The sequence below is a fragment of the Stenella coeruleoalba genome (assembly GCF_951394435.1).
Source record: "Stenella coeruleoalba genome assembly, chromosome: 14".
Lineage (NCBI taxonomy): Eukaryota > Metazoa > Chordata > Mammalia > Artiodactyla > Delphinidae > Stenella > Stenella coeruleoalba.
The window spans coordinates 62,962,094-63,221,858 of NC_137160.1; the positions used below are offsets into that span (position 1 = coordinate 62,962,094).

Here is a 259,765-nt window from a genome sequence, read left to right on the forward strand (position 1 = left end):
CACTCGCTGGCTGTGGCCACAAACTGAAAAGCAAACTGCAGGCTCAAGGGCGCTGTAGCTGTGATGCCCCACTCCTCCAACTTCCTTCGGACGACCGGTGCGGGGTCCGTCCACCGGCCCTTGCAGAGGGCCCCTCTGGTGCACACCGTCCACCCAGCTGCAGGCAGGCAGGGTCTCTCTGTACAGGGCATGTTGGGAGCGCCAGCCTGGAGAGGCGGCTGGTGGCGAGGTGTGCAGACTGGGATGCAGAGAAGCACCTCCCAGCCCCCTCAGCAGGTCCCTGCCCCCGAGGGCCCCACTCCTCAGATGTGTGGAAAACTTGCTGTGCTGTAATGCATTTCTTTGGCAACTGTGACCCAAGAGGGAGCCAGGCCTGCACTGAGAGCAGAAGATAACCGGGCTCTGGGAGGGGGACCGGCAGGCAGCTGCCCAAGCAGCCCCTGTGCAAGGCGAGGACCCCCATGCCATGCCATCCCTCGGGTGCCCTGGTACCCTTCACCCAGCTCCTCCCAATGGTTACATCTTGCAGAACTGTGGTGACATCTCAACCCAGATGCTGACGTTGGCTCCATCGGGACAGAAGGCGGTACATCAACATAGGATCCCTGCTGTGGCCTTTTATAGCCACGTCCACTTCCCTCCATTCCCCACACCCTCCCTACCTCCTGGCAACCACTAATCTGTTCTTCATTTTTATAATTTTTTTCATTTCAACAGTATATAAACGGAAATGGAATCGTATGCAGGCACACCTCGCTTTATTGCACTTGACAGATACGGCTTTTTTTTTTTTTTTTTTTTGACAAATTGAAGGTTTGTGGCAACTCCATGTAGAGCAAGCCTATTGGTGCTATTTTCCCAACAGTATTTGCTCACTTCTTGTCTTTGTGTCACATTTCGGTAATTCTCGCAATATTTCAAACTTTTTCATTATTATTATATTTGTGTGGTGATCTGTGGTCAGTGAACTTTGATGTTACTACTATGACTGCTGAAGGCTCGGCTGATGGTTAGCACTTTTTAGCAATAAAGTATTTTTATTTTTATTTTAAAATATTTATTTATTTGGCTGCACTGGGTCTTAGTTGCGGTACACAGGATCTTTTAGTTGAGGCATGTGGGATCTAGTTCCCTGACAAGGGATCGAACCCAGTCTTCCTGCATTGGGAGCGTGGAGTCTTAACCACTGGACCACAAGGAAAGTCCCACAATAAAGTATTTTTAAATTAAGGCATGTACGTTGTCTTTTTGACATAATGTTATTGCACACTTAATAGTCTACAGTCCAGTGTAAACATAACTTTTATCTGCACTGGGAAACCAAAAATATGTGTGACTCACTTTATTGCAATATTCTCTTTATTTCAGTGGTCTGGAACCAAACCCTCAGTATCTCTGAGGTCTGCCTGTAGCATTCGACCTTTTAGGATTGGTGTTTTTCACTCGGCATAATTTTCTGGCGACTCATCCAGGTGGTTGTGTGTATCAATAACTCATTTCCTGTTTCTTCCATCAGTGTTGTACAGTTTTCTGTGTCCAAATTCTGTATCTGTTTTGTTAGACTTGCAACATTTTGTGAAGAATTTTTAAAAATTTATTTATTTATTTATTTATTTATTTTTGGCTGTGTTGGGTCTTTGCTGCTGCACGCAGGCTTTCTCTGGTTGCGGAGAGCGGGGGCTATTCTTTGTTTTGTGGTGTGCGGGCTTCTCATTGTGGTGGCTTCTCTTGTTGCAGAGCACGGGCTCTAGGTTCGTGGGCTTCAGCAGTTGTGGTGCATGGGCTCAGTAGTTGTGACTCGTGGGCTCTAGAGTGCACGCTCAGTAGTTGTGGCACACAGGCTTAGTTGCTCTACGGTATGTGGGATCTTCCCAGACCAGGGCTCAAACCCGTGTCCCCTGCATTGGCAGGTGGATTCTTAACCACTGCACCACCAGGGAAGTCCCTGTGAAGAACTTCAAATGGTATGTATTTATTGTTAATGTACAGAAATACAATTAACTTTTGGAAAGTTTATATTATGTCCTGTGACCTTGCCAAACTCAAGTATTAGTTTTAGGAGGATTTTTATTTGTTTGTTTGTTTGTTTTTAGATTCCTTGGTATTTTCTATCCACAGTCAGGTCATCTGCAAGCAGGAGCAGTTTTATATCTTCCTTTCCTATCTGGATGCCTTTTATTTCCTTTTCTTGCCTCATTGCTCTGGCTGTTACTTCCAGCACTGTGTTGAATGAGTGGTGAGAGCAGACCCCCTTGTCTTATTCTTGACCTTGGAGGAAGAGCACTTAGTCTTTCACCATTAAGCATAATGCTAGCTGTAGGTATTGTGTAGATGCTCCTTATCAAGTTGAGGAGGTTTCTCCTTTATTTCTGTTTTTAGAACTTTTATCATTAATGAGTGTGGTATTTTGCTGAATGCTTTCTCTGCATCAATTGCTATGATCATGTGATTCTTATTCTTTAGCCCATCAATAGGGTGGACTACTGTGATTGCTCAGTAAACACTGAACCAGCCTGGCATCCCAGGAATAAATCAGCCTTGCTTATGGTGTTTATAATTATCTTTATGCATCGATGAATTTTATTTGCTAATATTTTGTTAAGGATTAGTGTGCCTATATTTATGAGGGATAGTGTTCTGTGATTTTATTTTTTTTGTATTGTCTTTTTCTGGTTTTGAGAGCCGAGTAATTCAAACAGTATAAAACAAACTGGGCAGTGTTTCCTTCTCTTCTATTTTCTAAAGAGATTGTATAGAAATGGTGTTAATTCTTCTTTAACAATTTTTTAGAATTCCTCATTGAAACTATATGGGCCTAGAGATTTCTTTTGGGGGAGTTTTTAAATAATGAAATAAATTTCCTTAATAGAGTTATTCAAATGATCTGTTTCATATTGGGCAAGTTGTGGTAGTTTGTGGTTTTGTTTTTTTTTTAAGTGATTGGTTCATTTTACCTAAGTAGTCAAATTTATGTGCATACAGTTGTTTGTAATATTCCCTTATTATCCTTCTGATGTCTGCAGCATCCTAGAAATGTCCCGTTTCATTCCTGATATTGGCAATTTGTGTTATCCTTGTCAGTGCTGCTAGAGTTTTGTCAATTTTATTGATCTTTTCAAAGGATCAACTCTTTCTTCATTGATTTTCTCTATTATTTTTGTTTTCAATTTCATTGATTTCAGCTCTTGTTTTTATTAGTTTCATCCTTCTGCTTGTGTTGGGTTTACTTTGTTTTTCTTTTCCTAGCATACTGGGGTTTGAGCTTAGATTATGGATTTAAGACCTTCCCTCTTTTCTAACACATATATTTAGTGCTATAAATTTCTTTCAGCACTGTTTTATCTGTTTACAAGTTTTGACCTGCGGTATTTTATTTTGACTCAGTTCAATGTACTTTTTAAAATTTCCCTTGAGATTCTTTTTTTTTTCCCCCATAGATTATGTATAAGTGTGTTACTTGGTTTCCAAGTGTTTGGAGGTTTTCCTATTCTCTCTCTTATTGATATCTAGTTTGTATCCACTGTGGTTGGAGAATCTACTCTGCATGACTTCAAACTTTAGGAAATTGTTGAGGTTTGTCTTATGGCCCAGGATGTGGTCTATCTTGGTATATGTTCCAAGGGCACTTGGAAAGAACGTGTATTCTGCTATTGTTGGGATAAAATGTTCACTAAATGTCAGTCGGCTCCTGTTGGTTGATAGTGTTGCTGTTTCTTTTATTTCCTTGCTGATTTTTGGTCTAGTTCTTCTATCAATTGTTGACAGAAGAGTGTTGAAGTCTCTAATTGCAATTGTAGATTTGTCTATTTTTCCTTTTAGTTGTATCAGTTTTTCTTTTACATATTTGTAGCTTTGTTGTTTGATGCATACACATTTAGGATTGCTATGTATTCTTGGTGGATTGACCCTTTATTATTACATATTGTTAGTCTCTTTTCCTGGTAATTGTCTCTGCCTTGAAGTCTACTTCACCTGATGTAGCCCCGTATGCTTTCCTTTGATTAATATTTGTATAAAATAGATTGACATGAATTTCTTGTAGATAGCATAGAGTTGAGGCATGTTTTTAAATCCATTTGCCAATCTCTGTCTTTTCATTCAGTTTCATTCAACAGTCTCGTTGTACCAAGAACTAACTTTGTGGTTCTTAGTATGATGAATGATATTCTATTGAAGCCTGGGAATTATCATGCTATGAGACTCTGGATCTTAAAAATTTTCTGCTTTAGTTGTTTTATTTTAAAACAGCTTTCCTGAGGTATAACTGATATACAAGAAACTGCACACATTTAAAGTGTACAGTTTGATGAACAATCAAGGTAATAAACATATCCATCCCCTCCAAAAGTGTCCTGCTCTTTGTCCAGTTTTGTCTTCTGACACTGCTCTGGAACCTTGTGATGTCCAGGTTCCTCACTCAGGCTCCACCGACACCCACAGCGGATCCTTTCCTCTACTCTGGGCAGGGCCCTGACTCCCCATGGGGGTGGCCCCTGATTGCTGGGTGGAACAAGTCCTGGCTCCCACCTGGCCTCCTCTGACGCCTCTCCCCACAGGGAGGGGCTGGGTGCCTGTTACAGCTTCTTGGTGGGCTTGGGGGTTGTGCTGTGGCCTGTGCCATTGGCACATGCCTGAGAGGCCTCAGTGTGTTAGACACTGGACAATAGAAAACTACTTCTAGATCTGAGCTGAGTGTCCGCCAGGCCTGGGGCATGGTCCACCCAAGGGGCTCAGACCTGGGCTGGAACCAGAGGTTCCTTCTGGCTGCACTGCCCCCTGCCCTACACCCCCAGGGCCTAAGGGCCGAGTGACCTCTAGAGCAGTTCCTGGGGGTGGAGGTATGTACTTCCCAGAAACCCTCCTCCAGGCTTCATTGACTCACAGGGGACTCCAGCCTGTCTTAGACACAAGCTGTCCAGTTGGCAGGACTCCAGATCACCCAGAACTCTCTCAGAACACCTGAGAGGGAGTTACACCAGAGAGGGTCTTGCTGGACATTCAGTCCAGTTGGGGCCCAGGGAGGGGCCGCCCGACCCTCAGAGGCTGGCTGGGCTCAGGACTCCGACTGGCGCCAGACACCTGGGTGTCCTGTGACACCTTCTGGAGTCGAAGAAGGGCCCCCCTCAGCACCCTGCCTCCAGCCCACGGAGTGTGATGCAGGCTGAGGAAGCCCACCTCCTCCGGGGACTCCTCCCCTTCACCCCCCAGCAGCCTCTGGGATGGTGCCGTAGCCAGAAGGCAGCGGGTCCAAGCATGGCCCAAGGTGGCTCAGATGACCGCCCCCCCGCCCCGCTGGTCCAGGTAAGTGCGCCTTTCAGGTTAAGAAAATACTCACATTCCTGTCCAAAGACAGACATAACTATCTACAAAACTATTGTGTCTGGGTTTAAATATGCTGCCAATCGCTGATATTTATAACTCAGTTAAAGGGATAAATCAAAGACCTGGAGATTTTCTTGTTCCCCAAAGAGAGCCTAAGTGAGTAACTAGTTGTGTGATGCTTCAACTGGGTTCTCTGTTCTGATAAAGTGCGTTATTACAATAAACGAATCTGGGCCAGTTGGTCTCGTCGACAGGGCTTCTGCTTGTGACCTACGTTCACCTCAGGGCTCCTGCTCCTCGTGAAGGTCAGGAATTGGACCTTGTGGAAGAGGTGTCAGAAGGACGTTTCTGGGAACCGTGACGGCCGTTCCAGGCGGGGCCGATGGCACCATGACCACGTGTGGGTCCCAGGAGCGAGTGGGCCAGAGCAGGGCACGCGTGAGCCTGCTCCTGCCCACTGCTGTGGGCTCCACCCGTGACTGCTTTTATCTCCTTGGGGGTCCCACAACGGCCCAGGTCCTGCACAGCCAGTGGACACCTGCTGTTTAGCCCAAGACCCTGACCAACAGTCACCAGGTGTAGAGCAAATTCTTCAAAATCCAGCAAAGCTGAGCCAACTGTGTCTGGGTCAAAGGAAAGGAGGCCTGGCCACCTGAGAAAGAGCCACATCAAACGGTCATGATGGTCGTTCATTGTGACGTGCTCCACGTGTGAAGCAATCCCTGGTCTCAGGGTTTACTGTGGAGCCGTCGCTGGGAATGTGAGCTTGGGTTCTAGAAGGAGGTGACACAGCCGCTGTCCCAGCAAATGGCCCAACGTCACAGGCGTCACAATCGTTTTGGAGCCATTTTGACTTGACACATGCATGACCAGTGGTGCAGGTCTGGATAAGCTGTGGTCCCAGAATAGAATGTCCTCCTTCCAGAGGTGACCGGGAGAACGGCCGGGAGAGGAACTGCTGAGGCCCTGCTGCCTACAGGCTGTGGGGAACTGAGAATCGAAACAGAAACATAAGGTCCCCGACTAGCAAACACGAACCTGCCCGACCAAGCACAGTGGGCGCCCTGTGTAACGCCAGATGCTCTAAGATAAGCTGTTGCGATGGTCTCAACGTCCGAGTCCCCCAGATTCATGGGTGGAAATCCTACCCCCAAGGTGATGGTGTTGAGGGGTCTTTGAGGTGACCGGATCATCAGGGTGGGGCCCGCATGCCGGATTAGTGCTCTCATAAAGGGGACCCAAGAGCTCCCTCATCCTGTGTGAGGACACAGCAAGGAGGCACCAGCCATGGACCAGAAGGCGGTCCCCACCAGACACAAATTTCTGTCTGCTGTAGTCTGGGTGGCCTGTGGTATTCCGTTACGGCAGCTGGAATGGACAGATGGCCCTGGACAGACTGCCCGACGGTGGCACCACATGAGCTGTGTGTTCTAGAGATGGTCACTCTTCCAGCAAGCTCTGTACCCCCCGCCACCAAGACGTCCCATAACTAACTCTAGCCCCAAACCCTGGAAGTCCCTCCCCCACCCCCAGAGACGCCCTTCAGACCCCGAGGTGTGCAGGCTCCTCCTGCCTTGCTGACCAGAGATGGCCCCTGGTGATCTCTGTCTGAGGGACATTGACGCTGGTGAGAGGCAGAAGAAAAAACTGAGGAAACAGAGGAAACGTGGAGCAGCATACACAAAATGCAGCTCTGAGGAGCCATAACGAAAATACCAAACAGTTTGACTTCATAAGTACTTAGACTTCTCTAAGACAAAAGACACCAAAATGAAAGTTACGAGAGAACTGGCGGGCCGGGAGAAAATGTTTGGAACACACATAACAGGCGAAGCGTTGGGAGCAGAGTCCATACAGAATCTTTCCTTTTCAGTGCGGCCTTCTGATGAGACCACAGCCCCGACTGACACCTTGATGGCAGCTTTGTGAGAGACGCTGAGCAGAGGCCCCAGTGAAGCTGCACCCAACCTGACCCGCAGACACTGTGCTGTTTAAGCCACTGAGTTTGTAGCGCGTTGTTACACAGCAGTAAATAACTAATACAACTTCCTTAGTGGGATCTCAGTTCCCCAACCAGGGGTTGAACCTGGGGCATGGCAGTGAAAGCCCAGAATCCTAACCACTAGGCCACCAGGGAGTTCCCCCACCTTCCTAACTTGATGACTCCTGACGTACCTCACTTTTGTTTTGCTTGTTCCCAACTAGAACCTGCAGTTAACTCACAAGGCGCCAGGAGGCCTCTACCTGCCCGCCTGGAACATGCCAGACGGCCTGGCCCCTTCTACTGTCCACTTTACTTTCACAGGTCAGGAGCAGGAGAAAGAAGTGACTATAGGGGGGCCAGTCTCTGTGGTTCTGTCCACGCCTCAGTTTGAAACCTAAACAAACAAGAACAGACATCCACTGAGCGACTTGGAGCTGCAGGGAAGGAGGCAGGGGGCAGGATGGGGCTGACTGTAGACTCCAGACACGCCAGCAACTTCAGGATGTTCCCACGATACTGGCTGCATTTGTTAAAAATACCTTCAATTCCAAAAATTACAAAGAGTGCAACCAATCCTGTTCATTCAAGCCAAGAAAAACACACCGAGTCAAACACACTGCGTGCCTGAGGGGGGTCTACCAAGGGGAGGAGCCTGCAGGTGCCCTGCAGGCCACGCGCCGCCCCTGCACCCACACAGCGAGCCCGGCTCCCCACAACTTGGCTGCCTCCAGGGGCTTCTGGGAGGCCCCACGCCCTCTGCCCCCTCAACTCCAGTCCAAACAGGCTCTTTTATGCCGGCAGAGTCCTCACGGGGCACCAGGAACACCCTGGGCAGGGCCGGGTCCCTTGACCCCATACCCAGGGAAGAAAGCAAATCGCTGGTCTCCCTTGGTGCTCCCCTGGGGTAGGGGGCCCGCTGGCTGCAGAATCCCGGGCAAAGGAAAGGGAGTGTCCCAGGTGAGAAGGACACGGTGGACTGAGTGTGACTGTCACCTACAGCCTCTGGCCTGACCCTACAGACAGGAGATCCTGAGGCTGTCCAGGTGGCTGTGAGGCCCCAGGTGGTGCCTGGACCTGAATCAGGCCGCCATCCTCCGAGCGCCCGTGGTGCCCTCCCTCCACTGCCCACGGCCTCTGCTCCCGACCCGGCCGGTCTGTGTGCTCGGAGCTCCTCATCTCCTGCTCCCCCGCAGCAAGCCCGGGGACAACAGCTCGAAGGAACACGTCCTGCAGGAAAGGGGCAGGGTCTCTGGAAGGAGAAACTTCCTCCTGGGCTGTCCTCGTGCCAGCCCACCCCCACCTTCAGGTCGGATCTCCTGATGGTTTGCAGTGAAGGATGCGCCTGCCAGTGACCGGAGGTGACTGTGCCCGAGAGCCTGGGTGAGGCTGCAGGGCTGCCGGCTGAGCAGGGTCAAGGAGCAGCCTGCCCGCCCGCGCCTGCTCTGTGCCTGGAACCACGGCAGCTGAGCCTGCGCTGTGACCCAGCCTCTCTGGGCTCACATTTATTTTTTAAAATGTTTTAATAGACTTTATTTTTAGAGCAGTTGAGGGTCACAGCACAATGGAGCAGGAAGCACAGAGATTTCCCACGTCCCCGACCCCTCAACACACAGTTTCCCCCACTAGTGACATTTATTGTAGAGCAGGACATTGAGACAATTAACGCACCTACGCTGACATGTCTTCATCACCCAGAGTCCATGTCTGCATCAGGGGTCATGCTAGTACATGCTACAGGTTTGAACAAATGTTTGATGATGTGTATCCACCATCATAGTGTCATACAGAGTAGTTTCCCTGCCCTAAAACCTTCCTGTGCTCTGCTTGTTCATCCCTCCCTCCCCCAGCCCCTGGCAACCACTGATCTTTTTACTGTCTCCATAGTTTTGCCTCTTCCAGAATGTCGTGCACTTGGAATCATACAGTCTGCAGCCTCTTCAGGTTGGCTCCTTTCACTTGGCAATTTGCATTTAAGGTTCTGCTATGTCTCTTTATGGTTTGATAGCTCATTTCTTTTTAGTGCTGAATAATATTCCATTGTCTGAATGTACATGGTTTATTTATCCATTCACCTCCTGAAGGATGTCTTGGGTGCTTCCAAGTTTTGGCAATTATGTATAAAGCTGCTGTACACACCCCTGTGCAGGTGTTTGTGTGGACATAGTTTTCAATTCCTTTGAGTAAATAAATACCAAGAAGCAGGACTGTGGATCGTAGGGTAAGAGTGTGTCCAGTTGTGTCAGGCCCTGCCAGACTGTCCTCCTATGTGGCTGGGATATTGTCCATTCCCACCAGCCACGAATGAGAGTTCCTGTTGCTCCACACACATTTGCTTTTTAAAGCAACACTTATTATTTAAAAAAATATTTTTTAAATTTTATATTGAAGTATAGTTGATTCACAATGTTGTGTTAGTTTCTTCTTAAAAATTTAAAATTTTATATTGGTGTGTAGTTGATTCACAATGTTGTGTTAGTTTCATCACTTATTATTTTTTTAGTATAAAATGTCTTTGTAGAAAATTTGAAAACCTAAAGGAAAACATAAAGAATAAAATGAAAATCCCTAGTGATTCCCTGACCCTTCACCTGTTCATCAGATAAACGAGCATCTCCCTGGAGGGGTGTGTTCCAGGGCCACCCAGCAACCTGCCCGACCTGTCCTCACGTGCGGGAGGCTGCTGACTGACCAAACACCAAGCAGGTCCTCCCTACAAGCCGCTCTGCACGTTTAGGCAATAGGCCGTCCCACTCCTGGCTGGTGCTAACAGATCCCAGCCCCATAGTCACACGCATCCTGCCAACCTGACTATAAATGCTGGCACAGCAATCTCCAGGATTCCGCCAGTCCCCTTCTGAGAGCAGTCTGGTGTTCCCAAGATGTGACCCCGTAGATGATCCAACAGTGAAACCCCGCTTCACAACTGGTCACCAGCTCAGGCTGTCACTCCCGGCCACTGGACGAACAGCTGGGGCATTTGGGGTATGATTTTATGTTTGTATTCATCTTGATAATCTAAAGGGTTTCTAAATCTTATTATTCTATTTCATTTCTAGAAGGACAAGATTGTAATATCTGGCATTTTTGTTCAAAGAGAACAAAATAATTTAGAAGTAAGTGAGTTAAGTGGGAAAACACCTTCGAATGTGCACTTCCACTCAGCCACTTTTTTAATGGAAAGTCTTCATATAAATAGAGATATTTATCTATATGTGAGAAAATATTATCTGCAGATATATGTATCTAACATCATCTATTTATCTATATCTATGAATGAGATAATATTAAATGGAACCCCATATACTCATCAGCTAATTGTTAAATTATTAACATTTTGTCATATCTGCTTCATCTCTTTTTTTCCCTTTGCTAAAGTATTTTCCAGCATGGCCCAGACATATTTTACCCTTAAATATTCTGGGACACATTAAAAGGTGAAAATTTTAAAATATGATCACAATACCCTCCTCATATCTGACAATGTAAAAAACAGTGAAACACAATTCCTTTCAATCTTCCAACATCAGCTCACACCGGCTTCTCCCCAAGGGTTCCCAGGACGCCCCTCTGCCTTGAGGTGTAAGTATTTTGAAATCTGGACTCCATCTCGCTCTGAGACCAGGCCCCATCTCCTAACCCCTGAGCAGAGTGAGGGCCACAGAGTCAGACACCACCCCCGTGTGGCTCCTTCTGTCCCGGGAGAAGGGAAGGTGTGGGGAGAACTTTGCCCCACCAGGCACAAATACACTCCAGCAAACCTACCCATAACCGAAAAGACATTTATTTTACTTTGGAAGAGGAGTTTAAAAAGAAACACAAATTATTTCAACCAAAGTGGTTTTTTTTTTTTTTTTTTGCGGTACGTGGGCCTCTCACCGTTGTGGTCTCTCCCATTGCGGAGCACAGGCTCCGGACGTGCAGGCCCAGCGGCCATGGCTCACGGGCCCAGCCCCTCTGCGGCATGTGGGATCCTCCCAGACCGGGGCACGAACCCGTGTCCCCTGCATCGGCAGGCGGACTCTCAACCACTGTGCCACCAGGGAAGCCCCCAAAGTGATTTTTATTTTACCAATATCTTATCTATAAGGAAAATGGTCCATATCTACTCCTTAGAACCCTCACGCTCTGCAAGACACATTTCAAATGGGGCTCCCTGTAGAACAGGGTTCCCTCACGATTCCTCCAGTCAGCCAGATCTCTCTCTCTTTGGTTTGGATTTTCATTTTTTTTAAATGGCATGTAATTCATACATCATAAGATTCAAACATAAGATTCCTAAGTGTACAATTTTTGGTTGTTAGCATATTTTAAAAGTTGTGCCAACACCATGGGACTTCCCTGGTGGCACAGTGGATAAGAATCCGCCTGCCAATGCAGGGGACATGGGTTCGATCCCTGGTCCGGGAAGATCCCACATGCCGTGGAGCAACTAAGCCCATGCGCCACAACTACTGAGCCCGCGCCCTAGAGCCCGTGAGCCACAACTACTGAAGCCTGCGTGTCTAGAGCCCATGCTCCGCAACAAGAGAAGCCACCGCAATAAGAAGCCCGCACACCACAAGGAAAAGTAGCCCCTGCTCGCCGCAACTAGAGAAAGCCCTCATGCAGCAACGAAGACCCAATGCAGCCAAAAGTAAAAAAAAAAAATAAAGTTATGCAACACCATAAACTATCTAATTCCAGAATTTTTTCATCACCTCTCAAAAAGCTCTGTAACCAGCTGTCACTCCCCATTCTCTCCTCCCCCAGCCCCTGGCAACTGCTAATCCACTTCCTGTCTCTGTAGCTTTGCCTACTCTGGACTTTTTGATGTAAACGGAAACACAATGTGTGGCCTTTTGTGTCTGGCTTCTTCCAGTTCAGCATCATGTTCTCAAGCTTTATCCATGTTGCCACATGAATCAGGACTTCGTTCCTTTTTATGACTGAATAATATTTCATTGTGTGCCTATACAACACTTTGTTTATCCATATTTCTGTTGATGGACGTTTAGGTGGTTTCCATGTTTTTGGCTTTTGGGAATAGTGTTATGAACATTTGCGTACAAGTGTTTGTGTGGACACATGTTTTCAGTTCTCTTGGGTGTATGCCTAAGAGTGGAATGCTGGGTTTTAAGGTAACTCTGCATTTAACTTTTTGAGTAACTGTCAGATTGTTTTCCAGAGCAGCCGTGCTGCTTTACATTCTCACTAGCAATGTGTGAGGGTTCCAATTTCTCAACATTCTTGCCAATTATTGTGTATCTTTTTGATTAAAACCATCCTAGTGGGTGTGAAATATCTCATGGTGGCTTTGATTTGCATTTTCCTGACAGCTAATGACGTTGAGCATCTTTTCATGTGTTTATTGACCATTTTTATATCTTCTTTGGAGAAATGTCTATTCAAGTCCTTTGCCTGTGTTTGAAATGGGTTATTTGTCTTCTTATTGCGGAGCTGTAGAAGTTCTTTATATATCATGAACACAAATCCCTCAGGCCTGCACGATGAGATTTGGTTTCACCCTCTGAGCTGATGATCAGCTTTGCTTGTGGGCCTGTGGGCTCCCCGGCCGCACTTCAGCCCGAGAGCTACACGGGTGGGGAGCGGGCCCTCAGCAGCTGGGGTCTGGCTCCCGGCCGGCCGGCTGGCAGGGTTGGGCGAGCCTCAGGTGTGTTTGGGGAGGTGGGCCAGGGAATGAGGGAAGGCCCTTCTGAGGTGCCCCCAACCAGCACCCAGAGCGGGGGTGGGGCGGTGTCCTCGGACACACTCAGGGGCACAGAGCAGCACCTGACCTGAGAGGGTCTGACGATCTGCTGCTCCAAAGGCCCAGTGCCAAGTGGGACGTGGAGCAGCCCAGCCCCCCCGAGGACACGGGTCTGAGGTGAGGCACGCTGAAGATCCCAGACCCCTTGTGAGAAGGCGCCTACGCCTTCTCACTGAGCCCTCACGTGGTCGTCCCTGTGTGTGTCTGGGCCCTAATCTACGCGTCTTATAAAGAACCTGCCATATCGGAACAGGGCCCACCCTGAGGACCTCATTCAACTCCAGTGCAGTCACATGCTGAGGTCCTGGGAGTCAGGACAGATGAATTTTCGGAGGACACAACACAGCCCATAACAACGTGACCTTCATCTCGTCCGCCCACAGCACCCGACACACAACACGCACAAACTCACGCGTGTAACAGAAACGGTGTGCGGTAACGATCACGCTGTGACCCCAGGAATCACCAACTTCCAAGGAGAAACTCCGCGCATCCCGCGCGCATATCACCACTAGAGGGCGGTGTGCGCTCGTGAACGGAGGCCAGGACCCTCCGCGCTCAGTGAAGGGCCCAGGCCACCTTCATTTTTTTTTTTTTTTCAATTGAAGTATAGTTGATTTACAATGTGGTGTCAATCTCTGATGTACAGCAAAGTGACTCAGTTATACACATATATACATTATTTTTTTAAAATATTCTTTTCCATTATGCTTTATCACAGGATATTGAACACAGTTCCCTGGGCTATACAGTAGGACCTTGTTGTTTATCCATCCTATATACAGTAGTTTGCATCTGCTAATCCCAAACTCCCAATCCTTCTCTCCCCGCCCCTTGGCAACCACAAGCCTGTTCTCTATGTCTGTGAGTCTGTTTCTGTTCCATAGATAAGTTCATTTGTGTCATATTTCAGATTCCACATATAGGTGATACCATATGGTATTTGTCTTTTTCTGACTTACTTCACTTAGTATGATCATCTCTAGTTGCATCCATGTTGCTGTGAATGGCATTATTTCATTTTTTTTTTTTTTTTTTTTTTTTTGCCGTACGCGGGCCTCTCACTGTTGTGGTCCCTCCCGTTGCGGAGCACAGGCTCCGGACGCGCAGGCCCAGCGGCCATGGCCCACGGGCCCAGCCGCTCCGCGGCGTGTGGGATCCTCCCGGACCGGGGCACGAACCCGTGTCCCCTGCATCGGCAGGCGGACTCTCAACCACTGCGCCACCAGGGAAGCCCTATTTCATTATTTTTTTATGGCTAGCATTCCATTTTATATATGTACCACATCTTTATCCATTCATCTGTCGATGGACATTTAGGTTGTTTCCATGTCCTGGCTATTGTTAATAGTGCCACTATGAACATTGGGGTGCATGTATTTTTTTCAATTCAGAGGCGACCTTCTGAGTGTCCCTGTCCCTCTCCCTCTCCATGCCCTGTGACCTCACTGAAGGCACCTGCTGACCCAGCATCTCCGGAGCGGACCCGGGCACCTCCTGTCCTCAGCAAGGGGAGAGGCTCCTGCCATGCACATGCCCTGTGGGATGGTCCCCCTGTCCTGGAGGTGGATCACAGGTACTGACACAGCACAGATTCCAGAAAGACTCAGGGAAGAGTGATTCCAAGCAGTGGTGTCATCACTAGTAGCCCCGGCAGTCAGTCAGGAAGGGACCTCTGCCCCTTCTCTTGACCCTCCTGCCCCAGCCTGCAGCCACGCCTCCCCCTGACCCAGGACTCCCAGTGCCGCCTCTCGTTCAGTGACCCTTAACTTCGTGCTGTGCAGTGCAATCAAGGTGGCCACTGCGGGTGGTGACCTGGGGGTCTGGGGAAGCTGTATGTAAGCCCAGTTTTCTCCAAGAGGCCGCTGTCTACCTGTGCTCTCAGGGGAGCAGGCTCCCATCACAGCATCTGGCTGGTTTCACAAACTGTTGCAAAGTCTGGGATTCAGGGCCCCCACGCACCCCCATCAGATTGGCCTCCGCCTCGAGAACCGGTGGGTCCACTGGCTGCAGGCGGGGTGCCAGTCCCCGTGAGCACACGGGGCCACCACACGTGCCGGGAGCCTGAGGGAAACTAAAGGGAAACTCTTGGCTATAATGACTCCGGATTTCAGCCAAGCCTACTCCAAGGGTAAAAACATAAATAAATAAAATGCTAACTTTCACAAAGGCAAGAGGCTTTCAGATTTCTAAAACACCCCTCTTTGCACCCATGCTCACGGCAGCATCATTCACACCAGCCAAAATGTGGAGGCAACCCGGGTGTCCACAGACAGAGGAACAGAGAAACACAGTGGGATCCACACAAAGGACTATTATCCAGCCTTGGAAAGGAAGGACATCCTGACACATGCCACTTGGATTGACCCTGAGGACAGTGCGCTAAGTGCCATGAGCACACCACAAGAGGAGGAGCCCTGCGTGATTCCACGTGTGTGAGAGGTCCCTGGAGGAGTCAGGTTCCCAGAGACACAAGTGGGACAGTGGGGGCCGGCGCTGGGGAGGGAGACAGGGAGTCAGTGTTCAATGGGGACAGAGTGTCAGTTCGGGAGAATGAGAAAGTTCTGGAGGTGGATGGTGGGGATGGTCGCACAACGATGTGAATGTACTTAATGCCGCTGAACCGTGCACTTTAAAATGGCTAAAACACTTAATTTTATGTTATGTATATTCTACCATAATAAAAAATGACAATGTCAAAAAGTCCCCCTCTTCAGGAGGTGCTCCATCAGAAAGGACCCTGAGGCCCTCGGCATGCCCCCCACCTGGTCCAGCTCTTCGCCCCTTTTCCTTCCCACCATCTGAACAGCACCCCACCTGTGAGGTGCCCACACGTTTCAGCTCCAAGTGCGATGCTCTTGGACCCTCACCCTGGCTTAGCCTTCAAGGGCAGTGCCCCACCTGCTGTACGGTCATCAGGACCTCGGGCCGCAGGTCCATATGGTAAACGCTGCCCTGTGATCAGACCTGGCACAGCCTGCGCGCCGCAGGCCAGGCCCTCCCAAACCCGCCACCAACCCCACCACTGGCACCGGCACTGGCACCGAGTGCGCGGAGGGGCTTTCACTCGAGGTGGATGCCGGCCTGGCCGCTAGGCTGGGGGATGCCTAGGGATCAGTATAGCTGAGCGTCCTGCCGACGCCCCGGGCGGGTTTCGCGGCTTCTCACACGAGAGGGTGGTAACAGGGCTGCACACTGTCACCCACAGAGCCCGGGGAACCGCAGGCAGGCAGCCCAGCACTGGGAACAAGCACAGGAGAGGAGAACAGCATTTAACTTGACAGAGATCTCGGTGATAAAAAGGCAAGTGGAACAATGAGGGGAAAGCCAGGACCAGGGGCGCAAGAATAATCCAACAGGGCTCTCAACCCAGCGCTTTCCTGAAGGGAAAAGAAACGCTAGGAAAACAAACTCTATTTCGTGGCGGCAACAATGAAACAATCTCGATTCTCCTGGGCTCCGTATTATTGGCCTCCAGAGGCTCTGTGTTTCTCAAGATTAGCCTTCCCTTGAGAAATGAGAAGAAAAGAAGAAACAGCAAATATTAGTTCCCCTCTCATGAGGTCACTCCTTGGAGCCGTCTTCTCCGGGGCCAGCTCTGCACAGTCCAGCGTGTGATCCTGGAGGCCAGACCCTCTCAAGTCAAGTGGGGGAAAGGCTGACAAAATACTCTTGAATTCCAGTGAAGCAAAACAGGAACGGTCCCCAGCCGTGCTTCCTCCCCAGCATCATTGCAGGAGCTCCTTGGGCTCAAAGAACGGAACCTGGGCACCCGCCCCCCACGTCGTGGGGCAGCAGGTGGGCCAGCAGGGCCAGCACTGATTTTCAGTCCTGATTAGTCATTGTGTGTGAGAGAGATATTTTCAGCTGAAATAATAGACAAGAGTTTCCCTAGAGAAAATATACACGCTCATTTTTTGGAACCACTTAACACAACCCTGTACCAAGTAAAGGTACATTTGGAACAACATGACACATTTCTCTACTTGGAAGAACGGCTGGTACAAATTGATGTCATCACAATGAAGATGAATGTGCCTGTTTTATGAGGCTCCCAGGCCACAGGTGAACGGCGAGCCATTGTTATCCAACTGGTTAATATTATTTTTACATAAATCAAGGTAACGCCTAACGACTGCCGAGCCTCTAAATCAACCCGCCTTTTCCTATTTGGAACATAAAGTTGGGCTGCAGCCAAGGGCTTCGGGAAACAGAGGGCTGCGAGCGGCATCTCAATGAGGATCATACTGTTCATGGCCGGATGTGGGCTCTCGGCTCTCAGCCACTTGCCCAAGTTACTAGCCAGCCTGGGAGAGCTTCGCGTGGACACTGCCAGTGACGCAGTGCTGCTGGGGTTAATGCCTACTTGGGCAGCGACGCTAGGAGAAAGGGGGTGGGAGGGGGCGGCCGTGTCAAAGTGCCGCAGCCTTGGGCTGAAACAACAGTCATGTCTGAGATCAAGGTGTTGGGGGGAATAGTTCCTCCTGAGGCCTCTCTCCTGGGTGTGTAGATGCTGTCTTCTCGCTGTGTCCTCACGTGGTTGTCCCTCTGTGTGTCTGCGTCCATCATATAAGAACACCAGTCATATTGGATTAGGACCCACCCCAGTGGCCTCGTTTTAACTTTAAAGGCCCATCTCCAAATACAGTCCCATTCTGAGACACTGGCGGTTAGGACTTCAACACATGAATTTGGCAGCAGGGGGTGGGGTAACACAATTCAGCCCATAACCAGGGGGCACAGGAAAACGCTGGCATCTTTTTGCTGTTGTAAAAGAAGATGGAAAGGAATGGACAGTTCCCGACTCCCTGCTGTTCTTTCCACTCTGGCTCAGAAAGAGCAGCAGAGCAGGGAAGAGAAAGGAGGGCGACAGCAACAAGAAATTGAGTGAATTTTTTTTTTATTTTTTGCTACTCTATATTATTTTCCCTTATAAAAGAGGAATAGAATAAAATAGATAACTAATAAAGACGTACTGTATAGCACAGGGAACTCTACTCAATACTCTGTAATGACCTATATGGGAAAAGAATCTAAAAAGGAGTGGATAAAAATAAATAAATAAATAAAAAGGAGTGGATATATGTATAACTGATTCACTTTGCTGTACAGCTGAAACTAACACAACATTGTAAATCAACTATACCCCAATAAAAATTAAAAAGGGGGGGAATAGATATGATGAAAATAATTGTAAAAGATACAGAAAAGCAGCAATAACAATTATCCTTATTTCTTTTAGATCGAGGGCTTTTTTGAGGTACAATTGACACACAACATTATATTAGTTTCAGGGGTGCAACATAATGATTGGATGGTTGTAAGTATTGTGGAATGATCACAGCAAGTCTAGTTAACATCTGTCATCATATGCACTTATGGAATTTTTTTCCTTGTAAGGAGACCTTTTTTTTTTTTTTTTTTTGCGGTACGTGGGCCTCTCACTGTTGTGGCCTCTCCCGTTGCGGAGCACAGGCTCCGGACGTGCAGGCTCAGCGGCCATGGCTCACAGGCCCAGCCGCTCCGCAGCATGTGGGATCCTCCCAGACCGGGGCACGAACCCGTGTCCCCTGCATCGGCAGGCGGACTCTCAACCACTGCGCCACCAGGGAAGCCCCAAGGAGACCTTTTAAGATCTACTCTCTTAGCAACTTTCAAATATGCAGCACGGTGTTATTAACTATAGCTGCCATGCAGTACACTCCATCCCCAGGACTTATTTATTTTATAACTAGCAGTTCGTACCTTTTCTCCCTCACCTGTTTCATACACCCGTGAGCAACCACCAATCTGTTCTCTGTACCTATGAGCTTGTTTTGTTTTTTTAGATTCCACGTATAAGTGGAATCATACAGCATTTGTCTTTCTATGTCTGACTTATTTCGCTTTAAATAATGCCATTAAGATCCATCCATATTGTCACAAGCGGCAAGATTTCACTTCTTATGGCTGAATAATATTCATGTATATATATGAATATCATATGTGGGGCTTCCCTGGTGGCGCAGTGGTTAAGAATCTGCCTGCCAATGTAGGGGACATGGGTTTGATCCCTGGTCTGAGAAGATACCACGTGCTGCGGAGCAGCTAAGCCAGTGTGCCACAACTACTGAGCCTGCGCGCTACAGCCCGCTCGTCACAACTACTGAAGCCTGCGCACCTACAGCCTGTGCTCCACAACAAGAGAAGCCACTGCAACAAGAAGAGTAGCCCCCGCTCGTCACAACTAGAGGAAGCCTGCGCACAGCAACAAAGACCCAATGCAGCCAAAAATAAAAAACAAACAAATAAATAAATAATATATATATCATATGTATACTTCATCTTCTTTACCCATTTATCCACTGATGGACACTTACATTGTTTTTACACTTTGGCTATTGTAAATAATGCTGCAACGAACATGCGGGTGCATGTATATTTTTGAATTAGTGTTTTTGTTTTCTTTGGATAAATGTCCAGAAGTGGACTTGCTGGACCATATGGTAGTTCTATTTTTAGATTTTTGAGCAACCTCCATACTGTTCTCCATAGTGGCTGCAGCAGTTTACATTCCACCAACAGTGCACAGAGATTCCCTTTTCTCCACATCCTCACCAACACTTGTTATATGTGTTCCTTTTAAGGACAGCCATTCTGACAGGTGTGAGGTGATATCTCATTGTAGTTTTGATTTGCATTTCCCTGATGATTAGTGATGTTGAGCAACTTTTCATGGGCATGTTGGCCACCTGTATGTCTTAGAACGAGGTTATGAACATTAATTTTCCTGGGAAATTATCCATTTTAATGAGATGTTCAAATGTATTAGCATATAGTCATGGGTCGCAGGTTTCCCTGGTGATGCAGTGGTTGAGAGTCCGCCTGCCGATGCAGGGGACACGGGTTCGTGCCCCGGTCTGGGAGGATCCCACATGCCGTGGAGCAGCTGGGCCTGTGAGCCATGGCTGCTGAGCCTGCGCGTCCGGAGCCTGTGCTCCACAACGGGAGAGGCCACAACAGTGAGAGGCCTGCGTACCGCAAAAAAAAAAAAGAAAACTCATGGGTCGCACTCTCTTATTCTTTAAAAATGTCTGCTGTATCACACCTGCCATCACCCCCTACTTTTCAACCTGGCAGTGATGATCCTAGGTCATGTCAAAGGTCCGCTACAGGGTGTGAGAGTTAGAAAGGGACAGATAGGGGTATACTCGTGTGGCAGGTGATGGCTGGTTGATTGTCAAAGGGAGTGAAAAATTTCCCAAGATCAATGTTCAAAATTCAATTGCATTCATACTGACCAGCACAAATTATTAGAAAATGTAGTTTTATAGAATCACAGACATAGAGAACAGACTGAAGGTTGCCAAGGGGGAGGGAGCTGGGGGAGGATGGAGTGGGAGGTTGGGGTTAGCAGATGCGAGCTTTTATAGAGAGAATGGATAAAGAACAAGGTCCTACTGTACAGCACAGGGAACTATATTCAGTATCCTGTGACAAACCATACAGGAAAATAATATTTTAAAAAAGAATGCACATATATAGATATATATGTATAACAGAATCACTTTGCTGTATAGCAGTAATTAACACAACACTGTAAATCAACTATTCTGCAATTAATTAATTAATTTAAAAAGTAAAACTAACTTGAAAAAAAGAAAATGTAGTTTAAAAAAAAAATCCTTTACCATAGCAACCCATTTTAAAGGTACTTAAGGATAAATCTTAAAAACACTACATAAGGCCTTTACAAATAAAATAATAAAATTTTACTGAAAACATAAACAGCCTAATAACATTAAAAAATAGCAAGGCTCAATATTACAATCATGTTTGTTCTGCACAAATTTCTCTCTAAGTTCAAAACAACTGCCATCAAAACCTCGATAGGATTTTCCGTGGGACTTCATAGGCTGATCCCAAAATGTGCAGTGAGAGAGCAGACTGCCAAGAAGCGCCCAGCCTGTTCTAAAGAGCAAGGTGGGAGGTCCCCACCGGACGTAACGATGGACCCAGAAGCTGAAATCACTGGGAGCCACCCCAGCACAGGATGGACAAGTGGTCCAATGGTGAATGGAGTCTAGGGCCAGTGCCGAGGACGCCTAGAACGTGGTGGAGGGCCACCGGGCACTGCCGTCCGCAGGGGAAGAAGGGACTTTGGTTGACGTCCTGAGACAGTGGGCTACCCACGTGGGGAAAAACAGAACTGAATCTCCACCTCACAACTTACCCCAAAACACCTAATGCAAAACCTGACCCCCTGCAGAAGAAAACCCGGACGGCTATCTTTATAACTTTGGGCAGAAAAAAAATACTTAACTAAAACACTGAAAGCGCAAAGCAAGTTGATAAAGAAGTCTACACTCAACTTTAAAAGGTCTATATATTAAAAGACACTAAAAAGTAGTGAAGAGATGCGCCGCAGCCTGAGAAAATATCTGCAGGGGACAGAGCCAGCAAAGCACAGGACCCAGGCCAGCCAAAGAACCCTTGCAGACGAATAAGAAAAAGACCACAATCCAACAGAAAAAAGGGGAAATGTGAACTGGCAATTCACAGGCTGGAAACGGAATGGCCAATAAATACAGGAAAAGGCAGCTCTCACGCCTCCTGGTGGGAGGTGACCTGGAGCAGCCCTGGCTGGGCTGGGCAAGTCGTGTTTTAATGCAGACGTACCCTGTACCCTCGGGAACCTGTTGCCTGCCCCAGAGGACTGAGTTGCTTCCCTAGACAGGCAGACAACTGGAATCTTCTGTCGGCCCGTCCGTAGGGAAAAGAGTGAACAGACGTGGCACCCCAGCCCAGGGCTGGCATTCCTGTTGTCAACAGACAAAATTCAAATGAGTACAATTTAAAGATCTAATTGGTTTTATTCAATGATTCATGAATCATGCAGCATCCCACCTAGCAGACAGGAGCTCTGAGGGGCTGCACACAAGGCAAGACTTTTACAGGCAGAAGGCAGCAAGACAAGGAAGTTATACTCGGTCAGGAGCAGGTTGGCTGTTTCCGGGTCACTTTGCTTTAGGGGAGGGCGGGGGTCTCTCAGCCAGATGACCTCACCAGTGCTCATCAGGGGATCCCTGAGTGGCTGGCTTAAGATCCCATTTCTGGGAGAGCCAAGGGTGTGATGAAGTCAGATCTCAGTCTGGTGGTGTGGGCTGTGTTGTCTTGTTTTCAACCCTGTTGTGCTCTGAGAGGACCAGGCCCCCAGCACGTGCCCCAGGAGCTGAGTGTCCAGCGGCCCCACCCTGAACACGAGGGGCTAACTCACTGTGGGGAAGGGGGTGCTGCAGAGGGAGAAGCAGGTGCAGACGTAGGTGCAGGCGCGGGTAGAGACAGACACATGGTCTACACCCAGGGGTACGTACCACGGAGGGGTGTGAGCCCAGGAACCAGCAGCACAAACACACACAGGACAGTGACACCAAATTCAGGTCACACCTGATCACTCTGGGGGGGCTCTGGGATGCTGCCTATGTTTGTAGTATTTTACTTCTTAAGCTGGATGGGGGACACACTATGTTTCTGAGATAAGCTTTTTGTCTTCTGTTTTTCTTCTTTTTGCTCTGATCTACTTCATATAAATAATGATTAGAAAACCACAGTATGAGTGTGGGTCCCTGGAGCCCCAGGCTGACACGCAGCCCCGGGCGGGGCCTGTGAGGGGCAGGAGGTGGCCGGGGAGGGGCAATGGTGGGAGCTCATTTTTGAAGAGAGCATTGCTCTGTTGATTTTATCTTTTAAAAGCTGCCCAAGTTCATGCAGGATGAAGCAGGCTCCGAAGGCTGGCTACACAACCTGCACTCCTGAGCTGGACACTTAGACATGGTTCAGATGACACACTCGCACCATGTACATTTCCCACAATTAAAAGAAAAGAAAAGAGGGGCTTCCCTGGTGGCGCAGTGGTTGAGAGTCCGCCTGCTGATGCAGGGGACACGGGTTCGTGCCCTGGTCCGGGAAGATCCCACATGCCACGGAGCGCCTGGGCCTGTGAGCCATGGCCGCTGAGCCTGCGCGTCCGGAGCCTGTTCTCCGCAACGGGAGAGGCCACAACAGTGAGAGGCCCGCGTACCACAAAAAAAAAAAAGAGAAGAAAAAAAGGCAGAGACCCCGAGTTTACAGCCCAGCTGGTTTGTCCTCTGCCTCCTGCCCTGTTTTCGTGTCTTCCCCGAATGTCAATTCACTGACCCGCCGCACACTGAGGTCTCCGAGGAGGTAGCATGGCAGCCAGCCACCACGTGGAGACACGGGGACATGAGACATGGATGCTGTGAGTGCCAGGTGACAGGGGCAGCAGATGGCCAGCGAGAGGGACCTACCACTCAGGACCTGGCACCACACAGACCGTAACCCTGGCCCTCCTGGGGGCTAGACCTGACCCTGACCCAACATCTTCCGAGAAAAGGAGCCAAAACACCAGCAAAATCATCAAAGCCAGTGTTAGAAAAGCTAATTTTAGGGAAGAGAACTGAAGTGGAAACTTTGGTCTCTTCCCGCCCCAGCCATTGAAGGCCCTAGAAGCAGCTGAGGCTTAGAAGGACAGTTCTGGCCCCCAGGAGCTCCCCCTGCACCCTGACCCTGGGAGCAGCCAGCACAGGGCTGACGCACTACCCCATGCTGTCTCCGTGCTGTCCCATGGTGCAGAGTGGCCACCTACCCAGCCCTTGCACACGCATCGCCTTGGATGTGGTGCATCCTGAGCCCCTGAGACTCAGCTGCCATCGGCGTGTGTCACAGATAAATCCTGCCCATCCTTTAGGTGTGACTTCCTCAGAGGGGCCCTCTCCCATCTGGATGTGCCCCCCGCCTTCCGTCAATATTGACATGATGTGTCATCCCCCACCCAACGCGCTCTCGCCACCTGGCCCATTGGGTTCTGTCTCCCGAGTGCCTGGCAGAAATAATTACAGATAAACGAAAAAGCGAGGCTCTGAAAGAGAGACTCGTGCACTGTCGCTCAGTAAATCCTTGGAGAAGGTGAGGAGACCCAGCCACCCGGGCACCGGGCTGGACACAGCTTTTCAGGAACCTACTGACCATTAAGCCGACTGCACTGTTTTCCATGTTGAGCACATTCAGGGAAAGTGTTTTTGGCTCAAGGCTGCGGCCCTCACTTCGGGAACCTTCCCCCACCCTGCCCCGGAAGCACCTGGGCTGACATCACTCCCCTGTCATCCAGCAAGGACAGGGCATCCTGTACCTTGTCCTCCAAAAGCAAACAGAGAAACTCTGCTGCAAACAGCATCTCTCCACACTCCTGATGACACCTCGTTCCAGGTGGGGAGAGGGCCTGGCCCCGTCGGGCACAAGGAGGCCGACTCGGTCCTGCCAAGTGGGACCAGCCACTTGGAGATCAAGGAGGGGCCTCCTCTCCCCTAGTGACGCCGAAGTGTGGCCGGTGGGAGGGACTGACGGAAAAGGTCACTTTCCGGAAAGCGGAACTTTCCGGAGCTGGAAATGTTCTCTCTGGACAGTGGTTACCTGTCAGAACTCCTCTAGTGATTTCACTGGATGCAAATGATGCCTTATTTAAAAACAAAACTAAAACCACCACAAGCCTATTAAGATGGCTACTATTAAAAAAAACAACAGAAAATAACAAGTGCTGGCTGGGATGTGGAGAAATTGGAACCCTGTGCGCTGCTGGTGGGAATGAAAAATGGTGCAGCTGCTATGGAAAACAGTATGGCAGTTCCTCAAAAATTAAAAATAGAATTATCATATGAGCCAACAGTTCCACTTCTGAGTATAACCCCAAATAACTGAAAGCAGGGTCCTATGAACCCATGTTCATAGCAGCATTATTCACAATAGCTAAGAGGTGGAAGCAACCCAAGGGTCCATCTATGGATGAATAATGAAGCAAAATGTACCAACATAACAAGCAAAATAAACACACAGTGGAATATTACTCAGCCTGAAAGAGGAAGGAGATCCTGGCACCGGCTACAACACAGATGATCCTTGAGGACACAACGCTCAGTGAAATAAACCAGACCCAAAAGACAAATATTGTGTGATTCCACTTATATGAGGTCCCTGGAGTCATCCTATTCATAGAGACAGAAAGTAGATGGTGGGGGCCAGGGGCTGGGGGAGGGGGAGGGGGAGTCAGTGTTTGACGGGGACAGAGTGTCAGTTTGGGAAAATGAAAAAGTTCTGGAGATGATGGTGGTGATGGCTGCACAACAATGTGAATGTACTTGATGCCACTGAGCTGTGCACTTAAAAATAGCTAAAACAGTAACTTTAACGTTATGTGTATTTTACCACAATAAAAAAATTGAAACAAACACATGAACAAAAGCCGAAAACTAAATAACGAAAAGCAGAGTGATGGCAAACAGATGTCTCTGAGCAGTACAGCCAGCTCTGCTGCCAGCAGCGGCCCCTGGGAACCGTGGTGCTCAAATGTGTGGAACATTTTTGAAGAAAGGATATTTTAATGGACTAGTGTCCAGGCAGAGGGCCAGAGGAGCTGTGGCTTTGAATTTCTGGCTGGATCCTGTACAGTTTTGATGCATTAAGCAACCATTGCAACTTCTGATAATAATCTGACTTTCTTGTCTACTGAGGAGATAATTCTACAACTGACCTGGGCTCCCTGTAAATTAATAAATTTGCATCATGATGTTTTATTACATGTAAAATTTCAGACATTCTGAGCTTGAAAAAAATGAGTTTCCCGGTTTTCAAAGTTGTAGACTAGCAGACCCCAGACTTTACCCCTGACTTTAAGAGTAAACATTTAATAATTATTTTATGGTTGACTGTGAAATCTCTATGTCACATGAAAGGCACTCAGTAAACATCTGTCAGAGGGAAAAAACGATTAAGGCGATAAATTTTATGTTGAGTAATGTACCACAATTTTTTAAAGACATACAGTGAGGGGGCAGAGGGTCTGTGCAAACCCACCCCATCCTCATCCTCACTTTTCACCCAAAGGCTGAGGGGGGCAGAAGTCCCCTCTGCTCCGGCCCCTCCCTATGAGTCCACTTTCTGAGGAAGTGTCCTCCATGGCCCAGAGAGCTGACCATGTGAGACGCTACCACTGGCCCGAATCTCTGTCACCGCGGGCAGGAGGCCTCTCTGCCTGGATTGGGAAGGGCCAGACAGGAAGCGTTTCCAGCTCTGCAGACCACAGGTGTGGCGAGAGGACAGCCGTGTGTGACTGTGTCCCAGCATGGCTTTGTTACAGACCCTGATGTCGGAGTTTCATGTAATTTGCAGGGGTCATGAAATCTCCTTTCAGTTTTTTCATGTAATGATGCAGCAGCCACTCTGAGCTCCGGAGCTGGGGGTCAGGTGGTTGGTGTCCGGACTGCGGTGTCCCTCCCCACCCCTCCCCAGGGACCGGCCTGGGCAAAGTATGAAGCCACAGTGACATCAGCTGCAGAGGAAGCAGTGTGGACAAACGAGAGGCTGCAGGGCCAAGGGTCAGCGGCCATGCACGTGCAGCCTGGCCCCGCGCCCAGGCCTGGCGTTGTCACTCGGAGAGCAGCTGCCCCCAAATACACGAGAACTGGTTCATGTCCGTGTAGACCCGCAGTGGACCCTTGCCCTAGAAAATTAACCCAGAAATGGCACAAGCCAGCCGCTGTCCCCAGGAAGGAAAGCCACGCTCGGCACACATGCTGGGCCTCTCGCACGTGCGCACACAGACGCCCCCCCCACCCCCGTCCCGTAATGACGCCGGGTGACAAAGGCTCGGACACTCGGGTACCATCCCAGGCACGGGGCAGCCAGCCCTCCGCCCCTCCTGCCTCTTCCGAGCACACCTGCCGCAGGGACTCTGAACCCCAGACCACACCCATCGCCAAATGCAGCAGCATCTCCACTCCATCTCCTTCTGGTCGGGATTCAGAAACACACCCTTGATTTAGCTTCTCTGTGCCTGTTTTCTCACCTGCCAAATGGGAATGAAATATCTACGCCCCTCATGGGTCCTCATGGGGACTGGGACAAAGCCTGGGAGAGCACCCCCCACCCCTGCCCCAGTCAAGGGTGCAGGTTAATCGGCTCTCCCTGCCCCTCCTGTGAGACAAAGGCCCCGAAGGATGAGAGCTGCGTGCAGCCAGCAGGCTTTAGGCCAGTGCCTGGCACCCAGGCGCTTCACCCATGCCACCCATGACTACTACAAAGAAGACTGGCGTCCGACAGACCCCCCTCCTTGGAAGGGGGACAGCTGTCCTTAGAGCTTCACCCAGGGCTGCCCAAGCCTCCTGGTCCTCCCGCAGCAGGAGGAATTCAGCCGGGCCACCAGGGACCCACCCTGCATCTGAACATGTTGCCTGAGATGGCGCCTGGGAGGCAGGGCCCCGCTGGAGCCCACTTCCTAGGTAACGGGAGGGAGCATGGGGGCGGGGGTTGGTGGGTAGGGGGCAGCGTTGCTGGGGGGGAAGATGGAAAAGTGTGGGAGATGCAGCTGCACAATGTGTGAATGTGCTCAGTGCTGCTGCGCTGTACGCTTAGAAGTGGTGGGAATTGTCAATTTTATGTTATATAAATTTTACCACAATAAAAAAAAAACAAGAAGAAAAAGCCAACGTGGGGAAAAATATTACAAAAAGAGTGTCCAGGAGCACTTCCAAGGTCATACTTAGATTTTTGCTTCCTCAGCCAGGAAACATGTAACTTTGCATTTGATTTATTCTGTTCCTTTCTTATCAGCAGTTCCCAAGGAGTGAAAACAGGCAACTGGAGCTCTCATAGCCACAGGGAAAGATGGGTAGCTGACTGGAATGCCCAGCACCAGCCGCTCCCTGTAGGCCTGTCCACCACATGACAAGGGCACGGGAGCTGCAGCCTTTGCTCTGGGGCCTCTTGGCCTCTCCCCAGCTCAATCCCGAGTGGCGGGTGCCATGCGCGCCTGCTGATTCTGCACACCGGGGACTGGTGGCGGGAGACCCCCCCAGACCAGGATGCGGGGCTCCTCCCCGTGCCACATCCTGCACCCCAGGCCCTGACTGGCGTCTGGCCTCCCCAAGTGGCCCCCAAGGCTCTCACACGTGCTCTTCCCACGTGTCCAGCAGGAGAGAGGGCTTCTCCCACGGGTCCCACAGGCAGCGCGGTGGTTGTGCGGGTACAAACCTCCCTCTGTCCCTGGCACATCCTACCAACCAGCAGCAGAAAGCACGGATGCTGTCATGGCTAGCGGGGGGTGGGGTGGGGGCACAGGGCAGCAGAGGCTGGACTGGAGGCTGAGCGGCCCCAGCAGAGCCTCAGGGAACTGTTTTTAAAAAAGTGAACTTGCTTCGGGAATCTAGGTGCCATAACATCTTTGTTGTAACAACCTGCGTGCCGGCATCTGCCCTGTGTGGCCCTGGGAACTCTGGATTCTGAAGCCCCCATGCCCGTCGCCCCAGGAACGCAGCTCTGGGGAGAGGCCTGTCCGAAACAAACAGTTAATCTAGGTGGAGTTTCCTAAACCCCATGAACCTGCAAGAAAACCAAGTGATGAATAAGTGTTTACTTTTCTTTCCACTGCCCTTTGCAACAACCTGCCGTTTGCGATAAAGGTCTCAGAGAACGTTGAGCAGTGCTAGAGAAAACAGGAAAAACAAACTCCGAGTCTTTACATAAATATATATTCTAGCAAAATCTAAATTTAATCTATTAAGTAGCACAGGGCCAATCAAAAGATCACGCAGAGCTCTCCGACCCCACTCACCCAGAAAACGGTATCTCGAAGCTGCGGCCCTTGATCCTGTACAATGCAGAGCTTTGAACTGTTTATGATATAACACAACAGACACACAATCACTCAAGAACAGTTATTCTGCCCTTTGAAGCCGCCTGCAGCTCAAGTATTACACAGGCAGGAAGCAGAAATCGGTGCTTTGATTTGTTTAAAATAAATTAAACACAACTGGCAACCATATTTCCTCTTATTCAGAGGAAGTTACAAAAGGTACAGAAGACCAAAAATACCAGGTTGACTTTGAAATGGGGAGCCAGTCTCTTTGTCAGCAAAAAACCCCCAGTGCTGGCCCTTAGCACACATTTGAAGGCCCTGCATGAACAGATTTTAAAGAGGTTACCACTGTTCAAGATAACTTGGAAATAACTCTGAGTTTCTTTCGGGTCACAGAGTAAGTCATTCAAATAAATATGGCTCAACGTTTTAGAATCAAGCCTTTCTTCCTTTCAAATTCAAACCTAGGCTTTGTCTTGTTCCTCAGTTACCCCGTCAGTGAAATGGGGACCGCAGACCCTACTTGAGAGAGTGTGAGGGGAAGAGATGCAACACTTAGGAAGCGTTCAGGGTAGCGCTGGGCACGTAGGAATCACTCCAAACATGGGGTTTTTCAAAAAAGCCACTAGAGGGAAACATCCTGGCTGCTGACGTGATGAAGTCCGTTCCGTGTGGAGAGGAAGGTGACGGCGTTGTCTCCATGGTTTGGCCTGTGCTCCCCTCCCTCCACCTTTCCCTCTCAGTCACCAGGACCCAAATGGGCTCCGGGGACCCCTTTCCAACCTGGCCCCACTTGAGCGTTTGGGAGGCTACTCCCCATCGAGTAAACATCTGTGTCTGCCTCTGATCCCTCTCAAGACCCAGAACGCCACCCTGGCCTCCTCCACCTGCCCCCCACCCCAGCAGATCACAGCCCCCCATGCCTCCGCTTCCACCTGGAACTCAGTAACGCCAAAAACTGTGTCTTGGGTGCCCAAGCACCCTCCGGAGTTTCCTACCCTCTATCCTCTGACCGGCCCTTAGATATCCTACAAGGGCTTCCAACCCCAAACAATCCCCTAAAGCAGCTTCACAGGGTCACAGTCGATGGCGCACACCGTGTGGGGCTGTTTCTGGCTCTGCTCTGTCCCATCGGGCCACGCGTTCATCCTCCTCCAACACCAGCCTGTCTTGGTGGCTGCAACTTTGCAGTCAGTCTTGGAACTCTGCGGATGGTGTGTGTCCTTAGGCCACATTCTTCTCTGAAGTCTTGTGGATTCCAGCACCTTTGACTTTCTGTGGGAACTTTATTTTATTTATTTTATTATACAGAAGGTTCTTATTAGTTATCCATTTTATATGTATTAGTGTATATATGTCCATCCCAATCACCCAATTCATCACACACACACCCCACACCCACCGCCGCTTTCCCCCCTTGGTGTCCATACGTTTGGTCTCTACATCTGTGTCTCTATTTCTGCCCTGCAAACCGGTTCATCTGTACCATTTTTCTAGGTTCCACATATATGCATCAGTATACGATATTTGTTTTTCTCTTTCTGACTTACTCCACTCTGTATGACAGTCTCTAGATCCATCCACATCTCTACAAATGACCCAATTTTGTTCCTTTTTATGGCTGAGTAATATTCCACCATGGGAACTTTAGAATCGGCTTGTTAATTTCTACAAAAAGGCTTGCTGGGATTTTGATTGGGACTGAGTTTAATCTCTACATCAATTTCGGGAGAACTGACATTTCAACAATACAGTAAGTCCCCTACATACGAATGAGTTCTGTTCCAAGAGTGCGTTCGTAAGTTCAAATTGTTCGTAAGTCCCACAGAGTTAGTCTACATACTCCAACTAACACAACTGGCTATATAGTACTGTACTGTAATAGGTTTATAATACTTTTCACACAAATAATACATAAAAACAAACAAAAAATAAATAAAACATTTTTAATCTTATAGTACAGTCCTTTGAAAAGTACAGTAATACAGTACAACAGCTGGTATACAGGGGCTGGCATTGAGTGAACAGGCAAGAAGTGTTACTGATTGGAGGAGGGAGAGGAGGTGGGAGATGGTAGAGCTGCAGGATCCGTCAGCAGGAGACAGAGGGCAAGCCGCAATTTCACTCACGCCTGACGCTGATGGAACGCACGTTTGCGTCTTTGAAAGTTTGCAACTTGAAGGTTCGTATATAGGGGACTTACTGTATTGACTATTTCAATCCACGGACACAATATCTATCTCCGTTTATTTAGGAATACTTTTCTTTCTTTCATTGGTGTTTTGGAGCTTTCAGCAAAAAGTCATTGCATGTATTTTGTAGGAATTATTCCTAGGTATTTCATGGGTTTTTTTGGTTCTATTGTAAATGCAAATGTTTAAAATTTCAATTTCCAACGGTTCTTTGCTAGTATATAGCTCTCTGGATCTACTGAGATGATCATAACATCTCCTTCTTGAGGAAAGCCATTTGATCGACTGTCAGATGTGCAAACACCCTTCTATTCCTGGGATAAACTCTATTGCCCGTGATGTATTATCCTTCTTATCCACGGCTGAATAGACTTGATGCATTTTGTTGAGGATTTTCACATCAGGGCCCACGTGGGATCTTGCTCCATTGTTATCCTTTCCTCTCTTTAGGCAGGCATTTAAGTGACTTGCAGGCTAGCGTGATCCTTTCTACACTTGCTTCTAAGCTTTGCTGGGGGCAGGGGGGTCGAATGTACCCTCACTCTAGTGCTCGTTTTCCCCACTGCGACCTAAGGGGGTCCTTCAGGGGTCTCTCCAGCATGCCTGGGGGTCAGCGAGAGCCACCCACTGCAGCTGAGCTCCTGGGATCTGCCCCCTGGCAGCTCCCTGGCAGCTGTTCTTGGCCTGGCTCTGTGGGGTCTCATACACACACACACACACACACACACACACACACACACACACACACACCTCAGTAATCCCCAAATGCTCAGGGATCCCTTTTCTCCAGGACCCCAGCTCTGTGCTGCCTGTTGTTCGATGTCTGAAGATAGTTAATTCATATATTTCGTCCAGGTTGCCAGCTGCTTAGGGCGGCAGAGTGCGTGCAACATGGTTACCCCATCCTGCTGCCAATTACTTGACCTTGACACGGTCCATCCCAGGACAGTCCAGCCAAGCACCTACACTCAACCTGCCTCAGGAGGATGCCACCCCAGAGAGCCACGTGTCCAGCCCTGTTCGTGGCCCTCACCTACGGGGCTTGTGGCTCCAAAATGCTGCTGCCAGGGTTCTTGCTGGCAGCCCTCCCCAGAAGCCGGGTATGAGGGACAAAGGAGTGTGGCAACACCTGGTCTAAAACTCTAGGCCTGACCCACCTGGAGAAGCTCAGAGGATAAATTATGAAAGAGGATTTTCGAAAATATTTGCAAATGAAGCAACTGACAAAGGATTAATCTCCAAAATTTATAAGCAGCTCATGCAGCTCAATAACAAAAAAACAAACAACCCAATCCAAAAATGGGCAGAAAACCTAAATAGACATGTCTCCAAAGATATACAGACTGCCAACAAACACATGAAAGAATGCTCAACATCATTAATCATTAGAGAAATACAAATCAAAACTACAATGAGATATCATCTCACACCAGTCAGAATGGCCATCATCAAAATCTAGAAACAATAAATGCTGGAGAGGGTGTGGAGAAAAGGGAACATTCTTGCACTGCTGGTGGGAATGTGAATTGGTACAGCCACTATGGAGAACAGTATGGAGGTTCCTTAAAAAACTACAAATAGAACTACCATATGACCCAGCAATCCCACTACTGGGCATATACCCTGAGAAAACCATAACTCAAAAAGAGTCATGTACCAAAATGTTCATTGCAGCTCTATTTACAATAGCCCAGAGATGGAAACAACCTAAGTGTCCATCATTGGATAAATGGATAAAGAAGAAGTGGCACATATATACAATGGAATATTACTCAGCCATAAAAAGAAACGAAATTGAGCTATTTGTAATGAGGTGGATGGACCTGGAGTCTGTCATACAGAGTGAAGTAAGTCAGAAAGAGAAAGACAAATACCGTATGCTAACACATATATATGGAATTTAAGAAAAAAAGAATGTCATGAAGAACCTAGGGGTAAGACAGGAATAAAGACACAGACCTACTAGAGAATGGACTTGAGGATATGGGGAGGGGGAAGGGTAAGCTGTGACAAAGCGAGAGAGTGGCATGGACATATATACACTACCAAACGTAAAATAGATAGCTAGTAGGAAGCAGCCGCATAGCACAGGGATATCAGCTCGGTGCTGTGTGACCACCTAGAGGGGTGGGATAGGGAGGGTGGGAGGGAGGGAGACGCAAGAGGGAAGAGATATGGGAACATATGTATATGTATAACTGATTCACTTTGTTATAAAGCAGAAACTAACACACCATTGTAAAGCAATTATACTCCAATAAAGATGTTAGAAAAAAGAAAAAAAGAAAGGATTTTCAATATATAAAACAGTAGACTCATTTCAGTGATTTGAATGTGATTGACTTGGGGGTTAATTTTAATTATACATTTAAACCTAAACCTATATTTTTTACAAACTGCACATAACCAAGAATAGCTAAATAAAATAAAATTCACGATGGTGAAAAATTAGGGAAAATTAATTGTTAATTACAGAGGAATGTCTAAATAAATTATATTAACCTAACAGATTATCATATGGCTATTAAAAATAATGTGACATGGAAAAAAATTTATGAGCTGAGCAGAAAGACCCTAAATTGTCCAAATATAATGATTACGACAAGGTAAAATATGCATTAGCATGAGAAAAGACTAGAAGAAAATCTGGGGGAATGAAAGCAACTATTGTGGTAGGATGGAGGGAATATGAGTGACATGTTCTTCTTCTGTTTTTTTCAAATATTGTTGTAATAAACCTTTAACGATTAAAAAGGAGGTTTTGGAAAAGCTACCTTAATGCCCAGTCATTGGTACCATTCAAACTTAACAAACAATAATAATAGGAAAGAACCAGGAAGTGACCCGCCCGCTCCCACAAGGGCGAGGGCAGAGCCTTTCCTGGCAGACTTCCTGTGTGCCCGGCAGGGTGAAGCCTGCATGGCCCATGGCCTCAGTGGAGCTGGAAAGGACAGCAGACGCATTAGGAATGAAGAGCAGCAAAAGTACGCATCACACCTCCACAACGCAACACACATATTTTCACCTTGTAAATGCCAATTTCGTTTTATGTATATTTCTTCCAGTCTTATTGAGATATAATTGATACACAGCACTATATAAGTTTAAGGTGTACAGCACAGTGATCTGATTTACGTACATCATAAAATGATGACCACAATAGGTTTAGTGAACTGTAAATGTCAATTTATTTTTTAAAAAAATATTTATTCATTTATTTGGCTGTGCCAGGTCTTAGTTGCGGCATGTGGGATCTAGTTCCCTGACCAGGGATTGAACCCGGGCCCCCTGAATTGGGAGCAAGGAGTCTTAGCCACTGGACCACCAGGGAAGTCCCTGTAAGTGTCAGTTTTAAAAAAGCGAAAATCTGTACAGCTATGGACTTGGAAGTATAACATTTGAGGGCTTTCTACATCATAGGAACAGGCCACAAATCTTCACTTTGAACAAGCCTGTAGGGACAGCATTGACGATTGTGCGGTGGCACCTGGCAACGTACAGCATTCACTTTGGGCCAGGCTCTCGCTCAAGGGATCTTTTTTTTTTAAAATTAATTAATTTTTGGCTGCGTTGGGTCTTTTTTGCTGTGCGTGGGCTTTCTCTAGTTGCAGCGAGTGGGGGCTACTCTTCGTTGTGGTGCGCAGGCTTCTCATTGTGGTCGCCTCTCTTATTGTGGAGCACGGGCTCTAAACACACGGGCCTCAGTAGTTGTGGCTCACAGGCTCTAGAGCGCAGGCTCAGTAGTTGTGGCGCACGGGCTCAGCTGCTCCGCGGCATGTGAGATCCTCCTGGACCAGGGCTCGAACCCATGTCCCCTGCATAGGCAGGTGGACTCTTAACCACTGCACCACCAGGGAAGTCTCTCACTCAAGGGATCTTGAGAGAATGTGCACATCCTGTGCCCACGGTCACTGAACTGCTGAAGGCAATCCTGAGGAAATCCAGCTGCGGGACCCCCACGCTCAGGTTGCAGTCAGGGGCCCTGCAGTGTCTTCATGGGCTTGTCTCACCATTAAGGTGACTACAGCAGGCTCTTTGCAAGCACCTGGCACAAAGCCACACACCCCATTGCGCTTCCTAAAGCACGTGTGCAAAGAGAAGGGCGGGAGTGGGGAGACCACTCCCAAGTCCTAGGGGTGCATCACAGGATGTGTGCACTGGAGGCCTCTCCGGCCTCCGTGAGCCTCCCCTTCCTGTTCCATAAGATAAAGCGTTGCTGTGCTGCTCCTCTGTGCTACGTGGCCCCTTCCACGACACCCTCACCTCCCACCTGTGCACTGTGCACATAGGTCCATGCACATCTCAGGGGCCCATCCGACTCCGCGCCTGCCTCCAGCCACTGTCCAACTCTGCTGCCCTCCTACTTCAGCCTCTAGGAGCCCACAGAGACCCTGGGGGGAGGGGGTGTACACTGCAAAGTTTATAGATTTTAGACATATTGATCTTCAGTAATGGTGACAATGTAGATACCAAATGGCCCTTATTATTATAACATTCATAGTTGCCAGGCCCTTTCTAAGTCATTTACATATACTTGTTCATTTAAATTACACAACCACCCTAAAAATGATAATACTATCATTACCTACATTTTAGAAATGAGGAAACTGAGGCACAGAGAGCTTAAATTGTCCCAAATTGTTGTCCAATATAGCAGAGGTTTTGGAGGAATCGGAATGCTTGTGCATTGCTGGTCGGAATGTAGGATGGTTCAGCTGCTATGGCAGTTAGGCAGTTCCTCAAAAGGTCAAACTCAAGACTACACATGACCCAGCAATTCTATTCCTAGGTGTATACTCAAAAGAACTGAAAGCAAGAACTCTAATAGATGTTTGTACACTGATGTTCATATCAGTGATATTCACAATAGCCAAAGGGTGGAAACAACCCAAATGCCCTTCAACAGATGAATGGTTAACACAGTGTGGCATGTACATACAATGGAGTATTATTCAGCCATAAAAAGGAATGAAATTCTGACACATGTTATGACATGGATGAACCTTGAAAACATGCTTGAAATATGCCAGACATAATATTGTATGAGTCCACTTATATGAGGTACCTAAAATGGGCAAATTCATAGAGATAGAAAGTAGAACACAGGTTACCAGGGGTTCAGGAGAGGGGGAATGGGGAGTGATTGTTCAAAGGATACGGAGTTTCAGTCTGGGATGATGGAAGAATCCCAGAATGTATGTATCTTCTACTTCAGTTATTCTCCTTTCAGTAAGATCATTGCAGTAAGATCTTTTGAGTAAGATCATTCTGGTTTAAAGATTGGATTGGTGGAGGGAGGGTAGAACTAAAGAAAAATGGGTTTCTGAAGTAATGCAGGCGAGAAATGATAATTTGCTTAAAATGCTGGCTGAAGAGATCTATTCAAGAGATATCAGGGGATTAAAATTGACTGGACTTGGTGGTTATTGGATTTGAAAAAGGTATGGGAAGAGGAACCAAAAGTAATTCCCAGGTCAACCGGGTAGATGACTGTCCTGCTCACTGGTTTTATTACTCAGGAGCTTGGACGCCCTCAGTCATCACTTTTCCAGGAGTTATTAGCAGGTAATGAGGAAACAGGTAATGATTTTAAAATATCACTTGAAGAAAGCTACTCAGTAATCGAATGGCATAACTTTCTGATGATCCAACACCGTGGATAAACCTGCATATTACAGAGCTGAGCAGAAGGTGCCAGACGAGAAATAGTGCACACCGAGCGACTCCACTTATACGAGACTCTAGAAGAGAAATCCGATCCCTAGTGACAGAAACATGGCCAGTGTTTCCTGGATCTGTGAACGAGCAGACTGAGGGAGACGGGGGCACAGGGAGACTTCCCGGATGACGGGAATGTTGTATATGTTGATGGTGGTTACGCTGACCAGTTCGCTTAAAAGAAAGTGCATTTTATTGTATGTAAATTGTACTTCAATACATTTTACTTTAAAAATTCATAAAAATCAGAACTTTAGATAAATTCATCCTCTTCCCTTGAAGCAGGGATTATCCTAGAGAAGTTCATGGACTTGAACTAATAACAAATCTTTGCTGTCACATGGATTTCTACTTTATGAACCTATCACTTAAAATGAGTTCAGAATTTTAAAAAAAGGCATGTATGCAGTTCTAAATCGGTGAGCTTTTCCTTACAACCCATTCACTAAAATAAGTACAATTTAATTCTTTGAAGGTATCAGAATTTCATTTCTTGGATAACTGTTATCACACTGGGCGCCAGTATACTAGAATTACTGCATTGCAGCTGACCACGTAAGGGGACAAATGTGACATCTTGCTTTGGAGGCAGGCAGCCTCTGCTTATATGAACATCCTTATGTTTAACCCTCATCTTCAAATGAATGGGACTTCAGCTGTGACTTCAGTGTGTTTAGGAAAGTGGGGGTGGGAGTGATAGAGGCTGGCCAGGGCCGCACAGCCCGTTGGTGGCAGTGCCAGGACAGCCACTGCCCCCAGGGCTGTGCTCGGCGGGTCACCCCAGGGGAGACTCACCATCACTGAGAGCATTGTCTTCAGACTTGACGTCTAGGGCTGCACTACCTGGTGCTTTGGTTTCTGTCCCACTCCGCCCATCTCCCGTCGCCAGGGGTAACTACGGGTCTTTACAGAGATGTTATGTGCATTGAGTGATAGGCATATGTGTAAATAGATCCTTTAAAAATGGTAGCAGCCTGCATGCACCATTCTGCATCTTTAACAGCTCTCCATTCTTTCCACTGATATAAACTGTTATTTTAGAAAATACACAATAAGCACACTGCACATCCATTTTTTACCACACATAGAGGATTTCTGAAAACCTTTCTATTTAGGTATCAGCTACATACAATAGAATACACTTGTTTGAAGTGAGTTCAATGAGTTTTGACAAATGTGTGTGCCTGTGTAAGTGCCCACTGTCACAATCAAGACAGAACACTCCCATCACAGGAAAAGTTCCCGTGTGATTCCTCCTGGCCAACCCCCTCGCCCCCCACATCAGGCCCCAGTGGACCACTGACCTGTTTTCTGTGACTCGAGATTCGTCCCTTCTAGAGTTTTATAGAAATAAAATCACGCAGTACGTACTCTTTTCCCCCTCGGCCACACGGCATGTGGGATCTTAATTGCCCCACCAGGGATTTAACCCGTGCCCCCTGCAGTGGAAGCATGGAGTCTTAACCACTGGACCACCAGGGAAGTAACAGTGCGTACTTTTTTGATCTGACTTCATTCAGCACAACGTCCGTGAGATCTGTCCATCACCATCAGGGTTTTCCTTTTTATTGCTGATATTGTCCCACTGCATGACTATACCACTTTTGCTTATCACACGTTGATGGACATTTAAGATGCTTTTGGGTTTTGGCTATTATGAAATAAAGCTGTTGTGAACATTGCTACATGAGTCTTAGCACGGATACATGTTTGGTTTTTTTTAACATTTTTTAAAAAAATAATTATTTATTTTTGGCTGCGTTGGGTCTTTGTTGCTGCGCGGGGGCTTTCTCTAGCTGCGGAGAGCAGGGGCAACTCTCTGTTGCGGTGTGCGGGCTTCTCATTGTGGTGGCTTCTCTTGTTGTGGAACACCGGCTCTAGGCACGCGGGCTTCAGTAGTTGTGGCTCGGGGGCTCTACAGCGCAGGCTCGGTAGTTGTGGCGCACGGGCTTAGTTGCTCCGCGGCATGTAGGATCTTCCCAGACCAGGGCTCGAACCCATGTCCCCTGCATTGGCAAGCGGATTCTTAACCACTGTGCCACCAGGGAAGCCCCAGATACACATTTTCTATTGTGTATTATCTAGGAGTGGAATTGCTGTGTTGTAAAATAGTAAATGAATATCTAAGAGTAATAGAAACTGCCCAACTTTTCCAAACTTGTACCATTTTACATCCCCACCAGGAACGTATGAGGGTTCTAGTGCTCCATACCCTTGGCAATACTGGGTATTGTCAGTCTTTTAAATTTTGGTCATTCTGATGGGTGTCCAGTGGTATCTCATTATGACTTGAATTTGCATTACCCTTAAAACTAGAAATAATGAACATCTTTTCATGTACTCATTGGCCCTTTGTATATCTTCTGTGAAATGTCTGTGCAAATCTTTTTCCGGATTCTTTTGTTTTTAAGATTCATTTTTTAATTGAGGTAACATTGTTTTATAACATTATATAAGTTTCATGTATACAACTTTATATTTCTACTTCTGAATATCCTACACTATGCTCATAACCAAAAATTTAGCTTCCATTCATCACCATACAGCTGATCCCCTTTACCCATTTTGCCCGCCCCCTGACCCTACCCCTCTGGTAACCATGACTTTGTTCTTTGGATCTACATGCTTGTTTTTGTTTGGTTTGGTTTGTTCATTTATTTGTTTGTTTTGCTTGTTTTTTATATTCCACATATGAGTGAAGTCATAGGGTATCTGTCTTTCTCCACCTGACTTATTTCACTTAGCATAATACCGTTAATACCAAGATCCATCCATGTTGCTACAAATGGCAAGATTTCATCTCTTTTAATAGCTGAGTAGTATTTCATTGTGTGTATATATATACATCTTTATCCATTCATCCGTTTATGGGCACTTAGGTTTTTTCCATATTTTTGCTACTGTAAATAATGCCTCTATGAACACAGGGGTGCATATATCTTTTTGAATTAGTGTTTTTGTATTCTTTTTTTGCCCAATTCTTAATGAAGTTCTGTCTTCTGACTTTTATGAGTTCTTTATATATTCTACATAAATGCCCTTTGTCAAATATATACTTTTTGACTTATACTTTCCTTAAGGATGCTTTTAAAAGAAGTCACATTTTTGAAGTTCAATTAATCAATTCCTTTTCTTTTATTGTTTATGATTTTTTTGTATCCTAAGAAATCTCCCAATGTGGCAAATATTTTCTTCCATGTCTTCTTCAAGTTTTATAGTTTTAGCTTTTATATAGGTTTATGACACACTTTGTTTTCATTTTCAAAATTGTTTTGACTTTTAAGTTATAAATTTCCCTCTAAACACTGCTTTAGCGTCATCCCACAAATTTTATTGTTATTTTTTCCATCATCATTCATTCAAATAACTTCTAATTTACTTTGTGACTTCTTTACTTACGGGTTATTTGAAAATGTATAAATTGCCAAATATTTAGGGATTTTTCCAGATGTCTGTTACTGATTTCTAATTTAATTTTTGTTCTGTTCAGAGAATACTCTGTATGTCACTCAAGCTGTTTGATAGCATAGCTCAGGTATTCTGTATCATTAGACTGGTTTTCTGCCTCCTGTTCTATCATTTACTGAGAGAGAAATGCTGACGTCTCTAACCACAGTGCGCATTTATCTATTCATTCTTTTAGTTGTTTCAGTTTTTGCTTCATGTATTTTGAAGGTCTATACTAGGTGCATATATATATAGGATAATTATGTCTTTTTGATGATTTGACCCCCTTATCAGTAAGAAATATCCCTATCTCCAGTAACAGTCCTTGCTCTGAAATCTACTTTGTCAGATATTGATTTAGCCACTCAAGCATTCTCATAATTCATATTTGCATGGTTTTATTCTATTACTTTACTTTTACCTGTTTTGTTGACTGAGACATGTTTTATTTTGAGCATCAGAAGCTGAAAGAGAAAAATTAATATGTCGTATCCAGAGCCACAGGACCATAATTTGGTCCACACAAATTTGGTCCACAGGTCCATAATATGGTCCTGAATTGCCATTCAGGACCATAATTTTTAACAAGAACTGACATTCCACTTAAGTTCTTAGATGTAGAGAGATATGAGGTCTACATTTCTCTCCATCACTCATGTAATAATCCACATTTAGTGATGTGGCAGAAAACAACTTGTACATAATGAGCATGTTTCTTCCTATCCCACTAGAATGTTAGCATTTCTCAAGTCACCAATATTCATGACTTTGACTATTACACTTTCTTATAAATATGGGCACCAACTCGGATAGTAAATAAATGGTTATCAGATGGAGGTACCTCTCTTCCTCTCCGTTTCAAAACAGTGACAGGAAATGAAAAAAGGGAAACACCTCAGAGTTTGCAGGCTACTGACAGTGCTCCTGACCAGCACAGGAAGGAAGTGACAGTGGGGACACCTGTGCAGTTGTTCGGGCCAGGCTCTCCTTCTTCGGATGGCATGCAAATGGCATGCACAGCCACGCGGAGCGGGTGACTGACAGCACGACAGGGATCATTCCGCTCGGGCCAGCAGATCATGGGCTCTAGCTGTTCATCTCTCCCTCCGCCTTTCCTTCTGAAGCCTCATTTTGGATACAAACTAAAATATGTACAGATGGCATGATATGATCTTTGTGGTTTGCTTCTAATTAATCTAGGGGTGGGGGCAAGGTGGGTGGGTGAAACAGGATGGGCGTTAATTGGGACCTGTTGGGGCTGGATCATGGGGGGCGGGTCACCATTCTATTTTTGCATGTATTTGTATTTTCTATTACAAAGTTTTTTGTTTTTTTTTTAAAGAACCTTCCTCCCTCCATTTTTCTGCCTTGGTATTCTCTAAACAAAAACAAAACAGTGATCATCTCAGCAGAAAGGACTCAACTCTACTCAAGCTGAACTAAGCCAGAAAATGTCTTACAAGTGAACTCTCTATACTAGTTCACTCGATGTGTGTTTATTGGGAAACTACGCTGCACCAAGTCCTCTTCTGTCACCAAGGAGCAGCAGGAGCAGGTATCCTGGGGGGAGGGTTGGGGGCACAGAGTGAGGGTGTGCTGTGGGGTCTGGGGCTCCGTGAGGCCACAGTGTGGCTGGGCTGGGCAACCTGCATCGGGAGACGCGGTCAGCGGCCTTCACACGGGCCTGGCTCACCACCAACCACATCCCAACCACGGTTCACCGTTTCACTGAAGGATGAAGAGGGACCCCACACAATGGGGCCTTGGGGCTCCATCCCAAGGACAGGAATAACCTGGGCCAGGGCCCCTCCACAGCCTGGCAACCAACAGGTGCCGAGCTACCAGACTGAGGAAGCCAGCTATGCAGGAGGGGGCGGAGGCCAATTCCTGGGGCCCCTCTCCTCCTGAACTCCAGCAGGGTCAGAACTGTCAGCTGCAAAAGGAGCCAGACAGCCCTCTTGGCCACAGGAACCCATGTTCATGCTAGAGGTACTCCCTCCTGATTCTTCCAGCAGGTACTGGGTGCCGCCTCGCCGCCAGGCCCTGAGCTGGGAACCCAGAAAGCAGCATCTGGGCAGACACGGGGGAAGCGGGTGGGGAACAGGGCCCCTTCAGACCACAGGAACAGCCCATGTGAAGGCCTTGGGGCGGGAGCCTGCCTGGTGTGCCGGGCACCAAGGTGGCCAGTGGAACCAGGAGAGCGCAGGTTGCGCGGGGCCACAGCAGGGGTCTGAACAAAGAGCAACATGATCTGCAGACTCATATCTCATCTCAAACACAACGGGAGAGAAAGTCCTCGGATGAAAGACCTGATTTTGCTCGTATTTCCCACAGGCTTCCCTAGCACGGTACCCGATGTGACAACTGCCAGGGAAGCAGGGTTCTCACCACGTTTGGGGGCCAATTACCAAAACTAAGGTGTCTGGGGACTTCCAGCTACATTACACAGATTTCTCTGAGGTGTTAGGAAGAAAGTGCCTGAATTAAAATACTGTAATTCACCCTAAGATGTAAATGAATGAAAATGAATGCCAAAGCCCTCCAGAGAAGCCTAAGAAGATGCTTACTCACCAGGCATCTCACTGGTGAAATTTCCGGCAGAATGAATCTCAGGCCATGCTTGGCATCTACGGGGCAGTGTGTCCAGCGTCCAGCACGGACACAGGAAGCAGAGCTCAGGCTCCAGGCCTCTCTAGATCACAGGATCCAGAGGCCCTGAGAAGCTCCCACCCCTGACCTCAGCTGTTCCTGCCCAGGTCCCATCTGACCCAGACCGGAGCTCCTGGGGTAGCTGCGGTCCATCAGGTCTTGTCCCAGATACCCCAGCCCCCCAGGACTCTGCTTACGGGCCCCACCAGGCAGGACAAACTCAGCCGTCACCGAGCTCCCACTTTGGATGTTTAGCAGCCTGGCCTCTGTTCACAACTTTAAAAACATTTAGAAAATTGTTGGATTCCATTGTTATGAAATGTCCAAAAAAGATAAATCAGTAGAGGCAGAAAGTAGACGAGTAGTTCCTGAGGGCTGGGGGAGGGGAGAGAAATGGGAATGACTGCTTAACGGTCCAGGGTTTATTTGGGGGTGATGAACGTGTTCTACTTGATCGTGGTGATGGTTGCACAGCTCTGTGAGTATAATAAAAACCTCTGAATTGTAGACTGTAGATGGGAAAAGTGTATGGTATGTGAATTATACCTCAATAGAGCTGCTACCAAACAAAGAAAACAAGAAAGAAGAGATGGGAGAAGCAGACAGCCCCAAGAGCCAGGGCCAGGGAGGTCTGTGAGCCCTGCGAACTAGCTCTGGAGTATGAGGCAGGGGCCAGGGCAAGATTGGGGGCAGCTGGGCATAGGGCAGGTGGCCTGGACCCCCCCCCCCCGGGGACTTCCAGCCTGGACCGTGGGGTGTTGGCAGGATCATGCGGTCAGGAGCCAGCTCTCCAAGATTCCGGTGATGGCCTGGGTCCCAGATCCCCCCCTCCCCTAACAAAACCAGAGAGCAGACACAGTAAGGAAAGTCAGCCCCACTCCTGCTGTGCCACCACCAAGCACAGCACACACACTAAGAACCTTCCAGTAAGGACTCGCACCTTCCTGAAATCAGGTGCCTGCATCTGTCATGAACGAATCACCCAGGGTCCACAGCTCTGAGGACTGGAAGAGCCCACACATTCCCGAAGACTGAGCTCTGCATTTTCCAACTGAACATCTTTGTGGCCTGCTGGCAGCAGCTCTTTCCCCACAGGTCACCTGGGACACTGAACTGACGGTGCAACAGGGGCGAGGGGTCCCGGGATGCTCACTGGGATGGCCAGGGGAAGTGTGACCCAGGCGCGACACCCACCGTGGCATCATCCAAAGCTGCTGCAGAAGCAGAGACCCGGGCTCCATCCTCGGTGTGACCCCCGGGGAAGGTCACCTCACCCTGCAGGAGCACCGCAGGGAATGCTCTGGAGAGTGTCCCCAATCTGAAGGGGCCAAAAGCAGAGTTGTCAAGAACTTCACAGGAGAATGAGCAGGGCCTGGTGACACCTGACATGGGCACTGGGGTGACACGGACCAAGGGGAATTCTCAGACTGCTGTCTAAAGCTGGGTGCAACCTTGGACTCAAGTGTTAGCAGTTAATATCCACATCATATAAAGAACTGTCACAACTCAAGAAAGAAAAAGGAAAGCAACTCCAAAGAAAAATGGGCAAAAGAGAGTTTTCTGATGAAAACTGACTATAGCTGATAAACATTTAAAAGATGCTTAAATTTCCAAGTAATCAATAGAATCGATAAGACAAGCTTTATTCACCCAACAGATTAAGAAAAAAACTAAGAAAGGTGAAATCTAATGCTGGTGAAAGTGTGTGGGGGAAGCAGGCCCCCCTGGGGCAGCGGGACAGCATGTGTTAAACTCTGCAACATGCATACTCTGACCCATCGATTCCAGCTGGAGGCCTCCAGTCAGCTCCCAAATGCACAGCAATGAACACAGGCACTCAAGGACATTCACTGCAGCAGGAAATCTACGGAAAACCCAAATGTCCTTCAGAAGAGGAACAATTAGATAAATTATTAAGTAAATTAAACAACGCAGCATCCACAGAATAAGATACTACACAGGTAGAAAAGACTAAGTCGAAGGAGTACGTTAACAATGGGCATCCGGAGGATGGGATTTTAGGAGAAGACTTTCAAATAACTTTGTGTTATGTTAAAATACCAAAAAATCAGACAAAAAAAATTCAAAGCAAACAGGTTGCTGAGTTGATGGTATGGACCCTTTTAGGTAAAATATAAAACCACGTCTCTCTGAGACAAACCTTTGTTCCCGCATCAGCCTGTAGCACAGACAGCTGGCCCCAGCTGCAGGTCGACTTCTGCCCCGGCCCCTCCACCCGCCCTCCAAGTGGCAGCCAAAATGGCAGCCTGAGGAGCCCCTCCATCCCAGGACCAAAGGCAATTCCTGAACAAGGCCTGGCAGCACACGCTGGCCTACCTCTCAGGAACCACGCCCCCCCAACCCCCTGGTCTCAGGTCCCTCTCTCCTCCCCCTCCCCACCCCCCAGTGCCCAGTTAACTCCTGGTCACGCATCAGCAATCCATTTGTGAAGCTCTTTCTGGCCCTTCCCTTCCCAGTTTCCATGGCTCAAGGTTTCATAATACCCCGTGCTGTGCTTCAAAGAGCTCCTCTCTGTTTGAAATTCAGTATTTGTGTGACGTTACATTAATGTCTGTCCCCAGTTCTGAGTGCCACGAAAGCACAGAATCGGCGCTGCACCCAAACTCCCCACAGCATCTGCAGCAAAGCTGGGCGCAGTAAGCACTGCGTGGATTAAACACTTAAACACGTGCTTAAATACTATACCAGTTTTTAAACGTTTTTATTTTGGACCTTTCAGATATACACAAAAGCAGAGAGAAGAGTAGACTGTATGCCCACAAAGCGGTCATCCAGCTGCAATAACTCGGCCGCTGACATGTCTATCCACCCCCCACACCTTCTTCCTTCTGGTTCTACTCAGGAAAGCTTCAGTACGTGCACGGATGCACTTTCACACACACAAGTGCACGTATAGAGGAGCTCTGTGTAGATACTCAGGGGTCATGGGGTACCCGGAACACACAACGAGCCTTCGTCACAGCCACTGTGAGTGCCACCCAGGCCTGTCTGCTCTGGGTCCTGGAGGCTGAGGCTGGACCCTTGGAAGGGCAGCCCCGCAGCTCAGGTGGTAAAGTTATTTGGCCGCAAGCCGAGTATCTCCGAGCACAGCGCGCTGTCACACCCTTCCCGACCTGAACAAACACAAAGAGACGCACCCCATCGAGTCACCTACTTGGCTGAACTGTGCACCTGGTCACCCTCCGGGAAGCTTCCTTCATGGGTATTTTTCTCCCCTACACAAAGCGCACCCACAGAGTAAACGGAGGCCGACGAAAACAGGAAAGCCCGATCTTGCAGGGACTGAGGAGCCAAGGCCCCCAGAACACAGGGCTCAAACTCGAAACTCAGACCCCAGAGAAGACAAACGAGGCCACAGGCTCCGTGTCCACTTGCAAATTAAGAAATACAGTAGGGAGGGTAAACCACAGCTACCAGTAGGAGCTGCTAGCCCTTACAGGTCATGTAATGAAAAAGGACAAATATGTTTATCCTTAGCAGTCACAAGTCATTTCACAGCTGTGACTTTTGGCAGCCACTGCTGTGGAGGCAGCACGGGCTTATGGAACATCTCCATCACCAACTCAGGCAAAAGTCCCTATTCCCAAGGTGCACTGTCTGAAGGAAAAACAAGTTAAAGTAAAAAGATTTTTTTAATAGTCAATATTTAAAAACACATGAAAGGTGGCTGTTAAAAGCCCAATAATAAATTCAGAGATTTATTTGCGCCAGTGCCTTATCCAGATCACAGGGCTGCTTACACTGGACTCCCTCGGCCAGATACACTGAGCGGGAACGCTGCAGAGAAGCCCAGGTTGACAGGGTCTGTGGCCACGCTGAACCAGCTCCCTCCTCCCCCAATTGCCACCAAGCCGCATCTCCACCGCCACCCCCCACCCCTGAGACTGAGAGTGACAGGCACTCAGTACAAGATGGTAATGGGAGGAAGGTGGACCTCAGCCTTCCCGGATTAAGCCAGCATCTGAGAATCTCAGAGGTCTTTGCGTCACTGTGTCTTATATTTCAGGAAAAAAATGAATTTAGAAAAGTCATCTTCTACGCAGATGCCAAATCATTTTCACAAGCGGCGAGTTTTCACTGCAGCACCATCCTCCTGAACCGAGCCACCTTGGGATGCCTCTCAGTTCCCTGGGCGTAGGCACCCCCCAGGCTGCAGAGCCTGCCCTCAACCTCTGGCCAATGCCCATTTCAGTAAACGGAGAAAACCCACCCCTGATTTAGCCTGAACAATAAGGGTAAAAGAAAGCATGCAAAGATGGGGTGTCAATGCTTAAAGTTAAAGATTTTGGCTATTGAGTTACTGCTGTTCCTAGTAAGATCCCAAAGACAAAGCAAATAAGGGACAATGAGGTCAGTGGTCAGGAGCTAAGCTTCTGGGCCCAAGATCTCGAGTCAAAAGCTGGTTCTGTCTCACTGACCAATGACCTTGGAGAGCAGTTACTCCACCTCACTCCAGCCTGTCAGTAAAAATGGTGATGATGATCACACCTAGCTCACGAGGATGTCGTGAAGATTGAGAGAGTACATACGAAGTACTACGCTTGTGAAGCACTTGAGAAATATTAACAACTATTTATATTAGCCTTTGATGATTTTAAATTTGTTCTAAAAATGTGAATGAAAACACCAAGTTTACTTATAAACTAACTTAGGATAATTCATTATTGCTACTTCATTTAAAAAATTAATTTGTTATTTACATTGATCTGACTGGAGCTATGACATCTTTCTGGGACACAGCTCAGATAGTCAATAAAAGAAAAAGTTCCTCAGATAACTGTGCAGCCTCTGGTAAAATACCTACTCTCCTTAATCTTGCCTTAATCTTGTCAACTCTAAAACAGAATTAACAATGAGTCTACTCTGAAGAATGGTGAGGCCTTCCCTGGTAGAGCAGTGGTTAAGAATCCGCCTGCCAATGCAAGGGACACGGGTTCAAGTGTACTGTAGAGCAACTTAGCCCGCAAGCCACAACTACTGAGCCCGCGTGCCATAACTTCTGAAGCCCAAGCACGCAGAGCCCGTGCTCCGCAACAAGAGGAGCCACCGCAATGAGAAGCCCATGCACCGCAACCAAGAGTAGCCCCCGCTCGCCGCAACTAGAGAAAGCCCATGCGCAGCAATGAAGACCCAATGCAGCCCAAAATAAATAAATTAATTTTAATTAAAAAAAAGAATGGTGATGAGAATAAAAGTCCTTTCTCCCTCTCACGCACAGCAAATATATGATTCACTGAAAACATCTGCGGTGTATTGAGAGAAGGCAGGCCCCCTGCAGAGCTCCACAGGCCCAGGACCCTCCCGGAAGACCCCTAGGATCTTGGATCCACACGGCTAAACTCAGAGTCAGCTCCTCCACGCACAGAAATGGAGGCACGCAGGTGATCACCAGGTTATTACACCATGGAAGAGCTTAGTGGCCCAGTCCCAAGCCTGTATTTTAAAGCTGGTCTTGCCAAGGCCATTCAGACACATACCCATGCTCAGTTTCCCTGCCACCAGCACGCTGTCACCAGGCGGCCTCCGTCTTGCCCTGCAACTGGAGAAATCCCACTCCATGCTCATCTGCCTCTTTTCTGGGAGCTTAATGTGGATGACAGCCAAACCTGCACCTCTGCTTGGGTGCTCTATTTTTAGCTTAACCTGTATTTCCTGTGTATTTCACACTGCAGCAGTTCAGCTGGATCCTGAGCATCTAGAACACTGGAAGGTGCTCAGTCCGACATTATGAGGTGGGTACTGCCACACCCATTTGCGTGTGAAGAGGCAAGCTTCCTAAGGTTAAGTGATCTGCCATTCTGCTTGGCTAGTAAACTATTAGGCATTTCCACTGGGATGTCCCCAGGGCCCCATGCACCATTCCCGCCATCCTCCACTTCCCAGCCCACTGCCCCCACGTCAGCTGTTTTCCTGCACTCACCATGCCCACTCTGCTCCCCACCACCACTGCCCAGGTTGTTCCCACTTGTCACCAGCTCTTCCTGCAAGAGCCTACAAGCTCCTCTCTTTACAGCTATTCACCAAGATGCACCCAGCACAAGCCGCGCCAAGCCAAATCCAAACAAGCGCTCCTCTGCATAAGGCCCTGCAAGGGCTCCCCATCCTCTAGAGACTAAAACTCAAGTTCAACCTCCCATTTCAGACTTCAGCACCTAGTTCTAGTTCATCTAGTTTTACACTCCAGCATCTGCTTCTAGGGCTCTGAGCACATCCCAAATGGCCCGGCCTTCCTGCTGATGTGCCTTCTGTGCCTCAGATACCCACACTGCCTGGGAATTCTGGTTTCCCTGAAGCTCAGGCCTACGTCTTCCAGGAAGCTCTCCTTGCCCCCAGCTCAGGTGCAGGTAGGAACACCTGTAATGCTCCACACTACATGGATAAAGATATAATCATCTCCTCTGTTCAACTACAAACACCTTGGGGGCAGAGAGTAGGTCTTTTCTTATCTTTATTGCTGAGTGCCTGGCACGAGGTCTGCACTCATATACACTCAGATGTCCCAATGACTCAGTCCCCCTGATTTTCCAGACCCAGACGTCATCCTAGGCTCAGCTGTGACGGGGGCCCAGTGAAGCCTGTCTATTATCATCTCCAAAATCTCCCTGAAATTCTGCTTCTATCTGCATCTCCATGGCACTTCCAGGCTCAGGCCTCATCGCTGCCGGGACTATGAGATTGGCTTCCTTCCTCCAACATCCCCTATGTACAATTACACTTCCTATCTGCTTCCTGCCAGAGTTACACTACTGAAACACACATCTGACGTGAGTTCCAGGCCTAAGGACCCTCCGCAGAATTCCCGCCCGAAGGAGCTTTCAAGACCCTGCACATCCTCTCCCCACGTCCCCGTCCAGGCCCAGCTATTGCCTCCCACATGCCCAACGCTGGTCTGGAGGCCACTCCGATGCCCTGATGGGTGCACACCAAGCCCACCCCCAAGGCTCAGTTCGGAGGTCAGCCCCGGGTGAAACCTGCGCTGACACCACCACCTCCTCCACGCAGGACTCACGCCTGCCCCCACCCTGACCTCTACTGCGCCACCAACACCGCTCGCAACACCGCCAGGCCAGGGCCATTCCGGCCCTCGCCAACCCACAGGTGAGCCAGGCTGGGGCCTGGTTCATCGGTTAGACGCTCACTCGCCGACAGTCGGCTGACCTGGCGCTAAGGCCGACGATGGTCAGCCTCAGGATCTCGAGAGCGGCGCTAGCCCCGCGCCGTGCAGGTGTCTCTCCCGCACCAGCCGCCGCAAGACTCACCACAGCCGCCCGCGCCTCTAGCTCCACGGCGCCCCGCGAACATGCGCCGCCCGCTGCCTTGGACGATCCCCACGCACGCCCCACGCACGCCCCACGCACAGGCCGCGCATGTCACGCACGCTGCGCTCATGCGCAGCCCCCTCTCTGGCATATACCCGGGCCCTGCGGCGGTAGCGGCGTCAAGGCCGCTGAGGCGTGTCCCTCAGCCCCGGGCTCGCGGGTCCGGATCTCCTGCACCTCCCCCGCGGAGCGGCGCGGCGCCCCTGGTGGTGTGGACTCGAGCGCACCGTGAATTCTGGCCGCAGCCTCGGCTCCCTGAGGGCCCCGCGCGTGGCCTCCTCTGCGCTGTTTCTCGGCTGAGAAGGGTCTTGGTGGCTCCTCACAGACATGTGGTGAGGTCAGTACGGGGCTGATCAGCTGTGGACGGGCTGGGGTGGGGGAGGGGGCGGCCCTCCGCGAGCATTTTGGTGTCATTATTACTGGTTTTATTACTGTGTGTAGCAGGATGTTCAGTGGGCCTTTTCCTGTTATCCTGCGATTTACGAGCGGGGCACAGAGGCAGCCAGAGGCATTCAGCGGCCCGCCTGGGAAAGGCCCGGAGCCTGTCCCAGGGCTGCCGAGCACACCCTCTCTAAGGGGAGGTGGGAGGTGGGGGATGGCAGGAAGAGTCCATGTCTCACTGTGGTGGTGGAATTCACCAGAGAGGGTGAGTGTTACTTATGTAAATCATACCTCAGGAAACCTGGAGAAAATTAACTTTGAAAAACCCCATTAAGAAAATGAAGGAGGGGCTTCCCTGGTGGCACAGTGGTTGAGAGTCCGCCTGCTGATGCAGGGGACACGGGTTTGCGCCCCGGTCCGGGAGGATCCCACATGCCGTGGAGCGGCTGGGCCCGTGAGCCATGGCCGCTGAGCCTGCGCGTCCAGAGCCTATGCTCCACGACGGGAGAGGCCACAACAGTGAGAGGCTCGCGTACCGCAAAAAAAAAAAAAAGAAAAGAAAATGAAGGGGGCTTCCCTGGTGGCGCAGTGGTTGAGAATCTGCCTGCCAATGCAGAGGACACGGGTTCGAGCTCTGGTCTGGGAAGGTCCCACATGCCGCGGAGCAACTAGGCCCGTGAGCCACACTACTGAGCCTGCGCGGCTGGAGCTTGTGCTCCGCAACAAAAGAGGCCGCGACAGTGAGAGGCCCGCGGACCGCGATGAAGAGTGGCCACCGCTCGCCGCAGCTAGAGAAAGCCCTCGCACAGAAACGAAGACCCAACACAGCCAAAAATAAATAAATTAATAAATAAAATTTTTTTAAAAAATGAAGGGCAGGCCACAGATTGGGAGGAAATCAAAACTCATACCTGATAAAGGTCTTGTATCTAAAATACGTAAAGAACTCCCCCAACCCTGTAATGAATCTACAGAACAGATACTTCACCAGAAAAGGAAGGATGCTCCATCATCATCTGTCATTAGGGAGACACAAAGCCACAGCAAGCCACCACTGGGCCACGCACATCCTCTCATCCTCTCAAATGGCCCAAATTAAGAAGACTGACAACAGTAAGTGTGGACGACGATGCAGGGCAACTGAAATTCTCATGCCTTGCTGGCACTGGACCTCCTCTGGACGTAATGGGTCCGTCCCTTGAGGTGCTTAGCCAATGAACACACCAGGTACTTTCCATTAAAGCAGAAGCATTTCTTACTTGTGATGAGTACCAGACAGGAAGATAGCTCTCCAGGGGAGTTTCAAGCCTGGAGCATGCATATTCAAGAGAGGCTAGGCATGATCATTATAATAAGGCAAAGGTTCCTCTAGGTTGCCAAAAACTGCAAGCAAGTAGGTAGGTGCCTGGTTGGTTGTTCACACTGTGGTATCTTGTTGACTGGAAGGCACTGTAACCTTTTTCGAACATCTGGTGTCTGGAACTTTCTGCAACTTAATCCTTAGTTTTTGCGAAACAAAGCACACTTTGGTTTAACCCCATCCTGTTCCTACAGAGCTATCACTCTGTGCCTGTTCCGTCTGCGTTAATTTTATCACCCACTTTTGCAGTCTTTGGGTTTAATTTCCCAAGGGCCAGCTATGGTAGGCAGAACTTTCATGGTGACCTCCAAAGATTCCTTTCCCCCAGCCATTCAGTCAAATGCTGCTCTTTGCATAGCTGTGAAAGCCTTTGCAGGTGGAATGAGGGTTATAATCATCTGACCGTAAATGAGACAACTCATCATGGATTACCTGGGTCGGCGCAGTAGAATTACATGAGCCCTTAGAAGCACAGCAGAAGTAGCTATCAGAGACCTGGTGGGAGGGACGAGGCAGACAGGGTCAGAGAGCCAAAGTGTGAGAAGTACTTGGCCTGCCATTTCGAGTTTTGAGGGAACAATGAGGCAGGGAATGCAGGCAGCCTCTGGAAACTGAGAATGACCTCTAGTTGACAGCCATCAAGGAAACAGATCCCACTCCTGCACCTATGTTGGGGGAATTCCTTGGCAGTCCGGTCGTTAGGACTCCATACTTCCACTGCAGGGGGCATGGGTTCGATCCCTGGTTGGGGAACTAAGATCCTGCAAGCCTCATGGCACGGCCAAAAAAAAACAAAAACAAACTATGTTGGAACTGAATTTTGCCAGCAACTCGAGTGAGTGTGGAAGCTTCCAGAAGAGAATGTTACCCTGCTCACACCTTGACTTTGGCCCTGTGAAACCTGACGTTGAGAACTAGCCACGCCTTTTGAGTGTCCACACTGTTTCCAAATGTCTGATGTCTTCATCTGGACCTCCAATTATTATGATTCGTTTTATTGTGATACTTTTCTATTAATTTCACACATATCCCCTGCAGTTATAATAAGAGTTTATTTTATATACTGGAGGTTTGTGCATATTTTCATTCTTTTGTTCAGCAAACATTTATTGGGGTTACCCAGGTGGCTCTTTGCTGGACCCTGATGTTATAAAGGTGAATAGTCATGTTCTTATGGACTGAAAGGGGGGGCAGAATAGTGTTAAAACAAAAGAAAACATTCAACTGAGTAAATTTTAAAGATCTTATTGGCTTTATTCAATGATTCATGAACTGGGCAGCATCTCATCTAGCAAATAGAAAGGACCTCCAAAGAGCTGTACAAAATGAAAGTTTTATAGACAGAAGGAGGTGGGACAAGGAAGTTACTCTAGCAAAGAGCTGATTGTTTCAGGCAAGGTCACCTTCCTTTAGGGTAGTGTAGGGGCCTGTAGAGTGAATTACTTCACTAGTAATAATCAGTTAATTCCAGATTGATTGGCTTAAGATTCCATTTGTGGGAGAGGTTGACACTGTAATTAAGTTAGTTATTAAGTCTAGGTTTGGTGATGTGGGGCTTAGCACAGGTGACTCCATTTTGGGCCTGTTGTTCATTCTTTCCTTCCTTCCTTCCATCCAATTGGCCAAGGATCCCAACTCAGTCAACCGCCTGGTTAGATCTGACTCTGCTGCTCCATAGCCCTGTGGCATATCACAGTATTCTCTTTTCGTCTGGGTGTGTTTATGGCAAAGCCCAAGGGTTAGAGTCTGTGATATTGTGGTTTATAATAAGCAATAAGTATTTGGTCTTCATCCCTGTTCCTGGCACCTAGCTTCTAAAACCCATGGAATTTCCTAAGTGATGATAGCAGTAAAAAAGTGTCTTTTGTTATGTTAATGAGGTGATTTGGGGGAAGCACACAAGGATGGGGGCTGGTTGCCCGAGAAGCCAACCAGGAGGCTAGAGGGTTGGAACTTTCAGTCCCACCCCCTTGCCTCTAACCTCCGGGGAGGGGAGAGGGGCTGGAGGATGAATGAATCAACCATGGCCAATGACTTAATTCAATCATGCCCCTAATGAAGCTTCCATAAAAATCCCGAAGGACAGGGTTCGGAGAGCTTCCAGGTTGGCGAACACTTGGAGGTTCGGGGAGAGTGGTGTGCCTGGAGAGGACATGCATCCCTTCCCATACCTTGCCCTAACCATCTTTTTTATCTGGCTGTCTCTGATATATATATCCTTTAATAATAAATGGGTAACTAGTAAGTAAAATGTTTCTCTGAGTTCTGTGAGCTGCTCTAGCAAGTTAGTCAAACCCAAAAGGAGAGGTCGTGGGAACCTCTGATTTATAGCCAGTAGGTCAGAGGCACAGGTAACAATCTGGACTTAAAATTGGCATCTGAAGTGGGGACAGTCTTGTGGAATTGAGCCCTCAACCTGTGGAATCTGATGCCATCTCTAGGTAGATAGTGTCAGAATTGAGTTAAATTGTAGGACACCTAGCTGGTGGTGGAGAATCACTTGGTGGTGGGAAAAAACCCACACATCAGAATCGGGAACAAAATTGGAGAGTCATATATGTGTATCACTCTAAACCTCGCCTGGCACGTGGCATTACATCACAGGCTGGTCAATTCAGATGGGTTTTGGCACTGTGCTGATGACACCTGGGACACACCTATCAGCCATTTGACTTGTAAGTAAAGAAGCTGAAGGTGGGAGATACAGACCCACACCTGGCCAAGAACTGTGGTGGAAGAGCCAGAGCTGGTTCTCACCACTCCTGACGCCAGGGGTGAGAGCAGAACTAGTGTTCGCCTTGTGGACTGGGACCTGGTGAGGGCCTCGAGGTGTTGCTGCGGGGTTCCCTGGGCCTCCCAGAGCTCATTTCATGAGGCCGGTAGAGCAAGAGGCGACCTTGGCCTGAGTGGCGATGCCTGTTAGAGGAAAACAGGGGTGCTCCCTGCCTTCCTGCATCCAAAGTTTGCCAGCCACCAGGCCCAGCTCATGTGTGGTTTCTTTTTTTCTTTTTTTTTTTTTTTGCGGTACGCGGGCCTCTCACTGTTGTGGCCTCTCCCGTTGCAGAGCACAGGCTCTGGGCGCGCAGGCTCAGCGGCCATGGCTCATGGGCCCAGCCGCTCCGCGGCATGTGGGATCTTCCCGGACCGGGGCACGAACCCATGTCCCCTGCATCAGCAGGCGGACTCTCAACCACTGTGCCACCAGGGAATCCTGTGTGGTTTCTTTTGAGCAGCCTCTCTGCTGCAGCGGCCCTCCATGATTTCTCACTATATTGTGAGAAACCCTCAAACACTAACTTCCCAGTTGGTCAGCCTGCTCATCAGAGTGCAGTGTCACCCTGGCTGGAGGTGTCAGAGGCTCTGGTCCTAGGCTCCCCCCTACCCCCTGCCATTGATCCCTCCCTCCCCACTCCTACTCCACGGAGAGGGGGAGTTATTTTGACTTTTCTGTTTGGAGGCATGTCCCGTGCTGGTATAGGATGTTTGGGGAGGGAGAGACACCTCCCAAACGTCCTTGTGGAAAGGACAGCGAGTCTCTGGCTTTGGATGGGAGGACTTTGGGCTAGATAACCTTCACCCTGAAAACAGCCCTGCAGAGCCAGGGGGACCAGTGAGAGCCACAACCCTCTGCTGTCCAGGGACATGACTATCATCACTCATACCTCTCCCAGAAGCAGCCATCCCCATTTGGCTTCCCAGCACATCCTGTCAGGTGGCCGCCTGCCCAGACCTCTGAAGCAGTTGGCTGGTGAGTCCACAATGTACGCTGAGCCAACTGCCCACAGCTAGCTTCCAAGCAAAGTTTGTTTTTGATTTTATGCTTATGTTTTTAAGTCCTAAAGACTACTGCTTCTGGGAAGGACTGAGTCACTATGTGACCTTGGGAAGATCTCTTGCAGCCCAGAGTGGCCAGGGCTCTGACTCTAGGTTGCGGTTCCTGACTCCCTCATACTATAGCGTCCTCCTCATCTTGTTGGCACAGGCAACCGGAGAGGTTGCCAGTGCCCACTTCTCTGGAGGGAGGTGGCAAGGGCATGGTCCAAGCTGAAGGAGAGGAGCCCCAGTCTGTAGTGCCCTTCCCAAGGTACCAGGCTGCATGGTGCAGCCACAGCCCTTGGCCAAGGGATGGTAGGCAGGGCTGGGCTGGCCAAGGCCCTGAGGAGACAAGGTGGGGTTGTTGGCCAGTAGCCTCCTCCTACTGACTTCTCTATCGCTTTTGTTTGTTTGTTTGTTTTAATATATAAAGATAACATCTGTATTTGAGAAAAGAAAGTTCAAACTGTAAAGAAAAAAGTCAAAGTTGTCGTGTCCCACTCCAGCCCCTCCCTGGAGGTCGCCTCCCTTCACTGTTTGTTTCCAGTTCTTACTCTGGGTACCTCCATAACTCTAAAGCGTGCATCCCATGTCTTTTTTTTTTTTTTTTTGCCACACCTTGTGGCATGCGGGACCTTAGTTCCCTGACCAGGGATCGAGCCCAGGCCCCCTGCAGTGGAAGCGTGGAGTCTTACCCACTGGACCGCCAGGGAAGTCTCCCCCATGTTTTGATTTCTCAACTCTACCTGGTTTCTCTTGGCTCTCTTCTGTGAAAAATGTGAAATGAACACCATCTCTCCTTGCAACCTCCCAACTTGCTTATTACTTTGTTCATTGTTTGAGACTGGTGCTTCCAAAGGGGGGCCTCTAAGCACCTGCCTAAAATGCAGATCCCCAGGCCCCAGACATAAGTGTTGGGATTTGTGGTGGGATCTAGGAATATGCATTTATAATCATCACCTCTAGTTATTTCTTATGCACACTAAAGTTTGAGAATCACCATCCCAAAGCGTACCTTTATAACTAAGTAAATCTCTTGTCAGGATGCTCTTGTCTGCTCTGTCAGAAGCCCAACTAAGGAGTGATGTCAGCAAAAATGGAGGAGTAACAGCCATAAAAAGAAACAAAATTGAGTTATTTGTAGTGAGGTAGATGGACCTACAGACTGTCGTACAGAGTTAAGTAAGTCAGACAGAAAGAGAAAAACAGATACCGTATGCTAACACATATATATGGAATCTAAAAAAAAAAAAAAACGGTTCTGAAGAACCTAGGGGCAGGACAGGAAGGAATAAAGATGCAGATGTAGAGAATGGACTTGAGGACACTGGGAGGGGGAAGGGTAAGCTGAGACGAAGTGAGAGACTGACATGGACATACATACACTACAAAACATAAAATAGATAGCTAGTGGGAAGCAGCCGCATAGCACAGGGAGATCAGCTTGGTGCTTTGTGACCACCTAGGGTGGGGTAGAGAGGGTGGGAGGGAGACGCAAGAGGGAGGAGATATGGGGATATATGTACATATTTGCTGATTCACTTTGTTATACAGCAGAAATTAACACACCATTGTAAAGCAATTATACTCCAATAAAGATGTTAAAAAAAAAAGTAAGAAAAAAAATGTGGAGTAAGAAACTTCACATTCCACCCTTCATAAAAACAATGAAAACATGGGCAAAAACTGACAGGATCAATGTTTCTGGAACTTTGAAAATTAACCAAAGGCTTGCAGCAACCTGGGGAAAGCTTATTTAGAAAACAAAAACAAAAACGGCTGATTCTCAATAAGAAGTAAAGGCTGAAATTTTCCCAAATTTGATGAATTTTGAGTTAGTAATAAAGAATTCAACAAAGAAAAACCCAGGACCAGATGGTTTCACTGGTGAATTCTATCAAAGATTTAAAGAATAATTAACATCCATCCTTCTCAAGCACTTACAAAAAATAGAAGAGGAGGGAACACTTATTATTTATTTGTTTGTTTGTTTATTTATTTATTGCTGCCCTGGGTCTTTGCTGCTGCACGTGGGCTCTCTCTAGTTGTGGTGAGCAGGGGCTACTCTTTGTTGCAGTGCATGGGCTTTTCATTGCACTGGCTTCTCTTGCTGTGGAGCACGGGCTCTAGGGCGCACGGGCTCAGTAGCTGTGGCTCTCGGGATCTAGAGCGCAGGCTCAGTAGTTGTGGCGTATAGGCTTAGATGCTCCGCAGCATGTGGGATCTTCCCAAACCAGGGCTTGAACCCGTGTCCCCTGCGTTGGCAGGCGGATTCTTAACCACTGCACCCCCGGGGAAGTCGGAGGAGGGAACACTTCTTAACTCATCCTACAAAGCCCGTGTTACCCTGATACCAAAGACAAAGACATCACAAGAAAAATACAGATAAATATCCCTTACGAATGTAGATGCAAAAATCTGCAATGAGATGCTAGTAAACTGAGTCCAGTATGATAAAAAAAATCAACATAATAAGTGTTGGTGAGGATGTGGGGAAATTGAACCCTCATACATTGCTGGTTAGAATATAAAATGATGCAGTTGCTGTGGAAAAGTTTAGCAGTTCCTAAAAAGTTAAACATAGTATTACCATATGACCCAGCAATTCCACATTTAGGTACTCAAGAGAAATGAAACGATATGTCCACACAAAAACTTGTATACAAATGTTCATAGCAGCTTTATTCATAGTAACCAAAAAGTGTAAACAACCCAAATGTTCATCAGGTGATGAATGGATAAACAAAATGTGACCTATCCATACAACAGAATACTATTCAGTCATAAAAAGGAGTGAAGTACTAACACAGGCTACAAAATGGATGAACCTAGAAAATGTTATGCAAAGTGGAAGAAGCCAGACGCTAAAGGCCACGTATCGTATGATTCCATTGATGTGAAATGTCCAGAAAGGCACATTCATAGAGACAGAAAATAGGTTTGTTCCCAGGGCTTTGCTATTATTTCACATTGTCAAGGTTTCTAATGCTTGCCTTTGTTCTCTCATTAGCTGGCTTCCATCTGGGGTTTCCTGGCGACTGGCATGCATTTTGGTCTTGGGCACACTGGTCTGCTGCTCCCAGGGGCTTGGCCCTGCGTGGGAGGGTGTGTGGGCAGTGGGGGTCCTGTTGAAGCCAGGCTGTTCTGTAGGATGCACGTGGGAGCTGCTGGCAGATGCTGCACCCACATCCTCCAAACCTGAGTACTTTCTTTTAGCCTTTCTTAAAATACACACACGTCTTTTTATTGTGAAAGATATCATTACATACAGCTTCACAAATGATTCTATAGCAAACATTCACATAGTCACCCCTAGATATCGCCTCAGAAGCTCCATATATCCTTTCCACTCACCTCTCTCTAGAGATAAAGGTTATCCTCACTCTCGTGGTAATCATTTCTTTGTTCTTCTTTTTAGTTTTACCACCTGTATATTTATTCCTGAACAATATGGTTTTATTTTGCCTACTTTTAACCATTATAGAAATGAAATCTGGTTTTCTGTCTCTTCATAACAAACACCCCAAACCTCAGTGGGCTGAAACAAGGGCCATTCTATTCTTCTTTCTCAAGTGCTGGGTTGACTGAGCTCAGCAGGGTGGTTCCTGCTCAGGTCCTTGCACGCGGTCATGGGTGCTGGAGTCACATCGGGAGCTCCCTCCCTCCATCTCTGGTAGTTGATGCTGACTATTGGCTGCCACATGTACCCAGTGCATGTGGACACTTTTCCCTCTGGCTCATGGGATGATGCTCATTCAACTTTTTGAGGTAACGGCAAACTATTTCCTGCAGTGGTTGTACCAACGTGTACCCTTGTCAGGTGTGTGAGAGGCCTGTTTCTTTGTCTCTACCCTGACACCCCAGGGGCACCAGGAGGCCTTTAACTGACCCCGCTTGGGTTCTCTCCTGGCAGGACCTGCCTTTCTCCCCCCTCAGCTACTTGGAGGAGGGTTCGTGTTTTCAGAGGTGTCTTGAAGAGAGCTCCTGGGAATGGAACTACCTCCTCATCTACCTCCTCCTGCCCCAGCCCGCCTCAGTGGGCCCTTTGGGGACAAAGTGGCACCCAGGGTGACAGCTGGAGGCTGCAGCCTCCTGCCCCAGCTGAGGCTCCTCGTCTGCACGCAGGGTTGGCTTTTCCCTCAGCCCTGGTTGGTCCCAGTGTCTCACTCTATCTCCTTCTTCTCTTCCACAAACTCTTAAAAGCCTCTCAAAATTCCTGGCCCACTGATGACATTCTTTATTGTTTCTGTATTGCCACGTGTTTATTAGCTCTCAAAGTCTTTACTGGTATGTGCAGTGGGACGCTCTGTAGGGGAGGGCGGGGGGACGGGGATGGGCTCTGTCTGCTCCCTTGAATCCCAACCTCGGCCTAGCATCTCTGACTCAGTTCCACCTTGCAGGCCCTGGCTTGTGGGCCCTCAGAACTCGGCATGTGGCAGGGATGGTCCCTTCCCCTGGGAATAGGAGGCTCTGGGTTCTGCTGAGTCTGTGGCCACCCAGCTGCAGGACCATACTTCACCCATCCTGGCAGCCAGACATGACCATGTGCCTGTTGGAATGGTGGCTTCTCTTACTTCTTAGCTCCATTCCCAGGAGCTCTCTTCAAGACACCAGCCAGCCAGAGCCCAGTTGCATGGGTCCCTCCTTGTCCTACTGTTGTCCTTCCATACCCCATGCCCTGCTGGTGTTTGTTACTGCTCTTGCCCATGGGCGCTTCTTTCCCAGAATGCCTGATCCCACTTTCGCCCTGGTGAACTCCTCTTTCCTCTAGACCTATGTAAGGGGCAGCTCCTCTCCACAGCCTCCAGCCTCCTGGGTAGGTGCTATGTCCCTCTGCTTGGCTCTTCTGCATCCCCATCCCTTGGTCTGTGGGGAATGAGAGCAGGAGGCACTGTCTGAGGCAACATCCTTGTTGTGGACATTTTTTGGGCCACCGTTTGCTGCAGGGAGGCCCAGCTGGGACATTCCCAGCTCATGCGTATTCAGTGAAAGTGTGAAAAGAAGGGGGTGTCTGCAGGGGGCAACCAGGGCAGCTGAGGGGTAAATTCACAGGCTCCAGGCCCTGCCAGCCTCCTGGGAAGGGCTGTGGGCTCTGAGCACCTCCCTGTGTCCTTGGTGCGGTCAGCCTGGGCCTGGATGTTCAGCTCTGACCCACTCCTTGTTTGGACCAGTGCTGGCCTGGATGCCAACTCCTGAGGGCTTGACTAAGCCAGCGTGAGCTTGAGATAGGATCTGAGGACTGGCTCCTGGGAGCAGCAGGGGTGCCGGCCTATGTTCACGGCCGCTTCCTGCCCTTGGCTTTCCACCTAGCAAGCTGGGTGCGGCCACTGCCTGAGGAGGCAAGAGGTGGGGGCATCCTCTGGGGTGGGCCCTGCACACCAGTACTGAGTGTTTGAAATAACCGCAGGGCACCAATAACAATAGCATGGGAGCTGGCAGCAGGTGACAGGTTAAACATTCTAAGGTTTCAGTGTTGTGGGGAGAAGGGCAAAGATATTAACTTTAGAGGTTATTACTTTTAGAAGGTGACTGCCTAAATAGGTCCAGAAGGTATAATTTCTGAAAAGGTAAAAAGGAATTAAGAAAAAGACAAAAGTTAATCCAGGGACTTCCCTGGTGGCACAGTGGTTAAGAATATGCCTGCCAGTGCAGGGAACACGGGTTTGAGCCCTGGTCCAGGAAGATCCCACATACCGCGGAGCAACTAAGCCCATATGCCACAACTACTGAAGCCCGCGCACCTAGAGTCTGTACTCCCGCGACAAGAGAAGCCACCGCAATGAGAAGCCCGCACATTGCAACCAAGAGTAAGTAGCCCTTGCTCGCCGCAACTAGAGAAAGCCCACGCACAGCAGCGAAGACCCAATGCATCCAAAAATAAATAGATAAATAAATTAATTAATTAAAAAGTTAATCCAAAAGAAAACGGAAAGGAAGGAGGAGAGTGGGCAGGGGGAGCTGGACATAGCTGTTACAAATAAATACAAGCATACTTGTAATCACAAAAAATGTAAAGGGACCAAACACTCTAGCTAAAAAGATTGTCACATTGTATGAAAAATAACTCACGTTTCTGCAATTACAAGAAACCCTCCTAAAACAAAGAAACACAACATTGAAAGTCAAGGGAGAAAAGACTAACCAAGAGTGAACTTGTGGGTTATGTCAACATCAGGTGCAGTACAGTTTAAGGCAGAAAAGACCAAAGGTGGCTTGTGGGAAATACAAAAACAAAGCCAGGCTCTGGTAATATTCACAAGAAAAAGAGGAGGCACAAACAAAACACTAGGAAGGGAGATCTCACCATAGATGCCCCAGTAAGTGAACAGAAATATAAGAGGCTATTTATCAACCTCATGGCAACAAATTTGAAAACAGATGAAATGAGTCATTTCTTGGGAAAACAGTTTTCCAGAATGGAATCCAAAAGAAATTTTAAAAACCTGGATTGTCTTACAATTAAAGAAATGTAATCAGTGATTAAAAATCTGCCCCTCCCCTCACAAATGTTTTAAAAGCTTTGCAAGCATTATTTACAGTAGCCAAGACATGGAAGCAGCATAAATGTCAATCAACAGATGAATGGATAAAGAAGATGTGGTACCTAGATACACGATGGAATACTACTCAGCCATAAAAAATAATGAAATAATGGCATTTGCAGAAACATGGATGGATATTATCATACTAAGTGAAGTAAGACAGAGAAAGACAAATACCATATGGTACCACTTATATGTGGTATCTAAAATACGATACAAATGAACTTATTCACAAAACAGAAACAGACTCACAGACATAGAAAACAAATTGATGGTTACCAAAGGGGAAAAGGGGTGGGGGAGGGATAAATTAGGAGTTTGGGATTAGTGGATATAAACTACTATACATAAACTAGATAAACAATGAGGTCCTACTGTATAGCACAGGGAACTATATTGAATATCCTGTAATAAACCATGGTGGAAAAAGAATATGAAAAAGATTATATATGTGTGTGTATCTAAATCACTTTGCTGTACACTAGCATTGTAAATCAACATTGTTAATCAACTATAATTCAATACAACATTGTGAATCAACTATAATTCAATTTTTAAAATGTTTTTAAACATGGAAAAAGAAATAAAAGCCTTTGCAAGCAAATTCTACCTTTCAAGAAACAGATGATTCCAATCTTGTACAAATTATTTCGGAGAATAGAAAAATAGGAAACTCGCACCTCATTTCTACAAGGCTGATATAACCTTGATATGCAAACTGAACAAGAGTAGAACAAGAATAAAATTACCAGTAAATCTCACTCATAAACACTGATGCAAACTGAAGCCAATAATGGATCCAAAAGATAATTTCTCATGGCCAAGTTGGGTTTATCTCAAAAATGCATGATTGGGTTTCCCTGGTGGCGCAGTGGTTAAGAATCCTCCTGCCAATGCAGGGGACATGGGTTCGAGCCCTGGTCCGGGAAGATCCCACATGCCGGGGAGCAGCTAAGCCCGTGCGCCACAACTACTGAGTCTGTGCTCTAGAACCCACGAGCCACAACTACTGAAGCCCGCATGCCTAGAGCCCATGCTCCGCAAAAAGAGAAACCACCGCAATGAGAAGCCTGTGCACCGCAACAAAGAGTAGCTCCTGCTCGCCACAACTAGAGAAAGCCTGCGTGCAGCAAAAAAGACCCAACACAGCCAAAAAAAAAAAAAAAAAAAAGCATGATTGGTGTAACATTATAAAATTACTTGAAGTAAATCACCATATTAACAGATTGAAAGAGAAAAACCACAGAATTATTTCAATAGATGTAGCCAAAAAAAACCTGATGAAATTAAACTTTCGTAATAAAAAACAAAAATAGGAATTGAAGCTAATAAAGTACATCTACTAATATATAGTAGACAACATTAACAATGAAAGCATTCTCTGTGAGATCAGAAACTTTACATGATGCCCATGATGAAGGCTTCTATATGATGTGCTACTGGATATCCTAACCAGTGCAGTGAAATGAGAAAATGAAATAAAAATATGAAGAGTTAGAAAGAAAAACACACACTCATTATTTACACATGATAATGATAATCTATGTGGAAACCCCAAAGGCATCTACAAATAAACTATTAGAATTAGATAAGGTTGCTGGATTTAAAGCAAAATTCATTTGCATTTCTATACAATAGCAAAAATCAGTTAGAAAATGCAATTTTAAAAAGATTTTAAAATAGCAACAAAAATATAAAGAATCCAGGAATAAATCTAATAAAAGAACTGCAACCTGGTAATATAGTAAAAATAGTATCTGTGGCACTTCTTATGGGCCATTACTACTCTAGGCATTTTAATCCATGAGCAAATATTTTCTCCCAGTGTGTACCTTTTCATCCTTTAAAAAGTGTCTTTTACAAAGCAAAAATTAATTTTGATAAGGTTAAATTGATGATTTTCTCCTTTTATGATCCTGCTTTTGGTGTCATGTCTATGTCCTGAAGACTTTCTTCCAAGTTATCTTCTAAAAGTTCTATAGTTTTACATTTTACATTTAAATCTAGGATTCATTTTGAGATTTTTGTTTAATGATGTGAGGTTTTGGTTGAGGTTGATGTTTTTTTCTATTGATATCTAATTGCTTTAGCGTATTTGTTGAAAAAATTATCTTTCCTCCATTGAGTTGTCTTTTTTGTGGTAAAATGTGCATCCCATAGAATTTAGCATTTCAGCCATTTTTACAATTCGGTGGCATTAAGTGTGTCATATTATTGTGCATCCATCACCACCATCCATCTTCAGAACATTTTCATTATCCCAAACTGAAACTCTGTACCCATTAAACAATAACTCCCCATCCCCTCCTCCTCCAGCCCCCTGGCACCCACTAGTCTACTTTCTGTCTCTATGAATTTGACTACTCTAGGAACTTCATGTTAGTGGAATCATACAGTACTTGTGCTTTTGTGTCTGGCTTATTTCACTTAACATAATGTCTTCAAGGTTGATCCATGTTGTAGCATGTGTTAGAATTTCCTTCCTATTTAAGGCTAATATTCCATTGTATGGATATACAACCTGTTTATCATTCATCCATCAGCGGATATTTGGGTTGTTTCCACCTTTTGGCTGTTGTGAATAATGCTGCTATGAATGTTGGTGTACAAATATCTGTTTCAGTCCCTGCTTTCAATTTTCTTTTGGATCATTGACTTGCTTTTGCATGCTTGTCAAAAATCAGTTGTACTCGTGTGGGGCTGTTTCTGGGTTCTCAGCACCATTGAACAATGTCTCTGTCCCCTGTAAGCAGTATTAATATCTATATAAGTTTTAAAATCAGATAGTGTGATTCTTCCTACTTTATTCTTCTTTTTCAGAATTGTTTTAGCTATTCTAATTCCTTTTCCTCTCCATATACATTTCAGAATAATCTAGTTTATACCTATAAAAAATCTTCCTGGGATTTTGAAGGGAAGTGCATTATTCACTATACATTATTATAATGAATAATGAATAAGTGCATTATTCATTATTCTTTATCACATAACGTCTTCCAATCCATGAATATGGAATGCCTCTCCGTTTATTTAGATGTTTTTTGATTCCTTTCATCAGTGTTTTATAGTTTTCAGCATATAACTCCTGTACATATTTTGTTAGATTTACATCTAAGTATTTTGGTATGCTACTTTGATTGATTTTTGCTTATTAAACTGATTTTGCATTCCTGGAATAAATCCCATTTGGTCATGTATTTTTTATATGTGTTGCTGGATTTGGTTTACTAGTATATTGTTAAGTTTTTTTGCATCTGTATTCACAGGCATTATTGGTTTTAGTTTTCTTGTGAAGTCTTTGTCTGACTTTGGATCAGGGCAGTTCTGGCCTCATAGAGTGAGTTAGGAAGTGTGCCGCCCTCTTCTATTTTTTTGTAAGAGTTTAAGATTGATTGGTATTAGTTTTTCTTTACTTTAAACATTTGGTATAGTTTACCAGTGAGGCCATCTGGTCCTGGACTTTTCTTTGTTGGAAATCTTTAAAATTACTAACTCAATCTCTTTACTTGTTATAGATCTATTCAGATTTATTTCTTCTTAAGTCATGTTTGGTAGTTTTTGTTTGTAGGAATTTGCCCATTTCATCTTGGTTATCTACTTTGTTGGCATACAATTGTTCATTGTATTCCCTTAAAATCACTTTTACTGTTAGTGAGATATTATTAGCGATACCTCTTCTTTCATTTCTGATTTTAGTAACGTTTTTAAGATCAGTTTAGGTAAAAGCATGTTAATATTGTTGAGTTTTTAAAGAAGCAACTTTTACTTTCACTGATATTGAGGGTTTTTTGTGGCTCAGGATATGGTCTATCTGGTATAGGTTCTCTGGGCACATGAAAAGAATGTGTATTCTGCTGTTGTTGGGTAGTGTTATATAAATTTTGATTAGATCCTGTTGTTTGATGGTGTTGTTGAGTTATATCTTCTTGGTGATTTTTTGTCTATTTATTCTCTCAGTTGTTGAGAGAAGAGTGTTGAAGCCTCAACTATAATTGTCAATTTGTCTATTTCTGCATTCAATTTTATGAGGTTTTGCTTCCCATATTTTGCAGCTCTGTCCCTTGGTGTGTACACATTTAGGATTGCTATGCCTTCTTGGTGGATTGGCCCTTTTATCATTATGTAGTGTCTCTGCCCCTGGTAATTTTCTTAATGAAGTGTACTTTATCTGATATTAATATAGCCACTGCTCTATTTATTTGATTAGTGTTTGCATAGTATATCTTTTTCTATACTTTTGCTTTCAGCCTACATATGTCATTCAATTTGAACTGAGTTTCTTTTAAATAGCATATATTTGGGTAATTTTTTTGGTGCACTCTACCAACCTTTGTTGTTTAACTGCTGTATTTAGACCACTTACATTTAATGTAATTATTGATATGGTAAGGTTTAAGTCTGCCACTTTGTTTTCTGTGTATTCTCTTTCTCTCTGTTTCTCTGTTTCCCTTTTCCTGCCTTCCTGTGGCTTACTTGAACATCTTTCAGAGTTCTGTTTGAATTATCTATAGTGTTTTTCAGTGTATCTCTTTGTAAAGTTTTTAGTGGTTGCTCTAGGATTACACTTTATACAGATAACTCATCAAAGTCTACTGATGTCAACACTTTACCAGTTGGAATGAAGTATAGAAACCTTACCTCCCTTTATGTCCCATTACCCTTTCCTATTTATAATACAATTATCTTAGATATTTCCTCTACACACCCTGAGAACCACTTTAGGCAGTGTAATCATTTTTGCTCCAACCATCAAACATAAGTTAGAAAACTCAAAAGGAGAAGGAAAGTCTCCTTCTTCTGTATTTACCAACATTTTGCTTGTCATATTCTTTCTTCCTTTTTGATGTCCAAAGATTCCTCCTTTTATCGTTTCCTTTCTGTTTAAATAACATCCTTTAGCCCTTCTTTTAGTGTACATCTGCTGGTGACATTCTCTTAGTTTTCCTTCATCTGAGAATATATTTATTTCCACTTCATCCCTGAAGAATATATTCACTAGATACAGAATTCTGGGTTGACATTTTCTTTTCCTTCTAGTGCTTAAAAAAATGTGCTACGTTCTCTGGTCTCCATGGTTTCTGATGAGAAATTCTGTCATTTGTTTTGTTTTTCCCGTATTGGTGAGATGTCCTTATTTTCTGGCTCCTTTCAGTATTTTTCTTTGTCTTTGGTTTTCAAAAGTTTAATTACAATGTGTCTTGGTGTGGATTTCTTAGGATTTATTCTGTTTGGAGTTCTGGCAACATCTTGAATCTGTATGTTTTTTCTTTTCTTCTTCCTAAACTTAGGAAATTTCCAGTTATTATTTCTTTGGGTACTTTTTTATCCCCAGCCTTTTTCTTCTCTTCTTTTGGTACTCCAATGACATAGATGTCAGACCTTTTGTTATGATCCCACATTTCCTGAAGTTCTGTTCTTTTTTTTTTATATCTTGTTCAGATGGAATAATCCTATTGTCCTATCTTTAATTTTTTTTTTTTTTTGCGGTACGCGGGCCTCTCACTGTTGTGGCCTCTCCCATTGCGGAGCACAGGCTCCGGACACGCAGGCTCAGCCGCCATGGCTCACGGGCCCAGCTGCTCCGCGGCATGTGGGATCTTCCCGGACCGGGGCACGAACCCGCGTCCCCTGCATTGGCAGGTGGACTCTCAACCACTGCGCCACCAGGGAAGCCCCCATCTTTAAATTTATTGATTCTTTCCTATGCCCTCCCCCGCTTTTTGCTCTTGAGCAAAACTCTATCTGCAGTTGGTCCTATTCATCTTGGTCAGAATCAGAAACCCTCTTTGACATGAGGAGACAGAGAAGAAAACTATAAGAAATCATAACTTAATTTGTATTTTCTGTATATAGAAAGACTTTTTGATGGCTAAAGATAAAGATTGAAATCTCATAGGGAAAACCTTAATAGATTTGAATACTCAAAAATTCAAACTTCTATAACATTTTGAAAAAAATTGTTAATAGGTTAAGTAGGAAACAGCAAAAAGTATATGCCATATATATGATAGCAAGTAATGTTTCTAACATATAAAGTGAGAAAACACCAAGGCTCTATGTGGATACATAGACAGTTCACCAAAGAGAAAACAAAAATGAGCAGTATTAATTGGAAAAAACTTTAACTTCATTACTTGTGAAGAAATGCCAATTAAAGTAAGGTGCCATCTTCTACCTATCCAATTAGTAAACTTTAAAAACTGTGACTACCTAGAGCTAATGACAGGCAGTGAAAATGCGTACTCAGATAAGGCGTCTAAGGGACACACCCTCTAGGGTGTGAGCCAGAAATGCTACTTTGAGGAGTTTTTCCTGAGGAAATTACCCGAAATACCAAGGCTCATGAATAATGCCATTCATAGCAGCATTATTTATAATAGAAAATTATCACTTATGAAACTATGTCTTGAGGGATGGTTGCATAATTACCAGGATGATCATCACCGTCAATGTTAATCCAGCATCCACCTTGAGCCAGGAATTGCTGTCCACTAAGCTCCTTGGCAGCCCTTTGATGTTGAGCCCATTACCATCCCCATTTTACGGAACCTTGGAACAGATTGCCTTGGTCACCACCCACTCTCAGGAGTCAGGGAGATAGATGATTCCATCCTGGCTCTCCAGCTCCCAAGGCAGTTAGAAACAATGATAATCATGAGGGTGTTTTTTAACAGAGTAGGGACATGTTTACAATATGATGCTAAATGAAAAAGGAGGATCCAGAATGACTCTACTGATTTTAAGTGGAAGTATAAAATTGTTGCAAAATGCAGCATGCAGAGAAGGACTGAATCTGTGAAGGGACAGGTGGGGGAGAGAAGGTGGACAGAGAGGCCACAGAGGCAGTGCAGATATGAGGGGTGGAGGGTGTGGGGTGAGGGCTGCCTTGGGCTCCTTGGGCCACTATTGCCATTACACAGAGCCTTTGCTGGCCTCCAGGAAATCACACAGAGACCACCATCTGGTGCGATCCATGAGGGCACAGGGGTCTACAAGACCCTGGGTTTCTTGTCAACCAGAGCCCTCTGCCCCCCACACTCCCCTACCACTGGGGAAGGTTAAGCAACAGTGCCCTCCTGTTCTGCCAGCCAGCCAGTGGTGCCCGCTCTGAGGACCAAACTGACATCAGATGAGCTGTGAAGGTCAAGGGAGCCAGGGAGGCTGTCTCAGGAACCTGGAGGGCGCTCAGGAATGGCAGCAGAGGACTCAGGATTGATGACTGCCTCCCCTTCAACCTTGCAGTCTCCACCACGGAGGGCTTTGCATCAATGGTGGGACAAAGGCAAGGAGAGCCCAGTTCCCTCATCTGAACTGTGAACTCACCAGCTCTTTGTCAAAGGGTACTCTGGGCATCGGCACAGGCACCCATGCCCCTCCCACGCAGGGCGCCTTGGGCCCCAGGGCAGGCCTGGCGATGTTGGAGGAGCTGCCTCTGGGGCACCGGTTGCACCAAGAAAGGGCACAGGCAGTGCTCTGTGCTCAGAGGCTCCACAAACAGCTGCTACCCTGAGGAAAACATCCTTAACTATTTCAAAGCCAAAAGACAGAAGGGACATTATTTCTCACTTCCCCCAAAATGAAATCCATTAACTAGGAGCTTCCCAAATCCCAGTCCTCAGAAATCTGGAGCCTAAATTTAGATTGTCCCTGGAAGGTCACCGGATCACCGTGGTGCAGGGTCAGCTGGCAGCTGCTCAAGATAAACTGATTTCTGCCGACTCAGGCCTTTCCCCCACACAATTAATGAGATCCTGCCGCACTTCCCCTGGGAAAGCAGAACAATAGCAGCAGATGAGCAGGTGGCCTTGGCTGGCGTGCTGGCCCAAGAGCCCCTCGCCAGAAATCAGGGATCCACACCCTGCCCAGCCTGGACCCTTGGCCTGCAGGCCTGCGCCCACCACGTCACCCCAGCCCCGCCGGTCTCCTGCCCTTTCCCGCCTCTGGGCTCTTGTGTGGAACTTCTTCCTCGTTTTGGGCTGAACTATCACCGCCTCAGAGAGGCCTTCATCACTTGGTGTCACTCTGCCATCTCTTTCCCTCACAGCCAAGGGCATACCTGAAAGCCCTTCCCAGTCCCTGGTTGAGGGCAGGAGCCCCCTGGGTGTTCTACCCGGACACGATGCTCCGTGTATAGTAGGTGGCCAGGAGATTCTAGAGAGTGGAAGGAAGGGCAGGCAAGTCTTCACGCCCCCGCAGGTCGGGGCTGGGCCTCTCTGTGGCAGCTCTGATTCAACTGCGGCCAGGCCTACAACCAACACAGTGGTGTCGGGGTAGAAATCAGATTGTGAGAGGTGGGGACTGAGGCCCTTCTACCAAGTCCCCAAGATACTGTGAGGCTGTCCCCAAAGAGACATGGACTCACAGGGGCTGCTCCAGGGTGCCAGGCCAGGATGGGCCCAAAGTGGCAGAGAGAGGGAGGCAGGTGGGCAGGCAAATGGGGAGAACCTTGTGCTGGCTGCAGCTCTGAGGTGCTGGAGGAGTGGCAGGTGGCCAGAGGTCAGCATGGGTCACAGGCAGCCCCCTGTCCAGGACAGATGCATGAAGACGGCTACTGTGCTGGGGCTCGTTTCTGGATACTGGTGGGATCAACCAGCGAGCAGACGGGCAGCTCCAGCTTGGGCCTCGAGAGCAAGGCTGAGGGATGGGGGCAGGAAGGCATCCAAGAGGAAGTGACCTTGGTAACACAACCTAGTAGATGCAGGCCCTGCCCAAGGGATACATACTGCAAGCAGAAGAGGCGTGGGTGTAGACAGACCAGTCTGAGGGCCCAGAGGGAGGCAAGTCTGAATGGAACGTGGAGTATGCTGCTGGACTGGCCAGACCCAGTGCAGCTGGCCCATGTCACCTGGGCCGCTCCCAGGAGTCAGTGCTTCGTCCATGGGCAGTGCGGGCCACAGAGGGTTTCAGGCAGAGTGTGACCCAGGAGCAGGGCCTGCTGCGATGCCCAGCTGCCCTGAGGAGAACAGCCCCAGTGGCCAAGGGTGGGGCCTGGACGGCCTGAGGAGGCCACAGCAGTTGACCCGGGAAGACAGCAGCGTGGAGTGTCATGGGGGGACCCTGGGCAAGGTCCTTGGACTTGGGCCACAGGGAAGTGGGATTGAAAGGGTGGGTGGGTGGTAGGGCTGGGCCCCCTGGAGTGGATGGGGGAGGGGACGTCCAGAAAGGTCTGCAACAGGAGGGAAGCAGCGAGTGAGGGGTGTCTGGGAGGAGGCAGTGGTCCTTGGAGCTCCATCTATGCAGGAAGTGAGGGGGCTGGAGTGAAAGAAGGGGTAAAATTGTCCTCCCAATCCCACAGGGCCCAGCAAACTTGCCTTGGGTGCCTCCCGTGCTGGACGACAGGGTATTATCTCAGCCACCTGAGGAGAAGGAACCAGGCCCAGGAAGGACCGATCTGTTGAGGCGCCCAGGCTTTGGCCAGCCTCAAAGGCAGGCCTTCTCTGGGGAGGCCCTGCTAGCAGTCAGGCACCTGGGACCTGAGGAAGGAGTGGGGGTCCTGGTAGCCCCACTCCAGGGCAGAATACAGACTTTGCTTTAGACAGAGGGGCTGACAGGGAGTGGGGAGGGGGCTGCCAGAAAGGGACTAGTGCCCCTACCTGAGCCTCAGGGGGCCCCACTGTCCATCCCAGTGGGCCTTGGAGAAATGGCTGGGCCATTGTGCAGAAGAATGCCCGGAAATCCCTCGCCTCCCGCCTCCAGCGAGGATGGGGGCTCTTCCTCCCAGTCAGGAAACTCCATGTTGGCTTCCGGAGGGTGGCCTGGGGGCTGGGGTGCCAGGGTAGCACTGCAGCTGGTGGGAAGGCAGAGTACAGCCCCTGCGTTTCTCTCTCTGTCTCTTGTCTGAGGCCTGGAGCAGGGAGTAGGTGGCAGAGCCTGGGGCCACGGGCTGCTCCGGGGAGGACTGCCTGTATGCTGGGTCACTGGGGATTTACTGACGCGGTGTCGCCTCAGCTGGGCCTCAAAGGATGGGGGATGGGCAGCATCTCCGGAAGAGGAGCAGTCAGTGCAAAGGTTGGGAAGTATGGGAAGCCCCGGCAGCAGGGGCAGAGTGGGGGTCTCCGGAGGCCACGGGAAGGCCCCGTTCTTTCTGCTTCGTGCTGGAGCCGCAAGCCCCAGGGTCGTGGTGGCGCTGGGCAGGGCCTTGGACGAAGCAGGAACCCCGGCCTGACCCGCACAGGCCTTCCTGGCTTCTCGGCCTGTGAGGGAGACAGTGTCAGCACTCGAAGGGCCACAGTGGTCGGGGTGCAGAGAAGGGGGCTGTGTTGGGCTTGGACTCCAGGGAGAGCTTCCTGGAGGAACAGGCCGAGCTGTGTTTGGCTAACCCGGGGGCCCTCGGCGCAGTGGCTCCCGCCGACCGGGGCCAGGGAAGAGTGGAGCTGGCCTGGGAGGTAGGGACCAACTGACTCGTTCGAGGATGTGTCGGGGAAATCGGTGCAGACCCAGGGTCATGCAACTCCTGAAACGGCGAGGTGGGGGCGCACAGGGAGGTAGTTCGTGGAGCGTGGTCAGCTTGGAACGGGCTCTGCAGCGATCAGGACAACGGCGGATGAGGGTCCGGGGCCGCCACCGGATGCCCCGCGGTTCCCCGCGCCGCCCGCCTCCCGCCGCCCGCCACCCGCTACCCCCACGCGCAGTTGTTTTCCTAACTCCTGCTGCCGGGGGCGCCTGCGATTGGCTGCGGGCGGATGGTCTGGGCGTGGATTGGCTGCTCAGGGTGGGGGGCTGGGCCCGCGGGTCATAGTCCGCCCCCCGAACCTTCAAATGGGAAGCCCCCCTAGAGGCGCCAGCAGACCCGAGGCTGTGCTGTGGTGCCGCTGGGCCCGGGATCGGAGGGAGTAAGCTGTGCGCGCCCGGAGGCCCCGGGCCGTCGGGCGCCCGTCTTGTCTCCAGCCATGGGGTCGGCGGCGCTGGAGATTCTCGGCCTGGTGTTGTGCCTGGTGGGCTGGGTGGGCCTGATCCTGGCGTGCGGGCTGCCCATGTGGCAGGTGACCGCTTTCCTGGACCACAACATCGTGACGGCGCAGACCACCTGGAAGGGGCTGTGGATGTCGTGCGTGGTGCAGAGCACAGGGCACATGCAGTGCAAGGTGTACGACTCGGTGCTGGCGCTGAGCACAGAGGTGCAGGCGGCGCGGGCGCTCACCGTGGGCGCCGTGCTCCTGGCGCTTGTCGCGCTCTTTGTGACCCTGGCGGGCGCGCAGTGCACCACCTGCGTGGCCCCCGGCCCGGGTAAGGCACGCGTGGCCCTCACGGGCGGCGCGCTTTACGCGCTCTGCGGGCTGCTGGCACTCGTGCCGCTCTGCTGGTTCGCCAACATCGTGGTCCGGGAGTTCTACGACCCGACCGTGCCCATGTCGCAGAAGTACGAGCTGGGCGCCGCGCTTTACATCGGCTGGGCCGCCTCGGCGCTGCTCATGTGCGGCGGCGGCCTCGTGTGCTGCGGCGCCTGGGTCTGCGCCGGCCGCCCCGACTTCGGCTTCCCGGTCAAGTACTCGGCGCCGCGGCGGCCTACGGCCAGCGGCGACTACGACAAGAAGAACTATGTTTGAGTGCGCTTGCGCGGCAGGGCCGCGAGCGGGAGGACCGGCCAGGGGAGCCCCGCATGGACGGCGGCCTCCGCGGCGCACAGGCTCTGCGGAACTCTGGGTCCTGCGCACGGACCGGACTCTGTCCGCAGCCCGTCCTCTCCGGCCTCCTAGCCGGCCCCGGGCTGCACCCTGCCCCGCAAGGCGACGCGCACTTGGGAAGACTCGCTCTGTTTCTTTTTGTGTGCAGTGCTGGCTCCGACGTGGGTAGGGCGCGCGTTCCTTCGGCCGTGTGGGCACTGGACTGGAGATGCCGCTCCCTCTCTGACCGTCAGGGTCTTGGATGCCACCCACTCCCTAGTGGCTCCTGCTGATTCCAGAGGGGCAGACCGAGAGCCCAGGGGCCCCAGCCTCGGCTGCCGGAGGGACGTTTATAACTGGCCTTCACTCCATCAGCAGGCTGGCCTCCGGGTGGGGGCAAGAGACTTAGTCTGGACCTCCCTGTCTCACCCCTGCAGCTCGCCAGGCAAGGCTTACGGGAACCGGATCCTGGGTGTGGGGCTGGGGCCCTGCCCTCCTTCACAGCTTGGGGGGTTGGGGTAAGAGTCCGCTTAGTAAATGGTTTGGATACCCTCCCACCTGTGTCCTGTTCTTTGTCCAGTCACCGCCTGTGCTTTGCAGCCCCCATTCATCCACCTACCCACCAAATTCTCCCCAAAAACCTCCTGGGGGGACCTTCCAGGGCTGGCCTCTGGGATCCCGAAGATCCCATGGCCATTTCTCAGGTCCCTCCTGCCATCTGGTCACCTTTCCGTTGGGTGGGAAACAGCCACAGCTCACTGCAACCCAGGGAGGTGAGATATGTAGTCAGAAGGGCCACTGCTGAGCCATAGAGCCTGGGGGTGGGGGTGGAGAGTAGGGGCTGTGATGCAGACCCCAGCAGAAGATGCAGGTTGACCCTAGCCAGTGTGTGTGGGTCTTGGGATGCAGGTAGGGCTAAGGGTGGGCTGCCAGGCTACTGGCTTTGCCTAGAAGAGGCTGGTCCCCAGGAACCACCGGACGGGCGTTTTCCACCTGCCCTCCCAGGGTTTGGCCATCTCTGGGTCGCCTCACATGGCTAGACATCTATACAACACTGACTCCGTCCTTTCTGCCAATAGTGCAGTGGGAACAGGGGCAAATCCAGGATGTGTGCTGGGCTCCAGCAGAGCTGGCTGCAGGTTGAGAAGTGCGTTGCCATGGGGAGGAGGCACCCGCGGCCGGCTGCCCAGATTCAGCTTCAGCCCCTCCATCCTAGCTCTCTGCACAGGGCCTGTGCCCATCTTGGTGGTCTGGCGGCCAGCCCAGACTTAGGCCAACCATCAGCACCTCTGTGTCAACCCCTGCTGGGAGCACCATGTGACCTTCCTCCTTTGGGTGGGATTCCTGGAGGGCAAAGCAGACCAGAGCTGTCACAGCCACCAAGAACTCATTGCTTCCAGGGCAGAAGAGAACAGTGGACAGGATCAGGGGCTGCTGGGAGGAGTTCCAAGCCCAGCCAGTGCAGAGGGCTTGGCAAATGCCCCCAAACTCCACCCTGAGGGCCATGTCCAGAAATGCCTGGGCCGGGTCCAATGGCAAGGAGTCTCCCAGGCCTGGCCAGGTTCCTCATTGTAGGGAGGGGCAGAACCCAAGGACAGGCTCAGGGCAGCTACTGTGAACATGGCCCTGAATCCCAGAACTTCCAGGGAGGCTGAACTATCTGGGGGCCTTAGCTCCCAACAGTGGGATGACTATAGAGAGATGGGCCCCATGGCACAGAGGTCCTTAGCCTTTATGGCAGCCCTGCCTGAGCCTAACCTAGAACAGCTCCCAAGCGAGCAAGTGTGTGATCCTGGAGCCTTGGCTCTTGGTACGGTAGGAACAAGGTCCTTCCACTTCTGCTCTGGCCACAGGGTCCAGGCAGTGTCGGGTACAGGCTGTCTGGCCCAGGTGCAGGCCTAAGGCTGCCTCCTCCACAGCCCAGAGCTCTCTTGACTCCTGGGCCCCAGGCGTCAGCTGGGATTCTGAATGGTAGCTGCCCAGCCCTCAGCTTCTGCAGATGGCCAGGGTGGGCAGCTTGAGGGCCCTGGCGGGGCAGGCTGCTGTCCCCGACCCATGCTGGGAAGGGCAGGGGAAAACTCCACTGCCAGAGGTCAGGTGGGAGGAGCAATGCAGCTCCAGTGCAGCTGATCCCACTGCCCACTACCCCTCCCCAAGGCCCACCCTAAGACCTAGCCCCCCTAACCCGTGTCCTCAGTTCCTGAACACGATTTCTGGGCTTTTCCCACCAACATAAGTGCTGCCCAAACCACTCTGCCACCTCTTGCCCGTGGCCCCAGGTGCCACACCTAGGTGGCCATGGCCCTCCAGCCTGCCTGCTCCCCTGGCACCCGAGCTCTGTGCAGTGGTCACAGATGGCCTCAGCCACTTGCGTGAATGGCTCTCTCCTTGCCAGAGGACAGAAATGGCATCCTCCTTGCCTCCAGATCCCCTCAACCCTTGCAGGTGTCCTGGGGACAACTGGGAGGGTGGGGCCAGCTGATCCCACGGCTTCCCTGACAGAGAACTCTTGCTGCTCCGAAGACTTTGGAGGTTGCTGAAGCCTGTCCAGCTTGGACCTTCTGCGATAGGACGTGGGCGAAGCTGACCCCAAGGCCCCTCAGCAAGCCCCTCCCTTCCTGAATTGGGGCCCCGCCCTTGCTATCCCTGCCTGACTCGCCTGATGGTGTCTGCCATGTGCCCAGAGGTGGGGGTGCCTGGACAGGCAGGTGCTGGGGGTAAGATGATGGACGTGGAGGGTGGGCCTGGGAGGGGTACATGATCAAGAGGGTGGACTTGAGATGCTGCCAAGGCCAGTGGATAGGAGGAAGTGGTGGGAGGGTGAACCGAGCCAGGTCCTGGCTGGCATCAAAGTGGTCAGTGGAGGTGCTGAGGGGCCTGGCCTCTGCCCACTGCTGTCCAGGGAGCCTGGAAGCTGCCCCCCATGCTGATTTCCTGCTGGGCATCGGGGTGCCCAGGGCACAGGATCAAGGTCCCTGTGGACATACAAGGCTCAGAGAACAACCAAGCCCTGGCCCTGTGACCAGAGCCAAGATTGGGGCACCAAACCTAAAATAATCATTTTATTCCATTAAAAACACTGTCCCTGCATCTAAAACTATGTCCATAACTTACAATCTAAATAAAAGCTAGTTAACATAAATAAGGAGAAGGAGGTCACTTCTGAGGAAATCAAACTCTGGAAAAGAGAAAAGAAAAAATAAATTTCAAACAATTCTGATGGTTCCCCAAGTCAAACAAACTGCCCAGGCCTTCCCACTGCTGTGCTGAGCGGCTGCTTCTGAGCAGCCCCACCACTGACAGGTGGTGGGTAGCACCCGCCGTCCTGTCTGCTTGAGTACCTTAGGCCACACGGCTCCTGGCACCTCCTCCCCTTACAGACCCTGCCTGGCAGATTGTCCAGCCTTGGCACTGCCCCCAGCACGCTGCCCCTCACCCTCCCAGGCTGGCTCACCTGGTGCCGTCTTGGTGGCAGCTCGCACATGGCCCTGGGATCATCACCAAGCAGGCTGCAGGGAGGGGTCTGCCTCAGATGCCAGCCCCACTGCCCGAGACCCCCATTTGTAACCTTTGATTTAACCCTCCCCCCCCAACAAAGGCCCTTGCTGAGGCCCAGCCCTTGAGACTCAAGGGGTGTCAGCCCCAGTTCAGATGAGGACAGGGGGGCAGCCTGGTGAGGCTCCCCACAGACGTCACATAAGACCCAATCTGCCCCCAGAGCCCTGTGCCCCCCGAGAGAGGGGCTGGGGGAGGTCCCTGAGGCTCCTAGGCCATTCTCAGCAGAGCCCACCAGGGCTCTCACACTCCCAGCTCACCAGGGACGGGGGACGGAGGAAGGACCCTGGGCCGGCAGGAGGGACCCCCCACACCAGAGCCTGGACAGGGCCCGTGTGACACAGCCGCGACTCCAGCCAGGGGTCAGGGAGATGCCGGGCAGGGCATCCGCTGTTGGGGGCCTGGGCTGAGAAGGGGTCACTAGACAGAGCAGGTCCCCGGCCCATTTCCCGAGGGCCCTTGAGAAAGAGGTGGTGTGTGAGACACAGGGGACAGCGCTGGTGGGAGCGTTGCGCTGCACTGTCACAGTGACAGCCGCAGGCGTCCAGGCTCACATAGGGCCCATGGTTTATAATTCCCCACTGAGTGGCTGCTACCAGCTTGGCCTTCTCAGAAGTCCAGCACATGAGAGCCCAGATAGACACCCTGCGGGCTCCAGCCCAGGGCCTGACGCTGGGGCGAGGGCAGCCCCCGTTCCCGGCCACACCTGGCGCCTTGTGATCAGAGGAGGGTAAACGCAGCTCCTTCTGAAGGGATCCCAGGAGCTTAATGAAATTAGATCCCTCAAAGTGGCCCATTGTGGTCCTGCCACCAGCCTGGGGACAGGCGTCCCTGGGAACAGGCACTGGACCCCATCTCCGGCCTCAAACCCAGGTAGAAGCTGGGCTTTGTGGCAGGGCCATGGGAAGCCACCAGCACCCCTCCCCCATGACTCACCCTAGGACAGGAGGGACACGAGTGCGTCCAGGAACTTGCTGCGGTCCTCGGCTTTCAGCTCAATCACTGAAGTAATGAAAGGAAAACATCACTGGGACGGGAGGAGCAGGGACAGAGCTGGGGGAGGCCACCAAGTACCAAGTTGACTCCCGCTGCCCGGCGCCCCAGTGGCAACAACCCCCTACCACATTCCAAAGGCGCACTTGGCTCCCTGGTGGCCTGGGGTGCTCTGGATCATGAGGCCTATTTAACCGGCCTCCCTGGCTGCCCTGTCGGTGCAGCTGCGACTGTGGTCTGTGGGCAGGACCCTCGGGGCAGCCAGGGGACCAGCGGTGACACTCTGAACACCACAGCCCTGGCAGAGAGGCCTCCCTCCCACCCGAGCGGTCAGGCAGGAGGCGGCCTTCCATCCTGTTCTGGCCAGTCTCTCAGCTTTGGTGTCTCTTCCGTAGAAGGGGACATGGTGCAAATTGACCCATCTCTGGGGGCCATCAGCCTCAGACAAGCACGGGGCCTCATCAGACAGGACAAAACCAGCCAGCCTGGCCCTGCAAGCTGTGGGTACCTCAGGCCTCGACTTCCTCCACACCCCCTGCAAGCCGCCCACCCCTGGGGGAAGCCAGCAGCTCCCGGCCCTCTAGTCTTCCCCATGTGGGAAGCCGGGGCATCCTGCAGGCTGGCCAGCACCGCCTGTCTGCAGTCTCAGGCATGAAACAGGAAGTGGGGGGCTGCTGCTGGAGGGGTCCCCCCACCACGGAGCCACAGCCTGAGTCGGCCCGGCAGGAAGATGCCAGCTCTAGACTCCAGAGGCAATGGGGTGAAGGCGGGTCTTGGCCTCAGAGACTGGTCCTCGTTAAGGCATCAGTGGTGATGTGAGAGGTCCTTTCTGAGAGGTGGGCGCTATGGGCTGAAGGTGCCCACCTTGCTATGGTGACAGCCTAATCCCGGCACCTCAGAACGTGAGTGTACCTGACAGTGGGCTTTTACAGAGGTGATCAGGTCACATGAGGTCACTAGGGTGCGACCTGATTCGGTCTGACTGGTAACCTTATAGGAAGAGATCAGGACACAGACATACAGAGGGACGACCACGTGGAGACACAGGGAGACGACGGCATCTACATGCCTAGGGGAGAGGCCTTGGGAGGAACCAGCCCTGCTGACACTTGACCTTCCAGCCCCCAGAACAGTAAGAAATGCATTTCTGTTATTTCAACCCCCCACTCTGTGGTGCTTTATTACAGCAGCTGGGGCTCACTAACACAGGGGTAAAGTGCCACACATCTGAAGACCAGAAAGTAAATATGGCCAAACATGCCATGTTCCACACTGGCATCCGGTGGCCTACAGGTGTGGCCCCCCCAAAGCCACCATGCAGCAGCGTCAGGGCACAGTGGTGGCCAGACCCCCAAGCTCCTTGGTGAAGTGATCTCAGGGGCTGGATCCTAAGGCCAGAGCCAGGTATGCCTGTCAGGGCCCAGATGGGGTGCAGGGCCTGAGGCCAGAGGACTGCTGGCAGGGCACCCCCGGCACTTCCCTGGTTCCAAGGCCAGCACTGACCTTGAAAGGGCCTCAGTGCAGCGGACTCTTACCTGAGAGATCGAAATGGTTATGCAGTGTCCGGGAGTTGGTGCCCTCCGCCGCCTTCTCAAACGCCCGGCCAAAAAAGCTGGGGACACACAGAGGCACATTGGGGGCTGTGCCTGCAGTGGACCCTCCCCGCCAGGGACACACCAGACTCCTCACTGGCCACAGCCCCGAGGCCTCAGCCCACTCTCTGGACGGCCACTGCCTCTCACTACTGCTCCCATGTGAGCCCTTCTCAGCCCTCAGGTGGGCGTGTCCCCTGGTGCCCCCCCAGGCACCGTGCTGGCAGCTGGGGCAGGTGAGAGGCAGAGGTTCCGTGGAGCCGTGTGGGGATGGGGTCCTAGACACACACAGCAGGTGGGACCAGGGATGAGGGGCCCACAGGGCGGTGGGGGAACAGGAGCTCCTCGGAGAGCAGCCTGGATGGAGCTGCCTCGAGGGAGGTTTGGTGGGGACAGTGGGAGTGTGGGGAAGGGGCTCCAGTGCCTGTCGTGGAGAGCAGAGGGCAGAAGGCGGGCAGAGGAGGGCAAGTGCTCCCAGCCTCCACGGCCACCCTCACAGGAGACTGTGCGCGGCCACCGAGCTCACCGCCAACTGGCCCAGCCATGCACAGACTGGCAGCCCGAGTGAGGACACAGGCGGCTGCGGTGCTGCCTCGGGAACCCTGGCTGGCTCCCACCCATGTAACTTTGGATCTGAGACCCTCGAGGGAGCTTTGGAAAGCAGCCCGGCAGCAGGGAAGCACTCGTCTCAGAGGCCATTGTCTCCCTACTCACGGCTCAATGGCCTTTGCAGACGCAGAAGGTGGTCAAAGCTCACAGTGGCAGAGCTGGGACCGATCCAGACCCAGGGTAAGACCCAGACCTGATCCAGATTTTCAGTGCAAACTGTTTGCTCCTCAGAGGAGGGTTCAGGCCCAGGGAGGGCTGAGGGTTTTGCCGCGGCCGCAGGGCCACGCACCTCGCCGCCCATCCTGGGTGTGTCTGACCCTGGCCGGCCCTCCTCAGGGAGCTGGATGCCCTTGCCTGGAAGCTGGACGTCCACACCACACCTGCACCCCCCACCCCATGCTGGGGTGGGAGCTCCCAAGAGGCCTCAGGCTACTCACAGGGAGGAACCCAGGTTACCTGGAGCCCAGAGACGTGCCCTCACCGGTGAGCCCTGTGCACTGGTGTCTGTCCTGGGCTTTCAGCATGAGGCCCCAACTGCCCTGCCACCCTCAGGCTTGCCTACCTGCTGCACCTCCCTGCACTCTGACCCTGCTCAGTGCATGCTTGATGCTGTCCCACCCTGCAGCCCACGTGTGTAAGCCCCACCACCCTGCTTCATGGTGGAAAAGGCCATCCCTGGCCTGGCATTGAGGCCGACTCCCCATAGCCCCGGGCCCCAGGACTCACTTCTTTCTGTCGGAGCTGTCGGTCTCTGGGGGGATGCCCACCATGGTTACAGTGCCCTGCTCCGCGCTCAGGGGGGCGGCCATCACCAAGGGCAGTAGCTTGCAGCGCCGGTTCTTCGTCTGCAGAGGGAAGTGCACCTCGGTCACAGTGCCCAGGAGCCCCAGTCCCTCGCTCCCCAAAAGCCTCCAGGGACTCCCTCTTCCCAGAGACACTCAAGTCCCCACGCAGCTTGCCCCCAGCCTCCTGTGCCCCTGGCTGTTCCCTCCCTCACCTCCTTTAGGTCCTAACACAGTTGTCACCCCTCCAGGAGGCCCTCCCCAGCACCCCCCGCCCCGCCCCACCCCGCCTGCACTGAACATGAGCCCCAGCCCTGCGTGCTCTGTGAGGCCCACCCCCCCCGCCCCGCCACTTGTCCAAGTGACCTGGGTGGTGAGTGATGGCACGAGGGCTGGTGGGAAGTGGAGGGTTCAGGGCTCAGCGGAGGAACACAGCTCAGGAAAAGGGAGGCACCTGCCAGCCCCTGGCAGGTGAGCAGCCCCCGCACCCCAAGGCCAGTGTCTGGCACCAGCCACTGCCCCCCACCCCCGGCTGCCGTGTTCCCACCCTCACCGAGCACACGAAGGACTTCAGCAGGTGCTTGCTGAGCAGGCTCAGGGCAGCTGGCCTGGAGAACAGCATAACGTCTGGCGTGCCCTGCAGGGAGTGGGGGTAGGTGGTCAGGGGGCGGCCAGCAGGCGGGGCTAGGGACGTGTCTGTGGGGAGCTGACCTCCATGAGGGAGCAGTAGAGGAAGGGCCCCTGGGAAATGATGAGGTTGGTGCAGAGGCAGCTGGCGATGGTCTGCTGTGTGGCGCGCAGCTGCTGCTTGGCGAGCTCCAGGCCGCGATACAGCTTGTCCAGGTTCCCCCTGAAACATGGCAGGCGCACGGCTCCATCACTGGCCGCAGACCGGACACCTGGTTTCTGGGTCAGAGGGGCTGTGGAGCCAACAGTTCACTTCCCTCCCTCCCCAGCTCCCTTTCCGGTGAGAGGAAGGAATAAAAAGTGTCTAAGCCCACAGCGATGGACAGGAGAGGTGCGGGGGGGGTGGGTTCCTGCTGGCATCAGAAGACCAGAGACTGGAAGCCAGCAGAGGTGCCTCCTAGAAGGTGCTGCAGGGCTCTGACTGGAGAGGCTTGGGGGGCACTAGGGATCCCGCCACCAGACAGATGGATTTTTACCCTTCCCCCACACAAAGGAGGGTTCCGTTCTGAACACATTAAAATGAGCCCTCTATGGAGAAGTTAGGTCTTCGAGCAAAGCCTCTGCACCCAGGAGGTAAGGGTCCCAAAGTGTCACATGGGCTTCCCACCCACCAAGATGAAGTGATGCCTTCCGGCCAGCAGGCTTGCCAGGCTTCCACAGCCTTCCCCACCCCCCCCAACCCCTTGAATGTGGAGGACCACCAGACATTTGAGAAATGCCTGTGGCCTGAAAAACCAGCCCTAGTGGAAACATAATTTGGAGACCAAAAGAAAGCTTAAAATGAAGTCTAATTAGTATCTTCAGAGAGATTTGGGCAATACATTCGTAAACCAAGAACAGGATGCTATGAAAAATGATCAGAAACCAGGAAGTATTTGTGGAAAGTAAAATGGTTGCAACAAATAAAAAATTCACTCCAAGTCAAGAAAACCTTCCGTACCACAAATAAGACAAACACATGGAAAATATAAGGCAAAAATCAGAAACAGAGAATCATTCCAGGAAGTCTAGAAAGATTAAGAAACAGACATATGTGTGGGGGGAATAGTAAAGGCAGAGTATCAAAGCATTTCCTCAGACTAAAAGGGCTCACCCAAAACCTCAGTCTAATGCATGAAACAAGATCCACCCCACACACAACTAGACATTCTGGAACACTGAGAATCAAAAAAGATTCCGAAAGCTTCTGGTGGGGGTGAGGGTGCATTTACAGAGAAACAAAAACCAAAATGGCTCAGACTTCTCATCAACACCACTGGCTGCTGGGAGACAGGCAACAACCCTGAATTCTGCACGAGCTAAACCAGCAATCAGATGAGGGCAGAAGATACTGTTAGATGTGCAAGAGCTCAGAATGTTTACCTCACATGTGCCCTTTCTTTAAAAGTTGCTTAAGAATTATGTTCTAGCAAAATGGGGGAGTAAAAAAAACAGATGAGGATCCCAAGATGTGCTGGGTCCACCCCAGTGGCACAGTCTGGGCCGCCAGTGGTGGCGGCGGGTGGCAGGACTAGGGAGCTGGAGCTGAGAACAGAGCCCCAGGCTCTCCTGGACAGAAGGGGCTCAGGGAATGAGAGCTGGGAAAACCAGATATGATAAAGGAGGCAATGAAGAGCTCCCAGGAAAACAAAGAGCTGAGCCAGAAAGGAATGGGATCACCGCACATTAGTGACTCTGGAATATTTTATTAGAGCAACCAAGTAACACTATTTATTGATCTTCATCTTTGAGAATCAACCTACAGCCAAAGATGAGATGACTCACATTCTGTCCTCTACCCCACTTTTGTTAACCTTGAACGTGAGAAAGTATTTTCACATCCTGGGAGGTATGGGGGAGGAGAAAACGAAGGATGCCCAAACCCTTTTCTTACCAACTAGGGAGACAAGAGATGCTGGTGAAAGAACAAGACCGAAGTATGTTAAGGTTACAAAGGAGCTAAAAATAGTGGCACAACTGTACCAACAGGAGGGGAAGGCGCACAGAAATGGGATGAATGCTCTTTTGTCACAGCAGGAAGTCAGCAGACAATGGCTAAGACTGGCCCATCAATTCTGAGAGGAGGCGGAAACAGTCGGCAGTATAGTTTTTTGATTTCTCCATATTTCTAGGTAAAAACAGAGCAACTACATTACAAAACCAAAGACCTAGGACCTACATTTACAACACAAAGAATGCGGAACACCACAGACCCCAAACTATAGGCAGGTGGGAAGAGACCCTCAACTGGCCACCAGACGTGTGGGAGGGAGCAGAGAAGCAGAGACCTAAGAAAGGTGAAACTCCAGGCAACTGGGGACAGTGGCCAAAACTTAAGATTTTTGCGCCACGCAAGAGAAGGTGAGTGTGAGGGCCATGGCAAACACCCGGGGGCTGGAGCAGGCTAGCTCCCCGTACCAGCCAGAGCTCCTTTCCACTCTGGGCCCCTTGCTAAGGAGAGATGGCTACAAGTGGAACTGAAACTGGGCAAGAGAAGGACAATTCAGAAAAGGAAGGCAAAGGCACTGATCAAACACACTGGGATTGTCATGGAGGTTCTAGCCAGGCAATTAGTAAGAAAATGAAATAAAAGGCAGTTAGATTGGGAAAGAAGAAGTAAAACCATCTTCATCTGCAGGTGACATGATCCTATATATAGAAAATCCTGAAGAATCCACTAAAAAACTGTCAGAACTAATAAACAAGTTCTGCAAGTTTGCAGGACAAGATCAGTATACAAAAACTGATTGTAGTTCTATGCAGTAGCAATGAGCAAACCAAAAATGAAATTAGTAAGTTGATTTACAATAGCATCAAAAAGAATAAAATATTTAGAAATAAATCTACTAAAAAGTGTACAGTTTATTCTCTGAACTATAAAACACTGTTGAAAGAAATTAAAGAGGATCTAAGTCTATGGAAAAACATCCATGTTCATGGATTAGAAGACTTAATATTGTTAACATGGCAACACTCCCCAAATTGACCTATAGATTCAATGCAATCTGACTTCTTTGCAGATATTAATAAACTAATCCTAAAATCCACGTGAAAATTCAAGGAACACAGCATAGCCGAAACCTGCTACAAAACTACAGTAATCAAAGCAGTGTGGTACTGGCATAAGGTTAGACACATGGATCAGTGGGAGAGAAGTGAGAATCAAGAAATAAATTCCCACATGTATGGTCAACTGATTTTCAACATGGGTGCCAAATTAATTCAATGGTAGAAGAAGTCTTTTCAACAAATGGTGCTAGAACAGTCAGATGCCCATATGCAAAATAATTAAGCTGATCCCTTCCTCACATCAGATACAAAAATTAACCTCAAGTGAATCATACACCTAATATAAAGGCTAAAACTATAAAACTCTTACAGAAAACAGAGGTGTAAATCTTTGTGACCTTGGATTAGACAATGGTTTCTTAGCTATGACACCAACAACAAAAGAAACAAAAGAAAAAATAGATAACCCAAACATCATCAAAATTAAAAATGTGCTTCAAAGAACATCAAGAAAGTAAAAAGACAACCCACAGGATGGGAGAAAATACTAGCAAATCATGTATATGTTGAGAGACATATTTGGAATATACAAATCAGTTCCTACAACTCAGTCATTAAAAGACAACCCAATTTGGGCTTCCCAGGTGGCGCAGTGGTTGAGAGTCCGCCTGCTGATGCAGGGGACACGGGTTCATGCCCCGGTCCAGGAAGATCCCGCATGCCGCCGAGCAGCTAGGCCCGTGAGCCATGGCCGCTGAGCCTGTGCGTCCAGAGCCTGTGTTCCGCAACGGGAGAGGCCACAACAGTGAGAGGCCTGTGTACCACCAAAAAAAAAAAAAAAAAGACAACCCAATTTAAAGAGACAAAGGACATACATTTCTCCAAACAGGATATGCAAATGACCAATAAGCACATGAAAAACTGCTCAACATCATTAACCATTAGGGAAATGCAAATCAAGGCCACAGTGAGACCACGTCATACCCCTAGGATGGCTGCGATCAAAAAGTCAGACAGTGACACGTGTTGGTGAGGATATGGAGAAATTCAAAATCTCATACACTGCAGGTGCGGATGTACAATGGTGAAACCACGTTTTGGAAAACAGTCCAGCAGTTATACAAAAGGTGACACACAGAATCACCACATGAGCAGGCAATTCCACTCGCAGGTATATACCAAAGAGAGAGGAAAACATGTCCACACAAAAACTCACACGTGTGTTCACAACATCATTTTTCATCACCGTTAAAAGGTGGAAACTACCCAAATGTCCATCAACTGATGATGGATAAATAAAATGTGGTCTATCCCTATGATAGAATATTATTTGCAATAAAAAGAAAGGAAATTCTGACACATGCTATAACACAGATAAAACTTGAGGACATTATTCTAAGCAGAAGAGGCAAGGCCATAAAGGATCACTTAATGTCTGAGTCCATGGATATGAAATGTCCAGAATAGCAAATCTATGGATACAGAAAGTAGGTTATTGGTTGCCAAGAGCTGGGGGAGATGGGAGATTTAGGAGGCGATGGCTGAGGGGAGCAGGGTTTCTTTTTGGAGCAATAAAAATGTCGTAAAATTAGATAGTGGTGATGTTTGCACAACCTTGTGAATATACTAAAAGCCACTAAATTGTACACTTACAATGGGTGAGCCACAGAGTATGTGAATAATAGCTTAGCAAATCTGTTTAAAAAAGTGTGCTTGGAAATGGACCAGGAAACCCCAGAAAGCAGGCGCCTCCACTTCTAACACTCTGAAGCTGGAAAAGCTGTGTGAACCATACCTCCCCCGAAAAAGTCAGGAAGACTAAACTCACAAAAAAATGAGCAACGATCAAATCCTCTCAGTTATCATCAGGAAAAAGAACAAGGAGGATAGTCTCCCTCTCAACAATGAAGGTTAACTAGAAAGACACGCCCCCAAAAGACCAGAACTGTAATATTCTGTTTCAAAACAAGCTGAAAGACATTAAAAAAAATAGTACATCTCAGGAAGTGAGATAAGAAAAAATTAGAAGTCAAAGAAAAATAATTGAGAAATGAAAACTAAACTAGAAGAAACACAGGAATGAATAAACAATAATGCCTGAAGGGGTATGGGAGGTGAGAAAGAAGAAAAATTTTTAAATCAAAAAGAAAGAAGAAAAGGATTCCAAAGAACATGACACATACTGAAGACGGGCACGTGTCTCGTGCGCCCCCAGCTCAGGTGGACTGTGATCTGGATTCCTGCAGACACAGTCACCCCCATGCCTGGGGGCCCTGTGACCTGCCTCCCTGGCAGTGTAGGGCTGAGGGCCGAGTGGCCGGTGGGGATGGGGGCCCACGGCCAGGCCCACTACCTGGAGAGACTGTCCAGAGCCTGGATGAAGTTATCCGTCCCAGAGCCGTCTTTCTCGGGGCTCTCCATTAGCGACATGGTGGCAAAGACCACATCACTGGCCAGGAACTTATGCTTGAAGCCAAAATGGATGCTGAAAGTCTGGATGCGCATGTCCTTCATGCTGCAACGGGAGGAAGTGACACGGCTGTCGTTCTGCACGTGGCCGAAGTGTCCTCGAGTTGGGGTGAGCTCTCACACAGGCCAGGCCAGCACTAATGCTCCCTCCCCAGCCCCCATTGATGCTTGCAGCTAGCCATTCCCGTCAGAGAATGGACGGAGTCAGGAGGCCGACACACCAGCCTTCAACCAGGGTGCTGAGCACCCGGTACAAAGCTGTCAGCCCGTCAGGGCAGGGCATGAGCTAGCTGTGTGTGTGTGTGTCAGGGGGTGGGTACGGGGATGTGGGTGTGGTCCTCTCCTGCCTGCGCCCCAGGGCGCCAGGAGCAGCCAGGCCCGTGTCCCTCCAGCAGCGTCAGAAGACCCGGTTGGGCAGAGCTCGCCTGAACCTGGCCCCAGTGGGCCCTTCCAGGGTCCAGTGATGGACAGTCCATGTTGACCTCAAAGGTCTGCACCTCGGCCCCAGGATGTAAGGATTCTACACTTTTCAGGCACCTTAAATCCTAATTTTAACCCAAAGAGAACTAAAAACTTCAGGGAAGGCTAGTCAGGTCACAATCATCTATGCGTTGTTTTCTGCATTATTTTTAGAATGTGATTAAAGCTGAAACCTTGACAAAGCTTAATCCAGAGAAACATGTGTTTACCCAAATTTATTGGCAGACTCTTCAATCATCTCCCGCAAATTCTCCTTCAAGGAGACGTCCATGGACTGAAACTTCTGCTTCACCTGTTTCAGGGGGAGACTGGGAAGGAGGAGCACCAGTCACAGGAGGCGTGATGCCACGGCTGATGTCCCGGCCTGGCCTTCAGACCAGATTCTGGGATCGAGTGAGGAATGTGGGATAGAGCAGGAGTGGGGGCTTTCCCCCAGGGGAGGGGGGCCATGGGGGGCAGGCCTCGGCGCTCACTCACCCCACATCCGCGAGGAACTCCTGCAGCCGCTTCTGCCCGTGAAGAGACCAGAGCTTGAATCTGGCCGCGGTGTAGCACGTGTTACACAGGCTGTCGTGGAGGGACCAGTGCTGATAGAGCGCCAGGCGGAGGCTGGGCCCGCGGTCAAGGAGCTGTGGCTGCATAGTGACCCAGGCCCCCGCCCTGGGACCACCACCTGTATAACCAGTCAGCCCCCCCGGGAACCTGGAGCTCTTCGACCTTAGTTTAACATGACCCAGACAGCTTGGGAGATGTGGACACACAGCCTTATCCGGGGGCCCCTGTGGCCACACAGGACTTGGGAGGCACCACTGGGCGTCGCCAGTTCAGGCTGGCCTCCCACCCGCTCCCCGCGGGCTCCACCTGCCTGGGCCTGTGCTGGGATCCCCTCAACAAAGCCTCATCCTCACTCCACTCCTTGACAGGCTCTTCCTCACTCCTGGGGCCACAAGTGTGGCTAAGAGGATGGTCCTCGCCCACGCCGAGGGTCTCTGGGCACGCGGCGGCCTCTGTCCTCTTGATGTCCCTCCTGCTGGTTGGGCCCTGGGGCCACTGTCCTCCCTGCCCGCACCCCCAGCGCACCCCGGTCCCTGGACGTCACGTGTCAGGACCCAGCTCCTGGTGGTCGCCCCCTCCCGGAGCTTGGCTGCCCCACACCCGGCACCTCTTCCTAGACTTGTCGTGGGCACCCCCACCTGACCCGTCCAAGCCATGTTCACTGGTCCCCAGCTGTTCCAGGGCAGGCACAGGCCGGCCCCACTCCTACCATCGCTCTACCCGCCACCAAAGCAGCGAGACCCCTGTCACAGCTGCCACAGCCTATCCCCCCCATTCGGCAGCCCCGGGACATTCAAGTACCAGGAACCAGCTCCTCCACCTGCACCCGTCCATAGCTCCAACCCCTCCCTGGAGCTCACCTCAGGGCTTTTGCAAGGCCATGGGATTGCCCAGGCAGCCCTCCCTCTCCTGAGGGTAGCTGAGTCTCCCCTCTGACATGGCCTCACCAAGCCTGTCCTGAGCCCTGCAGCCGGCCCGTTGGCCCGGGTCGCCCCCTCGAGGCGCCACATCCTCCTCGTGGCGCCACATCCTCCTCGTGAAGTGTCACTCTCTAATTGCATCTGCTTGCTGCTTCCCAGCCCGCTCGGCAGGAGTCTGCGAACCCTCTCAACTGCCTGAACCACCGTGGCCCCATGTGCACTTGCCTGTGTTCACCCAGCACCCATGCACCCTGATACACGTGATGCTCCTGAACATGGCAAAGCCATGGACGAGCCAGGCAGGGCCCACGTCCAGGACTCCTGCTGCACCCACTGGGCCCTCTGCCCAGAGCCTCTCGTCCCGGGGATGCAGGGCTGAGCCGTGAGGATACTCGTACTCGAAGGAGATGCGCATGCAGTCGACGGAGAGCGCATGTTCCTCGTCCTCATGCCGGTGGTTGTGCCGGGACACATGCCGCTGCAGGATGCCCACGTCGGTCACGTACTTCATCCTGGAAGACAGCACGCAGCCTGGGGCCCCCTCCGCCCCTCCTGTCCAGGGCCCAGGACCCCTGCTGCCTCTGCAGGCAATCGAGGGCCAGGCTCTAGCCTCATCTGCCACCCCTGTGCAATCTCTCCTGGGCAGCAGCTGCCCCGCGTCATTTATTTGAGGCCCCCTAGGGTGGGCACAGAGGGTGCCATGGCCCACCTGCCAGCCACGGTCAGTGGACAGACCCCATAGTGACAAGACGCCCAGCACAGGAAGTGTTGGCGAGGAGAGCAGGAGAAGGCAGACCCCGTCCAGGTCCACTTGAGGGGCCACCCAGGCCAGCATGGTGCCCAGCGTTGTGCACCTGACACCATCGGCAACACAGGAGGGGAGCAGGCTAGGCCCAGGCCGTGAGACTCGGGACCCTCCAGTGGGCAGGGTGGGAGGGGCAGCTACCGGGGCACAGGGGCCTCTGCAACCAGTGCAGGCAGGCGGAGGCTGTGCCAGGAGGCAGGCACGGGGCCCTTGGATGGGGTTACAGTTCCCACCAGATGGCACCAGAGCAGCAGGAATGAGAGGGGCACCGGCTCCCCCGCCCCTCCCAGGTGTCTACATCCTGGAGTCAGACAGACAGGAACAGCAAAGCCCACCCACCAAGGGCAAAAAGGGTTCGGGTCCACACCAGCCCTCCTTGCAGGCCTGTCCAGCCTTCCCCCAACCTTTGAGATCACGCCTGCCTGCCCTGGCAGGCCTCGGGGCCCTGGCCCCTCCTCCCAGCCCTGTGTCCACTGGGCACAGGGGTCAACAGACAACATGAGAGCCGGGAGACCGGGCCCCTCCGCTCATCTCAGGCTCCACCTGCTGGGCCCCCGAGGTGGATGAAGCATCCACACAAGGCCACACATGACTGCACTAGAGGTCCAGTCCTGACAAGGACCCAGGCCCAAGGCAGCCCCTCCTCAAAGGGCGCCGCAGGGACGCTGCCCCCAGCCCACCACTGCAAACCCGGCTGCGGTCGACCTCAGACAGCCCGGGGGAGCGCATCCTTACTGGGTGATCTTGTCTTGCACCCACTGGTCTGTTAGTCCAACAATGGCCCACCTGGAAGGAGAGGAATGGAGCCGTGAATGGGTGGGCGGCACTCACAGGCATGTCCTGCCAGCGTGGCCTGACCCAGACACTCCGCTGGACCAGCGGTCCCGCCCTGCGGGTGAAGAGGTTCCAAGGCTCCCATTGCGGTGTCACTGCTGTGGGGCTCTTGGTTCCCAGCAGGGATCCCCTATGACAAGAGCGGCAGGCCCCACATCGCCTGTGTCCCGGCTCGCCTGGCCACACGCCACCCTTGCCAGCTCAGGGCGACAGGGCACCTCTGGGCCTTGATGTGGCCAGTGCCTGGCCCTGCCCTGGCCGTCCTGAGGCTCTGACTCAGCACAGACCGTCACCTTGCAGAGGAGAAAACCAGGACCTAGAGCAGAATGCTGAGGGTGAAGCAGGCCAGACCCACACACTCCTCGCTAGACTCTGAGCCTTTAGTCCCCAAATCAACCCGCGTTCAGGAGCGCAGTGGGCCACGCACCCCCGCTGGAAGCCCCAGCAGCAGGCTCAGAGGCAGGCCAGCGGCTACTCCTGTCCCAGAACTACCCCCCGCCAGGGTTGCAAAGATGCTTGGCGACAGCAGCCTTGTTCAAACCTCACGCTCAAACTGATTTGGGTAGCAAGGCTGGGCGGGTCAGCTGGGAAGGGTGGAGAGGCCCAGGCCCCTCCCTCAGACCCTCGGCACCCCATGACACTCCCCAGTCCCCCCAGGAGTCTGTGTGCAGCCGGGGGCCCCAGTCAGGAAGACGACCAGGGCCTGCACATGTGCAGAAAGGGGCTGCACCCGGCACTCCCCTGGCAGTGGGGACCCGCCCTGGCTGTGAGGATGCAGCTGCTCATAGGAGGGCCTCACGCACCACAGCATGTCGCTCAGGTCCTTGGACATCATCCACGCCAGGTCAAACATCACCATGGCCGACTGCAAGAGAGACAGGCTTAAGGTCGGGCAGCCATGCTCACGGCAAGGTCAGGATCGTGCTGCCCGGGGCCCTGGGACCATGCGAGCAGGGTCTTTCCCACAGGGCTGTCTGTGGATGAAGTATCCAGCTCCCATGAGCAGATGGGCTGGGTCCTGGCAGGAGATGGGAGGATCAGGGTCTGACCAGAAGACTCTAAATCCCGTTTGCCCTGAGACGTTGGGCTTCCTTCAACAGCGCCAAGGAGACTGGTTTCCGCGGGAATGTCCAGCATCTGAGGAGCTGGGCATCCGTTGCTGCCCACACCACCCACCCCTCCTGCGGCTTAGGATCCTCCACTTGCCAGGGCAGAGAGATGATCCCACAAAGGGCAACGGGGCCTTGACCAGAAAAGGGGCTCTGGAGATCTGTGCTCAGGGTCCAAGGCCCCAGAGCCAAATTCTAATGCTAAACACAGGATGCTTTACTGGAAACTTATTTTCTAGGGGTCCTCAAGGCCCTGAGCTCTGCTCAGTGATGCCAGAGTCGACACACTGGGTTTTCTGTACGAAACTCTTCCTGGAACACATATGCTGGTGGGCCTGTGTAAGTCCAGAGTTCTACCTTCTTGCACAGAGACTAACAGACCTGTTCTGCACTTTTTTTTTTTGGCCACGCAGCATGCAGGATGTTAGTTCAAACCCAGACCCCTGGCAGTAAGAGCGCCAAGTCCTAACCACTGGACCGCCAGGGAACTCCCTTGTTCTGTACTTTTGATCATGAACAGAAATAATAGCTGCTGTTCCTTGAGTACCTCTAGGTAAAAGGAACTGTCCCAACAACTGCCTCTGGAGTGAGGGCTGCTCTCTTCCTTTTACTGAGGAGGAGAGGCTCAGAGAAGCTGCATCCCCTGCCCAAGATCACAAAGAGGAAGCTGTGGGGCTGGAATTCATACCAGGCCTTCGTGGCTCTAAAACCTGTGCTCATTCCTCCTCCTGTTTTAGGACAGTGACCCCTAGAGTCCAAACGTGACCAGGATCCCACCTATCTGTACTTACCGATGTCCCATGATATTCGTACTGCTCGTAGTCAAAGAGTATGTCTCTTCTGTAATGACACAAAACGCGGGTCTTCAACAGGAAGCAGAACAGGAAGACAAATATTGGGAAAAATGCTAAAACTGGACGGTACCCAAGAAACGCAACTGAAATAGTTTGTTTTCACTTATTGACTCTTCAAGGAGTGTAGACGTACAATGGCTGGGAAGGGAGTAAACGGGCTCAAACCTCGTGTGGCTGCAGAATATGTGAAATGGCACAGCCCCAGAATCCCCCCCAAGAAATGATCCCCAGAAGGGAATTCACGGAAAAAGCAAGACAAGACGGGCTCTGCGTGCAGCCTATGTGTCACAGGAGGATGCTGGACCCAGCCTCCAGTTCACAAAGAAGGGGAACCGGCCAGTTGAGCACTGGGCAGTTGATAAAGTCTTTTGGAACCATCAGAACTATGATCCTATTAAGAGGAAAAATGCAAAATTAGGTGTGATTATGTAAAATGTGCACAAGTACAGATAACCCAGGAAAATCAACCCAAAGCCAGAATCTCTTCCTATTAGTGAAAGTGGGTTATATTCAGTTTTCTTTCCTTACACTTCCTGAAATGGTTTTACACTGTCCTTCCACGGGGGTTGGCTGGGGGCACAGCAGGACGGGGGCTGGGTACTCAGACCCTGCTAGACCTCCAAGGACTGTGTTTAGCAAGGAATTCCCAGCTCTAGAGCACTGCTCCACAGTTTGCCTCAAGCTAGAATAACCTCTCCAATGTTTTCATTTTAAAGCACTTGTTTTTTAATTTGCAACAGGAAGAGAAGGTGTGTGTAACTTAGTTTCCTTTTCATACTTTTTTCCTATGAAAAGTTTTACACAATTGCCATCTCTTGAATTTGTAAATAAAAGTATCTACATTTAGAAAACTATGAAAACAAAGGACCAGGGCCCTCACCCCTAATGGATGGCATGTGCTTGGGAGACCTTCAGGCCAGGCCCGGCCTTTGTGGGACCAGAGGGCGAGACAGAGGGGCCCTGAGCTCCTCCCCAGTGCAGGGCCACCCGCTCAATCCTGCAGACACTGGCGCAGAGGCTCTAAACCGAACATGTGATCCTCAAATAGAAAAGAAAGGGGCATCGCTGACCCGCTATCCCGCTGCTGGACGCAGCCTCACCTCCGAGCCTCCCATTCTCTTCGCTTCCTCCTCTTCAAGGTTTGCTCCGCGATCTCCTGATCCACGACAAAGAGAACAAATGGTTGTGCAAAGGAGCCAGGAACTCACCCCACAGCCAGAGAAGGTTCTGATCTGGCAGAAGGCACAGGGCACGAAGCCTGCTCCTGGGGAGGGAGGCGCTGAGGGGGCAGCTGGGCCCTCTGGCCCATCAGCACTGCGGGTGCGTGGATGTGGTTGGCCGCCGCCCCCCCCCCCCCACCACCCTGCCAGAACCTGCTCAGGCCACACCCCGAGTCCTTCATCCCAGCACGGAGCAATCCACCAAGAGCCCGCCACTGCCTCCTGCTGGCTTTCCCACCAGATTAAAAAGAGCTCACACTTCTACATCCAGACCCCACCGTTTCCAGCGACTATTCTGATCTCACAGGCACAACCTCATTCAGTTCCCACAACAAAGGCAAGGGGGTGGGGGGACGGCAGTTTTAAAAACTCGCTTCTGGAAAGATGGTGTACGTGTATTTTTCTCTATACATTCATTAAATATACTTAAAAACACCAACATCACATATTATAAAAAAAAAAAAGATTCTGAAAGGTGAAGAGGAAGGCTGACCAGCCAGGGATCCTGGGACCTGAGGGATGTCACAGCATGAGTTCCCTGGATTTTCTTTTTTGTTCATATATCCCAGATTTGGAGCTGAAGAAGCCGGCCACTTGGAAACACCAACAGGTACGAAGAAAAAACTCCCCAACAAAAGCCAAAGAACCATGAAGGAACAGCCTCGGAAGACAGGAAACTTTTAGAGGATAAGTGCTTGACTCCAGGACCACCCCCTCCAGCCCAGCGCAGGCCGCATGGAGCCCAGCCTCCCCCGATGAATACCTCCCATCTGTAACACCTCCTCCTTCTACCTGTGCACTCCCTACACCCTCGCCAGGGTAGAGTCAGAGGCCAGGCAGGGAGCCTGGAGCTTCCTTACCTAGTGGTAACGCGAGAAGCTGGGTCAGTTGTAGATTGTTGGTTGGAATGTAAAATGGCACAGCCGCTCTGGGAAAGGTTGGCAGCTTCTTAAAAAACTGAACACATAACTACCACACAACCCAGCAAATGCACGCTTGGTCATTCATACCAGGGAAACGAAGACTCGTGTTCATACATACAAATCTGCACACAAATATTTATAGCAGCTCTATTCACAATAGCCAGAAACTGGAGACAGCCCAGATGTCTGTCAGTGAGTAACTGGCTAAACTGAGGCCGGTCCACACCATGGAACATACTCAGTAACTAAAGGGAACCAACCTGATACACCCCAAGGCCTGGCTGAACCTCCAGGGAATTATGCTGAGTGAAAAAGCCAATCCCCAAAGGTTATTTACTATATGATTCCATTTATATAATTCTTGAAAGGACAAAATTATAGAAATGAAGAAGAGTATAGTTGTGGCCAGGAGCTAAGGAGGGGGTGGGGGCAGGAGGGAAGTGGTGTGGCTATAAAAGGGCCACAGGAGGGGTCCTTGTGGTGACGGAAATGTCCTGTGTCTTGACTATTTCAGTGGTTGTGATGTTGTGCCATAGTGTTGCAATATGTCACCACTGGGGGAAACTGGGCAATGTATGTAAGTGATTTCAACTCATTTCTTACATCTGCATGTGAATCTACAATGATCTCAAAGTTCAAAGTTTAATTTAAAAAGGCAAGTCATGGTCCTGATGAGGGAACTTCTGGGGGATGATAGAACTGTTCTCTATTATGATGTGGTGGGGGTCACATGGCTTTATACATTTGTCAAATCTCAGTGAACTGTACACCCGGTGAATTTTATTGAGTAGAAGTTATACCTTAGTAAAGCTGACTAACAAAACCCCCAGGGCCCAAGAATTCTTTGACCCTCCCCACGACGCACAGTGGAGTCCTGTCCCCTCCCCTCGTGGCTGTGGAACTCCAGGGCTGATCAGGAGGGCTCAGACAGCTCAGTATCAAAAAAAACCCAAACAATCCAATCAAAAACTGGGCAGAAGACCTAAATAGACATTTCTCCAAAGAAAACATACAGATGGCCAACAGGCACACGAAAAGATGCTCAACAGCACTAATCATCAGGGAACTGCAATTCAAAACCACAATGATATCACCCCACGGCTGTCAGAATGGTTAGTATCAAAAAGACCACAAATAACACATGTCGTTAGGATGTGGAGAAAAGGTAACCCTCCAACACTGTCGTTGGGAACTAAATTGGTGCAGCCACTATGGAGAACAGTACGGAGGTTCCTCAAAAACTAAAAATAGAGCTACCATATGACCCAGCAACTCCACTCCTGGGCATATATCTGAAAAAAACAAAAACACTAATTCAAAAAGATACATGTACCCCAATGTTCATTGCAGCACTGTTTACAATACCCAAGACATGGAAGCAACTTCAGTGTCTGTCGACAGATGAATGAATAAAGAAGATGTGGTGTGTATATACAATAGAATACCACTCAGCCGTAAAAAAAGAAAACAAAATGGAATTCTGCCACTGTGACAACATAGATAGACCCTTGAAGTATTATGCTAAGTGAACTGAGATGGAGAAAAATAAAAAATAAAATAAAATACCATATTATTTTACTCACACATGGAATCTAACAAAACAAAATAAATGAACAAACAAAAATAAACTCATAGATACAGAGATTTGTTACCAGAGGGGAGGGGGCTTGGTGGGTGGAGGACATGGGTGAAGGGGATCAGGATCCAGCATATGGTGGTAGATGATAACTAGGCTCATGGTGGTGAGCACTTTGCAGTGTACACAGATGTTGGATTATAATGCTGTACACCTGGAACCTATATAATAAAAAGAAAGAGCTCTAAAAAATCAAGGATTAGAAGATAAAGACTAAAAGTTGGCTGGAAAATAGAACAGATAAAGAGCCAGGCAAGAGGAAAGAAATCTCAGAGTGGGTCTGAGAGGTCCCAATCAGACGATCCAAGACTCTAGAAATAGCAGGCAGGTGAGGAAGCAGGACACCCCCCCCAGATGGACAGTGTCCAGAACATCCCAAACATGGCCCTGAAGGGCTCCTCCCAAGGCTCTGGTCAGGCCAAGGATGAAGGGAGGACCCCAAACATTCCAGAGGCAAATCTCAGCCTGCACACCAAGGACCAGGGGCCAGAGGGCATTAGCTTCCTTACAACACCGAGCACTAGAATAATCTCATCCCTTGTGTGGGGGGAGCAGCGCCTCCCACCTGTAATTCCACATCTCGCAGAAGCCACCAGTGCTGGATGCTACAGCTCAGAGAAGTCCAGAAACCTGCCTGAGGCCACACAGCCAGGGGATGGCAGAGCACAGAGTTGGCACCCACACCTGCTGCCTCCCATCTCTGCCTGGGCCCACAGGCTCCGGGCTGACCCCTGACCTCGGGGAGTGGTCATTTCCTCAAGACCGTGTTGAGAGGCCCAAACCCACCTCCTCCACCCGTGCGCGCTTCTCGGAAGGCTCTGACCCCTCGTCACTTTCGTTTCCCGAATGTTCTTTATCCTCCTCTTCATCCCTAAAAATGTCGTCATAGGCGGGAACTTCAAGGTCATCATCTTGTTTAATGAGCAGTTTGATCTAAGATTAAAACAAAAAGCAATCAATCTCCTCTGTCATTCATGGAAAACTATCCATCACGTTTTCTCTCGCAGTCTTATTTCTCGATTGGCCACAGCGAGCCGCTGGAATCTGCATGCTATTCAGTGCACAGAAACTACGGGAATTTGAAAACTACCTACAGTCATTAAGTTTGGAAAAAAACTTCCTCTTAGGCCACATACTCAGCCAACAAAACGAATGCCTTGTACCTCAGCCTTTGACAGAGGACACGGAGATCGGTGACCTTGAAGTGAGCAAAGCTCCTGTCTCTAGAAGAGGCCCTTCACGTGAGAGTTTCAGGGCTGATGCTTTGTTACTGTGGATGCATGCCCACTGCTGACAGGTCAAAGAGCACGTGTGACAGAGCCATGGCAGGCTCACAGCAGCCTCGCACCACTGTCCTGCTGGTCCCCACACCACCCTGGATGGGCAGAGTGCATCCTAGCCCCATTTATAGGGGAGGTACCTCTGAGGTCCCCCAATATTCAATAAGGCTGGGCTGGCCTGAGCTTGGAGTGCAGACTCAGGGCAGGTTCTGGTCCCTACACCTTCCAGGACAAGCGAATTCCATACACACCCTCTGAGCACCTCCAAGGTTAGGTGCCATGTTTCTCATCAAAGATGGACAAGACCAGGTTCTGTCCTCAGGCTGCTCCAGCTCTTATAGGGGAGGTGGACACGGGCCTTGTCAAGAACACCAGGCATCACATTGTCCGCAGCATAAAAGGGAACAGACAGACGGACAGGAGAACTCAGGGGAGACATGGGCCCCGAAGGCCGGCTTACCTGGGCATCATTGTACACGTTCACGACATTGACTGGCCTGTGAGTGTCACACACGAAAAATACGGTGTCTTCATCGGGTTGAAGGATATCCAACAGGTCCACGTTAGCACCACAGTTTATGAGGATAAAATAGTGGAACTGAGAAAAGGACGGGGACCCTGTGAGTAAGCGCGTGGGGGAGGCCGTTTGTCTTCAGCACTAGGCCCGAGTCCTGCTGAGACACGCAGCCCCTGACGCATGGCGAGGCGCTGACAGTGAGGGGCTCCAAACACGGCCACAGCTGGCCTGTGCAAGTGCTTTAACAACTCCATATACCATTTCATTTCCACCGCGACATTGTGAGGTGGGTTCCATGCCTGTCCTGGCTTCAACGAGGAGCAGGCAGAGGATAAGTGTGCCCGAGTCTCAGGCTTGGGGTCAAGAAGGTGATGTGGATGGACCAAGAGTTCAAATGCATAACCGGGTCTCTTCTGATCTGTCACTCTACTGTGACAAATTGCCTTTCTGTGCTAGTAGCATGGCACAGGATTAAATTTCTATCAAGTCCTAGGTAGGCCACACTTAACAAGCACCTAAATATTAAGTTAACCCTTTAATTACATCCTATCACTATAGAAAACCCTTTCCTTATAAATATTGAACTGGCAGAGGTCCCTCTCATGATGACAGGAGCACCGGGTGAGGACTTATTTCTGCCAGACAGTCCTAGATGTGGCCAGAAACTCTAGGGACCCTCTTCCAGACTCCAGTCTCTCCCTGTGGGGCTGTGGGGTCTCAGATGTCCCATCTCTCATTATAGCTCCATGCAGAGGTGGGAGGAGGCCTGGTCTCTACTGCTTAAATGTCAAAAGGAGACGGTATGTTCCTGAATTTCAAGCTGGAAACCTGGATATGTTTTCTTGGAGAGATAAATATGAAACAGTAGTCTAATCTAAAGTAATTTTTACAAGGCCATATAAAAAACAACCTGCCAAATTCCAAGCACCTTACGATGAAATGTATCTGCAACACAAGTTCAAAGTTAGAGGCTGTCCATATTCACTATCTCTATTTTGTTGTCAATTTTGTCTCCACAATTTGAGGGTAAGTCACCTGGACATATAGCTCACTTTTCTCTTCCGAAGAAAGTCGGTAGTTAGAAATACATGCAAGCTATTGTATACATAGAAAGAATGCTCAGTGTTAAGAAGTTGTAGTTGAGTAAAAAAAGCCAAATATTCTCAAATGCATCTCTCATACCTGTTCTTTATGCTCAAGAAATGCAGTTTCAAGTTCTTGCCACCCAGAAACTGGAACCAGCGTATACTGCACGTGGTCACACTGGAACAGGGCCTGGAGAGAGATTTTTTTTCAAAACCTATTGCAGCTAGGATGTCTGCAATCTACCTTGAAATGCACTTAAAAAAAAAAAAAAGATGAGAGACAAACAACACGTGATAACCTAAGGTTAGTGAAATATTTATGTCAGCAAGTAGGTGATGGGGACATGAATGTCCACTGAATCATCTGGTCAACTTTGCTGAAAATCACCAAAGGAAAACTGAAAAGCTGATGGTTTTTCTATGTTTTCTGAGAAGTAGTTCCTGACCCAAGGGCCTCTGACCAAAGCTCATGTAAACCTTGCACCATATTCAAAACCGAACCAACGATCTTCCCTAACAGGCTAAAGAATCGAGTATCTCCAGAATCGCTTATGACACCACTGTGCCCTCGGCTGTCAGATTCCTCCGCTTCAAACCCCACACGTGAGAAGCCGCCACAGGTCTACGGATCTCTCGAATGCAACCATTCTGTGTCCAGGTTGCTACAGAGATACTAACTAGTATCCCTGCCTTTTACCTAGTTCCCCTCTAACCTACCCAACGCCGTCCCGCCAGGGAAGCAGCCTTCTGAGTCCCCGCCCCAGGACGAGCTCTCGTCCGGGATCGGGTCCTCGCCCCGCTCCTCCCCCGCGCCCCCCGCCCGCCCAGCCCGCGGGCCTCACCTGAAGGATCTTGCAAGCGCACAGAGCGTCCACGTCCGAGGCCACGAAAAGAAGGACCCTCTGTCGGGGTAGAGAGGGCTGAGCGCGGCGCCCCGAACCCCGGCCTCTCCCTCCCCCACGGCCGCGGGCCCTCGTCCCTTCCCCCAAGCCTCGGGGCCCAAAGAAGGCTTCACCTGGCTCTGGAGCACCTCGTAGAACTCCTTGCGGAAATCTGACACGAACATGGCTACCGCGGCTAGACACCACCCTAGCTCGCGCAGAAACCCCGCGAGCCCGGCGACGGTCAAGACTCCCGCCAAATCAGCGCTCTTCCGATTGGCCCGGGGGCCAACCAACAGGGACTCCGTTCCCAGCCTTTCCTCCTTTCTGATCGGTCCACGCTGGGGGCGGGCACTAGCGCTCCGCCATTTACGGCTGGAATAGTCCAGCCCGCCCTCAAAGAAGCGTCATCCACGGGCCGGACGCACTCGCGGTTGCGCAATTCAACTCTGACTCCGTTTACTCAGACAACCTACGCTCGGCGGACATCTTTACTTTGGGAAGAGAAGAATACTCCCCCCAACTGGGACCTGTAGGGAAAAGAAACCTTCTCGCCACAAATTAAATTCATGTATACGTCAGACAAGGGCGTCAGTTTAGGATTTCAATGGGCTCTCGACCTAGTTCGAGAGAGGAAGTGTGGCTTACTTCCGCCCGAGTCCTCGATGGCCGCAGCAGAGGCCGGAAGGTCTGCGTGCCTTCTGGGTAGTGTAGGCAGTAAGGGGAGTGGGCCGCACCAAATTCGTCAGGAGGGGGACACTATCAAACTGTAATTTAAAGTAATCACGTAAGGTGCTCTAGAGTGCACACGTTAGGAAGGGGTATCTGAGCGCTTACTCTCCGGGAATTTTGGACCCTCGCGCCTTTGCCTGGCTTGCTTTCGCAGCGGCCTGCGCTCGCGCTCCCCCCGGAAGTGCAGGACCGGACTTCCGGTGGGCTCCGGGCGTCCGCGCGAGGCGGCGGCGGCGGCGGCTGCTGTGAGGAGGCGGTGGCGGCTCCCACCGTAACGTTCCCTGACGAAGCGCATCTGCGAGGCGGAGGCGTCCACCATGGTGAGCGGCCGGGCGGGCAGGGCGGGCAGGGCGGGCCGGGGCCGGGGTCGGGGCCGGGCGGACGGACGTGGCGGCCGCGGAGGTGCCGAGTCACCGGCCTGAGCCCGCCGCCGCTCGGGACTGAACGCAGTCTTGCTTGTGTAGACCCTAGATGGCTTCCCGCGAACGAGCCCCGGATCGGCTGGGGGGTTGTAGCGGGAAGGGGAGAGCTCATGGGCCAGTCCCGCGAGCTCGGTCCTGCCGGCCTGCGGCCCTGCCCCGCCGCCCTGGGCACCGCGGCCCCGAGACCCCTCATCCTTTGGGCCCCGGCGGCGCCCCCGGAGGGAGGGAGGTGGCCGCCGCGTCGGCGCGAGAACCACGAGGTTTAGGGAGGCGCGTAGTGTAGGCCACGAACGCGGGCAGTGGGGACTTGAAGCCGGGTATGCCTGCAGAGCTGTGTCAGCACCGCGCCGGGCGCTGCCGGTGTCACGGGTTTATCGCATGCGAGTTTATCCTTAGTGTGTCGGTGTCGGGTCCCCTCTCTCTCCTCAGGGTTAGCCACCTAACCGCTGAACACCAGCCGTGTGCCGGGCAGTGTGCTGGCGCCGGGGCTGTAGAGGGAAGTGGGACCGGGGCGGGAGGTTAGGTCCGTGGGTGGATGCGGGGCAGGTTGGCACCCGGTGTTCAGTACTTTGTGTCCATTTCCCTCTTTCGTGTTGCAAAGAGAAGACAGGGCTTAGATGGGGGGGGGGGGATGTAGTGAGGAGGCCCCCACTGCTCTCCCTTCTTTTCGTCCAGAACGATGCTTCTGGCCAAGATTTTGTCGAACAGAATTCTGGTTAAAAGGAGAGGCACGGGTGTGAAAACTACTTTGCTGGCGCTCCAGGGAGTGGAGAACCATTGGAGAGTTTAAGCAGGAGCTGCATCTGCATCTGTGGAAGACAGCTGGCTCAGCTTGCTGATTTTGGAATTGCTAGTAAACTGTCTCATCAGTACCTGATTTTTCCTCTACTTAGTGTACAGTTAGAATCAAGTCAGGAAATACTCGTCTGTTTAAAAGTTTTTTAGCTTGTAAAAAAACATGTACCATAAATTTACCATTTATAAGTGTACAGTTTAGTGGTGTTAAGTATATTCACGTTGTTGTGTAATGGATGTCCAGAACTTTTTGGTCTTGAAAAACTGAAACTCTCTTCCCATTAAACAATTCCCCCTCCCCCTAGCCCCTGGCAACCACCATACTTTTTGTCTCTGAACTTGAATAGTTACTCTAAGTACCTCATATAAGTGGAATCCTACAGTGTTTGTTCTTCTGTGTCTGTCTTATTTCACTGAGCATTATGTCCTGAGTTATTATTCCACTGAGTTCATCACCGTTGTAGCATGTGTTGGAATTTCCTTCCTTTTTAGGGCTGAACAATATTTCATTGTATGGATGGACATTTTCTTTATTCACTCATTTGGTGATGGGCATTTGGGTAGTTTCCAACTCTTGACTATTGTGAAGAGCGCTGCTGTGAACCTGGGTGTACAAATATACCTTCAAGACCCTACTTCCAATTCTTTTGGGTATATATTCTATTGTGCAATTTTATATCCTTTCTTTTTGACACATCACAGTAGTTGCAGTGCTTTGGGAAGACCCTAGATTGTTGGCAGCATGTGTTCTGAGCCTCATCATAACCTACAACGTAAGAGCTGGGATCTTACTTTTGTGATAGCACCATGTCTAGGCTTTACTTATGAAAGGCATGGAGGGAGTGCTGTGGTGTGGCGCCACGTGAGAGCACTTTGGAGGGGTGCTAGCCCTGGCCCTGGGCAGAGCAGGGAAGGTTCCCAGAGCAAGGAAAGGGTGGTCCTGGAAGCCAGGGGGAGGGGGAGGGGTGCAGACCTGTGCACCTGCTCTTATCACTGTTCCCTGTTTTCTGCCTGCTCCCTCTCCTGGCTTCAGGTCTCTGCAGAGAAGTGCTTCCTGACCACCCACTTAAAACAGCGTTCCCAGGAGCTCTCTTGTGCTCAGAATACTGACACACAGATGGTTTTCTGTTCTTGTTTCCCTTGTCTTGAATGTCAGCTCTGCCGGGGGGCAGAGGTTGTAGCTCTTTTGTTGGTGATGTTTACTTGGTGCTTGGAGAACAGAACCTGGCAGATAGTGGCACTCCTAAACGGAGTGAGGAGAGGAAAAGTGGTCCAGGCCAAGGGAGCAGCCCGGCAGGGTCGTGGCCGTCATAGGAGACCTGGGGGACGGGAGACCTGGGGGATGGGGGGCGGGGGGTGAAAGAGGTGAAGGACAGGCTTGCTGGGGGCAGTTTTATACTTTAGTAAGATGCACTGTCTGAATATGGTGGGGAAGAGGTTGCCGGGACAGACTGGACGCGCCAGCTGGCAGAAGCCGCTGTGAGGTGCGTCCTGCTCCCAGGAGGTGCTCACTGGGTGCAGGTTTGTCTTGCTCTTGAGCGTTGACACCCTGACCCACTCTAGCTGTTGACAGAAGAAACGTGCCTTCGTTCTGTGTTAACTGCAGCATCTCTTCCCTCCTTTCAGTTCTCCTTCAACATGTTTGACCACCCGATTCCCCGGGTCTTCCAGAACCGCTTCTCCACGCAGTACCGCTGCTTCTCCGTGTCCATGCTCGCGGGGCCTAATGACAGGTCAGATGTGGAGAAAGGAGGGAAGAGTATGTGCTGTTTTTATTTTGAATCGTAACCTTTCCTGCCCTAGGCCTGCAGTGCTCATAGTCCTTGGCAGCTCTCATTTTGCATGTGTGACGGAGGCTAGTTACCGTCAAGATGTCGTCAAGGTGTCCTGGCTAAGGGGTGCGGGGAGGGGTCCTAATTATGATTAGATTTATGGCTGATAGCCATTTGGTTTCACCAAATAAATTATAGCTAGTAAAACTTGTTGTGAACAATCATGAAATTCCGGCTGCCTCACAGGTATTGTTTAATACTTTTATTAAGCTATAACAGGAAGTGCACTTTGACTTTTGTTCTATTGTTTTAATTTTTCATTTCTTAATATCTCCTAAATGTTCTTTCCACAGTAATTATGCCACCCTCAGCCCTCGACCAACTCAGTAAGTACTTTCTACCTGACTTGAGAACAGAGGTGATGTGAACGTGGGCACTGGGACCAGGCACAGACCCCTCGCCGCCCAGGCAGAGGCATCTTTCGGCGAGGCTGGTTGGGAATTGTCCCTGGAGGGTGCTAGCTGGGCTGGGAGGCCGGGGCCAGTGGGCACTCGGCTCTGGGTCCACTCCTCTGGCACCCCCACCCTACCCCGGGTCCTATTAGGACTAAAGGAAGGTGTGAGCACTGGTGCTCTTCACGCTGATGGGGCAGCCGATGTCCTTGGCTGCACGCACTAAATTTTCCCCTAAAGGATGGTGGCGGCCCCCAAGAGGACGCCGCGTGCAGGTCTTTCATCTCCCCAAGCTTCTTGCCTCAGCTACAGCCGCAGTTCTAACCCCTCTTCCCCAGGAGCTGCTCCCCTTGCCCCGTCCTGCCTCTTACCAGGAGCAAGAAAGGCCCAGGGTTGGGAGATTGGCCATGTTTTTCCCCCTTTCCCCAACTCCCCACTCCCATGGGAGCAGCTCGGAGACCTCACACCCCTGGCCCCACTCCACCCGGACTAGGATGCCCCAACCATGGGCACAGTCATTGCCTTTTGAGACTTGGGGGCCTTTTGGTGTGGGTTCTGAGGCAGGAGATGTGGTGGCTTCTGGGCCGGGAGGGTCCACGCTCTGTGTCGGGTGCACATTGGGCAGCTCGGTAAGGGCCAGATGCCAGCTCTGGTGTGGCTCCAGCTTGGGCTCTGCACCTTGCCCAGCCTGACTCCAGGCTAGTGACTGGGCCTTTCTGGACCTTGGTGTCCTCACCTTTAAATGGGGGCATGACGCCATCTGTGGGGACTGCTCTGCGGCAGGAGTGCCTCCTGGATGGTACCTGTGGTGTGTGTGTAAACAGCCAGGGCCCTGTGGCACCAGGCAGGGGCAGGAGGTGGCCCTTAGCCAGCAGGGCCTAACTGACGGCAGCAGTGGCTGCACCTGCAGAGGGAGGCCTTTAGCTCTGCCAGAGGGTGGGTAGAGCGGGGGGCACAGCCCTCAGGCAGGCCCCTGTCGTCCCCTCTGTCGTCCCAGAGCGGGGAGCAGGGCCCTGAGAGTCTGCCTTATGTGTGGAGCTGACCCAGGACTAAGACCAGGTGTGTTGGCATGTGGGTATGAGAGGAGACTGGGGGATTGGGACAGTGGGGCTTAGTTCAGTGCCGTGCAGACCTCGTAGGTCATGGAAGGAGCTGTCCAGATGAGATCTCACGGGGAGTCCTGGTTTGTAAAAAGGGTCGCTGCTCAGGGCGGAGGAGGTGAGGGTGTGTGGAAGACTCGGACTCCCCAAGGCACTTCTCTAAATCAAAAAAATGCAGTTTGAAAACTACTGGACTGAGGAACATGGGGGTCTCTTCCAATGGCAAGAATCTCGGACCCTTGGTTGGAGCCTGATCAATCCATTCACCCTGACCCACCTCAGTCCACTCCACGGCTCCACAGCCGGGAGGTGCCCTGGTGACGGAGGGCCTGGCGTCCAGGCCCTTGGCCACCACTGCCAGTATTCCAGTCGCCCTTGGTGATGGGGGGACAGCCTCCCACCCAGACTCATTATCCAATTTGCTTCTCCAAATTTTTCGGGAGATCCCAAATGGAGTCTACCGTACCTCCTGCCACTAAGTCAACTTTTGTTGCCACGTTTGCCTAAATCTACAGGCTAAAGTTGGTCTCAGTGGTCAAGCCCCAGACCTGGGCCAGCGGCCTAGGTTGACCCCCAGCATGGCCATTCCTGGGCTGTGTGACCCTGGGGCACGTTGCCAGACCTGTGTGCCTTAGTCCCCCATAGATAAAGGGGCGAGGACAGTACCCACCTCACTGTCCCGTGAAGGCTGAGCAAGGGCCTGGCACAAGGCAACACGGTCCTGTCGGTCTGTCCCGGACCGCTCCCCCAGGTTACTGACTCTCCTGGGTCCTCCTGCCTTGCAGCGCCAGCCCCTCCTTTCTGCGCCTCCTGCACTCCTGAGTCAGCAGACCTCCAACCCCACACATGGCCCCCACCTCAGGACCCCTGGTGGGAGGGGACACACTGGGTCCCTGCTGCAAGCCCACACTGCTGACCGGTCCTGCCCTGCCTGCTCCCCCCAGCTGCTCACACACCCGGTCCCTGTGCCCAGTCTCTCCTGGTTGCCAGCAGTTCCTGAACCAGCCTGGCTCCCCTCCCTCTATGCCTTTGCTTGGGCTGCTTTCTCTGCCTGGACTTCCTCCCCTGGAGGACATCCCCCAGCATCTATCCTGGCTGCGCTGCCTCCGGCCCCACCCTTCCCCGGCACGAGCATCTGGGCATGCTCTGGTCTTCTAACTGGAAACCTCTGAAGGAGGGATTTTGCCCAGCACCTGGTTGGCACTTAAACTGTTCGTGAATAAACAAACACGTCACTTTTTAAAAGTGGGATTTCCGACATTCAAAAGTATAAGCTGATGCTGCGTTCCTGACTCAGCGAACGTTCCTGAGGTCTGGCAGGAGTGCGGGGTCTGCTGGGTGGTTAGACACCCAGGGGCTCAGTACCACGTAGGTCCCAGTGCCTGCTTGGGGAGGGAGGCACTTCCCCGGGGAGGGTCTGGGGACAGGGTTTCTCTCCCTGGAAGAAGCCGAGCCTCATGCCTCGCTCTTTGTTTCAGGCCGACTTAACATCACCTACCCCATGCTGTTCAAACTGACCAACAAGAACTCGGACCGCATGACGCACTGTGGCGTGCTGGAGTTTGTGGCTGACGAGGGCATCTGCTACCTCCCGCACTGGGTGAGTGGCCCCTGGCTGCCACGTGGGGTGGCAGGGACACCCTCCGCCTGTGCACAGTCCTGCCCCCGCAGCAGAGGGACGCGCCTCACCGCAAACATCACATGCGGCTGTGGACACGGTGCGCCCGGAGCTGGGGATGGCTGCTCACCTAGTGGCCTGGAACCCACAGCCGTGCTGTTCTTAACTGCCATTTTCTGTGTCAGGCTTTTTTTAAAACAATGGAGCAGGAGTATTTTTCATGTGGTCTTGAGTACAGAGTTTTAGATTTTTATAAGTTTTCTCATCCCTTTAGTAGTTTGTCTGCCCAGTTCTGTCACTGTGTATGTGTGTGTGTGCGTGTGTGTGTGTAGACACTTGTCTGTACCTGAGTCTGTCTAAAGCACTCAGCCTCATTGCCATGGGAATGAAGGCTCTCTGCACTTAGGCTGGTCCGATGCCATCCATGTCCAGAGGCAGGCGCGCCTGCACTGTAGGGTGGGGCCTGCAGCAGCCAGAAGTCTGCGGGGGCGGGGCTGGGGGGGGCCCGGGCCCCACCACCCCCAGTGTGAGGGCCCCACGGCTACCCTGCTCCATCCTGGGCCTGGGCGTGTCCCTTTGACCTTAAGCACTGTCTTCTGTGACAGCTGGCCACAGTCAGTGTTGTAGGTGCTTCGAAGGTGCCTGAGGGCCCTTGTCTTTATAAGGTCTTATGCGGAAACCCAGTGTTCTAGACCGTGTAGGGAGGAGGGTCTCCAGGCAAAGGCTGGCTTGGCTCTTTCCTTCCCTCCCCCCTCAGCCCAGCCCCCACTCTCACAGCTCTGGCACGCTCAGCATTGGGAAACCCACAGAGGGGACTTTGTGTCCTTTTCTTCATACTCATTTATGTCGGGGTGCTCAGAGACCCCTCAGTCTGCGGGCGGAGTTGGGAACGCACCCCAAAGCCTCCCTGCCGCTAGGGAGATGCTCTGAAGAGCATCCCACCTCTCCTGCACAGCCAAGGGTCCCCGCCGCAGCAATGGCTAACCTTCTAAAGGAGTGGCCTTAACTCATATTTTGAGATTAAATATGAATAGAAGTTTGAAGGTTCCTCCTCTCCTGCAGTGGTGACCTTGCCCTTGCCCATTTCCCCTGGGCCATTGCCCCTCCTGAGCCTGGGTCCTTCCTGAGTGCTAAGCCCAGCTGGTGTCCTGTGCTGCTTCCTTGACCACAGGGGAACTCTTAGTCACTCCTCAAAGCCCAGACCCAACCCGGTTCCCTGCTCACGTGCCCGCACCTCGCGTCACAGGCACCAGGCCTTGTCCCACTATCTGTGGAGCGCTATGGGTGGCTGAAGTGTTGGGCAGTGTAAGCTTCCCCAGGCCCCTCTGTGGCCCGTCCTTAGTGAAAGAGAAGGGGGGACACTGTTCCTGTAAGGCTTTTCCTCCAACCTGCAGATTTGGAGTTTGGCTGGACCCGTGTCCAGGCTCTCAGACCACTTTGGGCCAGAAAGCTAATTGGATCCTTTTGCCTGGAAACATCCCATCCCCGGGGAAGCCTCTGTAGGTAGCATGGAGCTGCCTGCCATCCTCTTCCTGGGCTGGCCTTGCAGCTCTTGCCAGGAGCAGGTGGTGCCTGGGATTTCCCAGCTGCTGCTGCAGAGCCGGCTCGAGGGTCTCCTGACCCCAGTGAGTGTTTGAGCAGGTGCTTTCTTTCTGTCAGCTGAGTGGCAGGCTCCATCCCACCCAGAGCTCCAGGCAGCCCTGGTGGATGGGCAGAGAGCAGGCGCTGGTGGACAGACGAGGTCAGCTATGACCTGAAAGCTGTGGAACCTGGGTGGGTGCGTGGAGCTCCCCATGTGGCCCTTGCTAGCTGTGTACGTTTGAAGCTTTTTTTAAGAAGGTTTGAAATAAGAAAAGCAAAAAAACATTCCAGGATGCGCAGGGGTGCTCATTTCTCGGATCCCGAGCTTTAGGTCCTTGCTAGGTCCTGGCTCCCTGTGCCCCAGGACCTTGGGCCCATGTTTGTCTCTCTGTCTCATTTCTCATCTGACCTCTACCTGATAGGGTGGCTCCACAGATGCCCAAGGCCTAGGCTGTGGGCTGTCCCTGGCAAGGCCAGCCTGCCTGGGGCTGTCATCCTCCCGCCTCCAGTGTAGCCCAGCTGGCCCTGGGGCCTTGGGAGTCAGGTGAAGTTGCGGGAGTGGGGGTGGGGGGAGGTGTCCCTGTGGAAATGCTCCAGCCCTGGGAGGCCAAAAGCTGGCGGATGAGCTCGTACCTGGCACCCTTCCAGCGAGTGGTTTCTTCAGGCGTTCCCACTGTGGTGGCCCTGGCCGCACCCCTACTCCCTCCTGTCTTCTTCCCCTTCCAGATGATGCAGAACCTGCTGCTGGAGGAGGGGGGCCTGGTTCAGGTAGAGAGCGTCAACCTGCAGGTAGCCACGTACTCCAAGTTCCAGCCCCAGAGCCCCGACTTCCTGGACATCACCAACCCCAAGGCTGTGTATCCTTCTGAAGTGGAACGTGTTCCTCTGAGCTGGGGAGGGCTGTGCCAGCTGGTGGCGGGCGACAGTGAGCCCTTGGTTGGGTCTGTGCCTGCTTTGGGGACCACACACTTGTCGTGATTGACATTGTGACATGAGAACAATGGCGTGGGGCCAGCCCGTCTACATGGTTCAGGGGCCTCATGAGCATGCTGAGTGCTCTCTGGACGCTTCCCGGAGGGCAGGTGGAGCCCTTCCTCTGGGTGGCCGATGACGCTGGCAAAAAGCCCAGTGTGTTCTGGTCGGAGGGCAGCTCGTCTGCCTCTCAGCTCCCCTGTGCTCAGGCATGGGGAGCCCTGTCTTAGTACGTTTTCTGTCTGTCAGCAGAGGAAAGCAAAGGCATCAGGTCTTAGTGATTTTTTGTGTGTTCTCTGAACGTAAGCCAGCCGTGTGTGTGGTCACTCCACCTATTTATTGTTAAAAAGGCATGCTTGTAAAAAACTCAGTTGAACAACACAGATTGTTTAAAAAAAAAAAAGCTACTTCCACCCTCCCCACCTGCACCCTGTCCCCAGCCAGAGCCAGGAGCACGCTGCTGCTGCTGGCCATGTCCCAGATGCCACTTGGCTGTGTGGAGGCCTCCGCTGGCCATGTCTGTGGACGGGCATGTCAAGCCCCCTGTGTTGGGCATACAGGGTACTGGGCGCTCTGCTCACAGCAGGTGTGGACAGTGCCCATGCCCGGGACTGGGGCCTGCCGGCCTCTGCACTGCAGCCCCTTGTATGTTCTCCGGTATGGAGTCCTTTTGCTTGTGCTGGAGCACACACTACCATGTTGCTTTCAGAGACAGTGTCTCTTGGCACAGTTACTCGTGACTGCAGAGAAAGGGTGCCCCTTCCATGGGACGCGGTGTGCCAGGCTCTGCTCAAGGTCTGAGTCCAGGCAGTGCAGAGCTGGCTCCGCCCTCGGGCCCTGGGGGCCACGTCCAGCAGCTCAGCGTCACCAGGAGGAGTCGAGGGAAGGGCACCCCTGCAGCTGGCATTGCACACAGGGGGGCAAAGAGGGCGTGTACCCCAGACTCTTCATGAAGCTGCTAGCAACCAGGGAGGCCGTTTGACAAAGAGAAGTGAACGTAGACACGGGCTCCTCTGCCCTCAGCCTCTCACCCAGGTGTACTGCGTCTCAGTGGCACATCTGGAGCCATGTTTTGTGTTTGACCTTTGTATTTAAAACAATTCTGTAAATTGATGAGGATGACATGATTAAAATATTCCATTTGATTGGGCATTATTCCCTTGCCTGGGCATTTGGGTTACTCAATTTTTAAGAATTTATTATTATTTACTATTATAAAAAGGGCTTACAGGCTACTTTTTCTTAAAATTTTTATTATTAAATATTTTTATTTGAAACATATCACTAAATATGGTTATCACCCAAAAGATAGAAACAACAAAAGTGTAAATGAAAACATCTTTGCTTTTGGGGGACTTTTGAGGGGACTTATCTGTTTTTCAATTTTTTTTCCCCCTGTGCTCCCATAGGATTTTTAAAATCAACTTGTCGAGGTGTAATTTACATGCAGTAAAATGTACACTTGAGCGAGTTTGACAGATGCATCCCCTGTGTATTCAGAGCTTGGCTGTCCTCCCAGAAGGGCCTTTGTGCCCCTTTCGGCCCATCCTCAGCCAACCCTCAGCCCCAACAGCCTCGGCTGCCTCCCACCTCAGAAATCTGCCTTTCTCGGGGTTTGGCGGGGGTCTCACTGCTCTGTGGCTGGTTCTTCCCCAGAGTGAGGTTCACCCCATTACCGTGTGTTAGAGCTGCTTCCTTCTCGTTGCTGAGTAATGCCCACGTGTCTTTGAGCCCCAGCTGGGCACACGTCTGTCCGTTACACAGTGTGACCCAATCCTCTAAATGCCTTGTGGAAACTTGTTTCAGATTTGAGGGCTCCATCTTGCTATGTTGCCTTGACAGTGTGTGTCTGCAGGTTAGAAAACGCATTGAGAAACTTTGCGTGTCTGACCACCGGGGATGTGATTGCCATCAACTACAATGAGAAGGTGAGTGTCTTAGCCTTTCAGATGCCGGGGCCCTCACAGCTGTGAACAGGAGACTATGCGCTCTCTCTCACACACAGGATCAGACGCCAGTTACTCCCCGGTGTCATGTAGGGATCCATCGTGTTCTCTGACAGTTTCCTTCTGTTTGAAGCATCCGATACTAAGAATCCTACTGTTCAATTTTGTGGATTTTGAAACACACTTTTATATTTTTTTGTAAACTAATAATCTTGTTCCCTTTACCTTCGTGGGGACGTTTTAGGTATTGTCTAACTTAGCTGAATACGTTAAACTTTTCTTTTTTTTTTTTTTTTTTGGCTGCATTGGGTCTTCATTGCTGGGCGCAGGCTTTCTCTAGTTGCGGCGAGCAGGGGCTACTCTTTGTTGCGGTGTGCTTGCTGCTCATTGTGGTGGCTTCTCTTGTTGCAGAGCACGGGCTTAGTTGCTCCGCGGCATGTGGGATCTTCCTGGATCAGGGCTCAAACTCGTATCCCCTGCATTGACAGGCAGATTCTTAACCTCTGTGCCACAGGGAATCCCAAGCTTTCTTGATTAATTACAGGCAGCCTTAATGTCATTGTTCTTAAAATATTAAGGCAGTAAAAAATGCTGAAACAAAAATTGATGATGAAAGATATCGTTGACCTTTTTGCACTGAAAGGGAAGGTGAGTTACTCAGGTATACATAGAATTGAAATGCACGTCTGGGCTTCTGCTTTTGGAAGTACGGAAGACTAGACGCTCTGAAGGGCCCTTCTGAGAAGACTCAGCAGGCGTGTGCAGAGGGCAAATGACCACATCAGTGCATGGTGGAAGGTCTGGATCAAGGCATCCACATGAAACTGGGGCCCTTAAAGGGGCCAAAATAGATGCAGAGGTGGGTGCTGTCCTCATCCCAGGCTTTCTGAAAACAGCACCCCCAGTTTCGTTGAGTCCTCAGGGTTGCTATAGATTGAACCAGCAAACAGGAACTCCTTATAAGACCACCAGACACCCAAAGCAAAGACAGCAAAAGCAGATTTAGGCCTTTAAGAAATCACAATTGGGACCTTCAGGTGCAAAGATAAAATAACTATGTAAAAAATGTTCAAAAAAATTTTTTAATGGAATCATAAAATTTAGCAAGCAGCAAAAGTCTATCCAAAATATCCAGGATTATTTGAAAAGCAGTCAGAGGGTTAAACAACAGCCAACAAAGGATTAGCGAAGGGGAAGTTGAATCTGCAGGAGTGACTTAGGTGTCTGCACAGAGAAGCACGGCAGCAACGTGAGCAGCTGAGGTTTGGGAGATCCTGAGAAAACCAAACGTGACCAGTGAAAACCCCAGTGGGAGAGAACGGAGGGCGGAACTACTGTGAAGAGTTGAGTGGAGTTGTTCCAGAATTGGCCTACAGCTCACGCTTACAGGGAGTTTAGTGTCCACCAGGCCGGGTAGTTACAGGTGCCGAGCACCAGACGTGGAGAGATGAGCAGAGGAGATCCAGCACTTAGAGAAGAACAGCACATGGCAGGCCTGTCAATAGCAAACGTTGCCTCCCCACGCGGCAGAGGAGCTCCAGAGGCTGCAAGAAAGTAACTGTCATCAAACCTTCTTTAAAGAATAGGGTAGGGCTTCCCTGGTGGCGCAGTGGTTGAGAGTCCGCCTGCCGATGCAGAGGACGCGGGTTCCTGCCCCGGTCCGGGAAGATCCCACATGCCGCGGAGCGGCTAGGCCCGTGAGCCATGGCCGCTGAGCCTGCGCGTCCGGGGCCTATGCTCCGCAACGGGAGAGGCCACAACAGTGAGAGGCCCGCGTACCACAAAAAAAAAAAAAAAAAAAAAAAGAATAGGGTAAAATCAAAATGTATTCAGATAAAATCTGAGAGAATTTATTTACCAGTGAAACTTCACAAGCATGTGCTTTAGGAATAAGCATTAGCCTAGAAGGAAAGAGTAAGGTGTGGGAAGAACCAATAAACCAGCAAATGTGAGGTAAATTGTGGTAAACATTGCCATTTAAATCCATAACAGTGTTTAATAAATGCAGTTTAAAAGATGGCACCTGAAACACTGGAAAAGAATAAGTCTTGAGGGTTATTTAGAATTCAGGTGTTCTCTACACTTCAATAAAGGTAAATCAGTAAAAATACATGTTGAATGTGTAAAAGTTTAAGATTACTGTTTTAGATACAGAATGACAACACCTAGTATACCATAAATATCACAAAAGTCCTTAGCCTTAACTACGTGCAACATAGCCTAGTATTTCTACTGTACTGTGTTCCAGTATTTTTCTTTACTAGTTCTGGTTGCAGCGTAGTTGGTTTTATGACTCACTAGTTAGCTGCGACCTGCAGTTTGAAAACACGCTGACTGGTAAAGGTGACCACATGCCCAGGAGCCACGGACACGGATGTTCATGCCGCCTTGTCCGTGGCAGCAGAACCACTGGAGGCAGCCTGTGTTGTGTGGAGAGGTGGTGGGGCATCCACACAGCGACAAACATTCATTTCTATTAGTCACTAGTGAGTAAACGTAAAGCCAGACGGGGGACATCAAGCCTTCTCACTGTACTTGGGGGACCATCTCCCTCATATTCAGTTTTTTCAATGGTGGGACTGTCCTGACCATTCATTATAAAAGCAAGACATACTCTAGGTAGAGAGAAAGAACCTAAAACAATGCAGGAAAAAGTCCATTCTGCCACCTTTAGTTCCTATCCTTTTGACTTTGTGTGTGTTTTACATGCATGAGATCATTCTCGACACACAGCAGCATAACTGGTTTTCAGCATCTTTTCCTGAATGCTGGCTGCCTGGGATCCCACGTGAATACACCCCACTCATGTAGCCATTCTAGTGATGGGCGTCTTCGGCCTATGCTGCCATGAGCAGTGCTGGAGCAGGCGTTCTTAGAGCACTTTCTCTTTCAGTATTTAGCTAGTTATTTACTTAGGGTTAATTCTTAGAAGTGAACTTTCCTGGGGTAAACACTGAATCTTTTGCAATTTGCTGCATAACTGCCTTGTCTGATTTGAGTCGCTTATGAGAGGTGGTCAGCTAAGTGACAGGCATCAAGGCAGCCACCCACAGCGGCTTTTCCACAGCAAGAGGTGTGGCTGGGGAGGGTGTCGTGGAGGTGAATGACGTGTGTGTGCAGGAGCTGGGTAGGGGGCTGCAGCGACACATGTGATGGATGGGCCCAGTGCTGCCACAAAACTGACTGATTTCTCTCTCCCCAGATCTATGAGCTGCGGGTGATGGAGACTAAGCCTGACAGGGCTGTGTCCATCATCGAGTGTGACATGAACGTGAGTGGCCGCGGGAGGAAGGGCGGCTGGGGGCCCTGGGCAGGTGTAATGCAACCCCTGGGATTCTTTGGGGGAACGGGGAGGAAGATGGTGCCGGAACATTGTGAGGAGGCCGCTGACCTTGTGATTGGTGTCAGGGTTGCTGCTGGTTCTGAGATGGCTAGATCCATCAGCATCTCAGCCCTGCGAGGGGCTGAGTCTTCTTGGAGGCTGAGGAAGGTTGCTCAGCTCCGAGTAGTGGGCACAACAGCCCAGCGTGCTGGGTCTTCAGGGAAGGATGCCCAGCAGAAGGGTTCCGTTCTGTCTGGGTCTGTTTAGAGGAGTGGTTGCCGGGGTCCAGGGCAGTGAGGTTGCCTGGAGGGAGAGGGTGTGGTTATGAAAGGGCAGCAGGAGGGGTCCCTGTGGTAATTGAAACTGCTCAGGATCTTGACCCGGGGGTTGGGGGGAGGGGTGCACTGACCTGCAGTGATGACAAATTGTGAGAACAAAACACAAACCCGCGTGTGCGTGTAAACTGGGGACGTCTGGACGAGGGCTGGGTTGTCTTTGCCGATGTTCTGCTGTGATTTTGTAAAACGTGACCATTGGGGAAATGGGCATACTGTACAAGGCCCCTTCTGTATCGGCTCCAACAACTGCACGTGGACCCACAGTTGTCCCAACTTAGAACAGAAAAGCCACGGAGGCTGAGTGTGGCCTTGTCTCATCGTGCTTTCTTCTTGGGGACACAGGTGGACTTCGATGCTCCACTGGGCTACAAGGAGCCGGAGAGACAAGCCCAGCATGAGGAGGCAGCCGTAAGTCGCTCCTCCGCGTCCCTCCCGAGCTCTGCATAGCTCCCCACCGCCGGTATTGGTCTTTGGAGCGCATCCCAGTGTCTTGGCCTCCTGGCGGTGTTTGGCCTCCACTGGTACCGAGGCAGCCACGTTCTGCTTCCCTCCCAGCCCTGCTCCCGGGGCCCAGTGTGTACCAGCTGTGTTGGGGTGCGGGCACAGCAGGAGCAGTGAGGGAGCCCAAGGGAAGAGCTGGGGGCCCCACTGAGAAGCTCATCCCCATTTTTCTGTCCCTTCCAGGAAGGTGAAGCTGACCACAGCAGCTATGCTGGGGAGCTGGGCTTCCGCGTGAGTGCTGCCATGCAACTGTCTGTTCTCCTGCCATGTCTGTGACACCCTGGGAACCTCAGCTGGGAGCAGGCCTGGGGGACCCCACACGCGTGTACCCGGTGTCTTCTCAGTTTCCAAACCCTTTTCCATCCACTTTCTTCTGGATCCTCCCAACAACTGCCAGGCAGCCCCAACTTCTTTTAAAAATTTATAGCCTACTGGAGAGCTGAACTAGTACAACAGACACGTATACTCTTCACGTAGATTCACCAGATGTGATCACTCTTGTTTTCTCTCTAAGCCGTGTCCTGCACTGTTGGAAAGTCAGTTGCATGTTGACGCTCCGGCACTGCTGTCCTCCCTGGAAACGGAGAGGGGCCGGTGGGCATGGCTCAACCTACTGCCGGGAGGCAGGTCTGCAGAGCTGAGCCGTGGGCCCAGCTGGACCTGTCACCCCTCCTTGGCAGCTGGCGTCCGGGGGTTGAGGCAGGTGGAGGCACTGTCCTTGGGCCAGGAAGCTCCCCTCAGCTCCCAGCAGCCCCCAGAGGGCATGGGTGCTGCAGTCCCAAGGTGGTTCTCTCCTACCCTTGGGGCTTAGCTCATGGCCCCCCCTGCCTGCTTGTCTAGGCCTTCTCCGGCTCCGGGAATAGACTGGATGGGAAGAAGAAGGGTGTAGAGCCCAGCCCCTCCCCAATCAAGCCCGGAGACATCAAGAGGTGGGTCTGCCCTGGCTCTGCTCCACCCGACCCAGGCCCCACAGTGGGGCAGCCTCATTCAGCTCTGTGGGGGTGTGGGTGCCCCGCCGCCCTCCTCGTTGGGCTGGAACACAGCGTGGCAGAAGTGCATCGGTGCCCCCCCATCATCGCCAGGCTTCTCCCCAAGACCCCCGCAGTCCAGCCCCACCAGCCCCTGATTGGATCTCTCTCCTACTTCTGACCTTTCTGGTTCCGACTTAGTAATATGCCCATTTTCCTCCTTTGTGACTTCAAATAACTGATCCACTTCCCTCAGGAGGCAGGAGCTGCCTCACTTAGTTGTATTTCTATTGTTTGGCCCAGGGACTCTCAGCAGAGTCCCTCCTCTGGTGGCCTGCATGGTTGTGGCAGGGATGAGATCTGTCCCCTGTTGACCATATGAGAGCACACGGAGAATGCCAGAAACGGGTTTGCACGCAGCATCTTAGGGAGTGAAGTGAGTTCAGTGCATGTGTAGCCCTTGCAGGGGGGCATGTGAGGCTGGAGGACACAGATGGTAGACCCTGAGCCTGCAGACCCTGCCCCAGCTGCCTTCCGTTCCCTCCTGGGGGGGTGCTAGGGGGCACCCGTGGGCTGGCCTGAGGCTGGGGGGTGGTGGGTACAGCCACGGACCAGATGGTCACAAATGGATTTTAGTCCCTTCTCCTGACACTAACATTTCTTCTGCTCTGTCTTCTTTATAGAGGAATTCCCAACTATGAATTTAAACTTGGTAAGATCACGTTCATCAGAAATTCACGTCCACTGGTCAAAAAGGTTGAAGAGGTGAGTATGTTTCATGGGTCATGACAAGTTTCATTGGCTACTGGTGACTGAGGAGAGTCTTTCCATTCTGAATGAGGGTGTTTCTGTCATATTTTTCTCTGTTCTGGGGCCCCTCCTCTCCCCAGTGGTCCAACTGTCGAGACTGTGAGGGCTCTGATGTCCCCTTGCGGCAGTGACCAGCAAGGTTTCAGCTCCCTGAGCCCTTGCCGGGTGTCAGGCCCCAGGCCACGTGCTCTATACTGAAATATTTAATCCCCAGGACAGTTTCCTGGGACAGCTGCTGTGATTGTTTGCATTTCCCAGGAGTGAGCCTGAGAGTGCATGAAGGTCAGGGGTAGAGCTCCTGACCACTGCACGGCCATCTCAGTGCCTCCGCACTCCAGAAACGGCCTCCCGCGGCCCGGGGGGCAGGGAGGGGAGCTTCCGTCTTGTGGGCACTTCTCCCAGGTGCTGGAAACTTGCTCGAAAGACCCGGCACAGCCTGCCATTAGACCGCCCAGTCATGGGAGATCAGAGACACCAGAGGGGCAGAAACCACCAGGGAAATAATTGCTCCAAACGGAGGGGCCCACGCCCCGTTGGCAGGTCAGAAGGGGCCACTGAGCATCCAGCGCAGTGGATGGAAACAACTCCAAATTGGGGCAAAGCAAAGACACTAAAGTCTCCAGGAGGTGGAGATTCTACCACGGGTCACGAATGGCACCATCTTAGCCAGACACAAGCCAGGACATAGTGGAGCAGGGTCCTCAGAATTCTTTGCCCAATTATATGAGCTGAATTGTGTCCCCCAAATTCCTGTGTTGAAGCCCTAACCCCAGCACCTCAAAATGTGATTGTATTTGGAGATAAGGCCTTTACAGAAGTGTGTTAAAAGGAGGGCACTAAGATGGGCCACGTTCCCCTCTGAGGAGACGTGGACACAGAGGAAAGGCCTGAGGACACAGCGAGAAGGCAGCCCCTGCAGGCCCCGGAGAGGGGCCTCAGGAGAGACCACACTGCCGGCACCTGGATCTCTGGCTCCGAGCCTCCAGGCTGTGAGGAGGTGAATGTCTCCCCAGGCCCCCAGCTTGTGATTTGTTCTGGTGGTCCCAGCAATCTAACACCAACCACCCTGTCAGTGAGCCGTATTAGAGGAGAGGTAGGTATTCTCAGTCCCTGAAGATCTCTTCATGCACCCTTTCTCAGGAAGCTACTGAAGACATACCCACTGAATTGAAGGAATAAGAAGTAAGAAAATCCAAAAAAAAAAAAAAAAAAGTCAGAAAGCCTTAGACCCAGGAAGCAGGGCATCCCCACAGCAATGTGCAGCCCTGGGGCAGCAGCCCATCCAGGTGGGACAGACCGAAGTTCCCAGAAGACGCACCTTCCTCAAGTGGGTGAAGTGTTCACAAGAGAAAAAGCAGGCTCCGGTGTTGACAGCAGGACAGACGGAGGGCCCTGAAGGAAGGGAAGGCTGCCTGGCTCAGCCACAACTCACCTTTGCGTGGTCGCCACCATGTGAACCTTGTATGGGCCCCACTGCAAACACCAGCTGCATTAGGCGGTGGGCCGGGTGTTGGGGGAGGGTGTGCTGGGGAGCTCAGGATCCTCTTCCACAGACAACGCTTCCCCTGACTAGCAGCAAAGCTCGTGGAAAGATGCCTGGTGTTTTCGAGGGTTCAGAAAAAAGAAGCCGTCTTTCTGCTGGTGGGAGGATAGTTTGGTAGAGTGAGAGCTGCTAAGTCACCATTTTAAAAAGCCTCAAAAATAAGAGCAGCCTTCTAACGAGGAGTTCAACCTCTAGGGAAAATCAAAGTTGTGTGTAGAGACATTCAGCTGCCTGCCAGGGCAGCTTGAATACTGCAGACTTGGAAGTAACAGCTGATGGCAGAACTGCCTGTCCACGGAATGGAATTAGAGGGAACGAGAGCAGTGCACTGCCTTGAGATTGGGGAATTAAGTAGGAAAATAGTTTATGTAAGCATATACAGAACAGTGACTGGAAATGTTCTTTGGCGTGGTTTTTCTTTTAGGGGGTGTATTTTTTACATTGAAAATGTAATACCTTTGCAAAAGGATATATACTCAACCTGAGAAAAAAGGCTATGGTAGACAGAGTTGTGATTCCATGGTTTTGTTTTCAATTCAGTAGATTATAACTTGCATTTCTATTTCAAAGACATTTCTTATTATGAATGTGAGAGTAAGGAAAATGGGCAGATGGTACATGAGTCAACAGAATAAAGCATTTCTTATTAAACTTCCAAGGAGTTTCTGAAAATGGTATTTTCTCTTCACACTCAGGATGACGCTGGAGGCAGATTCGTCGCTTTCTCTGGAGAAGGACAGTCTCTGCGTAAAAAGGGAAGAAAGCCATAGGTTGGGACCATTGGCTGATTGGAAAATAAAATAATTGCAACATGCTGGCTTTTAGTTACTGGCTCTGACAGGGACACTCTGTCACTTTAGGTCTGTTTAGAGTTACCTAAGAATTACCAGGTTTCACCTGCAAGTGGACAGCAGGACAGCAGTTTGTGTGCGTGATTTGGGGAAAGAGGAGGCCGTCTCTGAGATCCCTTACTCACGCTCCTTGCTTTCAGCCCTCGGGGCATGCCCACAGCCTCAGCTGGAGCAGAGTTCCCTGATTCCTGCTAAAAACCAGTGAAGGGATTGAATTGCTCTAAGTTGTGGTGGTCTTTCTCTTTTTTTCATTTATCTTTTCTTTCTCCAGGTCATAGCTTAGCTGTTGCCTTTGACCTGGAAAAAAGTGGTTTAAACAGATAAGTGCTCTATAAATAGTGGTCATCCCATTACTCTGGCTGCAATTTAAGTATTTGAGGAAGGGTGTTTCCATTTTTATTTTACATATTGAATTTTTCCCCCCAAGAAACCATTCCTCAGAAGGAAAACTCGACCTGAAAGCATTTCTAACTTTGATTTCATTTGGAAATAACTGGCTCCTTAATGAATCTGTTCTACTGTAAAACAACTTTGTGGTGAAGCACAAATGTGATTATTAGAATAAATGAAAGCTAAAGATACGTTCTTTCTCCTTTCCTACCCCCCACTCCCAGTTTTAATGTATTAAATTTTCCAAAGTTCTGCTGGCCTGTCTTTATTTTTTTTACTAGTATTAATTTAGTTTCAGGTCTTCAATTTCTATAATATGAGCTCTTTCGACATGTTAATTCAATTATTTTCCTCTCTTTGAAAACAATTCTAAATCAAGAATTTCAAATAAAAACAGGCAGTGACTAAAACCTGAATTGCCTCTAAGTGTTTGATTAGGTTCCAACATGGATTGACAGTTGGGCAGGAGGAAGGCCTGCTGGCAGGGGCCCCTCGTTCCACCCTGCCCTTAGGAAAGCACTCCTCTGGGGGCTTCTGGGGAGCGTAGGGAGAAACGAGGCTCTCTGACCCCTGGGGTGGGGGTGGTCGGGCCCAGCAGGGGCTCCCCTTGTTCCTGTTGTAGGCCAAGGGGTCCATCTCTGGACAGGGCTCCCCTCAACACTCAGGAGATGATCCCCTGCAAGACGCCAGCCCAGGGTTCACCCACATGTCCTCAGAGAATGAGCATCAAAGGTCATCATGATGACCAGGGCTGGGCCCTGTGGCCCAAACCCACACCCATGGCAATGGAAGTGGTTCTGGAAGGCATGGGCACTCTGTAACCTACCTGGCCCTCCACTTCAGGAGTCTTGGTCGCTGACAGAAGTAGAGTAGACACCCTCCTTGGTGGGTGGGCAGCCTTGTTTGCGGATCACATTGGCTACCACATCATTCAATTACATGATGAATGTTATGTAGTGTGCTGGCCCTTGGTTTCTGTCTTCCCTGAGCCACACCCACAGTGTATACAAGGAAAGCACTCCCTGCTTGGGCCAGGGGTGGACCCTGTTGGTGGGTCTTCTGGTGACACGGTAGGGTGCCACTTGTAGGCCTGTACCCTGGCCTGCATCCTTCCTCTCAGGCAGCATTTTCTCCAAGCTTGGTCTGTGACCCAGCGTGGCAGGACTCCTAGTGAAACTGCAGCTGTCTGGCTTGACCCGGACTCACTCCTAGGGGGCCCAGCACCCGCCTTGCAGGGGCCCCAGGGCCAGTGGCTAGGCTGGCGGCAGTTGGAGAACCACTGCAGGGGTGTCGTAGGGCGGTCCTGCGGGCCCACCAGCCGCCTCCCCTTCGCTGTCATTGCCTCGTGCGCATCGCCCCATGGAGAAACGATGTCTCCCTGCCTTAGTACAGCCTCGACCCTAACGCGACCTCCGGACGCCCACCCTTAGGTCCTGCTGTCCCCCGGGCCATACAGCCTCCGCGCCTCTGGCCAGCCTGCGCTGTGCCCGCGCCCGTGGGCCCCCGCTTCCTACCTGGGAGTCACCCCGCCCTCGAGGGGACACAGGCGGGACAAATGCAGCCGTAGGACTGGAGTGGCGACACTGATTCCGGTGCGTGCTGACGAAATGAACCGATCTTTGAGATTATGAAAATAAAGCTGCTGGAACGAACCTGCCCGAGCCGCGTGGTTCCGTCAGAAACGGCCACTGGACGTGAATGTGCAGCCGAGCGACCGCCGGCTCGAGGGGACGCCGAAGTCACCTCCGCCGCGTGGCTAGCCGGGCCTGGTGACCCTGGGGGCATGCCCGGCCCACACCGCCCTCGGCTCCGCCCCAGCCTCCAGGCCCCGCCCACACAGGCCTCCAGGCCCCGCCCTCCCTCGACTGTTATTGGCTGCCAACCCGGACGTCCTGTTCAGTGGCGCGTCTCAAGGAGATGGGCGGAGTTAGTGGTGAGATCTCGGGGCTCATTAGTCCCTCCGCCCATCAGTCACGCGGCGGTCCGCGGGCTCAGGAGGCGGGTTAGGCAGTCCCGGGACATGGCGGAAGGTGGAGGCTGGCAGGTAAGTGCGGTGGGACCAGGGGACCCGCGGGGCCAGGTCGGGAGGACGGAGACCGGGTCCGTCCGTGCGGGACGGGCTGGCGCTCACCGGGTCCCCAGCTCACTCCCCCGTCCCCGCAGCCGCCGCGCCCGTGCGAGGCCTACCGCGCCGAGTGGGAGCTCTGCAGCAGCGCCGGCCACTTCCTCCGCCACTATTACGTCCACGGCGAGCGGCCGGCCTGTGGGCAGTGGCGGCGCGACCTGGACAGCTGCCGCGAGTGGGAGGAGCGCCGCAGCGCCGAGGCCCAGGTGACCCGACCCGGCGTGCCGAGCCCTGGAAGACCAGGAACCAGCCCGGGGGCTCGAGACGCTGGGAGAAGGGGGCGGGCCTTAAAAAAGGGGTTCAGTTCCAGCCTCCACGTGTACTGGGGAGCGTGCTTTGATTTATATCCTTAAAAGGTCAGTCTGGCTGCCACGCTGAGAGAGGATATGGTGGAGGTGCTAGAGACCAGTAAGGAGGGGGTTGTGATCCATACATTCAGCAGACACCACTTGGGACGCTCTTGGGGATCCAGGAGTGATGAGAACACAGCCCCTGTCCTCCCGACTCCTACATCGTAGTCTAGGATACAGCAGTGGCCTGGAGCTGATGGGGGTGTGGGTGTGGGTGGGGGGCATGGAGCGAAGCTGTGAAGGCGCAGTGCTCACGGAGCGTGCGGGGGAGGGAGCCAGCAGGACTGCCAAGTGTAAAAGAAAATGACAAGTCCGAGATCAGTGGAAAACAGGAGAGGTAGTTTGCAGCCTATATGGCAAGAGATTAATAACCTTTGTACATATATATATATATATCTTTTAAAGATAGCTGTCACATATCTGTAAGAAAAATGGGAATTATTTCAGAGTAGAAAAGTAGGCAAAGGGCACACAGAAGGAAAAGAAAAGAAAACCAAATAGCCTGATATATATTTAAAATGACAGTAACTGGTTACTGCCCAGCGGAATGTCCATAGGGGTTTGGAGAGTCAGGGCACCTGGGCAGTGTTTGTGGAATGTCAGGTTTTCTGATTATCTAAATGTCAAATGCATACCTTTTGATCCCACAGTTTTACTCCTGGAAGTTTATCCTAGGGAGGTAATTGGGTAACAACTGAAAATTCAAAATGTCCATTGTGTCACCATTTGTAATAGTGCAAAGACCAAAAGTGACCTAAAGTCCAGTAATAGACATTTGACCAGATAACGTCTTCCCCACCACGGAGAAGTACACAGCCATTAAGAAAAATAGATAGTAACCTATCCCCCTGTGGAAAGGTGCTCGCAGTATGTCACTTAATGAGAAAAGCAGGACGTGCACCAGCAAGGAGAAGATTATTCCTTCTTTAGGGAAATGGGTGATAGCCCTGAAATGCGGGCCTCAGATGGGATTGGGGAAGCTGTGAACTTCACCCTGGGAGGTAGGTCTGCAGGGCTTTCATATTTACTTTGCATTTCTGATCGCTTTTTAACAAGAACAATACATTCCATTTGAGACAATAGAGCTTGAGCGAAAACAGATGGAAGAGGTGAAATTCTAAGTGTAAAGTGGCCAGCATAGCACCTGGCACCCCCTCAGGCCTCGTCATGGTTGTGACCTGCTGCCCTGGGTTTACTGGCTGGGGTGATGGCACCCACTGTCGCGCGTGTGTGTGTGTGTGTGTGTGTGTGTGTGTGTGTCTGTCCGTGTCTGTCTCTGGCCTCTTCCCTCCTCTGGCCACTCTTACAGGCTCATCTCTCCTCCTGGCTCAGCCCCCAGCCCCTCTTATCTGGTGAATCTGATTAGGTCAACCGAAGGCATCAAGCCCTGGGGCCCAGGAGAATTAAAAATATCCTCAAAATGGTCATCTGCACAGGTTTTTCACAGTAGCTTGGAGAATGATCTAGATGTGTGTGTAGTAACCACCCCCACCCCACCCCACCCTGCACTCACCAGGGCTTGCTGGGCTGCGTTTGTCATGTGTGTGGGTGGGCACCGAGAGGAGGGAGGTACAGGGCACCTGTGAGGCCACAGGTGACCGGGTCTCCTTTGCAGCGGTCCCTACGTGAGAGCGAGCAGGCGAGAGTCCGGGCTGCACGGAAGCACGGCCTGGTGTGGGCCCCCAGGCAGAGCCCCCCTGCAGACTGGCACCTCCCTCTGCCCCAGGACAACGACCGGTGACAGGCCCAAATAGTCCAGAAGGTCCCTGGGAGCTTCCGCCTGGCGTGGGACACAGAGTCCCCATCTCCAGCCTCGCCTGCCCCACCACACTCAGAGCCAGTTCACTCAGCGTGCAGCTCCAGGAAGCCAGGCATCCCTGCGTGTCCCTGTGGGCGGCCAACGGGCAGGCCAAGGGACAGCAGCAAGGAGAGGCCGTCCCAAGGGCTGGGCTCCTCAGCTGAACACTCGAGGGGCAGCCCGGATCCGTGTGGATGCGCAGGTGGCCGTGTATGGCCCTGGTCTGGTGATGGCCACGCAGTACTGGCCGCAGGTGCCCTCCCACCGCGGGCACTTCCTCTGCTCCTCTGTAGGCGCGGGCGGCGTCACCTCCTCGGCCCACGGCTCCAGGACACACAACCTTGTGTAAAGAGGGATCCTAGACTCTTGGCTGAAGACACCCAAGCCCAACACATGGAATTTTGGTCTTCTTCCCTCAGAATTTCCCCTGGTCGTTTTTTGAAAATGTGGAATATATCAAAAGACATTTCACAGGTTTGATTCCAAACAGAAGCTGAAAATTAAATCCACAGTTTAATTTTGAAAGAGTTAGATTTATAACCTGACGTTGTGCTGGCCAGTATTAGAGTTTTGTATGCTTACACTCTTGTAGATGTTTTTAAAATATATGTATTTGAACCAACGGGAACACTAGTTCTTCAGAGGTCTCTTTATTATGGGTGAAACGATTTAGCATCTGTGCCGTGTAACAGGCCCCAGCATGTGGTGCTGAGGGTCAGGCCTGCGGCATCTCAGTGCCTCCCTCACGATCTGGCCAGAGGTGGTGGTTCAACATCATTTTACTTATTCTTGGGGGCAAAATAATCCATCACTTCAGAAGGGCACACATTAAGAGAGTAAAATCTCCCATCATGTGTGTTTGCTCTTGTGTGCCCCAAGTGTCCTTTGTGACTGTGTACCTGTGAGTTGTGGGGTGCGCACAAAGGACTCCCACAGCAGAGGTGAGTATAAAGAAGACCCAGGGTCCCCCCGTCGCAGCGGGGAGCCCTGGTGTGTCTGAGGCAACCAGCGTCCGTCCACCGTGGCTGCGTTCACGGGCATTTCTGGCCGAGGAGGAGGAGGAGGAGGAGGAGGGAGGCTGCTACAGCTCCACCTGTGTCCTCCTTTCTCTGAAACCTAGGCAGGGAGGCCGTCAGCCACTCCTGGTGGAGCCGCTCTCCTACTGCTGCTGGGTTAGGGCCTTGGGTGCCTGTGGCCAGGTGCTGGCTCCATCAGGAGTCCCACAACTTCTTGGATGCTGAGCGAGCTCCACCGCAGATGATCGTCACCCTGGAAAATGTTCCTCTGTCCACCCATGTCCACCCCTCATGTCTGCACACCCTGGGACCACAGGCTTGAAACAGACAAGTGGCCTCAGTCCCGTTGAGTTCAGGAGACAGACATGAACATTCAAACATCAGCTGTGAAGAAAATGACAGTGACAAGGCAGAGCATCATCTTTCAAACTTTGGGGATAGAGCCCACAATGATAAGCAGTTTGCATTGTGACCTGGTGCATCCTGTTACATGGCGCGCTGTCACTGAGCTGGGCTTTGCGGAGCAGCACCTGCCCCCACCCTGTGAGATACTGCTGCTGGGCCTGGCTCCATTACATGACGCCGTGAAAGGACGTAATTATAGGGATGCGGACGATTATGGGGCAGCATCCTGTAGTGCAGGACTGCAGGGGTGGCTGTGCTGTGACACGTGGACACACAGATGAGCACAGCCACATCTGGGAGCCTGGACCTACTCTGGCTGCAGTCTATCTCGGTGCTGGCATGACTGGCCCTGTAAGATGTGACACTGAGGGGAGCCGGAGGAACCACACACAGCACCTCCCTGTTGATTTCCAGCCTCTTGTCAATCTATGATTACTTCCAAATAAAAGGTTAAAACAAAACAGCTGCCCATGACCCACTGACTTGATCATACCACCTCGTGGATGAAATCTATAAGTTGGGAGGTGGGGGAGGCTCAGGGTCCGAGGCTAGACCTGGAGGAGGAGGCTGGAGGCTTTAGGCAGAGAAAGGGCCACATGCTGATGAGGTGGGGACGGGGTGTGATTTTCCAGGGTTGGGTAGCCAGGGCCCTCTAGGAAAATGGATAATCTGAATTCTTACTCAGGTGGAGTGTTCCGCTGGTTTGTTTGCACTAAGGTGGTGAAGAACCAAAGCCTTTCTGAGGTGGTGATGCAAGGGGTACAAGTGGACCTCTGCCTACACTGCACCCTGTTAGGCCGCATCATGTACCCCCAGCTCCTCCGGGGAAGGTCTAACCCCCTAGCGCTCTGAGTGAGACTATTTGAAGATGGATCTTTAAAGAGGTGCTTAATGTGAAATGGGGTTGCGTGGGTGGGCCCTAATCCAATGACTAGTGTCCTTATAAGAAATCAGGACACAGACACACAGAGGGAATATCACGTGGGTGCGCGAGATGGCTGTCTACACGCCAAGGAGAGAGGCCTTGGGAGAAACCAGCCCAGCCGACACCTGGATCTTGGACATCCAGCCTCTGGAACTGAGAGAAATAAATGTGAGTCGTTTCAGCTCCTTGGTCTGTGGTGTTTTGTTCTGGTGCCAGAGCTCACTCATATACTCCCTGCTCCAGACTAACAGCAGCCTCTGCCCGGCCAGGCGTCATACCCTCCTGGAGGACACATGGCCTCACGCAGTGGGGTCCCTGCCACTCGACACTCTTCTCAGCCTCCCCCATACCCCCCAGCTTGAAACCCAGAGCCAGCCCTGCCTCTCCTCCAGGTGCAGGCAACACACAGCACAGCTGCATGTCCTTCACCTCCGTTCCTGGGGTCACTTTGTGCCTCTTGCTGGTGGCGTCTGCCCCACACAGTTGGAATCCTCCTTTTCACTGGAGGGCAGTGGTCAATGTTTTGGCCTTCCTCTCCCCAGTACCAGGCCAAGAAGGGCAGCCTCCCCAACCCCCGTGCATGCTCAGGTGAATTAACTGTGACTCTGACCTAAGACAGACACTTGGTTAAATGCATTTATTCACAGCAGGCCTGAGCCTGGGGGTGCAGGCTCCCAACGGCAGCGTCCTGAGGGCAGCTGCCTGCAGCTCTATCTCTTGAACTCCATCTGTGTGTACACCTTGGTGATATCGTGGTACCTGCCTTCCGGGGGTTGGTAGTTGGCGATCGGCGGTGTGTAGTCTGGCCCTTGTCTCTCAAAGGGAAACAGACTGGGGTCCCGCTTGGTGGCCTCGGCATGGAGTTCTGGGGCCGTGAGCTTCAGCTCCTGCAGAGCTTCCCGCTGGGCCTCGAGCAGGGACGCAATGGCGCCCCTCTCCATCTCATGCTCACACTGCTTGTACAGTGCCCATTTCTTCAGAAGCAGGGCTCTCCGCTCGTTCTCTTCAAAGGGGAGTTCCACTGGCGGCCGCTGCCTGGGAACACAGAGCCAAGGGCATGAACCTGGGGGCGCCAACCGACTGCACGGGACCCGAGTGTCCCCACTGCCAGACGCAGATGGAACTTAGGGACAAATTAAGGGACAGAATGTTGGATGTGGCAGCAGCGGCAACTGACACCTGGAACCACTGCCATTTTCTTTACGTGAAGAAAAGAAACAACAGTGCTCTCAGCAGATTGTGGCAGCACGTCCTCTGTGCCAAGCAGAGCCTGCTGGTGGGGAAACGTGGCTTTGGAGAAAAGTCAAATGGTGTTATGAAAACGGACACCAATATCCCAGGGAGTCAAAGCCTGTATCAGCCCTGGAGACCCAAAAAAGCACCTGCCTTGTCCCACTTACATGGTGAGGTACTACTTTATAAATGGTACGCACTTCTGACAAGAAGGCAACAATCCCACCAACCCCACACACGACACATCCCAGCTCTGAGCATTTGCATCCTAGAGCAGGAGGCTAAGGGTTTCCTACCAGCAGGAAGGGGTAAGAGCTGCAGACCCAGGGCCCCAGTTGTCAGTCACAGCTAAACTCCTGCAAGAGCAACACTCCAAACTTGCTCCAGCATCTGCCCTGAGCTTCCTTCCCAGAATCAGCCATTCAGGAGCAGCGCCCAGGAATGCTTTCTCCACCTCCCATGAGACAATCCAGGAGAAGAGGACTCAGAACAGGGCCAAGCCAGCCCAAGCCTATGACCCCTTCCCATTACAGGTGTGAAGTGCAGACAGAACTTCCTGACAGTCACAGAACTCCTTTGCTCTGAAGACCTCAACCCTAGAGGGCCCGTACCTCGCTTTATTTAAGAACTTAACGGGCGTGATAAAATCCTCAATGGGAACGAGCTCCTGGCTCGCCTTTTCCAGTCGTCGGATCCTCTTTTTCAAGCGCTCCTTTGCTGCCTGGTCTTTTTTAGGGTCCACCTTCTTCTTCTTTTGCAGAGGTTCTGCTCTAAAGGATAAAGCAAACACTAAACATTTTCCTCTTTGGCCTCGTGAACGTGTAGAGACATGGCACTAGGGAAAGTGCCTGCAAACTTGTACCGAGCTCTCCCGCAGGAAAGGACCGTGTGGGCCTGGCCTCCCATGCTGAGTGTGGCAGGGAGACGGCCTCCACAGGGGGTCCTTATGAGAACTATGTGGGCACGGTCAACCCAGGAAGGCGTGGAAAACTTCCGTGGGATGTCAGGGTATAAATTAAAGGGAAGTGCTCATCTTTAGTGAGGGGTTTCAGGTGGGCCTTGGGATAGCACTGAAAAGTGAAAATACCAAACTGATGAATTAGAAGCTCGTTACTCACATTATTTATTTATTAATTGAAGTATAGTTGATTTACAATGTGTTAATTTCTGCTGTACAGCATAGTGACTCATTTATACATATATACATTCTTTTTTATATTCTTTTCCATTATGCTTTATCTCAGGATATAGAATATAGTTCTCTGTGCTACACTATAGGACCTTCTTGTTATCCGTTAGAAGCTCGTTACTCACATTTTAAATGGATTTGTGATTTATAAAAATGATTTGACTAAGAGAGTATAATAAAAATAACTGGCAAGTTCCTGTTTATACTTTCTGAGATTTCTTAACAAATTTCCCTATTCTCGAGCACGGACAAAAGTCTGATTTACCCTCAGGAACACATCTCCTATGCTGATAAGTTACTATTCAGAACAACCGAATCTCGAGCATCAAGACTGAGTTTTATGAGTTAAGTCCCTAGAAAGTATTCAGGGTCCCAGGTGGAAAAAAGAATCCTCTCACCTCCTCCCACCTTCCTGGAGAGTAAGAAACGGAAGAGCTGTCTGTGCTCTTTAAAATTTTACACAAGAATCCCTTGAGAGCTAAATAACTTTTCTTTAAACCACTTTTGCATTTAACTTTTGATCTCTGATTACAGATTTAACAGTATTTCATATGAAAAGACATAAGGGCATCCATCTAAATTTAACTGAGAAACTTCGCAGACTGAACATCGAGCATCCTTGCTCGCTGGGTTCCCGTGCGCGAGCCCCCAGGCCGGGCCCGCGGCCGGGTTACCTCATGGGCACGAGTCCCCAGAACGACAGCAACGAGGCCCGCTGGTGCGCGTCCCTCGTCTGCGTCGGCCGCGCTCCCAGGAGCCTGGAAGAGACCGAGTGTGTATCAACGCCCGCTTCCCCGTTAAGGTCACTCACGAGCCCCGTAACTACGGGGTGAGACCGCCAAGGCCAGCAGGGAAGCTCTCAATCCGCGTCCCCGCGCATCCGCGCCCCGGCCTCTCCGCGCTCACCGGCTCGGCGGGCGCAGAGCCGCCCTCAGCGCCGCGGCCGCCATGCCTCCCGGTCGCCGACGGCCGCTTCCGGGCGCGCGCCCCTAGGCGGTCCGGCCCGCGGTGCACCGCTCTCGGGTCCGACAGCCGCGCAGCCCCGCGCTCCCGCGTTCCGGCCGCCGCTACTAGCCCTGCCTCCAACGTGGCCCCGCCCCGCGCCCGGCGCCTCGCACCTCGCGCCGATCAGGGGCTTCCTTCCCGCGGGCGCCGCTCCCTTGCCTCTCCCTAGCCGCTCGGCCTGCGCCCCGCGAGGGCCGAGACCAGCAGCGGGGCCGAGGGGGCTAAGAGTCCGCGCACGAGAGGCGGCCTGGGCGTCCAGTAAACGCTCCGGCTCGTTCGCCGACTTCGGAGCCGGGCCGCGGTGGCTGCACCGGCGCGGCACGTGGCCTGCGCTCGCGGGCGACAAATGAACACGCGCTGGGGGCGGCGGAAGCCTGTTAATTAGTCGGCTCCGCACCGGCGGGCAGAGCGGCGAGGCCGTCTGCGCCGCCCGGTCCCGCCCGGCCGGGGCGCACCCCAGGTCCCGCTCGCCCGTCCGCGCGCTCCCTGCCGGCCGGCCCCTCGCTCGCGGCCGTGCGGGGCGGACCCGAAGAGGAGCCGCCTTCCCGCCCGGCCGGCTGAGGAGCTGGGCGGCCCGTGAGCGCGGGGAGCGGTTTCCCGCCGGGGCTGTTTGGCAGGTGCGCGCCGTGACTTCCGGCGTTGCCCGGGAGCCGCCGGAGGAGGAGCGGCGCGGGGGATGCGGCTGTGGCGGCGGCGGCGGCGGCCGAGCGCGGGGGTCGGCGGCGGCGGCGGCGGGGGTCGCGGGCCGACGATGGCGCGGCGGCGCTGAGGGCGGGGGGCGGGCGGCGGCTGGAGGGCGGGCGGCGCGGGCGGCGGCGGCTCCATGGCCCGGGCGCGCTGAGGGACGCGGCTCTCGCCTCAGCCCGGCGGCGGCGGCGGCGGCGGCCGAACAATGAAGCTCCTGAAGCCGACCTGGGTCAACCACAATGGTGAGTGCGCGCGGGGGTCGCGGGGGACCGAGCCCGGAGACGGGCCGTGGTGTGGAGCCAGGTGGGAGCCGCGCGCAGGCCTGCCCGCCTCGCTCCGACGCCGAGTGCCCGGTGCCCGCGCCGCGGGGCCGGCGGTCGCGGACTTTGTCCTCGCGCGAGGAGACCGGGAGCCGGGCACGTGCTCGGCCACGTCCGCCCTCGCCCCGGCCCTTGCTCCAAGCCCTCGGCCACCCGCCCGTGGTCCGGGCAGGGTTAGGGGAGCGGCCCTGGGCGCCGGCCGGGATGTGCCAGGACGGTCCAGTGTGTGAAACTGGAGCGGAGTGGCCTTTCAGTAGCGGGGTGTAGACCTGGAATGGGCACGTCTTTCCATGCCAGAGGGGCTGGATCTGGTGACAGTGCTTTAGGTGGGGGACCGTGATTCTGGGCTGAGATCCCCCAGCCCGAGGAATTACGTTCACACTGAGCTGGAGCATGAGGGCGACTCGGATGGGGCCCACGGGGCACAGGTGTGTGCTCGGAGAGGGCCTGCCTTAGCTCTGGGGCAGCGGCCCTAAAGCACACCCAGGGAGCGGACTCATCCAGTCCTCTGGTAGGGAAGAGACTCTGGTACAGAGAAGCGCGGTAACCAGCAGTTTTGCTGTTGTTCTACCTGGCTCACACACTTGCTGCAGGAGTTGGCCTTCGCCCCCTAGGAAGGTGAGGGGAGCGAGCCCCCATCCCCTGCCGGTAGCAGTGAGCTCAGGGAGCAATACTCCAGCTGAGGGCCCGCAACCTGGATGGCCCGACTGCTGGTAGGCAAAGAGGCACCCTGATTCTGTCTTGTTCCTCATTTCTACTTTGCTGTGCGACTAGAGGGAGCTAGTTTTCTTTTAGAACAAGTTGGGTAGATGCTTTTGCCTTTCTTAAGTGTGTTGCTTTTTAGTTTTGAACTTGATCTCAAGATGCTTGCTTTCTATTGCTGCAGCCTTTCCATTTTCTAGCACGACATCCTTCTCGTTTTTCAGGGCCCAGGTGAGGTCCCCTTTTCCTTTTGTTACCATTCCTCTTGAGTTACTCCACTAGACGCGCTCTGTCCCTGTGGGTGTACATTCCTTGTGCCCCTAGGGTGCAGACTGCCTTGCTCCCCTCTGCATTCCCTGCCACACTCAGCAGTGCCTTTCACATAGAGGGTCTGCGATAAACGTTGGCTGAGCAGGTAAGAGAGCTGAGGTTGCCATAACTTACTAAGACAGCTGGGTTGACAGTATGTGAAAGCAAAAGCAGTGAACTCTGGTTTCATTTCTCCTGTGTTGGTCTCCAAGCGCATTTCCTGACGTGTAGTGTGAGATCTTTCCCTGGAGAACTGGGCAAATGTTCAGTAATTATAAATTATGGTGCTTGTGAATCAGGAAGGGAAAAGTTTTTACGATGAGCTAGTTTGCTGTGCAAGTGAAGTCTGAAGGAATTTTCATTTTGACACTGCCTAGATGAGGTTGTGTGTGTTGTGTACCCTTCTCCAGCCTTCCTTCTACCATGTAATTTATAACTTCGTGATAAGCTCCTTTGTAGGACACAAGTTTTATGTTGTGTAGGCACAAGTAAGTCAGGATGCTTAAGCTATTGTTTAGGCACAAACGAGGGAGAGTCTGCAGCCAGGCCGCAGCCAGTAGTCCCCGCCTGGCAGGGTGGGCTGAGCTGTGGGCCTGGGGCCTCTTGTTGCCGCAGCCTCTCCACTGTCCTCGAGTAGAACCTGATAGTATCTGCCCTGCCTTCTTTGTAGCGTGATTGTGGTATTTGCTTGGGAAGGAAGACAAAGTGCTCCCCGAGATAATAGAAGAAATTGAGACTCTTTTAAACCTGTTCTTTGTCAGGTTTCCTTTCTTTTAAAATCTCCTGGAATCACCCGTCTCATTGAGTGTTCAGGACTGTCGGGTAAATTACTTCTCTCCTGAAGGACATACAGATGGTCTGGATCAGTACTGAGCTGTCCTTTAAAGACTGGTGAATAGGGGGAGCTGCTGGGGGCGAGCGCTGCTTAGCCAGGAGCCCAAGTGGTGGGTGGTGGCCAGTAAAGTCGAACATGCTTTGGATTAAGGGACCCAAAAGACCGTGGTGGTTTGGAGAGAGCATCACTGCACTTTCTGGCTTCCTGACTCTGCATTCAGTCTCCTGACTGATTATGCAGCGCGAACATACTTTTTCTGGGGTCTGAAAGCCTGAAGAAGGAGGGAGCAGAGAGCCCTGCGTTTTCCCTGAGGTGGCAGGATTCATCAAATAGTGTAAGCGGGCAAATTGAAAGCAGAGAGAGAAGTGTTTGTGGGGTGCAGGTGTGTTCTCAGTCTTCGTTTTTCTGGCTGATGATAGTAGTGAGACCTTTCCTCTAAGGGAGGGTTTCTCAGTCTCAGCACTATTGACATTTTGGGCCACATAACTGTTGTGGAGACCAATCTGTGTTGTAGGATGTTAGCAGCATCCCTGGCCTCTGCCCTCCAGATGCCAGTAGCATCTTCACTCTCACACACACACACACAGAGTTGTGACAACAGAAACTGTCTCCAGACATTGCTAGTGTCCTCTGTTGGCCAGGTCACCCCCAGTTGAGAATCACTGTTCTAAGGTGATGGGTTAAATATTGAAGTCATGTCATGGTAATGAGCTTTGAGCGTGGAATCAGACTGGATTCAAGATGTCATCATTTATTAGCTGTAGATTGTTGGGCTTGTGACTCCACTTTCTGGGCCTTGGTAAAGTTGAAGCTATGTGCCAGGCATTGTTCACACACACACATACATACACACACACACACACACACACACACACACGTGTTTTACTCTGTGTTCTTGGATATGGCATTCCTTATGTATTTTATTTTAGGCTTGGCCAAAATAAGGTTTATTTCTAAGTTAGGTTATGACCATATATTTGTTAGAAACTGAAAGCAATTGGGTTTTTGGTTGTAGGAAAATGCAGTTTGTATGTTGAGAATCATTGAGATTCATGGTTCTTCCCATCGCAGGGCCTTTGTCCCTGAGAGTTTTTCTGGAATTCTTGTGGTGTTCATGCACAGCTCTTTAGTGAAGCCCATTCTAACCAGAAGGGCCAGGACTGAAAGGACACTCATTCTCCTTTGAGTTCATTCTCCTGGCAGTGTTGTAAAAAGGTGTATGGCAAATTTTCAATAATGGGATAATTTGTCAGTTAACTGCATTGCTTTATGGCATGTGTTTTTTCTCCTGTCCTATAATTGGATTCTTTTCCCTACCTCTTCTCATTCCACAAAGGATTTAAGACATTCTTCTGAGGCATGTCCTGCACCTGAGTGATAATGAATGTCAGTTTGAAGGGGAAACTCGAGGAAGGATGACCCAGTAATGAAGCTGGCCTGGGTGTGGAAAGGCTCTGCACAGCTGCTCTGAGAGCAGGCCAGGAGGGATCCCGGTAGTGACGTTTTGTGACTGCCCTGGTCATTCAGGTAACCTGTGCAGTTGGCCCAGATCAGGGCTTCTCAAACAGGCCAGAGTCTGGAGACATTTTTGGTTTTCGCAGCTGGAGGGGGTGGAGTGTAGGTGGAGGACAGGATGCCGCTGAACTAGAATGCTCTGCAGCCTCATGGATGCTCCTCTGCAACAGTCTCCTGGCCCAACGTCCATAGTGCCGAGGCTGGGAAACTGCTCTAGGTGAGAGTACCTTTGTATCGTTATTTGGCCTTTTCATCCATCCAACTAGATTGTAAGCTTCTTGAGGACAAGGAATTTGCCTATTATTTTGGAGTCAGATAGTCCTGTTCTTGAGTCTCTGTGCTCTGCTGCTCACCAAAGTGTGTTACAGAAGGTTCTTTACGTCTCTTATCCTGGTCTGTTAAGTGAAGCGGGTAACAGCTGCTTTGGCTGCTGCCTGCTCACCTGCGAAGGCTCAGGAAATGCACACTCTCTTCACAGTGTCACACTGACTTAACACCTAAAGACAGTAGAGTGATTTTTAAAAATAACCAGAATATATTTGAAGAGGATTCGGAAGAAAACTGGGTGGGATTTTGCCTTAGATAATACACTTGTAGGATTTACACTGATTTATACACTGAACGTTGAACCCTTCTGGAGAGAAGTTCTGTGGGGATCAGAGGTAAAAAGATGCTCCCTGTGCACGGAAAATTGTGCCAGGTAGGAGAGGGGAACAGACCACATTCTAGAATGCAGGGCAGAGGGTAGCCTGGGGAGGAGGGTGTGGTCTGTGGGTGCCCTTGGGCTGGGTCTGGACCACAGGAGGACTGTGAGGCAGAGGAGGTGCCCCTGCTGTGGGAGCATCAGGAGTGGAGGCCCAGGGAGGGCTGGCGTGTGGAGCATGTTAGCACAGAGACTGCGCGGGTGATGGCAGGTGGGGCTGCAGGGCAGAGCCATGAGCACCTGCCTAGAAGCTTGGACTCCTTCTGGGGGTTGCGATAGGGGAGCATGGGGCGTTTCTGAGGAGGCTGGATGTGGTTGGAAGGCCCCAGAGGAGCTGGTAGACATTCCCTGGGCCTAGGTGAGAGGCCCTGATGGAGGCAGGGAGGTCAGTGGTAGAGGTGCACACGGGGTAGAGGCAGGTAGCTTTGTAGATTGGAGACGCTCAGAGTTGATTTCTTCAGTATGCTGAGAACAGAGTAGAGTTGAGGGCTAGGAAATGAGGTTTTCTTAAATATTTCTTTTAATTTAACGAGTGGTTAAAAAGATGTTTTCACCTTATGAGTTGAATTGAAGTTACACAGCTGGGAGGGACCTCTGGGCAGTGCCTGGCCTTGGCCATTGAGGGGACCTGCTGCCTGCCTTGACCCCTCCTTTTCCCCAGAGGTACGAGGCTACCCTGTTCATCCAGGGTGTTTGCCTGTGGACTGCAGAGGTGTCTGGCTCATGAAACATGGGTCTGGAATGAGCCCAGGGGACCATACATTGATGCAAGCACATTTTATCCTGCCGAGACGAGCAGCAACACCTGGAGGCGGGAGCAGGCCATCGGTTCGTCCACGTCATTAAAGAGCAGGGAGGGCATGTCGTGGACACTGGACGCCCACCCACTTCTTCCTTTCCATCAGAACCCCAGGGTTTTCCTCTTGTCTGCCCTCTTCTTCAGGGTCTTGATAGCCCTGAGCTGGAGTGTGGGTGAGTGCCCAGGCCTCGTTGGGGAACAGCCATGTGATGCCATTCTAGGCAGTAGGACCGGGAGGGGATGTCTGCTCGGGGTTTCTGGGGAATAATCAGGTAAGAAGAGATGCTTGAGAGGCCCATCTCTCTTCTCCTGGACTTCACTGCGTCTGTGTGTGGCAGCCAGCCTGTGACCCTGAGGACAGGGCTCGCACCGAGGATGACAGTAGGGGAAGGTGGAAGGAGTGGCTGCTTATGCCGCTATGAATGAACCTTGAAGCCAACCCTTCTCAGGACTTGTCACGTGACTTAGTAGGTTACCCTTGAAATTCTCTCTGACTTGCTGCAGAAAGAAAACATTCCTGACAGTACAGTTGGCAGATGGGAACTGAGACAGTAAGTTTCTGTAAGGAGAAAAGGAGATGCAGGCGGGGAGCTTAGTGAGGTGACAGAGGGCAGGCCTCATAAACGAGAGTGGTAGGTGGGTGAGTGCGGGAGAAAGCCCTGGGGTAGGGGTAGGGTGGGAGGAGTTTAAATAAGGTTCTTTGGGGAAGCCTGAATGAGAAGGTAACATGTGAGCAGAGACCTCGTTGCAGGAGGCAGGCGGTGAGCTGGATGTGTGTGTGCCCAAGACATACCTGGGGTGCTCTTGGACTCCCCACCTGCGGGGCGTGAGGGAAGCAGGGCTGGACAGGTAGGAGCTGGTCAGTAATGCAGGTACCGCAGAAGCTGCAACTGGCCCTGCTGGGGGGCTGGGTGAGCCCTTCAGAGTTGTCCCGAATTGGGATGAGGGGCTCAGGCCTTTATACTCCCACATCCACAGTCATCGGGTGCAGGCTGTCCCTGCCAGGAGACCTGATCTTGGTCAAAGCAATTCTTCCTCTGAGGAGCTGTCACAGGCTGTAAACACTCCCACAGCTGGGGAGGTGGGGGGGCGTGTTTCAGTCCTGGAGGGAGGGCACCTGGACAGGGCATCATGGCAACCTCCTAGGCCTGATGGAGGTGAGGAAGGCGGCCCTCTGTGGGAGGAGCATTTCAGGCAGCGAGAATGGCCAGAGCAAGCTTGCCTGGTGGGTCTGAGGAAGAGCAAGGATGTGGGAGCAACACTGGGAGGCATGAGCAGCAGGAGGTGAGGCCAAGTGAGCAGTGGACTGGCTGGAGGACCCGCACGCACGGGCCCTCCATGCGGCTCGAGTAGAGGAGTCCCACACCTGGCATGCTTTCAGATCTTGCTGGCCACTGCACTGGGACTTGGCTGGGCAGCGGGCATGGGGGCAAGGGCGGGAGCTGGAGGACCTGGGAAGAGGCTGTGGCAGTGATCCAGAGGTGGCCAGGGCAGTGGTGGTGCGGTGAGTGTGTGTGTGGTGGGGGGGGGTATACATAAACACATACACACATGTTGGTGTTGAAGTGTAATTTACATAGTGAAATGCACAGACATGGTGAGTTTTGACAAACAGGTACACTGTAACCTGTTCCCCACTCAAGATACAGAATGTTTGCACCTCCCCAGAAAATTAGAGTTACAGTAGTGAATGTAGTCATCAGGTCAAATGTGGGGTGTGAGATGGGGGGGAAGGGGAGCCCGTAGGATCAGACTGTGAAGGAGCAGATGGGGAGGAGGAGCCAGGTTCAGTGACGTGGGGTGACCAAGTCCGGCCCCGCAAGAGGCCTTCCCGAAGCGCCTGTATGCTGAGGGACCTCAGCCTCCTCCTCCTGAAGCACCAGGGCTCTGAGCTGGAGCTGCTATTGAGGAACAGGACGGCTGCTTTGTTTTTGGCTGTGTCCATTGCCAATCTGATTGCTCTAGGGTACGTTAATGGTGTGTGAGAATCTGGATAATGGAGCACTTTGTGACTTTATACTTGTAATGTGGAAAATGTAAAGTAATTTTTCTTATAAAAGTAATGCCTGTTCAATTTAGAAAAAGTTAGAAAATACAAAAAGGAGAACACATTGTTAAAACTTTTTAATATGGTCTTTCAGACCATTTGGAAAAAATCACTGGGTAACACATTTTGTTTAGTGTGCATACCACATTATAAAGGTACCTGGGTTGTTCAAGATCTTAGCCAAATGCCCGATATCATAATAAATCCAGTGTTTTTATTGAGTAGCCTCCCTTCAGACAGCTGAAGTGTTACCATGCATTTTCCACTTAAATGATATTGTAGGGTTGTTGTTTTTCTTTTTTCTTTTTTTAATTGACGTACATTAATTAGTTTCAGGTGTACAACATAATGATTCAATATTTGTTCATATTGCAAAATGATCACCGCAATAAGTCAACATCTGTCACCTCACATAAAGAATTATTTTTTCCTGATGAGAACTTTAAAGATTTATTCTCTTAGCAACTTTCAAATATGCAATACAGTATTATTAACTATAGTGTTATTTTCTTAGTTGTGGTTGTTGTTAAACAAACTTTCTCCTCTATGGGAAAGTTCTTTTTTTTTTTTTAATTTATTTTATTTTTGACTGTGTTGGGTCTTCATTGCTGCGCGTGGGCTCTCTCTAGTTGCTGCGAGCAGGGGCTGCTCTTCGTTGTGGTGCGCGAGCTTCTCATTGCGGTGGCTTCTCTTTTTTGCAGAGCACGGGCTCTAGGCGCGCGGGCTTAGTTGCTCCATGGCATGTGGGATCTTCCTGGACCGGGGCTCGAACCTGTGTCCCCTGCATTGGCAGGCGGATTCTTAACCACTCCACCACCAGGGAAGCCTGGAAAGTTGTTCTTAACTGCTCTTAATTCTCTAGTGGATCTAGATAAGGAGGGATGACTCTATTTATAGAAATTCATCTTGCAGATACCTTTTAAGGAATATCTCTGTTCTGTAAAATTAGAGGAGAAAAGAGTATGAAAAAACACCAAAGCTTTTTTTTTTTTTTTTGTGATACGCGGGCCTCTCAGTGTTGTGGCTGCTCCCGTTGCGGAGCACAGGCTCCGGACGTGCAGGCTCAGCGAACGTGGCTCACGGGCCTAGCCGCTCCAGGGCATGTGGGATCTTCCCGGACCGGGGCACGAACCCATGTCCACTGCATCGGCAGGCGGACTCTCAACCACTGCGCCACCAGGGAAGCCCCAAAGCCTTCTTGATTGTGTGTTGGCAAATGCTGCAGGAGATGTGAGGAGGTCTGTAAATGATATACCTGCACTTTCTTCAACTCTAGTTCATGGCCCGCCCTCCCCCCACCCCGCCCCTCGCAAAAAAAAAAACCACCCAACCCAACAACGGTTGCTCCAGCTTCCTTCCTGTGCTGTGTTTTGAATGTCTCAGGCACCTGACACCTGAGGTGTCCCTGCAGTGGTGCTGACTTAGGGAGACCAAGAAGTTGTGGTTGAAGCGGTGGAGGTCCCAGCTGCAGACGGCTCTGTGCAGCCAGGGCTCTGCTTCCCCTGCAGGGGTTCGCCAACATGAGTCCTCCCTCAGTCAGGAGGAGCCCACCTTCCCAGGATTGGGATGCTAGTGACATGGAATGTGTGTTAGAACTGGGGGCCTCTGCCCAGCCTTTCACAACATCAAGTGTTTATGGAGTGCCTACTGTGTGTCGCTGCCCTGGGGAGACCCCGTGACTAAGCAGACAAAAGTGACTCAGCTCTCGGGCTTTACATTCCGGTGGGCAGAGTAGACAGACGTGCAATAAAGGAAGCGACACCTACAGTACGTGGGAAAGTAGATCAGTGTTAGGGGGGTTGTTGTGCCAAGCTGGGTGGTCAGGGGAGGCCTCAGTGCAGGGAACGGAGGCAGGAGGGAAAGAGCCAGGGTGGGCGCTGGGTGGGAGTGGAGAGGAAGCGGGCGCTGGACTACCAGTGGGGGCAGGGGCTGGTCTGGAGTTGAGGCCGGAGAAGTCGCGAGTCGTGTGGCTGTTGTGAGGCCTTGACTGAGATGGCAGGTTTGGGCGGGAAGACCAGGAACTGCTTGTGGCGATGTGAGGGCTAGAGGCCTGGCAGGCGGGCAGCTGGACAGAGGGGTTTCCTGCCCCGCAGAGAGCAGAGAGCTCAGGTGCAGGGTTCCCTCCAGAGAGATTGCTGGTTGTGGGACGTGCGCACTGTCACCTGCACGAGAAAAGCATCTGCTTCATGATGACAGCCACTGGTGTTTTGATGTTTACCTTTATCAGACACAGACATATATACAGTTTTTAGAAAACAGGCTTCATGTGTACATATGCACATTTATTCCTTATTGGGGTGGTTGTAGATTCCCACGCAGCTGAGATCCTCTGTACACTTTGCCCAGTTTCTCCCAGGGGTGACGTTTTGCAAAGCTGCAGTCTGATGTCACAATGATGTTGACAGACCCCACCTGCCTCACTCAGAGCCCACTCTTACTTGTAGCGTTCATCTGTGTGGGGTGGCTGCTGAGTCCCACACAGCTTTGCACCTGTGAGGGTTCATGTATCCACAGCAGTCAAGACCAAATGGTTCGAACACCTTTACAACCATACCCACCTCCCTCCCACGCCCCTCCAGCTTGTATACATATTTATGTGGTTTGCTTTGGTTTTGGTTAGCATTTTTTTAAGTTGTGACAAAGTAAACCATAACATAAAATTTACCATCTTAACCATCTTTTAAGTGTACAATTCAGTAGTGTTCTGTATGTTCACATTGTTGTGCAGCCAATCTCCACACCTGTTCATCATGCAAAACTGAAACTCTGTCCCCATTAAGCAGTAACTCCCCAGTTCCCCCTCCCCCAGCCCCTGGCACCACCATCTACTTCCTGTCTCTATGAATTTGACTCCTCTAGGGACTTCATATAAGTGGAATCATACAGTATTTGTGCTTCTGTGACTGGCTTATGCAAATTAACATAATGTCTTCATGGTTCATCCATGTTGTAGCTTGTGTCAGAATTTTTCCTTTTTATTGCTGAATAATATTCCATTGTGTGGACGTACCACATTTTATTTATCCATCATCCATCGATGGACATGAGGTTACTTCCACCTCTTAGCTGTTGTGAATAAAGCTGCTATGAATGTGGGTGTACAAATATCTCTTCAAGACCCTGCTTTCAATTCCTTTGGGTGTAAACCCAGAAGTGGAATTGCTGGATCACAGGTAATTCTATTTTTAATTTTTTGAGGAACTGCCATACTGGTTTCCACAGCAGCTGCACCATTTTTCATTCCCACCAGCAGAGTACAGAGTTCCAATTTCTCCACATCCCCACCAGCACTTGTTATTTTTACTTTACTTTTCTTTTTTTGTTTTTTTTGTATTGAGTTTTAGGAGTTCTTTATATATTCTGGACAGTAATTCCTTATCTGATATGTAATTTGCCAGTATTTTCTGTGGGTTGCCTTTTTATCCTGTTGATAGTATCCTTTGATGGGCAAAAGTTTTCAAGAAATCCAGTTTGTCTATTTTTTCTCTTAATGCCTGTGCCTTTGCTATCATATCTAAAAAAATCATTGCCAAATCCAATGTTATGAAGCTTTTTCCCTGTTTTGTTCTAAGAATTTTTATAGTGTTAGGTTCAACCTTTGGGTCTTTGATCCATTTTGAGTTAATTTTTGTAGATGGTGTTAGGTAAGGGTCCAGGCTCATTCTTCTGCATGTGGATATTCAGTTTTCCTTGAACCACTTGTTGAAGAGACTGTCCTTTGCTGTATTGAATGGCCTTGGCAGCCTTTTTGAAAATCTGTATTCTATTTCATTGGTCTGTGTGTCTTCATGCCAGTAACACACTCTTTTGATTACTATAACTTCGTAGTAAATTTTTTTTTTTTTTTTTTTTGCGGTACACAGGCCTCTCACTGTTGTGGCCTCTCCCGTTGGCGGAGCACAGGCTCCGGACGCGCAGGCTCAGCGGCCATGGCTCACGGGCCCAGCCGCTCCGCAGCATGTGGGATCTTCCTGGACCCGGGCACGAACCCGTGTCCCCTGCATCGGCAGGCGGACGCTCAACCACTGCACCATCAGGGAAGCCCCGTAGTAAATTTTGAAATCAGCCAAGTGTAAGACCTCCCACTTTGTTCTTTTTCAGAATTTGTTTGGCTATTTGGAGTCCCTTGAGATTCTATATGAATTTTAGGATGGGTTTTTCTGTTTTTGCCCCCCCCCCCAAAAAAAAGTCATTGCAGTTCTGACAGGGATTGCATTAAATCCGTACAGCTTTGGATGTTACTGACATCTTAACAATATTAAGTCTTCGATTCATGAAGATGGGCTGTTTTTCCATTTATTTGTGTTTCTGTTGGTTGTCTCGGCACTGTTTTCTAGTTTTCACGTACAAGTCTTTGACCTTTGTTAAGTTTACTTCTAAGTATTTTTTTCTTTTCGATTCTATTTTAAATAGAATTGTTTTGTTTCTTTTGGATTTTCACTGTTAATGTGTAGAAATGCAGCTGATGTTTGTTGATTTTGTATCCTTCAGCTCTACTAAATTTGTTTATTTTGTGGAATCTTTAGGGTTTTTTACACATAAGATCATGTCTTTTGCACCCACCTTATATTTTAATATTGTTTTGTAACTTCTTTTTCACTTAATAAATGTTTCAAACATTTTCCCATGTTTCACGTCTAATTACAAATTTACCAAAATTTGTTAGAACCAAGTATTATTGGGCCATATGGGCACAGCACACAGTGAATGGAGGCCTCGCCCTCCCCAAACTCCTCGCGAGCACGATGCACTAAGGGACTTCCAGTCAGTTCTGCCCCGTGAGCCGTCAGAGTGTAAAGGCCAGAGGCCCTCTGGCTGCATAGCAGGCAGCTGGCCTGTCTGCCCTCCGTGCTTCCTCCCACTTCTCCCCGCCAGCACTCCGCTCCTCTGGGAAGCTCCCTGAAGCCAGGAAGGAGGATTCTATCTGAGCGCCCTGGCTAAAACCCAGCTTCTGTAACTCACTCTTTTCTGCCCGATGACGAGCATCTGTACTGCAGTCCTCAGATCAGCACACACAGACAGGAGAGTGTGGAAGCGGGGTGCTCTGTGTGCGCTGAGGAGGGGTCCCCAAAGGTGTCAAGGAGGGGCGACCTGGAAGCAGAGCTGAGGAGAATGGGTTGGTGGGTGTCGGGGGAGAGAGTGCTGGGTGCTGACAGCTCTAAGGGTCCAGGGAGTGTGTTAATTTAACTTTTGTCTCTGTCTCTGTACAAAGAGGAGCTGAACACTGGAGGGGGTTGGGAGCTCATCTTTGTCCTTGTGCTGGGCCACATGGAAAGTTCTCGAACTAGTCCAGCCACAGCATCCCTTCCCTCAGCTCCACCGCCAAGAGCCCTTTAGAAAAAGGAGGACATGTGAGCCACTGCTCTCCTTGGGGCTGGAAGGTCCACTGCCTTAGCGGGTGGACAGCCAGCACCATGCCAGTGGCCTCCTCTAGGTCCACTTTTGTGTGTCCCTGGGGCGCATCACTGCAAGAGGAGACAGTTATGCCAGCCACGCCCCTCACTGGGGTGCACCCTGATCTCAGAAACAGACGTGAGACTTAGGCCTCAGAAGCATGTGACTCGGCATCTTAATCCGTCTTGCAAGGTGCTGGTCAGGGTGACTGTGGCCTCCCCATTTTGTAGATTAGGAAACTGCAGAGGAAGATTAAGTAACTTACTCGAGGCTGTGGAGCTGGTGAGCAGCAGGACTGAGGATCCAACCCATGGGCGCTTACTGCCCAAGCCCAGGCCTGTTCCCAACCCCCATTTCTGGCATCCCACTGCCCTCCAGCTTAGCGATTCCCTCTCCGTCTGAACAGCTAATGCCCTTGCCCCAGAGTGGCAGTTGGGAAGGTCTGCACTCCTTGGTGGCACCCTGCCTGTCTGTCTGGCTCCCTCCCCACTCTGCCCATGCTGCACTGCACAGTGGCAGGTCGGACCCATTCTTGATTCCATGCCACATCCCCTCGTCTTGGGGGTCCCCTCACCCATTCTTTCACTGACTTCTCAACCTTGGGGACTTGGGGCAGTTGTGATTTCTGCAGGAAGACCCCAGGATGAGTTAGGTGGCTCCCCACCCGTGCAGACCTCTGTCACTGGACTTAGCTGTGAGGTTCATGTTGTCTACGTTTTGGCGCTCCCTGGGCAGGGCCAGGCTTCTGTATCTTTACTTTCTGTCTGCTTAGCCCAGTGTCAGCTCCTAGGATGGGCTGTGATTGGTACCTGTGCAGTGGAGCCCTTGGGCTCTGTATGTTCTTGGGGGGTCAGGCTGGCCCGTGACTTGTAGGCAAGTGACTTTGATGCGCTCCAGGAGGGAATACAGACTTCAGGAGCTAACCAGCACCCCGGGGGCTGGTAGATGCTCCTCACTGGTGGCCACTTAAGACTGATGCTGGCTGAGCTGGAACTTTCTTGGTTAAGATGATAAATGGTCAGCTTGGGTTGGCTTAAGCAGAACAGTGAATGAACTGGCATCTTGGGTTATCTCGTGTATAACAAACCACCCCCAAACTTGCTGGCTTAAAACAACGGCTTTATTATCGTTTGTGATGCTGCTCTTGGCAGGGCTCGGTGGGGCCAGCTCATCCCAGCTCCTCACGGGCTCTACTGGGGCAGCTTGAGCAGCCCGGGGCTGGAACAGCTCACCAGGGGCCCCGGGGCCTGGCCTTGAGGCCCACTTCTCACTCCGTGTGGCCAGCTGGGGCCTCGTCTCAGCAGGATGGTCTCAACGGAGTTGGACTTCTTACATGGCAGCAGGCTCTCTCCAGAGGGCAGATGTTGAATGAAGCTTCCTTGCAAGCCCGCCACACATTCTGTTAGTTAAAGGCGTCCAGGGCCAGCCCAAATTCAGGGGGCGGGGTGCACACAGGCTCAAAGAGCCGAGGAGTCCAGGGCGATGCTCGGAGCAGCAGGCCCGGTCCTGCACGCGCACGCTTACACTCTCGCCCGCCTTCCCTCTGGCTCACTAGCCCTCATTTCTCCCCTCTGGGCTTTGCGGGGATGGGTGTCCCCCAGGCAGGTAGTTTACTCCTTGGGCTTTGGGGCCAGATACCTGGCCTCTACCAGGCAGCTGTGTGGCCTTGGGCAACTTTCCAGACCTCTCTGCATGCCTCCGTTTCCCCCTTGTGGTGAAATGAGTGAGGGAAGGCCCCGGGCCATGCTGCCTGCTGGTTTGAGAAAAGCCCGGGAGCAGTGGGGGGCCGGGGAGCAGTGGGGCTGGCCCTGGAAAGGCAGCGCCCCTCGGACGGACCCCCGCGTGGCCCTGGCCCTGGAGGAAGGCACGGCCGGGTCGCAGCCCCTGCCCCTGGAGACACCTGCTCTTCTGAGTTTCACGAGGCCTTAGCGGTGCCAGCTGCTCCCTGTCCCCTGGCGTCCAGCAGGGCCCCACCAGGTCTCGGCGCTGGGTGGCTGGGCCCATGGCCCCACTCGTCCTTTCTCTTTCTCACAGCGCAGGTGGCAGGAAACCACCTTCACAACGGCTTCCCTCCAGCCACTCAGCCTGTGGGGAAAGGGTGGCACGTTCCCAGCAGCGCATGTGGGACTCTGGTGTCATTGGTGGCAGCCACTTGGCCTAGGAGGGCGCAGGTGTCCCCGCCTGCCTGAGTGTGCGCCCTTCAGGTCCTCTCCGCCGTGCTCTCTGCACCTGCCTTCCTGGGCCCCCCAGGGGATGGTTTCTGGGCTCTTTTCTTGAAGGTTAAGGGGGAACTGTTAGGGTCTGGCCTGCAGAGGAAGAGCTCTGACGGGTCGGCTGCTCTGCGCTGGAGAGAGTGCGGCTGTGTCGGGGCTCATCCCACGTACCCCGGGAACAAGTGCTCACAGTGGCCTGGGACTGAGTTTCCTGTGTGCGGGGGATGGCTTTGAACACACTGCGTGTGCTCAAGACTGGTCGGCAGCTGCTGGGCTGAACTTGACCTGTCACTGTAGAGCTCTGGCTCAGGGACCGGGGCCTGTTGTAGAGGCTTTGCTGTTGAAGTGACTGCCCTGCTACTGGAGAGCAGTAGGGCGTTTGCATTTCGCGCCTCTGCTTGCTGATAGCCCTGCACCGCTGCTTCCCCCAGGACCGCATAATGACCAATAGAGGGAGGAGGCACTTCCCTGGTCTTGTGGAAGCTCACTCTCAGCTTGACAGTGGGGGTGGGCCCTCCAGAAGAAGGTGGGGTGAGCGGGGTGCCGCCTGGGGCCACGCTGGCCTTTTGGTGCCAGCACTTGATCTTCCGTGCTCTCATGGGAGCCCTGGCAGGACTTTCAGCTCTCAAGCAGCCACCGCTGGCCCTGCCCAACCCGCATTTGCTGCCACGTGATTCCAGAGCTCGTGACCCTCATGCTAGTGTCCATGCCACCACCTCTTGGGTGACAGAGAAAGCATCCTCAACTAAGAGACCCCTTGGCAACAGCCCTTTGTATCAACGACCACTGATGTCCAGTTCGTTGTCAAGTGTCTCATTTGTCCCTGAGCAAATATTTCTGAGCCACCTTCCCAAGGCCCAGGCCAGAAGCTGAAGGAGGCCAGGGAGCTGGACAAACACCCACTGGGCACAGGCATAGTCTGCTGTGGCGCCTTTGCCAGCCAGGTCTGCCCAGCTGGCTATCCAGCTTCATGGGCCCCTGGTGGGGGACTGGGCCCGTGTTGTACCACAGTCCTTCCCCCGCAGGGACTGACTGTCTGATTGACCACACCATGGGGCCATCCCTGGAGGCTCAGCTGGAGGAGACATTGAGAAGGCGACTCTCCATGGACGTCAATGCAGCAAGAACACACGGGGTGGGGGGGCTTTTGGGAGCAGGGCCACGACAAGGGAGGCGGTGCCTATGCATTGCAGCCACTGGTCCTGCGCAGCTGTCAGATGGCCAGGCAGAAGAGCCAGGCTACCTGTGTCCCAGCTGCAGCCAAGTACAAATCCCTGGGTGGGGAGATGGCTGAGGTGCAGCCCCTGTGACTCAGGGCTCTTGTCCCCAGTAGCTCGTGGTCTTTCCAAACATGCACACCTGGCAGGTGGTGGGCTTTCGTCCGGTGGACCTCAGTGTAAGTGCCGGGGTCTGCGGGCTCAGTCCCGCAGTGACAGGATGCTTTGTCCCACTTTCAGACTTTAAGCTATTCGATGTCCCTTGGAAAGTCTTTTAACTCACAGGTGATTTATTGGTAGCCTGTTTTTTCCCCTAGGAGCAGTGATTAGGGGCGTTACATGAATAACCAATATTTTAAATGTTTGAGCTTGCTGCTATTTTCCAATGAATAAAAGCCAAGAGAGATGTTGTGTGTTTTTTTTCTTTGTTTCCAGGCAAGCCAATTTTTTCAGTTGATATTCACCCTGACGGGACCAAGTTCGCAACTGGAGGACAAGGTATGTTCACAGGTAGTGGAGGGAGCGCTCACAGCCCTGCGCCTCACCCCATGTCTCCTGATGCCCAGGAGCTGGGAGGAGGGAGAGGGCCTGCTGCTCATCAGCATGGATGTGCTAGGTCACATCTAAGCCCTTTGTGGCTCTGGCATACTCTCTGTAACTACTTTGGCAGCAGATTCCTGCTGACTAGGTTCATATTACAATCAGTCTGCATCCCCACCTTACTGAGCATGGGGAGTGGCCGGTGGTCCTGTGGACAAAGCCCCAGCCCCAGAGGCAAGGTCTCTGGTAGCATTTGCTCACCTTGAAAAAGGGAGGAGGTGGCTAAATTATGAAGTTAGTCATGTAGTCATGAAGCTTATTTTTCTGGGCTCAAAAGAATTCAACTGTGTCACTCAGGAGCTCTGGACTTAGCTGGGGGGCCGGAGTTTTGTCCTTGTCCACGAGAGGGGGCGCACCTTCCCGCCCGACTTGGCACAGTGAGGTCTTGGGAGCTGTTGAGGAAATATTTTTACCTACTGGCCAAGAGGCCATTTCAAGTGTGCTTTATGGTAATTCTGACATGTCCATTTCTAGGCACTTACTAGTTTTTGCCTTCTGTAACAGAAAGTTAGTGAGAGGTTGCCCTTTTTTAGTTATCAGTAATGGAAAACATTACTAAAATGCATAGATGTATATTTTTAGCAGAGTACTACTTCTGCTTATGACCACAGGAAACTCAAATGCCCTCTTTTAGTTGACCTCCCATCTGTAGGTGATGGCAAAGGGCAGGTAAGGTGGTAACGATCCTTTCCCTGTGTTGAGGGCACATTTCAGGCTTGGTTCTCAAAAGTGTCCAGTCAGCTGTGGGAACAGCAGTGGACCCCAAGCAGCACCTAGAGGGGAGGGGAGGTTGCGAGGGTGCCTGTGCACAGCTTCTTTGGGTTCCATATGAGGGGTCTGGGTTCTGGGTGGGCATGAGGACCTCCTAGGGGCCCCTGGTGGACCTGTGTTAGAGACCAGGCCAGAGTTCAGTGCAGACCCAGGCTGGCCTCAGCCTCCTACTGAGCCCACTGCCTCCAGTCCCCAGCGGCACTTGTTTTTGTTCACCTTCCCTGTGACACATAATAGTAACTCAGATCCTGCTGATCTATCAGCCCTGACTTCTGACAGCTAGGTGAGGGCGGGTCACAGGCTCCTATTGCCACTCCTGACACATTGAGTTGTTTCTGCTCCTTCGTTCCAGGACAGGATTCTGGGAAGGTTGTAATCTGGAATATGTCTCCAGTCCTCCAGGAGGATGACGAGAAGGATGAAAATGTCCCCAAGATGCTTTGCCAGATGGACAATCACTTAGGTATTACAGGGTGGCCCTTTGCAGGCTTTGCGTGTTGGCACAGTGCCCAAGGTTAGCACGTGTGTTTGTAATTAGAGAGATAAGGCCCGTGCGGCGGTAGCTCCCCTCGGCCTGCTGTCTGAAGGCACAGATGTTGGCTGCACACCTGGGTGAGTTATTCAGCAGAAGACTCGGCCTGCCCACAGAACCATCTTTGGACAGTCTGCAGGTACCTCTGGTGATTTCCTGCTCATGAGTCGTTACTGCCTGATTCCATGGGGCTTTGGGGCCAGCGACCTGGAAGCAGTAGGGTTCCGGGGAAGGGTGCACAAAAGACAGCTCACCAAATGTCTCAGATGGCCGCCGTGTCACTTGGGGCCCTTTGCCAGGCCCTTGTGGCCACTGGACAGTGTTGTAGTTTCCTTTCCTGCTGTAGTGCCTTAGTTTCCTGCCCTTGAGCATCAGGCTCTGGTTTCCAACCTAGCTGCCCACTGAGATGCTCCACTATCAGTTATGCCCCCTCCCTGCGTGCTATGTGTTCCTGCTCTCCCGACACACCCCTTGGCGTCCTCCACCCCAGAACACAAGGTGCCCGCAGGCCACGTGTGGACCACATCTTGGATAATGTCCCTTCTGCTGTGGGGCTCCAGAGGCTCTTGACCCATCAGGGCCAACAGGGATTTCTCCTGGCCTTAGTTTATAAGTGCAGGACCAGTCTACCTGCAGTGTTGACAAGTTTGGAAAAAGAGCTGGTTGGTGGCTTGAAGTCAAAGTTTTATGCTCTACCAAGCTGCTCCCCTGAAAGTTCTGGGAAAGGCATCTTGGCCTTTTTAGTACATGCCCTCATTTTGAGAATTATCCCTACTCAGAAATACATCTCATCATTCGACAGCCCTGAGATTTAGTTACTTACCAGTTTTCATGGAAAGAAGCCTTCTCCTATTGACTGTTTGATTAAGCACTAATGCTTCTCAGCTGACGTAGCGTTTCCCCTCCAGACTTTGCTCTGGTATTTGTTCTTACAGCACAAGTAGGTTGGTGCGTGAACTGAATTTTTCTTCTGGGGCTCTCACACAGTAGGTACCTTGAGTAGATCAGATAGATTAGATTTTGTAAACCCTCTGCATCTTGCCAAACTGCACAAAGCAAATGAGCGTGGTGACTGGATTTTCATCACCCTATTTTTTTTTTCTTCCCAGCATGTGTGAACTGTGTGCGGTGGTCAAACAGTGGGATGTATTTAGCTTCTGGGGGAGATGACAAACTGATTATGGTGTGGAAGCGGGCTACGTAAGCATCATTTTCTTTACTTCACATTTTATTTTTAGAAGCTTCTTTGCTGGTCTTTATCACAGTCACTTTCCCCACCCTGGCCCTGAGGTCTCCAGAGCTCTGACTCGATGAGTACCAGGAAGCACATGTAGGCGGGGGCAGCCGGGGCCTGACCAGGGCGGTGGGTGGCCACCTACCTGCCTGTGGACCTGCTCAGCACTCCTCACAGGGCTGCAGGGTTTCACCTGAAAAAGAAGGGCTCGTCCCTTCGAGGGCTGACATTGATGGCTTCATTTGTTTTGTCCTTCAAGTGAAATTTCCTAACACACAAGGTGCTCTGATGGGATCTGGGGTGGGGGATCTAGAGCGTGCCCTCTTGCCATTCACCTCGTTCTCTGTCAGCTTTACCTGGGGCTCCCAGGAGCCCCACCTTCCCCGAAAGCCCCTGCTCTGCACCCACAATGAACTGACCATCTCCTGGAGTCTCCTAGGGTGGGTCCTGGGCCTTTGGGGCCAGCCAGGCTGGGGACCAGACCCCACCCTCCTGCTCAGCCAGAGTGTCCCCAAGGCTGTGGCTTGGCGAGCAGAGGCGCACTGTCTCCTTCAGCCCAGCCAGCTGCCTCCGCGAGCCCTTCCTGTAGGTTTGAAAGAATTCTACAGGAGCTAAGGGTGTTAACAGAGCCTCTGGGGGTCCGAGGTGTTGGTGCCATGTCTGCAGGGCTCCATGACTGCTCAAGGCCCAGGAGCGAGCACCCCAGTTCCAGTGCTTTCCCTGCCCCAGTATTCAGGCAGAGGCGTTCAAGTCCTTACAGGAGGGCTTGAAAAATAGTGTTGCTTCTGCTGCTTTAGCCAACATAAATAACGTATTTAGTATACAGTTTGGAAAATTGAAGAGAAAAAAATCATAATCCCACCATCTAAAGGAAGCCACAGTTAATATTTTTGTATTTTTCACGTGTGTCTTTCTGGTCCATTTTCCAGCATAGGTGATGTATGGTATCGTGTTGTATATGACATTCTGGGACCTGTTGCCTTCACTTAATTCTATCCCATGGACGTTTTCCCAAGATTGGTGTAGGCCGTGTAGCGTTCCATCCAGTGAACAGATCATAATTTGCCCAGTCAGCCCCCATTGTTCACCCGTTTGGCACTCGCCAGCCGCTGTCTGTCTGCTTTGTCTCTGCGTTGCCCGGAAGTCCCCGGGTGCCCTTCTGACTCCTCTCTCACACAGGTACATCGGCCCCAGCACCGTGTTCGGCTCCAGTGGCAAGCTTGCCAACGTGGAGCAGTGGCGATGTGTCTCCATCCTGCGGAGTCACTCAGGCGGTGAGTGGGCTGCCCATGGGGTGGGCGCCCCGGCGGTGGCCGAGAGCAGCAGCGGCACCTCCACGGCCCCTGTGGACTGTGGGTCCTTAGAGCAGCCCTGTGTCTGGGCCACCCCTCCCCTCCCCGCTGCCTGCCTCCAGCTGCGTCAGTGTCCCCACTCCTGCCCTCATGGGCTGTATGTTTATATCTTTAATGTAGAACTCCCCACGTTCCGCTGTTTATCCTGGGAACTGAGTCACTACCTCCATCAGTGGATCGCTAAGTCCGTAAGCGCACTTTCTTTATTCCACAGAAACCCGCACACGGGGGCCCACTGGAAAGCTTTTTACTTGACTTTGAGAGTGTTTGCAAAGTGTTTTAAATAGGCTTGGTATGGAAAGAAACTCATTTTTCAGACTTGGACTGAAGTTGACAGCACTTGGTCAGATGCCAGGGATACCAGAGTCAGTGCAATTCAGTCTTCCTCAGAGAACCTGCGGTCTAGCCGGGAATAGCTGGGAGGGTGTGCCAGGCAGGGGCCAGCAGAAGCCAGAAAGTCTTGGTGCCAGTGGTGAGCTGGCAGCATGTAACCCCGCTGGACGTGTACTGCACGGCAGCAAGCGGCGCGGGGTGGGGCTGGCTAAGTGTGTGAGGGCAGGTCATGGAAGGCTTGTGCTCCTGCTAATGAGGGTGCCCTTTGTCGTGGAGGCCTGAGAGGGGGATCATCTGACAGCCCTACGGAAAACAAGGCAGTTTCAGGGGTTCAGATGAAAACTGCAAGGGCCCAAACTAGGCCTGTGATCATTGAGAGAGAGGAAGAGATTGACCTGGGGACTTTGAAGGGCTGAGCAAAGGGAGGCATGAGGGAGACCCCTAGCTGGGTGCCTGGGGAGCCAGCGGTATCCTCTGCTGAGACCATACGACCATGGGTTTATGGGGCTGGATGCCAGTTCAGTGCAGGATGTGCTGGGTTTGGGGGGTGTCCCGAGCTGGTTGGAATTGAGCCTGCCACTCGGGGGCTGGGGGGGCGGAGATGGGGCAGGAGAGAATCAGCTATGGTCCAGTCTGTGCTCAACACCCACTCTGCAGATGACACTTTAAAGGTGAACAGACCCACCTCTTAGAGACCACAAATTGAGTCCACATCTTTGAAAGCTGATAGTGTAACATTGTGTTATCTTTGATAACAGTAAAAATTTGTAACTTACCCTAACTTGCTGGCAGGTGCTCACAGTGGAGTCTAGTTGGGCTTCTCTGGAACTTGGACAAGGTATCCATGAGGTTATCCAAGTGGGGTGGGGCCTGAGTGACGACTTTCATGGGGCCCCTAACCTGAGACTTGGACTGAGCCATAACCTCGCCCTCCCTCCTGGCCCACCACCCCAGGGCTCTCCTCGACCAGGCAGGTAGGGATGCCCACCTTCAGTGGGGATACCTGCCACTCCTTTTGCAGTGGTCCTGGTAGCACCATCAGTTGCTAATAAAAATAGTTTTCTTTAATGGCCATAGAAAGCTGTTTCCCTACCATGATAGAGCCCTGTGTCTTTTAAACCATGCGCACATATTATAGTTCACAGTTGAGCCTTGTTCCCATTGATACTGAGAAAAGACAAACATGGGTGCTATCACCGCATTTGTTATTTTGGAATTTCTGCAGTACAGTTAAGCAGAATCTGAAGAAGGTAGACAGGGAATTCCCTGGCGGTCCAGTGGTTAGGACTCGGCACTCTCACTGCCGGGGCCCAGGTTGAATCCCTGGTCAGAGAACAAGGATCCCACAAGCCATGTGGCGCGGGCAAAAAAAGAGAGAAAAGAAAAAGAAGTAGGTTGACAAACTGGAAAACAATAGTAAAATGAGATGATATGAGGAATAAAGCTTTTAGGACTTATAAAGCATTGAAAAGCACTTCAGACTAATAAAAATAAGTCATTGAATTGGCTTCATATAAGAAGATGTTTAATTATCTGTCTTTCACTAGTCATAGCCAATTGGAATATCTAATGATAGAAAGAGATAAGTGCAGTTTTACTCAGATTCCCAAGGAGGGTCTTACTGAGAAGGTGGCGTCCAGGGGTTGAGCAGATGGCGATGAGGGGACAACCGTGTGGACCTGCAGAGAGCTATCCAGGTGGAGGGAGCAACTGGGGCAGCAGATGGAGTGTAGACGTGGGCTTGGGACCAGGGCGGGGGGGGAATGCAGAGCGGAGGGGGCCGGGAGGGGCTCTCGTCTGAGTGAGGCAGAGCAGTGTGGAGGCCTGGGCAGCAGTATGGAGCCCATATGGTGGGGGGCCGAGGCCGCACTGGGGAGACCAGTGATGTGATCTAGGTGAGAGCCTGTCGGGGGCCGTGGGTCGTCATGGTGGAAGTCAGGGCAGGTGGTCACACAGACTCCCTAGGGTGGGAAGTGAGGTGAGGCCCCAGAGGAGGTGGGACGGCTTCCCAGACCGTGGCCTGAGCAGCGGGAGGGATGCAGGTTCCTCACTTGAGGTGGGAGGGGGTGTGGGGGCGAGTGGACATTGTTGGGTCCGCAGTGCCTGGCAGCAGGGTGAGTGGACCTGCGGGCTGGCTGTTGGGGGGTGAGCCTGGAGCACAGGGGAGGAGCCTGGGGTGCGGCTGAGCCGGGGAGCCAGTGAAGGTGGTGGAGAGAACGTTTGAAGGAGGCAAGAGCAAGCAGCGTGCCCCACGTTGCCTCACGGTCGAGTGAGCATCGAGGATCGGCCGCTGGACTGGATGGCATGGAAGCCGCCGGTGGCCTTGGCAAGCGTGGTTCCTGTTGGTGAAGCCGGGTAAAGGCCTAATTGGCGGGCGCTCAGGAAAGACCGGGGGAGAGAGCTGGACGGAACCCAGCTGGTCTTGTCAGGCGCCTGCAAAGAAAGACAGCAGAAGAGCTGAGGGGAGGATGGACTCCAGGCCCGCTGAGGAGACGGAAGGGCTATAGCGGCTGGAAGACCCATCGGAGAGTGAGCGGGGGACGTGGCGGCGGGGAGGGGGGCAGTAAGACCAGGGAGGGGTCGCAGTGCTCTGTCAGGGAGGGTCTCTGGGCATGACTGTGGGAACTATGGCTGAGGCCAGAAGCCAAGGTCATTGGAGTAGGTGGAGGACTTTAAGGGTGTTAGAAAAATCATCCTCTTGGAATCACCAAGAATGATGTTGGAGAGATGACGGGAATGACAGTGACCAGAAACTTACATCTTCAAGGACAGGGAGGGTCTCAGGTGTGTGTAGAGCTGTGGCAAGAAGGAAAGGGCGTTGTATGGTCTGAAGACAGAAGCTCCAAAACTGGGGTTTGGGGAGGAAGTCATGTCACATGTGTGGATTTACTGCAGAACTCAGCAGTGACTCCAAAGGGTGTCTGGAAGGATGACTCAGGACGTGGGAGAACTCATTCAAACAAAGTTAACAACGTTGAAGGAGGCTACAGTGCTCCTGACAGCTTGGTGTGTTGTGAAGGCGGCACCTATGACCGATAACAGAAGGCAAGATTCATTCCCCACACATGGCGGGGTAACCAGCCATTCAGCAGTTCGTGGGTGAAAGGAAGGTAATGTAGAGCCTTAGCTAAAGACAGCATGATAAATTCCAGGTATTAAAGAAACGTTCTAAATAAAGCAAGAGAAAACGGAATTGAATATTTATTAGACCTCCAGCAGAGGGAATATTTTTTCAAAGTTAACAAGCAATAAGAGAAATCATTTTTAAAAATACAACAAAGGAGAAAAACTGACTTTACTACATAAACCTTCTACAGCATAGGAAGGTAAACTGATGGAATTTGCAGCTAAGGTCTGTATTGTCCATAGTCCATGGAAATTGCTAAGAAAACCGGTCTCCTTTCTGGAGTCTCAGGTGAGCATGTCTCTGCTCTAGGACTCAGGAAGTACAGGGGGGTCTGTGGTTTGCACGGCTGCCCCCCAATCCCACCCACGCTCTGAGCCCCAGAAGAGGTTCCTGTGCCTCCTTTAGCAGACACTGCATTCTCGTTAGACCCGCCAGCACAAATCACCTCCCAACAGACGGGGTAGGAACAGAGGAGTCCCTGAAGACAGCTTCAGACACACCAATGTGCACAGTCTTCATTTTGCGAATTAAAGTGGAACTTCAAACATAAAAATGTACTCAATAAGTTAGAAGGGAAAAAAATCATAATCCTCAAGCTAAAAAGGGACTTTTGAAAAGGACATTCTGCTAGTAGAAATGTGAAGAATCCAGACTCATGAAAATGCCCAGGTGCTCCGCCCAGGTTCCCACGGTGCGGCATCCATCTCAAACAAACGCCCCGGGGTGTGCAGAATGACGTGGGCACGTGTGCTTATGGGCATGAGGAACTGGAACCTGGTCCAAGTCCACTGCTGAGTTAGGTCTGTTCCGGGTCTCGAGTGCCCTCAGCCACGCAACGCGGAGCAGGACAGCGGGGCCCGGGCTCGTGCTCAGCACTGGCGCACACACGGGAGATCACGGTGCTGCCCGCGTGGGCCGTCTTGTCGAGCTGACTCTGAAGATTTAAATCATCCTGTGAGCAAAGGACTAGATGGCTCCTGACTGGCTGCTCTCTCTGTTTGTTCACCTCACCAGCCATCCCTCCGCACTCCCGGTGCCGCATCAGGCACTGAGGTTGGAGAAACCAGGGAGACCTTGGCTGTCACGCCGCGCTCTGATGAGGCCGGGTTAGGGTTGGAGAAGGTGGCTCAGCCGGCCCAAGGGCTGCAGACCCAGCCATGCAGTGGCACGAGTGCCACACTCTTGGCCAGGCCCTCAGTGCTTTGTCAGAAGGGAGTCGGGTGGGGCCGTTAGATGCTTCAGATCTTAGGACTGATTGCAGAACCTTAGTGGGGAAGTTCTTCAGGTTGGTTTGGAAAAGTCTAGTTATGATGGTCTCAGGTCAAGTCTCCTCAGGTGTGAGAACGCCAGGGGGCTGCTGACTGGCCAGCTGGCAGGGTGGAGCTGCGCCGTGGCCATATCCACCACCAGGAAAGAGACTCACCATTGGCCATTGTCTTCCAGATGTGATGGACGTAGCGTGGTCCCCCCATGACGCCTGGCTGGCCTCGTGCAGTGTGGACAACACCGTGGTCATCTGGAACGCAGTGAAGTTCCCAGGTCCGCACCTGTGCCCGGGCGGCCTTTCCGTGGGGCTGCCCGGCGGTGTCTGGAACGGGTGGGCTGGGTCTCCTCGGCTGGTGGCAGCCAGCCTGTCTTGTCAGTAACTCAGGTCTTCTTTATCAATCACATTTAAGGTTTAAAGAGAAGTTTACATTAAAGAAAAATAATAGTAACCAAGTGCCGGCATGGGTGTCCCTGCTGCAGGCTGTGCGGATGGACCCCTGGCACTGGGAGCCCAGCCAGCTGCCCTTGAGGGTGCGCCCTCCCACTCCGGGCTCTGGCCTCAGCCCAGTAGCCGTCTCCTCTGTGATGCCCTCGAGCATGAGCAGGCTAATAGATCCAGTTTTGCAGATCAGTTTTTCTGTTAACGTGTTTGAAGTCCCTACCGATGGCAGAGCCTGGGATGGCACTGCAGTTTGCAGCCAGTGAGATGCTTCTAGTCCCTGCCTGGTGACAGGAGCATGTTCTTCTCATAGGCTCGGGTCCCGGTCACCTGCTCTCTTCATCAGCTTCCACCGTGTTTGGGGACTCGGCCCAGCCACCGTGGCTGGGGTGTTATTCAGCTTACAGCTCTCTGGGGTCCAAGCTCCCTCCCCTTTGTCCTCAGTGATGACGAGCAGAGGACTCACTCAGCGCAGGCCCGGTCCCCCAGGGAGGGTCACATCGGGAGGGCTCGGATGGGCACGGGCTCCTGTCTGGAAAAGAAATCATGGGCAGGGCTGCGGCTGCCGGCAAGGTGACGCGGCGCCTTTCAGCTCTGGCCCTGGCTGCCTGCCCCTCTGAGGGCATGTGCAGCCTCAACCCATACGTGTCAGCTTGGCTGGAGGGAAATGGGTGGCGCCCACCTCTTGGGTGAGAACAGACTCTTCTGCTTGTGCCCAGGGGTGGGGCTGGCCAGGGCAACTCCTGAAGCCCCTTCTGTTGGCTGGCCGACCCGTGGCCCGTTTCTAGACAGAGTCACTGTTTTCCCCTTGGTAATGGCTTTCCAACCTCACTTATTTGTCCTCACAGAAATCCTAGCTACTCTGAGAGGCCATTCTGGCCTGGTGAAGGGCCTGACTTGGGACCCTGTTGGTAAATACATTGCCTCTCAAGCCGACGACCGCAGCCTGAAGGTGTGGAGGACGCTGGACTGGCAGTTAGAGACCAGCATCACCAAGCCTTTTGATGAGGTAAGAGGCCCGGCAGGTCCCCCACCCCCGCCCCCTGCCTCCCACACGGAGCAGGGGCTGCCTGGGGTCCAGACGTGGTCGGGGAGCCCAGAGTCAGGTGATGAAAATCATTCACTTCTCAGAAGCTATTAAACATCCACCTTTGTAGTGAAAAGGCTTGTAGGTGTTAAAGCTGAAGAGTTTACAGCACACTGCCCCTTGGGGTGTGGGGGACGTAGAGGGTGGAGGAGGCTCTTATGTCTTCCTGAGGGCGCTGGGCCGTGATTGCTGACCTTCGCTCTGCAGGCCAGCCGGCTCCTGTGGAAGGCGTTAACAGTCCAGTTTGCAAAACATCTGGAGCTTGGACTGCACTGGCTTGTGTAGTATTTTACCATCTCTTCCCTCATTTGAGTTCTGATTTCACGTGGGACCAGAGCTCAAGGTCGCCACTATTCAGTGGACATTTCTTGAGTGCCTCCTGTGTGTACGGCTGTCCTGAGTACAGGAAATGAACGTGGATTGAGATGGAGTTATCCAGAGTGGGCAGAAATGGCTGGGGGTAGGTGGTGGTCACGTCAGAGAGGGCTTCTTGGAGGAAGGGACCTGAGTACGAAGTTTTGCAGGAAGAATAGACACCTGCCCACTGGTCAGGGCTGGCTGTGGAGAAAAGTGGGTATCACATGTTCAGCTGTCCCCCAACGCACAGAAGTTCCTGAACTGGATCCATGAGCCTGGTCCTTACCTCACTTAGTTCTGCCCTCCTTGGCAGCCACCTAGTGTGAGAGGACATGGGCTGCAGGCTTTGTGGAGAGCCACTGGGCTCCTGGGGCGGCTGCGGGGCGGGGGGAAGGGCAGGACAGGAATGTTTGGAATCCTGCAGGAGCTGGCAGCACTCTTCAGCCTCTGGGGGGGCTGTCCTGCCTTGGCTTGGACCTGGCTGGCAGTGGAGGCAGGTGTGTCCCCATGCTGCGCTCGGGCCCTGCCCTGTCCTGCCTTCCCCAAGGCCTGCGCAGCCTGGATCTTAACCCCTAAGCCTTTCGGACTGCCCTGGACTGACCTTGACCTTCAGGGGCTGGCTTTTAGCCAATGTCATCTCACTTTGCAGGAGGCATGGTGTGAAGAGGTGCCCTGCCTCTGCCTGGGTCAGGGGAACAGTGCCTTTCTCTTGTGCCATTTATGGTTTCTATGGACTTTACAAACCTCTTCTTCTTGGCTGGTGGCGTCACCAGGCTTTGGGCGAGGAGACAGGATTCAGAGAGCAGGTGGGGCCTGGTGGTCACTGTCTGCAGTGTAGAGAGAGGCTTGTGACCAGGCTTCCGAGGGTCAGCAGTGCTCTTTCTCCGCAGCAACACGTGGTCTGCAAACCTCCTGTGGGGTTCCCCAGTGCTGGGTAGGAAGGAGAAGGGGTCTGTGGTCAGATAGATTTGGCCCAGATAGGGTTGACAGTGGAAAGAGGTGGCCGTCCAGCCATCCCCTCAGCCTGTGCCGCCGTGCAGTGGGGGAGGGTAGAATGGCGCCCCTACCGGTCTCCTGACGGCCCCGCTGTCAGCTCACCCAGAGAGACTGGAGTCAAGCTGGCCCTGTAGCCAGCAGCTTGGGCGTGCTCCACCATCGTGAATTTGTACATCAGAGCTCAGTTTGATTTCTGGGGCCAATTTTGGTCACAGAGTTGGCCTTGGGCTCCTTTCGAGCACAGACGTTTCTTGCAGTGTGGAGGGACGACCCACGTGTTGCGGCTCAGCTGGTCCCCTGACGGGCACTACCTGGTGTCTGCCCACGCCATGAACAATTCCGGCCCCACCGCCCAGATCATCGAACGGGAGGGCTGGAAGACCAACATGGATTTTGTCGGGCACCGGAAAGCTGTGACTGTCGTGGTGAGTCCACTTGGCCTCAGGTTGGCCGGCCATCAGCGCCGCCCTAAGTGGGACCCTCAGAACCTGGGCAGTGCCGTGCTCCCCCGTCCTGGGTCATGTGTTGGACTGAGATGGTGGCCTCTGAGATTCAGCACACGTTGTTAGGTTCTTGTTTCATTTTAAATACTTAATGTTTCAATATTTTAAACTGGTTATACAAAATAGAATACATACCCATGTGCTTTATTGGCAAGTGGACGTGATGAATATGAAGTTAATATTTTATTTAATGTGATGAATGTCACCAGAACCAGACTTTGATTAGGACACGTGTCATCCTCAGCACAAGGCCTGCTGGGTAGCTGTGAAAGCGCAATGACGCGTGCCGGTGCCCGGGGCTGGGGGACACCTGCTAGGCTGGGATCCTGGTATGTCTCATATTTGGCGTAGGGTGCGTGCTTGATGCTTGATTAATTACTAATTAACCCTTGTTACTTGGTTTTAGAAATTCAACCCAAAAATCTTCAAGAAGAAGCAGAAGAACGGGAGCTCTGCGAAGCCCAGTTGCCCGTACTGCTGCTGTGCTGTCGGCAGCAAGGACCGCTCGCTCTCTGTCTGGGTGAGCCCTACTGTGAGCTCGCTGCTCTGCGGGGAGGGGGTGCCTGAAAGAGGAGAGACCCCCCACTTCTGGTGGTGCTCAGTGAGTGTTTCTGCCCTGAACCTGGGCCTGGCCAGGAGAGGCCACCCTGCCACCCAGCCAGAGCAGCTCTTGTGTCCAGACCCAGATCATACCTTCAGTAGTCAGGGCCACGGTTGGCATATTGTGTTGGCTTTCCTTTGAAAGAACTTGGTGTAGATATAGAATCTCCATAGTGGATCTACCTGAAGTACACAGCTCAGTACATCTGTCGTCAGACGTGTTTACTTCCGTGTAACTATTGCCCTGGAACGCTCCCTGCCCCTTCCCTGTCAGGACCCTGCCCCCAGCGCCCCCTCAGCCAGGGCAGCAGCACTAAGGATGTCTGTCACATGGATGAGCTTTGCCTGTTTCTGGACTTTATATGAATGGAGTCGTGCAGTGTTTACTTTTTTGCATCTTGTGTTCTTTTCACTTGGCGTAAAGTGGTTGAGCTTTGTGTGTGTTGCGTTAACAACAGTTTATTCCTTATCATTGATTTCCCCATAAGCAGAGTGGATTTGAAGTTTTAGATTTGGAGGTTATCCTTTGGCTGCATTTAGGACAGTTGCTTCTCACAGAGCAATCCTGTGACCCCATTTCAGACCCTGGACCTCGTGCGTCCTAGGCGGTTCAGGCGCATTCTTCCTGGGCTCCCCTGGGCCTGGGCTCCATCCCTGGTACTTTGACCAAAACATCACTGACGGGTCAGGTGTTGACAGAGGTCCCAGGTTTCTGGGGGGTCTGTAGGCATGTCTGTGGAAGGAAGGCCAGGCTGGTTCTCTTTGGGGAGTGGAACTAGGATGGGGCAAGGTTCTCATGGGTTCCAGGTGCTCAGATTCCAGTCCCATCCTCAGGACTAGGGCTGTCTTAGCGCCTCCTGCCCTCAAGGCGTGTTCCCACCCCAGCCCGCCACCCAGGGGCCCAGGACCAGTGGGCAGGACAGGCAGGGCCTGTGTGTGAGAGCTATGCCTGCTGCTGCTGTGGGAGTGTGGACATGTGCTCGGCCACGTGAGGGGACCAGATGACCCACATGCACGTGGGGAAGGCGGCGGGTACGGTCCCCAGACACAGGTTTTCACAGGATGTTGATGACACACTCATTCTGCATTAAATGAAAAAGCAGGCAACCATGTGCCTTACTTTAAAGAATAAAATATTTGTCCAAGACGGAAGAGAGGAAGAGTGTTAATAGTGGCTACCCTGGGGCCTGGGTCAGGGCAGCATGAACCTGTGTGGTGTGTGGCACTAGTCACATGGAGCCTTGGGTATGTGTATGCACCTGAACGTGAGCCTTGAGAAGGGGTGCTAGGTTCTCTCTGAGGCTGTTTTCCTGTCCTGGGACCTGCCTTTGCTGCTGCATTCCCTGCCCAGTCCTTGGCATCGCATCCCTGTTCAGTAGGCCTTCTAGAACCCCCTCCTCCATTGCTGGTCTTGTGTGTATACAGCTGTCTGCCCTGCCAGGCCCGAAGGGGCAGACCCCATGCTGGCACACGTGTCTTTGGCGGGCGTGGGTTCCAGAGTCTCGGTGGTGGCCGTCTGAGTAGAGCTGAAGACACCCTACGTGTCAGCACAGCTCAGACCAAGCCTTCTGGATCTGGTGGCGGCAGCTGAGCAGAGTGGACACAGAGGGCCTCATTCATTCATTAACCTTTGCCGCCCTTTCCTTTCAGCTCACATGTCTAAAACGGCCTTTGGTTGTCATCCATGAGCTGTTTGACAAATCCATCATGGACATTTCCTGGTAAGATGGATTCTCGATTCGAGGCATGGTCTAGGAAAGGAGGAGCCACATGTTGGAGGTCAAGGCCTCCTGGGTGTGATTAGGGTTGGGCAGCCAGGATCCCAGGTGTCGCAGCCAGGACAGACCCCAGGGTGCTGTGCTCCTGGCCCTACTGGAAACCCCTGCTGAGACAGACTGGTGTTCGTCTGGGAAGGAGAGTGCATGATCCTGGTTGCACTTGGCTCTGTCGCTGCGTGAATCAGAGTAGTGTGGCTGTGGAAGCCGCTTGTTTCATGCTTCTCAGCGACCTCATTTAAATGTGCACTCCCTCGCAGTTGTTTTTTAATGCTTTCAAAAATGAGATAAATGAACATGAAACTCTTACAAAGCACAGGGTGAGAGATACTCTGTACATGTGCTGAGAACTAAAGGGCCCAGAGCTCTGTAGAATGGGACTGTCGCCCCAACCTCCGCCTCCCCATGAGCACGTGGGGGCCTCTCCCCAGACTCTGCCTCCCCTGGGCCACTCCGTGGCGGGCGAGCACCGCAGGGCTTGCGCCTGGCTGCTGATGGCCATCTTTTCCAGGACTCTGAACGGGCTGGGCATCCTGGTGTGCTCCATGGACGGCTCTGTGGCGTTCCTGGATTTCTCCCAGGACGAGCTCGGAGACCCCCTGAGCGAGGAAGAGAAGGTAGGAGCACAGCCACGGTGGCTCTGAGGGACCTCCTCCTGTGACCTACACAGACACATTGTTTCCTGAAGCATTCCTAGTCCTTTGCCTCTTGTATATTATAATCCTTGTCTTCTCTACAAGAGAGATTTAATTTAAAATGAACCTCTATTCATGTCAGAAATCCATTCTATTGGGTTGGCCAAAAAATTCCTTTGGGTTTTTCCGTAACATCTTGCGGAAAATAGAATTGAGTAAACCCAGGCATCTCCTCTTGAGCTGATAGCCACCCTGGGAGGTGTTCACGCTGGGAGAGTGGGAGTGGCTGCCAGGGCTGCTCACGTCCCTTCTCCATTGTCCTTTGCTGACGTACTGGCCTCGGGTCAGCAGTTACAACAATGTTAGCAGTCCTTTCCTAGCACTTACTGTGTGCCAGAACCAGGGCCACGTTTCTTCACTTAAATTACACAAAACCCCTCCAGGCAGGACTGGTCCTGTTTCACTGAGGAGAATAGCATGTGTGACCCTGAGGTCTGAGAGTGGAAGCATGAGCCCATCCGCAGCTTTGGGGCCAGGCCTCCTCTCTGCCATGCTCTGCCCAGGACAGGGTGGCCAGTGCTCATCCTCGGGGACTTGGTGACAGGCACTACTTTTCCTGCCTCAGACTAGGAGCCTGCCTTCCTGCAAGTGGGCCCACACCAGTATGTGGGGGCAAGAGGCTCCGAGAGCCCAGGGCAGGCGGCAGCTCTCCCCTCAGGGTGCATTGCTGCTGGGAGACCCCTCTTAGGCTTCTGTGGGGACCCCCACTACGATGTTACCCCTTGGGCTTCAGAGTCGGCCTTGCTCACCACAGTGGACTGGCCTGGCACCCACGGTCACTTGTCAGTGGGGGGACAAGTGTGTCCGCAGCCCCAGCTCTTCCCTCCACCGGTCACTGTCGTCAGGTGACCTCCCCTCTCCTTAGAGAGTCGTAACCCATCTTGGATGCAGGCAGGGCCCCTGCATTTGAGGAACAGTAGGGCCGAACTCCGAATCCTGCCTTGAGATTCCAGGGGTGCCGGGGAGGGAGTTTTGGCCACAGGCAGGCACTCCAGGTCCTACGGAGTGGGCCCCAAAGCTGCCCGCCCAGCATCCTTCCTGTGAGGCAGGTGTCCTACTGACCTCTGCTTTGGTCATTAGCACACCATGTGAAAGTCTGCTCCTTGTCACACTGGCCACTCCAGTGTGCTGGGGCCACCGTCCCTGCCTTCACACAGCCTGGCTTGTGGCACAGGGCTGCCGAGACCAGGGAAGGTGGGACTGGCCCTGCTCGGAAGGGTCAGGACGTGTTGGGGGCAATGCGGGCAGAGAAGGGTTCCCCTAGGCCTGCGTGCCAGGCCTTTCCTTGCTCTCAGGGGCTCTGTTAGCGGCCCCCATGGCGACCTCCAGCCACGTGGGGCTGATGGCTGCAGCTGGAGCAGTGAAAGCAGCTCTGGGTTTCAGTGTCTGATTCCCAAGAAGCGTTTGGGGTCCTTGGAGTGATTTAATAGCCTTACATTAGCAATTTGAATGCGTAATTTCAGTTCAGCAAATGTTTGTTGCTGTTTGTTCTGCACCAGACCTGCTGTAGGTGTTTTCCTGAGGGTTACGCATCTACTTTCATCCCTGAAGGCTGTAAACATCAAGGGAGGGTACAAGGGCTCTCCTGAGTCATCTAAACAGGCAAACAGGGTGGGAGGTTTCAAGAGAGCCAGCGTCCAGGGCTCCGGGACCCTGCCCAGGGGTCTCTCGCTCTGAGCCGGGGGCCAGCACGCAGCTTGCCCACTGGTGGGCAGTGTCCTGGCCAGTTTGTTGCACTTCCCTCTCTCTGCCTTCTCTAGAGCCGCATCCATCAGTCCACCTACGGCAAGAGTTTGGCCATCATGACCGAGACCCAGCTCTCCACCGCCGTCATCGAGAACCCCGAGATGCTCAAGTACCAGCGGAGGCAGCAGCAGCAGCAGCTGGACCAGAAGGGCTCTGCGGCCAGAGAGACAGGCTCCGCTACCTCGGTTGCTGGTGTCGTCAACGGGGAGAGTCTGGAGGACATCAGGAAGGTGAGGGCTGGGCCCAGCGACACTGAGGACACAGGCATGTGCCCAGGGGCGGCACAAGGCCAGGAGGGCAAGAGGCCGTCTAGACAGTGCACAGACATGGGCAGGGAGCTGGGAGCCAGCAGGGGGCCACTCGGCCTTATTGCCTTTGTCTGCGTGTGGCAGCAGCGGGGCCCAGGGCACCTTATCAAAGGCCCCGCCCCAAGGAGATCCAGAGGAGAGCATCCTTTGGGGGAACTTCAAACCTCACCTCTAGCCTTTCTAGGAGATTCTAGATACTGAGAACAGTGGGTTTCAGGCTCTGCCCTCAAGAGACGTCTGTTGACTCCCCCTTCTTCCTCTGGAAGCCCATGTTTCCCTGGGGGGTCAGGGTGGAGATGGGAAGGGAACAGGACAGATGTTGGGAGCTAAAACCCTCTCCGGGAGCTTGTGCAGGGTGTCACACTCCCCAGGTGGTTCAGACACAGTGTGTGACAAACCCTGGGTTGTGAGCCTTCATTGAAAGAAAGTTTGAAATTGTGGCATAGAGACAGGGGTCTCATCTGTTAGCTCCCTTGTTTAGCCCCATGGCTGCTGGGTGCGTGTGGCTGGCCGGGCATGTGCTCACGGCTCCGGGAACCTGGCCAGGTGGGAATTGGAGATAGAAAAGAAGATGTTGGAGCTGGTTCACCTGGGAGCGTCTGTCCTTGATGCCTTACTGTCGAGCACACACCCTGATAAAAACGCTTATTCTTTGATGAGTGGCTTAGTTTAGTTGTATCTGAAAGGCCACAGAGGAGTTAGAATACATTTCATTAGGAGTCTTATTTGTTGGTATTTGGAGATTCAGAAATGTTTCCATTCCTTTATGTCTCTCTACTTTGCCAGAATCTTTTAAAGAAACAAGTTGAGACTCGGACGGCAGATGGTCGGAGGAGAATCACGCCTCTCTGCATAGCACAGCTGGACACCGGGTACTCGTTCACTCACCAAGCTTTCTGTGGCCTTCTCTGGGAGGTCTTCCTCTCTCCTTTTGCCAGGTAGCACTATCATAACCAGGACTTCACAGGCTCTTGGGCCAGCCTCACCCACAGAGTCTGGAAGTGAGTTGATTCCAGCTTCCCAGCATCCTCAAAGCCTTGCGCTACTGCAGAGCCCTGTGCACACCTGATGGTGGTGCAGGCAGGTGGGGAGGCTGGCCCTGCTTTGTTGAAGATACCAGGCAGAGAAAAGTCAGACTGATTTTTTTTTTTTCTGTTTCTCTTTCCACTTTTATAGCCTTCTCTTTCTGATTAAGAAAGGAATATGTACACATTGTGGAAAACAGTAAAAGCACAAAGATACGATCACTGTTAACGTTTTGGTGTCCGTATCTCCTGTTTGTTCCTGTATCTTGACCTTGCATCCATTTTAATAACTCCTCTGAAGCATTGGTTTGCTGACGGTCCAGGTGCCCCACCTGTGAACGCACCATGATTTACTTAACCAGCCCCTTAACTGTGGACGTGTAGTTTGTACAGTGTTTTGTGACTGTAAATGAATCTCTGAGCACACCTGTGACTGTTCCCTCAGGACACTTCCCAGAAGTGGACTTGCTGGGTGGGGGGTATATTTCCCTGATGGAACAGAGAGGGCCAGTGGATTCAGCTGGATTTGTCCTTGTCTTGGCATCTGTCATCAGGCTTGCTTTTGTATTGGTCATTCTCTCCAAAGTGAGGTATGTTGATTCAAAGGGTGATAAGGCCCCATGTGAGAGGAATAGGCCAAACATCAAGATGACTCACTCTTTTCAGCCTGTCTACTCAGGGCACCACACACAGTAGTCCTCTGCATTTCCCACTAGTTCCTCCATGAGCTGTTCCAAATCTTCCCTGAAGTCTGCAGAGACCTTCAGTCACGTGATGTGCTGATGGCCTCCTCATGTCAGGTGTGCAAGTGCCGAGGACCTGGAGGGAAGTGACCTGACCAGGTAGAGCCAAAATCAACTTCCAGACTCCTCCCATAGAGTGGTTTTCCCTTGATCAAACCTTTTTCCCATTATGAACCTATGCAGAGAATGCCACCTGCCCACCTTTATCAGGCCCAAGTGAAACCAAGTATGTGACAGTGCTTGAACATTTCAGAGCTTATGAGAATGAGGCTTGTAGAGGTGGTAGAAGTGGTGGTGGCACTTTTGTTCTGTGGATCCTTCCAGGCCTCACCTGGTGAGGAGGCAGAGGTGGTAGATGACTTCCTGCCTGGCCTTGAGCCAGCTTTCTGCCATGGGGCACATATTTCTGGCACTAGAACTTGATTCTTTTTTTCCTCTTGATTCCCATGTCAAAACAAGTAGCAATGGAAGAGGTAATTATTAGCTTATCTAATCAAGAAAGAAAAGAGAAGTTGCACATATTTAAAATAGACATAAATGGGAAATAATCAAAGATGAAGAATAAATCAAAAGGGTGAAAGACATCTTTGCTGAACTCTGCAAATAAATTTGAAAGTAAATTATTTGGGGGAAAAAAAATAACGAAAATTGAAGAAAATCTGTACAGATGAATTATTATAGAAGAAATAGAGGACACTCTCAAACAGTTAACCTATCAAAGGCCACCAGAGTAAGACGGCTTGACAGGAAAATTCTAACAAACTTAAAGAACAGCTCATTCTAATACTATTGAAAATATTCTAGTGCTTTGAAAAAGAAGGAAAGCTTGCAAAATCTTTTTTTTTAATGAACACAATATTGAAATTTCATAATCAAAATGTGACAAAGATATAGTAAATTTCTGATCAATCTTATATCCAAATGTCAATGCAAAATCCTAAATAAAATCATCACAAACAGAATGTTACAATGTGTTAAAATGCTAATACACTATAAACAAGTAAAATTTATTTCAGGAAAGCGAGATGCTTCAAATGATTTGGGGAAACTTGATTTACTCCTACATGTCAGTAGATCAAAATAAATAAATTATATGATCATCTCTGTAGGTGCTTAAGAGGCATTTTTATTAAACCCAACATCATTGTTATTTAAAACTCAGTTAAATGGGAACAGATAGATGTTTGTTAAACTTGTTAAACTATCTTACTTCAAATTAAATTTAAGAATTGAACACATGTCTACACCTGTGACTGTAATTTAACATTGTTCTAGAGATCCCAGCTCCTATGGTTAGTTAAGAGAAAGAAGAAATTAGAAAGGAGGTGGTAAATGTGTCATTAGTCAAAGATGGTATAATCTGAAAGAGAATCAACTGGAAAAACCACCATAGACAGTAAAAGAAGACAGTGAGATGACTGGGTGCAACATAGCAAGATCAATTAGCACCAATTACCTTTAGAAGATGCAAAGGAAGAAATCACTTTCACAAACATAGTACCTAGAATGTAACAAGAAATGGAGATCTTTATGAAGAAAAAATTTTAAAGTCTACTGAGATACCTAAAAGAAAATTCACAGAAATGCATACCATTTATTAGATAGGATGTCTCGGTATCATAAAGATGACAAATCTCCCTCAGCCTATAAATGTAACATGAGCCAATACAAATAACCATATGAGTTTTCAGCATCAGACAAACTGATTCTGAAGTTCTGTGAAAAAGTACATAGGAGTAGCTAAAATATTTCTGGAAAAGATTAATCAGGAAAGACTAGCCCCACTAGAAATTAAATCTTACAAACTATAATAATTAAAATAGTGAGGTACTGACACATGAATAGAACAGTGGAATACAATAGAAAACTCAGAAATAGACTCAAATATTTATGAGAACTTTAAAGGTAATATTTTGCATCTGTGATGAATCATTACCTAATTCAATAAATGAAGTGAGGAAGTGATATTCTCTAGAAACAAAATTGAAGCCCTACAAGAATATGCAATGGAGAAAAGACAGTTTCTTCAGCAAGTGGTGTTGAGAAAGCTACACAGCCGCATGTAAATCAATGAAATTAGAACACTGCCTCACACCGTATACAAAAATAACTCAAAATGGCTTAAAGACTTAAATATAAAACATGACACCATAAACTCCTAGAAGAGAACATAGGCAAAAATTCTCTGAGATAAATCGTACCAATGTTTTCTTCAGTCAGTCTCTCAAGGCAATAGAAATAAAAACAAGGGCTTCCCTGGTGGTGCAGTGGTTAAGAATCTGCCTGCCAATGCAAGGGACACGGGTTTGAGCCCTGGCCCGGGAAGATCCCACATGCCGCGGAGCAACTAAACCCATGTGCCACAACTCCTGGGCCTGAGCTCTAGAGCCTGCAAGCGACAACTACTGAGCCCATGTGCCACAACTACTGAAGCCTGCGCACGTAGAACCCGTGCTCCGCAACAAGAGAAGCCCACGCACCACAACGAAGAGCAACCCCCACTCACTGCAACTAGAGAAAGCCCGCACACAGCAACGAAGACCCAACACAGCCAAAAAAAATAATAAATTTATTTTTAAAAAGAAATAAAAACAAAAATAGATAAATGGAACCTAATCAAACTTATAAGCTTTTGTACAGCAAAGGAAATCAGGAACAAAATGAAAAGACAGCCTACAAACTGGGAGAAAATATTTGCAAATGATGCGACCGACAAGGGCTTAATTTCAAAAATACAGAAACAGCTTATGCAACTCAATAATAAAAAAAAAACCCAATCGTGGGCTTCCCTGGTGGCACAGTGGTTGAGAGTCCACCTGCCAGTGCAGGGGACATGGGTTCATACCCCGGTCCGGGCAGATCCCACATGCCGCAGGGCGGCTGGGCCCGTAAGCCATGGCCACTGAGCCTGTGCGTCCGGAGCCTGTGCTCCGCAACGGGAGAGGCCACAACAACAACAACAACAACAAAACCCAATCGAAAAATGGGCAGAAGACCTAAACAGACATTTCTCCAAAGAAAACATACAGATGGCCAACAGAGACATGAAAGGATGCTCAACACCAATTATTAGAGAAATGCAAATCAAAACTACAGTGAAGAACCACCTCGCACTGGTCAGGATGGCCATGATTAAAAAGTCTACAAGTAACAAATGCTGGAAAGGGAGAAAAGTGAACCCTCCTACACTGCTAATGGGAATGTAAATTGGTGCAGCCACTATGGAGAATAGTATGGAGGTTCTTCAAAAAACTAAAGTAGAGTTGCCATGTGATCCACCAATCCCACTCCTGGGTATATATCTGGAGAAAGCAATAATTCAAAAAGATATATGCACCCCAATGTTCATAGCACACTATTCACAGTAGCTGAGACATGGAAACAACCTAAATGTCCATCAACAGATGAATGGATAATGAGGATGTGGTTTATATACAATGGAATATTACTCAGCCATAAAAAAGAATGAAATAATGTCATTTGCAGGTACACGGATGAACCTAGCGATGGTCGTACTAAGTAAAGTAAGTCAGAAAGAGAAAGGCAAATACCATATGATATCACTTATATGTGGAATCTAAAATATGACACAAATGAACCTATCTACAAAACAGAAATAGATGCACAGAAATAGAGAGCGGACTTGTGGTTGCCAGCGGGTAGGTGGTGGGGGAGGGATGGATTGGGAGTTTGGGATTAGCAGATGCAAACTATTATATATAGGATGGATAAACAACAAGGTCCTACTGTGTAGCACAGGGAACTGTATTCAGAATCCTATGATAAACCGTAATGGAAGAGAATTGTGTGTGTGTGTGTGTGTAACTGAATCACCTTGCTGTACAGCAGAAATTAACACAACATTGTAAATCAACTATACTTCAATAAAATAAATTTAAAAAAACATTTGGAGCCCTATCTCACGCATTAAAATTTTGCACAGCTCAGGAATTTTTCAGAGAACATTCTGAACATCTCAGAGATTTTTTTAATGTTTAACTTTTTTATTATTTAAAATTTTAGAATATTCCATAGAAGAATACTTTCATAATCTCAGAGGTAAAAAAAGTCTTCAAAACACAACATCCTGGGGAAAATATTTCCTGTCCATATAGGAATTTTTGAATATGTAAATAGGTCTTACAATCAATAATAAAGACCAATAACCAAATAGAACCATGGATGACAGATATGAACAAACAGCTCCCAAAAAAGGGAAATCAGATGTTTCTAGATGAAAAAATTTCAACCTTGCATCAAAATAATGGCAAATTAAAATTGTAGTAAGATACTATTTTTCATCTCTCAGATTATCAGGTATCAAGAAGTTGGTAAAGGGCTTCCCTGGTGGCGCAGTGGTTGAGAGTCCTCCTGCTGATGCAGGGGACACAGGTTCGTGCCCCGGTCCGGGAAGATCCCACATGCCACGGAACAGCTAGGCCCGTGAGCCATGGCTGCTGAGCCTGCGCATCTGGAGCCTGTGCTCCGCAACAGGAGAGGCCACAACAGTGAGAGGCCCGCGTACCGCAAAAAAAAAAAAAAAAAAAAAGTTGATAAAACCGTTGATGAGGGTTTGGGGAAATAGGTACCCATGCACGGCTTGTGAGGTGAACCTCAAAGCAGGGCCCTTGAGAACTATTTATCCAAAATCATCGATGAACATTCCATTTGCTGCTGCAGTTCCTTCTAGGAATTTATCCCACGTAACGTATGAAACAAGTGGGATGACAGTTACAACAGCAGGCGTCTCTGTGTGTGCCCCGTGTCATGCGCTACAGGAAGTACGTTAGTCCAGACAGCGGCCTCGTGGGGAGGGTCCTGTCATCTCTTTTGCAGACATGGTGGCTGAGGTGCCCAAGGCCTCAGAGCCTGTGCATGGCTGAGCCATGATACCCAGGGCCCTCAGCCGGCACACTGCAGTGTTTGTTACAGAAACACCGGGAAACCGTCCAGCTGTTCCTCACGAGAGGCTGGTTGGGTAAACCATGGCACGTCCACGCTGCCCATAATGAAAGGGAGGCCCACTCTGTGCACTGTGTTTCCCCAGCCCCAAGACACATTTGCACATGGTAACACCTCTTGAGATCAGAGTGCATCTTATCAGTGACACCTGACAGTTATAATCAGTCAGTTTTTTTCTTTCTTAGTGGTATATAAAGTACCAGTTCATCTTAGATCTAATTAAATGTCGTGTATGGAGTGATTTTAATTTCCTTTTTACTTTTCTGTAACTTACATAGAAATTCTGCCATGAAAATACATCGCCATTGGACCCAGAAAAAAATTTGCTTAGGATGTGTAAGTACTCAACGTGGTGCTTGACGTCCAAGGCTGACTTTTCTCCTTCTCGACAACAGGGACTTCTCCACGGCCTTCTTCAACAGCATCCCGCTCTCGGGTTCCCTGGCAGGCACCATGCTCACCTCTCACAGCAGCCCGCAGCTGCTGCCGCTGGACTCCAGCACCCCCGTCCCCTTCGGCACCTCGAAGCCTTCCACAGAGCCTGTGGCGGCGACCGGCACCAGGCCTGCGGGTGATTCTGTCAGTAAGGACAGGTGAGTAGGTGCCAAGCTTGGTCCTGTACCTGGGCAAGTGCGGTTTGGACAGTTCCAGGGACACTTCGCGGCCTCTTCAGTAAAGAAAAGAGGCAGGTGCTTGGTTTCAGGTGAGGGCCTGCTCAGAAGGGAGCCTTGATCAGGAGAGTCTGATGATTAGGGCCCTGAGGACTTCATGTCCTGCGGGAAGATGCAGTCCCAGAATGGGAATACTAAGGATGGCAACTGGCCCGTGACACGTCACCTGTCACGGGGCCAGCCCACCTTCGGCCGGCCTGCTCATGTGCCACGGCACAGACTCCCCTTACACTCAGAATACATTTGCTCGGGGAGCCCATTGTCTTCACTGGCCATCACGTGGAAACCAAACTAGAAGTCTGAAAGGACCAGAGGAGCGTGACTAAGAGCCAAGAGCCATTTGCCCAGCGCCTGCTCTGAGTGACAAGCTGTGCCAGGCCCGACGTCTGCAGGGGTTGATTGGTGGGTCCTCGTCTCCGGGGAGGATCTAGGCTGGTAGGGGAAGAGGTAGCCACAGGGGTGCAGGGCTGATCCTCTGAGGGCCTTGGCAGGCAGGTCTCAGGAAGGCTTCTCAATTAGGCTGAGCCAGGGGACAGGGCTAGGGAGTAGGGGCAACAGCGAGAGCAGAGGCCTGGAGCCTGAAGAGTGGTGGGCGACAGGAGGAAGGCTGGCTTCTCCCTGGAGTGGACACACAGGCGCTGGGACTTGCACCTTAGGAAACGACCAGCAGTGGGGCCCAAATTTAGCTGCTGCACTGGCACACAACTGACACTGTCAACGTGACCCTCCATCACCAGGGACAGAGCCGTGCATTATCACAGCTCCTGCCTCTGGTGTCATGGCTGTGGAGGCATGCACCAGGCTTCGAGTATCCCCTCTCCCTTGAGGGAAGAGAAGGGTATGGAGCAGCAAGACCAATCAGGAAGCAGAGCATTGGGAGGAAGGGTGTCTGGGGAAGGACAGAACGCCAGGTTTGCAAAATGTTCAACAGTTGGCCGTGCAGGTCCCAGGAGAGGAGGGGAGGGTCATATAGGTACCTGCGGGCATCTGGCCTGGGGTCCAGCGGCGGGGAGGGCAGTTAGCCCGGATGTGGGCAGAGGAGGCCCCATGGCTTTGACCCAGCGTGTGGGATGTGCTGGGACAACGGAGCTGGCAAGCTCCAGCCTGAGCTCCCTTTCCTCTGTGGAGTCAGAGACACAGGGAGCACTTGGAGGAGAGCATAAAGGGTGTGTGATTGTCCCTGTGAGACCGTGGTCAGAGCTGGTGGTCAGAGCGGTTTGGGTGGAGCTGCTGTATTCAGGTTGTGGAGACAGAGCTCTATGGTGAGGAAAAGGGGGTTGTAGGAACCACTGTTGAGGCCTCGTGCTACCCCCAGAAGCTCTGAGAACACTAAAGTGGTACGGGTGTGAGTGCATTTGCTCACAGTCTTCTCAGAAAGCCAAACTCCCAGAACTTTAATATGTGAAGGTATTAAAGAAAGTTGGCAATAGTCGATTACGTCTTGAAATTATTTATGGAAGTTTGATATTTGTGCCCCATTCACTTGGCTCCAAGCCCCACAAATCCCGGACTCCCGGATCCTCAGTGGGTTGTGCTGATGTGGCCTTCCGTCTCCACCCCACCCCCAGCGTGAATGCGGCCTCTGCTCCTGCTGCACCGTCCCCCTCCATCCTCACAACCCCGTCCAAGATCGAACCTATGAAAGCGTTCGACTCCCGATTCACGGAGCGCTCCAAAGCCACGCCGGGGGCTCCTGCCTTGGCCGGTTTGACCCCGACAGCTATGGAAAGGTAGGTGGTGGCTGTGTGGGGCCCCAGAGATGGGGAGGGTACAGACTTGGGCCAGCCGTGCCATGTCCGCCTTCCTATGAGGGTGCAGACTCCTGTCCCTCTGTATTCAGGAGCCACCACTCTGAGGAGAAAGGTGTGGCTGCCTCACGGAGCCATGGGGTGGGGGTGGGGGACCAAAGGGCAGAGGCACGAGGGCTGGTGGGTGCAGAGGCTGTGCTGAGATGGTCAGAGGGTGGGAGGCTCTGGTCCTGGCCTTCTGCTCAGACACTGACCAGGAGGTCGGGAGCTGAAATTAAAGTGATGGAGGGGAGGCCTCTGTGAGGTCCAACGGGCTTCTGAGCCCCTGCAGCATGTCCTCTGCACCTTCCTGAGTACAGGCAGCAGTCATGGGAGGGGCAGGAGTTCTCCTGAGGAGCCACACTGAGTGTTTCAGCCTCTGCTATTGACACAGAGCTTCTCTGCCTCCTGGGAGGGCCTCCTGCCGAGCCTGCTGTGGCACGGAGCTCACTGCCTGGTCCAGCAAGTCGAAGGCTGGGAGAGTCTGAGGGGGGGCCGGGCCACCTTCCTCCACACGGGCCAGGGCCTTGAGTGCCAACCTGGAGCTGTGACCCACTGCAAGGTGATTGGGCTCAGCGTTACCATTAGCCACATCAGGGACGTGGGCCAGAGCCTCTTGCAGGAACCATATGGCCAGAAGGTGCCCAGTGGAGGGAGCATCTGGGATGAGACCTGTCCTTGCCATGGACGGTGTCTTCGAGCTAAAGCCACACTGTACTGTCCCCGGGGCTTCACCCATGTTCTCGAAACTGCTTGTCTGAGTGGGATTCATCCTTGGAGAATAGGCCCCAGAAGCCAGCATGGGACAGCTGTCCCTTCAGGTCAGCGGTGACTTTGGCGTGGGGTCTGCAGTGTGGTCACGTCTGTTTTATACAGGTGTTTCATGTGATCTTTTTACCCAGCAATTTTTCTGCCCATCAGTATAGAGGATCTGAAACCTCCTTGCTGCTAAACATTCTGAAATGCTGGATGAAACGTAACATGTCCCTAAAGTTGCGACTAGTTCACAAGAAAGTAAGTGAAGTCCCTAGGAGCCAAAATCTAAGAGTGAACAACACAACCAGAGCAGTGGGTGTTAGGAGGTTACTGGCCTGGTGAACAAGGACCTTGAGTTTTAATGGCCACACAGATTTGAGACAGGGCCTTAGGCCTGAGCCACGTAGGGATTGGAACCTAAGACACTAGCATGAAGTCAAGCTGCTTAAAAAAGTGTACCTCCAGTGAGAGGGGGACTAGAAGAAACCTGACTGACAGCATAGGAACATGGCCAGAGCCTGGAATGTCTCAGCCTGCCCTCTGAGTTAGGAAAACAGTCTTTCCCTGAGGCTGTGTCACCACAGGCCTGCCCTCAAGTGGATTGGAGGTCACTTTAACACTACCTCTGTCATCTGGAAATCACCAACCCAAGAACTGGACACAAAAGAAGATTCTAGTCTAATTAACACCCCAGAGGCACTTGGCAAAGCAAATATAAATCCATCCTGACCCCAGGGGGTACTGTGTTCCCATTAAAGAAACACTGCCTGAGATGACTCAGAATCCAAAGGAACAAAGCCCGTGAAGAAACCCTGATCATCCACGCATGCCGGGAGCAGAAGGTGTAGACCTCTGTACCTCTGATGGTAGATTGTCAGATGGTGGCTGTAAAATAAACACGCGTAAGATGGTCAAAGACAAGAAAGATAAAGAAAACGTGAGGAAAGATTCGTAATCTATCCCATGTATAAAAATTAACTCAAAATGGATTGAAGAACTAAATGTAAGAGTTAAACTGTAAAACTCTTAGAAGAAAACATAGATGTGACCTTGGATTAGAAAACTGTTTCTTAGATGTGACACCTAAAACACAAGCAACTAAAGAACAAATAGAAAAATTGGGCATCATCAAAACTTAAAACTTTTGTGCTTCAAAGAGCACTGTCAGCAGAATGAAAGGACAACCTACTAAATGGGAGAAAATATTTGCAAATCACATCTGAGTGAAGAGCTCTTATAGCTCAACAGTAAAAAGAGTAATAACCCAGTTTTTAAATGGACAAAGGATTTAAATAGACATTTCTCTAAAGAAGATAAACAACCATAAGCACATAAAAAAACATTCAACATCATTAGTCGTCAGAGAAATGCAAACCAAAACTACAGTGAACTACCACTTCGCACCCACTAGGATCCGTGATCAGAAAGTCAGATAATAAGAAGTGTTAGTGAGGATGGGGAGAAATCAGGACCCTCGTAGATTCTGGTGGGATTGTAAAATGGTTCAGCTGATTTAGAGGACAATCTGGTGTTTCCATAAATGGTTAAAATAGAGTTACTGTCTGAGCCAGCAATCCCACACCTAGGTAGATACCCAAGAGAATTGAAAACGTATTCATGTAAAAACTTGTACACAAAAGTTCATATCAGGGGACTTCCCTGGTGGTCCAGTGGTTAAGAATCCACCTTCCAATGCAGGGGACATGGGTTTGATCCCTTTGATCCCTTGTCGGGCAACTAAGATCCCACATGCTGCAGGGCAACTAAGCCTGAGTGCCGCAACTAGAGAGCCCATTTGCCGCAAATACTGAGCCTGCACACCACAACTAGAGAGAAGCCTGCATGCTGCAATGAAAGATCCACATGCCACAATGAAGACCCAATACAGCCAAAAAAAAAAGTTCATATCCGTATTATTCATAATAGCAAAAAAGTGGAAATATCCCAAATGTCCGTCAATTGATGAATGGATTTTTAAAATGTGGTACATCCATACAGTATATCAATAATATTATTTGGCAATAAAAAGGAATGGAATGCTTATACATGCCACAACAGGGAAAAACCTTGACAACGTTATGCTAAGTGAAAGAAGCCAGTCACAAAGGACCACATGTTCTATGATTCCATTTATATTTAATTCCGGAATAGGCAAATCCATGGAGACAGAAAGTAGATTAGTGGCTGCCAGGGCAGGATGGGGTGAGTGCTGATGGATACAAAGTTTCTTTTGGGGATTATGAAAGTGCTCAAGGCTTAGCGGTGATGATTGATGGCCTTATGAATATACTAAAAACTACTGAATTCTATACTTTAAAATGGTGACTTTTATAGTATGTGAATTATAGCTCAGTTAGAAATAATACACCATCAAAAAGACCAGATAGATTTGGAAATGAACCCGAAAATACTTTTGGAAAAGAAAAATAATAATCATTGCAATTGAAGAGTCAGCGGAGGGAATTCCCTGGCGGTCCAGTGGTTAGGACTCAGTACTTTCACTGCCAGGGGCCCAGGTTTCAATACCTGGTCGGGGAACTAAGATCCTGCAAGCCACGCGTCCAAAAAAAAAAAACCTCAGTGGGCATATTTGACAGCAGAGGAGGCCCAGCTGAGGAGCGCATTTGATCTGAGGAAATGGCCTGGGTGCTGCAGAGGTGAAGAGGTGGAGCCCAAGGAGGAGTGTCTGGAGGGCAGAGGGTAGGGTCTGCGTGCACCTAACAGGAGTTCCCCAAAGAGGGCGGGCTGTGGGGCATTGGTCAAGAGGGAGTGGCCGATGTTTCATAGGCTTAAGCAAGTATTGAAATCTCAGTTTTGGAAATGGAGTGAGCTCTGAATAGCCAGAATAAAACACAATTTCCACCTTAGTGAAACCACAGGGCACCATAGCTAGGAATTCCTTCTGTTCACTGAGGGAAGATGTTCACCTTGTAGGTCTCCATGGCCCTTATCGTTGTCAGTTCCTAGCTCTCAGGGAGTGCAGACCCTGCTTTGAGAAGTGCAGAGGCTACCCCTTGAATCAGGCTGCTAGAGGGCAAAGTCTTGATGCATGACCTGGGCCCGATGCCACCAGGGATTGTCCCTCAGTAGCTGTGTTACCCACATCTCATAAGGCCTTTCAGCCACACATACAGCTCCAGCAGGAACTATAGAATAAGGGCTCATCAAGTTTGCCATTCTCAGCTTCTCCCTTGAAAAGGCAGTGAATAAATAAAAGAATCAAAAACCCAAAAAAATAAGAAAGTGGCAGTGAGTGAGTATTCACTTAGGGCCAAGCTTCCTGCTTCTGAGGCAGCAGGAGGGTCTGGTATCAGGCACAGTAAGTTCACCTCCTGAACATCCCTCTTGCTTCAGCTGTTTATCCCTCCCTCTGTCCTTCCTGAATACCTGAAAACCACTGATCTTTTTACTGTCTCTACAGTTTTGCCTTTCCTAGAATGTCATATAATTGGAAACATACTGTACCTAGCCTTTTCAAACGGGTGTCTTTTACTTAGTAATATCCATTTAAGGTTCTTCCATGCATTTTCATGGTTTGATAGCTTATTTCTTATTATTAACAGATCTTGTCCCATTTTATGGATGCACATAGTTTGTATGTACCACAGTTTAAGCATTCCCCCATTGAAGGACATCATGGTTTCTTCCATTTTTTGGCAATTATATATAGATGATGTATAAAAACTGCTGTCAGTACTCACATATAGGTTTTTGTGTGAATATATGTTTTCATCTCCACTGAGCAGATACCTAGGAGTGCAACTGCTGGTTGGTATGGTAAGACTAGGTTTAGCTTTGTAAGAAACTGCCAGACTGTCTTCCAAAATGACTGCAGTCCCACCAACAGTGAATGTGTTCATTTGATCCACATCCTTGTTGGCGTTTGGTATCATCAATTTTCTGGGTTTTAGCCGTTCTAATAAGTGTTTAGTGGTATCTTGTTTTAATTTTCAATTGCTGAATGACATATGATGCTGAACATCTTTTCATACACTTATCAGCCATCTCATCTTTGGTGAGTGCCTGTTCAGATCTTTGTTCATTTTTTTAAATTGGTTATTTCTTTTTATTTATTTATTTGTTTGTTTTATTTATTTATTTTGGCTGTGTTGGGTCTTCGTTGCTGCGCGTGGGCTTTCTCTAATTGCGGCAAGCGGGGGCCACTCTTCATTGCAGTGCGCGGGCTTCTCACTGCGGTGGCCTCTCTTAGCTGCAGAGCACGGGCTCCAGGCGCGTGGGCTTCAGCAGTTGCAGCACGTGGGCTCAGTAGTTGTGGCTCACGGGCTCCAGAGCACAGGCTCAGTAGTTGTGGCGCACGGGCCTAGCTGCTCCACAGCATGTGGCATCCTCCCGGACCAGGGATCGAACCCGTGTTCCCTGAACTGGCAGGTGGATTCTCAACCACTGTGCCACCAGGGAAGCCCTAATTGGTTATTTCTTACTGCTGAATTTTAAGAATTCTTTGTATATTTTAGATACAAGTCTTTTTTCAGGTAATGTGATTCACAGATATTTTCTCCCAGTCTTTGATTTGGCTTTCCATTCTCTTGACAGTGTCTTTCTCAGAGCAGAAATTTTTAATGTTAATGAAGTCCAACACATTAGATTTTTTTTTTTTCTATCATGGATCATGCTTTTGGTGTTGTAACAAAAACTCATTGCCAGGGCTTCCCTGGTGGCGCAGTGGTTGAGAGTCCGCCTGCCGATGCAGGGGACACGGGTTCGTGCCCTGGTCCGGGAAGATCCCACATGCCGCGGGGTGGCTGGGCCCGTGAGCCATGGCTGCTGAGCCTGCGCGTCTGGAGCCTGTGCTCCACAACGGGGGAGGCCACAACAGTAAGAGACCCGCGTACCGCAAAAAAAAAAAAAAAAAAAAAAAAAAAAAACTCATTGCCAAACCCAAGTTCACCTAGACTTCCTACTATGTTTTCTTCTGAGTTCTCATTTTATAGTTTTGCATTTTACACTTAGATCTATGATCCGTTTTGAGTTAATGTTTGTGAAAGATATACGGTCTGTGTCTAGATTTAGTATTTGCATGTGGACGTCCATTTGTGCCAGCACCATTTGTTGAAAGATTATTCTATGTCTTTGCCTTTATCAAAGATCAATTGACTACATTTGTTTAGATCTATTTTAGGGTCTTTTCCTTTTCATATAAACTTTAGAATAAGTTTGTTGATACTATAGTATAAGTTTCTGGGATTTTTGTTGGGATTCCATTGACTCTCTAGATCAAGTTAGGAAAAGTTGACATCTTAACAATATTGAGTCTTCCTATTCATGAACATAAAATATCTCAGTTTATTTAGATCTTTGATTTCTTTCATCAGAGTATTGTTTCCCTCATAGAATTTATACATATTTTGTTATATTTCTATCAAATTATTGCTCTTTTGGCACCAGTATAAGTGGTATTGTGTTTAGAATTTCAAATACCGCTTGTTCATTGCTGGTATATAGAAAAGCAGTCGACTTTTGTATGTTAACCTTGTATCTTGCAACCTTGGTATAATTGCTTATTAGTTACAGATTTTGTTGTTGTTGATTCTTTGGAATTTTCTACAATGACACAGTGTCATCACTGATGTTTTTATTCACTGAACACAGTTTTATTTTTCCTTCCCAATCTTTATACCTTTTATTTCCGTCTCTTGTCATACTGCATTAGCTAAGACTTCCAGTAAAATGTTAACAGTAAGGTTTTTTTGTGGTTATTCTTTATCAAGTTAAGTTCTCTATTTCTAGTTTGCTAAGTTTTTATCATTAATAGATGTTTGGTTTTGTCATATGCTTTTTCTGCATCAGTTGATATGGTCATAATGCTCTTCTTTAGTGTTGTTGGATGTGGTGGGTTACGTTAATTGATTTTTGAATGTTAAATCAGTATGCCTACCTGGAATAAATCCCATTTGGTCATGGTGTATAATTCGTTTTATACATTGTTGGATTCAATTTGCTAATATTTTGTTGAGGATTTTTGAATCTTTGTTCATGAGAGATATTGGTCTGTAGTTCTTCTTTCTTGTAATCTGGTTTGGATATTAGGGTAATGCTGGCCTCATAGGAGTTAGGATTTATTTCCTGTACTTCTGTTTTCTGGAACAGATTGTGGAGAATTGGTATAATTTCTTTCTTAAATGTTTGCTAGAATTCACCAGTAAAACTGTCTGGGTCTGGTGCTTTCTTTCTTGGAAGATTATTAATTGTTGGTTAATTTCTTTAATAGATACAGGTCTATTCAGATTTATTTTTCCTTGTGTGAGTTTTGTGGATTTTTTTTTTCAAAGAACTGGTCCATTTTAACTAACTTATCAAATATATGGGTATAAAGTTGTTCATAATATTCCTTTATGATCCTTTTAATGTCCATGGATGGGATCAGTAGTGAGGGCCCCCTTTCATTTCTTTCTTTTTTTATTGATGTGTAGTTGATTTACAATATTGTGTTAGTCTCACACAATATATTTGGTGTAGCAAAATCATTCAGTTATATATTTTTCAGATTATTTTCCATTATAGGTTATTACAAGATATTGAATATGGATCCTTGTGCTATACAGTAAATCCTTGTTGCTTACCTCCCCTTTCATTTCTTTATTTTTATATAAATTTTTTTTTTTTTTTTTTTGGCTGCATTGGGTCTTTGTTGCTGCACGCGGGCTTTCTCTAGTTGCAGTGAGCAGGGGCTACTCTTTGTTGAGGTGCGCAGGCTTCTCATTGCAGTGGCTTCTCATTGTGGAGCACGGGCTCTAGAGCACAGGCTCAGTAGTTGTGGTGCGCAGGCTTAGTTGCTCGGCAGCATGTGGAATCTTCCTGGACCAGGGCTTGAACCTGTGTCCCGGCATTGGCAGGCGGATTCTTAACCACTGCACCACGAGGGAAGTCCCTCCCCTTTCATTTCTGATATTAGTAATTTGTGTCTTCTCTCTCCTTTTCTGATTAGCCTCACTATAAGTTTATCAATTTTATTGATCTTTTCAAAGAACTGGCTTTTTATTTCATTGATTTTTCTCTATTTTCCCTTTTCAATTTCATTGATTTATGCTCTAATTTTTACTATTTACTTTATTCTGCTTGCTTTAGATTATTTTGCTTATTATTGCATTAATGTTACTGCATTATTATTTTTATTTAATATTATTTTATTTTTTATTATTAATTTTCTACTGCTTGCTCATCTTTTTCTAGTTCCTAAAGGTGAAGTTATTTCAGGTCTTTCTTTTTTTCTAATTTATGCATTCTCTGCAATAAGCTTCCCTCTAAGCACTGCTTTCACTGTATCCCATAAAGTTTGACATTGTGTTTTCATTTTAATTTAATTCAATATTTTAAAATTTCTTTTGAGACTTTTTCTCTGATCCATGTGTTATTTAGAAATGTTGTTTAATCATGAAAGATGTGTGTTTTCTGACTTTCTGTTATTGATGTCTACTTTAATTCTGTTGTGGTCTTGAAGCATACTTTGTATGATTTCTGTTCTTTTATATTTGTTAGAGTATATTTTATGACCCAGAATATGGTCTATACTAGTGAATATTCCATGTGATCTTGAGAATAGTGTATATTCTGCTATTGATAAATGAAGTATTTTTTAAATGTCAATTAAATACAATGAATGATGGTACTGTTCAATTAATTATGTCCTCATTGATTTTCTGTCTGTTGGATCTGTTGATTACTGATAGAGGTATATGGAAATCTCCAGCTATAATAGTGGACTTGTCTAGTTCTTCTTCCAGTTCTATCAGTTTTTCCACATGTATTTTGACACACTCTGTTGTTAGATGTATGCATATTAAGGATTGCTATGTCTTCTTGGAAAATCGACCCTCTTATCATCATATAATGCCTGTCTTTATTCTTGATAATTTTCCTTACTCTGATGACTGCTTTGTCTGAGATTAATACAGCTACTCCAGCTTTCTTTTAATTAGTGTTAGTGTGGCATGTCCTTCTCCATCCCTTTTTTTAAAGAGTAGACTTATTTTTTTTGAACAGTTTAAGGTTCACAGCAAAATCGTACAGAAAGTACAGAGAGTTCTCATATACCCCTCTGCCTTAACTATTGACATCCCACATCTGAGTGATACATTGGTTACAACCAATAAAACTACACAGACACATCATTATCACCCAAAGTCTATAGTTTACATTAAGTGTTCACCTTTGGTGTTGTGCATTCTGTGGGTTTGGACAGTGTATAAGGACATGCATCTACCACCATAATGGTATCATACAAAATAGTTTCACTGACCTAACAATCCTCTGCACTCTGCCTGTTCATCCCTCTCTCCTCCCAACCGCTGGCAATAACTGATATTTTTTTTACTATTTCCATAGTTTTTTGTTTTCCAGAATGTCATATAGTTGGAACCAGCCTTTACTTTTAATTTATGTGTCTTTATATTTAAGCTGAGTTTCTTGTAGACAACATATATGTGGGTTTTCTTTTTCATTCTTTTTGTCAGTTTCTTTTAATTGGTATATTTGGAATATTTGTATTTAAAGTGATTATTGATATAGTGAATTAATATCTACCATATTCTTAACGATTTTGGTCTCCCCCTTTTTCTTCTGCCTTCTCTGGTTTTAATTGAGCATGTTTTGGTATGATTCCATTTTCTCTCTCTTATATTATCTCTTAGCATTATCTAAGAATATCTTAGATAGTAAGATAATGTGTCTCTTCCATTGTCTCTCTTAGCATGTCAACTGTACTGCTTTTTAAATTTTTTTTAGTGGTTGCCCTACAGTTTGAAATAAGCATTTATAACTAAATACACTTTCAAATAATGTTATAATGCTGAAGAGTAGTGCAGGTGCCTGTTAACAAAGTATTCCCAATTCTTTCTTTCCAAGACATATAACATTGCTACTGTTTATTTATTTCACTTATCATCCAATACATTGTTGCTGTTACTAGTTTGAACAAAAAGTTATCTTTTACTTGTGTGTGTGTGTGTGTGTGTGTGTGTGCGTGTGTGTGGCCTGTGGATTTTAGTTCCCCGACCAGGGATTTTTTTTATAATATGATTATGTTCTATTTTTTATTTCTTATTTAGAGAATGTGATTTGTTCTTTTTTTAAATTAATTAATTAATTAATTAATTTTGGCTGCACTGGGTCTTTGTTACGGTACTCGGGCTTCTCTAGTTGCAGTGCTTGAGCTCTAGAGCTCACGGGCTCAGTAGTTGTGGCACATGTGCTTATTGTGGTATGTGGGATCTTAGTTCCCCAACCAGGGATCAAACCCAGACCCCCTGCATTGGGAGCAAAGAGTCCTAACCACTGGACTGCCAGAGAATTCCCAAAAAGTTATCTTTTAATTAAGAATAAGACAAATAAAATTCTTACAGTACTTATTCTTTCTCTAGCACTTTCTTCATGCAGATCTGAGTTTTTGACCTGTATCATTTTCCTTCTCTCTGAAGAACTTCTTTTAACATTTCTTGCAAGGCAGTTCTGCTGCAACACATTTCCTCTAGTGTCTTTTTGTTGTTTTTGTCTGAGAAAACCTTTATTTCTCTTTCATTTTTTGAGATATAATTTCAGTGGGTACAGAATTCTAGGTTGGTGGGTTTGTTTTTAACACCTTATATGTTTCACTTAAGTCAGTTTTTGCTTGAACGGTTTCTGAAGAGAGGTCTGTTGTAACCTTTATTCTGTCCCTTATTAGCTGAAGTGTATTTTTCCCTCTGCTTCTCTCAAGAGTTTCTGTTTGTCTTTGGTTTGCTGCAGTTTATGTTATGTGTAGGTAGGTGTGGATTTTTTGATATTTATTCTACTTAGTGTTCTCTGAGCAGCTGAGATCTGTGGTTTGTTATCTTTCATTAATTTTGAAAAAGTCTTAGCTATTATTATTATTAAATTCTCTCTGCTTATATGATCCATCTGTTCTTGTGTGTAGTCCTGATTTTTCCATTAGAGCCCTTAACATATTAATAAGTTATTTAAAAATCCTGGCCTCATAATTCCAAAATTGCTGCCATGTCTGACTCTGGTTCTGATCCTGCTTCATCTCGAGACTGTTTCATTTTGGGTTTTTGTTTGATTTTGTTTTGTTTTGCCTTTTATCGTGTCTTGTAATTTTTGTTGAAACCTGGACATAATGTACTAAGTAATAGGAACTGGGGGTAAAAGGTCTTTAATGTGAGGTTTTGTTTACCTGGTAAGAATTAGGTCTTATTTACTGTCTCCTGAAGCTGCAGGTGTTAGAGGCTTCCATTTCTTCTGGTGTCTTTGCTTTTCTCTCCCTGTTTTCCTTGAGTTTCCCTAGAAACTCCTTGTTAAATGGAGTCTGTGTCTTGCAGTTCTCTTAGTTGTGATCTAGTGTTCTTATTACACAGGGGCCCTGTTGATTTTGTGGGGTATTGGGGAGGAGAAGCACTCTCTAGTCTCATGATTGTCTCCTGTGTTGTTGTTGGGCCAGAGTCCCTGGCCTATGACCTTCAAGAGAGTTTCTTAGTGCGTGTGGAGGGGGGCTAGGCTGGAGTTGGTTGATTGCCCTGCCCCCAGGTCACATCATACTCAGTAAAGTAGTTTTCCTTGGGGGAAGGCTTTTGTTAAGGAGAACAGGACGCTGGGTATGTTTCAGAGTGGTTGCTTTCCCCTTCCTCAGCCCAAAGCATATGGGAGGAGCCCTCCATTCCTGATCCCCACCCATGACAACTGGTGGAGCTCCTGGAGATAAAACTAACGCAAGTGTGGGTGCCCTCCTCCCTCCCTGGTGGGGGCTCCAGTCGGTTTTATGTCTTCGCCTTGTCTCCAGTTGTCAGGGCAGCTGTTTCTCTGGTGGGTCTAAGAAGAGTTGTTGGTGTACAGGTTTTCAGTTTTCCTCTTATTTTAAGAGTGAGAATGACGACTCCCAAGCAGTTTGCATCTTAGAGCAGAAACCAGAAGTCCTCTCCTACTTTTTTAATTTATTAACTTTTGGGGATGAGTATGGATTTTATTGATTATCATGAAACTAGTAGTCCTGTGGAAAAGCCACGGGTGTCTGTGTTTGTGCAGGTTGAAAGAGCAGAGCCTTGTGAAGGAGCTGCGGCCCCGGGATGTCCTGGAGAGCAGCAGTGACAGCGACGAGAAGGTCCCTGTGGCCAAGCCCTCCTCACTCTCCAAGCGGAAGCTGGAGCTCGAGGTGGAAACGGTGGAGAAGAAGAAGAAAGGGCGGCCTCGGAAGGACTCGCGGCTCATGCCCATGTCCCTGTCTGTGCAGGTGAGGCTGGCGGGCCGGTGCTGCCCCCGGCCCACCTCCTGAGCTCGGTGTGGGAGCCTGCATATGCCCTGGGGAAGAAGGGGGGCCCCGCGTGCCTCATCGGTGTGGGGAGAGCTGGCGTGGACACGTATACCTCCAGAACTGCCCCGACCCACCCAGAGTCCTTGAGCCCCTCCCTGGGGTCAGCTGCCTCGTCTCTGCAGTAGGGGTCTCTGTAGCGTTCATCTGCCCTCACAGAGGGTGGAAACACCCAGGTAGTAGGCCCAGCCTCACCTCTGGTGACTCACCTTTACCTGGCACTGCCCTCCAGTGCAGGGCAGGGCTCAGGGACATCTCTGCTCTTGCAGTCCCCAGCTGCCCTGACCGCAGAGAAGGACGCCGTGTGTTTGTCTGTCCCAGCAGCTGCGCTGAAGCTGCCCATGCCGGGCCCCCAGAGAGCCTTCACCCTGCAGGTGAGCAGACCTCCGCCTCCCTCCCTCCCAAGCCTGCACATTCTTTTTGTCCGCCTGCCCACCCCCACCCCCTGGGGGCTGTAAACCCTGAATTGTCACAGACTTGGGGCTGCTTTCAAGTGGCTCTCTATCACCTTCTGGGGGAAGTTGTGGCTGAGCAGAGCAGCCACCCAATCTTAACAAGAAGGCTGGCCTCTTCTCTGGGACCCCTCACTTCCCCAGCCCCCACGCCTCTCCTCCATGGCTTTACCCTCCATCTTCTGGGTGCCCAGCTCCTTCAAGACCTGTCCCAGGTGTTCCTTCTCCTGGAAGCCTCCTCGATCTCCACTCTTGGCCGTGGGCTCAGCCCATGGGACCGTGTGGCACTGGTCTGTCTCTTGACCAGCCTGCTGGCCTGTCCACTTCCCAGTGCCCAGCGTGGGGTCATCATCAGGGCCTTTCAAGGTCTCGAGTGGAATCTTCTAACTACGGGCTTGTTCAAAACACAGATCTACAGCAAGTAGTCCTTTATCCCCAGAGGCCCTCTGGCCGCTCAGCCCAGCACCCGTACCAGGCCTTGCACGCACCGTCATCTCCCACCCTCTATACCTCAGCTCAGGTTCATGTCCTCGGGAAACCCTTTAGAACCCCACATGCAGGTGGGCTGCACGCTGCCCCAGCCCAGGCTGCCCCTCAGGGCTGCCAGGGGGCAGGTGGACAGGTCCTTCTGGATCTAAGGGTGGGGTCCCCTGGTTCTTCTTGCACAAATCCCCCTCCCAAACTCAGCCGGCCCCCATCACCCCAGGGCCTTCCTTGCAGAGTGCTGTGTGGGGCTGTTCTTGGTTTCTGGGGGCCCAGCCCCCAGCCACAGCCGACCCTCCACCCCAGCTCACACACTGTGTGGCCACACAAGTACGAACCGCTCACCTAGGTCCCACGTTGGGTATCTGCCTGTCTGCTCCCCAGACACAAAACACGAGGCTGAGCCCGTGTGGAGCTGGTGCTGAACTGCACACGTCTCCCCACGCTTTTCTGGGGACACTCCTATCAGTGACACTGGGCTCCAGTGTGCATGCCAAGGTGCACTGCCAAGGAGCTGGAGGGCCTAAGGGCTTTCCAGACCTTTCCTCCAAGTGCCGACACAGCCTCTGTTCTGGCCAAACCTGACAGTCTTTGAAGATCCTTCAGTTAGGAGTCAGGAGACCCATGTCCCCCCGAGCGGGCTGGGGTCCTTCTGTGCCGTGTTCTCTTGGCCGGTTGCTTGCCTTCTCTGCATCCTCCCTTGTGAGAGGAGGTGGTGGGATCCGGAGGCTTCGAGGTCTTTAGCTGTGACACCAATTCTCTGCTCCACTGCACAGAGGACAAGGTGGACACCAGCTCCTGGGACTTGCCCTGCCCTGGGGGCTGCACGTTGGGACCTCTGGCCCCCTGTCCTGCCCTGTGACCACCCCACCCCCAGCCTGCTGTTGGCCGGCAGCTCTGTTCCACCCTTGCGTGTCCTTCCCTCTGTCCGTGGCCCACGTCTGAGGCCACTGCTGCTGAAAACGTTCTGTTTGCTTCTCTCCCCCAGGTGAGCTCCGACCCCTCCATGTACATCGAGGTGGAGAACGAGGTGACGGCCGTGGGGGGCATAAAGCTGAGCCGCCTGAAGTGCAGCCGGGAAGGGAAGGAGTGGGAGACGGTGCTCACCAGCCGGATCCTCACCGCTGCCGGCAGCTGGTAAGAGCAGGGGTCTCCACCCCACTGGCATTTAACGTAAAGCAAGACCCCGCACTGCGCTGTGGGGTACTGGGCTGTCCTGGGAGGTGGCCTGTCTGAGGGAGGCCTACGCCTAGCCTCGCTCGGGACTGAGCTGGTGCCTGAGTCATCCGAGTCCCTGGGGCACCCCATGAAGGTGGCACCATCACCCCCGTGTTACAGGAGAGGAAACTGAGTACTGGAGGGTCACCTAAGCCCCCTGGGCATTTTAGTCAGATTCCTGAAGTCTCCATTTCCAGGCCGAGCTCTGCCTGCCTCTCTCTGACCTTGACTGGCCTTTTCTCTGGACCCCAGGTTTTCATCCAAGGAAGTCAGCATGGACTTCTGACTGTCCTCAGAGTCCCAAGGCCAGCCCTTTCCAGATCTGCCCTTTTGGGGGAGACCTGAATTCGGTGGTCAGTCACCCAGTGTCTTTCCACCACCCCTGGAGGTGGCCCCGCACATGCTCCATCTGGAAAGAGGACCCGGGGACATATGGCCCCAGTCGGGATTGTGTGCTCAGTACCCCTACGAGGGTCTTACAAAGCTTTCAGCTTAGATTTGGTCGTTTTCATTAGGCCCGGAATCCTTTATCATGAGGCTGCATGTGAAACACTCTCACCAATGTCTGTGACCCTGGCCCTGAGCGAGCCAGGTGCTGGGCCTGGACGGAACCACCGTTTTGTTCCTCCCTCCGTCCCCTGGGGCTCCCCCTTCGTCCCTGGTCCCAAGGCAGTTGGCACGCCCCAGCTGGGGGCCAGGTGTGTCAGCACAGCCTCCCCATGTGACCTAGAGGCTGCTGGAGAGTCCGGCCAAGCGGCCAGCCAGGCCCCAGCCCAGCGTGCAGACTTGCCCCCGGCACCGCAGCTCCAGAGGTTCGGCATCCCTGGCAGCGGGCTTGCTGCAGGTGCGCCCTGACCACAGGGACGAGCAGACAGAACACAGGGACTCTTCCTTGGCTGACCTCGCTGTGAGCTGGCTGCCCGTGCAGACTGTAGGCGCCGGCTGGCGGCCCAGAAGTGATTTGGAGCAGGGTTCCAGTGGGCTGCTGGGCCGGACCTTGCTGTGCTGGCTGCACGCCTACTCCCACTGCCTGGGGTCTGAGGCTCTGGCCTCACTCTAGCCTTGCTCTCACCCCAGGAGACCCCACTAGGAAGGCAGAGCCTGCTTGTGCCGGGCAGAGCCAAGGGGCCTAGTGGGTGCTCAGAGGAGAGACACGAGACTGCGCCGATACACGCGTGGTGAAGCCTTCCTCGCTCAGGGAGCGACATGTCTCTCCCATCCCGGTCTCGAAGGCCTTCTGAGCACAGCTGGGCGCCCCCTGTGGGAGATGCACCCTGTCGTCCCCACACTCCCCCCGGCCTGTCTGGGCAGAGGCCTCCCAGGGCCCCTCTGGCTGGTCTCAGCTACGAGTCTGTCGGGGGGGGGGGGGGGGGTGCTCTGCAGCTGCTCCCGAGCAGTGAGGTCTGCTTCCTGGCTCACTGTCAGGGCCGCTGGTCCTCGGGCATGTGCTCCCTGGGGGCAGTTCCGTGTGAGTCCAGAAAAGCCTGAGCCACCACATGGGGGAGAGGACTCCATCTCCAGGCAGAGGTCTCCAGTAGGCACCATCAGCTCTGCCGCCCACCTGGCTCTGTCCCTGCATCTCGGGGCCACCAGAGCTCCCAGCCCCCCTGATGCCAGCCCCCTGCTCCCCCAGTGACGTGGTGTGTGTCGCCTGTGAAAAGCGGATGCTGTCCGTGTTCTCCACCTGTGGTCGACGCCTCCTCCCTCCCATCCTGCTGCCATCCCCGATCTCCACCCTGCACTGCACTGGCTCCTACGTCATGGCCCTCACCGCCACAGCCACGCTGTCCGTCTGGTGAGAGGCAGGGCGGGAGCGGCTGTGCGGGTGCCCCTTGCTTCAGGGAGGGTCGCCCCCCCCCCACCGGCACACAGGCCCTCGGGCCCGGCTGGAGGGTGAGCTGCTCCTCTCTCCCCCAGGGATGTGCACAGGCAGATAGTGGTGGTGAAGGAAGAGTCCCTACACTCCATCTTGGCAGGTGAGCTTGGCCGGGGGCTGCCCCATCCCTGGGGTGGGATTGGGGGCGGGCAGCTCAAGTCCAGGTCTGGCACAAAGGGCTCTGCTCAACTGAGATGGAGAGCAGACTCTGGGGTCCCTTCTGCATGGCTAGAGCTGCGGGAGCCATGGCGCCCGCTGACGGGAATACGCTGGAACCCCTTCTTGGTGTCTCCCTAGGAAGTGACATGACGGTGTCACAGATCTTGCTGACGCAGCATGGAATCCCCGTGATGAACCTGTCGGACGGGAAGGCCTACTGCTTCAACCCATCACTGTCTGCGTGGTAAGCACGCCGCCCTGAGCCCTGCCCCATGGAGGGTCCATCTGAGCCAGAACCCAGCACAGCCAGCAAGGGCCCTGCCTGGCCCGCTTCTCCTGGGAGTCTGGCCAGAGTGGAGGCCACAGTGCAGCCCCCATCCCTGCCGGCCCCCTGCCTCTCTGCCCTCAGACCCGTGCACAGGGACGCTGTCCTTCCCCTCCACTGTTCCCCGGGGGTCACTTTGTCTGGAGCAGACATTTGAACTTTTATGGTTGTCGATGAGTAGTTCCAGCCTGGCCTCGTAGGTGCCGTCAGCTTCACGGCAGCCTCATCCAACCCTGCTGTTTTTGTAACTTAGTCGGAGCCAAGGGACACTTCCGACTGCCTTGGTGCATTAGTGGGGCTGCACTGTCACTCACCACGTGTGAGGTCTGTACCTTTGCTCTGTCCATTTTGGAGTCCTTTTCTATATTTGTAAAACCTCTTTTTTTTTTTTTCTGCCGCACTGCATGTCTCACGGATCTTAGCTCCCCAACTAGGGATCGAACCTGGGCCCCCTGCATAGGAAACATGGAGTCCTAAGCAGGGAAGTACCTGTAGAACTTCTTTGTACATCAGAGATCTTAACCCAGAGTTAGGAATGGTGTACCTCGTGTACCAGCCAATCAGAAGTTTTCTCTTGCCTGCACCTTGCTCCTTCAGGCCCAAGTGTGCCACCATCCAGCCTGTCTCTGTTAAGGGTTGCCGGACACAAGTTTATCCTCAGACTGAGATCTCTTTCTTGAGTTAAAAAAAAAAAAAGCAGCAACCCTCAAAATCCCCACTCCCTTCTCCTCCAAATTGCAAAATATCGTGTATTGTATGTGATTGGTATAATAATGGAAACAAGCTGGTTATTTGAGAAGGGAAATGTGGACTCTGTAGGCACCAGGCTGTTTTTAAATTGTGTGAAGGGTCCAGAGAATGTGAAGCGCTGATGCCTGGGGTGCTGTGTGAGCTCTGGGAGGCTGGACGCCGGGACTCCTCAGCTGCTTCCGAGGGCCGCAGCACATGGGCTCCCAGACAGACTAGCATCCCAGGCATACTCGCCCCCTGCCCCCAGGACCTAAGACCCAGGGCCAGAGTGTCCGAGTAAGGAGGCCCCACATGGGCATACAGGGACCTCGGCTCCCTCAGTGCCCCTTGCCGCCTGCCTCTGCTGGGCCTCCTGGTTTCCCTGAGTTCTGCTCCTGCCTTTGCCTCCCCAGGAACCTGGTTTCTGACAAGCAGGACTCCCTGGCCCAGTGTGCAGACTTCAGGAGCAGCCTGCCACCCCAGGACGCCATGCTGTGCTCGGGACCCTTAGCCATAGTCCAGGGCCGCGCCTCCACGTAGGTGACCCGGGTGCAGGGGAGGCATCCGGCTGGCTGTGTGGACGTGGTCCCTCCGAGGCCTGCCTTCTGACTGCCTGAGCCCAGCGGCACTCACAGGGCTGGGCTGGGGCTGCCGAGGGCTGGGAGCCACAGTGAGCACTGTCTCAGGGTGCAGGGTCACAGCTCTGTCACTTCAAGACCTGGGCGGCAGTCTGAGGGGCTGCAAGTCATGGATCCCCATGTTGGGCTGCACTTTGGGTGGGGGCCTGGGCTGCTGGCCTGTCCCCTCGGGGGCTAGATGGGAGGTGCAGAACAGCAGGACCTGGGGGCGGTTGGGCTGCCGTGGAGTCTGATATCTGCCCCTCCCCACCCCAGCAGCTCAGGGAGACAGGCAGCCCGGCTCTTCTCCGTGCCTCACATGGTGCAGCAGGAGACCACCCTGGCCTACCTGGAGAGCCAGGTCGCTGCAGCGCTCACCCTGCGCTCCAGCCACGAGTACCGCCACTGGCTTCTCCTCTACGTGCGATACCTCGTGAACGAAGGTGAGCTTCCCGGTGGTCCTTCTGTCCTCCCGGGCCCCACTCAGTCCCCGTCCCAACGGGACCCTCCCGAGGGCCCGAGTGTCAGGGCCCAGGTGCAGCAGCCTGGGCTCTGTCCTCCCTCCCGGCTTCCCGTGGTTGCCCCCTGGGGCCCTGCCCTCCCGCTCCCAAGTCAGTGAGGTGGGCAGCTCAGCAGGTGTCCCGCCCCACCACGGGCTGAACCGAGCAGCCCCTGAGGCCACAAGGATTGGCGGCAGGAGGGTGTGGGGGCAGAGGACTCACAGACACAGGCTCAGCTCCCCCTGACCTCGTTGCCCCCTCAGAGCATCAGTGGGCTTGTACCTCTCTTTCTCCTGCCTGGAAGGGCCAGCTTGCTTTCCAGCACCTCCCTTCGGCCCTCCAGCCCAGCTTTCCCCACCAGGGCTCTTACACCCATGTCCCCGTCCCAGGATCCCCCTCCTTGCCCCGCCCCACTCCTCCTGTGGGTCAGCAGACAGCAGGGTGTTGGAAGACGTGACCTCCCACAGCCTCTTGACTCCCTGTGAGGCAGGCGTGGGCTCCGGCCTTGCCAGCTTCCCTCCGCTTGAGCTTGGCCTCCAGGGCCGTGGCCTGGGGATGGCCCTCCCCAGTTCTCCCTGTGTCACCACACAGCCTGGGCCTGGTCACGGAGCCGGCACCCCCACACCCTCTCCTGCCTTTCTTGCTTTGCTTTCAACTCCTCCCCTGTTTTGTTCATGATTTAGAGAAAACAAATTAAGTACGGAAAAGACAGAAAAACTTGCCCGACCTCTATGGGTATAACTCGCAGAATTCGCTCGTCATGTTGCCAGACCCCTCCCCCACAGACCCCAGGGATGAGTTCAGTATGGACTCATCCCACCCAGACTTAATAAACACTCGGTGTTCCTGCAACCTTGTGCCTCTGCCGGGCACTCAGGTCACGTGTGGCCTCACCCCCGTACCCCCGGAAAGCCTGCCTCCGGCTCCTCTCTGGTTTCCTCCATCCTGGGTTTCAATTCACTGGGGCTGCCCCTGTAGGGGACACCTCACCTCCACCGCTTACTTCTCTTTCTCCATCTTCACGCGCCTATGGCCCAGGGCCCGCACAACTCCCCTACCCTCTCTGTCCCTCCTTCCTCCCCGCGGGGAGGAGGACTCGAGCTTCACAGGGACACCAGCTCTCCTCTAAGCATCCTCAGGTTCCACCCTCATCACTGGCTGATTTCCTCCATTCCCTGTGGCCTCGGCTGCCCCCGATTCTGCCTCCAGTGTGGCTGGCGCTCCCCCCCGGCTGTGCCATAGCCCCAACTCCTCCTCCGTCTCCTCCGCCCAAATTCATTCCCACGCCCATCTTCTCCCGAAGGACACCACCTGACCCTGCGCATCTGCCCCCACCTCCTCTCCAGTAGGCCCCCTCAGCCCACTCCCCTCCTCCCACAGCCCCCACATTCTCCACCCCCTTGGGGGGTCTGTCCCAGAGCTTCCACGTCTCGTTTTCCCTGGCCCAGCACACAGCAGCCACTGCGTGTGTTTCCCGGGATTGGGGGGGTGAGTCAGAGCCTCTGCTATGGCCTCTGAGCGCTGAACTGAGACAAGGAGGCAACAAAGTGAGTGTTTGTTCTTTCTGCTTTGATGTACACAACAACTTAGCCTGTTCTTGACTTTATTTCTTTTTTTAATGTGTTCCTATTTCTGTTTTGTTTTGTTTTTTGTTTTCTGTAATTAGGGTTTGAATACCGACTCCGAGAAATATGCAAGGACTTACTGGGGCCTGTTCACTCCTCCACTGGAAGCCAATGGGAGTCAACAGTAGTGGTAAGTGCCACTTTCCTTTTTGCCACAAGAAATCTCTCCTGAAAAGTAAAGGTGGAAATTGAAAAGTAAGCCAAAGTGCTTTGAAATTCTTCCCTGTTACACTCTTCCAGCACACTGCCGGCATCAGAGAGAGGGCGAGTTGCCAGCCCACCCACCCTGGCAGGAGCCCTTGGCATCAGGGGCTGAGGGAGCGTCCACTCAGCCACATGCCTGTGCTGGGAAAGCTGCCTGCCGGGGGCTGTGGATTTGTTAGTAGTGAGGCTCATAGTCCGGTCAGGAGGCAGACGTGAGCGAGTAAGCAGTTCAGTCAACAGAGCGATGACGGGTGTGCCTGGGAGAATGCGGCGGGGAGACCTCGGAAGAGGACTTTCAGGATGAAACCCCAGGACAGGAATGAGCCTGCTCCATGGAGACCGGGGAATGTGCTGGTAGAGGTGACAGAAGTGCAGAGGGCTTGGCCCATGGAGGCCGCTGTGGTTGGAACATCGTTGGCAGAGGAGAGGGTGTGACGTGAGTCCAGAGAGGGCAGGAGGTGGATCCCTGGGACCTTGTGAGGAGCTGGGGTTTAGTCTGGGGCAGCGGGAGCCGGCAGAGGAGTTGGCGCTGATGTAGCAGAGCAATCAGGACAAGGCAGACCTGGCAGTAGCTGAAGACAACTTGGATCCATGTGGCAGCCACAGAGAAGGGAGAGGAAGCAGATTCAAGATGTATTTTGGAGGCAAAACCTACAAGACTGGGCGGGTGGGTGGTTGGATGTGGAGCAGGTGAGGGAAAGAGAATAATGAACATAATGAAATTGCACAGGTGAGACTGTGGCTCACACAAGTGGGTAGAGTGCATTGATCGACTTGGGCAAGGAACAGGTTGACAGGGAACTGGGGGCACGGTTCACGCCACTGCTTCACTCAACCGTTGGGCAGCTGCCGGTGGAGCCCCACTCTGGCCAGGTGTAGCTCGGCAGCCGGCTGCAGCGAGCAAGGCTCAGGGGCCCCGCCTTCATGGGGACAGAGGCAGATTGGAGACAAATGAGCAAGTACATGTAATGTGTTGACGGGGATGGGTCCTGTGAACACCAATGAAGAGGGCAGGGGTGCGGAGTGCTGATGGGGTGCTGTTTTACATCCAGTGATCGAGGAAGCACTGACTGATTGATAGAGATCAGAGGAGGTAAGGGAGGAAGCCCCGCAGATATCTGGGGGAAGAACATCCAGGCAGAGGGAAGAGTGAGGACAAAGGCCGTGAGGTATGAGGGCTCGAGTGTAAAAGGAGCAGCTGAGCAGAGGTGATGGGAGGGTAAAAGAGGTGAAAGATTGGAGGGTTAGTCCTGGGAGGACTCTGGAGGTCTTGGTGTGTACTTGGCCTCCATTTTTTATTTTGTTGCTGTAGATGTTAATTTAGTTGGTTACTAGAATCCTAAATTCAAAATCAATTCTCTTTAGAGTTTTGAAGGTATTGTGCCACAGACTTTTAGCATTTGCTGCTGTTGCTAAAACTGCCGCCAGTCCGATTTCCATTGCTTTGTAAGTTCTTTCGGGATCCTGCCTTGGTGCTTTCAAGTCTCACAAAGCTCTCGGTCTATGTCTTTCATTCATTCTGTGGACTTTACTTAGAGGCTGTCTTTGGTTATAGCTTCCCTTTCATTTCCCTCATCATCAGAGAGATAGCATGTCCTCCCTTCTGCTCCATCATTTTTTATAGTTCTAATTCTCCTTGAAATTTTCATTTTAGTCTTTTGAGCACAGTAAGCTTAGTTATTTTATTTTAAAATTGCATGTCTGATAGTCCTAGTATCAGGAGCCCTTGTGGGTCTGTCTCTATTGCCTATAAATGTTTCTACTGGTTCTCGTTCACGTTATTATCTCCTCAAGTGCCTGGTTATTTTCAGCTGTCTGCTGGACATGGTATTTGAAAAATTGCTTGTAGAAATGGCTTGAACCTCAGGTGATGTGGCTTTTGCACAGGGCATTTTATTTGCTTTGGTGCCAGCTCTTAAGGCACCCGCTCTGCAGGGTCTCAACCCGGTCGGGATGGAGGTTTTCCAGGCTGCCTGGGGACTTCTCAGAGCTGGGCACTGGCTGGTGCAGGGGCTGGTTTCCTTCCAGTTTACCCTTATTCTAGGGTCGGGTCATCCCTTGGGGATACCAGCACAAAGAAGAGGTGGTTTACCAGGGACCCCCACCTTTCATGGGCCTTAGGCCCCTGCTTTGGTCCCCTGGGCTCTCAACTCTGACAGAAGCCCACTCAGCCTCTTCCTGATCAGTACATGTTCCCAAGGCCAAGGTGTCCCTCTGAATTCCTGCCTTCCCCCACCCCGGCTCAGTCCTTCACCCCAGCACATTAGCTCCTGGAGTTCTGCTTCTGCTTAACCAGCTTTGTCCCCTGTCCTCAACAGGAAGGGTGTTCGGAATTACCTGCAGTAGTCGAGCTGTTTCCCAGCACACCTCACCTCTGGGGAAGCCTGACAGGCCATCTGCTTACAGGGTGGGGGAGCACGTGTCTGACAAAGCCCTACCCTTGGCCGGGTTGTGGGACCTCACTCTGTGCCCAACTGCCACTCTGGGGGCCTGAGCCCAAGACGTTAGCCCAAGCTCTACATAGAGGTTCTCTGTCTCAGCCTGAAGGTGGGCACTCTAGGCCAAGGTGGGGCAGGGAGCACAGGCAGGCCACCGGTTACCAGCCATGCACCCTCCTCTCCCCCTCCTTCCTGCTGTTCTTGCTGACCCCAAGCTTTGTCCAGGAGAGCCTGTGGCTCCCTTCCCAGGAGCACCATCAGTGCAATGCTACCTGCTTTTTACCTCTGCCAACTGCCTAAAACCACTGGTCTGCTCGGGGTCCCAGTATCCATGACAAATGCTTTCAACTGCAGGTAAATGATACCCTGTCTAGTGGTGGCTGAAGTAGTTTTATTCTATCCTCCAAAACAAGTCCTTTGGAGTTAAGTGGAGGTCTGTATCTCTGTGATTCTGTTGGCCTCTCCCTCATGTCATAAGATGGCTTTCATGTCCAGTTGAAGGAAGGAAGCCAGTACCAGTAGCATCCACCCTCTTAAAAGGAAAGCCAGCCTATGCCTCACAGCAGCCAGTAGACCACTTGGACACCCCCACTGGGAGGGAGGTCAGGAAGGCAAGCTGTGAAGACTATGGCGGGGAAGTCTTGGAGCAGGTCTGGACAGAGCCAATTCCTGCTGTCTGCCACATCCCCTTCTGGCCTCAGCGCTCTTCTGAATTTATGCTTTTTTTTTTTTAATACGTCTTTATTGGAGTATAATTGCTTCACAATACTGTGTTAGTTTGTGTTGTACAACAAAGTGAATCAGCTATATGTATACATATATCCCCATATCCCCTCCCTCTTGAGCCTCCCTCCCACCCTCCCGATCCCATCCCTCTAGGTGGTCACAAAGCACCAAACTGATCTCCCTGTGCTATGCCGCTGCTTCCCACTAGCTATCTGTTTTACATTTGGTAGTGTGTATATGTCGATGCTAGTCTCACTTCCCCTCCCCGCCCTGTGTCCTCAAGTCCATTCTCTATGTCTGCATCTTTATTCCTGCCCTGTCACTACGTTCATCAGTACCATTTTTTTTTTTTTTTTAGATTCCATATATATGTGTTAGCGTACGGTATTTGTTTTTCTCTTTCTGACTTACTTCACTCTGTAGGACAGACTCTAGGTCCATCCACCTCACTACAAATAACTCAATTTCATTTCTTTTTATGGCTGAGTAATATTCCATTGTATATATGTGCCACATCTTCTTTATCCATTCATCTGTCAGTGGGCATTTAGGTTGCTTCCATGTCCTGGCTATTGTAAATAGTGCTGCAATGAACATTGTGGTACATGTCTCTTTTTGAATTATGGTTTTCTCAGGGTATATGCCCAGTAGTGGGATTGCTGGGTCATATGGAAGTTCTATGTTTAGTTTTTTAAGGAACCTCCGTACTGTTCTCCATAGTAGCTGTATCAATTTACATTCCCACCAATGGTGCAGGAGGGTTTCCTTTTCACCATACCCTTTCCAGCATTTATTGTTTCTAGATTTTTTGATAATGGCCATTCTGACTGGCATTGAGGTGATACCTCATTGTAGTTTTGATTTGTATTTCACTAATAATTAAGTGATGTTGAGCATCTTTTCATGTGCCTCTTGGCCATCTGTATGTCTTCTTTGGTGAAATGTCTATTTAGGTCTTCCGTCCATTTTTTTTTTTTTAATTTATTTTATTTTTGGCTGCATTGGGTCTTCATTGCTGCGCACGGGCTTTCTGTAGTTGCGGTCATCGGGGGCTACTCTTTGTTGCAGTGTGCAGGCTTCTCAGTGTAGTGACTTCTCTCATTGCAGAGCACAGGCTGTAGGCACGCGGGCTTCAGTAATTGTAGCACATAGGCTCAGTAGTTGTGGCACACGGGCTTAGTTGCTCCGCAGCATGTAGGATCTTCCCGGACCAGGGCTCGAACCCGTGTCCCCTGCATTGGCAGGCGGATTCTTAACCACTGTGCCACCAGGGAAGCCCTTCTGCCCATTTTTTAATTGGGTTGTTCGTTTTTTTGATACTGAGCTCCTTACTGTCTCTTCATCTTGATATGGGGAGCAGAGGGGGTGAATTGAGTATGAGCCCTCTGCCTTCTTGTTGAGTTTCTTTGTGAACACTCTCATGGTGAGAATTGGCCATTCAAGTGAAACTGGTCCTCAGGATGGCTGGGAAATGGAGCTGGGGATGGAGCGTGCTGCCAACGAGCAATGCTGACTCTAGATTTAAGAGCCACTTGTATTTCCTGTTGAAATATGTTGGTGTCATTTGTTTTTCTTTTTGGTTTGTAGGAATTCTTTATATTTTGGGAAACTTTGTGATATGAGCTGCCAGTGCATCTCAGGGGACCCCCAAAATCCAGGTCTCTTTCCCTCAAAGATCACGGTTCAGTGTGTACAGGAGGGAGACAGTAAGCAGAGGGTTGGGCACTAAGCAGCCGTCCTTCAGGTGCGTGCGTGGCTGCCGGCCTCTGAATCCCCAGCCGGACCCTGCTCTTGGGAAGCCTCCGTCTGCCAGGGTCTTCAGTGTAGGACCTGTGACACTGACCTGAGAAGTGGTGATGAGCTGTGTCCAGGCTGGTGCCTGAAACACAGCACCATCCATTTCTGAGAGCCCAGGCTGGGAGGTGGTACTGGTGGCTATTGGTATTGATACCAGCCACACCAGCCTTCCAGCCAGAGGGCACATCCTCTGTCTGGTAGTTTGCCCCTGGTGCCACAGGCAGACAGAATGTTTTGCTTTGCTTATAGCAGTTTATTTCATTCCCTTTCATTTTTTTAAATAGCGCTTTTCAGGTTTTTTTATTTTAAATTCATTTTGAATGATAATGTAGCCACATACTTCAAAAATTAAAAGGTACAGTAGTTTTGAAATAAGTTTTGAAATCAGGAAGTACGAGACTGCACATCATCTTTTCCAAGATTCATATGGCTATTTGGGGTCCCTTGGGATTCCATAAGAATTGTAGGATGGATTTTTCTATTTCTGTGAAAAATGCCGGTAGGATATTGATAGGGAGTGCATTAAATCTATAGATTGCTTTTGGTATTATTGACATCTTAACCATATTAATAAGTCTCCCAGTCCATGAACAAGGGATGTCTTTCCATTTATTTATATCTTCTTTAATTTCTTTCAGCAACATTTTTTAGTTTTCAGTATACTAGTCTTTCGCCTCCTTGGTTAAGTTTATTCCTAAGTATTTTGTTCTTTTGGAGCTTACTGCAAATGGAATTGTTTTCTTAATTTCTTTTCCAGATTGTTGGTTGTCAGTATATAAAAACGCAGCTGATTTTTGTGTGTTGATTTCATATTCTGCACACTTGCTGTATCCATTTATTAGTTCTAACGGGTTTTTTTGCGGAATCTTTAGGGTTTTCTACATATAAGATTATGTTGTCTGCAAACAAATAAGTTTACTTCTTCCTTTCAAATTTGGGTGTCTTTTATTTCGTTTTCTTGCCTCATTGTTCTGACTAGGACTTTTTAGTATTATGTTGAATAGAAGTGAAAATGGGGCATCCTTGCCTTGTTCCTGACCTTAGAGCAAAAGCTTTAAGTCTTTTAACACTGAGTATGATACTAGCTGTGGGCTTTTCATATGTGACCTTAATTTTACTGAGATAGTTTCCTTCTATTACCAGTTTTTAGTAGTGAAGGAGTGTTGAATTTTGTCAAATGCTTTTTCTGCATCAATTGAGATGATCTTCTGGGATTTTTTTTTCTTCATTTTATTAATGTGGTGTATTACATTGATTGATTTTAGTTTCTTAAACCACCCTTGCATTCCAGGAGTAAATCACACTTAGTCATAGTATATAATCCTTTCCATTTGCTGTTAAATTCTGTTCGCTAGTACCAGTACTGGTACCAGTCTGCAGCCTGTTAAAAACCAGGTCGCACAGCAGGAGATGAGTGGCGGGCAAGCGAGTGAAGCTTCATCTGCTGCTCCCCATCACTCCCCATCGCTCACATTACTTCCTGAATCATCGCTCGCATTACTGCCTGAACCATCCCCCGCATTACTGCCTGAACCATCCCCCCATCACTCCCATTACCACCTGAACCGTTGCTTGCATTACCACCTGAACCATCCCCCCCATCATTTGCATTACCGCCTGAACCATCTCCCCCATCACTTGCATTACTGCCTGAACAATCTCCCCCATCATTCGCATTACCTCCTGAACCATCGCTCACACTACCGCCTGAACCATCCTCCCCATCACTCCCATTACCTTCCTGAACCATTGCTTGCATTGCCTCCTGAACCGTCACTCCCATCACTCCCATTACCACCTGAACCATCCCCCCATCACTTGCATTACCACCTGAACCATCTCCTGCATCACTTGCATTACCGCCTGAACCATGCCCTCCACCACCACTCGCATTACTTCCTGAACCATTGCTTGCATTACCACCTTGAACCATCCCCCCCATCACCCACATTACTTCCTGAACCATCTTCCCCCATCACTTGCATTACCACCTGAACCATCCCCCCATCACTCGGATTACTTCCTGAACCACTGCTCGCACTACCGCCTGAACCATCTCCCGCCTCCAACCCCCAGCCCATGGAAAAATTGTCTTCCACGAAACCGGTCCCTGGTGCCAAAAAGGTTGGGGACCACTGCACTAGTATTTTGTTCAGGACTCATCAGTGTTCACAAGGGACATTGGACTATTTGCTTTCCTTGTAGTGTCTTTGTCTGGCTTTCATGTCAGGATAATGCTGGTCTCATACAATGAATCTAAACATGTTCTCTTCTCTTCAGTTTTTTGAAAGAGTATGTGGAGGATTGTTCTTCATTCTTCTTTAAATTTTTGGTAAAATTCACCAGTGAAGCCATCTGGTCAGTCCTGGGCTTTTCTTTGTTGGGAGGTTTTTGATTACTGATTCAGTCTCCTTGTTACTTATAGGTCTGTTCACATTTGCTATTTCTTCATGATTCAGTCTTGGTAAGCTGTGTATTTCTAGGAAGTTGTCCATTTTATCTAGGTCATCCGATTTGTTGGTGTACAGTTGTTCATAGTATTCTCTTATTTATACTCCTTTTATTTTTGTGGCATCAGTTGCAATGTCCCTATTTCACTTCTGATTTTCATTATTTGAGTCTTCTGTTTTTCTTAGTCCATGTAGCTAAATGCTTGTCAATTTTGATGATCTTTTCAAGGAATTCATTTTTGGTTTTATTATTTTCTCTATAGTTTTTCTGTTCTCCATTTTACTTATTTTCTGATATGTATGATTTTCTTCTGCTTGTTGGGTTTAGTTTGCTTTTATTTTTCTAGTTTTGTTAAATGCAATGTTCTGTTATTGATTTGATTTGTGAATCTTTCTTTGTAGATTTTTATAGCTATAAATTTCTCTCTAGCCAGTGCTTTTGCTGCATTCCAGTATGTTGTGTTTTCATTTTCATTTGTCCCTAGATATTTTTAAATTTCCCTTGTAATTTCTTCTTTGAATCATTGATTGTTTAACAGTGTGTTAATTTCCACATATTTGTGTGTGTTCCAGTTTTTCTTCTGCTGTTGATTTCTAGTTTCATTCCATTGTGATTGGAAAAGACACTTTTATGATTCAGTCTTTTTAAGCTTATTGAGACTTGTTTTGGTCTGTCCTGGTGAGTGTTACACACGCACTTGAGAAAAATGTATATTCTGCTCTTGTTGTGTGGAGTGTTCTGCATATGTGTGCTTTAGGTCCAGTTGGTCTATACTGCTTTTCAGGTCCTCTATTTCTTATTGATCTTCTGTCTGGTTGTTCTATCCATTATTGAAAATAGGATATCGAAGTCTTCTGCAAATTGTAGGACTGTCTTATTTCTCCTTTCAGTTCAGATAATGTTTGCACCATGTGTTTAGGAACTCTGATGTTTGGTGGGTATATGTTTATAACTGTTACATCTTCTTGGTCAATTGACCCTTTTATCATTATACAGTATCCTGTGTCTTATAACAATTTTTGACATAAAGTCTATTTTGTCTGTTACTAGTATAGCCATCTCTTTTCTATTTTGCTTATTATTTACATGGGATATCTTTTTGATTCTTTCACTTTCAACCTGTGTATATCCTCCTTTAGATCTAAGTGAGTTCCTTGTAAGCAGCATATAGTTGGATCCTGTTCTTTTATCCATTTTTTGATTAAGGAGTTTAATCCATTTTCAACATGTGCTGTATTTCTACTTATGCTATACAAGACTGCTTTTAAATTTTTTAATTTCCCTAGAAGTTTCACTCCTGCTTCTTTCCACAACCTTAGACATTCTGTTGTATTCTACCTGTATCTCTTGACCCCAGGTTCCCAGGGGTTGCAGTTCCCCTGCTGCTTTCACACGCCACAGTGCTCACCACTGCCTTTTGCAGCCTCCATCCTGATATCTATACTATGCTACTGTTCCCATCAGTACTCTCCATTCATTTAGGTTTTCTTTAATGCCTTCCAGTAAGCTTTTTTAATTTTCAGCACATAGGCCATACACATCATTTTTAGAATTATTCTTAGATATTTTATAATTGTGAGTATTCTAAGTGATAAGTTGTTTTATGTTTTCTGATTATTCATTGCTGCTGTACATATGCATTTGACTTTGGTATATTAATCACCAGCCATCTTTCTACACATTTCTATTATTTTTATTAATTTGTCCATTAATTGTTTTGCATTTTCTATGTGGTTTAAACAATGAAGTCATCTCAAATAATCTTTTTATTTCCTATTTTCCAGTTCTAAGTTTTCTAATATTAAATTCTCCTTGATTTCCAGGATAAACCCTACTTGGTCATGAGTTGCCATCTTTTTTTTTTTTTGGCCACGCAGCACAGCCAAAAAAAAAACACTTTATTGTGAATCTTGGTATGTCTTCCTTTGTAGGTAATATGTTCTTGTACTTTCGAAATTTTCAGAAATTTTCTGTCTTTTATATCTGAAAATTCTGTATATTTCATTCTAATGTGTCTGGTTATCAGTTTTCCCATATATTACTTGATCAGCACTCAGTGGAGCCTTTCAACCTAAGGCCATTTGTTGTTTAATTATGTGAAATATACCCATATTACTTCTTTAAATATTTCCTTCTCTCTTCTTTCTCTGTCTCCTGTGGGATCCATTATGTGGATATTGGGCCTACCTGCTGCGCTCACCTGCCTTTGTAGGCAATGGTACAGTTTCTCCTCTTACAGTTTCCCCTCTGCCTGCCTCCCTTATGAGTGTGGGCTGCTCCTCTATCTGACCTCACTCTGACTTGGTCTTCAGCAGTGTCCAGTCTCCTGCTAATCCCATCTCCTTCAACCACTGTGTTGCTCAAACTTGGTATCTACGCTTGGTTCTTTTCTATAATTCATCATCTTGTTACCACACTTGTTTTAACATATTGGCCCTTCTCTTCCAGTGGTCAGTGCTGTCAGTTGATGGTTTTCCCTTTGCAGCAGCCGTGCTCCTCAAGGGTCTGTGCGGTGGAGACCCTGCATGGCAGTGCATGTTGCAGGAGGGCCCAGGCAGACATGGTGCCACCCAGGGTGGAGGAGGCATAGGCAAGAGCTGAGGACAGAGACTCCAGGACTGTAAAACCAAGGCCAGTCACTGTCACCCAGGCACCTCCTCGCCCCTGGCCTTGACCTCACGTCCCTGGAACACATCCACATAAGGGAGTGGTCCCTCCAGGATAGCCGTCTGCCTGGCCCTCTGCCCTGGTAGCCTTACTTGCATTCTGCTCTGGAAGGTCAGGCTACTCTGGCCACTAACCAGTGCAATCAGAGGCCAGGGGTGACTGTGCCAGCAGACTTAGGGGACACGGAAGAGCAGAACCTACCTGGTACCCACCCTTGAACTATGTCCCTCCCTGGGCCCTGCCACTCCACCCCATGTGCCCAAGCTCAGCTTTTTTAGCTGTCCCAGGCCTCCCAGCATACAGAGAAATTGTTCTCATCCATCTATGGTTTCTCCAGGGGGTGCCCATGGGGCAGATGGGCACAAGGGTCTTTGTTGGGTCAGGGAAACCCCCACAGTCTAGCTCTCCTCACTGTCAGTTGCACTCAGCTGTCACTCCTGTATCCGCAGGGTCTGCGGAAGAGGGACCTGCTGAAGGAGCTGCTGCCAGTCATCGGGCAGAACCTCCGCTTCCAGCGCCTCTTCACCGAGTGTCAGGAACAGCTCGACATCTTGAGGGACAAGTAGCCTGCCCAGCCGCAGCAAGGGCAGGGCCACACTCTCGCCACTGAGGACACACAGATCGGCCTCTTATCTCGCTGGGCTACAGGATGAGGAGACACTGGCAGGAGGTGGGCTGTCCTACACCAGTACCGGCTCAGCCCCTGGGCACACTTCCCCTGTGTCCTGGGCCTGTTTCTCCCTCAGGGGGAGAAGCTCTGCCCGCAACTCGTTCCTCCCTCCAGGACCCCGGTGCAGAGCTGGAGCTCTGCCCAACTGCCCTGGGGCCAGTGAGGCAGCCCAGGCCTGCCGTCTCCAGCACGGTCCCCAGATGGACACTGGCCCTGCTACTGTAGGCGCCGTGCTGCTCCAGCTATGACGAATGAGCCATTTGTGAAAGAGAGAACCCTGAGACGTTAGCGTATTATGCAGTCAGTAGACTGACCTGAGACCTATGTAAAAAGAAAGCCTATTCCAACACATGGACTATTTTTGTACTAGAATTTGCTAACTTGTAATATGGAATTTTCCTTTTGGCCAATAATCAGGATTTCCCTATAAGTCACTTGGACATTGGTCACTTGTAGGAAATTTAAACTCTAATTATGACAGTTACATTGAAAAATAATTGTACTGAAATTAACTTGTCTATCTTCATTTAGTTTTAATTTTTAAATGTTTGTAAAAAGAGACTTTTGGGGGGAATGGGGCAGAGGGTGGGCGATTTCTTTTGTAAGTGTAAAATAAATGAACACGCATTGGATACCAAATGGGCCTGACTTCCCCTGCCTTTTCCTTCTAACTTCCACCTCCCTCCCCTGCACTGTGAATCCCTCGCCTTTGATGTCATCTGCTCCCCCTGCCCCTTCATGCAAAAAGTCATTTCACAGCATGGAGTCACTTTCCTGGTCGTGCAGCATCTCAGGCTGAACTGGGCGAGCGGGCTGGCCACCATGCACCTGTCTTCTCCCAAGCCAGGTGGAGAGGTCCTTGGTTCTGTCTGTGCTGTGCTCTGGGTCTCTGATTGTGCTGGGCACCAAGGAAATCATGTAAGGAAGTCCATAAATACAGACTTGAGTTTTCTGAAGAATTATCTGGAAGCTGGGATTTTCTTAGAAAGTGGTCCCGATGCTGACCCACAGGAGAAGAGACAGCCAGAATCAGAATCCTCAAGCCTGGTGAAGGCCAAGCACCTTCTCCCCAGGGTCCTGGACCTCCTCGGCACCTCCCTGCCAGGTGGCCATCCCATTGCCTGTCTCACTCAGAAGTCACGTGGCTGCATGAGAACCAGGCACACCTGCATGCCCGACAGAGCCAGCACACACACTGCGTCTGGGCATGGACACCCAGAAGCCAGGCTACAAGTGTGAGCTTTTCGCTGAGGAATGAGCCAGAGATGCTGCACAGGCATTGAGAACTCTGGAGCCCCAGGATGCACGCAGCCTCGGGACTGACAGGCCTGCCTGGGATCCAAACCAGGAAAAACGTGGGCCTCACTTTTCAGCTGTCAAAGGGAGGTGAGGTTAAGAAAACGTGCATGGTTGTGAGGACCAACTGGGATCACAGAGGCAAAGTCATGGCACTGAGCACATGTTCCCGTGAATAAAACTTTGACAATCAAGTGTTTTTATACACTACTATTTGGACAGGAGAGGAGACAAACAGCAGAAAGACTGGTTGGAAACTTCTGGTTCCAGCCAAGATGGATTGACAGGGACCAAATTGACCCTTCTGCCTGAAACAACCAAAGGAACCAGTCAAAATACATGAAACAATGGTCTCAAGGCACTGGATATCAGAAAACAAAGGACAGTGATCCCTGGGAGATGGAAAGCAAAGAAGATGAGCCTTGTGACTGCCCCAGCTTCCTACCTGGAGAGAGAGTTTCCAGGCTGCAGCAAAGGGAGGGGAAGCTGAGGTAGAGCCCAGCAGGATACTTGAGTTGAAGACATGAAGCTGAGAGCCCAGGAAGACCAAGGCAGCTAGAGTTTTCAGGACAGAATCCCAGAGAGGAGAGAGCTCCATGGAGAGAGAACCCTGGAGCTCAACAGAGGGAGTGCCTTTGCATATTCAGCTGCATACTGATCAGTGCTTGTGTGATGAGGAAGTGACTGAGGCCAGGCAAAGAACCATCTGAAAGGATTAGGGTGACAATTGTCTAGTTGTCACCCAGGGCTGGGAATAGTGCCTCTTCCTACCAACAGGACTAGAAAAACTCATAACTCACAGGCTTGGGATAGAAGAGTTACCCAGGAAGTCTTGCCTCAGTTTTGGAGAATAATTAGAGCACTGCTCCAGATCCATCTAACAGAAAATAAAGCAAGACCCAAAAGGATCAAATTGTTTCCAAGTAATTAATTACATTGCAAACCAAAGTTCCAGAGAATTTATAAGAATACAGAGGTACCCAGCATCCAACAAGGTAAAGTTTACAGTGTCTGGCATCCACACCAGGCATACAAAGAAGCAGGAACACAATGCAAAATGAGAATAAGCAATCTTACTGATCAGTCAAAACTGGCCCAGAAGTTATACAGATATTAGAATTAGCAGAGAAGGACATTAAAACGGTCATTATAACACTACTCCTTATGTTCAGAAAAGTTAAGTGGAGACATAGAAGACCGTAACAAGGAAGTTGCAATCAAACTTCCTAGAGATGAAAACGTGTAACATGGAGATGAAAAATGTGTGGAATAGGATTAATGACAGATTAGACATTGCAGAAAAGATAAGTGAACTTGAAGGCAGAGCAATAAAAATGCTCCAAAACAGACAATCCAAAGGAGGAAAGAACAGAAAAGAGCATCAGTAAGTCATGGGACAACGTCAGATAGCCTAATACACAGGTAACTGAAGTCCTCAAAGGAAAGGAGAGAGAAGGTGGTGATAAGAAAAAATATTTGAATAAATAACGGCCAAAAATTTGCCCCACCCTTCCTGCTGTCCCTTGTGTCCCTACAGGCAACCTCTGTGCCACTGTGCCCTCATCCCTACCATAATGCCATGCCTGCTGACCTCCCTACGCCTGTCCACTGATGCTCCACACCTTCCCACTACCTCTGCCTGCTGAACTTGTTTGCACGCAGAGCACTGGGTGTATTTTCCTGGGCTGTATCTCCCTGCCTCTCTCCAAGTTCTGACCTGATCCCCTTAGGCCCCTCCCAGCTTCAGCCTCCAGATCACCTGTGAGAGGAGTCAGAGCCCTTTACACATTAGGCTGATGCTGTGGGAGGTTGTATATACCTGCAGCAGGTACACTGAGGAGATAAGGCAAAACCCATCATCTCTTTCCATGTTAAATCTATTATTCCTGTTCTCTCACATATATGGCAAATATTTTCTCAGTTCATCTTTAAATTTTATTTGTGTGTTAATTTAAGCTTTTAATTTTTGTGAAATTTAATTTTTGTTCTTTTTTTAATATAATTTTTTTTTAATATTTATTTATTTGGCTGCTCCGGATCTTAGTTGCAGCTCATGGGATCTTCGTTGCCATGTGCAGGATCTTTGTTGTGGCATGTGGGATCTTTTAGTTGTGGCATGCAGGATCTAGTTCCCTGACCAGGAATCAAACCCTGGCCTCCTGCATTGGGAACACGGAGTCTTAATTGCTGGACCACCAGGGAAGTCCCTAATTTTTGTTCTTTTGTAACTTATTTTTTTAACCTTAGGACACTTCACCAGATACATGGATGGCAATTAAAATAAGCACAAAAAAAGATGTTCAATGTCACCAGTCATTTAGAAAATGCAAATTAAAACCACAGTGATATAACAGCACATACCTATTAGAATGTCATAAAGTTAAGAATATATATAAAATACTGAGTATTGAGGATGTGGAGCAACTGGAGCTTTCATGTATTGCCAACAGGAAGGCACAATAGTATAGTCACCTTAAATAGTTTGACAGTTCCTTGCAAAGTTAAACATACAGTCATCAGAGGACCCAGGTATTCCACTCTTAGGTTTTTGTTTTTGTTTTGTTTTTAAAGATACATAACGTTTTTCATCACAAGGATATCTCATGTTTCCCTTTAAAAAAAAAAAACAGCTTTACTGAGATAAAATTCTCATAACATGTAACTCACCTATTTAAAATGTACAATTCAGTGGTTTTTAGGATAGTCACACATATGTGCAACCATCACCAGTTACTATTAGAATATTTTCATCACCTCAAAAAGAAACCTCATGCCCTTTATCATGCTCCATACCCCCATCCCTACCATCCCTAAGCAACCACCAGTCTACTTTCTGTCTCTATAGGCTTGCCTATTCCAGTATTTCATACAAATGGAATTATAGACTGTGATATTTTGTGACTGGCTTCTTCTATAGCGTAATGTTTACAAGATTCAATCATATGTCAGTACTTCACTCCTTTTTATGGTCAAATAATATTTAATTGTATGGGTATACCTCATTTTGCTTCTCCAGTCATCCACTGATAGACGTGTGGGTTGTTTCCAGTTTTGGTGATTATGCATAATGCTGCTCTAAACATCTGTGAACAAGTTGTTGTGTGGACATGTTTTCATTTCTCATGGTTATATATATGTAGAAGTAGAATTAGTAGGTAATAATGTGACTATAATTGTTTGAGGAATTGCTGTACTGCCTTCCAAGTGACTGCACCATTTTACATTCATACCAGCAGTGTATGAGGATTCTGATTTCTCCACATTCTCACCAACAATTCTTTTTTTTTTTTTTTTGGCCACGCCGCACGGCTTGTGGGATCTTAGCTCCCCAGCCAGGGATCAAAGCCAGGTGCCCAGCAGTGGAAATGTAGAGTCCTAATCACTGGACTGCCAGGGAATTCCTTCACCAACAATTCTTATTGTCTGATTTTTTTCATTATAGTCATCTGAATGGGTGGGGTTTTTTTTTTTTCTTCTTTTTTTTTTAACATCTTTATTGGAGTATAATTGCTTTACAATGTTGTGTTACTTTCTGCTGTATAACAAGGTGAATCAGCTGTACGTATACATATATCCCCATATCCCCTCCCTCTTGCGTCTCCCTCCCCCCCCTCCCTATCCCACCCTTCTAGGTGGTCACAAAGCACCCAGCTGATCTCCCTGTTCTATGCGGCTGCTTCCCACTAGCTAACTATTTTACATTTGGTAGTGTATATATGTCAGTGCCACTCTCTCACTTAGTCCCAGCTTACCCTTCCCCCTGAGTGGGTGGTTTTGATTTGCATTTCTCTAGTGACAAAACATGTTGAGCATTTTTTAATGTGTTTATTGGCCATTTGAATATCTTATTTGGAGAAATGTCTATTCCAATCCTTTGCTAACTTTTAAATTGGGTTATTTGTCTTTATTATTGAGTTGTGGGAGTTTTTTATACATTCTACATGCAAATTCCTTATCAGATATATGGTTTACAAATATTTCCTCCCATTCTGTATATTTACTTTTTTGATAGTGTCTTTGAAGCATAGAAGTTTTCAGTTTTGATGAAGTCCATCCAATTTTCTTTTGTTGCTTGCGCTTCTCTGGTCTCATCTAAGAAACCATCGCCAAATCCAAGACCATGCAAATTTACTCCTATGTTTTCTACTAAGAGGTTTTTTTTTTTTAATGCATATGTTGAAGTCCTAACTCTTAATTAATTTATTTATTTTTGCTGTGTTGCGTCTTCGTTTCTGTGCAAGGGCTTTCTCTAGTTGTGGCAAGCGGGGGCCACTCTTCATCGCGGTGCGCGGGCCTCTCACTATCACGGCCTCCTTTGTTGCGGAGCACAGGCTCCAGACGCGCAGGCTCAGTAGTTGTGGCTCACGGGCTAGTTGCTCTGTGGCATGTGGGATCCTCCCAGACCAGGGCTCGAACCTGTGTCCCCTGCATTAGCAGGCAGATTCTCAACCATTGTGCCACCAGGGAAGCCCTCTACTAAGAGTTTTATAGTTTAAACTCTTATATTCAGAACTTTGATCCATTTTGAGTAAATACTTGTATATGGTGTGAGGTAAGAATCCAACTTCACTATTCTGTTTGAGGCTATCCAATGTCCCATCATTTATGAAAAGTTTGTTCTTTCCCCCATTGAATGGTCTTGCCACCCATGTTGAGAATCAGTTGATCATAGACACACGGGGTGTTTCTGGACTCAGTTCTAGTCCATTGATCTATATGTCTTTTCTTATGCCAATATCACACTGTCTTGATTAATGTTGTTTTACAGTAAGTTTTGAGATCAGGAAGTGTAACTCCTCCAACTTAATTGTTCTATTTCAAGATATTTTTTTGCTATTCTGGAGCCTTTTGAGTTTCCATGTTAATTTTAGAATCAGCTTGTCAATTTCTGCAAAGAAGAAAGCTGCAATTCTGATAGGGATTACAATGAATCTGTAGATCAGTTTGGGGAAGGCCATCTTAAAATATCTTCCAGTTGATGAATACAAACAGATTACCACTTATTTAGGTCTTTAATTTCTTTCAGTAATGTTTTATAGTTTCTGGTATATAAATTTTATGGTTCTTTTATAAAAATTTTCTATGTAATTCTTTTTTTTTTTTTCTTCTTTTTTTTTGCGGTACGCGGGCGTCTCACTGTTGTGGCCTCTCCCGTTGCGGAGCACAGGCTCCAGACGCGCAGGCTCAGTGGCCATGGCTCACGGGCCCAGCCGCTCCGCGGCATGTGGGATCTTCCCAGACCGGGGCACGAACCCGTGTCCCCTGCATCGGCAGGCGGACTCTCAACCACTGCGCCACCAGGGAACCCCTATGTAATTCTTTTTAATGCCATTATAAATGGAAGTGTTTTTAAAATTTCACTTTCAGATTGTTCACTACAAGTGTATAGAAATACAATTGATTTCTGTATATTACTCTTGTATTCTGCAACCTTGCTAAATTCATTCATTAGTGTTAATAACTTTTACTGGGATCCTTAGGATTTTCTATATATAAGGTCATGACATCTGTGAATATAGTTTTACTTCTTTTCCTACCTAGATGCCTTTTATTTCTTTTTCTTGCCTAATTGCTCTGGCCAGACCCTCCACCTAGTACAACATTGAATAGAAGTGGCAAGAGTGGACATCCTTGTTTTGTCACTGATCTTAGGGGGGAAGCATTCCAGTCTCTCATCATTAAGTATTATACTAATTCTGTTTTATTTATAGATGCCCTTCATCAGATTGAAGAAGTTCCCTTCTAATGCTAATTAATTTATTTTGTATATTGAACCATCCTTGGTTCAAGATAAATCCCACCTGGTAATGGTATAAAATTTGTTTATGTGTCACTGTATTTTTGAGGATTTTTGTGTCCATAGTCATAAGATAGTTTCGCAGTTTATTTGTGAGGTCTTTTCTGGTTTTGGTGTCAGGGTGTTGCAAAATGAATGAGTAAGTTGGGAAGTATCCCCTCCTCTTCTGTTTCTTTGAAGAATTTGTAAAGAATTAGTAATGATTTTTTTAACGTTTGGTAGAATTCAGCAGTAAAGCCCTATGGGCTAGTGCTGTTTTTGTAGGTGGTTGTTTTATTACTAATTCTATCTTTCTGTTTCTTATAGGTCTATTTGTACTGTCTATTTCTACTTCAATCAGTTAGAATAGTTCATCTTTCTAGAAGTTTGTTCATCTAAGTTATCCAATTAATTGGCATATAATTGTTCATAATATTCCTTTATAATCCTTTTTATTTCTGTAAAGTTAGTAGTGTCCCCTCTTTCATTTCTGATTCTTACAATCTGAGTTTTCTCTCTTGTGTTCTTGGTCAATATAGCTAAATGTTCAACGATTTCGTTGATCTTTACAGAAAACCAGCTTTTGGTTTCCTTTATTTTCTCTATTGTTTCCCTATTCCTTATTTCATAAATTTATGCTCTAATCTTTATTACTTTCTTTCTTCTGCTTACTTTAGGTTTAGTTTACTCCTCTTTTTCCAGTGTCTTAAGATGGAACGTTATGTGATTAAAGCTATAAAATTTCCCTCTAAGCACTGCCTTAGGAGGATCCTACGAGTTTTGGTATGTCGTGTTCTGGTTTTAATTCATCTCAAATTATTTTCTAATTTCTCTTTTGATTTCTTCTTTGACTCATTGGTCTTTTAGAGTGTGCTGTTTAATTTCCACATACCTGTGAATTTCCCAATTTTATTTTGTTATGGATGTAACTTTATTCCATTGTAGTCAAAACACACTTTGTATTGTTTCTATCCTTTAGATTTACTGAGGTTTGTTTTATGGCTTATGCCAGAAGTGTTCCATATACACTTGAGAAGAACATATAGTCTATTGTTAAGTGCAGACATGTTGCTCTTTTACAGCCACACCACTTCCCTTTCACTCCATGATCTCCTTAACTCATAGCAACCACTAATCTGTTCTCTACATCTGCAATTTTTCATTTCAGGAATGTAAAATAAAAGGAATCATTCTGTATGTAATCTATTGGTATTGGCCTTTTTCACTCAGGATTATTGAAGATGAATTCAAATTGTTTTATGTATCAGTACTTCGTTCCTTTCTATTACTGAATACTATTTCATGGTTTTGCTACATAGTTTATTTAACCATTCACCTGTTGAAGGACATCAATCAGGCTGATTCCAGTTTTTGGCTATTACAATTAAAGCTGCTATTAAAGTTTTTATATAAATATAAATCTTTGTTTTACTGAGATAAATGCCCAAGAGGACAATTGCATGATACAGTAGATGCAGGTGTAATTTTTTCCTTTCTTTTTTTTTGGCCATGCTCTGCTGCACGGTTTGCAGGATCTTAGTTCCCCGACCTGGGATTGAACCCAGGCCACGGCAGTGAAAGTGCTGAGTCCTAACCACTAGACCACCAGGGAACTCCCTGTAATTTTTCAGTAATCTGACAAAGGCAATTCAGTGAAGAAAGAATAGTCTTTTCAGCAAATGCTGCTGGAAGCACTGGACATCCACATGCAAAAAAAGAAAAAAGGATCTAGACTTTTTTAATGCTGCTCTAAGAGAGCTTTAAGAGAATGAAAAGACAAGACTCAGTCTCAGAGAAAATATCTGCAAATTATTTATCTGATAAAGGACTTCAATGCAATATATACAAACTCTTTAAAGATCTCTAAAATTTCAGCAATAGGAAGACAAGCAACACAATTAAAAAATGGACAAAGATCTGTACAGATACCTCACCAAAGAAGATATACAGATGGCTATAAGTATGTAAAAAGATGCTCAACATCATATTTCAATAGGGAATCTAAAATTCAAAAAACAATGAAACACTACTATATACCTATTAAATTGGCTAAAATCCAAAGATCTGACACCACCAAATGCTCGTGAGGATGTGGAACAATAGGAACTCTCATTCAGTTGCTGGTGGGAATGCAAAATGGTACAGCCATTTTGGAAGATAGTTCTGGTAGTTTCTAACAAAATTAAACATAACCTTACATATGATTGAACAATTGCACTCCTAGGTATTTACCCAAATGAGTTTAAAACTTATATTCATTCAAAAACCTACACATGAATGTTTTAGTAGCTTTATTTATAGTTGCCAAAGACTGAAACAACCAAGATGTCCTTCAGTAGATGAATGAGCAAACTGTTGTACATCTGTGTGTTGGAATATTGTTCATCAAGAAAAATAAATGAGGGCTTCCCTGGTGGCGCAGTGGTTGAGAGTCTGCCTGCCGATGAAGGGGACACGGGTTCGTGTCCCGGTCCGGGAGGATCCCACATGCCGCGGAGCGGCTAGGCCCGTGAGCCATGGCCGCTGAGCCTGCGCGTCCGGAGCCTGTGCTCCGTAATGGGAGAGGCCACAGCAGTGAGAGGCACGCGTACCGCAAAAAAAAAAAAAAGAAAAATGAGAATGAGCTACACAGCCATGAAAAGATGTGGAGATCTTAAATGGATATTGCTGAGCCAATTTGAAAAGGCTACATACTGTATGATTCCAATTAAATGACATTCCGTAAAAGGCAAAACTATAAAGAGTAAAAATGTCACTGGTTGCCAGAGATTCTGTGTCTGGGGGAGGGGTTTGGACAGAGGGGAATGGATGAATAAGTGAAGCACAGGGGATTTTTACAGTGGTGAAACTGTTCTGTACAACTATAGTGGTGGGTACATGACATTATGCATTTGTCAAAATTCACTGAATGTACAACACGAAGAGTGAACCCTAATGTAAACTATAGACTTTAGCCTTTAATGATGATGTATTAATATTGGTTCATAAATTGTAACAAAAGTACCATACTAAGGCAAGATGTTAAAAAACAAGGGCGGGCTTCCCTGGTGGCGCAGTGGTTGAGAGTCTGCCTCCCAGTGCAGGGGACGTGGGTTCGTGCCCTGGTCCACGAAGATCCCACATTCTGCGGAGTGGCTGGGCCCGTGAGCCATGGCCGCTGAGCCTGCACGTCCGGAGCCTGTGCTCCACAGTGAGAGAGGCCACAGCAGTGAGAGAGGCCCGTGTACCACAAAAAAATTAAAAAAAAAAACAAGGGCATTGGGATACATGGGAACTCTCTGTAGAGGGAGAGTTCTAAAGGTTCTGAGGTAACTACTCAATTTTTTTTTTGTAAACCTAAAACTGCTATACCATAATTGTCTATTAATATTTGAAAACCTATTGGACATATTTGTGTGGGTCTTTTTCTGGGTTCTGTACTCTGTTACTTTGATCTATGTGTCCGTCTCTTTGTCAATATCACATTGTCTTAATTACTATAGCTACATGGAAAGGCTTAACATTGGGTAATTTTCCAAATTTGTTTTTCCTTTTCAAAACTATTTTAGCTATTCTAGGGCCTGTGCTTTCCATGTAAATTGTAGTATAAGCTTGTGTGCATCTTTTATTTATTTATTTATTTTTTTGCTGTACGCGGGCCTCTCACTGTTGTGGCCTCTCCCGTTGCGGAGCACGGGCTCCGGACGCACAGGCTCAGCGGCCATGGCTCACGGGCCTAGCCGCTCCACGGCATGTGGGATCTTCCTGGACCGGGGCACGAACCTGTGTCCCCTGCATCAGCAGGCGGACTCTCAACCACTGCGCCACCAGGGAAGCCCCTGTGTGCATCTTTTTAAAAGTACCTGGATTTTCATAGTAATTGTGTTAAAACTGTATGCCATTTTGGGGGAAATTGATATCCTTACTATGTTTAGTCTTCCAACCTATGAACATGATATGTTTCTCCATATATTTAGACCTTTGATTTCTTTCATCAGCACTGTGTAGTTTTCATCATACAAGTCCTGTACCTGTATTGTCAGATTTACACCAAAGAATTTTTTTGGAGCAATTACAAATATGTTGTATTTTAATTTCAGTGTCCACATGTTCATTGCTGGTATATAGAAATATAATTGATTTTTATATATTGATCTTATATCCTGCAACCTTACTAAATTCACTATCAGTTCCAGGATTTTTCTGTAGATTCCTTGGGATTATCCACACAGACAATCATGTCATCTGAAAATAGGGACAATTTTATTTCTTCCTTTCTGATTGGTATTCCTTTTATTTCCTCTACATTATTACACTGGCTGGAATTTCCAGTATTTTGTTGAGTGTTTTGTATTTTGTTTTTTGTTTTTTTTTACTTCAGTCACTTTATTCGAAAATCCAGTTAGTGATTTAATATCATGGTTCTTTTCATGCACAGGTTACTGAGGCCTAGAATTCACACGAGGCCTGCTAGGCAATCATAGCAGCCATTGTTTTGAAAGCAGCATATCTGACGGTCCTGGGCCCTTTAGAGTCTCTACAATGTCTCTGAATAAAAAGCCATCTGACATACTTACCTGGCAGAGGAGATACCATGATCACGAAGGTGGTTTTCCCAGGGCAAGGCTTATCCATTGCACTTCGGATTTGCTGACCCCTGCGATTTCCCCAAATGTGGGAAACTCGACTGCAAAATTTGTGATAGTGGGGGACTGCGTTCGCGCTTTCCCCTGATATAAAAAAAAAAAAAGCCATCTGACAACAGGAGGATAGATTTCTTGTTCCTCATTTTAGGGGCAAAGCATTCAGTCTTTCACCGTTAAGTACAATGTTAGCTGTAGGTTTCTGGAGATGTTCTTTATCGAATTGCGGAAATTGCCCTCTATTCCTAGCTTTGTGAGACTTTTTATCATGAATAGGTGTTGGACTTTGTCGTATGTTTTTCTGCATAAATTCAACTGATAAGATGATGTGATTTTTCTTACTTAGCCAGTTAGTATGGTGGCTTACATTGGTTAATATTTGAACACTGAACCAGCCTTACATGCCTGGAATAAACCCCACTTGGTCATGGTATATAGTTCTTTTTATGTATTACTTAACTCCATTTGATAATACCTTGTTAAGAATTTTTACATGTATATTCATGCCTGTAGTATCCTGTTTCGTAGTACTTGTCTAGTTTTCATAACAGGGTAATACTAACTTCATAAAATAAATTTGGAAGTGTTCCCTCCTCTTCTGTTTTCTGGAAGAGATTGTATAGAATTGGTGTTGATTCTTTAAAAAAATTAGTAAACTTCTTCATGAAAGCATCTGGCAATAGATATCTCTTTTTCAAGAATTCTTTAACTACAAGTCCAACATCTTTAATCATTTTATGACTACTCAGATTATTTCATATTAGTTTGGTGTTACAGTTTGTATTTTTTTGAGGAATTGGCCCGTTTCATCTAAGTTGTCAAATTTACTTTTGTGGAGTTGTACCTACTATTCTCTTATTCTTTTCAGGTCTACAGGGTTTGTCATGATAACTCGTATTTTATCCCCTATTTTGTTTCTAATATTGGTACTTTGTGGCTTGCCTCTTTTTTTCTTTGTGCATCTTGCAAGAGGTTTGCCAATTTTATTGATCTTTCAGAACTTTTGTTTAATTGGTTTTCTCTATTTTCCACTTTCCATTTCATTGATCTATGCCCTTGTTTCCTTACTTCTGCTTTTTTAGTGTTACTTTGCTTTCCCTGAGATGGGAGCTTAGATTATTGACCTAAGAATTTCTTCTTTTTTTCCAGCTTTATTGAGATATAATTGACATAAAACACAGTGTAAGTTTAAGTTATATAGTGTGATGATTTGATACATGTATGTATTGTAAAATGATTACCACAGCAGGGTTAGTTAACACCTCTATCACCTTACATAATTACCATTTCTTTTTTGTGGTAAGAACATTTATGATCTACTCTCTTAGTAACTTTCAAGTATATAGCTGGCTTTAGGTAGTATGGACATTTTAACAATATCTATATTCCGATTAATAAACACAAATACCTTTCGATTTATTTGTGCCCTCAGTTTTTTTAATCGAAGCCTTATAGTTTTCAATGTACAGATCCTTCACCACCTTGACTAGATTTATTCCTAAGTACTTTATTGTTTTTGATGCTATTATGAATGGGATGGTTTTATTTTGTTTTTCAGATATTTCATTGTTAATGTATAGAAAGGCAACTGATTTCTGTATGTTGATTTTGTATCCTGCAACTTTACTAAATTTGTTGATTAGTTCTAACAGTTTTTGGTGGAGTCTTTAGGACTCTATACATAAGATCATGTCATCTGCAAACAAAGACAATTTTACTTATTCCTTTCCAATTTGGAGGCCTTTTCTTTCTTTTTCTTGCCCGATTACTCTGGCTAGGACTTCCAGTACTATGTTGAATAGGAGTGGTGAAAGTAGGCACCCTTGTCTTGTTTCTGATCTTAGAGAAAAAGCTTTCAACCTTTTACCATTGAATTTGATGTTGACTATGGGCTTATCATTTGTGGCCTTTATTATGTTTAGGTATAATCCTTCTGAAAGATCAACGAAATTGGCAACCCTCTTGACCCACTGGTTGTTCAGGAGTGTGTTGTTTAATTTCCACATATTTGTAAATTTTCTAACTTTCCTCCTACTACTGACTTCTAGTTTTATGCCATTGTGATCAGAAAAGATACTTGGTATGATTTCAATCTTCTTAAATGTGCTGAGACTTGTTTTTTGACTTGTCGTATGATCTATCTTGGCGAACATTCTGTGTGCACTTAAGAATGTGTATACTGCTCCTATTTGATGGAATGTTCTGTATATGTCTGCTAAGTCCATTTAAAACTATATTTCAGGTCTAACATTTCCTTATTGCTTTTCTATCTGAATGCTCTAGCCATTGTTGAAAGTAGGGTATTTAAATCCCCTACTATTATTTTATTGTCTATTTCTCTCTGCAGATCTGTTAGTATTTGCTTAATCCTTCTAGCCACTCTATGCCTTTTGATTGGAGAATCTAATCCATTTGCATTTAGAGTAGTTATTGATATGTAAGGACTTACTAGGTAATAGGAATTTTTAGGTAATTATAGGTAATGCTATCTTATTCATTGCTTTCTGCCTTTTTTGTAGTTCCCTTGTTCCTTTCTCTCTCTCTTGCCTTTCTTTGTAAATTGATAATTTTCCTTAGTGATATGCATTGATTCTCCTCTCTTTATCTTGTGTGAATCTACAATAGGTTTTTCTGTTGTGGTTACCATGAGGCTTACATAAAACATTTAACAGATATAACAGTCTATTTTGATGCTGATAACAACTGAACTTTGATCACATCCAAAAACTCTACCCTTTTACTGCCCTCCTTTAATATTTTTGATGTCACAATTTACTTCTTTTTAGACAGTGTACTCATTAACTAATTATTTTAACTATAGTAATTTTAATACTCTTGTCCTTTAACCTTTATACTAGAGTTAACTGGTTAACACACAACTGTATTACAGTATTAGAGTATTCTGAATTTGACTGTATACTTTACCAGTGTGCTGTACAGTTTCAAATGTTTTCATGTTGCTAATCAGTATCCTTTAATTTCAGCTTGAAGAACTCCTTTCATCATTTCTTGTAAGGCAGGTCTAGTGGTGATGAACTCCCTCAGCTTTTGTTTGTCTAGGAACATCTTTATCTTTCTTTTTTTTTTTAATTTATTTATTTTATTTATTTATTTTTGGCTGCGTTGGGTCTTCATCGCTGCGCGTGGGCTTTCTCTAGTTGCGGTGAACAGGGGCTACTCTTCGTTGTGGCAGGCAGGCTTCTCATTGTGGTGGCTTCTCTTGTTGCAGAGCATAGGCTCTAGGCATGCGGGCTTCAGTAGTTGTGGCATGTGGGCTCAGTAGTTGTGGCTCGTGGGCTCTAGAGCACAGGCTCAGTAGTTGTGGCACACGGGCTTAGTTGCTCCGTGGCATGTGGGATCTTCCCAGACCAGGGCTTGAACCTGTGTCCCCTCCGTTGGCAGGTGGATCCTTAGCCACTGCACCACCAGGGAAGTCCCAACATCTTCATCTTTCCATCATATCTAAAGGACAACTTTGCCAGATATAGAATTCTTGGTTGGCCTTTTTTTCCCCTTTCAGCACTTGAATATATCAGGGAATATATTATCCCACTTTCTTTTGGCCTGTTAGGTTTCTGCTGAGAAATCCACTGATAGCCTTATGGGGGTTCCCTTGTAAGTTACAAGCTTCTTTTTGCTTGCTGCTTTTAAGATTCTCTTTATCTTTGATTTTTGATAGTTTAATTATAATGTGTTTTGGAGAATATATCACTGAATTTGTTTGGTGACCTATGACCTTCATTAACTAGCATATCTAAATCTCTCCCCAGATTTGGGTCAGTCTCAGCCATTATTTCTTTAAGTAAACTTTCTACCCCCTTATGCTTTTCTTCTCCTTCTGGGACTCCAATAATTCACATATTGTTTCTCTTGATGCTATCCCATATATCAGGTAGGCTTCCTTCACTCTTTTCATTCTTTTTTCTTTGTTCTCCTCTGACTGGATACTTTCAAAGTTCCTGTCTTCTAATCCACAGATTGTTTCTTCTGCTTGATCCATGCTGCTGTTGGTGCTCTCTGTTTCATTTTTCATTTCAATAACTGAATTCTTCAGCTCCAGAGTTTCTGTTTGGTCACTTTTATGACTTCTTTCTCCTTGCTACCTTGTCATTTTGTTTGTGTATTGTTTTCCTGGTTTCATTGAATTGTCTTTGTGTTTTCTCATAGCTCACTGAACTTCCTTAAAACAGCTATTTTGAATTCTTTATTGGGTAAACCTCAGATCTCCATATTTTGGGATTGGTTACTGGTAGATTATTATGATCCATTGGGGTGTCATGTTTCCTTGATTCTTCATGTTTCTTGAAGTTTTTGCACTGATGTCTTTGCATTTGAAGTAGCAGTCACCTCTTCCAATCTTTACTAGCTCCCTTCAGGAGAAAAATACCTTTTATCAGCCCTGCTAGTGATTCTGAGGCTTTCTCAGACCTTCTATGGATACATCTGCTCCACACTCTTTGCTCCCTCTTGTGGCAGAATTCTTAAGCTTGTACACCTTCTCTCAATCCAGCGACACACCAGGCTGGGTGCTGATAGCCTCCCTTTTTCTTTCCCAAGTGTGGCAGTAAAACTCACGTTTATGTCTCTCTCTGGCCTGCAGATTTGGGCTGGCTTTCTGTGCATGCCCAGTAGTTGTCTGCCAAAGCTCTCTCTTGCCATTGTCATTGGGAGCACACACAGGGAGCCAGCCACAGGATGGGGGTGTAGATGAGGCATGCAGAGTGCTGGGGGTGCCATGAACCAGTTGGGAGAATTTGTGGGTGAGGCATATCTAGCAGCTCATAGGCAGCTTCTTGATGGAGTCTGTGATATGGTTAATAAAGTTCACATACTTTCAGTGCCCTCAAAGAGTCCTATCTGCTGCTCCCCCAGCCTCTTCCCAGCTCCCCAGTCACACAGGCCATGATTCAGTACTCTGGAGGCGGTAGGGGAGAAACAGGCCTCTTTGGCAGCATCTGCACAGTTGGGGAAGCCAGGCAGTCCCTCTACACTCTCACTTTTCCCTGCAGGAGAAATCATGGGCAGGGAAGATCTCTCTTGGCCCTAAGCTGTGCCACCTTGGGGAAGCAGTGATGTGGGTAAGTTGAGCTGTCCTCTTACCCTCTCCAATGCATCCAAACTCTTTTTTTTTTTTTTCTCCAGTGCTGTGCTAGAGCTACTCTGCTGGAAATCCAGACTTCCACGAAGACTCTCTCATCTGTGAGTGATTGTGTAAGACAGTGTTCTCCAGGGGCTCCTGGATGAGAGGGGCTAGAGCCAGTTCTCAGGCCACTGAAGGGTCCACAGCCAGAACCAAGGTCTTTTGCCTATTACCTGGTGCACTGCTGTGCAAGACTCCTCCTGCGTCCATTGGTATATGATGCAGGGTTCTACAGTTCCCACAAAGTATCATTTGGGCATGGATGGATGGGTGCCAAATTGTTATTGTTGGGGGGGCACACAAATGAGTGTTGTCATATTTAGCCATGTTGCTGACATCACTCCCTCTTTTCTAATGTAAGTATTTACTGCTATAAGTTTTCCTCTCAACACTGCTTTGGCTGCAAACCACAAATTTTTTTAATGTTTTCATTTTTGTTCAGTTCAATATATTTTTTAAATTTCCCTTGAGCCTTTGTCTTTCCCCCATTGATTATTTAGAAATATGTTATTTCCCAAGTGTTTGGCGATGTCCGTTATCTTTCCATTATTGATTTCTAGTTTGCTCAACAAATTTTAAATTTATATATATAAAGGTACATATGAACATGTTATAGTGGTTTTTAAAATATGTCCACAAATTCCTTTTTACTTGTGATGGTTAATTTTATGCATCAGTTTGACTGGGTCACAAGGCACCCAGGTATCTGATTAAACATTATTTTGGGTGTGTCTGCAGGGTGTTTCTAAATGGGGTTACCATTTGAATTGGTGGGCCAAAGCAAATTGCCCTCCACAGTGTGGGAGGGCCTCATCCTATCAACTAAAAGCCTGAATAAAACAAAAAACTGAACAAGAAAGAATTTACTCTCTCTGCCTGACAGTCTTAAGCTGGGACATCAGTCTCCTCGTGCCTTAGGGCCCAACTGGAACTTACCCCATCAGATCTTCAGACTAAAGCTCTTGGGACTTCCCAGACTCCATGACCACGTGAAACAATTCCATATTGGGCCATGGGAACCCTTGGAAGGTGATTAGATTTAGATGAGGTCATGAGGGTGAGGTCCTCATGATGAGCTTGGTGCCCTTGTAAGCAGAGACCAGACAGCACTCCCTCTCTCGCTCTGTCTGCCATGTGAGGACATAGCAGGACAGCCATCTGTGAGCAGTAGAAGAGGGTTTTCACCAAGAACCCAGTCAGCTGGAACCTTGATCCTGGACTTCCAGCCTCCAGAACTGTAAGAAATAAATATCTGTTGTTTCAGCCACCCACCCAGTCTGTGGTATTTTGCTATGGCAGCCCGAGCTGACTGATATAGCTCCTCCTTTCAAGAACTGGACCTCAACTTCCCAGCCCTTCTTTTTCTTTCCTTTTTTTTTTTTAATGTATATATTTTTTAAATATTTATTTATTTTATTTTTTTGGCTGCGTCAGGTCTTCGTTGCGGCACACGGGCTTCTCTCTAGTTGTGGCAAGTGGGTTTTCTCTCTGTAGTTGTGGTGCTCCAGGGCATGTGGGCTCTGTAGTTTGTGGCACAAGGGCACTCTCATTGAGGCACGTGGGCTCAGTAGTTGTGGCACGCAGGCTTAGATGCCCCGCAGTATGTGGGATCTTAGTTCCCTGACCATGGATTGAACCCACGTCCCCTGCATTGGAAGGCAGATTCTTTACCACTGGACCACCAGGGAAGTCCCTCCCAGCCCTTCTTAGTAACTCACTTTCTGTGAATATAATAAGGCAGAAGTAACCCGTCCCTCTGACACCCGGTTATGAAAGACACTGGGCCTTTCTCCTTCCTCTTCATCTCCATCTCCTTTCATCACTCGCTCTGGGGAAAGATGGCTGCCATGTGGCAGGGACACTGGGCACTACATGGAGGGGCCCATGCAGAGAAGCAGGCTTTCAGCCAACAGCCATGGAGGAACAGGCTGCAGACCCCACACAAGTGAACCTGGAAGCGAATTCGAGGGTCCTGTTGAGCCTCCAGATGACTCAGGCCCTGCTGGCAGTTTAACTGCAACCTCATGACAGATCCCAGGCTCCTGACTCTCAGAACTGTCCGTTAATCCATACTTGTTATTTTCAGGTGCTTAGTTTTGGGGAAATCTGTTACAAAACCACAAATAATACAACTGAATAACTCAGTGACAATTCACGAACCAAACTTACTAATATAATCAACACTCAGATCAAGAAACAGAACAGTAGGGCTTTTCTGGTGGCGCAGTGGTTGGGAGTCTGCCTGCCGATGCAGGGGACGTGAGTTCGTCCCCCGGTCCGGGAGGATCCCACGTGCCGCGGAGCGGCTGGGCCCATGAGCCATGGCCGCTGAGCCTGCGTGTCCGGAGCCTGTGCTCCACAACGGGAGAGGCCACGGCAGTGAGAGACCCTCGTACCGCAGAAAAAAAAAAAAGAAACAGAACAGTAACAACATCCCTAAAGCCCCCTCTTCTCATTCCCAGTCACAAAACCCACTAAGCACATGTGCCACCCTATCCTTTTACACATAAATTAGTTTTGCCTATTTTGTGTGGCGTCCTACAATATGTACTCTTTTAGGTCTGATTTCTTTTATTCAACATTCTGTGTGATTCCTCCATAATATGGTGTAGAGTTTTAGATCATTTACTTGCATTGTTTACAGCATTCTGTTGTGTGATCAAACTACAATTTATTCATCTGCTCCAGGAGGACATTCCCTTCCATCATTCTCCTTTGCCGCTTCTGAAGACACATGAAGGAACATGCCCTTGCAGTGTTTGGTCAGCTCTCTCTGTACCCTCAGCCAGCAGAGAGCTCAGGGCCCAGTCATCTGTTTCATCTCAAACAGAATCATTGCCTTTTAGTCTAGTCTGGGTGATGCTTTTGCCAACACCACTCTCTCAAAAACTTTCTGGGTGTCTTAGACTGTTTGGGAGGCTATAACAAAATGCCCACAGACTGGGTGGCTTATAAACCACAGAGATTTATTTCTCACGTTTCTGGAGGCTGGAAGCCAGGGTGCCAGCATTGTTGGGTTCTGGTGAAGGCTCTCTCTCGGGCTGTAGACTGCCAAACTCTGGCTGTGTCCTCAGAGGGTAGAAGGGATAAGGGAGCCTTCTGAGGCCTCTTTTATTAGGGCACTAACACCTTTCACCCAGGCTCCACCCTTATGACCTCATGACCTCCCAAAAGCCCCACCTCCCACACCATCGTGTTGATGAACTTTGGGGGGACACAGGCATTCAGACCACAGCGGTGGGTTTCCCTTCTGGATTCCTGTGCCACAGTCATGAATCAGCTTCACGTGCCAAAAACCACAACCCAAATTCTTTTCACAACATGCCTCTGAGTTTACTTTGAGCAGGGCAGGCTTCTACAGAACCACACTGAGGTACGGCAGTGCTCTTATCCCACCAAAAGGCTCTACCAGAGGCCACCCCAACAAAGTGTGTACAGCTATGCCTTGAGTCGCCGTTTACCCTGATCCTTGTCCTGCTGGCTGAGTTTTGGATATGGATATCTTCCCGAGAGGCTCACATTTGATTGATTTGGAAATAGTTTCATTTTCCAATGCTGCAACTTTTGCACTCTCTCCAGGGCTTCTAAATTCAGCTTGCAGATGGATCTGTTCCTTTCTAAGGGCATGCCTTACAGGGTGAAGCTAGAGGCAAGAGTTCATGGTTTCAGTACTTGCCTCATTCTCCTCACCCAGTGATGCCTTATGTTCATTAGATATATTTTCTTTCTTACAAGTTACTGTAGGTTTACTGTAGTTTACTAGGGCTGCCACTAGGGATACCACAGACTGGGTGGTTTAAGAATGAGTTTATTTTCTCACAGCTCTGGAGGCTAGAACTCCAAGATCAAAGTCTCAGCAGGGTTCTCTCTCCTGAGGCCTCTCTCCTTGGCTTGGAGATGACCATCTCCCCGCTGTGTCCTCACATGGTGCTTCCTCTGTGTCTGTGTCCTAATCTCCTCCTCTTATATGGAGCAGGACCCCACCCTAATGACCTAATTTAACTTAATCACCTCTTTAAAGACCCTGTCTTCATATACAGTCACATTCTGAGATACTAGAAGTTAGGACTTCAACACATGAAATTGGGGTGGACACAATTCAACCCATAACATTTACCACAGGTAATTTTGTCAATCATACATTTTCTCAGGGTTGTATAACAGTTTTTCTTTCTTTCTTTCTTTTCCTTCCTTCCTTCCTTCCTTTTCTTTTCTCTCTCTCTCTCTCTCTCTCTCTCTCTCTCTTTCTCTCTTTCTCTCTTTCTCTCTTTCTCTCTTTCTTTCATATAACAGTTTCTTACTACCCACCACCCGGTCCCAAAGCAATGCCCCATATTTGTTTTTTGTTATGGAAGTACATTGTTTCTGGGTACTAACTTCCTTACCACAATAATGCTACGTATAAAACAGCCTCAACATCTGTGGCTTATAACCACATTTACTTTTTTTCCCTCACTCACTTGTGGGTTGGTTGGGGTTTGGATGAACTTGGCTAATATTGTGCCAAGGCTTCAGATTGGGCCCAGGTCTTCTCCACGTGCTCCAATCTGAACTTCAGGCTGGAAATGCAGTGGGTACTGGGGACTTGTACTCACGGACACAGCGCAAGTGCTGAAGTGCAAGCCAGACAGCGCAGGGCATTTGAAACCTTTGCTGGTATCATGATGCTAACACTCAGTCCACCAAAGCGAGTCCCAGGGCCATGCCGGGACCCAAGGGGTGAAGGGGTCCCCTTAGCTCATCACAAAGCCACAGCAAGAGGGTGGATGAACAAACCGCTGCAGGGGATTAAGACGTAGGATCGATAATTCAATGTACTACAAATCTAGCCTTTGTGCACCCTTTTCTCAGACGATGCTTGGGTTGTGATATTAGAATACCTTAAATCAATTTATTCCACCCCGACTTACACACTATAGTTTTCATATATTTTAATTCTGATTTTTTTTTTTTTTTTTTTTTTTGCGGTACGCAGGCTTCTCACTGTCGTGGCCTCTCCCATTGCGGAGCAGAGGCTCCGGACGCGCAGGCTCAGCAGCCATGGCTCACGGGCCCAGCCACTCCGCAGCATGTGGGATCTTCCCGGACCGGGGCATGAACCCATGTCCCCTGCATCAGCAGGCGGACTCTTAACCACTGCACCACCAGGGAAGCCCTGATATGTTTTTAATCCTTGAAGGCATTGTTATTTTTGTGTTACACAGTCGACTTTCATTTAGATTTACCAACACACTCTTCTTGTTGAATTTTATTCTTCCTACATCTCTGATCTTCCAATTAGAAATCATTTTATTTTTGTCTAAAGAAAATCCATTAGTATTTCCTTTGGTTAAAGTCTACCAGTAATGGATTTTCTCAGATCTCATTTGTCTGCAAATGTCATAATTTCCCTTTCATTCCTAAAGGAATTTTTTGCTGGATATAAAATCTAGGTTAGCAGTTATTTTACTTTCCCACTTTGAAGATATGATTCTTCTGTGTTCTGGCTTCTATAGTTTGAGAAGTCAGTTCTCAGTTTAATTATTGCTTCTTAGAAAGTGATTTTTTTTTTCAGTATGGCTGCTTTTAAGATTTTTTTTTTTAAGTTTTCAGCAGTTTTACTATGATATGCCTAAGTGTGGTTTGTTTTTTATGAATTATGAATGAAATCTGTAAGGCTTCTGGAACCTGAAGCTTGACGTATTCCATCAATTTTAAGAAGACTTCAAGCCTTTATCTCTTCAGACACTGCTTCTGCCTATTCTCTCCACTTCTAGGACCCCAATTCCATGAAGGTCAGGCTGTCTTACTGTATTATGTATCTTCTACCCTCTTCTCTCTGTGCTTCAGTTTGGGTATATTCTTCTGACCTAACTCCACCTTCATTACTTTTCTCTTTTCAGCTGTGTGTAACCTACCAACAACACTATCCATTGAATTTTCAGTTTCAGTTACATTTTTCAGTTCTAGAACGTCCAGTTGGTTCTTCTTTCATAGTTTGCAGGTCAGTGATAAGGTTCTCAATCTTGTCTTTCATCCTCTTACCATATAAAGCATAGCCCTTTAAGTCTTTGTAACAAGTCTGTTATCTGGACCCGCTGCAGGTCTGTTTGTTACTCTTCGTTTACAGTCATTTATCTTCTCTCCTTGGACATCTGCTTATTCCTGACTGAATGCTGATCACTGCACATGAACAACTGTAGAAATAATTTGAACTCTATCATGAGGTACTCTCTCTCCCGAGAGAACCTATATTTGCCGCTGGCAAGGACTGACATTATTTGAACGGAGTCCCAAACAACCTGGGGTCCAAAATACCACATGAGGGTACCTCCGTGGTGGTTCCCAGACTCCAAACCTTGTCCTCCCAGGGCTGCGAGGGTGTTAAAGGTGCTGCTTCCCTCTTGGCCCTGCTCTGGAACTGGCTAACGCCCCTCAGGAGAAGCATCCCTGATACCCGGATAACCTTGCTCACTTCCTCTGTTTCCTGGATGTTGGCCCAGTTGTCAGTCACCGCCTTGTTGGTTCTCTGCTGCTTTCCGGAAACGGAAGTTCTCCAGGGACGGTTTAATTTCACGTATTGGAAAGCCCGCGAGAACTTGGATTTGGATATGACACGTTTTCTGTGCCCGTTATCGTCTTCTGTTTTTCAGCTCTCCCTTCCTTCCCCCTTCCATAAACGGCCATGTGGTGCTGGGGCTGAGGCTCTGAAACCCGCTGGCAGATGTACAGTCGGCCTCCGCCTAGGGGCGCTGGAAGGCGCCTGCGGGCTCTGATCCCAGAGGCATCGCCCCAGCCCCACCTCTTCACCAGGCAGAGCAGTCTTCCCGCCCAGGAGGCTGAAGCCAGGCTGCAGTTTCTCCAAGACTTGCAGAACCAGCCTCAACGCACCTCCTCCTCCGAGGTCTGTATCCCAGCCTCTGGGGACCCCTCCTCTAGGATTGGAAACTCTGGCCCCAGCCGTCCACCTCCTCCCCCCAGGGGCTGAGTTCCAGCTCTGCAGACCCTTCTTCAAAGATGCAATGTTTCCAGGTTCTTCCCATTCACCCCGAGCTCTGGGGGCATGGCCCTTCCTACACCTGCCCCTCCACCACCACCTGGGTTCTGGTCCTACCCTTCCAGCTCTCCCTTACCTCTTGTTTACATTCTGTTCCCTCTGTTCAAGCAGCTGGTGTGGTTTCTGTCACCGGGCTGGATTCTGACGGACAGAATTCCCAACCTTCCCTCCTCTAGTCTCATTTTATTCACTGACAACAACATGATTAGATATTTTGGACCCACTTAGAATGTTACGCCAAGGCTTTACTATACTGTTACATTTTGCATTTCTAGAATGTCTATTTGGTTCTTTTTCAAATCTGCTTGGTCATTCTTTACAGTTTCTTTCCCACGTGTATTTTTAAGTTTGCCATTTAGCTCTTTAAATACATTAAATATAGTAATTTAAAGTCTGTGATGAGTTCATTTTCTCACCCTCTGTGACAGTATCTGTCTCTTGGTTTTCCTTGTTCTTTCTTGTGGTGACTTGTTTCCTTGAGTGTTTTTTTTAAATTTTATTATTATTTTTTAACATGAGCTTATTTTCCTTAGAGTTTTATTTGTAGGATGGAGGTCTGCAAGAATAACTGTAGGATAGCTACAATTTGCCTTTTGCTTATGAGTGAAGTTAGGTTCTTATTTTTCATGTTTAAGAATCAGTCGTATTTCTTTTCTATGCATTATTTTTTCATGTTTTTGCCCATTTTTCTATTTGGTTGTTGATCTTATTGAGTTGTGGGAGCTCATCATTTCTATTGTGAAGATGGGAAATCATCACAAAGGATTTAAAGATTTTTTTCAGGATTACTTGGCAAGTTACCAGCAGTGAGGTTATTAGAATCCTTTTCAAATCAGACGTTTAGTTCCTTTACACGGAAAGACACTGGGCGAGGTCCTGACTTATTAACAATCCTGTCATTTTGCTTAACTACAATTTTCCTAAAATTCCTTTCTTCTAGGTTGTACATTTTTAGTTTTGATCTCCAAAAGCCCTGGGGGTGGGAGGAGGGGTGGGGTGGGGGGAAGGGTGGGGATTTAGGGAATGAAATACTACAAATACTAAAGACTTTATATAGTGTTCGGGGTGAAGGGTGCTTGGGATCATAGGCATTACTGCCAAAATAGAGAGATTTGGGAAATGTAGTACTACCCACAGTCAGAGTCCATATTGTTAGCTGATGAGGCTGCAGACGTGGAACCTGCAGTCTGCAGAGGTCTCGGCTAACACTGGAAAGAGATTTAATTTGAAAGTGAATAGTCTGTTTTCTTCTTTAACATATTTTTGGCTGCTAGATTGTGAAGCTGTTGTGCAAATAATTGCACCATCACTGTGTTATTCACGGTGTCCTATTCATTTCTTAAAATTACCGGGGAGCAAGGCGGAGCGCAGAGGAGATCGGTTACCCCGAGCGTGGGAACGCAGACAGCTCAGGCCTCCCCTTCCCTGACGAACATCTTGTATGCAGCCGAGCCACCTGTGTGCAAAACACCTTCAAAAGGTGCCTCGGGAAACAATGACCGCTGGGCGAACCAGGTGTGCTTTCCGTGCCGGACCTGCCACTACAGATGTGCAGCCACCGGCCACCCAGGTGACCGTCGCGCCTTCGGTGGCCCACCTGCTGCTTTGCGACCTCTCAGCTCTCCGCACCTATGTTCTGACCCAACAGTGTCCAGAAATGTTTACATGCAAAGCCAGGAAAGATGTTTAGGAGCGCCTTGCATGTAAACACATCACACGTAATTCCGAGACTCCTTTCTTGGTGTTTTTGGCCCATCTGTGCTTGAATTTTAAAAATGCCCCTGAACTCAACTGTCCAGACCTTCCCCCTCTGCCCTTTCTCTGCACATGGAGGGCTCAAGGGAAGGGCGCCGGAACTGGGCTTCTCCCGCATGGAACCCCGTCACTCGGGGAACTTGCTGAGTGCAGCCCGTGCCTAGTCTTTCCGCGCGCACCTGACCTGGGCACGGCCAGGAGTCGGCCCGAGACCCCTTCACCTTCCCGCGCACACCTGCCGGGGGTCAACCCGGGACCCCTTCACCTTTCCTGGGCACCGGCGGGGCAGCGCAGACTCGTTCCTGCTCGGGGGACTGAGAGGACCGGCAGCCACACCCGGGATTATTTTTCGCAGACCCCCCGCCCCCACCCCGGGCGGCCGGCGGAGGGAGCGCGGGCGGAGGGAGCGCGGGAAGAGTCGTCGCGGCGTGCTCCAATCAGTGTGCATGCGCGCCCCAATTAGTACGCATGCGCGTCTCCGGTGGGGGCTCCGCCCCTCCCTGTCCGCCGGCTTGTGCGCTTCTCTCGGGACCTTCCAGGTGAGATCCGGGAGCTGTGCGGGGATGGGTCGCGCTCGGTCCTTCGGCCGCGTCCCAGCCGCCTGAGGGTCCCAGAGGGCACCGCCGACCCCAGACCCCAGCCCGGTGCGGTGGGGGCGCGGGTGCCGCGCGTGCGGGCCGCCCGGCGTTCGCGGGCTAGAAAACCCCCGGGGCTCAGACTTGGACGCGGGCGGAGGACGAAGGTCCGACCACATGTCGCCTCCCGGTGCGCGGACAGCGGGGGCTGCTCGGCCCTCGGGCCCGAGTGTCCTTCCCGGGCTTCGCGCTCCTCCCTGGGTGGGGGCGGCGCCGACTCTGTCCCTGGGTTTCGTTCTCCGGCCTTGCCCCGGGTCCCTGCCCAGCACCCGGGCAGAGGCGTTTTCCCAGAGGACAGCCGTCCGCTTCAAGTCCCTTGGTGAGCGGCCCCGTCGCCCCGGGGTGAGGATGCGGGGCCCCGGGAAGACCCTCTCGCCGCCCCCCCACATGTCCTCCAGCACCTTCTCTGCAGCCCCCACGCTAGCCCGTGAGCCTCGGCACGTGCTGCTGCCTCTTTGCAAAACACGCTCCCCCCTCGCCCCCTCCTTCCCAGCCACCAGCTGCTTAGCCTCTGGTTTCTGCTCAGACGACGCCCCCGCCCCAGGCCGGCCCTGACCTTCAGGGTGAGGGGCCCCCTCTCCGCGCCCGTGCTCTGGGGGCTTCCCTGAGGACGCCCCATCCCGTAGTGTGGTCGCTGCTCTCCCTCGGGCCTGCGAGCACAGGAACCCACTGCCCGGGGCCAAGCAGGCCCTCAGATCCGTGAAGGAGTGAAAGCGATTTCCTAATAAGATGTTTGGATAGTCGGTGACCGATCAGGTATCACGAGGACTGTCTGGTGACGCGGTTCGTGGGCTTTTCCGGGCCCCCAGCTTGCTCCCCTGGGCCCACCTGATCGTTCCCCAGACCAAAAATCCTTTAAGAGAGTGGACATCGGTTCTCCAGTTGTACAATATTAGGAAGTGGAGGATGTAGACTTGTGACTATAAAATATCAGTTCTATTCGTTTAAACTGTGTTTCCTCTAGATCTTGGTTTCTGTGTCACCTATAGAAAAATAATTCTAGATACTTTACAGGTGATATAATTGTAACAATATTTTTTTTCTGTTTTTAAATTTAGTTTGTTCCACATGATTTTCCCCAGAGGAAAAACAATACTTTTATAACGGTCGGTGGGGAAACAAATACATGTGCAGGAACCGTTACTCTATGGTCAGCTTCTCCAGAGCGCAGTGGGCAGAGGCCACACGTGTTACGTCCCTTGCATCCTAATAAGGTGTTCCCTCCACTTGGGTTTCAGACAGTGGCGAGTTATTTTGCTTTATTTATCCTGTCACCCTAGTTTGGAGGGGCGGACTGGTGCTGCAGAAACATTTCTCATAAGTACTATCTGAACTTAAAACAAAATCAGATACCTGAGTTTGAAGGCGGTTGCTGTTTGTGATATCCGAGAACGGCAAAAAAACTGAAGGGCTAAGAACTGGGTATGCCTTGATTCACGAGAAGACTGGCTGGACCGTTCAGTGGCAGAAAATTTCTGTTCAGAGCTCCAAGAATTCTCTCCCGGCTGAGTCAGGAAGCAGCTGCTGGTGTGTGAGTTTTGAAACGTGGCACAGATCCCCCACAGAGGCATACAGACTGGTCCCTCAGGGTCTGATATTGGAGCTCAGAGGTGATGCTCTTAACAGACACGGACTTGACCAAGGGAACCCGTGTAAGTTTCAGGAGCCCGACAGTCTCTGGTCTTGATTAGCGCCTCTGGGCGCGGCTGGGACTTCACAGCACCCGGCGGGGCCACCTCGGGTGGAAATCCGAGTCTCTGCGCTGTGGCGTTGCCTCCAGAGGAAGCTGAGAACCAGTCTTCTAGAGGTTAGTCATTATTCATAGTTAGAGAGGTTGATGTTCGAAGCCTTTTTCACATGGGGTCTGAGCTTGAACTGAAGACGTTGAGCATCCCAGTGTGCTGGCAGGGCTCTGGGGAGGACATGTCTGCCCAGAACACGCTTGGTTTATGTTGCTGCCTCGCTTTTCAGATTCTTTTTCTTTTTCTTTTATTTATTTATTTATTATACAGCAGGTTCTTATTAGTTATTTTATACATACCAGTGTATATATGTCAATCCCAGTCTCCCAATTCATCCCACCACCCCACCCCACCCCGCACTTTCCCCCCTTGGTGTCCATACGTTTGTTCTCTCCATCTGTGTCTCTATTTCTGCCACTTTTCAGATTCTAAGACGCACAACAGTGGGCTTACTGTGTCCTAGAATTGTTGTTCTACGTTTATATGAAGCTTTTTGTAAGGTCTTGTGTAAGCTGTTAAATTTTACCTGTTGGCAGACTGATTGTCCTTATACTGGAGGTAGACGCTGGGCTGATCATTTGCGTCTGACTTTCTTGTTTACAAAGTGAGTGTGTGGCAGGTGAGTGACCGAGTATCAGATGGATTAGAGTCGGGCATCTTTGGAAAAACAATTTTAAATGTTCAAGATCCCCAAACCGCACATGCTTCCCAGTGCTTTTTGAGTTTTGTTGGGTCGGTGGAGGTGTCATGTCCCACGTGATCTTAGCCAAGCTTCCCCAGGCTCCTCAGCGTCCTGTAGCTGGGGCAGAAGTATTTGGAACAGACTTTAAAGTAATATGTGTGCATGGAAGAATTGTCCCAAATAAAAAGTATGAATGGAAACTGTGCAACCAGGGGGGTCTCTCTCCCCATCAGAAACGGTTAAGGAAAGCATTATATTTTCAAAAAAATGATTAAAAGAATTACAGTAAAAATATTCTCCTGGCCTTTGCTTTTGTAACTTAACACGGTTTGAAGATTTCTTTTGAAATCACATATTGTACTGGGACTTCCCTGGCGGTCCAGTGGTCAAGACTCTGCACTTCCAATTCCAGGAGCGTGGATTCGATCCCTGGTCGGGGAACTAAGATCCCACATGCCGCACGGTGTGGCCAAGGGGGGGAAAAATCACATACAGATCCCAGCATGTATTTGACAGAATTGCTTACTAACATCCCCTGGGATGGTAGTTTTTGGCTCCCTGTCACCCCGTCCTGGAAATGTGTCCTCGCCTCCCTGCTCGTCCTGATATTTCTTTCCCTTGCTGCTTCACCTCCTTCTCTGCTTTTAGCCTGTTCATTTTCTTCTGCCACCTCTCTTGCTGGAGGCCCGCTGCACCCTCTGTGCAGGGGAGGTGACCATCCCCCTGGGCTGGCTGAGGAATGGCGCCACGGAGCTGGGATGGCGAAGTTCAGGGGCAAAATTAGAATCCAAGCAGATCTTGACAGCCTGGGATCCAAGTAGATGACATTTAACAGGGATAAATATAGGGTCTTATGCATTGGTGTTAAAATAGAGAAAACTTACTGTGGTGTAATTTGAGAGAAGTCTGTAATGCACTAAAAATGTAACTTTTAAACTATCCTGAACTAACCTAGTCCTAAAATTTAGGTAAGTTCCAGAAAAGACCTTAGTATCACCATTTTTTCATAGGCCCTCATTTACAGAGCTTCCTCTAACATAGGAAAAGGCTTGCTAATAAGTTTGAAATATATTTTCTTAAACTGCATATTTTCTTGACTGCCTAGAACAAGTAACCTCTCTACCAATTAATTATATAACATCCGTGTTCTGGGCCCTGGGATCGGCAGTGAGTGAGCCTGGGGAGGAGACAGACGCAGAAGGAACAGGCCCAGAGGTGACAGCCCAGGTGTTGACCCTGTGGGGCGTCTGGCTCTTTGACACGAGAAGCTAGTGTTGTCACCAGCGACTTGTGTGAGCACAGCTGCGGCCCTGCCGGCCAGACTGCGGTCCCTTCAGTAGAGCAGCCACAGGACATTCAGATGCGCAGTTGCTTTTATGTTTTCCTCAGCGTCAGATTTGAATTTGGGTTCGTTTCATCGCAGGTCTAGAGAACCGAAAGGATTGTGAGAGTGCCTTTTTTTTTTTTTTTTTTTTTTTTTTTTAATTTTTGGCTGCACCACACAGCATGTGGGATTTAAGTTCCCCGACCAGAGATCGAACCTGTGCCCCCTGCATTGGAAGGCAGAGTCCCAACCACTGGACTGCTGGGGAGGTCCCTTGTCTACTTTTATTAACTCTGATACGGGCTGTTTAAATGTGTAGCTTGGTTACCTACCAGACTGATTATTCTGGGAATCAGAGTCCTTGGTTATTTCTACTGACTAATGGAAAACCGCATCTCGGGACTCTTTTTGCACGTGGAGTAAAACTCAGGGGTATCTGGTACTCTGTGTGGGGTTGTGCTGTGTTTAGCATCCCGGGCCCCAGCCCTCAGGGTTCTCGAGTCGTTGGAGTTAAAGTTGTCCCTGCCTGTCTCCAGAGACTGCAGGATCCCACCCGGCTAGAACCACCGTCTTCATTTGTTCTGGTTCTAATGGTCTCTGGCTAATTTTTGCGTCCATGGTTCCCAGATGTTAAGACACCATCTTATGTTTGTGAGGTACTGGACTTTTCCCACTGCCACGAATGTGTGTATAAGCTCTTACGTGAGGAACTGGACTCAAATCACTAATTTTTTTAATATATGTATTTTTTAATTTATTTATTTTATTATTTTTGGCTGCGTTGGGTCTTTGTTGCTGCGTGCGGGCTTTCTCTAGTTGCGTTGAGCGGGGGATACTCTTCCTTGCGGTGCACGGGCTTCTCATTGTGGTGGCTTCTCTTGTTGCAGAACACAGGCTCTAGGCGCCTGGGCTTCAGTAGTTGTGGCTCGCGGGCTCTAGAGCGCAGGCTCAGTAGTTGTGGCGCACAGGCTTAGTTGCTCTGACGCATGTGGGATCATCCCAGACCTGGACTTGAACCATGTCACCTGCATTGGCAGGCGGATTCTTAACCACTGCACCACCAGGGAAGCCCCAAGGAAGTAGATTTAGACATTGTGACATGCAGGGGAATGCTTTAAGCAAAAGCTCTTGGGAAGGTCTTTGTTATTGCTTCCTTTGGGGAAGCCAGTTTCTGGGCCCGTCCCCAAGGCCTCCTTCCCTCCGGCTCGCCATGGTCATGACCGGGCTCCTCCCTACTGCTGTCATCCTTACTCCTGTGGGTTCCCGTGTGTTCAGCCCCTCAGGGTTGCGGGCTCCTGGAAGCCTGTCGCTGCTGTGCTGGCTGTACCTGTTAAAGGCATAGAGACGCATGTTCGCATTGGCCTCCAGTAGTCACTTGCTGTGATCCCTTATCTGGTCTAGATCTGATCTGTTTCAGAGAGGAAAAACTTACTTTAATCAAATGCTTCTTTTCTGTTTAGCTCCAAAACCTGGGACTTAATCCAGCTGACGCTGGCTTCAGCATACTGACCATGGGACCTGGCAGGATTCCATGTGCCCAGGACGAGCCGGCACAGGTGGTGAACGCTGGCATGAGTGACCCACGGCACCTGCCGCACGGCCAGTCTGCAGACAGAGCCACCGTGCATCCAGCCTCTGGAAGGTACTCCTGACAGATGTTCAGAAAGTCATTTACCTCACTGCTTTGTTACCTTTTATATTGAACAAGCGTCACACACTCACAGCAAAGTGTCATCAATAGCATTAAACTCAAGAAGTTTTAGCAGAAGCTGTGTCTTGCGCGTCCTGTTCAGTAAGAGGCCCTGAGCTTGGGTGCCCTCACCCCTACGTCCAGATGCATGCGAGGGAGGGAGTGCCATGCCTCGCCCTGCAGGCACTCTTGACCTCAGAGGGGAAGGTTGGGTGATGGGGGGGAGGGAGGTTGTCCAGGCAGCTTGGAGTGTGCATCCAGATCCTGCTTCACTTGGGAAATGTGCCAATGACGGGGCCGTCAGGCATTAGTAGAATTTCACTTCCCTGGACTTGGGGTCTCAGGTGCTTGAAATCTAGTTACTCTGAGGACATAGAATCTTTCCCTACTGCCAGGATTCAGGAACTGAAAGGATTATGTATATACTGGGCTTGCTAGTGTTTTACGTGAAACCTTTATCCTTACTTTGAAAAGTGAAAGCACTTTCTGGACCTAAAATTTGTGAAGGCCAAATATTAGCTTTGCGTTGCTTCTATTTTTTTACAGAAAGAGGGTCTACTTGGTCATTTCAGTAGGTAGAGGGACATCTGGAAGTGAAGACCTTTCTGTTCAAAAAGAAATAGCTGAATAACTTTTATTTGAAATGATCTTTTGTCTGTTATCAGCTCTATTTCTTGTCACTATTTTTTTGAACATGTAGTGTAAGCATTGTAAACTGTTTTAAGTTTAATTGAAGTTATTAAACTTCCTGAACTCTTAATGATACTTTTGGCTCCTCTGCGTTTTCTGTTTTTACAGTATTGTCGAGAGACCCTGTCTAGTGTGCTGTTTGCTGCTTGGTGTGCTCCACGGGTCTCGCGATGCCCAGCCTGTTGGTCTCCTGGGCCCTTTAACATGTGGCTCTCCTGGGGTGTGGGCATGGGGGCAGAGAGAACACGGCATCTGCATGTTGTCCGTCCCTCCAGCCAGAGACCACCAGGAGCACCATGGAGGGTGGGCCTGGGTAGGAGGGTGTTAAGAAGAAGCTTTGATGGGATCTGGGCTTCCGTTGGGTAGTCTGGGGGACAGTCTAAGGAAGCCAGAGTTTGCTGTAGCTTGGACGCTGTCAGAGAGGGGAGTGATTCTCTGATTGGGCATCTCAGGAACCCTCCCTATGGCGGTGGTGGGGTGCGGTGGGGGCAGACTGGAGAGTGTGAAGCTGGGATGGGTGAAGAGACAGCAGCCACTCATTTTAGCCAAGCGGGGGCTCTTTGTGTTTCAGGGGAGGCACAGTGACTTGGTTGTCATCTGTGCTTGGATCACGCCCTGAAGTGGGCTTCCCATCTCACTGCATCTCGGTCCCCGGGGGCTCTGTGAGTAGCTCCCATTCTGGGAGGGCAGCGTGGCCCGCCTCCAGCTGCCCGGCTGCTCCTCTCCTCTCCGTGTTCACATGAGCTGCTGCAGCTGGAACCACGTGCAGCGCTGTTTTCTTTTTCTTTTTTTTTTTTTTTTTTTTTTGCTGTTTTCTTTTGCACAAGGAGGCGTGAGGCGGTAGGACCAATATGATGTCATTTTAAGGCTTTTCTCCTGTTCTTACTGCAACCCTGTGGCCACAGGAGGATCCTGGACCCTGTAGTACATGTTGCTGGCAAATGGAGGCCACACCAAAGTGAGCAAAGTTGTCTTTAAAAAAGTATTTTTTTAAATACAAGGTAGCATTACACAGGTAACTGAATTACACTGTTACTGTTTCACAAGCCCGGGCTGTTCCATGGGGGCTGGTGTGAACTTGTGGGGGTGGGGGTCTGAGCCTGGACGATCACGGGTGCCCATGTTGGCTGAGGGCTCGTGGGGGAACAGGGTTCTTTCTTGTTTTCGGCAACGCCACGCTGCATGCAGGATCTTAGTTCCCCGACTAGGGATCGAACCCACGTCCCCTGCTGTGGAAGCACGGAGCCCTAACCACTAGACGGCCGGGGAAGTCCATCGGGCTCTTGTTTAAAAAGCTCTGCTTTGCAGCCCGCTCCCACCTGGTTGAGAGTTCCTTCTGGAGCCGTCCGAGCAGACTCGCTCACCCTGGGCCCTTCAGACCGTCCACTGATGGATTCTTGGTGGATATTTTCAGAGATGCATTTTCACCCTTGACCCAAAGAGCCTGAAGTCGGGTAGAATCCCTCGCTGCTGCTGTTTTCATGGAATATTAATACTCTGCCTGCGGGATCAGCAGACTTAGACCCCAAGCTAAGGGTGGTTTTTATATTTTTAAAGAGTTGTAAACACAAAACATGAATGTGTGACTGGGGTCTTCGTGCCCCTAGTTTGTGACTTTGTATCACGGCCCAAGTGTGATATTCCTGCTGTTACTAGGAAACACTGTCCTCTGAGCATTCGCGTGTGCTTCTCTTCACAAATGTTACCTCTTTCCCTTCATTTTTAGAGGCACGTGGGGTGCAGGCTGCTGCCAGCCAAGCAGGTGGCCGGGCTCAGGTGGGCGCGCAGGGCAGTGGATGGCGCCCCCTTGTGGCGGGACCCCTTCACCGCCAGGACCTCAGTCCTGAGGTTGATTCCCAAAGGGGTTTGGTCCTTGTTTTGTTTTTTGTTGTGATGCTAGATAGTTTGTACTGCATGTAAAACAAGTTATTTTTAGCCAGTCTGAGGACAGCTTGACCAGGTTTCCAGCTGGAGGATGTTTCCCCTGAGCCTCGGCTGTTTGACCCCAGAAGGCAGCCCTATCCTGGAGTTGCACTTGCAGCCCAGCCTTTGTTTCTGTGTCTGACTACTTTATGCAGGTGGAATTTAAAGGCCATAAAATTCCTTTATTCTTTTTTTCTTTTTTAAATGACTGCCACACCCTGGGCATCACACCACAGAAGTGATTTTTTTAAATTAATCAATTTATTTATTTATTTATGTTAGTCTGTGTTGCATCTTCGTTGCTGTGCGCGGGCTTTCTCTAGTTGCAGCGCGCAGGCTTCTCATTGCAGTGGCTTCTCTCATTGTGGAGCATAGGTTCTAGGTGCACGGGCTTCAGTAGTTGTGGCACATAGGCTCAATAGTTGTGGCTCGCAGGCTCTAGAGCACAGGCTCAGTAGTTGTGGTGCACCGGCTTAGTTGCACCGTGGCATGTGGGATCTTCCTGGACCAGGGATCGAACCTGTGTCCCCTGGATTGGCAGGCGGATTCTTAACCACTGCGCCACCAGGGAAGTCCTTCAACATATTTTCTAACGTGAGTATAAATACTGACACACTTTTACACTCTTCTGAGAAGGAGGTAATGCCTAGGAGGCTCTTGTCAATATTTAGAAGTTAACGTGGTTAATTACTACTCGAGACATTTTCTTTTTCCTCTTAATCAGATTCGCTGTAAGTAGTACATCTTAAAGTAATAGAAAGATACAGAATTAAGAGTGTAGAACCTGTCTTTCTAATTTTTAATTTATCTTTCTCTAATCTCCCTCACATTAAATACTAGCTGGGAAGACGCTTCAGATCCTTAATATTGAGACAAAGAGGAAAGCGAAGTCTCAGACAATGGTGGAAAGGGGGATTTATGGAAATGGGTCTTTGCGAGCACCATTGCCCTGGTGACAGAGACCACAGTCTACCCCGGAGCATGAGGTGACTCCGAGCCCACCAAGATGTTGGATGGACACGCCGGTCTCATGGGGCACTGGGCCATCCACTGCCGTACGGGTGAATACCCAGAGGGACTGCTCCTCTTGGCATCTCGGCCCGGGTGAGCTTTGGCTGCCTTCAGGGCCTGGCCTAACAGACCATCAAGGCCTAATATTTAAGTTGGTGTAGGTGTAAGGCAGGAGAAGTAGGTCCCAGACTGAAAGAAGTAGAGGTTACAAAGAAATCCAAACTTTGGATCATATAGGTATTTATTTATTTATTTAATATTTATTTATTTGGTTACACTGGGTCTTAGTTGTAGCAGGCGGGCTCCTTAGTTATGGCTCCAGGGCTCCTTAGTTGCAGCTCATGGACTCCTTAGTTGTGGAATGCAAACTCTTAGTTGCGGCATGCACATGGGATCTAGTTCTCTGACCGGGGATGGAACCCGGGCCCCCTGCATTGGGAGCATGGAGTCTTATCCACTGCGCCACCAGGGAAGTCCCGGATCATATAAGTATTTAAATGCAACTTTGCCTCATCAGCTATTGTATCCCATCAGGTTACTAATATTAAATCTATAAATTATTTCTGGCACAGTTTTAAGAAGTGAATTGTTGAAGATTTTTAGTAGAACTACTTAGAACCTATAAGTTTATAGGATGAAGTTTGGGGGTCTCTATTTTAAGAGTTTTAGTGGAATGTTGCTAACCCATGTCCTTTTATAATGAAAACAGCAACTGTCTGCCACGGTTTCTTTTTTCATTCCTAATCCAGTCCTCAGATATTAGACAACCGTAGGGTGTTTGGTCTTAGATTGTTATTAGCCAATCTGGGCCATTGATCGGTCTTCCATAGCCCAGTAGAGAAGGTGGGGCTGCAGGATTTTAGTACTTAGCCAACTGTCAGACATTTGAAGAGAGTGCTGCGGGGGTGTCAGATGATACCCTAAGTCAGGGAGGGCCCACAGTAGAGGGGGCCTTAAAGCTGCATTTGGCCAGCTGTAAAAGTTCACTTTGAGAGGAAAATGTGTGAAAAGGCATGGAACTGGAAGAGTGTTGCTCCTTCTGGGAGGTTGTGGTCCTCCACTATGACTGTACCTGTAGGGAGTATAAGAAGCAGCTAGCGGGCAAAGCAGGAGAGATGGGGGTGCTCTGTCCTGCAGGCAGTGGGGATTCTGCTGCAGTTTCTAAAGTGAGAGTCCCGTGATTCATCCTCCCTCTTGCAGTGGGTGATGTTGAGATGGGCCACTGTGAGACTGGAGGCCGAGAGGCTAGTTGACGGGCAGATATCAGAATAAAGCCACGCAGCATGATGTGGGGCAGAGACTGAAGGAGAGAGGTGAGGAGTGAACAGAGATGGAAGGAATACTTCTCTCTACCTTGGGAGTCTCTGTGTGCTTTAGCTGAAGGTGGTGGTGTTGCAGATGAACAGGAGAGGCGAGACTTCAGATTTTAGAGGTGAAGTGGCTAGGACTTGGTGCTGGGCTGGGCGTCTGCTGTCGGGGAGAGGAGAGTGAGATGGTGGCCTGGCGTTTGCCTCAGAAGAGTTGGGGTACCTGGGGTCTAACCCTTCATCTGTGATGTACGGACAAGTTTTTCTTCCTGGGTGACCTAGGGGTTCTTTGATGTAATTTAAGGGATTTACTTAGAGTCACAGAACCTTCCAGTGAGAGGTCCTATAGCCTCAGTTATTTCTGGTTGTCGGGGCTGAGGGTGAAGCTGGAGTGGCAGCGTATTTGTGGGAAACCTCACATCATATCTGGGATAATGGACATTCCCATTGCTCCTACCCATGAAATGACATGATGCTGTCACCCATGTCAGGGATTGTTTGGGTCTGATTGCCAAGGCTTACGTGAAAGGAATAATTTTATACCAGGACATTTTCTATGGTGCATCATCTATTACCTTGAATTACTATCTACCCTTGGCTTCCCTCTGAAAGGATTTGGATGTTGCTGGCCCTTATGATGGGCAGAGGGTGCAAAAAAATTAAAAAGCGGTTGTGGAATGAGATGTTCATAGGGGGGCTTTCAAAAGCTTCAGCATATTTTGGGGAATCTAGAAGGCCTTGTGCATGCACAGGGCTGTGCACACGTCCAAGAGAGAACTGACAAGGCCCTGAGCTCTCACCTCTGGCTGACCTCGAGGCTATGCACAAGGAAGAAGTGTAGGCTGGAGGCCAAGGCAAAATTGGAAACTGCCTTCCAGGGCACTGAAGACATGTTTCAGCACACGCAGAGCCTCTCAGTAAAGGTTGAGATTCAAGGCATTTAAGTAATCTCTTTCAGCTCATTAACTGGCCACTAAGCTAATTGAGTAGAGACTTAACTGACCACATATGACAAATAACACAAACTTTACAAAATTAGTTCAAGAAATTTGCTAAACCAGCAAACAGCAGCAATAAGCTCAGGTAAGGCAGGGAGTGTCTGATTTCCAGAGTTGTCACATCATAGCATTTAAAATGTCTAGTTTTTCAGGAAAAAAAATTACAAAATATGCAAAGAAGCAAAGCATATTCAGGGGAAAAAAAGCAGTCAGTAGAAACTGTTCTGAGGAAGCCCAGACATTAGAGTTACTTTTTAAAAGACTTTAAATCAGGGGACTTCCCTGACGGTCCAGTGGTTAAGACTCCACGCTCCCAATGCAGGGGGCATGGATTCAATCCCTGGTTGGGGAACTAAGATCCCGCATGCCACATGGTGTGGCCAAACAAACAAACAAAAAAAGACTAAATCAGCTATTTTAAATATGTTTAAATAACTAATGGAAACCATATCTAAAAAACTAAAGTATGAGACCAACGTCTCACCACATAGATCATTAGCAATAAAGAACTAGGAAGTATTAAAAAAAAAAAAAAAGAAAACGCCAAAGCCTCATAGATCTGTGGACCATCAAGTGGGCCAACAGACGTAATGGGAGTCCCAGACGGAAGAAAGAATATTTAAAGAAATAATGGCCAAAACGTGCCAAATTTGATTTTTAAAAAACCCACTCATGTACATAACCAGGAGGCTCAAAGAAATCCACACCTAGACATATCACAGTTAAACCATCAAAAGGCAGAGAATCATGAAAGCAGCAAAGAGAAGCAAACCAGTCTTGTACAATGGTCTCAATAAGATGAACAACTGATTTCTCATCAGAAGGCATGGTGGGATGAGATATTCAGAGTGCTTTGAAAAAAAGACTGCCTAGTGGGAAGCAGCTGCATAGCACAGGGAGATCAGCTCGGTGCTTTGTGACCACCAAGAAGGGTGGGAGGGAGACATGAGGCAGGAGATATGGGGATATATGTATACGTATAGCTGATTCACTTTGTTTTACAGCAGAAACTAACATAACATTGTAAAGCAATTATACGCCAATAAAGATGTTAAAAAAAAAAAAAGACTGTCAAGCAGAAATTCTGTATCCAGCAAATCTATCCTTCAAATATTGAAGGGGAAATTAAGGCATTCCCAGGTAAACAAAAACTGAGAGAATTTGTCTCTAACAGATCTGCTTTGTAGGAAATACTAAAGAGAATCCTTCAGGTGGAAATGAAAAGACACAAGTAAGAGCTTGACCCACATGAAGAAATAAAGAGTCCTGATATATAAGTATCTAGATAGGTAAATGTACAAGACCATAAATGTAATTTTTGTTTATAACTCTTTTTCCTCCTGTCTGTGTTAAAAGACAACTACATTGAACAATAATTATAAATCTGTGTTGATACGTATATAAAGTACATAAAGATGTAATTTGTATGACAGTACTAGTACAAAGGAGGGAGGAGGCACAGAGCTATACAGGAGCAAAGGTTTTGTGTGCTGTTGAAATGATATTGGTATGAATCCAAATCAAATTATGAGGTTAATTGTAATACTAAGGCAACCACTAAGGAGATAACTAAAAATAGTAGAAGAAATAACAAGGTAATTGAAATGACACATTGGAAAATGCCTATTTAACACAAAAGAAGGCAGTAATGAAAGAATAAAGAAACAAAAAAGATGTAAGACATGAAGAAAACAAATAACAAAATGGCAGAAGTAAATCTTACCTTATTGATAGTTGTATTAAATGGATCAAACACTCTGATAAAAAGGCAGAAATTGGCAAGTATTTTTTAAAACAACATGATCCAACTGTATGCTGTCTACAGGAGACAAACTTTAAATTCAAAGACACAATAGGGAGTTCCCTGGTGGCCTAGTGGTTAGGATTCCAGGCTTTCACTGCTGTGGCCCAGGTTCAATCCCAGGTTGAAGAAGTTCCCGAAAGCCCCACGGTGCGGCCAAAAAACAAAACAGAAACAAACAAACGAGCAATAAATAAATAAATAAATTCAAGGACACAATATATTGAAAGTAAAAGGATGGGAAAGATATACCATGCAAACTGTACTCCGAAGAGAGCTGGATTGGCCATATTAATATCAGATAAAATAGACATTAAAATAAAAATTACTACTAAAAACTTATACATGAATGTTCATAGCTGCACTGTTCATTCTAGCCAAAAAGTGGAAACAGTACAAATGTCCATCAGCTGCTAAATACATAAATAAAATGTATGTCCATACAATGGAATATTAATTTGATGGTAAAAGGAAATGAAGTACTGATGTATGCTATACCATGATTAACCTTGGACATATTAAGCTAAGGGAAAGATGTACGATTCCACTTAGATGAGATGTTCAGAATAGTTATCTATAGAGACAGAAAATAGGTGAGTAGTTGCTTAGACTTGGGGTGGAGTGTGAAAGTCGGTTGGAGATTGACAGCCAATGAGGTTCCTCTTAAGTGATGAAAGTGTTGAAAATTATATTATAACCATGGCTGCACAATCCTGTGAAAAACTAAAAACTTGAATGGCGTGCTTTAAACAAATGAGTTCCATGGTGTGTGAGTTATATCTCAATAAAGTTGTTAATACCTTTGGGAATTATGCCTATTTACAGGGATATCATCATGTTTGATAAAATGTTTTAAAGTAAAAGACTATAAATCACAGTGTCACTTGTTTATGCTTTGCTGACAGAATTAAAACCAACGATTAAAAAAATCCAAGCTAAACCTCTTTTATCCTCACGCCACTTCTGACACCAAAGGTGTTGGTTTTTCTACATCAGACAATTCTCCAGTTCTTTGTGGACAGCAACTGGGTGTCCAAGAATCCAACTGTGTTCTGACGCTAACACCCAGGGTTGGTGCATACTCCTGCCAGACTCCCCACCCTTCAGACCCCAGTCTCAAGCTCCAGGCCACCTGTACCTACAGGCTGTCAATCAGGGGCTCCCACAGTCCCTCTTCAGGGTCAGTAATTTGCTACAATGGTTCATAGAACTCAGGAAGGCACTTTACTTATTATGAATGGTTTATTATGAGGGGTAAACTTCAGACCATCCATTTGTTCTCTGTAACAAATGGACATCCACATGCAAAATAATGGAGTGGAGCCCCTACCTCACACCATATACAAAATTAACTCAAAGGATCAAAGACCTAAATTTAAGAGCTAAAACTATAAAAATCTTCAGAAGAAAATGGGAAATATGCATGACTTTGTGTTTGCCCATGGATTCTTAGGTGCAACACCAAAGGCATGATCAACAAGAGAAAAAATAGATAAATTGGACTTTATCAGAACTAAACTTTTGTGCATCAAAGGATATTGCCCTTTGTACAATGGTCTCAATTGTACATGGTCTCCATAAGATGAACAACTGATTTCTCATCAGAAGGCATGGTGGGATGAGATATTCAGAGTGCTTTGAAAAAAAGACTGCCTAGTGGGAAGCAGCTGCATAGCACAGGGAGATCAGCTCGGTGCTTTGTGACCACCAAGAAGGGTGGGAGGGAGACATGAGGCAGGAGATATGGGGATATATGTATACGTTGAAAAGGCAACCTACAGAATGGGAGAAAGTATTTGCAAATCATGCATCTGATAAGAGTCTAGTATCCAGAATAAACAGAGAGAGCTTACAACTCAGCCACAAAAAGATGTCCCAATTAAAAAATGGGCAAATGTCCCAATTAAAAAATGGACAAAAGATGCAAAAATCCTCAATAAAATACTAGCAAACAGAATCCAACAGCACAGGGACTTCCCTGGTGGCACAGTGGTTAAGAATCTGCCTGCCAATGCAGGGGACACAGGTTCGAGCCCTGGTCCAGGAAGATCCCACATGCTGTGGAGCAACTAAGCCCGTGCACCACAACTACTGAGCCTGCGCTCTAGAGCCCGTGAGCCACAACTACTCAGCCCATGTGCCACAACTACTGAAGCCTGTGTGCCTAGAGCCGATGCTCCGCAACAAGAGAAGCCACCGCAATGAGAAGCCCGCGCACTGCAACAAAGTAGCCCCTGCTCGCCACAACTAGAGAAAGCCTGCGCACAGCAACAAAGACCCAATGCAGCAAAAAATAGATAAATAGATTTATTTATATTTAAGAGTAAATATATTTACTCTTATCAGATAAATAAATAAAATTTTTTTAAAAAAGAATCCAGCAGGGCTTCCCTGGTGGCGCAGTGGTTGAGAGTCCTCCTGCCGATGCAGGGGACACGGGTTCGTGCCCCGGTCCGGGAAGATCCCACATGCCGTGGAGCGACTGGGCCCGTGAGCCATGGCCGCTGAGCCTGCACGTCCGGAGCCTGTGTTCCACAACGGGAGAGGCCACAACAGTGAGAGGCCCGCGGACCGCAAAAATAAAAAATAAAAAAAACTACAATGAGGTATCACATCACATCGGTCAGAATGGTCATCATCAAAAAATCTACAGACAATAAATGCTGGAGAGGGTGTGGAGAAAGGGAACCCTCTTGCACTGTTGGTGGGAACGTAAATTGATACAGCCACTATGGAGAACAGTATGGAGGTTCCTTAAAAAACTAAAAATAGAACTACCATATGACCCAGCAATCCCACTACGGGGCATATACCCTGAGAAAATCATAATTCAAAAAGAGTCATGTACCACAGTGTTCATTGCAGCTGTATTTACAATAGCCAGGACATGGAAGCAACCTAAGTGTCCATCGACGGATTGATAAAGAAGATGCGGCATATATATATATATACAATGGAATATTACTCAGCCGTAAAAAGGAAAGAAATTGAGTTATTTGGAGGTGGATGGACCTAGAGACTAAGTCAGAAAGAGAAAAACAAATACCATATGCTAACACATATATGGAATCTAAAGAAAAAAAATGGTTCTGATGAACCTAGGGACAGGACAGGAATAAAGACACAGATATAGAGTATGGACTTGAGGACATGGGGAGGGGGAAAGGTAAGCTGGGATGAAGTAAGAGAGTAGCACTGACATATATACACTACCAAATGTAAAATAGATAGCTAGTGGGAAACAGCCTCATAGCACAGGGAGATCAGCTCGGCGCTTTGTGTCCACCTAGAGGGTTGGGATAGGGAGTGTGGGAGGGAGACGCAAGAGGGAGGAGATAAGGGGATATATGTATATGTATAGCTGATTCACTTTGTTATACAGAAGAAACTAACACACCATTGTAAAGCAATTACACTCCGATAAAGATGTAAAAAAATAGAATAAAATTTTAAAATAAAAATAAAAAATGAGCGAAAAGACTTGAATCGACATTTATCTAAAGAAGATATACAAATAGCCAATAAGCACATGAAAAGATGGTCAACATCACTAGTCACTAGCAAATTGCAAATCAAAGTCACAATGAACTACTTCTTAGGATTGTGGTAATTTTTTAAAAATGGAAAATAAGTATTTGTGGGGATATGGAATGATTGGAACTGTTGTTAAAAAAAATCAATAGTCAATCTAAGATAGAAATGGAAACTTTTAGTCAAGCCAACCTGAGGATTATAATCCAGAGACAGTCTTTCAGAAAGGTCTGAGGACTGTTCCAAAGAGGAAAGGGAGGATGTGGAAGGACAAAACAGAAACAGACTCACAGACTTAGAAAACAAATTTATGGTTACCAAAGGGGAAAGGGGGGAGGGATAATTTAGGAGTTTGGGATTAACATATACACGCTACTATACGTAAAATGGATAACCAACAAGGACCTACTATATAGCACAGGGAACTCAATATTCTGTAATAACCTAAATGGGAAAAGAATCTGACAAAAAATATATATACATATATATGTATAGCCGAATCACTTTGCTGTACACCTGAAACTAACACAACATTGTAAATCAACTATACTCCAATATAAAAAAATTTTTAATTTTTTAATAAAAATAAATAAATAAAATAAAAATTTAAAAAGAGGAAAGAGGGGAGGCCAGTATATATGTGATTTTGGTGAAGGGATATGTGCAACCAAGCACCCAGCTTGGTAGAAGGTTATTGCTATTCTTGAGGAACACATTACCTTAGTTAGTAGTTTTAGTGCTTTTCTAAGTATGGGAAGAGGCAATAAAAATTCATAAAAAATTTTCTCCTGAAAATATCTAAGTCTCTGAGGGCCAGTTCTGCCAGTTTTCCCAGAGCACAAAGTGCCTCATCCCGATCTTCACCCTGAATTCCTTTCAGGTAGGTCAGCGACTGCACTGGTTAATGACTTGATTCTTGTAGAACTGGGTGGTGGGCAACATTCTCTCTGTTACAGTCCCTTTCCTTTCAGCCTTAATTTCAACCAAGGTTTGGGAGGCATTTCATGACGGATTTGTCCCATGGTGTTAGGAATGCTCATTCCCAGGTCAGGTGAGGATATCCTTGATAGGCCCTTCAATGTGCTGTTACCAGACTAGACCCTGTTAACTAACAGTAGCCCAAGGCCTTTGGGCCGCCTGTCCTACTAGTCCGTTATTGCCCTGTTGTTGCTTCTTCCCACATCTAGAGCTACACTATTAAAATTCCTGATCATACAGAACTATATAATAGGTCAGTTGTTTCAGGTCTTCTAGTCATCATTATTTTTATCAGAGGCTCAGTCACACATTTGGTCATGAAAGAAACAATAATCTTGGGCTTCCCTGGTGGCGCAGTGGTTAAGAATCCGCCTGACAGAAAAAAACGCATTATATTAACGCATATATATTAACGTTATATATATAACGTTATATATATATGCGTTAATATATATTAACGCATATATGTGGATCTAGAAAAATGGTACAGATGAACCGGTTTGCAGGGCAGAAATAGAGACACAGATGTAGAGAACAAACGTATGGATACCAAGGGGGGAAGTGGCAGGGTGGGTGGTGATGGTGTGATGAATTGGGAGATTGGGATGGACATATGTACACTAATATGTATAAAATAGATAACTAATAAGAACCTGCTGTATAAAAAAATAAAATAAAATTCAAATATTAAAGAAAAAAAAAAGAATCCGCCTGACAATGCAAGGGACACAGGTTCGAGCCCTGGTCCGGGAAGATCCCGCATGCCGCAGAGCAGCTAAGCCCGTGTGCCACAACTACTGAGCCTGCGCTCTAGAGCCCATGAGCCACAACTACTGAGCCCACGTGCCACAACTACTGAAGCCCGCATGCCTAGAGCCCATGCTCTGCAGCAAGAGAAGCCACTGCAGTGAGAAATCCACGCACCGCAACGAAGAGTAGCCCCCGCTTGCCACAACTGGAGAAAGCCCGTGTGCAGCAACGAAGAGCCAACGCAGCCAAAAATAAATAAATAAAATAAATTTATTTAAAAAAAGAAACAATAATCTTGTAAAATAGGCAGAAATATAGCTAGTGACATTAATAAGGTCATCAGTAAGTATTTAAGCTGAGAACTCCAGCCCAGTATCTCCCCAGGTCGTCTGACCAGTCTATTCTGTACCAATCGCTGTCTTCAAGGGAAATGATATAGTGGCCTTGTACATAAAGTCCACCAAAGACGTCTGCACCTACAAGGCCAGGGTTGGATCATCATGACCCCTTACAGAACTGAGAAAGGAATGTTACCTCCTAAGGGGTTACATGGCTGGCACCAGAAGGAGAAAAATTGATCTTTGTGGTTGAGCAGGTATTTCTGCCACTGGGGAGTCTGGTTCATGCTTAATGCAGATGCACAATGTTCAGTGGAGGGAAAGGAGGCGGCTCAAATGAGCAGAGAAAAAATTTTATTTAAATGTTGCGTGTCTTGCCTTAAAATATGAATTTTATTTCATCAGAAGCCTCGTACATTAATAGGCCTCCGTCCACGCCCCCATTCTGTTCTTGTTGCCACCGCCCAGCTATAGCAAAGCTCACGCCAGCGGTGCACTAGGCCCTCGTCACCTGGGCAGGAACAGCCCTTTGTTAGGTCCTCAGCCCCACCCACCCATCGAGGAGAACTTTCCTAAGCTCCCATTTACCTAAGGTGCCCGTAGGCTGGGATTCCAGGCCCCCCATGTTGACCAGCAGGAGCCCCTGCTCTCGCTGCGTCAGCCCCACTTCCTGCCTGGTCTCCCTCTGTTTGCCTGAATCTCTGGGGTTCCCCCTTCTCTCTGCCCAGCCGGACCCACTGTCCCCCAAGTTCACACCCGTTTCCTCCGCTTGGCCTCCCTGACCCTTGTTTTGTGTCTCCGATCCACCTCTGCTTGTGAGTTTCCGAGACTTTTTTAGTTCCGAGACTTTTTTAGCTGCGGCACCTCTCCACTCAATGAAAAGAACTTGAAGCTTTTCTGATGAGAGCAGGGGTGGCCTCTCGTCACTGTCCTTTCTCCGATTCTTGAAGAGTCTCACGTCCCCAGCACAGCCTTGAACAACTCAGGCCTTTGCCATGATAAACTGTCTTGTAGTTATGAGATCCTGTCTGCTGCCGGCCCTGGCAGCGTTTCCAGGAGAGCAGGGCGGTGGGGCTGGAAGAGTCTCCAAGATCCCAGTGGAGCCCAGAGACGGGGAGGGACCCAGCCAACGTGCTGGAACTGGCCGTCCCCAGGGGTACTGGCGCTGGGTCTTGCTGTTCTCTTGCTGTTCAGTGGGTCGGTGAGTGACGCGAGCCTCTGACAGAGACTGTCTTGTTCTATCAGACGCGGTGTTAACTTCAGCCTTTCAGAGCGTGGACCTCAGGCGTGTAGTTTGAGGGCTCACCTCCCTTTCCGCCCACCTGCAGGCCCCCTGCAGCTGAAACGAACTCTTCCCCCACCTCCTCCGAGTCCCCCCTGGCCTCTCCGCACCGTCCCCACCACGGCCATGAGCACACACAGCTCCCCTCCAGCGTGGAGCCCCTGCGATGGGGGCTGGAGAAGCAGGTGCTGTGCTCCCCAAGTCACCTCTCCCAACCGAGGTCTAAAGACATGGGGACTTCCCTGGTGGCGCAGTGGTTAAGAATCCGCCTGCCAATGCAGGGGACACAAGTTTAAGCCCTGGTCCGGGAAGATCCCACATGCTGCCGAGCAACTAAGCCCATGCGCCACAACTACTGAGTCTGCTCTCTAGAGCCCGCGAGCTACAACTACTGAGCCTGTGTGCCACAGCTACTGAAGCCCGCACGTCTACAGCCCGTGCTCCACAACAAGGAAGCCACCGCAGTGAGAAGCCCATGCACTGCAATGAAGACTAGCCTCCGCTCGCCACAACTAGAGAAAGCTAGCCCTCGTGTTGTCACCGAGACTGGTACTCACAGCCATGCCCCACCCCCCACCCCCACCCCATCCTGGGACTGTCCTCTGAGCAGTGCTTTGGGGGCGGCCGATGCTTCAGGTCTGCAGTGGAAGCTCACTACGGAAGGTCCCCTTAAGGGAAGCAGTTTCCTGAGCTGACCTTGGGTTGGGCACCCAGTGTCCACTCAGACGGTAGAAATTCATTTTTGCCCTCAAAACAGCCAGTGTGTATTTCAAATGCTGTGAGGGTTCAGGAAGTGACAGATGGCAGGATGGCAAGAAGGAATCTACCCCGGTGGGCACCCTCTGTGCCACCGTCCCCCTCCCAGTCTGGTGCCCCCTGTGCTTACCTCCGTGCTGCCCCCTCCATCCCCCAGCGGTCCTATCGGATCATTAGAGACGCCTTGGGGAGGCCCCATGTCTCAGGGCTGAACCGCTCACGGCTGAAGCCACTCACGTCCACAGCCGGGGCTGAAGGTCAGCGGTCAGACCTCCTCAGAGCCGGCTGCTCTTTCTCGCCTACCTCCGACAAGCCCCAGAAACTTGGCCACGACAGCAGATTCCAAACTCACCAGACCTTCCCTTACAACCTGTCTTGCCCCCACCAGCCTCTACAGGCGGGGCCAGTCTTCCCATGCCCTCCTGAGCCTTCAGTCCAACCCCTCCCATTGCCGCCGCCCCTCACTTGAACATGCCTGTGTCCTGCAGCCTGAGTCCTGCTCCTCCTGGGAAACCGCCCTCCCGACTTCTCTTTGCCCACGAGTCCCCAACAGGGAGCGAGCACATGTCAGGGCTGGTATGTCCCACGCGTGTTAGATTCTGGAAATCACGGTGAACAAACATTGGACCCTGTGGCAGGAAGGACCCCTTGGAGACATAGTGGGTAGTGGTGGGCAGGGCAGAAGCAGCCACATGGCAACCCGGGGCGGGGGGTGGGTTGGCAGCGTGCTTCCGCACCGCCTCACCAGTATTTGTCTTCACTTTAAAGTCTTGATTAAACAGATTATGGTGCGTTCAAAATCCTGCTGTCAAGATTTAACTGAAAGGTGTATTTTGTAGTCCAGAAAGGCTTCCAAGGCCTGTGGTATTGTGTTAGGGCTGTGTGTGTGTTTAAACTTGGAGATGCTGTTCAGTAAATTACAGAATGTGAAATTATATTTTAATGGAATCGTAAACCCTGATTGATTACAGGATGCCGGCATTAAGGGGCCTGAGGCGACCAGGATATTCTGTCCTGCTGTTGGCCAACCTACTTTATAAATATTAGCACAAAAAGCACTGAAAGGTGGTCCTGACTCTGTGTCACCTCCCTGGGCATGGTACTTCCTGGACACGCAGGGACCTTTGTATTCTTGTGGTCCTTCCTGTGACTGACAGCCTCATACAGGCGTGGTTTTCTGTGCAGGCGAAAATAGCCTAGGTTTGTCCATGCAGCCGACTGAGGCATCCACAAACCTGTCACCAGAAAAACATAAAATGTAGGGTGAAACATACAAAGTGAATCAGTGCGCTGGCAAGTAAGCAAAGAAGCCTGGGGTAAAAAACTCCGGGAAGGAAGAGGGACATGATTGACTTTTGCCCAACTCTGTTGAACTGAGCTGTGGCGCTCACTCGCTACAGGACGTAGAGGCCGACAAAAGTGTCCTCGGTCAGTGCAAGGATGAGTAAGGCTGTTCCAGCCTTGCCTAGCCCTCTGTTGAGAGACTGGGCGAAAAGGAACAGAAAGAGCTCTTTGCAACCACGGTGCTAGATTAAGAGGACAAAACTGGGCCTGGCAAGCCGGCCCTCAGATGGTTGTAGCACAAATTCATGTATTAAAAAAACCTCAAGTAAGGAATTTAATTTTAAAACAATTTCCAATCTCTGCCAGAGACAAACACAAGTCTTTTTTTAAAATAAATTTATTTATACATTTATTTATTTTTGGCTGCGTTGTGTCTTCGTTGCTGCGTGTGGGCTTTCTCTCGTTGTGATGAGCGGGAGATACTCTTCGTTGCGGTGCGCGGGCTTCTCGTTATGGTGGCTTCTCTTGTTGCAGAGCACGGGCTCTAGGCATGCGGGCTTCAGTAGTTGTGGCACATGGGCTCAGTAGTTGTGGCTCACGGGCTCTAGAGCGCAGGCTCAGTAGTTGTGGCGCATGGGTTTAGTTGCTCTGAGGCATGTGGGATCTTCCTGGACCAGGGCTCAAACCCGTGTCCCCTCCATTGGCAGGTGGATTCTTAACCACTGTGCCACCAGGGAAGCCCCACAAGTCCTCTTAAGGAGAACCTACCTTCAATCAAGGCTTCAAAGAATTCTGACAGATACCATTCCAAGAAAAACTGAGCTCGTCGTAAAAACACTGACAAAATGTGTAAGGAAATGAGGCCCCGTTAGTAAGAGCTAGACCTGCCCAGACAGACTGTGGGTACTGGGATTATCTGGCACAGAACAGAAAATTACAAAAAAGATCAAGTAGACCTATATGGGAAAAGAATCTAAAAAAGATTGGATACATGTATGTGTATAACTGAATCACTTTGCTGTATAGCAGAAACTAACACAACATTGTAAATCAACTATACTCCAATAAAAATTTTTAAAAAAAGATCAAGTAAGCTTTTAAAATTACTGAGTAACTTCTTGGTTTTTCTTTATAAACCACTTAATATATATTTACTTTAGTGTATAAACTATTATGCAAGAAAAACAAAGTGGTTCATTAAGAGTTCAGACTTCTTCAGAACTTCCCTGGAGGTCCAGTGCTTAAGGCTCTGCACTTCCATTGCAGGGGGCACAGGTTCTATCCCTGGTTGGGGAACTTAGGTCCCGCAAGCGTCATGGTGCAGCCTTAAAAAAAAAAAGAGTTCAGATTTCTTAGACTACACTTGACTCTGGACCTCCAGCACATGCGGCCCCTCTGGCTGAATCTGTTTCCTCGGGGAGTGGGAGGCCAGGTTCTCAGCTGGGTCTGAGGAGCAGACAAGACCAGACATGGCTGCTGGTGGGGGAGCCCCAGGGCTGGCGTCGGAGCTCAAGGCAGACGGTAGGCATCAGGATTCACCCCACGCCCCTGGTGTGAACTCGGCAGAGAATGGCTCTCCGCAAGGCCAGAGAGCCAGCACCACCGAGGGAGCGAGGGCGGTGGGGCAGGAGCTGGGGTCTGCTGAGGCCATTCCCCAGGCGCAGCTCTGATGTGGCTGCTGAGGTGGGGGACACCAGGGCCTCGGAGCAGAGGACGTAGAAGCTGAAGCCACCAGGGAAGAAAGCTGGTGGGGAATCACAGCACAAGATCCCCGGTTGGCGGTTGCTAGTGGGAAGAAGGCTGGTCTGGTTGCAGCACAGAGCACACCTGCACCTCCCGTGGGAGCAGGTGGGCCATGAGGGTCACACACCAGGAGTGGGGCCAGGCTGGAGCCGCTCCTTCCTCCAGGGCTCTGCAGGCCCAGGCTGCTGTGTGATCAGCGAGATACTCACCTGCTTTGAAACAGAAAACACTGCTTCCACCTGGGAACTTCAGACCAACTCTGGGGGGCGTCCCATTTAAGAAGATCTCAGTAGACCTGATTGTCTATAAGTTGGAGACCCCTGTTAGGAGGAGGGGTTGTTTGAGGCCACCGAGTGCTGTACAACAATGTCCCCAACCACACCTGTTGTCAAACACAAGTTCATGTGCCTGACACACAGTGAGGCCAAACAAACTGAAACATGGGAGTTTAGATCAGAGAACTGATCACAGTTTATCACAGGATATTGAATATAGTTCCCTGTGCTATACAGTAGGACCTTGTTTTTTATGTATTTTATATATAGTAGTTTGTATCTGCTAATCCCAAGCTCCCAATCCATCCCTCCCCCAGGTAAGAGTTGTTTTGTTTGTTTGTTTTTGTTTTTTTTATTTATTTTTGGCTGCGTTGGGTCTTTGTTGCTGCACGCGGGCTTTCTCTAGTTGTGGCAAGTGGGGGCTACTCTTTGTTGTGGTGTGCAGGCTTCTCATTGCGGTGGCTTCTCTTGTGTGGAGCACAGGCTCTAGGCACATGGGCTCAGTAGCTGTGGCTCGCAGGCTCAGTAGTTGTGGCACATGGGCTTAGTTGCTCCACGGCACGTGGGATCTTCCCGGACCAGAGCTCAAACCTGTGTCCCCTGTATTGGCAGGCGGATTCTTAACCACTGCGCCACCAGGGAAGTCCTGGGTAAGAGTTTTTATAGGTAAAATTTGGGGGGAAGTCTGCAGGGTGTGTGACCTTCCTCTGATTGGTTGGTGGGGAGGTAACAGGGTGGCGTTCCCAGAATCTCAATCATCAGTCTTATGGCTGTAACCCGTCTGGGGTCCACTGCTTGTGCTCAGCCTGAAGTCACCATCCTCCACCTGGGTGGGGGCTTTAGTCCTTCCTTGCAGAAGCACTCAGAGGTATATGTCAGACTGTTATGTGCCTCCCATGAGGAGGAGCTGGGCCCCTGCCCCATGCTGCACTGTTGCTGCTTTCTGCATTCCCTCACTCCCTAATTAGTATCAATAATTGAATCTGCCCTTTGGAACTCAGGGAAGGTCTAGGAGGCTGAAGTCATTTTCCTACAAACAAGAAGCAGGGACACGGAAAGGCTTTTGTGCCTGGGAGGGCCCCACAGGGTCGCGCTCGGTTTCAGTTCCCCCTTTTCTTTGATACGTGTCAATCTTGAGGGAACAGGTGTTGGACAAGAAAAGGGAATAACATTTTGGACAGAGAGGTTCATCATAAACTCGGCAGAGGGGACTTCCCTGGTGGTGCAGTAGTTAAGAATCCGCCTGCCAATGCAGGGGACATGGGTTCAATCCCTGGTCTGGGAAGATCCCACATACCGTGGAGCAACTAAGCCTGTGCACCACAACTACTGAGGCTGTGCTCTAGAGCCCGTGAGCCACGACTACTGAAGCCTGCACGCCTAGAGCCTGTGCCCCACAGCAAGAGAAGCCACCGCAATGAGAAGCCCACACAACGCAACAAAGAGTAGCCCCTGCTCACCGCAACTAGAGAAAGCCTGCACGTGGCAACGAAGACCCAACGCAGCCCTAATAAATAAATAAATAAATAAACACTCCTTAAAAATAAATAAATAAAATAAACTTGGCAGAGGAGCTGGGTTGTGGGGGAACTTGGTTTCATGCCCACCTGGCTTCCACCCTGGTCACCTCCACACCCTCAGCCTGCCTTGTCCTCTGGGATGACTAGGAGAACCCTGTAAGCAAAGGCCCAGGGGAGCTCCATGTTGGTTAATCAGCTCCGGAAATTGTCCTAATAGCATGGAATTATCAGTGTTATAACTAGCATCCCAACTTAAAGTATTTTCTAAAATCGTATCACCTTATTGGCATAATCAGTGTCAGTTGGCGTTGTTGGTTTTCTGTGGTCGGTTGGCAGGAAGATTCTCGAAACTCTCTGACAATATCAGAATCATCTGTGAGTGGGAAAAAGTTTGTAAAGATGTGCACATGGTTTAGCTTCAATGAATGTGTGAAGCATTGTTTAATAAAAGAGTAAAATGTCCAATCAGTAGCAAGGCGTTAATTAAACAGTATATATGTCATGACTCTACCTACCCTGCTGTCCAGAATGAACAGACAGAGCTACGGGAGAGGGTGTTTCCAGTTTCAGTGGGAAACAGTACAACCCCATCTGTATGTGTGAGTGTGCGGGTCCAGGGTTTGCTGGTGACACATCACACAGAAAACACGGGCCAAGATCATGCCCCAGGGTAGCGACCAGTCATCTCTGGGTGCTGATTACTTTTATCTGCGTTTTCTGCCTCTTGCTCCAAGAAAACTTGTACCGCATGCCACAGGCGGGAAGGTGGGAAAGCTCCAAGAAGCTGGCTCTGCTGGCGGTGGTCCTCCCGGTCAGCCCTGGAGAGGCCTGCAGCCCGATGGCCTCGCCAGAGCCCTTTGGAGCAGAAGCCTCTTCTGCTCAAGAACAAGGGGCTCCAGACTCTTGCATCTTCCCATACATGGAAAAGCACTAAATTCCTTAACTTGAGATATCTGGTTTCCTTTAATTAACAGTAATCTTTTGATGTGCAGACTACCTGCCCTTTGTTGCAAAACTCCTATATATCCTGACTCCCCCATCTCCTCAGAGCAGTTTGCTCAGGGTTACTTGAGATGCTGCCTCCTGGGCTTGAAGTCCTAAAAATTTCCACTGAATAAAACAGAACTGTCAAAAAAAAAACAAATAAAGAACAAGGGGCTCTTTCTTCACTTCCTGACATCAGCATCATGGGTGCACACAGTACGTGCCGGGAGCACAAGTACAGTGAAGATAATCAGCGCCACCCGCAGGGACAGCCCTGGGGACCCCATCAAACCCTCTGTGCACCCCAAACCCACCCCCGTCCCCTGGGCAGGCCTGGCAGGATCAGGGAGTCCTCCTCACCCCACTTGTCCAACACCCGCCTGGCCTGTGGGTCAGATGCGCCCCCACGTCCCCCCACCCCCAGCTTCGTGAAGCCCACCAGGTCTCCGCTTGTTCAGAATCCACCTGCGAAAGCCCCAGTGCTGGTGTTCTGGCGTTGGCGCTTAAGCACTGCAGACAAAGGGGCGGTTGTCACCCAGAGGGTAGGCAGATGACCCCTCTGTAAATGAACCCCAACTGGCATATGAGACATCCTGGGCCCCATTGCCAGCTGGTATTTGGGGTTTTCCAAGTGCCCTCCCCTCTCTTGTGTCCTGGGACCTTCAAAAGCCCTATCAGTCCCCATGGGACCACCCTTGGGTGACTTGCTGAGACCACTGGGCTGGTGGTGACAGAGCCATAGCCACACCCACGAGGCCTTAGGGACAGAGGCTGTGCAACAGCCCAGGAGGGGGACCCCGGGAGACCTTTGGAACGGTGGGGCCTTCGTGCTGGTGCTGTACTTACACTTTGCTGCTGGGTGGTTCACAGGCGGATGCCGTGGTGTGCAGTGCCTGGGCCTCCCTTGGGCTGTGGTCATGGGGGTGGGATCGGTCAGGGCAGCCTGGAGATGTGACCCTGCTCAGCAGTGTTTCCCATGGAGCTCGAGCCCCAGCCCCGCCCCCCACAACTGAGGGGCAGGAGCCTGGGGGGGCTTAATGAGTCCCAGGACTCGGGGACCTGTGAGCCTGTGAAGCTGCGTGCCACCAAGGTCCGGTGACACGAGATTTCCTATTGCGTAGAAGTTCTCGAAAGGAATTGTAAAGCAAACAGTGGAGGGTATTGAAGCAGCCCGGAGGCTGGCAAATAGAACACTCACCCTTCAGCAAATGTTTGAGCACCTACTGTGTGCTGGGCATTATTCCAGGTAATGGTTATCAGTGGGCAAAACAGAAAAACCCTATTCGGTTGAATTCACATTCAGTGAGGTTGACAGGCGACAGACACAGTGTTTGAAGGGGATGAGTTTTGGGGGTGGGGCAGGTGCGGGGGCCACGATGCCAATGGAGCTTCACAGCAGGGCCATCAAGGCAGCTCAGTGAGAAGGCGGCCCTGAGCAGAGCCCAGAGGAATCCAGGGGCCTGGTCTTGGGGACATTTGAAGGGAGTGTCAGCAGCCAGGGCAGGTAAAGGCAGAAACGTGCCAGGTGTTCAAAGAAGGGCC

General features: G+C 49.5%; 6 protein-coding genes across 15 annotated transcripts; 4 read left to right on the top strand and 2 right to left on the bottom strand.

Moving 5' to 3' along the window:
* Positions 1-72,842: 72,842 nt before the first annotated feature.
* CLDN5 (claudin 5) lies at positions 72,843-74,662 on the top strand. The gene has a single exon (XM_079943218.1). The coding sequence runs from the start codon at positions 73,069-73,071 to the stop codon at positions 73,723-73,725; it is 657 nt and encodes a 218-aa protein (XP_079799344.1). The 5' UTR covers positions 72,843-73,068; the 3' UTR covers positions 73,726-74,662.
* A 1,884-nt stretch (positions 74,663-76,546) lies between these two features.
* CDC45 (cell division cycle 45) lies at positions 76,547-100,786 on the bottom strand. The gene is made up of 20 exons (XM_079943007.1): positions 100,691-100,786; positions 100,518-100,577; positions 99,773-99,865; positions 98,534-98,671; positions 97,580-97,726; positions 94,115-94,170; positions 92,952-93,000; positions 91,855-91,916; positions 90,953-91,003; positions 89,805-89,924; positions 88,415-88,546; positions 88,147-88,245; positions 87,342-87,503; positions 82,025-82,163; positions 81,867-81,950; positions 81,258-81,376; positions 79,866-79,942; positions 78,274-78,339; positions 77,237-77,291; positions 76,547-76,960 (listed from the first exon to the last, which is right to left on the bottom strand). Exons 1-18 carry the CDS (start codon positions 100,739-100,741, stop codon positions 78,275-78,277), a joined length of 1,704 nt encoding a protein of 567 aa, XP_079799133.1. The 5' UTR covers positions 100,742-100,786; the 3' UTR covers positions 76,547-76,960; positions 77,237-77,291; position 78,274.
* Positions 100,787-100,925: 139 nt separating this feature from the next.
* UFD1 (ubiquitin recognition factor in ER associated degradation 1) lies at positions 100,926-120,921 on the top strand. Of its 2 annotated transcripts, none has more exons than XM_079942887.1 (12): positions 100,926-101,608; positions 104,132-104,264; positions 104,631-104,663; positions 107,308-107,429; positions 109,755-109,885; positions 111,856-111,928; positions 115,149-115,217; positions 115,949-116,014; positions 116,291-116,338; positions 116,948-117,036; positions 117,759-117,840; positions 120,124-120,921. In XM_079942887.1, exons 1-12 carry the CDS (start codon positions 101,606-101,608, stop codon positions 120,196-120,198), a joined length of 924 nt encoding a protein of 307 aa, XP_079799013.1. In that variant the 5' UTR covers positions 100,926-101,605; the 3' UTR covers positions 120,199-120,921. The 2 variants fall into 2 exon arrangements, with proteins under 2 accessions (XP_079799013.1, XP_079799014.1); XM_079942888.1 differs by having other exon boundaries at positions 100,928-101,608; positions 104,132-104,238.
* A 1,674-nt stretch (positions 120,922-122,595) lies between these two features.
* LOC307197195 (synaptic plasticity regulator PANTS) lies at positions 122,596-126,941 on the top strand. Of its 2 annotated transcripts, none has more exons than XM_079942926.1 (3): positions 122,596-122,713; positions 122,833-123,000; positions 124,760-126,941. In XM_079942926.1, the coding sequence occupies exons 1-3, from the start codon at positions 122,690-122,692 to the stop codon at positions 124,883-124,885; spliced, it is 318 nt and encodes a 105-aa protein (XP_079799052.1). In that variant the 5' UTR covers positions 122,596-122,689; the 3' UTR covers positions 124,886-126,941. The 2 variants fall into 2 exon arrangements, with proteins under 2 accessions (XP_079799052.1, XP_079799051.1); XM_079942925.1 differs by having other exon boundaries at positions 122,833-123,150; positions 124,760-124,879.
* Positions 126,942-127,891: 950 nt separating this feature from the next.
* Positions 127,892-130,822, bottom strand: MRPL40 (mitochondrial ribosomal protein L40). Its single transcript, XM_079943311.1, has 4 exons — positions 130,617-130,822; positions 130,385-130,468; positions 129,133-129,291; positions 127,892-128,323 (listed from the first exon to the last, which is right to left on the bottom strand). The coding sequence occupies exons 1-4, from the start codon at positions 130,658-130,660 to the stop codon at positions 127,999-128,001; spliced, it is 612 nt and encodes a 203-aa protein (XP_079799437.1). The 5' UTR covers positions 130,661-130,822; the 3' UTR covers positions 127,892-127,998.
* A 711-nt stretch (positions 130,823-131,533) lies between these two features.
* On the top strand, positions 131,534-237,753 carry HIRA (histone cell cycle regulator). 8 transcript variants are annotated; one of them, XM_079943303.1, is made up of 27 exons: positions 131,534-131,644; positions 147,892-147,954; positions 149,180-149,290; positions 150,469-150,559; positions 151,773-151,867; positions 156,849-156,944; positions 157,959-158,119; positions 159,808-159,975; positions 160,460-160,573; positions 162,304-162,374; positions 162,940-163,045; positions 164,884-165,099; positions 165,964-166,049; positions 172,303-172,500; positions 174,147-174,308; positions 186,135-186,339; positions 186,687-186,791; positions 188,341-188,489; positions 190,204-190,365; positions 190,488-190,546; positions 190,744-190,849; positions 192,073-192,195; positions 192,553-192,719; positions 194,443-194,531; positions 222,191-222,247; positions 236,823-237,004; positions 237,599-237,753. In XM_079943303.1, the coding sequence occupies exons 1-27, from the start codon at positions 131,608-131,610 to the stop codon at positions 237,681-237,683; spliced, it is 3,264 nt and encodes a 1,087-aa protein (XP_079799429.1). In that variant the 5' UTR covers positions 131,534-131,607; the 3' UTR covers positions 237,684-237,753. The 8 variants fall into 8 exon arrangements, with proteins under 8 accessions (XP_079799429.1, XP_079799430.1, XP_079799431.1 ...); XM_079943304.1 differs by having other exon boundaries at positions 192,556-192,719; XM_079943308.1 differs by lacking the exon at positions 131,534-131,644 and adding an exon at positions 149,366-149,498 and having other exon boundaries at positions 147,928-147,954.
* Positions 237,754-259,765: the final 22,012 nt, after the last annotated feature.

What these genes read in the sequence shown, in the direction of transcription:
- CLDN5 (XM_079943218.1), top strand. Translation starts at nt 73,069, where the DNA reads ATGGGGTCGGCGGCGCTGGAGATTCTCGGCCTGGTGTTGTGCCTGGTG.
- CDC45 (XM_079943007.1), bottom strand. Translation starts at nt 100,741, where the DNA reads ATGTTCGTGTCAGATTTCCGCAAGGAGTTCTACGAGGTGCTCCAGAGC. An exon ending in GCGCTTGCAAGATCCTTCAG is followed by an intron (nt 99,866 to 100,517) that starts GTGAGGCCCGCG and finishes ATCTCTCTCCAG; the next exon opens with GCCCTGTTCCAGTGTGACCA. An exon ending in AGCGCGCACGGGTGGAGGAG is followed by an intron (nt 94,171 to 97,579) that starts GTGGGTTTGGGC and finishes GTCGTGGATCAG; the next exon opens with GAGATCGCGGAGCAAACCTT.
- UFD1 (XM_079942887.1), top strand. An exon ending in CTGGGGAGCTGGGCTTCCGC is followed by an intron (nt 116,339 to 116,947) that starts GTGAGTGCTGCC and finishes CTGCTTGTCTAG; the next exon opens with GCCTTCTCCGGCTCCGGGAA. An exon ending in AAGCCCGGAGACATCAAGAG is followed by an intron (nt 117,037 to 117,758) that starts GTGGGTCTGCCC and finishes TCTTCTTTATAG; the next exon opens with AGGAATTCCCAACTATGAAT.
- LOC307197195 (XM_079942925.1), top strand. Translation starts at nt 122,690, where the DNA reads ATGGCGGAAGGTGGAGGCTGGCAG. An exon ending in CGGAAGGTGGAGGCTGGCAG is followed by an intron (nt 122,714 to 122,832) that starts GTAAGTGCGGTG and finishes CCGTCCCCGCAG; the next exon opens with CCGCCGCGCCCGTGCGAGGC.
- MRPL40 (XM_079943311.1), bottom strand. Translation starts at nt 130,660, where the DNA reads ATGGCGGCCGCGGCGCTGAGGGCGGCTCTGCGCCCGCCGAGCCG. An exon ending in GCTCTGCGCCCGCCGAGCCG is followed by an intron (nt 130,469 to 130,616) that starts GTGAGCGCGGAG and finishes GGTCTCTTCCAG; the next exon opens with GCTCCTGGGAGCGCGGCCGA. An exon ending in AAGTTCTTAAATAAAGCGAG is followed by an intron (nt 128,324 to 129,132) that starts GTACGGGCCCTC and finishes CTGTGTTCCCAG; the next exon opens with GCAGCGGCCGCCAGTGGAAC.
- HIRA (XM_079943303.1), top strand. Translation starts at nt 131,608, where the DNA reads ATGAAGCTCCTGAAGCCGACCTGGGTCAACCACAATG. An exon ending in GGAAAGCTGTGACTGTCGTG is followed by an intron (nt 159,976 to 160,459) that starts GTGAGTCCACTT and finishes ACTTGGTTTTAG; the next exon opens with AAATTCAACCCAAAAATCTT. An exon ending in GTCCAGGGCCGCGCCTCCAC is followed by an intron (nt 192,196 to 192,552) that starts GTAGGTGACCCG and finishes TCCCCACCCCAG; the next exon opens with CAGCTCAGGGAGACAGGCAG.